Consider the following 288,358-nt stretch of genomic DNA (forward strand, 5'->3'; position numbering starts at 1 on the left):
ATGCTCCTATCCAGGTTAATGTAGTCTGGAATTGTGTTTGGATTGTTGTAATTAGTGAATTATGGAAGCATAAGAATAAACATTTATTCCAAGGAGGGTTGATCGATGTTCACTTTGGCACAATTAAAGGCTTGGTCCTGGGTAACTTCTAAAACTGTTTTTGCTATGAGTGGTGCATTGATCCTAGAGTTTGTATGACTTCAATAAAGTAAGTTTTTATAAGAGTTACTCCTTCAGTTGGGTTGTTTGTTGGTTGTTCTAAGCTTCTGTTGTTCTTTTTGCCCCTTGTTGTGGGAGATTGTATTGGGTTTGGTTTTGAGTCTGTTTGGGTTTGTACGGGTTATTTCTGTTTGTGTATGGGTTAGTTTTTGAAATTGTACGGGATGTACGGGTTTTTTAGTGGAAAATCTGTTTGTCTCTCTATTTGTTGGTTTGGGAGACCAGATAAATTGTGTCATTAATTTCTCTCATTTTTTTAGGTATGTATAAGGTTGAACCACCCCTTGAGTGATTCCTGTTATTCAATCTTTATTGCTGATAAAAAAAATATTTGGTTTTATTAGATTATTATGAGCATTGCGACATTTCTTATTTTTTTTTTAAAATTTTTAAATTTTATTTTTTGAAAATTTTTAAAGTTTTAAAATTTTTTATTTTTAAATTTTCAAAATTTTAAATTATAAATTTTCAAAATTTTAAATTTTCTGAAATTTTTAAGTTTTAAATTTTTCAAACCCTAAAACCTTTTCGAAACATATTAATTATTTCAAAAATTTTAAACTTTTCAAACCCTAAAACCATTTCGAAACACTTCAAATTTCGAAATTTAAATTTTCAAAATTTTTAAATTTTCAAACTTTTAAAAATTCAAAATTTCGAAATATATAAAGGGGATTCCCCCTCTTTAACTTTCCTCAATTTTTTTTCCTATTCTATCCTGATATCAATACTTAATTTAATTTCATTATTGTGGACTTTTCGACATTTCCTATTTTCTCAACTTTTTTACATTTTAAAAAATTTTAAATTTTAAATTTTCAAACCCTAAAGCTTTTTCCGAAACACTTACCAATTTTAATTTTTTAATTTAAAAAAAAAATAATTTTCAAAATTTTAAATATTTTTAAATTTAAAACTAAACTGAAGCACTGTTTTTCAATGCCTTATGCATAGTTGGTGTTCGCAAATTCGTAAGTATGTATATAATTAAAGATTGGGGTTTCTAAGGCTATTTCGATAATTAAAGATTTAACTTGTCTAGTGAGAAATTCGTCTAAAGCTTCAATGAAGAATGATATGTTGGACTTCAACGTGATTAAGTTTTTCGGTATTAAGACTCGTAGCGGTAAAGTTCTTCGTCCTCTTTCTATTAGATGGGAATTTCCTTCACCAGGCTGGGTCAAAATTAATACTGATGGGGCTGCTAGGGGGTATCCTGGTCTTGCTACTTGTGGAGGTATTTTTCGTGGGAGTATGGGAGAATTTATTGGTGCTTTTTCAGCGTTTCTTGAAGTTCAAACTGCTTTGGTTGCTGAGTTTTATGGAGTTATACATGCTATGGAGGAAGCTCAAAAAATGGGACTTACTAATGTCAGGCTTGAATGTGATTCTTCCTTGGTTTGTGCTGCGTTTACTGCTAGGACTAATGTTCCGTGGATGCTTTGTAATCGATGGAATGCTTGTCTTAATTTCTGTGGGACAATCAGGTTTAGGGTTACTCATATTTTTCGTGAAGGGAATGCGTGTGCTGATAAGTTGGCTAAACCCCCATGAAAATTTTTCCAGAGTACTAGAGTTTTGGAAGGCGGAATAGATGAAGACCAGATGAATTTACCCCAACCGCCTGGAACTCCTGGTTCCAAGAAAAAAGTCCTAGCTGATTTAAGAGTGAAACGACCAGACTCATCTAGAATCCAATTAGGAATATCCTATTCCTCTCTAACCATGATATGATTAAAAAAATGAGACATTTGCTGTAAAGATAAGGGGATATTCCAATCACAACCTGTCCAAAATTGAGAGATTGTATCTGGAATGCTAACACCATCAACTAACCCTGCAATATTTGCTAAAGAAGTAGTAGAACGCCATTTATCATTCTAGAAATTAATAAAAGAATCTATACCAACAATCCAAGAAGTATAGTCAAGTATGGTAGAATAAAATTGCTTAATTTCAAGCCAGAGAGAGGAAGATCTATAAATCGTTCTAAACTCATATTTTGATTTAAGAACCCTGGCTTTCAAGAGTAAAGACCAAGGTCTGTTGCTATAAGCAAAGTTCCAAGCAAGCTTAAGAAGATATGCATTATTTTCATGATAAAGATTAATAATATTCAAGCCTCCATCCTCAAGAGGTGAGCAAATTTTCCCCCAATTAACGGTAGCAATACCTTTTTTCAGAATATCACCAGTCCAAATAAAATTCCAACACCACTGCTCAACTTGCTTAATAAGTGAAACCGACCATTTATACATATTAAAACTATAAGCTAGAAATTCAGTAATCACCGTATTGACCAGTTGAATTTGACCCATCATGCTAAGAGATTTACCTTTTCAAGATGTTAACTTCAATTTAACTTTATCAACCAAAGGTTGAAAAAACCGACATTTTGGAGCACCAACAAAGATAGGCACTCCTAAATAATTGAAAGGCAAACAACCATGACTACATGAAAGAATATTTTGAATTTTGGTGACAAATCTTGGAGAATTATCCATGGTGAAGAAACTACTTTTAGAGTTATTAATATATTGACCAGAAAAATCACCATATGTTTTATGAAAAGTACTCAAATTTCTAAGAGACTTAATATCCCCTACAAAAAATAAATATGTCATCAGCATACAAAATATGAGAGGGAGTGAGATAACCTTGCAGACTGACCATATTTAAAATCTTCTTATCATTCACAAGCTTAGAGATACCTCTACTAAGAACTTCTTATTTAATTATTTTGTAACTACTTGAACGCAATTTTTAAACTTTTCAAATTTTCAAACCCTAAAGCTTTTTCAAAATATGTGTCCAGAAAATAAAATAAGACTCTAACATTATACTTTTTAAAAATGTTTTTACCCAATAACATCACTGAGAAAATTTTCCAACGCAATAAGAGATGTACTTTATTTGTCATGTTTTTAGTTTTTACATTCTCCATATATTTATAAAATAAATTTATAGAAGTCTATTTATTTTTTATTGAAAAAGCTGGTCTCATAAGCATTAATCACTTAAAAATATATATTACTTAGAAGGATGATTAATTACTCGCATTGATTAAGCCAATTGACACCAAGGTATAATGATTTTACATAATGATGATGATAATGACTTTTTATTTATTTATAATGCATTATAAATTTTTATATTGTTAATATAAGTGTGCGAATAATGACATTTTTTATTCGAATTTTAATATTAAACATAAATATATATAAATTAAAAAAATTAAAAAATGTAGATACACATACGTGAGAGCGCCTGTGTTGCCGCTAGTATAATATAATGTGGAAATGACTTTTGTCCTATTTTGTGTTTTGTAAATAATGTTAGATTTTCATTTGTAGTTCTTCATAGCAGTATTCGTCTTTTATTGATTCTTCATGGTTTTTTAACTCATTTTGTATTTGAGTTTGAACTTAATGTATCTACTTGATATACTTTTGTATAAATTTTAATTTAGTTATATATATATGTATAACATGTTAATTGATGAATGCTATATCTATTTATTTGTTTTATTTATTGAAAAAGTACTTTAAAAAAACATAGATAAATAAATATAGTATATGTAAATAATTATGGTTAAAAAAACACATGAATTCTTAAATAGAAAGTTATGATAACACCTTCCCTTATGATTTATGATGATTTAGCGGCAAAACTAGTAATCTGCATAAATGTTTCTTGTAGTGAAGGAAGAAAAGATAAAGGTAACTAATCAAATCAAAATCTTAAATTAAAAAAAAAATACAAGATAAAGATATGCAAAAGTATTTTATAAGATATTTGAAATTCACTTCCTAAGCTAAAATGTTTTTCTTTACATTGTTATTCGAGTTTTACAATTATAAGAATACTTTACTTTAATTAATAATTAAAGATAAGATTAAATTATATTATGCAAGTAGTTTTAAATCTTATTTTATAAATTGGTTTAATGATGAGGTTGGGTTAGTTTTAAATTTAGTATTTTTAAAATTTTATTTTACTAACAATTAGAAGGAAAGTTTAGATTATAGTATATTGGTGAAGTAAAAGATGACTAAAGAATCTGTGTCATAATATAAAAGTATAGAAATTACAAAAAGTAGTTGAGATACTTTAATTAAAGATGATATAAAAAATGTTTAAGTAAGAAAGTTAAGACAAAGTAAAAAAAAAATACAATGTTTAATCTATATCTTCTTCATTTTAACAGTTTTTTTTACGCATTTATTTTCCCATTTTATCTTTATACTAATATTTTATTTTATTATTTTTAAAATATATAATAAAAGGTTTTTTTTTCATTTTATTGTTATCTTGGATATTTCTGTCATTTTGTTTTTTGGTATACTCTTATTTTATTTTATAATATGAAAATCAAACGTAACTTTCTTAACAACTTCTCATTTCCCTCTCTATCAAAAACTTCTCATTTCCCTCTTTATCAAAAGGTTCTCACTTTCCTCTCTATCAACAACTCACCTCTCCCCCTCTTAAATCAATTACAATATTAATGTATCTAAAGCTTTCTCCTTCTCTCATATCCTTTTCTCTCTTTGAGATACAGGCTTCCATTCTCACACTTTTTTCCTTTTCTCTGTCCATTCCCTCTTATGTATGTATATATATATATATATATATATATATATATATATATATATATATATATATATACTCTAATCCTCATTTTTATTTTTTATTTTTTTTGGTTTTGTTTCAATTGTTCCATCCTCTTTACGCACATTGCATTTTTGTATTGGTTTACAATTGTCGTCATCAAGGGCATGAAGTTTGATCCATTGGTTGAATTAAGACAAGTGGCTATTTGTCTAACGTGCTCTCTTCTCACTCACTTTGGTTCCTCACTCTCAAAGGAGTACGTTTCTCTCAAATTCTTTTTCATAAGCACTACAACGTAAACCTAACCACGTTTTGTTTTTTGCGTTTTATATATCCACATGACGTTGTTGCTTATTTCTTCACTATTTTCCCCTAAATCCTTTTACTTTTATTTTCTTTTTATTAAAGACTCAAATGATTTTTTTATACACATTCACCATTTCTTTTGTGTCATCAAAGATATTTTTTTTAAGCCTTTAAAACTAAAAAGAGATAAATGTTTTATTAAGCTTATTTAATTGTTTCTCCTTTTGTTTTCAAACTTATTCGATACGAAGGTGTAGAAGTCATTAATTCAGAGAAGTAAAGAAGACCATAGGAGGAAGTACAAAGAGAAAGATGGAAACAACCGTATTTTATTTTCTTATTGACTCTTTTATGTAAAAAAAAGAAGAGATGGTTACTTGAAGATGATGTATTTGTATTCGTTCTGAATAACATTAATGGTGACATTAAATTTATTAAAATATTTTTTCTCATTTGTATATTTAATTGATGGATTTAGTTTTAATAAATCTTATTCAATTTTATTAAATTTTTAATATTAAACATAATTATCTATAAATAATAAAATAAAAAAATTCCCTAGTATATGTAATTTTCTTATAATATTCATCTTTCATATACTAAAATTAAAAAATATGTTTTATATAACATATGAGTTGGATTGGATTTATGAGTTTAATATCGAAACTTTAAGTCTTAATGTGATTCGTATTGGCCTTGTCAAATTGATTTTAACTCTGTGTACGGGTTTTTATATTTGCGTTCTTCTGATTCGACGTATCTGTAATCTGGTAGCAAAGGTCGAATGGTCGAATGATTATGAGTGAAGGGTTGTATTCACGTGCATGATGATTACAACTGACATGGTTGATGTGAAGAGTCTTTTGTTGTGTGTCGTTGGATGGGTTTAAATCCTACGATTAATAAATAATGTCGTTTTGTGTGTTGGAGACGTTTAGCTTCCTATAAATATATAAATAGTCAATATTTTCATGAATGACCCACACGTGTTCCTTCTTTTGTCTAATAGTCGAAAAGTTTTTATTTAAAAGGTATTATATCTTCTTCTAGCTATGTTTTTCGTGTTTGGAAGGGATTCGACTTCATTTGGGGGTGCTTCAAAGCAGAGAATGAAGCTAATCAAAGCTAATCAAGGGGTTGTGAGTTCTAGTAGTTTATCATCGATTGAATATACTATTTGGTAACAAACAATATATGTATTATTGAAGTATTCTCCCTGACTCAACTGAAGATCTTTTTAAAAGTCTTTTTAGTTTGTTTTTCTTTTTTAAATTAGTGTTTTAATCTTTTGATTGGTATGTATTTAATTAAAAATAAATAATTTTCTATAGATTGGTCAGGTGTATGTTTTGCGGCTTGTGATTGGTCAGGTGTATGTTTTGCGGCTTGTGAGGGGGTTTGTCTCAGTTAGATAGATTGACAGACAGATGTTAAAAGATGTATAACCAAGTGAGTTATATTTATTTATATTTTCAAATATACAATGATCATATAAAATATAATCTGATCATATAAAATATAATCTGATCATAAACAAAATAAATTTTTTATTACCTAATCATCAACTAAATTTTTTCTGCTATTTATTGATCTTTATTAAAGTCAGTCCTATCAAAATGTTTTTTTTTTCATTCCATTTTTCCTATTTGTTTCCTTTGAAACTGATGTGTTAGATAGAGTTTATTGACAAAAAATTCTAATAATGAAAAAAAAGGAAACAAAATACTTATACATAATCAACAATAAACAAAGAATTTTTATAAATGAAAACTGTGACCTTATAATAAATTACACTAACAATAGTTTTTCTTTGAGTTTGACTATTGTATTGAAATAAGGTTTTTTTTTCCTTATTCAAATGTCATAAAAAAAGGCTTAATTAATATTAAATTATTTAAAATTGAAAAAAGGCTTAGACTTACTTCATTAGTCATACATTTTCACACTTTAACCGTCTTTTTATTAATCCATTTTTTAAATTAATAAACGACGGTAATATTTAAAATGTATCAGTTTTTTGAATTTCACCTACACTAGTAAATAAATCAAAAGAACAAAATTAGAAACATACTTTAGAGAAGTAGGATTTACAAGAAGAGTTAGAAAGGTAGTGGATGAATATTTGAGTATCTTAAGTTTTTTTCAAGTGACAACCCAACATTAAGGTTTTTAAATTAGCATAATATTTAGTGACATTAATAGGAATTTTGATTGGGTTTTACTTAAGATTAATGTTTGAGATTCGACAGTGAAATTATACTACATGAGTAGTACATGTAAACCTTATTTTATAAGTTAATTTTGTGATGTTAAACTAAACATTAATAAACTTATTAATATGATATAAGACTTTACCTAAACGAGATATCTAGACCTGCGTTTAAGATGTTCAATCTTTGACACAAAGGAATATATTAAAGATTTCACATTTACTAGAAATAAGAACAAATTAATATATATGAATAAGTACAAATCTCACCTTAAAAAATATTACACTTACCATTTGGATTTCCAAAAAATCTCAATAAATTAGATACATATCATGAACCTCCTTTCTTCTTTAGTTTAATTGAATTGCGATAAAAATATTTTATAAGAGTTTATTATTTGGTTATTACTATAGTTGTCATTATCTGAAGGATTATGGATGACTACAGTATAGTGACATTTATATTACTAAGAAAAATAAGGTTTTAGCATATCAAATAGTAAAACCAAACATTGTAGAACCCTTTTTTAAAATAAAATATTATATTATAATAAAATAATAATTTATTTAAGTGTGAAATGATGGTTTAAAATATCATTTACACAATGTGATCTCATTTCAATAACCAATAATAATGAATGTATGCATAAAATATAATAACGACATTTGAAGGAGCAGTAAAAAATATTTTGGATAAAAGTAATTATTATCTTGATTTTATTTCTAGCTTACATATCACTTTATCATAATTTTCGTGGCTTACAACACACCCAGAAAAAAAAAAAACAAATTACACAATCTCACGTTGGTAACAGAGAATTTATGGAACATAAACAACAATGGGGCTCCTTGTCGAGTGTCATCATCCCAAATCAAAGAATAAGAAACCATGTTTGTATTAATGGTTCTCAAACCCTAAGTGTGAAGGACAACCTCTAACCCACATATGTGAAGGTGAAAACATTTGAAACTACTTGGATGTTTAAAGAAGATAGATATCCAGATACTATTGCCCTATGTAAGATAGATATCCAAATAAAAGTAAATTTTTAAACTTAATTTTAAATATGTTAAGCATGTAACAAAATCTATCTAGTGTTTGCCTATGTAAATATGTTTTGTATTTTGTTTTCTATATATATATATCCTTAGGTGGTATATTTTAAATACAAAGTTTTTCTTATAAAATTGTATATATTTGTTTCTCTCTCTGCATTTGTGCTTGATTTATTGAAAACAGAAAAAGTTTGGTATAGTGTTAAACAATGATTTACTAAGTTATCAAAAAGTTAAATATGTTCACTCTTTTCTAATACTTGAGATTCATTCTAACAAAGTTAGACGATAGTATAAATTTATGACAATATTATTTTAAATCCTTCTATATTTTATCAAACCAAATTTATATAATAAATATATTATATTTTTAACAGGTAAAAAATCCTAGTATAATGACATTTATATTACTAAGAAGGACAAATTCTTCCTCATTTCAATAACCAATGATAATGAATGTATGCATACAATATAATAATGATATCTAAATTAACCAGAAGGAGCAGTAGAAAATACTTTGGATAAAGTAATTATTATCTTGATTTTATTCATGGCTTACATAGCACTTTATTACAAGTTCTGTGGCTTACAACACACCCAGAATATTTATTCACTAAACTTCAACAGGAAGAAACAAGAAGAAACAAACAACAAATTACACAATCATTTCCATTCACGTTGGTAATAGAGAATTTATGGAACATAAACAACAACGGGGCTCCTTGCCTGACGAGTGCCATCATCCCAAGTCAAAGGAAAAGAAACAAAGTTTGTATTAATGGTTCCTTGAATCCTGAGGGTGAAGGACAACCTCTGACCCACAGATGTGAAGGTCAAAACATTTGGCACTACTTGTATGTTTAAAGAAGATGGATATCCAGATACTCTTGCCCTATAGGTGGATCTAGCTGATCCAACATTAGTGACAGTTCTACCAAAAGTGATATCGTTGTAACTTGAGCGAGCGGTTGCTAGAGCAAAAGATGGGAGGTTAAAGTTGAAAACAGTATTTGCTGATGTACAAGTGCTTCTATCTCCTGTAATTTGTTGCAACATTACTGTACTATAACCTTGTCCACAAAGAAAATTAATATAATCATTCGAATCAGCATCATAAACTAGTCCAGGATTTACTGCTTTCAAAGGATTGATTTGTCCCGCACCGTAAGCAAATTCAGCATCCGAATTAAGTGCAGGATTTAGAGGGGTAGCTGTAAATGATAAACCAACAAATTTGGTCGTAAACATATACATACTTAGCCATTAAGATATACCACAAAATAATTGAACTTAATCTAGTTTTTCCCAACACAAATGTACATTAGAGTGAGAATGCATAAGGTTGTAGGTTATCATATTTAAGGAAATGAGTTACTCATGATCTCTCAAAAAAAATAAAAGTTCCATATCTATATATGTGTAAATGAAATCATATGTGTGTATTCAAATTAAAAACCCCAACAATAAACCAGGTGAGGAAAGAAAAGAAAGAACTAGTCTTTTTAAATTAACCATGAAGGGCATAAAATAAGTTTAGCATGCATGGATGGCAAGGAGACCATTACCAGTTGTCATCAATGCGGATTTAAGTACAGCAGGAGACCAGCTGGGATGAAATGATTTGACGTAAGCAGCTGTTGCAGTAACATGAGGGCATGCCATTGAAGTTCCAGATATTATATTGAAATACGATATTTTACTATCTCCATTAATTCCAGAAATAGGAGCAATTGGAGACCATGCAGCCAGAATGTCAACTCCTGGAGCTGCTATATCAGGCTACACCATAAGAGATAACTTATATATAAGAAAATGACCTTGAATTGGTTGGATTGATTGTATATTGTACCATGAAGTTTACCTGAAGAATGTTTGGAGTGATCGTATTTGGACCTCTTGATGAGAAAGGAGCAATGAAAGGGGCTGCTGAGTCTATTCCTTCGTAACTCTTGGATATGATAGCAGCTGGATTACTACAAATTGGTTACATAACATATAAATTAGTTAATTCAAGACAAATTGAGCAAAATTTTATAGCACTTATGTATGATCTTTATGTGTTGATGAAAAGTTTTGTACCTTGTTGACTTTAAATAATTATATACGGAATTCCCATCTTTTTCACTGATGTGAATTGCTGGCAATGCAAGTACATCTGCGACAACTAAAGGCAATGTACTTCTGAATATGACACCAGCAGCTCCAGAAGCAAATCCCACAGAAGGATTGTAGCGATCACACAAAACAATTTTCCCCCTCACCAAAGCTCCATTTAAAGAATTATATTTGCACAAACTAAGCAATGCTAATGTTAGAATGAAATTTTGAATTGTACAATAGAAAGATTTGAAACAAATTACCAAATAATAAGGCTAAATTACTTTGCTAATTCCTTTAATTATTTATAAAATTTAATTTCCTTCTCAATATATTAAAAGAAAATAATTAAATAAAAATTAGTTTTAGAGATAAAAATTAATTAATCATTACATTAACAAAATTAAATATTATTTAAAATTAAAAAATTATTAATATATAAAGTAGTTTATATCATTAATAAATAATTTTTAAATTAATATCTATTTAACTAGTAACTAATTAGATTCTAATATACTAATAATATATAAGAAGAATTAGTAAAGGTTTATAATTTTATTATATTTAAAAATCAAACTTGAATTTTTTAAAACTAGTTACAATTTATCATAGTGACGTTTTTCTATAATGTGTAATTTTTATTTTTTTAAATAAATTATAATATTATTATAGTGATAAATGTTTAAAAAAATCTTCACTATTTTGTAAAATTAAAATTTTTAATGGTTACAAAGTGTTAACCATTAATTCAATATTGCTTCTTTAAGTGCGTCAACTTGATTAGATGGAAAAGAAGCATTGGATATTTAAAGAAAAATAATGTTGGTACCGTGATGTGGAACTATTAAATCCAGGAGCTGGTACATCTCCACCATAAATTAAAGGGTAACCATTCTGTGGTGGACTAACTGTATTCACTGAAATTCCCTGCATATGTTGAGATAAATCTTTTGTTACTTTTTTAATATTTTAAAAAATAAGTAAAAGAAATTAAAGGGATAATTACCCGGATGATCTGACCATTGCCTAGTTTGAGATCACCGAAAAACTTTCTGTCTATATTGGTGGCAGCCACAGAAATGAACCAGGGTGCAACATTCGGTATTGAAGCAGGTCGTGGACCCGCATTGCCTGCAGCTTTAGAAGTTAATATGCCCCTCCTCATTGCATGGAAAGCTCCTATTGCAAATACATCTTCAAAATAGTTCAGTTGTCTGAATGTTGTTGCTGCCAGTGAAACAGAAAGAATATCAATACCATCCACAATGGCTGCATCATATGCTGCAAGAATGTCAGCACTTTGACAACCCCCTATCCAACAAACTTTATACACAGCAATGCGTGCTAATGGAACTCCTCCTCTTGCTGTTCCTGAGCCAATCCCAAACAGATTTGCATTGGGAACAAGGTTTCCAGCAGCAATGGATGCACAGTGAGATCCGTGACCATTGTTATCAATTGGAGATATGATGTCCTGTCGCTTGAACTGACCTCCAATGCGAAAATATCTTGCTCCAATTACTTTGCTACAAACAAATCATGCAGCAAGCATTCATAGATAAGTAATTTAATGGTTACTTATATCTTTAATAATTATTACTTTGACGTGTTATAAGAAACATTACTTACTTATTGCAAGTGAAGTTATGGCATGTTCCCTTCCATTTCGGTGGTGGTGGACCAAAGCCTCTATCACTAAAGCTATTGGCATTAGAAATCCAAATTCCAGTATCCAATACTCCAACAATTGTGTTACTTTCTTCAATTGTTCTTGGGACATTTTCAGGGAAGTTAAGGAAGTTCCAGGACCTTGATGTTTGGACATTGTGGACTCTATCTGGAATAACAGACACCACACCATCCATTCCTGTCCAAAAATTCCATTTTTTCACATTAGAGTTACACATATTAATGTAGGAATATGACAAGAACCAAAATAAAAAATATATTTATGAATATAGCAAAAAGCTGATGAAAATGTGGTATGAGCTAATAGACACATATGTACAATTGGAATATTTCAAGTACTCTATTTATTAATATATTTTAGTTCTTTTTTTAGGAAAAAAAAAGAATTACCTTTCATTCTTTTTGATTCTTCCTTAGTTAGCCTCGCCACAAATCCATTGAAGCTCTTGTAGCGATGCAACAAAGTATCTGATGCAAATTTGCTGGATGGATATATATGTCATGTCATATGGAATTTTAATTAAGTTAGTTAAAAAATTCCATAGTCTTGATTGATAATAGGTTTAAAATAAAAGAATTGTCCTCTTTTTAGAGCAATTTATTTCATTATTTTTCTTTTCAGTCCTCCAAAATAGAATTTAAGTCAAACAAGATTCTTTGTATTTGGAAATGTTAGACAAACAATGTTAAACTAAGCCTCAATTGTGAGTGAAAATCTGTTGAGTATAAACAATTAAGGCTTATGAACCTGCCGAGGACACTTTGAACCATACTGGTGTGAAATGATTCTGTGATTTCCATGCCCTTTGGATATTCTCCCATGTAGACTATGTAAGTCTGTAGTATGAACAAGATAAATTAAAAAAATAAAAAAGAAATTTAAACTAAGTGAATTTTACGTGGATGCTTAAACATTGAAAATATTATGTTCAACCTTGCATAAAATCATTTTTAGGTTAATTTGTTCATTTTGAATATAATCCAAACTCTTCTTAACTTAAAAGTAATCCAAGATTTTACTTAAAAAAATATGCATTATTAGATTTATTTTAAAAAATCATAAAAGGATAAAAACCTAAGAGTAATTTATGGAAAGATATAACTTCTCACAGATAGAAGGAATGTGAAAATTAGTTGAGAAAATAAAATAAAATACAAAGTGAAGTATTATACAAAAGAGATAACGGAAGTATATGTTTGTAAAAGTATATTTCTGTAAGACAAATATTTTCAATTGCTAGCTTCACTGCAAGAAATTTGTTATTTACATACCGATTATTATATACGAATTTTACATACGGATTTAAATTCACATGTAAAGTGACATTATAAATGAATTTTTACATACGGATCTTGATCCGTATGTAAAGTGAGCATTACATACGAATTTTTACATATGGATCCTGATCGATTTGTAAAGTGAGCATTACATACGGATTTGTGTTGTATGTAATACCAATTTTTCTTATAGTGGTAAAATAACATTGAATATATATTATTTACCTTTCTATCATCTTTAGAAAATGAGGGAGTCAACAGCAGAATGCATGTAAGAATTTGAAGAAGATGCGACAATCCTAAAGATTTCATCTTTCGGTGATAGTAATCTTGATTAAATGATGAATGTGTTCTCAAGCTCTTTCAACCTGTAAGTAAATTTAATTTATTATGTTAAGTATATATAACTCATAGCACAATGCTCCTACACTAAAATTTGATATTGAAAATGGTAAAAGAAGTATATATACATAATAAATTGATAATGAAAACAGTAACAAAGTAGATTAGAAAGAAGAACATCATTTTAATCTGCACAACAAAGTGGATTTGGTAGCTTTACAATATACTTAAAAGTTGGTTTTGTGATTTTTAATTAATTTGTAGATTGCTGTTATTTTATCATTCTGGTGGTTGAAGTTGAATTGGATAGATTGATGTATGTGTGCAATCTATTATTTTAAACTACTGTGTAAATATTGTCCATAATTTCATATATGTTAAATTTCAAATGACATTAACATTTCACAATGGTTTTAAATTATTACTAAATGGGGTCTTCAATGCACCATGTATGCTGGTCACATATACATACAGTCAACTGTGTCACCAAATCTACTTCCTATATATTGTGTATTGTTTAATTCTGTTCAATTTTGTTGATGCAGGCAAATAAACATTAATGGTGTCAACTATAGTAATTAAATCTACTTTGTTATACATTGTGTTTTGTATTAATTTTATTCAATTATGTTCATCACATAAGTAGACAAATAAACAATAATAATATCAACTATATTCACTAAGTCTTCTTCATATTATATATTGTATATTTTATTAATTTTGTTCATCACATATAGACATAAATAAAAAATAATAGTGTCAAGTATGATCATTAAATCTATTTTTTAATATATATATATATATATATATATATATATATATTCATCACATAAGCAGGCAAATAAACAATAATAATGTTAACTATGGTCACTAAGTCTACTTCATTCTATATATTATGTATTGTATTAATTTTGTTCATCACATATAAACATAAATAGAAATAAATCAATAGAATAAAAGTAATTAGGGATCATGTTGATGCTTAATATTTACTCAAATTAAGAGAAAGCTATTATATATAATTACAAATTCATAATTAAATTAATTAAAAGTAAACCAATAAAAATAACTAGGGATGATGTTGATGCTTAATATTTACTCGAAGAGAAATCTATTATATATAGTTACAAATTCATAACAAGATAATTATGCTGAAAAGTTAAATAACTTTGTATTAATTAATTTAAATACTGAATAAATAATAAATATATTCTACTGTTTTAGGTCACTTTTTGAAGCCAAAGCACTGACTGAACCTAATTGCATGGTTAAAAAAAAAATACAATTTGATAAAGTTTGGTTTATGATGGATTTATAATTCAGTGGGTTTTTAATTTTTAAATTGAGGTATAAACGAAACAATAGAAATAGAGAGCAATGTTATAAATATAGAACCAGAAAACAGAAGCAATAGAAAAATATTAGGAGAAAGAGCTATAAATGAATAATGGAAATAGGAATAGAGGAGAGATATACTCAACTTAGTCTAACATATCTCGAGTAAAGGATGTCAATACACACACTCTATCTTACCTTTTATAGCCACTACATTCGATGGCTTCATGGTCCACGTTTTGCACATTTAATTTTTAAATTTGATTTTCAATGAGAAAAATTAATTTGACATTTAATTTTCGAATGTAATTTTCAATGAGAAAAATTAATTTGATAAATTTTTTAAAAGAAAAACTATACACTCCAATAGAAATTGGAGTTTCCTCATAGTAATATAACTATACTTCTTTATATTAAGCCTTTTCTGTTAAAATATTCATCTAGAAGATAATATTTTCACTGTTTAGTGTATTGAATATTTTTTCTAAAATATGTTTAATTAATTAATATGTTTTAAAATAAATAAATAAGTACTGAATTTGGAATTATATTTTCTATTAGAGTTGGAGTAATTTATGTCAACATGTAATTTTTTTTAACACATGAAACAAGAATTATTCTGTACAAGTCAAATTTTAATTAGAAATAGCACTTAATTAAAACATTGAGTTTAAGACTTTTTAAGAATTTACGTATTAAATATTGTATTAATAAAATTTGGTTTAATATTTTAATATTTAGTTATTTTAAATTTTAAGAAGTTCATTTTATTTAAATATTTTATAAATTTGTTTCAAATAAGGTTTTTCATCCTCACACATCTTCTTCATAGACACACATTTTCTTTATCCACACATTTTTTTTTTCATTTATATTTATCTACTTCATTCATGTTCATTTCTTTCCTCCACCACAAAAAATATTTTTTTATTTTATACTTTATTTTGTTGAAGATGAAGGTGTTTAATTATAAAAAAAAAATTAAAATTTTGTCACATGTTGGTCAAATCCACTTAATTTAAATTAATATTAACATTAAAATAAAAAAACATCAGTATTGACTTGATCGCCATTAAATTGTTTTAACTAAAAATTCAATTTATAATTTAATACTAAATTAACATCAATTTAAATTTAGTCAAACCTAGAATTGGTCTTAAAAAGCCAATACTAATAATGGTTTTAAAATCATACACACATTTAACCCAAATTTAATGATTTTGATTAATTAATATCAGTATTTATTTGTTAGTAATGATTAACCTAACACTAAATATTAATTTTGTTATAGTACCGTTAAATTTCTATTTTCTTGTTGTAGTGCATGAATTTAAATGAAATAGTAAATATATTCGCAACTTACTACTTAATGTAACATTTAAAAGGGAAATGGACTAAAATCATACTGTAAAGATGAAATTTGCAAATTACATACTTTTTAAAAGATTAGAACACCTCAATTATTCCAATTTTGTTATAAATATATACTGCTGATAAAAAATATAACTCAATCATACTACTTTATAAATTATTAATTGGTTTATCTAATCTTTTTAGAGTTTGGAGTTATTTTACAAACTTTTACCAAGGAAAATTATACTATTTTAAACATGTCAATTAAAGTAATTTGCACACAAATTAAACTAATAGAAAGTTTGTTATAACAATTACTAAAAAATTATTTAAATGTATCCTTTATTAAAGAATATTACGCCTAATAACTTGTATAAACATAATGATTTATTTTTTAAAAATACAAAACAATCAAGAACCTCAAACTGATAGGTCCCTCAAAACAAGGATAAGATGAGAGAATGTCTGGGTAGAGTACGAGGAGGAGTAAACACTTATCCAAACGAACTTTATCATGGTTTTTTCTTTTGGCCTTTTATTTAGAATTTTCTAGTAGAAAAAAACTTTTTTATTGGGAAAATATTATGTTAATTTTGTACGTAAATTTCGTATGTAAAATGCCAATTGTTTTACGTACAGACAAATTTATTTATACCTATAGATCAATTCCTTCAAAATTATTCATGTGTCATGGTGTTCAATTTTCTACTGATTTGTTCTACGGATATTGGGTGGAAAATTAATTTGTATTTGCTTATGAATAAATCAGTAGATAGTTCAAATTTATACACATATTTAAATCGGTACATAAATATCCCCAGGTAAACAACATATTTTATCTATAGATCCTAATCTATGTGTAAAAAAACTTAGGTAATTGTACTAGTGATTAGGTTAACTAGATTCTTCATAAAAATCATAGATAATATACAATTTCTTATAGTGATTAGGTCAACTAGATTCTTGATGTACAAGTGGACAATTATTTATTAAGCATTTTATTTTCCTTATCTTCTTTATTAGATTATATATATGATCTCATATTGTAGATTTTTAGTTGTAACTACCTTTTTCAGTTATAATTTTATATCTGCTCTATAATTTTAGAGACCAAAATAATTAGTTACTATTTGATTAAATTAGATAACATTTTATAAACTAAAAAAAACGTAGTTTTTATTTTTAATAAAAATTTATAAAATATTTTTAAATTGGTATCTAAATATGTGCTATATAAATATATTTCTCAATAATGTAAGTGTGTAACAATTCTTGATTGATAAAATATATCATTTTCTTTTCTCTTCTTTCTCTAAATGTTATTTTTTATGAAAATCATTTTTCTTTTATATGGACAACATAGATACCAATTTTGACACACATGATATGTTTAAGCATTTGCTTCTTTCTATTTCTGATAATAATATTGTTGTGCCTACAACTATTAGTGATATTGTTTCTTCGGTTTCTGAAACTGTATTACCATCTAGTTTTCCTGCTACCTACTATTGATTCTTCTACACCATTGCATTTAATTGATACTAATGTCATGCAACACCAACATTCTGATCCACAACCTTCATTTGTTCGAGTTTTTACTCGTCTCAAACAACACCCTTGAAGGACTATCACACTACTTTTTTCTCTTCAAAAGATGTTACTGATCATTCTTCAAGTACTAAATATCCTGTTTAAAACTATCTCTCTTATCATAATTGTTCTCCTACATATTTTTCTTTGTCATAATATTTCTTCTATCCAAGAACCTAAATCATTTAAAGAGGCGATACAACATGATTGTTGGAAAGAAGTTATGCAACATGAACTTGATGCTCTTGAGTCTAATGAAACACGGTTTTTGATGGATTTGCCTCCTAGAAAGAGTCGGTGTAAATGGGTTTTCAAAGCCAAGCATAAACTAGACGACACCATTGATAGGTACAAGGCTCATTTGGTTGCCAAAGGATATACTCAAACCAAAGGTATTTAGTATTTTGAGACTTTCTCTCCGGTAGTTAAAATTACTACCATTCGATTTATTTTGTCTTTACCAAGTGCTAAGGGATGGATTCATCATCAACTAGATGTGAATAATGTTTTTCTTCATGGTGATCTTGTTGTGGGCCTTACTCATTCTCATCCAACGCAAGTTTGTAAACTTAGAAAATCTTTATATTGACTACTCAAAACTAACTTAGACTGTAATACAACTTGATTATGTTCAAAGTACAATTGATCATTCTTTATTTATTCACACAGACAATCATTCTTTCACAACTCTGTTGATATATGTTGACGACATTATGTTGGTTGGCAATAATCTTAAGGAAAACACATCTTTATAACTCATTTAGTATCAAAGACCTTGGTACTCTTCGTTATTTCTTGGGATTTGAGATAAGTTGTTCACCTTCTGGTATTGTTTTCAATCAACGAAAATATTGTTTAGATCTTCTTTCATATAGTGGTTTATTGGCTTGCAAACCTGCCTCTTCTCCCATGGAACCATCTTATCCTCTCTCAGAAAGTGAAGGTTCATTACTTTTGAATCCAGGTGAATATAGAAGATTGATTGGGCGTTTGTTATACCTTACTCGCACTAGGCCTGATGTCAATTTTGCAGTTCATAAACTCAGTCAGTTTATTTGAAATCAACGAGAACCTCATGAGAGCAACTCTTCGTGTATTACGATATAAAGCACTAACTTTACTTGTTTGGGAACTTTAGTGGTTACAATATTTGTGTCATGATTTGCATACTAGTATTACTGAATCTTTTGTTTATTGTGACAATAAATCTGCTATATGCATAACAAAGAATCCAACGTTTTATGAGAGGACAAAACATATTGAATTTGATTGTCATTTCGTTCAGACTAAACTTTAAGAAGGTCTCATTCATTTAATCTCATATTCTTCCTCTAACCAAGTGATTGATATCTTGACCAAACCTCTGCATCCTCGGTTATTTCGTGACAACTTATCCAAGTTGAACATGAAAGATATACATGCTTCAGCTTGTGGGACGCTATTAGATGATAAATATGATCTCATAATATTTTAGATTTTCAATTGTAACTACTTTTTCAATTATAACTGCTCTATCGGGTTTTAACAAGGTATGTCAGGTTGACAACTCTAGAAGTAGTTTTGGAACCTTGTGTGGTTGTATACAACTGAGTCTTGGCAATAGGAACAATTAGGAAAAGGAGGTGCAGATAGTGCAAGGTGCCTTGGTGATCCTATGAAGAATGCTGCATAATTTTGCAATAGTTTTTCTCTTTCTTCCTGTGCTAGATGTTACCTGTACTTTTTGTACGGGTGCGGGTTTTTTTGTATAAGGGTTGGGATACTGCTAAAATATCCCGGTTTATTTAATTTTATTCTTTACTGATAAAAAAACCTGCTCTATTGTAATTGTTCAATCAGTTTATGTTATTTCTTATCTTTTATATTTTTATGTGTTATATAAATATAGTACTTAATAATGTAAATGGGTAACAATTATTGATTAATAAAATATATCATTTTTTTCCTTTTCTCTTTTTTTTGCTTTCTAAATGAGATATATAAAACTAATAGTCCTTTTAAATAATTATTTAAGGGATACTATTGTTGCGTCATTTGAAAGACCAGGGCGGTAGAAAGATTGTGTAGAAGAAAGATTTTTGTAATAAGCAAATTATCACCATAAAGGGAGTTAATTTATAACATCTACTCAATTTGGGATATGAATAAATGTGTTGGATTGTTGGATTTCTGAAATAGAATGTAGGGTATGAAAAATATAAAATTAATGTGTATATTCCAATCATTTCAAGAGTTAAGAATTTATTTACCAGTCCAAGTTATGTTAAAACCCTTAGATGATACACATATGAGAAGAAATGTGATAGAGTACTTCTTCATCTAGTTGATTCTTCATAATGGAAGAATATTGATGATGAGTTTTCCTCATTCGAAAAAGAGTAAAAAAAATCATAGGTTTGGTCTAGCTACAAATGGATTAAATTTATTTGGTAATTTAAATACTAATCATAGTTCATCCTCTATTTTACCAGTTATATACAACTTACCTCTTGGTTTGTACATGAAGCAAAAAATACATGGTGTTGTCTATAATAATCTCTAGTATATGAGAATCAGGAAATGACATAAATTTTTATCTCACTTTATTGATTGAAGATTTAAATTTGTTATGGGACAAAAAATAATTGAATTAGCGGTCAAAGATTAGTGTGGGCCAAACTGCAAGCACTATTAGAGACAACACCACCCACACTACAACGATCCAACAATAACTCTAAGATATTATAATGGACCAAAAACACTCTGAGCCCACACTAGCAGTTTTAAAAATAATAAATTACTAGGCTTTGAGTGTATTTTGGAGAGTTTAGCAAACCGTCTGTTAGTTATTTTCATTTTTTCACGAAAGAATAAATCCTTCACCTCTTACTTCAGAGCACCCACAAGTTCAATCTTTTCCATTTTTCATCTTTTTTTCTCAAACCAAACTCGCAATGTTAAATCTTCCCTTTTTTTCACTCTTTCTTCTAAGCAAACCCTAGATCATCTTCTTCATTTTTGGCCTTCCTATGCGAGCTAAAATCTTCTCCTCTTTTTCGTTTTAGGCGCGAGTTAGAATCTTCTCCCTTTTTCTCCTTTTTCTTCAGAGCAAACTTGATGACTTTTTACGACAAGTGCACCGTGTTTGTCAAAAGTAATAATTGTCCCTAAGGACGGATATCGATCCCACAAGGAACAGTGAATTATCGAGTACAATAATCGCTAAATATAAAAACAGAACAATTAAAAGAGTTTTGAATTAATTGTGTTGGCACTGATCAATAAGAAAACAAACAAAGAATTAGTTGCTTCAATTGGAAAAATAAGGATTAGTTTCATCTCTCTCACTCTCAAGTATTTTGATTAGCATGTCAATATTAAGTTCTTTGATTGAAATTGATGCCCATATAAAAATCATTTATATTGATTCCTCGCATATAAAATCCTTAAGAATGTCCCCTAACTATGGATCCCTCGCATAATTATAAGAACAACTTAGAACGAAGCTCAGACGTTTAATAGCAATTAACATTTCAAGTCTATTCCTAGCACTCAAATATGTTAAGTATTGTTGTTTAGGTCCAAACCCTAAAAATACCTCCCGGTCATATTTAAGATTCTCAATTTGTCACGGAAAATTAAAAGTAAAACAACAATACCAATAATCAATCAAGAACTGAATATTAATATATAAAATATCACCTCAATACATAAGAGTTTGAGCAGATTACTCTCAATCCCAAAGGGTAGAATTAGCCACGCATACTTCTATCACCTTCCATTCTCCCAATTGGGTTACAACTCACTCTATGGTGTTTTCCTCTCAATCTGGCACACTAAAGTTGAGCCTCTAGCCCTCTATTTATCCTAGTTTTCTAGGGTTAGGTTGTTTATTGTGTCGCGCTAATGGGCTAAATGATAAAACATAAAAAAGGCCCAATCTTCCTTTGCATCTTTTTCCATTCTGGGACCTTCTATCTTTATCTTTTTAGCTCAAATCATTCATCTTTAATCCAAATCTCCAATCTTCCTTAGAAATCCGCAATTAACACCAAATTTGGGAATAAAATACTCTTATTCAAATAAAGATCATAAAAAATGTAAGAAGGTATAAATTCATAAATTAGGGATTATTTTATATGTAAATTAGCAATAAATCCTCATAAGTGCCTATATTTTAATATGAAATATTACTGAAATTAGACACTTATCAAAACTCTACACCTTTTCTTCGTTTTTGGCCAAACTATTTGTTCCTACCACGATTATCTAATCAAGCAGTTGTTAAAACCTCAATTTCTTCTTGTCCCCATCGTTGTTGCACGAATTTATTTGTTTTGGTAGTGAGTGAGCTAGTGAGGCTACATAATCGATTCCAGTCTTCAAAATTGGGAGGATGATGTTGAATTTTTGTATTGGCTTCGATTCTTTGCAGCTTAACCTCTAAGGTTAAAAGGTTAGTTGATTTTGGTTTCAGTGAGTTCATTGTTGATTCAGCGTTTTATTTTTAATTTTTGCGTTTTTCTGTGTTTGGTTGAGGCGGTGCAGGGGTTGTATGAGGATTGTTGTTTGGAATTGGAAGTTGTGTTGGAAGTGTTATAAAGGTTAGTTTTTAGCAAGTTAGTTTTAGGAATCAAAAGTAGTTTGTAATATTTTAAAAAATTTGCATGTCGAAGAATGAATTAGATGGAGTAACTGAAATTGTTGTGATGCATTGCAATTTAACATTATAGCAATATGCACAGTCTTGGTTCTTTTTTCTTGTTACTTTCATCATTTTTCTCCAATTTTGTTGAATCCTTCATGCAATTCCTCGTGTACTTTCAAATGAAAATATGTTTATAATATTATTTTTATAATATTGAATATTAAATATGCTTATTGTAGAAAAATTGAAACATTGAAAGAAAATAATATATCTTTTACATTGTATAAATGTAAAAGTTAGACATTGTATAAATGTAATGCATGTAGAGAAAGACATGTGTGATAAATTAATTGGTGCACTTCTTAACACTAAAGGGAAGTCAAATGATGGTGTGAATGCTTGTTTCAATTTGATTGAAATGAAGATGCAAGAGGATTTGGTACCAAGAAAGGTAGGTAAGCACAAATATTTGTCTCCATCATCTTACACTTTGTCTAAAAAAAGGGAGAAAATAAGTTTGTGCCAATTCTAAAAGAAGTGAAGGTACCACAAAAATACTCTTCAAATTTTAAGAGTATTGCATTTGTACAAAATATAAAGCTAGTTGACTTAAAGTTTCATGATTGTCACATTTTAATGCAATAATTATTGATTGTGGTTATTAGTGGAATCTTACCCAAAAAGATTAGACATATGATTACTTTTTAACAAGTATACCAATGTGTTCATTGCAAGTAGTAAATGGGATAGAAGTCCAAGTATCAAATATACAAAGATTTGTTATATAATTATTTAATCATAAAGAAAATTAACTATAGGACGTTTTGAATTTGAGAGAAAAATAAAGGTAACATTTATATTTTATAAAGGTAAGAAAAAATTAAGATTTTTGGATTTTGGAAAGAAAAAGACTAATACCCTTTCCCATGTCATTCATTTTTCCCAACTTCAACTATACAAAATTATAATATACAAAATTATAATTTGATTATTTGGTGAGAAAATACCAAGATTACTTCTAGAAGATCAAATTGGTCCTTCGGTGAAGTTTACCAAGAAACCAACATTAAGGTCAATGACTTACAACTAGCTTAGTAAAAACATTAGTACAAAATCATGATTTCATTAGTTAGACCAAACAAACATTAAGAAAATAGTAAATTTTTTTACTAAATAATGCTAGAAAAAAGAAGATAAATTACATGATTTGGACAACTACATCAACATTTATCAATAGAGTGCTTAACCGCTCATGGCTTAACACTTAGTCTAACATTAAAAGAAAATACTACAAAATTAAGAGCATAATGTGGTGCTTAGGTTTTGGGCTACTACCTTCGGGGTACAAGGTTGTATACAAAAGATTGGGTTTTGCTTGTTGCCTTAGTCCTTAATTTATAACATTTAAAGTTAAGTTTTTTTCTTCACAACATGCTCACAATGTGTCTCTTAAGGTCAAGTGGTAGTAGATGTGACGATAACAAAGTGTTCACGTAATTCTAATAATTATTGAATTAAGTGTGCATGACACGTGCCTATCAATTAAGTGTCATCAATTAAGTTGATGATGGATCTTCTTCTTCCTGTCTGTCAAAGCCTCAACACCTGATTGATTCCTCCTCTTGATTTCACGGTGATAAAATGTTTGACTATTTGGTTTCCAACATCTCTCAGGGAAGAAGATTGATAGGACTTCAGTAAGTTATAGTTTGCAAGGTAGCTCTGTTTCTAAGTTCTTCAAAGCCTTCAATGCCCTTGGGACCATTGCCTTTTCATTTGGTGATGCAATGCTACCAGAAATACAGGTATCCATTACTTTCAAGTCTCTTACATGGTTACACGTGTTCTTTTGCCTTTCAATTGTAAACAATGTTTTAGTTTGCGGTTGTGTTCTCATCATGATCCTTGATGTTGTAGTAGTTGAAACAGCAAGCACAAACAGTTCTTTAAAACCTTGATTGTAAATAGTCACTAAGCCTTTTGTGTATTCCTTTTCCAGAATACGGTGAGAGAACCTGCTAAGAGTCATTGTGTTGACTTACTGGCAATTGGCCTTCTCTGGATACTGGGCTTTTAGATCAGAAGTCCAACCTTATATTTTAGCTTCACTGATAGGGGTAGATAAGCATGCATCATTTCTAATAACTCTAAACTTGGCCTTTACATGGGACCATTCAATATTTTAGTAGCTACCTAGTTTTCAATAGTGGCTATCTTGAGTTGCATTGGTGAAGTCAGATTCATAGTGGAAGAAGATATTAAGAACGACAACTTCTTCCATGATATGTGAGAATTTTGGGCTGCCCCAAACATTGTTTTCACCTTTTTTTATCTTTGGGTAAGTTGTACTTTTATCATACATTTTTTTTCCAAATCAGCAACTATAAAGTTATACACGCCATACCTCAGCAGTTTTAGAGTATACATGTATACTTCATGATCTTTATCCCGCTTGAAAGATTAAGAAACATTATGGTTGGTCATAATTTCATTAAAGTGCTGATGAAGAGATTGGTCATGCACCGTGTTTTCTGGAGCTTTCTTGTCATACATAATTCATTTTTCTCCTATTTCTTTACCCACCATCAATTACATTACATTTATCAGGAATACATTTATTAGGAAGAATAAAGTTTCTTTCACACTGCAACTAATAAAAATAAATATTCTATAAAATATTCTATTATAAGAAAATAATAATTTATTTAACTGTTATGAATGTAACAGAGGTACCATTGTTCTTTGTTGAATGGGAGAAGGACATCTCTTTCTAGCCCAAACCTTATTTCATTTCCATACAATCACATTTATATAAACACTCCATATTTTAATACCTAAATAGATAATAAGAGATGTAATATCTTCAATTTCAATTTATATTAAAATTTCTAAATTTTAATGGCAGTAACATTATAGATTTATGCATTCTATTGATTTATTGTTCACAGCATTTTTAGTTGTATTTATCTGAATTTATTGTAGCAAAGAAGAGGTTGAAAAATAATTTACTTTTTAGATTTATATTTTTAATTATGGTACATGTTTATATTGTAGGTTTCTCATAAAAGGAAGTGTGCCAACTAATAGAATACATTTTGGACATGAGAAACATATGTGATCGTTAAAGAATATAATGTGGGTGAAAATGACTTTTATCCTATTTTGTGTTTTGTAAATAATGTTAGGTTTTCATTTGTAGTACTTAACAACACTATTCGTCTTTCAAATGTGTCTACTTGATATATTTTTTTGTATAAATTTTAATTTAGTTATATATATGTATAACATGTTAATTGATGACTGTTATATCTATTTATTTGTTTTATTTATTGAAAAAGTACTTTAACAAACATAAATAAATAATATAATGTGACGTTTTTAACTGTCAGTATTACAATAAAATTGAAAAAAAAATAATACTTCATTTCATTTGACATAATTTTAATTTTTTCAAAATCAGTAAAATCTTCACTTTAAGTTGTGATTACACTCACAATTTGGAGCTCTAAAGATATTAAGTAAATCAAACTCATTTCATCAATCTCCTTTCTTCTTTAGTTTTAATTGAATTAAAAAAAAATATTTTTTAAAAATTTATTATTTGGTAATTACTACATTTTCCGTTATCTCAAGACTTATGGATGTCTCCAATATATAGTGACATTTATATTAGTAAGAAGGATAGACTCTTATCTCGTCTCAATAGCTAATGATAATGAATGTACGCATACAATATAATAACGACATATAAATTACTCAGAAGGAAGGAGTAGTAGAAAATACTTTGGATAAAGTAATTATTATCTTGATTTTATTTTTGACTTACATAGCACTTTATCACAAGTTATGTGGCTTACAACACACCCAAAATATTTATTCACTAAACTTCAATAGGAAGAAAAAAAAGAGAAACAAACAACAAACTACACCATCATTGCCATTCACGTTGGTGATAGAGAATTTATGGAACATAAACGACAATGGGGCTCCTTACCTGATGAGTGCCATCATCCCAAGTCAAAGGAAAAGAAACCAAGTTTGCATTAATGGTTCCTTGAATCCTAAGGGTGAAGGACAACCTCTGACCCACAGATGTGAAGGTCAAAACATTTGGTACTGCTTGAATGCTTAAAGAAGATGGATTTCCAGATACTGTTGCCCTATATGTGGATCTAGCTGATCCAACATTAGTAACAGTTCTACCAAAAGTGACATTGTTTTTCTTTGAGAGAGCGGTTGATAGAGCAAAAGATGGGAGGTTAAGGTTGAAAACAGATCCTCTATTTGCTGATGTACAAGTGTTGTTATCTCCTGTAATTGTTTGCAGCGTTGATGTATTATAACCTTGTCCACACAAAAAATTAACATAATCATTCGGACCAGCATCATAAACTAGTCCAGGATTTACTGCCTTCAAAGGATTAATTTGCCCCGCACCGTAAGCAAATTCAGCATCCGGATTAAGTGCAGGATTCAGAGGGGTAGCTGTAAATGATAAACCAACAAATTTGGTCGTAAAAATATATATACTTGGCCATTAAGATATACCATAAAATAATTGAACTTAATCTAGTTTTTCCCAACACAAATGTACATTAGGGTGGTAATGCATAAGGTTTTAGGTTATCATATTTAAGGAAATGAGTTACTCATGATCTCACAACAAAAATAAAAGTTCTATATCTATATACGTGTAAATGAAATCATATGTGTGTATTCAAATTAAAAACCCAAACAATAACCCAGGTGAGGAAAGAAAAGAAAGAATTAGTTTTTTAAATTAACCATGATGGGTTCTTGAATTGAGAGATAAGAAAAGGGCATAAAATGAGTTTAGCATGCTTGGATTGGAATGAGACTATTACCAGTTGTCATTAATGCGGATTTAAGTACAGCAGGAGACCAGCTGGGATGAAAAGATTTGACGTAAACAGTTGTTGCAGTAACATGAGGGCATGCCATTGAAGTTCCAGATAATATATTGAAATACGAAACTCTACTATCTCCATTAACTCTAGAAATAGGAGAAAGTGTAGACCATGCAGCCAGAATGTCAACTCCTGGAGCTGCTATGTCAGGCTGTACCATCAAGAGATAACTTATATATAAGCAAATGAGCTTGAATTGGTTGGATTGATTGTATATTGTACCATGAAGTTTACCTTAAGAATGTTTGGAGTGATCGTATTTGGACCTCTTGATGAGAAAGGAGCAATGTAAGGGGCTGCTGAGTCTATTCCTTCGTAACTCTTGGATATGATAGCTGTTGGATTACTACAGATCGATGACATGACATATAAATCATTTTATTCAAGACTAATTGAGCAAAATTTTATAGCACTTATGTATGATATTTATGTGTTGATGAAAAGTTTGTACCTTGTTGACTTTAAATAATTATATACGGATTGCCCATCACTTGAGCTAATGTGAACTTCTGGCAATGCAAATACACCTGCAACAACTAAAGGCAATGTACTGCGGAATATGACACCAGCAGCTCCAGAAGCAAATCCCACACGTACAGAAGAAGCATAGCCATCACACAAAACAATTTTCCCTCTCACCAAAGCTCCATTCAAGGAATTGTTAGTGCACAACCTAAGCAATGCTAAGGTTAGTATGGAGTTTTGAATTGTAATAGAAAGATTAGAAACAAATTACCAAATAATATGTCTAAATTGCTAATTTCTTTAATTATTTATAAAATTCAATTATTTAATCACCAAAGCTCCATTTAAAAAACTATCAATGCACGTACTAAAGCAATGCTAATGTTAGAATGGAGTTTTGAATTGTAATAGAAAGATTAGAAACAAATTACCAAATAATAAGGCTAAATTACTTTGCTAATTCCTTTAATTATTTATAAAATTTAATTTCCTTCTCAATATATTACAAAAAAAATAATTAAATAAAAATTAATTTTAAAAATAAAATTAATTAATCATTATATTAACTAAATTAAATATTATTTTAAAATTTAAAAAAAAATTAATATATAAAATAATTTTTATTATTTATAAATAATTTTTAAATTGATATCTACTTAACTATCAACTAATTAGATTCTAATATAGTAATAATATATCAGAAGAATTAGTAAAGGTTTATAATTTTATTATATTTAAAAATCAAACTTGAATTTTTTAAAATACAATTTATTATAGTGACCTTTTTCTATAATTTTTAATTTATATATATATTTTAAATAAATTATAATATTATTATAGTGATAAATGTTTAAAAAATCTACACTATTTTGTAAAATTAAATTTTTAACCATTAATTCAATATTGCTTCTTTAACTGCGTCAACTTCATTAGATGGAAAAGAAACATTGGAATTTATAGAAAAATAATGTTGGTACCGTGATGTGGAACTATTAAATCCAGGAGCTGGTACATCTCCATCATAAATTATAGGGTAACCATTCTGTGGTGGACTAAATGTGTTCCCTGAAATTCCCTGGATATGTTGAGAGAAATCTTTTGTTACTTTTTTAATATTTTAAAAAATAAGTAAAAGAATTTAAAGGGATAATTACCCGGATGATCTGGCCATTGCCCAGTTTGAGATCAGTTAAAAACTTTCTGTCTATAGTGGTGGCAGCCACAGAAATGTACCAGGGTGCAACATCCGCCATTGTGGAAGGATTTGGACCCGAATTGCCTGCAGATTTAGAAGTTAATATGCCCCTCCTCATTGCATGGAAAGCTCCTATTGCATGTACATCTTCAAAATAGTTCAAGTGTTTGACGGTTGATCCCACTGAAACAGAAAGAATATCAACACCATCCGAGATGGCTGCATCATATGCTGCAAGAATGTCAACACTTTGACAACCCCCTGTCCAACAAACTTTATACACAGCAATGCGTGCTGATGGAACTCCTCCTCTTGCTGTTCCTAAGCCAAGCCCAAACAGATTTGCATTGGGAACAAGGTTTCCAGCAGCAATGGATGCACAGTGAGATCCGTGACCATTGTTATCAGTTGGAGATATGATGTCCCCTGGGAGGAACCCACCTCCAATGCGAAAATGTTTTGCTCCAATTACTTTGCTACAAACAAATCATGAAGCAAGCATTCAGAGATAAGTAATTTAATGGTTACTTTTACCTTTTAATAATTATTACTTTGAAAATTTTATTACTTAAGTTTAGGTGTATATGTTTGGATCCAAGTTGATTTACTACTGAGGTGGATGTTGTTGACATTTGACATGAAAAAATTTTAAATGTGAGTTTAAAAATTGAAACCAGACATGTTGTTTATGTATATAAGAAACATTACTTATTGCAAGTGAAGTTATAGCATGTTCCCTTCCATTTCTGTGGTGGTGGACCAAAGCCTCCACCAGTAAAGCTATTGGCATTAGAAATCCAAATTCCACTATCGATTACTCCAACAATTGTGTTACTTTCTTCATTTGTTCTTGGGACATTTTCAGGGAAGTTAAGGAAGTTCCAGGACCTTGATGTTTCCACATTGTGGACTCTATCTGGAATAACAGATACCACACCATCCATTCCTGTCAAAATATTCCAAATTTTCACAAATCATAATCAATCATATTAATGTAGGAATATGACAGGAATCAAAACCAAAAATATATTTATGAATAAAGCAAAAAGCTGATGAAAATGTGGTCTGAGCTAATAGACACATATGTATAATTGGAATTTTTTAAGTGCTCTTTTTATTAATATATTTTAGTTCTTTTTTTTGGAAAAAAAAAAGAATTACCTTTCATTCTTTCTGATTCTTCTTTGGTTAGTCTCGCCACAAATCCATTGAAACTCTTGTAGCGGTGCAACAAAGTATCTGATGCAAATTTGCTGGATGGATGTACATTTCATATGGAATTTTAATAGTTAGTTAAAAAATTCCATATTCTTGATTGATAATAGGTTTAAAATAAAAGAATTGTTCTCTTTTTAGAGCAATTTATTTCATTGTTTTTCTTTTCACTCCTCCAAAATAGCATTTAAGTCAAACACGATTCTTTGTATTTGAAAATGTTAGACATACAATGTTAAGTGAGTTGAGTAGAAACAATTAAGGCTTATATATGAACCTGCCGAGGACACTTTGAACCATCCTGGTGTGAAATGATTCTGTTATTTCCATGCCCTTTGGATATTCTCCCATGTAGACTATGTAAGTCTGTAGTATGAACAAGATAAATTAAAAAGAAATTTAAACTAAGTGAATTTCACATTGATGCTTAAACATTGAAAATATTATATTCAACCTTGGGGTTAATTTGTTCATTTTGAATATAATCCAAATTCTTATTAACTTAAATGTAATCCAATATTTTCCTTAAAAAAATATGCATTATTAGATTTATTTAAAAACATCATAAAAGGATAAAAACCTAAGAGTAATTTATGAAAAGATATAACCTCTCACAGATAGAAGGAATGTGAAAATTAGTTGAGGAAAAAAATAAATTACAAAGTGAAATATTATACAAAAGAGATACCTCAAGTATACGTTTGCAAAAAGTATATTTTTGTAATACAAACAATTTCAATTGCTACGTCAAACAATATTGAATATATATTATTTACCTTTCGATCATCTTTAGAAAATGAGGAAGTCAACAGCAGGATGCATGTAAGGATTTGAAGAAGATGCGACAAACCTAAAGACTTCATCTTTCGGAACAGTAATCTTGATGAATGTGTTTTAAAGCTCTTTCAACCTGTAAGTAAATTTAATTTATTATGTTAAGTATATATTTAAAACTTATTATGTTAAATATATATTTGAAACTCACAACACAACACTAAAATTTGATATTGGAAATGGTAAATAGAAGTATATATACATAATAAATTGAGAATGAAAACAGTAACAAAGTAGATTAGCAATAAGAACATCATTTTAATCTGCACAACAAAGTGGATTGGGTAGCTTTACAATGTACTTAAAAGGTTGGTTTTGTGTTTTATTTATTTATTTGCAGATTACTGTTATTTTATCAATTCTGGTGGTTGAAGTTGAATTGGATAGATTAATGAATGTGTGCAATCTATTATTTTCTTTGAAAAATTGTTCTTTAAAGAATTTTAGTTATCAAATTTTAAACTATTGTAAATTTTGTCTGTCCATAATTTCATGTATGTTAAATTTCAAATGACATTACCATTTCACAATGGTTTTAAATTATTACTAAATGAGGTCTTCAATGCACCGTGTATGCTGGTCACATAGGCATACAGTCAACTATGCCATCAAATTTACTTCCTAGTATATATTGTGTGTTGTTTAATTCTGTTCAATTTTGTTAATCACATGCAGACAAATAAACATTAATAGTGTCAACTAATAATAATGATGTAGTTGATTGAGAAATATGATATTAGTAGTCTTTGTAAAATGGTTGAAATATTTAATACTATAAATTTATTCGATTTGTTTATTATCGATAAAAAATATATTATTAAATGTATATGTTTAAAATTAAATTTAATACATTGACAATTTTTAACGGAAAGATATTAAGTTTTATTTTTTTCTTGCTTTTGTAATTATCTTCAACTTACTCCCCAACACCAAAGTGACAACCATTTACCTTTTGAAATTCATCTATTTCCAAATCATTGCATTGTGAAAGTTATATAGTGAAAGTTATAGGATGAATTCAAGTTAATTATTATTTTCAAAGAAAAGTGTGCATTGGCAATGTTAAGGTGATAACTATACAAAAGAGTCCTTTGTTGTTTTTATGTGACTGAGAGAAGAAGTTGTGTAGGAAGCCAAAATAAGAGAGTTCCTCATTGCTTCATTTTCTGTATAAGATTAATGTTTTATAAAAAAAAAAATCAATAAATGAATAGGAATACACAAATAATGGAGTATCAGTTTATATTAAGAGGGAACCACTCGCAATAAAGTAATAAAATAATTAAAAATAAACCAATAAAAGTAATTAGGGATGATATTGATGCTTAATATTTACTCAAATTAAGAGAAAGTTATTATATATAATTACAAATTTATAACAAGATAATTATGCCGAAAAGTTAAATAACTTTGTATTAATTAATTTAAATACTGAATAAATAATAAATATATTCTACTGTTTTAGGTCACTTTTTCAAGTCAAAACACTGACTGAACCTAATTGCATGGTCTGAAAAAAAAAAAATACAATTTGATAAAGTTTGGTTGACTGGTTTATAATTCAGTGGGTTTTAAATTTTGAAATTGAGGTATAAATGAAACAATAGAAATAGAGCATTGTTATATATATAAGCAGAGAACAGAAGCAGTAGAAAAATATTAGGAGAAAGAGTTATAAATGAATAATGGAAACAGGAAGAGATGAGAGACATACTCAACTTAGTAGAACATATCTTGAGTAAAGGATGTCAATACACACACTCTATCTTACCTTTATAGCCACTTGATTGGACGGTTTCATGTTCCACGTTTTGCACATTTAATTTTCAAGGACAAAAATTAATTTGATTGAATTTTTAAAAGAAAAACTATACACTCCAATAGAAATTGGAGTTTCATAATATAACTATACTTCTTTATATTAAGGATTTTTTTTTTTAAATATTCATTTAGAAGATAATATTTTTAACTGTGTAATGTATTGAATATTTTTTTCTAAAATATGTTTAAAAAAAATAAAGAAATACTGGATCTGGAATTATACTTTCTATTGAAGTTGGAATAATTTATGTCAACATTTGATGTAATGTTTTTAACACATGAAACAAGAATTACTATGTACAACTCAATTCTTAATCTGAAATAGCACTTAATTAAAACATTGAGAACCCAATTTAAGGTTTTTTAAGAATTTACTTATGAAATATTTTAGTAATAAAATTTGGTTGAATATTTTAATATTTTAAATACCTCCTTTAATATTTGCAATACATGAAAGGTAATTTTGTTTTTTTATAAAGATTGACTATCGAACTCCCTTTTATTTATATTTTTTTATTATTAATAAAAAAAATATAAAAGTAGTTTTCACACACTTGTAAGAGGACATTAGGGATAAGTGTTTGAAGTCCGCAAAGTATTGGTTGAGAAGAAATTAAATAAAGATAAATAATTTAAATTAATTTCTATAGTTAGAAAAGATAAAAGTGAAAATAATTTTTAAATTTTTTGAAATGATGTACAGTTCTTTCTTATTTTTAATTTTCTTCTTTAGCAAAGAAGTATAAAAAAATTATGTTATTCTCGTCATTATAAAAACAACATCAAATTAACTTATGAATAAACATCAAATTTAATTAATCAAATTTGTTTATAAATATTAGTTGAATTACTATTAAATTCTAATGTGATACAAAAGATTAATTTTTTTAAAAAAAAACTTTAAAATAACAATATTGAATAAATATTTACATCAGTGTAAGATCAGCATCCGTTTAACAATCCCACATCATGGAGTCATAAGCCTTCTCATAATTTACCTTAAAAAAGACACAATTTTTCTTCTTCTTTTTCATCTCATCTAGAACTTCGTTGGACACAAGAATGCTATCCATTAGCACCCTTCCTTCAAGGAAAGTAGGTTGGCTAAAATCGATGACTTTACTAATCACTTTTTTCAGTCTCAGAGACAAAATCTTTGATACAATTTTGTTCACACACCCTACCAATGAAATGAGTTTGAAATCACTAAGTTGTTGCGAATTATCTGACTTAATAATCAAACATATAAATGAAGTGTTTTACCCCTTAGGCCATTTACATCTGACTGCAAAATCATTCATAGCCGATAGAATATCCTCCTTTAGACAGTCGCAACAAAAGTTAATGAAACTGAAGTTAAAAGCATCTGAACCAAGGCTCTTCAAACTATCACAATCCAAACTGTAGTCTTAACTTCCTCTTTAGAGAAAGCTCTTACCAACAACGCATTGTCATCACTAGAGATAGAATTAAAACAGGCATTGTCCAACCTAACCTGAGGCCTAGAAACCCCATAGAACTTGGCTTTGAAAAAATCTCTGACCTTTGCCTTAACCACCTCTTTATCTTCGCACCACTGATTGTTCTCAAGAATGTCATTGATCCCGTTCCTCGCTCTCCTCCACTTCACGATCGAATGAAAGAATTTTGTGTTTAAATCGCCTTGTTTCAGCCATTTAAGACAACCTCTTTATTGCAAAACAACTTCTTGTTTGAAAAATTTTCCACTTTGTTTTGCTAACAAGAGTCTCCTTACCTCCCTCCCAGGCTCATCTAGATCACTTTCATAATCTCTTGCATTCAGCTCTTGAATTTTCTTTTGCAGATCTTTCCCTACTTGGTTAACATTCTCGAAAATATCTCTATTCCAGATTTTCAAATCTGATTTCAAATTTTTCAACTTTTCTTTTAAAACGAACAACCCTTCACCTTGCACCTCACAGCTATGTCATTTGAAAATAATTTCTTCTCCACATCGTAATAATCCCTCCTATATTAGTAACAACACCATTTTTAATAAAAGTTAATAGTTACATTACATCTATAATCTAGTATCGAGTTTACATTAAACATATAAGAATCTATCCATACATTAAAAAAGTCTATTAAAATAATATAAATAACTTAATTTTTCTTAGATAAATATTATCCTTTTATTATACATTTATTCATTTAACTTTTAAGTATGAAAGTGTCTTATGTACTACACGCTTGGAAATAAATTTTGAATGAATAAAGAATATAAAAATTTGCAGATAAATTGCAAACCAATATTCTTTATTTCATTATAAATTATATCGTTTTAAACTTTATCCTTTTAAAATATTATTTTTTAATAAAAAATACAATCAAAATTTATTAAAAGTCCTTAAAATCTTTAGATTAAACTTAGTTATTTATAAATTATTTTTAATAAAAATTCAAAGGTAAAAATCTCACAATAACATTTATAAACATTTTTAAATTTTTAGGTCAATTCATACACAATAATTTATAAGTAATATGTATGTAATTACCTACGAATCTCGTCTATATGTAATTACATGTGAATTATATGTAATTACATGTGAATGTGGTTGATAGTTTATTATGTATGGATGAAATTTATAGATAAATTATGTACAAATGAGATTTATATATAAATATGTGGATGAGATTTGTAGGTAATTATTGACCTGACTTCTTACCTTCTAACCTCATCCATCTAAATAAACAAAAACTCTCGTCTTCACACCAAATCTAATATTCCAACTTATAAGGAAGAACTAAGTGATAGAACTTTATAGAACTAAGTGGTAGAACTTTTGCTTCAAATATATCCCCAACATACTATTGCACTCTATCATACCACATTATTTGGATAAATGTATTATAGAAAAACCTTCTTACATATTGGAAATCCCACATCGACTAGAGATAAGGACATTTCATAATATATAAATGGGTGCAAACCTCACCCCTATGAGCCGGTTTTATGGGGTTGAGTTAGGCTTAAAGTCCAATTCTTAACATGGTATCAGAGCCATTTCGAGCCTATCCTAGCGAGTATTTGTTGGGTTTATCAGTCGACCCGCTATCGGGCCGTTACTGGACCACCCATAACATATATCTCCACGCACGAGTTGGTAGCCTCGACGTGAGGGGGTATGAGCCGGTTTTATGGGGTTGAGTTAGGCTTAAAGTCCAATTCTTAACATTACATACTCTAATTCATTACATTTAAGATACCTATTAACCATGCTAGTCCTACATAACACATTCTTATTTTCTATTATATAAAAAAAAAACCTCCCTAATAACTTCAAATATGATTTCCAATAATGTACCTTTATACAAACAATTTATATAGATCACCACATTCAAGAAAAGAAAATAAAAATAAATAAAGAAAAAGAGAAAACACAGGGAAACCTCTAAAAAGATACCATATCAACCAAGTATAACTCATTAAATAGAAACCAATTTTAATGATAAAAATTATTAATTTTTATATTGACTAAATTATATACTATTTTTAAAAATAAAAAATATGTTGGATTGTTGGATTTATGAAATAATGTAGGGTATGAAAAATATAAAATTAATGTGTATAATGGTTGGAAAATATAAAAGATGTGATATTCAAAATTGGTAGTTGAGGTGATTTTAAATATAACATGTGTTAAATTCGATAAAGCTGGATACTCCATCGTTTATGAAGAAGGCCAGAGTATAGGACACACCACTCATGTTGAAACCGACGTATACATGCATAATGTTTATGAAAAAAACAAATCCATCTTTTACAGAATACAGCATGAATTTCTATAAAATGAATTGATGTAAATATTAAAAATAGATTTTACACAATATATCTAAATAAAATTTTGTTTTGATAATAATAAATTATAGCAATGATCAATTATGTAATTAATTAAGATAATTTTCAAAATTCTTTGTAAGAAAAAAGACAGTAAAATAAATTACTAAATAAAAACAAATTTTATATACCAAACTAATTAATTACTATTTAATTAAATTAAAGATTATTTTATAAATTAAGAAAATTATTAATATTTAAAATAATTTCTATTATTAATAAAAAATTATGAAATAATTTTTAAATTAATATTTAATGATTAACTACCAAAATTTTAACTACTTACTATTTTATATTCTAAATTAATCTCTATTAATCTTTTAGACACTAATTTAAAATTAGTAGTTAAGATCTAAATATCTAATTTAGATATTAATTTATAAATTATTTTCAAATTTTTATTAATAATAGAAATTATTTTAGATATCAATAATTTTTTTAATATCTAAATTAGTATATATTTTAACCAATATAGTTAATATAATGATTAATTATTTTTTATCTCTAAATTTAATTATGATTTAATAATTTTTTTTCACGAAATTCAGGAAAAGCAAGTGAAACTCTGTTTTATAATATATAATATACCCATTTTGAAAATAAAGAAAAAGTAAAAGCACGTTGTCATAAATTAAAAATACAATACATTTCTAATTTTTTGTTGGCATATTTTTATGGTGATAAATACAATTTTCTTTTACACGATCAAATTTTTTTTTTGTTTCAATCTCCACCCCATCTGTTCCTTCTGATAAGAGGATAAGATACTTGGATTGTGATATCATATTTAAGCACCAGCATCACATGTTTTTTTGTCTTCCCCGCCCCCACTGTTTTGTGTGGTTTGATTTGTCAGTGCTTCACATGTTTGTTGTTCTGTTATTCACATATTTTAACTTTTACTTCATCTCTTTAATTTATCTTTGGACTGGAAGAAGTATTTAAGAGAATAGATACATGAAGAACAATGTAGAAAAACAAATAAGGATAAAAAATATTTATTCAAGCGATTAAATGGTTTCTTTAATTTTTCTTTACCAATAAGAAGATTGGTAAACAGTATAACCCCACGTATATACTCGCTTGTGTCTATGAGCAAACCAGTGAATCTAAATCGAGAATATTTATGTGTTTTCATCTTTGTAAATAGTAAATAGTTTGAACCAAACTTAACATTAGTTAAAAGGGTTTTTTTATGCTTTAAAATTTCTGGTTTATTATTATTTTTTAAACTTAAACCATGGTTCATACTTGTGAGGATTGAAGGAAGAGATATAGTGGAAGATATGATTAAGAATGGAGGAAGTGGAATAGATGATAAATGTTGGCAATGGTGAGTGTCTGAAGAGGAAGTTGGTGAGACCTGTTGGAAAAAACGGGTAATTTTCCCACTAAAACAGAACTCTAATAGAGCTACCCGATAAATAATATTGAATAAATAAAGCGGAATAATAAAATAGATAAAGAGGAAAAACACACTAGAAAATTGTTAACGGAGTTCGGCCAATTTAGCCTAATCTCCGAGCACAGCTTAAACAACCCACTTTTATTATTATGGGAGAAGATATTACAAATTGGTATATCTAACAGTGAAGGAGAAGAGTTTAATTTATAACCCTCAAACCTCCTTCCCAAACAATGAACCCACCGATGTGGGACTTGGGATTAAGCCAAAATCAACAAATCTCCACCTTGGCTTAATTTCAAGTCCCACCTAAAACAAATCTTCTCAAAACATAACAAAAACAAAGCTTCAAATTTGCGCCTCCGGGCGCCAACTTCAAATGTGCAAGATATTAACCAAGTCTAAACAGTATTCAAACTTGGTCCTTGTAACCACCTTGGTGAGCATATATGCAGGATTCTCCGAGTGTGAATCTTCTGGAAAACAATCTCCTCTTCTTCGAAAATCTCACGCACAAAGTGATAACGAACATCAATGTGCTTCGTCCGTGCATGAAAGATTTGATTCTTTGCTAAATGAATAGCACTCTGACGGTTAGAATATAACTCAAGTTGTTTCTGACCAACTCCCAAGTCTTTAAGCAACCCATGAAGCCAAATTGCTTCCTTCACAGCCTCTGTAATCGCCATATACTCTACCTCTGTCGTAGACAAAGCCACCGTAGACTGCAAGGTAGACTTCCAACTAATTGGCGCTTTTGCTAAAGTGAACAAATAGCCAGTTGTAGACCGTCGCTTATCCAAATCACCTGCATAATCAGAATCACAATATCCAACTATGCATTGACCAAGTGATTCATCTTGCTCAAATGTCAATCCAACATCTAAGGTATTTTGGAGGTACCGTAGAATCCATCTCACAGCTTGCCAATGTCCCTTGCCCGGATTATGCATGTACCTGCTAACAACACTCACAGCCTGTGAAATATCTGGTCTTGTACACACCATTGCATACATCAAGCTTCCAACTGCATTTGCATATGGGACTTTCGCCATGTATTCTCGTTCTTCATCAGTCGTCAGAGATAAACGGCTACTCAATTTCAAATGAGGAGTAAGTGGGGTACTTACAGGTTTTGTATCTTCGTGTATACCAAAACGTTGTAGTACCTTCTGCAAATACTACTTTTGTGACAGCCAAAGTTTTCCCCTCTCCCTTATCTCCATGCCGAGAATCTTTTTGGCTTCCCCCAAATCCTTCATCTCGAACTCTTTACTCAACTGAGCCTTTAACTTCTCAATCTCAACTTGGCTCTTTGTTGCAATCAACATATCATTAACATATAAGAGTAAGTAAATGTAGGAACCATCTTCAAGTCTGCGCAAATACACACAGTGATCATATTTGCTTCTCTTGTACTTCTGATCCTTCATGAACTTATCAAATCGTTTGTACCACTGTCTTGGAGATTGTTTCAGTCCGTACAACGATTTGCTAAGTTTACAAACCCAATCTTCTTTACCATCAACCTTGTATCCTTCTGGTTGAGTCATATAGATTTCCTCCTTCAAATCACCGTGTAGGAACGCGGTCTTTACATCAAGTTGACCAAGCTCCAAATTCAACTGTGTTACCAAGGCCAACAAAATTCGAATGGATGAATGTTTAACAACTGGAGAAAATACCTCATTATAATCAATTCCCTCCCTCTAAGCAAAGCCTTTAGCAACCAACCTTGCCTTGTAGCGAACATCTTCTTTATTAGGAAATCCTTCTTTCTTTGCAAATACCCATTTGCACCCAATTGCCTTCTTACCTTTTGGTAATTGTGCCAACTTCCACGTCTTGTTCTTCTTCAAAGACTGCATCTCCTCTCCCATCGCACCTGCCCAATTACCACTCTCTGAACTCAGAATGGCTTCTGGGTAAGTGGATGGAATGTCATCAACAACTGGAAGTGCATAGGCAACCATATCCATGAAACGAGTAGGCTTCTGAATATCTCGTCTCTGTCTTCTAACTGCAATTGGCGCTGATTGCTGTTGAGATTCTTGGGTAGGAACCTCTTCCTCATCTGACTCTTCTTCTGCCATAGGAGAGTCACTTGTGGTATTTCGTGTTGGGATCACCACTGTCGGCTCAAACTCCACCTGCTTCTGGGCACACTCCACCTGTTGTGGAGTACTATCAGCTCCTTCTGGATTTACCTTCTTTAACATGGCAGATTCATCAAAGGTAACATCCCTGCTGATAATCGTCTTCTTTGCCTCTAGACACCATAAACGGTATCCTTTCACTCCAGGACTAAAGCCCATGAAAAGAGCCTTCTTTGCCCGTGGATCCAACTTTGATTCAATCACATGATAATATGCAATAGAACCAAAAACATGCAAAGAATCATAATCAGTTGCAGGTTTTCCAGACCATACCTCTAACGGGGTTTTGCCATCTATAGCAGATGATGGCAAACGATTGACGAGATGTTAAGCGTATGTCACAGCCTCAGCCCAAAACTCTCTGCCTAACTCAGCATTAGACAACATACAACAAACTTTCTCCACAAGTGTCTTGTTCATACGCTCCAAAACCCCATTCTGCTGTGGTGTTTTTCTAACAGTGAAGTGCCGAACTATGCCACAATCTTGGCATACCTTCAGGAACAGATCACTCTTGTATTCTCCTTCATTGTCTGTTCGGAGAACCTTAATCTTCCTTCCTGTCTGGTTTTCAACTTGAGCTTTCCACTTAAGGAAAATTTCAAGCACATCATTTTTGTTCTTCATAGTAAACACCCAAACTCTCCTGGAAAAATCATCAACAAAAGTGACAAAATAATGCCTACCTCCAATTGACGGAGTCTTGGCAGGTCCCCACACATCTGAATGCACATAATCCAAAATACCCTTGGTATTGTGAATTGCAGTGCCAAACTTCACTCTTCGTTGTTTTCCCAGAACACAATGCTCACAAAATTCAAGTTTGCAAGCCTTCGTACCTTTCAACAGTCCTTGCTTGGTAAGAATTTGCAAGGATTTCTCTCCAGCATGTCCCAACCTCATATGCCACAACTTTGTTGCCTCGACATCCTTCTTAGTGCTAGAAGTTGCTGTCGCTACTGTCCACATCACTTTTGCATTCTGCAACATTTGCATCTTGCGGAGCCTTCCCTTTCTTCTGCAGTTTTGGACAGTCTTTCTTCCAGTGTCCTTTCTCATGACAGAAAACACACTCATCTTTGGCAACGGCTCGACCTTTAGACTTAGACCAGACCTCCCTCTTCTCCCCTTTGTTTGGCTTTGTTGACGACCTCTTGCCACCAATGCTTCTTCTTCTTGATTTTCCATTACAAACTCAAAATATAATATTCAATATTACAAATAATTTCAAACAACCCAAGGGCGAACCTTCGGCTCTTGATACCACTGTTGGGAAATACGGGTAATTTCCCCACTAAAACAGAACCCTAACAGAGCTACCCGACAAATAATATTGAATAAATAAAGCGGAATAATAAAAGAGATAAAGAGGAAAAACACACCAGAAAATTGTTAACGAAGTTCGGCCAATTTAGCCTAATCTCCGAGTACAGCTCAAACAACCCACTTTTATTATTATGGGAGAAGATATTACAAATTGAGATATCTAACAGTGAAGGAGGAGAGTTTAATTTATAACCCTCAAACCTCCTTCCCAAACAATGAACCCACCGATGTGGGACTTGGGATTAAGCCAAAATCAACAAGACCAACCTTTCAAGTGTCTACTAGCCTTCTAGGCTTGTAAACAAGAAGAGACTTGAGAGAGAATGAATTTTGTGTTCAGAATTTTCATTCACAATTATATCAAATATGATTACACAATGTATTTATAATCAAACAAGATAGCTTGTGTCGCAAGCTACATACAACTACACATACATCTACAAATACTTGTTCTATTACAAATGTCTTCTACTTTATTTATTGTATATGGTGGCTTCCCCCCTCCTTAAAAAGGATTTGTCCTCAGATCCTACTGAGCAAGGTCACCAGAACGGAAACAACTTGTGCTATAGTCCTCCATGCTCATGAATCCTCCTGAAAAGAAAACCACAAAGAATAAGACTACAACACCAAAAAAATAAAATGTACATATAAAAGATACAAATGGGAAAACGAAGAAAGGAAAAATATCAACAAAAGATAAGAAGAAAAAAAAGTACCTGAAGAGGTAGATGAACGAAGTACACATAAAGGTTTACATGGTAAAGAAGAAGCAGAAGACGGAGATGTTACCTGCTGAGACATATATTCTTGTTGAATTTTCTCTTTAAGGGTACTGGCATTTGCACGTATCTCAGAAGGAGAAAGAGGAAACAATATATATTTGTGATTTGGGAAAAAGTGATCTTATTTGAAAATCCATCATGAAGAGTATTGTTATCAAATTGCCAAGGTCGGCCAAAAATAATGTGACCAATGTCCATAGGAATAACATCACATAAAATTTGATCGATATAGTTACCAATTTGAATAGGAACCAACACCCTAGTGTTGACAATGATTCCATTATGAGGATTAATCCAATCCAGACGGTATGGAAAAGGATGAGGTTGAGTAGATAAAGATAGCGTATGAACTAACCGTGTACTAAAACAATTACAACAAGAACCACTGCTAACAATTACAGTAAAAACATTTCCAAGAACTAAGCAACGCATATGAAACAAATTCTCACGTTGATAATTACTAAGATCAACAGGGTGAGTATGAAGAAGACGTTGTATAATGCAAATCTGGAATCATAAGAATAAGGTTGTTTTTTAGAACAAGCGGGTAGATGTAGTGGAGGTTTTCACTGTGGTACAAAGAAAGACTTGGTCTTGGATCACGGTAAAAGAAAAGTTGGCTACTTTCTCTTACTCAGATTGGTGCTTGGAACCCCATTGTTGTATGAGGTATTTGAAAGATTGATTTGCTGCTCCTATCTAATGTTTATACCCAGGTTTGGAAGTTGTGGTATGTTTTGTGCAGGTTTCCTTGGCATGGATGGATTGATGTGAGTGCCTTAGGTTGCGATTGGAAGTTGCTTGTGTTTTGTGCAGGATTTTCTGGTTATGCTCTCTTTTGCAGGTTCGATTGTTGTATTTGGCATTGAGTTTGATGTAGGTCAGAATGCTAGTAAAGATCTTCTTTAGCTGTTGGATTTTGTGCCTGTTTTGAGGGCGTGTTTCAATATAGGGTTGAGGGTTGGGGGATCTCTGTATCTGGTATTTTATACGTGTTTTTGGGTATTGTCATGTAAGGTCTGGTGGATACTTGCTGGTGCAAGGAAACTTGTTTTTGGTTTTTTTATAAGGGTTGGGGTACCCTTGAAGTACCTCATTTTATTTTATTTATTCTTTGCTGATAAAAAAAACAATGCAAAGCTCACCCGTATAAGGATGAAATTGTTCATCTGAAGTGGGATTATCCTCAGAATCAGAAGAAATTGGAGAATGTGTCTGTGGTTTATTATCTAGTTGATGAACAAGCAGAGTTCTTTTTTGTGGGCAGTCAGAAGAATAATGTCCCTTCTCAAGACAAGTAAAACACTGAATATTTTTAGACTTACCATATGATAAGTGTCTAATTTCAGTAATATTTCATATTAAAATATAGGCACTTATGAGGATTTATTGCTAATTTACATATAAAATAATCTATAATTTATGAATTTATACTTTTTTACATTTTGTATGATCTTTATTTGAATAAGAGCATTTTATTCTCAAATTTGGTGTTAATTGCAAATTTCTAGGGAGGATTGAAGATTTGGAGTAAAGGAGAATAATTTGAGCTAAAAAGAGAAAGCTAGAAGGTCCCAGAATGGAAAAATATGCATAGAAAGATTGGGCATTTTTTATGTTTTATCACTTAGCCCATTAGCGCGACACATGAAGCAACCTAACCCTAGAAAATTAGGATAAATAGGGGGCTAGAGGTTCAACCGACCCTAGTGTGCCAGATTGTGAGGAAAACACCATAGAGTGAATTGTAACCCAACTGGGAGAATGGAAGCTGCTAGAAGTATGCGTGACTAATTCTACCCTTTGGGATCGAGAGTAATATGCTCAAACTCTTATGTATTGAGGTGATATCTTATATATTAATATTCAGTTATTAATTGATTATTGGTATTGTTGTTTTACTTTTAATTTTCCGTGACAAATTGAGAATGTTAAATCTAATCGGGAAGTATTTTTAAGGTTCAGACCTAAATAAACTTAACATATTTGAGTGCTAGGAATAGACTTAAAATGTTAATTGCTATTAAACGTCTAAACTTTTCTTATAATTATGCGAGGGATCGATACTTAGGGGACATTCTTAAGGATTTTATATGCGAGGAATCGATATAAATGATTTTTATACGGGCATCAATTTTAATCAAAGAACTTAATATTGACATGCTAATCATCAAAATACACGAAAGTGAGATAGATGAAACCTAATCCCTATTTTTCCAACTTGAAACAACCAATTCTATGTCTGTTTTCTTATTGATCATAGCCAACACAACCACTTTCAACACAATTTTAATTGTTTTGTTCTATATTTAGTGATTATTGTACTTGATAATTCACTCTTACTTGTGGGATCGATATCCGTCCTTAAGGACAATTATTACTTCTTACAAACGCGATACACTTACCGTATAGAGTCATCACCATCCTTAGAAGGGATCGATATCCGTCCTTAAGAACAATTATTACTTCTTACAAACGCGATGTACTTATCGTATAGAGTCATCACCATCCTTAGAAGAAGACAGTAAAACAGATTTATCAAGATGCTTAAGGACATCACCTTCTTTTGAAAAACGCCTAGATGAACCAACAACATCTTTAGACAAAGATTTAGAAAGCGAAGAGGAATTCTTTTGGAAAGAACTTTTGCACTGAAGTTGATCTTCCTCCCGAATGCAAATTTGCACAAGATCATTAAGATCATGATATGTTAGTAGTTCAACACGACCTCTGATAGCAAAACTTAAACCATTCAGAAAACGAGCAATTGTTAAACGTGGTTCTTCCCGAATACCTGCACGTAAGAGAAGCAATTCCATCTTCTGGCGATACTGATCAACAGATAACTCCTTCTGATTCAACCTATGTAACTGATTAATAATTTCACGGTCATAGAAATAAGGAAGATACCGTTTTCTCAAAGCAGAACGAAGTTCATTCCAAAAATTGATGGGAGGATAACGATGAATAAGAAGATCACGTGAATAAGCTGTCCACCAATGCATAACACCATCGTGAAAGCTAAAAGTAGCTGATACTACTCGACGTTCATGATCCACATGGTGGCAGTAAAAAATTTGTTCAATTTTCATCTCCCAATTGAGGTAATCATATGTGCTGGTCATGCCATAAAAAGAAGGCAGAGAAATTTTAGGCTCCTGAACTGTAGAATGGTGATGAGCAGTCAGTTTAGGAGGTGGTTAGTAAAAATCTTGATTGTGATGATTTTTGTATGCATCAGTTTAGGGTTATGTTGATGAACACTAGCCTTATGAAGAGAGGAACCCCTGTGGTGGCTGTGAGATCGATGTGATTTCTGATCTCGTGCAAGAACAAGTTGATGAAGCAGAGTTTTAATTTCTTGGAGTTGCAAATCATGATTCTGAAGAGTTGCTGTGATGTCAATAGGAGAAGATGATTTTCCATGGCCATGCACACTAGAAGGATGAGATGGATCACTCATGATGAAACAGAAAACAAACAAAACTGAAAAGAAACGTTAGATGAACAGAAAAAGAAAATGGAGAAGCAATCAACTAAAGAAAATTTACCAAATGAGGGCACAAGAATAAAAAAAGTAACCTTAGAATTAAAACCAGCGTAAGTAAAATAGACCGCTTGATGAAGAGACAATAGTTATTAAGAGACCAAACTATAAATCAAAAAGGAAGGAACAAAAATCATGTATGCAAATGGTCCTAACACCCAAAGAAAGGGTGAAGCTAAATGCACAAGTACCACACCTACTGTACCACAGAGACCTACCAATATAAGAAAATAAAATAAGAATGAAAGAAGGCAAAGAACCAAAAATGCTTGAGTATGTTGCCTAACATTGAACAAGAGAATTGTCAAGAATGCAGACAAGAATTGTATCTGATGTATAAAAGACAATTAAACCAGGTACAAACGCAAACTAAACAAAATTGCTTAAGACAGCAAAGAAAACATCAACTACTCAAAGTTCTGTGATACAGAAATGGACAAAATGAGAAACAACAAATAAGGTATATATGATTTGAAACTTGCGAAATGAAATAAATTGAATTATCTTGTTACCTCGTTATCTCCGCTTGAGAACAAGTCGAAAGAGCCCTGTAAAACCACTGGAGAATGGCAGCACTTCACTTCTTATGGAACCCTTCAAACACCACAAAAAACAAACACGAGAAAGGAAACCAAGAAATAAAGTAAGAAAAGCTTAAAGGCAACAAAATAGCTAAACCAAAGGGAATCACAGAGGCAAAACAGAAAAGAGTCCAACAAAGACAATCAACAAATTAAAACACTCAAGAAAAAGAAGCACAAGCAGAAAGGAACCTAAGAAGAGGTCTATAACAGATTTCAAAAACCAAAATCTAGATGAACAAACAATGTTTGGTCCAGAATTTATACCAAATGATTTGCAACACAGTTAATTCTGAAATTTGGATGAGAAAAACTACACTCAAAGATGAAAAAATTGGAACAAATTTGATGCCAAAAGACACATTAAGCACAGAGAAATAAAATATACAAAATACGCACAACGTCAACAACAATGAGTGAAAACGGAAAACTATGTGGAACAGTGATCACCAAACATGTAAGAATTATGGTAATGTTGAAACAACAAATTTTAAGCTGAAAATTTTATTGTCTATGATGAACTCAATGTACAATATGCCACAAATTTGAAGGCAAACGGAGTGGCACTCACTGAGAAATAAATCAACTAAGCACAACCAGTGTGGAACACAATATAAACTTGATTTAGAACAGGCAAGTAGATTTGTACTATTTATGGTAATTTTTTTTATAACGAACTTCAAGTTGGAAATTTAGCCAGTTCAAGAAAACAAATCAAACCACATATGAGAATATTTTAAAGTCAAAACACTAAGGGAGTTCGGTGCAACAAATTCAACATCGAGAGTAAAACTAGTAACTAAACAAATTGCTCACACAACAAAACGTCTTGACTTTTTCAATTTATAACTTTTTTTTAGGTGAAACTAGGACGTGCCTTTTTTTTTTTACTAAGATATGGAAACATAACAATGGTGTTACACACGAAATTTCAGAAAATATGGATTGAAATTGTGATCAAGATAAATTGCGCAAATCCAAGAGCTAGTATGAAATTCTGGACAAAAACTCACACATAGAAGATACAACAAAAACATAGAGTGAAAGATGACATGAAGAAGCAAGAATGTAACGTGACAAGAGACATGCAAGGTGTGGAAAACCTAAAACAACACCTAAGAGAAGACAAAACAAGAGTGCACACGCCAAACACCAAGAACACACATGCAGAAAGACAAAAACAACAAGAATTGACCATAACCGTGAAAAACAGTGATAGTGGACAAGAGAACGTGTTTGATGAAAGATTTAAAACAAATGAACCCTTTAACACTATAAGAAAATCATAAAATAAAAACCAATTTTTAGAGACCAAAATAATTAGTTGCAATAGTAACTAAATTAGTGACCATTTTATAAACTAAAAAAATTTAGTTTCTAAATTAGTTTCTATTATTGTTAAATAGTTTCTAAATTGGTATCTAATTAACAACCAAGGTTTTTGCTACCTGTTCCTGCTAGGGAAATGGGACCTAGAGAATTGTTGAAGTCTTCTTCTCCTTCCTTCGGTCGGGCAGGTGGCTGGGTGATGAACTAGGATCCTTCTCTTCCTTCTGCTTATCCTTCGGCACTCGGGACTCGGTTGTCGGGTGAACACCGGATGGTGGGGGTACCTGCGAAGGCACTCCGACGCTCAAGTCAGTAAAGCGGGTGGTTAGTTCTCAGGTAGGTGAACAGTAATAATGACATACCTTACTCCTTGAAATGCGTGCTATTTATATTATTCTAGTGGGCCTACCTTGTTGGGCCCGTTTATCGAGGTGGATACCGCTTAGGGTTGCATTACCTAATTCTTGGTGATGGATTAGCTTCACTGATCTTGGTTTGAGCGTTAATTGTAATGGGGTTCGGCCATCGGCCAAATTCTCAGGGTGAGGATCGGCCATCGGCCAAATACCCGTGGCCTTCGGCCGTCTCAGTTGAGTCTTCAACGGTCTCGGTCTCTCGGCCAAGTCTACAAAAGGTCTCGGACTCTCGGTCTTTCGGCCAAGTCTCCAAGGGGTCTCAGCCTTCGGTCATTCGGGCAGATTGACTGGGCATCGGGCAGCCAGGTGGGTCCCAGTCTCGCCCGGTACCGGTACACTTGCCCCCCAGGCTCAAGGGCAGATGTGTCAGATATGTCCGATGAGTCTTTGATGATGGGAGTCGGTCGGTCTCCCTTGGTCGCGCGGGCGTTTCATTTCTCGAGGTACGACATGACTAGGCGGCGTGACGTGACTTCAGACGGCGCGACATGACGTGCATTGATGAGGGGTTTTTTGGGCGGGGGAGTTCGTGGGCCGTTAGATCTACAAGATCTAACGGTGGAGATTGGTTTGACGTTTCGCATTCCGAGGCCCATGGGCCCTATAAATAGGGGTCTACCAGCGTCGAGGTCCCTCATTTGCATTCGTGAGTTTTTTCTTGGCAGCCGAGTGATCCTTCGCCCACTGCTGAGATCCGAGCGACTTCTCGCCCATTCTTACTAGGTTCGGTCTCGTCCATTTATTTACAAGGTTAGTGATGTCGACCGTGTCTCGGCCAACGTCTTCTTCGTCCAGCCATTCTTCTCCTTCTCTCGGTCGCCCTCCCCGTTTTGAAAAGTCGTCGTCATCTTCCTCTTCCTCTTTTTCCTCTTCTTCCACCTCCTCTGCCGAGCCTACCTCGGTTGGGGTGGCCGAGGTGTCGCCCCGGGTAGAGGTTGTAAGGGGGGATGTCTCGGCCAACGCTATTGATCGATCAGATTCTCTTCTGATGGATATCCCGGCTGATGTTGTTGGTCAGTCGGGCTCTCCCCTGGCGGCTATTCCTTTGGAGGATCTTAGCTGGGTGGATCCTCGAGTGGTTGAGATCTCGTCCCTCTATGGGACCGAGTTGCCTGTGGCCAAGTTCTTGGCCCGTCATCCGATCTTAAAGGCGGAAGAGTACTCGAGTTACTTCGACGTCTTGCCTTGTGGGGTGGCCGAAAGCGTGTGTATGGGGCGGCCAGGTGTTGGTCCCCCATTTTTTTATATGTATGCCTGTTTTTTCAAAGACCTTTATGTTTCTCTCCCTTTTGATGAGTTTACGATGGGCGTCCTTCGGACGCTTAACGTGGCTCCTACCCAGGTTCACCCGAATACCTGGGCGTCCCTTCAGGCCTTTCGCCTGTTGTGTGATGTTATGCGCCTTCATCCCTCCCCCTCTTGTTTCCTTTCGTATTATAAGTCTCACCCCGCCCAAAAGGCTGCTTGGCATTCTTTGGCCGGGCGGCCTGGTTTGGTGTTGTTTGACTCCTTCGCCCTCTCGTATAAACGTTTCAAAGAGAGGTTTGTGAAGGTCGTCATTCGTCCCGAGGCGACCCCCTTCTTTTTTTACTCGGCCGACCGAGGGTGAGGACGAGTTGGGGGTTCTTGCCCTTTTTGACGCCTTACCGAGGAAGCTTCCATGCCGGGGGCTGATCGGCGCGTATACCAAGTCTGCGCGATGGGCGGCCGTGAGGGGTATGTGTTTAGGCTTGTTTAGGGCGGTCGGTCTCTTTTGACTTGCGTGTGATCTAACTTGTTTATTGTTTTGCAGAAATCATGGTTAACGAACGACCGACGGTCGTTAGTGTACTCGACAAGCACCGCCAAAAAGCGGCCGAACGCAAGGGCCGTCGGAATTTAGAAGTGATCCCTCCGCCGAGCGATACAGGGGCGGCTGGTTCTTCTCATAAGTCCAAGGGGCCGGCCGGCCCCACCCACAGGTCCAAGAAACGTCCGAGGGACGTTAGCAACATTGCCACCACCACCCGCTCTCCCGGGTCTATGCCGACGCCCCCTCCTTCTCGACGAGTGACAGCCGAGACAGTGACAAGCTCGCCCGGTCCTTTCGTGTGCGGGGCAGCCGGGCCATCGGAAGTTGACGCTCGGGCGGCGCCCACCCCTTTCGACCTCTTGGGGGGTGGGTATCGATTTTCTCGAAGAGTTCGCGTCACTCTTCCAGATGAGGCCCGAGACTCCCTTCAAGACGTCTCCCCCTCGGACCTCCTAAAGAGTGGCTTTGAATTGATGTGCCGCTTGGTCGTCCTCTTTCAGAGTGGGCTTGTTGGCCGAGAGCGTCAGGCCGAGGAGGTGTCGGCCTTGGAGCACAAGCTGTCCGAGGCCAATCATGACTTGGAGCAATCTTTGGCTGCCAACACCAATCTATCGGCCCTGATTGCCACGGAGGCGGCCGAGAAGGAGTTGGCGCAAAAGGAGGCGGCCGAGGCGAGGCGGCAGCTGGAGGTCGAGAGGTTGAGGGCGGCTGCTGAAATTGCTAAATTGAAGGAGCTGGTCGAGGAGAGGGATAAGCAGCTCTCTGCCTCGGCCACTGAGATGGCCGCCCTTCAACTTGCCAAGGAGCAAGCTGAGGCCGAGCTTGATGAAAACTATGAAGAGGCCGAGGAATTGTTGAAATAGTGCTTCGAAAGGGCTGTGCGTCAAGCGCATGTGCTTTATGGCGGACCGCCGGCCACTGGTGAGTTTGACCTTGATTGTGAGGTCTACCAGGGTCGATTGATGCCAAGTGCTGAAGTGGCCGCCTTAAATGCTCAAGAAACTGAACCGGTCGGGACCGAGGAGGGGGAGGCCGAGGTTCGGGGTAAGGAGGTCGAGGCTGAGGAGGGTGGATGCATTAATATCCAGGATTAGGTTTGCCTTTGGCCGGGTTGTGGCCTTTTCCTTTTTTAGCATCTTCCGAGGCCGGGGCGTGGCCTTCTTATTTTGTGTTTTTGATGTATCGCCCGGTGCTTTTTTCATTTTTATCAATATATCGTCCATCTTTTCTTTTATCAGAGTTTGGCATGAAATTTGAGAAGTTTAAACAGTCGGCCAACCATTCGTTCGGGCGACGGCCATAAATTTTTGTTAATTCTAGCAAGTAAAATGTGGGCGATCGGCCATAAAATTGGGAATGTTAAATTCGAGCAACCAAAATATGGGCGATCGGCCATAAAATTGCGAATGTTAAATTCGAGCAAGTAAAATGTGGGCGATCGGCCATAAAATTGCGAATGTCAAATTCGAGCAAGTAAAATGTGGGCGATCGGCCATAAAATTGCGAACGTTAAATTCGAGCAATCAAAATATCGGCGATCGGCCATAAAATTGCGAATGTTAAATTCGAGCAAGTAAAATATGGGCGATCAGCCACTATTTGTGAATGTTGGATTCGAGCGCGTGAAATGTGGGCGACCGGCCACTATTAGCGAATGTTGGATTCGAGCGCGTGAAATGTGGGCGATCGGCCACTATTAGCGCATGTTGGATTCGAGCGCGTAAAATGTGGGCGATCGGCCACTATTAGCGAATGTTGGATTCGAGCGCGTAAAATGTGGGCGATCGGCAGGCCGACACTTGCGATGTTATTCGAGCAAGTGGGCCTTCGGTGGGCCGGCACTTGCGATGTTAACCGAGCAAGTGGGCGTTCGATGGGCCGGCACTTACGATGTTAACCGAGCAAGTGGGCGTTCGGTGGGCCGGCACTTGCGATGTTAATCGAGCAAGTGGGCGTTCGGTAGAATATTTCTAACACTTTGATGAAAACGCCTCGTTAAAACCTCCCTGGTTAGGTGAGGAAAGAGTGAGTATTTTTATTGATTTTAGCTGTAATAGAACTTGAGGTGCGTGGCATTCCACGTCCTCGGTACAATTTTTCCTGAAAGCCATTCTAGATGATAGGCTCCTCCTTGTGCGACTTCTTGGATTCGGAAAGGCCCCTCCCAGTTGGATGAGAATTTCCCTTCATTTTTTCTGGCGTCGCTACGCATTCTCTAGACGAGATCACCCTTCTGGAAACATCTCGGCCGGACTTTGGTGTTGTACCGTCTGGACGCCCGGGCTTTGCAGGCAGCCTCCCGAATCTTGCTTTTGTCACGCATCTCACTTACCAGGTCGAGGTTGACCGCTAGGCTTTCCTCGTTTAGGGTGAGATCGAACATCTGCCGTCGTATGGTGGGCTCGGCCACCTCAACTGGGATCATTGCCTCGGTTCCGTACGTCAGGCTGTAGGGTGTCTCCTGTGTGGTAGTTTGGGGGGTGCACCTGTACGCCCAAAGTACCTCGATCAGCTCCTCGGTCCATCGGCCCTTTGCTTTACCCAAACGCTTTTTCAGTTTGTTGAGTATGACCTTGTTGGCGGCCTCGGCCTGCCCATTGGTTTGTGGGTGCTCCACCGAGGCCGTGATGGACTTGATGCCGAGGTCGTCATAGAAGGACTGTAGGCCTCGGTCGATGAACTGTCGGCCATTGTCAGTTATTATTGTGTGCGGGACGCCGAATCGGCAGACTATGCTCCTCCATACAAAGTTTTGTACATTCTTCGCCGAGATGGAGGCGAGGGGCTCGGCCTCGATCCATTTGGTGAAGTAGTCCACTCCCACCAGGAGGAATTTGGTCTGCCCCTTCCCTGGGGAGAATGGACCAATAATGTCCATCCCCCACATGGCGAACGGCCACGGGGAGATGATACTGTGTAGTTCTTCCGGCCTGGTGTGGAGGAGGGGGCCGAATTCTTGGCACTTGGCACATTTCTTTACGTATTCAGCACAGTCGCCCTGTACGGTCGGCCAGTAGTAGCCGGCTCTCAAGATCTTGGCGGCCATAGTCCTCGCCCCGGCGTGATTTCCGCAGACTCCTTCGTGGATTTCGGCCAGGATGTACTCGACCCTTTTGCTGGTTATGCATTTTAGCAGGGGGTTGAGTAGCCTCTCCGATACAAATCTTTGTTGATCATGGTGTACCGGGCGCATTGTTGCTTCATCACCTTCTCTTGGTTGGCCGTGCACGTGCCGTCCGTCAGGTATCGGATGACGGGTGTCATCCAATTGTCGGCCTCAGCCTCTTCTTCTTCTACAGCTAGACACTCGGCCTCGGCCTCCGTCACACTCGGGTGTCTCAGCCATATTTGTATGACCGATCTCTGATGGCTCTTCTTCTTGGTGACCGAGAGCTTGGACAGGATGTCGGCCCTCTTGTTGTCCTCCCTCGGTATGTGTTGCAAGGGTGCTTTGTTGAAGCGGACGATACTGTTTTTGGCCGCGTGGTAGTATTGCTGCAGCAAAGGTTCTTTAACCTCGAAACCTCCATTGATTTGGCCGACCATCACCTGGGAGTCGCTTTTGCATGTGACCTCGCGCGCTCTCATGTCATAGGCTAGGTTCAGCCCGGCCAGCAGGGCTTCGTATTCGGCTTGATTGTTGGTCGCCCGAAATCCGAACTGGAGGGCTTGTTCCAAGAGGAGGTCGCCCGGCCCCTCCAGGACGACTCCCGCTCCACAGGCTGTTTTATTTGAGGAGCCGTCCACGTAGAGAGTCCAATCGCCTGAGAGGGTGGGCAGTGGTGTCAGCTCGGCCGAGAAGTCGGCCAAGCATTGAGACTTGATGGCACCCCTCGGCTCATAACGTATGTCGAACTCGGAGAGTTCGACCGACATCCTATCATCCTCCCTACAAGGTTCGGTTTAGATAAAATTTTAAAAATAGGGTAGTCGGTTCTTACAGTTATGGAGTGATTTTGGAAGTAGGGACGCATCCGTCTTGCCGTGAGGAGGAGTGCGAGAGCCACCTTCTCAATCATTTGATATCGGGTCTCGACCGAGTGGAGGGTTCGGCTGACAAAGTATATGGGTCGCTCCTCGCCCTCGGCTTCCTGCATTAGGGCAGCGCTGACTGCTTCTTCCGAGACTGCTAGATATACCAGGATTGGGACGTCGGGTCTCGGCTTCTGGATGACGGCGGGGGATGTGAGGAACTCCTTGAATTTTTTGAAGATTTCCTCGCATTGGTCGTCCCAGATGAATTTTTTGCCTTTTCGGTGCAGCTGAACGATCGGCCTCGTCCTCTCGGCCAGGCGGGGGACAAATCGAGAGAGGGCGGTCAGCCGCCCAAGGAGTTGTTGTACCTCTTTCACGGTGTTCGGGCTTCTCATGTTGAGTATGGCCTGACATTTGTCGGGGTTGGCCTCTATCCCTCGGTGGGTGAGCATGAAGCCTAGGAACTTTCCTCCCTCCACCCCGAAAGTACATATTTCGGGGTTGAGTTTCATGTTGACTCCCCTTAGAGCCTTGAAGACCTCGTCCAGATCCTTCAGATGTTGCTCGAACGAGTCAGATTTCACGACTATGTCGTCCACATAGACTTCTACCGCCCGGCCTATCAGACCCTTGAAAACTTTGTCCATGAGACGCTGGTAGGTCGCCCCGGCGTTCTTGAGGCCGAACGGCATGACCTCATAGTAGTAGTTGGCATCGGCCGTCATGAAGGCCGTCTTCTCCTTGTCCCGCGGGTGCATGCTTATCTGGTTATAGCCAGAGTAAGCGTCCAGGAAGCTCATAATTTTGTGGTCGGCCGCCCCATCCACCAGGCGGTCAATGTTCGGGAGGGGGTAGGTGTCCTTCGGGCATGCACTGTTGATGTTTCTGTAGTCGACGCACATCCTCCAGTTACCGTTAGGCTTGGTAACCATGACGACGTTGGCCAGCCATGTCGTGTATCGGGCCTCCCTTATGAATCCGGCCGACAGGAGCTTGCCGGCCTCCTCCTTCGCCGCGAGTCGTTTTTCGTCGCCCAAGTCCCTCTTCTTTTGGGAGATCGGACGGGCCTCCTTGAATATGGACAACCGATGGGTGATGACGTCCGGGCTTACTTCCGGCATGTCGGCCGGCGTCCATGCGAACATGTCGACATTCTTTTTTAGCGCGGTGTGCATGATAAGTTCCTCGATAACGGCGGAGATGCCCAGCCTGGATAAGTTCCTCGATCTTGTCCTTAAGGGCCTGACACTCGTCGGTCGAGTGTCCGGTGTTTTGGTGGTACCGACACTGCTTCCTCCGGTCGGCATTATTTGGGCTGGCCACCTTCCTTGGGGGAGGGATCAACTCGGCGCTGAGGGCCTCGTCCAAGATCCTCCCTCTCTCAGCCGTCAATGGCGTGTATCTCGAGAATCGAATCGGTCGGTCTCGATTCTCCCGTCGCCGATCAGTTCTCTGTGTCGGCCGCGCCTGGCGGTCCTTTTCTTCCTTCCTCTCTCCGCCGGCCTCGGCACGGGCCTGGTTGCGGAACTCTCTTAGTTCCTCCAGCTGCATGTACTTAGCGGCTCTCTTTCTCAGCTCGTCCAGGCTGTTGGCCGGCTGCATGCATAGGTTGTCGGCAAAGGGCCCCGGGCGCAGGGCTGTCAGCATGTGGTGCATGGCGACGTCCGGACTCAGATTTCGGATGCTCATCGCTACTTTACTGAACCTATCCACGAAGGCTCTCAGCGACTCTCCCTTCTCCTGGCGGATGCCTACCAGGGCGATTGAGGTCAGATGGTGCGGCCGGCTGGTTGCGAACTGTGTTTCGAACTTTGCGACGAGCGTGACAAAGCTGTCTATGGAGTTGGGTGAGAGCTTGGTGAACCAACTAAGGGCCGCACCCTTCAAGGATGTGGGGAACACTCGGCACAAGACGGCGTCGTCCGAGGTGTAGAGGCTCATATGGGTGGTGTAGGCGTCCATATACTCGTCCGGGTCGGTCGACCCGTCGTATCGGTCTCGGTTGAAACCCTTCCACTTCTCAGGAAGTGGGACTTCGATGATGTTGTTTGTAAAGGGGTGACGGCGGTTCGGGTCGGCCGTCAGGGTCGTCCGAGTGGATCTGATTAGGCACGACTCGTCGCCCATTTCAGTCTCGCGGGGAGGGGGTCGGCCTCTCGTCCCCTCGGCCACATCTGGGTTGGGGGGAGAGGTGTAGGACTTGCCGACCACGTTCGTCGGTATGACAGAGGGTCCTCCCTCCCCCAGCTTCTTTCTCATATCCTCGTTCTCCCTGCGGAGAACTTGCAGCTCTTGCTCATTTCTCTGAGCGGCCTCCTCGGCCTTTCTTCGCATCTCGACCATCTCCCGCTGGAGAGACAGCAGCAGCATTGTTTGGTCGGCTTCAGTCATTCTTTCCATGCTTCTTGTCAAAACCATCTACTTTTTTGCTTCAGCTAGTTTCCCTCGGCCCCACGGTGGGCGCCAATTGTTCCTGCTAGGGAGATGGGACCTAGAGAACTGTTGAAGTCTTCTTCTCCTTCCTTCGGTCGGGCAGGTGGCTGGGTGATGAACTGGGATCCTTCTCTTCCTTCTGCTTATCCTTCGGCACTCGGGACTTGGTTGTCGGGTGAACACCGAATGGTGGGGGTACCTGCGAAGGCACTCCGACGCTCAAGTCAGTAAAGCGGGTGGTTAGTTCTCAGGTAGGTGAACAGTAATAATGACATACCTTACTCCTTGAAATGCGTGCTATTTATATTATTCTAGTGGGCCTACCTTGTTGGGCCCGTTTATCGAGGTGGATACCGCTTAGGGTTGCATTACCTAATTCTTGGTGATGGATTAGCTTCACTGATCTTGGTTTGAGCGTTAATTGTAATGGGGTTCGGCCATCGGCCAAATTCTCAGGGTGAGGATCGGCCATCGGCCAAATACCCGTGGCCTTCGGCCGTCTCAGTTGAGTCTTCAACGGTCTCGGTCTCTCGGCCAAGTCTACAAAAGGTCTCGGACTCTCGGTCTTTCGGCCAAGTCTCCAAGGGGTCTCAGCCTTCGGTCATTCGGGCAGATTGACTGGGCATCGGGCAGCCAGGTGGGTCCCAGTCTCGCCCGGTACCGGTACACTACCAAATTTAAAAACTAAATAATTGGTAGTTAAAAATTTGGTTGTTAATTAGATACCAATTTAGAAACTATTTAATAATAATAAAAACTAATTTAGAAACCAATTATTTTTTTAGTTTCTAAAATAGTCTCTAAAAATTGGTTTCTATTTCATGATTTTCTTGTAGTGTAAATTGTTTAGAAGTGAGATTAAACGGAGGAACAACCAAAGAAACACAAAATGCACTGATTAAAAAGAAGAAAACAACAAGAACAAAACAAAACTGAAAAGAAACAAGAAGTTGAGCAGCAAAATTGAAAACAAAGTGTTTGATGAATGTGTGAACGAAAACAAAAGGCTGAAAACTGAATTTAATCGGTGAAAAACAAATACAAACTGTCGAAAACAAGATTCAATCGGAGGAAACAAGAAATAAACTATGGAAACACAAGAAAAATTGATAAAACAGCCAAGAACAAGTATGAACAGTGAAGAACAACACTTGACAGAGAAAAAATAAATTGGAAGAATGTACTTAGCTTGGCTTGAGGATCTTAGGTGCTCTGATCCACCTGATGTGAACCATGGTTCATACTTGTGAGGATAGAAGAAAGAGATGCAGCGGATAATGTGATTAAGAATGGAGGAAGCCGAATAAATGATAAATGTTGGCAATGGTGAGTGTGTGAAGAGGAAGTTGGTGAGCCAACCTTCCAAGTGTCTATTGGCCTTCTAGGCTTGTAAACAAGAGTCTTGAGAGAGAATGAATTTTGTATTCAGAATCTTCATTCACAATTATATCAAATCTAATTACACAATGTATATGCAATATATATAAGCAAACAAGATAGCATGTGCCGCAACCCTGTTTTATCACTTTTTCTTGTACTTGTTCTTGGCTATTTTATCACTTTTTCTTGTGTTTCCACCGTAACACTGTTTTCAGTTCTGCTTCTCAACCTCTTGTTTCTTTTCTGTTTTGTTTTATTGTTGTTTTATTCTTTTTAATCGGTGCATTATGTGTTCCTCTGTTTAATCTCACTTGTAAACAATTTAAACGGTTCATTTGCTTTGAATCTTTCATCAAACACATTCTCTTGTCCATGGTCACTGTTTTTCATGGTTGCAGTCAATCCTTGTTGTTTTTGTCTTTCTGCTTGTGTGTTCTTGTTGTTTGGCGTGTTCACTCTTATTTTGTCTTCTCTTAGGTGCTGTTTTAGGTTTTCCATACCTTGCATATGTCTCTTGTCACGTTACATTCTTGCTTCTTCATGTTATCTTTCACTCTATGTTGTTGATGTATCTTCTATGTGTGAGTTTTTGTCCAGAATTTCATACTAGCTCTTGGATTTGTGCAATTTATCTTGATCACAGTTTGCATCCATATTTTCTGAAATTTCTTGTGTAACACCATTGTTATGTTACCATATCTTAGTCAAAAAGGCACGTCCTAGTTCACCTAAAAAAAAGTTATAAATTGAGAAAACCAGGACGTTTGCTGTGTGAGAATTTTGTTCAGTACCAGTTTGATCGGTGTTGAATTTGTTGCACCTAACTCCCTTGGTGTTTTGACATGAAAATATTCTCATATGTGTTTGACATGTTTTCTTGAACTGGTTAAATTTTTAGCTTCAAGTTCGTTATAAAAAAAATTACCATAAATAGTACAAATCAACTTGCCTGTTCTAAATCAGGTTTATATTGTGTTTCCACACTGATTGTGCTTAGTTGATTTATTTCTCAGTGTGTGCCTCTCCGTTTGCCTTCAAATTTGTCGCATATTGTACATCACTTAGTTCATCATAGATCATCAAAATTTCAGCTTAAAAATTGTTGTTTCAACATTACCATAATTGTTACATGTTTGGTGATCAGTATTCCACATAGTTTCCGTTTTCACTCATTGTTGTTGACGCTGTGCGCATTTTGTATCTTTTATTTCTCTGTGCTTACTGCGTCTTTTGGCATCAAATTTGTGCCATTTTCTTCATCTTTGTGTATAGTTTTTCTCATCCAAATTTCAGAGAATTAATTGTGTTGCAAATCATTTTGTATAAATTTTGGACCAAACACTGCTTGTTCGTCTAGTTTTCTTTGCTGTCTTAAGCAATTTTGTTTAGTTTGCGTTTGTACCTGCTTTAATTTTCTTTTAAACATCAGATACAGTTCTTGTCTGCATTCATGACAATTCTCTTGTTCAATGTTAGGCAGCATGCTCATGCATTTTTGGTTCTTTGCCTTCTTTCATTCTTCTTTTATTTTCTTATATTGGTAGGTCTCTATGGTACAGTAGGTGTGGTAATTGTGCATTTAGCTTCACCCTTTCTTTGGGTTTCTAGAAGCATTTGCATACTTAAATTTGATTTTGTTGTTTTATGTTCTACTATGCTCTTTTGACACAGTTTATACTTCCTTCAGGTGGTAAGTTGTTCTCTATACAGGTTATTTCCATTTTTTTTCTTTACTTTACTTTTTTTCTGCTTCGTGTTTTTTTTTCTAATGGATTCTCTTTTTCAGGCATTGGATAAATGGACAAGGGATCTTGATGATATTAAATCCTTATGTCATAAACTTCTTTCTCATTCTTCTCCACCATGTTTATCCGAATCTTCTGTTATGACTTCGAAACATGTATCTTTTGCTTATTTGTTAATTAGTTCCTCCACACCCTCTTCGCATGACATATTAATCACTTCTACTCCGTTGCTTATGAATACCTTAGTTTCTTCATCCATTCCTCTGTCTCCATCTCAACGTACTAATCTTTTCCATGCTCGTTGTAAAGTCTTACTTTTCCTATGGATGTCGCACGTATTCTTTTTGGACGTCCTTGTCAATTTGATAATAATGTGTTTCATCACGACACTACTAATACTCTACATTTTCGCCACAATGGCAGAAAACTTACATTTTTTCCGCTTACACCTACCCAGGTAGCTTGTGATCAGTCTACTCTCAAATCAGTTTTTGTTCCTTCTACCCGTCCTTCTCCATCCTCTTTGTCTTCCACTCTGGTACCTGTTATCAACCATTCTCCAGTCCTTCTTCTTCATTGTAAGGATGTTTCTTCAGCTCCTGCATTGTCGTCTCTTCATCAGGATGGTCAACTACTTTTGGATGAATTTTCAAATATTTTTCCTTCTGATCTTACTCAGGGCCTTCTGCCTTTACGTGGAATTGAGCACCAGATTGATTTAATTCCTGGAGCTACTTTTCCTAATCGTCCTGCTTATAGAGCTAATCCTATTGAGACCAAAGAAATTGAACATTAAGTATCTGATCTTTAATGGTTGGATTCAACAAAGCCTTAGCCCGTGTGTTGTTCTTGTTCTTTTGGTTCCTAAGAAAGATGGTTCTTGGTGTATGTGCACAGACTGTCGTGCTATTAATAACATTACTGTTAAATATTGTCATCATATTCCACGGTTGGATGATATGTTGGATGAATTACATGAAGTTGTATGCTTTTCCAAAATTGATATGCACAGTGATTATCATCAAATCCGTATTAAAGTTGATGATGAGTGGAAAACTGCCTTTAAAACTAACTAAGTTTGGTTTGTATGAATGCCTTTTGGACTTACGAATGCTCCTAGTACTTCTATGCGCCTTATGAATCATGTGTTGCGTGATTGTATTGGTCATTTTGTGGTTGTTTATTTTGCTGATATACTTGTTTATAGTTCTACTCTGACTGAACATATTGCCTATCTTCGACATGTTTTCTCTTTCCTTAGGCAACATTCACTTTTTGCTAACCTTAAAAAATGTACATTTTGTTAGGATACACTTATCTTTCTTGGTTTTCTTGTTGGGAAACATGGGGTACAGGTTGATCCTGCTAAGGTCCAAGCTATCAAGGATTGGCCGATTCCAAAAAATATGTTAATGAGGTTCGCAACTTTCATGGTTTTATACTGGGTTTTATCGTCGCTTTGTGCCTAATTTTTCATCCATTGCTGCTCCTCTTAATGATATTGTCAAGAAGGATCATTGGGGTCCTAAACAGGATTCTTCTTTTCATACACTTCAAAATTGTTTAACTCAAGCATCGGTGTTAGCTCTTCCTGATTTAACGTCTACATTTGAAATTGAGTGTGATGCATCTAACACGGGTATTGGAGTTGTTCTTACTCAACATGGTCATCATCTTATTGCTTATTTCAGTAAAAAATTAAAAGGGCTACTCTGAATTATCCTACATATTATCCTACATAAAGAACTTTATGTTCTCATTCGTGCTCTTCATACATGGCAACATTATTTAGTTCCAAGGAGTTCATTATTCACACTGATCATGAATCTTTAAAGTATCTTCGCAGCCAGCATACTCTCAATAAACGTCATGCCAAATGGGTTGAATTTTTGGAGCAATTTCTATATATGTCATTAAACATAAAAAGGGCTCCCAAAATATTGTTGTTGATGGTCTATCCTGTTGTCTTCGCTCCCATTTTTTCCAAATGTCTTCAGAAACCGTTTGATGGATTTTATTTGTCTGGTGGTTATCTTTTCTTTAAAGGACTTCTCTGTATTCCCAGTGGTTCTATTCGTTCCTTACTTATCACTGAAAGTCATCAAGGTGGATTGATGGACCATCATGGAATTCATAAGACTTTTGACATCTTAAAACAAAAATTTTGTTGGCCTCATATGCGAGGAGATGTGCAGAAACATTGTGCTAAGTGCATTTCTTTCCTTCAGGCTAAATCTAAACTTCAGCCTCATGGTCTTTATATGCCTTTACCTGTTGCTCATACACCCTGGACAGACATTAGTATGGATTTCATTCTTGGTTTACCTCTCACACCTCGTGGATTTGATTCTATTTTTGTGGTGGTTGATTGTTTCAGCAAAATGATACATTTTATTCTTTTTCATAAGGTGGATGATGTTACTTATATTGCTAAACATTTTTTTCGTGAGATTATACACTTACATGGTTTACCTGCCACTTTAGTTTCTGATTGTGATGTTAAGTTTCTTAGTCATTTTTGGAAAATTTTGTGGTCCAAATTGGGAACCAAATTAGCTTTTTCTACCACATGCCATCCACATTGTTACGTTGCCTTCTTCATGATCACAAAACCACTTGGGATGAACTGCTTTCTCATATCGAGTTTACCTATAATAGGGTTCTGAATAGTACTACTAATTTGTCTCCTTTTCAGGTGGTTTATGGTTTTAGTCCACGGACTCCTCTGAGTTTATTAAATCTTTTCATTCTCATGTTAAACAACAAATTGATGTTAAACAGCAGAATCTGAAATATGCGGCCAACCGTAATAAAGGTCGACGACACATTGTGTTTAATGTTGGTGATTGGGTTTGGTTACATTTAGCTCTGTTTTCCGTGTTTGAAGGGGATTCAGGATTTTCATAGCAAGAGTGATTGAGAGCCTGCCAGGAGAGTGGTTGAAGCTGTCAATAACAATGTTCATTCGAGTTCATCTGTGAGTGCTTTTTTTGCAGAGAATGAAGCTAATCAAAGGGTTGTGAGTTCTAGTAGTTTATCGTCGAATGAACAAACTTCTAATTTGAAGCTGAGGAGGCAACAAAAGGGAGGAAGAAAATTGGAGTTTGTGTCAATATTACTATTAAATAATACGAATACTAGAGTTATTGAAGAATTGAATAATCCTTTAATAACTCTCTTTTATAATTATCAGTTGTTTCTTTATACAGTTTGGGTATATTTTTAATAATTGAATATCTTTTTAATTATTAGTTGTTTTTTTATAGAGGTAAATAACATTTTTATTTTGTCTTTGTGTGTTATGATTCTAATATTATTTAATTATTGATTATTTCTCTTCTTAGTTAAACTTGTACTCCTTGTATATATTCGGATCATTTGTTTTGATTTCAATAACAAAAAGGAAGAGATTCATTTTCATATCATTTGTCCTCTTTTTACTTTTTTGTTCATCGTTCTCTTTTATTCATTTCTGTTCTCGAGATTTTGATGGTTTTCGGCTCTTCAGGATTTTATGCTATCGCAAGTGTTTATTCTCTGAAAAAGCTACTGAAGAAGTAATTTCATTTAGACTTTGTTGGGCCATCGTCAATGTGTGCCATAGTCATGAGGTTGATTCTTATGAAAGTTTTATTAACCATGCTACCATCCTTCGTGAAAACTCTGGCTTGCGTAGAAATTTTAAAATTGAACAATTGGTTCTGACTATAACTTGATGATTTTGAAAATATGATCGAATTCACCTTGCAGTGTATATTAGAGCGAGATTAATGGATACCTTGTTTCTGCACAGTGTTCGGTTACGAAGTATATCGGCTTCTGTTATGAAAACTCTTGGATTAAGGTTGCTCCAATTACTTTGGATGAAGTTTTCGAGTAAACTATGATTAGCTTACATAAAACTGGTTTTGCGAGAATGGGTGGCGCCGCCAACACTTTCTGTAACATTGAAAAAAATTGTTCACGATATTCATTCCATTTAAAGGCCTTCGCTTTTCTCAACAACTTGATAATTGGTTTGGTTCTTTCAGAAAAAATGTTACTAAATTTTTTAATAACCTGTTTTAATAAAAATGTCACCTTTCTTTAAAATTGTTATTAAAAGTGTTTAGTAATATTTGTTTTCAATAAAGATAACATTATAAAAATATTATTAAAAAAAATGTAATATTTTGTAATATTTTAACAAATTTTATTAAATTGTTTAATAAAAAAATGTACAAATGTTACTATTTTCTAATCACTGTTCTATAATATTGTAACCTACTTATTATTGTTGTTAACAAAAAATTGCCACAACTCTTTCAACAAAAGATACCAAAACAACATAATTATCAGTTTTGCGGTCCTCAATTTATTTTTTACCCAAATTCTTCTTTCTAAGTGAAAATCAAATGTTTTCATCACAATCTAATACTTATAATCTAATACTTATGCATATATTTTTTATTTTTTTATTAACAATGAATAAATTAAATTAAGAGATACTTCAGAAATATTTTGGATACTTCAGTTATGCATGTGTTAGATTACCAAATTCTTCTTTACTTTCAACTTACCTTATTTATCACGAAATTAGGCATTTCAGTGTTGAATAATCAGTTGTGACTTCTCATATGACTGGAACATATGCACCAAAAATAATTTCATGTCTATGTTATTGTAATCAAAATGAAGCCTATAATTGGTTTGCGATAGAAAGAGCGGCCACAAGCCTATAAATGATTTACTTGTCCCTCTCATAAAACAACAACTTTATTCTTAAATATAAGATAAAAATTCTATTACTTTCATAAGACATTTGAAGATACTAACAACCAATATATCTACTATGGAGGTTTGCTGGTAACAAGCAATTTATCACTATTGATATCTTGTCCTTAGCTCAACTGAACGTTTGATTTTGGATAACTTTTAAAGTCTCTTCAGCTTGCTTCTCATTTTCATATTGGTGTCTCGACTCCTTGATTTGTATGCAATCAATTAAAAATAAATGATTTTTTATAAGTTGGTCAGGTGTATGCTTTGCGGTTTGTGAGGGGAGTTTGTCTCTGTTAGATGGGTTGAATGACAAATGTTAAAAATGTATAAGAGTCTGACCACTCCTGAAGTGGTCTATATTTATTTTTTTTCTTGATAAAAAAACAAACAATATATCAAATATTCTCCTTCCCATTAAGCTCCCAAAGCAAAACAAGTGTAGAGCAATATGCAAGAAGAATGATATTGTTGTCATCAAATATACAATGAACATACAAAATATAGTGTGATAAAAAGTATAAAAAATTTGATTACCTAATTATCAATTGAAATTTGTCTGCTATTTATTGATCTATATTCAAGTTAGTCCTATCAAAATGAATTTTTGTTTTACATTCCATTCTTCCTATTTGTTTCCTTTGTACATCACTAATTTCTCTACTTGTATTACATAGAGGTTATTGACAAACAATTCAAACAATGAAACAAAACAAAGGAAACAAAATACTATTATAGAATCAACAATAAACAAAGAATTCTTATAAATGAAAACTATGATCTTATAATAAATTACACCAACAGTTTTTTATTTACTGATGTATTGAAATAAGGTTTTTTTTTTCTTATTCAAATGTCAATCAATATTAAATTACTTAAAATTGAAAAAAAAAAGACTTAGACTTACTTCATTAGTTCATAGACTTCCACACCCTAACAACCTTTTTATTAATTCATTTTTTAAAATAAAGGTTAATTAATAAATCACTTTAATACTTAAAATTTATCAATTTCTTGAATTTCACCTACTCATTCAAAATTCTTTGAATGAACTTCTTTTCTTTATAATTATTTTCAAATATATCCTTGTAATAATGATCATTATTAGTAATAAATCAAAAGAATAAAATTAGAAACATAGTTTAGAGAAGTAAGATTTACAAGAAGAGTTCAAAGGTAGTGGATGGATATTTGAGTGTCTTAAGTTCTTTTCAAGTGTGACAACTCCAACATTAAGGTCTTTAAGTTAGCATATTATTTAGTGATTGTAATAGGAAATTTGATTGAGTTTTACTCAAGATTAATGGTTAGAGATTCAAACGCCAAATTATATTACATGAGTAGTGAATGTAAACTTCATTTTATAAGTCAATTTTGTGATGTTGAACTAGACATTAATAAACTTTTTAAGATGACATCAGACTTTATTCTAAAGAAACTTTATTCTAATGAGATATGTAGAACTGCGTTTGAAATGCTCAATCTTTTATGCGACGGAATATATTAAAGATTTCACAATAATTAGAAATAAGAACAAATTAATATATATATATATATATATATGAATAAGTACAAATTTCACCTTACAACAACAAACAACAGTAAAATCTTCTTTAAGTTGTCATTATAGTAACCATTTGAAGTTCGAAGATACTCAAGAAATCATATACATCTCATCAACCTCCTTTCTTCTTTAATTTAATTAAATTACAATATAAATATTTTTTTAAAGTTTATTATTTGGTTATTACTAGTTTTCGTTATGTGAAGAAGGATCATGGATGTCTACAATATAGTGACATTTATATTACTAAGAAAATTATAGAACCGCTTTTTAAAATAAAATATTATATTATAATAAAATACTAATTTACTTAAGTGTGAAATGATGGTTTAAAATATCATTTTCACAATGTCGTCTCATTTCAGTAACCAATGATAATGAATGTATTCATATAATATAACAACATCTAAAGGAGCAGTAAAAAATACTTTGGATAAAAGTAATTATTATCTTGATTTTATTCCTGACTTACATAGCACTTTATCATAAATTCTGTGGTTTACAACACACCCAGAATACTTATTCACTAAACTTCAACAGGAAGAAAAAAAAAGAGAAACAAGCAACAAATTACACAATCATTGTCATTCACGTTGGTAACAGAAAATTTATGGAACATAAACGACAATGGGGCTCCTTACCTGATGAGTGCCATCATCCCAAGTCAAAGAAAAAGAATCCAAGTTTGCATTAATGGTTCCTTGAATCCTAACGGTGAAGGACAGGCTCTGACCCACAGATGTGAAGGTCAAAACATTTGGCACTACTTGGATGTTTAAAGAAGATGGATATCCAGATATTATTGCCCTATATGTGGATCTAGCTGATCCAACATTAGTGACAGTTCTACCGTAAGTGACATCGTTGTAACTTGAGCGAGCGGTTGCTAGAGCAAATGATGGGAGGTTAAGGTTGAAAACAGATCCTCTATTTGCTGATGTACAAGTATTCTTATCTCCCGTAATTCTTCGCAACAATACTGTACTATAACCTTGTCCACACAGAAAATTAATATAATCATTCGGACCAAGATCATAAACTAGTCCAGGATTTACTGCCTTCAAAGGATTGATTTGCCCCGCACCGTAAGCAAATTCAGCATCCGAATTAAGTGCAGGATTCAGAGGGGTAGCTGTAAATGATAATCCAACAAATTTGGTCGTAAACATATATATACTTGGCCATTAAGATATACCATAAAATAATTGAACTTAATCTAGTTTTTTCCAACATAAATGTACTTTAGGGTGATAATGCATAAGGTTTTAGGTTATCATATTTAAGGATATGAGTTACTCATGATCTCACAACAAAAATAAAAGTTCCATATCTATATATGTGTAAATGAAATCATACGTGTGTATTCAAATTAAAAACCCCAACAATAACCCAGGTGAGGAAAGAAAAGAAAGAACTAGCCTTTTTAAATTAACCATGAAGGGTTCTTGAATTGTGAGATAAGAAAAGGGAATAAAATGAGTTTAGCATGCACGGATGACAAGGAGGCCATTACCAGTTGTCATCAATGCGGATTTAAGTACAGCAGGAGACCAGCTGGGATGAAATGATTTGACATAAACAGCTGTTGCAGTAACATGAGGGCATGCCATTGAAGTTCCAGATATTATATTCGTATACGATGTTCTCCTATCTCCTTTAACTGAAGAAATAGGAGAAATTGGAGACCATGCAGCCAGAATGTCAACTCCTGGAGCTGCTATATCAGGCTACACCATCAAGAAATAACTTATATATAAGCAAATGAGCTTGAATTGGTTGGATTGATTGTATATTGTACCATGAAGTTACCTTAAGAATGTTTGGAGTGATCCTATTGGGACCTCTTGATGAGAAAGGAGCAATGTAAGGGGCTGCTGAGTCTATTCCTTCGTAACTCTTGGATATGATAGCTGCTGGATTACTACAAATTGGTGACATGACATATAAATTAGTTAATTCAAGACTAATTGAGCAAAATTTTATAGCACTTATGTATGATCTTTATGTGTTGATAAAAATTTTCGTACCTTGTTGACTTTAAATAATTATATACGGATTGTCCATCATTTGCGCTAATGTGCATTGCTGGCAATGCAAATACATATGCGGCAACTAAAGGCAATGTACTGCTGAATATGACACCAGCAGCCCCAGAAGCAAATCCCACACGTTCGGAAGGATAATAGCCATCACATAAAACAATTTTCCCTCTCACCAAAGCTCCATTTAAAGAATTATCAATGCACATACTAAGCAATGGTAATGTTAGAATGGAGTTTTGAATTGTAATAGAAAGATTTGAAACAAATTACCAAATAATAAGGCTAAATTACTTTGCTAATTCCTTTAATTATTTAAAATATTCAATTCCCTTCAGATACTAAAACAAAATAATTAAGTAAAAACTAATTTTTTTAAAAAAATAATTAGTCACTATATTAATTAAATTAATTATTATTTAAAAATTAAACAAATTATTAATATATAAAATAAATTTTATTATTAATAAATAATTTTTAAATTTATACTAATATCATATTTAAAGAATTATTAAAGGTTTACAATTTTATTATATTTAAAAATCAAAACTTGAATTTTTTAAAACTAATTACAATTTATTATAGTGACCTTTTCTACAATGTGTAATTTTTATTTTTTTAAATAAATTATAATATTATTATAGTGATAAATGTTTAAAAAAAATCTTCACTATTTTGTAAAATTAAAATTTTTAATCGTTAGAAAGTGTTAATCATTAATTCAATATTGCTTCTTTAACTGTGTCAACTTGATTAGATGGAAAAGACACATTGAATATTTAAAGATAATTAAGACATGAAGTTGAACCCTTTAAAATAGAGAAACTATATAAAAATTTATAAATAAATAAAGAAAGTAATAAAAGCAATTAAAAAGAGATATTGGTAAATGTTGGTACCTGGATTCGGAACTATTAAATCCAGGAGCTGGTACATCTCCTCCAAAAATTAAAGGGTAACCATTACTCTGTGTAGGAATAAATGTATTCACTGAAACTCCCTGCATATATTGAGAGAAATCTTTTGTTACTTTTTTAATATTTTAAAAAATAAGTAAAAGAATTTAAAGAGATAATTACCTGGATGATCTGGCCATTACCCAGTTTGAGATCAGTGAAAAACTTTCTGTCTATAGTGCTGGCAGCCACAGAAAGGAACCAGGGTGCAAGATTCACCATTGTGTAACGATTTGGACCCAAATTGTCTGCTGTTTTAGAAGTTAATATGCCACTCTTCATTGCATGGTAAGCTCCTATTGCAGATTCATCATCAAAATATTCCAGGTGTTGGACCTTTGTTGGTCCCACTGAAATAGAAATAATATCAACACCATCCGCAATGGCTGCATCATATCCTGCAAGAATGTCAGTATTCATACAACCCGATGTCCAACAAACTTTATACACAGCAATGCGTGCTGATGGAACTCCTCCTCTTGCTATTCCTGACCCAAGCCCAAACAGATTTGCATTGGGAACACGGTTTCCAGCTGCAGTGGATGCACAGTGAGACCCGTGACCAGAAGTATCAGTTGGATTTATGATGTCCTCTGGCTCGAACTGACCCCCAATACGAAAATATCTTGCCCCAATTACTTTGCTACAAACAATTCATAAAGCAAGCATTCATATATAAGTAATTTAATGGTTACTTATATCTTTTAATAATTATTACTTTGAAAATTTTATTACTTAAGTTTAGGTCTATGTGTTTGGATCCAAGTTGATTTACTATTGGCATGAAAATATTTAAAATGTGAGTTTAAAATTTGAAACCGAACATGTTGTTTATGTATGTGTGTTATAGCATGTTATAAGAAACATTACTTACTAATTGCAAGTGAAGTTATCGCATTTTCCCTTCCATTTCTGTGGTGGTGGACCAAAGCCTCCATCAGTAAAGCTACCGGAATTAGCCCAAATTCCACTATCGATTACTCCAACAATTGTGTTACTTTCTACATTTGTTCTTGGGACATTTTCAGGGAAGTTAAGGAAGTCCCAGGACCTTGATGTTTGGACACTGTAGACTCTTTCTGGAATAACAGACACCACACCATCCATTCCTGTCCAACAATTCCAAATTTTCACAAATCATAATTAGAGTTGCACAGAGAATGACAATCATATTAATGTAGGAATATGACAGGAACCAAAACCAAAAATATATTTATGAATAAAGCAAAAAGCTGATGAAAATGTGGTCTGAGCTAATAGACACATATCTGTAATTGGAATATTTGAAGTACTCTGTTTATTAATATATTTTAGTTCTTTTTTTGAAAAAAAAAACTTACCTTTCATTCTTTCTGATTCTTCTTTGGTTAGACTCGCCACAAATCCATTGAAAGTCTTGTAGCGGTGCAGCAAAGTATCTGATGCAAATTTGCTGGATGGATATATATATCATATGGAATTTTAATTAGTTAAAAAAGTTCATATTCTTGATTGATAATAGGTTTAAAATAAAAGAATTGTTCTCTTTTTAGACAATGTTAAACTAAGCCTCAATTGTGAGTGAAAATCTGTTAAAGTGAGTTCTGTAGAAACAATTAAGGGTTATCAACCTGCCCAGAACACTTTGAACCATACTGGTGTGAAATGAATCTGTGATTTCCATGTCCTTTGGATATTCTCCCATGTAGACTATGTAAAGCTGTAGTATGAACAAGATAAATTAAAAAAATAAAACAATTAAAATAATAGTCCCGCTAGGTGAATTTCACGTCGATGCTTAAACATTGAAAATATTATGATGCATAAAATCATTTTTAGGTTAATTTGTTCATTTTGAATATAATCCAAACTCTTTTTTACTTGAAAGTAATCCAATATTTTCTTTAAAAAAATATGCATTATTAGAATTATTTTAAAAAATCATAAAAAATAAAAGCTAAGAGTAATATATGAAAAGATATAACTTCTCACAAATAAAAAGAATGTGAAAATTATTTGAGGAAAAAAAATATAAGTACAAAGTATTGTACAAAAGAGATACTTAGAAATATATGTTTGCAAAAGTATATTTATTTGTTCAGGTTAAACAATATTGAATATGTATTATTTACTTTCCGATCATCTTTAGAAAATGAGGGAGTCAATAGCAGAATGCATGTAAGAATTTGAAGAAGATGCGACAATATTAAAGCCTTCATTTTTCGCTGACAGTAATCTTGATTAAATGATGAATGTGTGTTTTCAAGATCTTTCAACCTGTAAGTAAATTAATTTATTATGTTAAGTATATATTTGAAACACATATCGCATTGCTCATACCCTAAAATTTGATATTGGAAATTGTAAATAGAAGTATAAATTGAGAATGAAAACAGTAACAAAGTAGATTAAGCACAACAAATTTATTTTAATATATATTAGTAAGGTATAACAAAGTGGATTGAGAAGTTATACAATGTACTAAAAAGTTGGTTTTGTGATTTTTTATTTATTTTTAGATAACTGTTATTTTATCAATTCTAGTGGTTGAAGTTGAGTTGAATTGGATAGGTTGGTGAATGTGTTTAATATATTATTTTCTTGAAAATTTATTTTTTCATATATTTTATACATTTTTTTATATAAATGATAAATAAATATAAATCACCTAAGGAATGACTCAACTTTTATACAGAAAATAAGAAGAATATAGGATCTCACTCTCGAGTCTATCCCAAACTTCCAAGAAAAACTACCTACAAATTCTTACCCAAAAATAACTAATGAGATCCGTCATTGGCAACAACCAGGATATATCATTACATCAAATTATAAAATACAAACAAATATAATCAGTTCACTAAACATTAATTAATCTCTAAAAGTAAAGAACCTTTATTTTTATCCTCTTTACAAAAAACACAACATCTTAACATGTCACGAGCACAACAAATAAAAAAAAATATTATTCTAATATAAAAGGCATTTTACACATAAAATTTTAAACTACTGTAAATTTTGTCATTTAATTTAAATTTTAAATGAGATTAACTTTTCACTATGGTTTTAAATTATTACTAAATGGGGTCTTCAAGGCAGCATGTATGCTGAAAAGTTAAATAACTTTGTATTAATTAATTTAAATACGGAATAAATAATAAATATAAAAAAGTATGATACATTCTACTGTTTTAAGTGGTTTTTCAAGTCAAAGCACTGACTGAAATTAATTAGATGGTTTGAAAAAAAAAATCAAATACAATTTGATAAAGTTTGGTTTATGATGATTTATAATTCATTGTATTATGAGGTGAACTTTAAGTCTAACTTAACTTCATAAAATTAGTTCATGAAGTGAGCTTTTACACCCACTTATTTTCTCATCTCTAATCAATATGGGATCTACAACAAAGTGAGTTTTTAGTTTTTAAATTGAGATATAAATGAAATAATAGAATTAGAGCATTGTTATAAATATAGAACCAGAGAACAGAAGCAATAGAAAATTATTAGGAAAAAGAGCTATAAATGAATTATGTAATAAAGATAGGAATAGATGAGAGACATACACAACTTAAGTCGACCGCACATGTTCATCTATCTTGAAGAAAGGATGTGAATACACACTCTGTCTCACCTTTTATAGCCACTACATTCGATGGCTTCATGGTCCACGTTTTGCACAATCAATTTTCAAGGAGAAAAATTAATTTGATTGAATTTTTAAAAGAAAAAACTATACACTCCAATAGAAATTGGAGTTTCATAATATAACTATACTTCTTTATATTAATCCTTTTTTTAAATATTCATTCAGAAGATAATATTTTTAACTGTGTAATGTATTGAATATTTTTTTTCTAAAATATGTTTTAAAAAGATAAAGAAATTTTTTTAACTGTGTAATGTAATTCTTTTAACACATGAAACAAGAATTATTTTTTTAAATAAAATTTTTTATATTAGACATCACTAAGATTTTAGTTAGACTCACAACTTAAATAAAAATAATTATTAAATATTATTAAAAAAAATATGAAGAATTAAACCGAAATACTCACAACTTAAATAAAAATAATCATTAAATATTATTAAAAAAATACAGAAAATTAGACCAAAATCCATATAACTCAATTCTTAATCTAAAATAGCACTTAATTGAAACATTGAGAAACTCAATTTAAGGTTTTTTAAGAATTTACCTATGAAATATTTTAATAATAAAATTTGGTAGAATATTTTAATATTTAGTTATTTTAAATACCTCCTTTAATATTTGCAATACATGAAAGGTAATTTTGTTTTTTTTATAAAGATTGACTACTCGTACTTCTTTTATTTATATTTTCTATTATTGATAAAAAAAATATAAAAGTAGTTTTCACACACTTGGAAGAGGACATTAGGGATAAGTGTTTGAAGTCCGCAAAGCATTGGTTGAGAAGAAATTAAATAAAGATAAAAAGTTTAAATTAATTTCTATAGTTAGAAAAGATAAAAGTGAAAATAATTTTAAAGTTTTTTGAAATGCTGTACAGTTCTTTCTTATTTTTAATTTACTTCAATCAAATTTCTTTAAATTTTATTTTATTTTTTCACTCTTATTTGTACACTTTTCTTTATTTTTATTCATTTTATTTATCTCTTCTTTAACAAAGAGGTATACAAAAATTATGTTATTCTCGTCATTATAAAAAAACCATCAAATTAACTTATGAATAAACATCAAATTTAATTAATCAAATTTGTTTATAAATATTAGTTGAATACTATTAAATTCTAATGTGATAAAAAAAATTAAAAAAACTTTAAAATAATAATATTGAATAAATATTTACATTAGTGGAAGATTAGCATCACTTTAACAATGCTAACTCTTTCTAACTTCTTTTAATAAGTTAATTTATTTATGATGTCAAACTATCATCAGAATTAACTAAAATAGATAAGATTAACATTAGTATAGTTGACACTAAATTTATTTAATTGAATATTTATATTTATTTAAGTTAGTATCAACTTAGTCGGTATGTTATGAATTTGTGTACATTTAAGACAACAAATAAAAATTGTAGATTATTTTTAATCTAAAGGTCCAGATTTAAAGATAATAAATCTCATCACTCCAAAATTTTCTCTCTCACATTCTATATAAACATCCTTATAATCATTTCCTTTATTCACATTCATAAATCTCCTCAGACTCATTTCCTTCATCAACATTCATCTCTTTTATCCACTAATCTCCTTCACTCACACTCATTTTCTTCATCCTCACACATCTAATTCATCCACACTCTTCCCCTTCTTTCTTTCATTCACATTCACGTACTTCATCCACGTTCATCTTATTCCTCCACTGCAATTTTTTTTTATACTTTATTTTGTTGAAAATGGGGGCTCCTCCCAAAAATAAGTCCTTTTCTCTAATTTAGATTCCACACCTAAACATTATTAACCCATTCCCTAGAGTTAGAGAAATTTCCTACTTATTAGCGAACAAAGAAAAGAGCCTCGTGAATCTACATTTCAAGGCCCCAAACTCACCCAGTTGTCATCCCATAAAAGGATTTCTCTCCCATTTCCAACCTCCCAGTTAAAGCAGTCTTCGAACTTCCCTCCCCAATCCTCTGACTTCTAAATCTCCTTCAAAACTTTCCACCAAGAGAAACTTTGTAGTTATTGTCCCTATGCTCTTTCAAGCTTTTCCAACCTCCATACTTAGACTCGATGATCTCCAACCACAGCCCACCCTTGTCTGAACTCAGACGCCAAATCCACTTTCCCAATAAGGTCACATTGAAAAGCCTAATATTGGTAATGCTAAACTCGCCCGCTTCCCGAAACTCGCAGACTTATTCCCAAGCAGCTTAGGCTATCTTCCTCCCTTCAAACCCCACCTCTAAAGAAAATTCCTCTACAGACTCAAGATCTTCTTCATCATAGTAGAAGGCATCTTGAACAAAGAAAGATAAAATAATGGGATAGACGACAAAATAGACTTTATTAAGCAAATCCTCCCTGCCATTGAGACGAATCTACCCTCCCATCTATCAGTCTATTCTTCATCCTCTCAACCACTTCATCCCAAAACACGTCACTCTTATGACACCCTCTACTGGCATCCTCAGGTATTTGAAAGGAGTTTTCATCACGTCACAATTGAGAATTGTCGCAAAACAGAGGATCACAGTCTAATCGACCCCCACCCCGCAAATTATGCTCTTCAAGAAGTTCACCTTTAGACCATAAGCCAACTCGAAACAATTCTGAATAACCTTTATGTTAAACAAACTTTTATAACTTGCTTTATAGAAAAATAAAGTATCATTTGCGTATTGAAGCATGTTCACTTTAATCTTCTTACTCCCGATCTCCAAGCTCTCAACCAAATCTTTCTAAACCGCTTTCCTAGAAACCCTAACAAGGCCTTCAGTTGCTATAAGGAACAAGAACAGGGTCACCTTGCCTCAATCACTTCTTCAAAATAAATTCCTTAACCGGGTTTCCATTTACTATAATTAACAACGACGTTGATTCTAGACAAGATTTAATCCAAGAAATCCACTTTTCACAGAATCTGAGCCTTCCTAACTTATAATAAATAATTTCCCACCTCATGGATTCGTAAGCCTTCTCATAATTCACCTTGAAAAAGACACAACTTTTCTTCTTCCTTTTCATCTCATCTAGAACTTCGTTGGACACAAGAATGTTATCCATTAGCCCCCTTCCTTCAAGGAAAGTAAATTGGCTAAAATCGATGACTTTACTAATCACCTTTTTCAGCCTGAGAGACAAAATCTTTGATACGATTTTGTTCACGCACCCTACCAACGAAATGGGTTTGAAATCACTAAGTTATTGCGAATTATCTGACTTAGTAATCAAACATATAAATGAAGCGTTTTACCCCCTAGGCCATTTACATCTGACACAAAATCATTCATAGCCGATAGAATATCCTCCTTTAGACAGTCGCAACAGAAGTTAAAAGCGTCTGGACCAAGGCTCTTCAAACAAGCACAACTCCAAACTGTAGTTTTAACTTCCTCTTCAGAGAAAGCTCCTACCAACAACGCATTGTCATCACTAGAGATAGAATTAAAACAGTCATTGTCCAACCTGACCTGAGGCCTAGAAACCCCATCGAACTTGGCTTTGAAAAAATCTCTAACATTTGCCTTAACCACCTCTTTATCTTCGCACCACTGATCATTCTCAAGAATGTCATTGATCTCGTTCCTCACTCTCCTCCACTCCACGATCAAATGAAAGAATTTTGTGTTTAGATCGCCTTGTTTCAGCCATTTAAGACGACCTCTTTATTGCAAAACAACTTCTTGTTTGAAAAATTTCCCACTTTGTTTTGCTAACAAGAGTCTCCTCACCTCCCTCTCAGGCTTATCTAGATCACTTTCATAATCTCTTGCATCCAGGTCTTGAATTTTCTTTTGCAGATCTTTCCCTACTTGGTTAACATTTCCGAAAATATCTCTATTCCAGATTTTCAAATCTGATTTCAACTTTTTCATTTTTTTCTTTTAAAACAAGCAACCCTCCACCTTGCACCTCATAGCTATGCCATTTACTGGGAACGGATTTTCTAAACCTACCATCAGTTTGTCAAACATCCAAACTTCTGCTTGTCATTTGAAAACAATTTCTTCTCCACATCGTAATAATCTCTCCTACATTATTAACAACACCATTTTTATTAAAAGTCAATAGTTACATCTATAATCTAGTATCTTAGGGTTTAGGGTTTAGAGTTTACATTAAACATATAAGAATTTATACATACATGAAAAAGTCTATTAAAATAATATAAATAACTTAATTTTTCTTAGATAAATATTGTCCTTTTATTATACATTTATTCATTTAACTTTTAAGTATGAAAGTGTCTTATGTACTACACGCTTGGAAATAAATTTTGAATGAATAAAAGTTTGCAGATAAATTGCAAATCATAATTCTTTATTCCATTATAAATTATATCGTTTTAAACTTTATCCTTTTGAAATATTATTTAGGATAAAAATAATAAAAAATACAATCAAAATTTATTAAAAGTCCTTAAAATCTTTAGATTAAACTTAGTTATTTATAAATTATTTTTAATAAAAATTCAAAGGTAAAAATCTCACAATAAAATTTATAAACATTTTTAAATTTTTAGGTCAATTCATACACAATAATTTATAAATAATTTATAGATAATATGTATGTAATTACCTACTAATCTCGTCTATATTTAATTACATGTGAATGTGGTTGATATGTATGGATGAAATTTATAGATAAATTATGTACAGATGAGATTTATATATAAATATGTGGATGAGATTTGTAGGTAATTATTGACCTCACTTCTTACCTTCTAACCTCATCCATCTAAATAAACAAAAACCCTCGTCTTCACACAAAATCTAATATTCCAACTTATAAGGAAGAACTAAGTGATAGAACTTTAGAACTAAGTGGTAGAACTTTTGCTTCAAATATATCCCCAACATACTATTGCACTCTATCATACCACATTATTTGGATAAATGTATTATAGAAAAACCTTCTTACATACTCTAATTGATCTTGAATACAATTATCTGCGCTATGTGTGAGTTAAAGGAGGAAACATGTCAACATACTTTCATTGAATGTGATGCTGCTCAGAGGGTGTGGGTGTTATGTCTTAGATGGATCGGCATTGTATCGGTCCAGCAGAATACCATCTTATCTCATTTTGAAAGTTTTTACCTACCCCAACTTAGTAGTAGACAAAACCTCTTTTGGAAAGGAGTGTGGGCAACTACAGTGGCATGTATTTGGGAGCAAAGGAATTTCGTTGTCTTTAGACAAGGGAAAGTAGATGTGGAGGAGATTGTTCAGAAAGTCCAGCTTAAATCCTGGCAATGGCTAAAGCACAGGGGCTCCTCTTTTAACTATTCTTTTACAGATTGGGTGCTGAATCCCCTTATCTGCATTAGAAGTTACAAATAAATGGGGAAGGATGTCATGATCGCCGGTCGATGAATTGGCGCTCTCCATATGTGTGTAGTCGGTGGTCGCCAAAGATATGCAAGGTCAACATGATCGCCGGTTGATGAAAAGGCGATCTCCATGCGTGCGTAGTCGGTGGTCGTCGAAGGTATGCAAATGTCAACATGATCGCCGGTCGATGAAGCGGCGTTCTGGTCAACATGATTGCCGGTCGATGAAACGGCGATCTCCTAGCGTGCGTAGTCGGTGGTCGTATGCAAAGGTCAACATGATCGTCGGTCGATGAAACAACGATCTCCATGCGTGCATAGTCGGTGGTCGTTGAAGGTATGCAAAGGTCAACATGATAGCCGGTCGATGAAGGGGCGTTCTCCATAGGTCAACATGATCGCCGATCGAAGAAGCGACGTTCTCCATATGTGTGTAGTCGGTGGTCGCCGAAGTTATGCAAGGTCAACATGATCGCCGGTCAATGAAACGACGATCTCCATGTGAGCGTAGTCGGTGGTCGTCGAAGTTATGCAAAGGTCAACATGATCGTCGGTCGATGAAACGACGATCTCCATGTGTGCGTAGTCGGTGGTCGTTGAAGTTATGCAAAGGTCAACATGATCGCCGGTCGAGGAAGCGGTGTCCTCCGTATGTGTGTAATCGGTGGTCGCCAAAGTTATGCAACGTGCATGGGTAACTCGTCGTATGGCGAGGTGAATGTAGGTGGTCTCGGTTCTGGGTGTTTCGGTAAAGTTGAATATTGCTTTAAGGTAACCTGTTGGTTATATTTTTGGGTTTGGTTTTCTCACTTTAAAGTTGTTCTGCTCCAACCATAAAGGAGAGTTTCTTTTGTGGATGATATAGGAGGTCCACTTCAAGTTACTGTATATGGGTTGGGATACCCCTGAAGTATCCCCTTTAATTTTATTTATTCATTGCTGATAAAAAAAAAACATTTAAGATACCTATTAACCATGCTAGTCCTACATAACACATTCTTATTTTCTATTATATAAAAAAAACCTCCCTAATAACCCCAAATATGACTTCCAATGTACCTTTATACAAACAATTTATATACATCACTACATTCCAGAAAAGAAAATAAAAATAAAGGAAAAAAGAAAACTCAGCGAAACCTTTAAAAATATCGCATATCAACCAAGTATAACATTATTAGAAATTCATTAAATAGAAATTAATTTTATTGATAAAAAATTATTAATTTTTATATTAACTAAATTATATATTATTTTAGAGACTAAAATATATGTTGAATTGTTGGATTCTGAAATAGAATGTAGGGTATGAAAAATATAAAATTAATGTGTATAATGGTTGGAAAATATAAAATATGTGATATTCAAAATTGGTAGTTGGGGTGATTTTAAATATAACATGTGTTAAATTCGATATTATATTCTGTTTTAATTTTTGTGAATTTTGTTCTTTACGATGGCATTGCTCAAGCAATGGATATGCACACAAGAAGATTTAAAAACAAACAAATTTGAAAAAGAAGGTTTGGAAACAAAGATAAAGTTGAATACAAAGCCCATCGTTTATGAAGAAGGCCAGAGTATAGGACACACCAGTCACGTTGAAACCGACGTATACATGCATAATGTTTATGAAAAAAACAAATCCATCTTTTACCGAATACAGCATGAATTTCTATAACATGAATTCCAGTAAATATTAAAAATAGATTTTACAGAATATATCTAAATAAAATTTTGTTTTGATAATAATAAAATATAGCAATGATCAATTATGTAATTAATTAAATTAACTTTCAAAATTGTTTTTGTAAGAAAACAAACACTAAAAAAATTATTAAATAAAAAATAATTTTAGATATCAAAATAATTAGTTATTATGTAATTAAATTAGAGAACATTTTACAAAATAAAAAAATTATTGGTATTCGGAGTAGTTTCTATTATTAATAAAAAATTATAAAATAATTTATAAATTTGTATTTTTTTTATCAGCAATAAAAAATCAATAAATGGGAACCACTTTAGGGGTGGTCCAACCTTTTTACAAACACACATACAATTTAACTCCTAACTCACCCAAAACCGCCGGTCAAAAGACCAACCAAACCAAGCGCTAACTAGTTTTACCGAATCAGCCGTATACAGGCCAAAGGATCCAAAACCCAACAGGGATAGGAAAAATAAACTTCGCGGGACTTTGCAGTAATCCAAGACCACACCTTTACTTGTGCTAAGGCAAAAACTTCTAACACATCTGCCACTCCTCCATTAAAGACGACCGAGTTCCTATGCTTCCAAATTTCACTCACAATTCCAACCAAAATTGCCCCCCAAACATCATTAACCGAAACAGATGCCTGACTCAACCTGAATTGAATAAAATTTTGCATTGGATCCAAATGGATTACGAACACACTCCAAGCCACTCAAAGCAAAGGCACCAGACCCTCCAAGCAAAGTCACAAACGGCGAACAAGTGACTCGACGACTCGTCGACCTTCCCACACAAGCAACATACAGGGTTTTCAACCACCATCCCACGCCTTACCAAATTAACCCTAGTTGCAATCCTATTTTCCAATACTCTCCAGGCCAAGAATACAGCAGAAGGCAAGGCTTTACACCTCCACAACCTACTGTAGATCGGAGAGGACTCCCCATCACTAACCCTCCTTACCTTGCTATAAGCTGAGTTAACAGTAAAACTTTGAGACCCCTCAGCCTTCCAGACCCATATAAATTGGTATTTAATCATTAGCTACCAAAGTTTTAACTATTTATTATTGTATATTCTAAATTAGTCTTTATTAATCTTTTAAAGACTAATTTAGAATCTAAAATATTAGTAGTTAAGATCTAGGTATCTAATTTAAATATTAATTTATAAATTATTTTATAATTTTTTATTAATAATAAAATTTATTTTAAATATCAATAATTTTTTAATATCTAAATTACTATATATTTTAACCTTAATATAATGATTAGTTATTTTTTATCTCTAAATATAATTTTTATTTAATAAAAAAAATTTGCACAAAATTCAGGAAAAGCAAGTGAAACTCTTTTTTTTTAATATATAATATACCCATTTTGAAAATAAAGAAAAAGTAAAAGCATATAAATTAAAAATACAATACATTTCTAATTTTTTGTTGGCATATTTTATGGTGATAAAATATGATATTCTTAAATGAACCAATCCTCATTATTGGTGAGAAAATTATATACTTTTATTCTAAATTTTATATTTTATTTTATATTAATACCTCATATTAATTAAATATATATGTTAATTTTTTTTATTCTTACAAGAATTGTAATTTTCGTGAGATGTCATTAAAAGAAAATCAGATTTACCAACACATTATTACTAATGAATCTGAATCTGTAGATAAATTTAGTATTTCTTACTGATATTATCAACATATTTAAATTCACATGTAAATTCAGCATTATTTACAAAATATTATTCACAAAACTAAATTTGTAAACAAATTCAACATTACCTACAAATTATTATCCACAAATTTTTTTTTATCAGTAATAAATAAATTTAATTAAAAAATAGATACTTCAGGGTATCTTAACCCTGATACAAAACAACATATCTCTATTTGTAGGTAAACTTTACATTATCCACGAATTTATAATCATATATAAATTCAATATTATTATTAATATAAATATTTTTATCAACATGATTAATAATACTAATATTTATATTTATATTATTATAATATTAATAATATCAACAATATAAATAATATCAAGAATATAAATAATTTTAATAATATAAATAATATTAATCATATAACTAGTATTCATAAATAATAATAAAAAGATAAAAAGAATAATACAAAATAAAAGAAATATATATGCAAGATTATTTTTGAATCTATTCACGAACTGGACTGGATAAGTATTACCCGTAGACTCAAGTTAGATGATATTATTTACTAACTCAAATTGATTACTGAAGTTTGTGGTATTCTCTATGAATTAGAGTTAGTGAGTATTACTTAAAAACTGAGTAAGTAAATAATATTATAATAAGTATAATAATAATTATAATATGATAAAAGAATTTATTGGAATGTAGTGGTTAAAGTTTTTTTTTTTGTTAGTCAAAGTACTTAATTTTTAATTTTGAGTCCTTAGTATATGTTTTAATGTGAATTATATTTGAACTATTAAATGTATTTAGAAGAAAAAAATATATTACTGATTTATAAAATAATATATTGATATTCACTTCTAATTTAATTAATCTAAGTGATTAATATAAAATAAATAATTTATATTAAAAATAATTCTTTCTAGTTAATGGATTTTTTCTGTAAATTAATCTATGCTATTATTTATCAAAATAATTTGTTCATTATTTATATTGAGAATTTAGTTTGCAGTAAAAACAATGTGAAATAACGTCACTAGTGTTAGAAAACTTGTCAAAATTCGATTTTGAAATATTCAAATTTTATTTAATTTTTTTTATCCTTTTCATTACTTTTTGAAAAAAAATGGAAAATCTTATTAAGTCTAATCCTAAGTGGATTTCCGGATTAATTCAAAGTTAATCAAGCATAATAAATACGTATACAGTGATAAATGATGTGGTCACAGGTATATGAGATTTTTTTAGAAATGAAATGAGTTTATTGAATAAGAGAAAAATTGGCATACCGATATTTATTTATACACAGTTATGAAATATGTTTGAATCTCCACCCCATCTGTTCCTTCTGATAAGAGGATAAGATATTTGGATTGTGATATCATATTTAAGCACCACTATCACATGTTTTTTGTCTTCCCCTCCCCCACTGTTTTATGTCGTTGTTTGATTTGTCAGTGCTTCACATGTTTGTTGTTCTGTTATTCACATATTTTAACTTTTACTTCATCTCTTTAACTTATCTTTGAACTGGAAGAAGGATTTAAGAGAATAGATACATGCAGATTTAAAAGAAAAAATATGGACAAAATAATGTATTTTGATTAGATTATATTAGACTAGAAGTATAAAAAAAATATTGAAATTTGTAAATGATATTATTATTTTTTAAAAAAATTAAAATATAAAATATAAGTTTATAAATTTATTTTTATAATTAAAAAATTATAAAGAATAAAATATAAATAATTTTTTATATTAAAATTAATTAAATTTTGTAAATTATTTTTTATACCATATTTTTGAAAAAAATACAGATTATATAACATTATCGAAACATGTAAAATTGTTATAAAAATAATATAGAAAATTATATTCATATAAATGTAATTTTTAAAAATTAATTTATTTATAAATTTTAGTTATTTGTAATTAGAATATTATATTTAGAACTAACTTTCAAATAAAATACAGATTATTGAAATTTAGGAGAAAATAAAATTTATCAGAAAATAATTCTTTGGATTAATATTTTCATTTTTTAAAATATTATTTTATTTTTATTAAATTATATTATATTATATTTAATTATATAATAAATTATATTATATATAATCGTTTATATTATGTTAATTTTTTAAAATTAATTTTTTATAACTTTAATTATATTATTCATATTTAGATTGTAATTTTTTTTATCTATAATTATTTTATTAATATTTTTATAATTTTAGTTATATTTTTTTATATTTATTGTATGCGCAGTAGAACAATGTAGAAAAACATGTAAGGATAAAAAATATTTATTCAAGCGATTCAATGGTTTATTTAATTTTTCTTTACCAATAAGAAGATTGGTAAACAGTATAACCCCACGTATATATTCGCTTCTGTTTATGAGCAAACCAGTAAATCTAAATCGAGAATATTTCTGTGTTTTCATCTTTGTAAATAGTAAATAGTTTGAACCAAACTTAACATTAGTTAAAAGGGTTTTTTATGTTTTAAAATTTCTGGTTTATTATTATTTTTAAAACTTAAACCATGGTTCATACTTGTGAGGATTGAAGGAAGAGATATAGGAGAAGATGCGATTAAGAATGGAGGAAGTCGAATAGATGATAAATGTTTACAATGGTGAGTGTCTAAAGAGAAAGTTAGTGAGACCAACATTTCAAGTGTTTAGTAGGCTTGTAAATAAGAAGAGACTTAAGAGAGAATGAATTTTGTATTTAGAATTTTCAATCACAATTATATCAAATCCGATTACAGAATGTATATGCAAGATATTTATAAGCAAACGAGATAGTATCTGTCGCAAGCTCCTTACAACTACACATACATCTACAAATACTTGTTCTATTACAAATGTCTTATACTTTATTTATTGTATATATATGGTGACTTTGGATGGTACTCCATCAAGAACTTTACAATAGCTTGCGGCACAAGCTATCCTTTTTGCCTATAAATACTTGCATATACATTTTTGTAATTAGATTTGATATAATTGTGAATGAAGATTCTGAATACAGAATGCATTCTCTCTCAAGTCTCTTCTTGTTTTCAAGTCTAGAAGGCCAGTAGATACTTGGAAGGTTGGCCTCACCAACTTCCGCTTCACACACCATTGCCAACATTTATCATCTATTCGGCTTCCTCCATTCTTAATCACATCTTCCGCTGCATCTCTTCCTTCAATCCTCACAAGTATGAACCACGGTTCACATAGGTGGATCATCGCACCTAAGATCCTCAGGCCAAGCTAAGTACATTCTTCCAAAAAAAAAAAATTGTCAATGTTGTTCTTCACAGTTCATACTTGTTCTTGGCTATTTTATCACTTTTTCTTGTGTTTCCACCGTTTATTCCTTGTTTCCACCGATTGAATTTTGTTTTTCACCGATTATCACTTTAATATTTAAAATTTATCAATTTTTTGAATTTCACCTACTCATTCAAAATTCTCTAAATGAACATTTTTTTCTTTATAATTATTTTCAAATATCTCCTTGTAATAATGATCATTATTAGTTAATAAATCAAAAGAATAAAATTTGAAACATACTTTAGAGAAGTATGATTTACAACAAGAGTTCAAAGGTAGTGGAAGGATATTTGAGTCTCTTTAGTTCTTTTCAAGTGTGACAACTCCAAAATTAAGATCTTTAAATTAACATATTATTTAGTGATTGTAATAGGAAATTTGATTGGGTTTTACTCAAGATTAATGGTTGGAGATTCGAACGCCAAATTATACATGAGTAGTGAATGTAAACTTCATTTTATAAGTCAATTTTGTGATGTTGAGCTAGACATTAATAAACTTATTAAGATGATATTAGACTTTATTCTAACGAGATATGTAGAACTGCGTTCGAGAAGCTCAATCTTTTATGCGATGGAGTATATTAAAGATTTCACATTAATTAGAAATAAGAACAAATTAATATATATGAATGAGTACAAATTTCACCTTACAACAACAGTAAAATCTTCTCTTTAAGTTGTTATTATAGTAACCATTTCGAGTTCGAAAGATAGTTAATAAATCATATGCATCTCATGAAAGTCCTTTCTTCTTTAGTTTTAATTGAATTGCAATAAAAATATTTTTTAAAATTTTATTATTTGGTTATCGCTATAGTTGTCGTTATGTGAAGGATTATGGATGTCTACAATATAGTGACATTTATATTACTAAGAAAATTATAGAACAGTTTTTAAAATAAAATATTATATTATAATAAAATACTAATATTTAAGTGTGAAATGATGGTTTAAAATATCATTTACACAATGTCATCTCATTTCAATAACCAATGATAATGAATCATATAATATAACAACGACATCTGAATAAGCAGTAAAAAATACTTTGGATAAAAGTAATTATTACCTTGATTTTATTCCTGACTTACACAACACTTTATCATAAGTTCTCTGGCTTACAACACACCCAGAATACTTATTCACTAAACTTCAACAAGAAGAAAAAAAAGAGAAACAAACAACCAATTACACAATCATTGCCATTCACGTTGGTAACAGAGAATTTATGGAACATAAACAACAATGGGGCTCCTTACCTGATGAGTGCCATCATCCCAAGTCAAAGAAAAAGAATCCAAGTCTGCATTAATGGTTCCTTGAATCCTAAGGGTGAAGGACAACCTTTGACCCAGAGATGTGAAGGTTAAAACATTTGGTACTACTTGGATGTTTAAAGAAGATGGATATCCAGATACTATTGCCCTATATGTGGATCTAGCTGATCCAACATTAGTGACAGTTCTACCATAAGAGACACTGTTGTAACTTGAGCGAGCGGTTGCTAGAGCAAAAGATGGGAGGTTAAGGTTGAAAACAGATCCTCTATTTGCTGATGTACAAGTGTTGTTATCTCCTGTAATTCTTCGCAGTGTTGTTGTACTATAACCTTGTCCACACAGAAAATTAATATAATCATTCGGACCAACATCATAAACTAGTCCAGGATTTACTGCCTTCAAAGGATTGATTTGCCCCGCACCGTAAGCAAATTCAGCATCCGGATTAAGTGCAGAATTCAGAGGGGTAGCTGTAAATGATAAACCAACAAATTTGGTCATAAACATATATATATATATATATATATATATATATATATACTTGGCGATTAAGATATACCACAAAATAATTGAACTTAATCTAGTTTTTCCCAACATAAATGTACTTTAGGGTGGTAATGCATAAGGTTTTAGGTTATCATATTTAAGGATATGAGTTACTCATGATCTCACAACAAAAATAAAAGTTCCATATCTATATATGTGTAACTGAAATCATATGTGTGTATTCAAATTAAAAACCCCAACAATAACCTAGGTGAGGAAAGAAAAGAAAGAACTAGTCTTTTTAAATTAACCATGAAGGGTTCTTGAATTTATATATAAGAAAAGGGCATAAAATGAGTTTAGCATGCATGGAAAGGAGACAATTACCAGTTGTCATCAATGCGGATTTAAGTACAGCAGGAGACCAGCTGGGATGAAATGATTTGACGTAAACAGCTGTTGCAGTAACATGAGGGCATGCCATTGAAGTTCCAGATATTATATTGAAATACGATGTTCTATTATCTCCTTTAACTGAAGAAATAGGAGAAATTGGAGACCATGCAGCCAGAATATCAACTCCTGGAGCTGCTATATCAGGCTACACCATCAAGAGATAACTTATATATAAGCAAATGACCTTGAATCGGTTGGATTGATTGTATATTATACTATGAAGTTACCTTAAGAATGTTTGGAGTGATCCTATTTGGACCTCTTGATGAGAAAGGAGCAATGTAAGGGGCTCTTGAGTCTTTTCTTTCGTAACTCTTGGATATGATGGCTGTTGGATTACTACAAATCGGTGACATGACATATAAATTAGTTAAAGACTAGTTGAGCAAAATTTTATACCACTTATGTATGTATAATCTTTCATGTGTTAGATTTTTTTTTATCAGCAACAAGTAAGATGAAGTAAAATGATATTTCAATTCTATTCCAATTCGTATAAAAAATAAAAAGACTTAGAACACAACATAACAATCTACATCTATACTAATAAACTAAACGAAATACAACCTGTGCTACAACACCAAAGACCAGCAGAGGGCTAGCTTTTATTATCTTTTGATGAAAAGTTCTGTACCTTGTTGACTTTAAATAATTATATACGGATTGCCCATCATTTAGGTTAATGTGAAGTGTTGGCAATGCAAATACATCTGCGACAACTAAAGGTGATGTACTTGTGAATATAACACCAGCAGCCCCAGAAGCAAATCCCAGACGGAAAGAAGAAGTATAGCCTTCACACAAAACAATTCTCCCACTCACCAAAGCTCCATTCAAAGAATTGTCACGACAAAGCCTAAGCAATGTTAATGTTAGAATGAAGTTTTGAATTGTAATAGAAAGATTAGAAACAAATTACCAAATAATAAGGCTAAATTACTTTGGCAATTCCTTTAATTATTTATAAAATTCAATTTCTCTCTCAATATACTACAAGAAAATAGTTAAATAAAGATTAATTATAAAAATAAAAACTAATTAGTTATTATATTAACTAAATTAAATATTATTTTAAAAATTAAAAAAATTATTAATATATAAAGTAGTTCTATTATTAATTAATATTTTATAAATTAATATCTAATTAGTTACCAACTAAATAGATTTAAAAGAATTATTAAAGGTTTATAATTTTATTATATTTAAAAATCAAAACTTGAATTTTTACAGTTTATTATAGTGACATTTTTCTATGATGTGTAATTTTTATTTTTTTAAATAAATTTTAATATTATTATAGTGATGAATGTTTAAAAAAATCTTCACTATTTTGTAAAATTAAAAATTTCAATCGTTACAAAGTGTTAACCATTAATTCAATATTGCTTCTTTAACTCTGTCAACTTGAATAGATTAAAAAAGAGCATTGAATATTTAAAGAAAATCAAGACATCCTTTAAAATAGAGAATGTATATAAAAATTTATAAATAAAGAAAGAAAGTAAGAAAAGCAATTAAAAAGAGATATTGGTAAATGTTGGTACCTGGATTCGGAACTATTAAATCCAGGAGCTGGTACATCTCCACCATAAACTAGAGGGTAACCATTCTGTGGTGGACTAAATGTATTCACTGAAATTCCCTGCATATGTTGAGACAAATCTTTTATGATACTTTTTTAATATTTTCAAAAATAAGTAAAAGAATTTAAAGGGATAATTACCTGGATGACCTGGCCATTGCCCAGTTTGAGATCAGTGAAAAACTTTCTGTCTATAGTGCTGGCAGCCACAGAAAGGAACCAGGGTGCAAGATTCACCATTGTATAACGATTTGGACCCAAATTGTCTGCAGTTTTAGAAGTTAATATGCCACTCTTCATTGCATGGTAAGCTCCTATTGCAATGTCATCTTGAAAATATTCCAGGTGTTGGACCTTTGTTGGTCCCACTGAAATAGAAATAATATCAACACCATCCGCAATGGCTGCATCAAATCCTGCAAGAATGTCAATAGTCTCACAACCCTTTGTCCAACAAACTTTATACACAGCAATGCGTGCTGAAGGAACTCCTCCTCTTGCTATTCCTGACCCAAGCCCTAACAGATTTGCATTGGGAACACGGTTTCCAGCAGCAGTCGATGCACAGTGAGACCCGTGACCACTAGTATCAGTTGGAGATATGATGTCCTCTGGCGTGAACACACCCCCCATGCGAAAATATCTTGCTCCAATTACTTTGCTGCAAACAAATCATGAAGCAAGCATTCATAGATAAGTAATTTAATGGTTACTTTTATCTTTTAATAATTATTACTTTGAAAACTTTATTACTTAAGTTTAGGTCTATGTGTTCGGATCCACGTTGATTTACTATTTGAGTTCGTTCAAATTTGACATGAAAAAATTTAAAATGTGAGTTTAAAAATTGAAACCAGACATGGTGTTTTTGCATGTGTGGTGTTGCATGTTATAAGAAACATTACTTACTTATTGCAAGTGAAGTTATTGCATGTTCCCTTCCATTTCGGTGGTGGTGGACCAAAGCCTCCATCAGTAAAGCTATTGGAATTAGAAATCCAAATTCCACTATCGATTACCCCAACAATTGTGTTACCTTCTACATTTGTTCTTGGGACATTTTCAGGGAAGTTAAGGAAGTCCCAGGACCTTGATGTTTGGACATTGTAGACTCTATTTGGAATAACAGAGACCACACCATCCATTCCTGTCCAAAAATTTCAAATTTTCAGAAATCATAATTAGAGTTACACATAAACTGACAATCATATTAATGTAGGAATATGACAAGAACCAAAACCAAAAATAAATTTATGAATAAAGGAAAAAGCTGATGAAAATGTGATTTGAGCTAATAGACACATGTATAATTGGAATATTTCAAGTACTCAGTTTATTAATATATTTTAGTTCTTTTTTTGGAAAAAAAAAGAATTACCTTTCATTATTTCTGATTCTTCTTTGGTTAGCCTCGCCACAAATCCATTGAAAGTCTTGTAGCGGTGCAGCAAAGTATCAGATACAAATTTGCTGGATGGATTTATATGTCATATGGAATTTTAATCAAGTTAGTTAAAAAAATTCATATTCTTGATCGACAATAAGTTTAAAATAGAAGAATTGCTCTCTTTTTAGAGCAATTTATTTCTTTGTTTTTCTATTCAGTCTTCCAAAATAGCATTTAAGTAAAACAAGATTCTTTGTATTTGGAAATGTTAGACAGACAATAATGTTAAACTAAGCCTCAATTGTGAGTGAAAATCTATTAAGTGAATTGAGTAGAAACAATTAAGGCTTATGAACCTGCCGATGACACTTTGAACCATACTGGTGTGAAATGAGTCTGTGATTTCCGTGTCCTTTGGATATACTCCCATGTATACTATGTAAATCTGTAGTATGAACAAGATAAATAAAAAAATATAAAATATAAATTTAAAATAATAGTCCCACTAAGTGAATTTCACGTTGATGCTCAAACATTGAAAAAATGTTTAACCTTGCATAAAATAATTTTTAGGTTAATTTGTTCATTTTTAATATAATCCAAACTCTTCTAGAAAGTAATTCAATATTTTCTTTAAAAAAATGCATTATTAGAATTATTTTAAAAAATCATAAAAAGATAAAAACTTAAGAGTAATTTATGGAAAAATATGACTTCTCACACAGATAGAAGGAATGTGAAATTAGTTGAGGAAAGAAATAAAGTAAAAAGTAAGATTGTACAAAAGATATTACTATATTTATGTAATATTTATGTAAGGAGAAACATTTTGAATTGTTAAGTCAAAAAATATTGGATATATATTATTTACCTCTCGGTCATCTTTAGCGAATGAAGGAGTCAGTAGCATAATGCATGTAAGAATTTGAAGAAGAATTTGAAGAAGATGCGACAATCCTAAAGACTGCATCTTTCGCTGATAGTAATCTTGATTAATTGATGAATGTGTTTTCGAGATCTTTCAACCTGTAAGTAAATTAATTTATTAAGTTAAGTGTATATTTGAAACACATAGCACAATGCTCATATACTAAAATTTGATATTGGAAATTGTAAATAAATATATATATATATATAATAAATTGAAAATGAAAACAGTAACAAAGTAGATTAGCAAGAATTGCACAACAAATTAATTTTAATATATATTAGTAATGCATAACAAAGTGATTGGATAGCTATACAATGTACTAAAAAGTTGGTTTTGTGATTTTTTTATTTAATTTTAGATCACTGTTTATTTTATCAATTATGGTGGTTGAAGTTGAGTTAAATTGGATAAGTTGGTGAATATGTCCAATCTATTATTTTATTGAAAATTTGTTCTTTGACACATTTTACACATTTCTTTATAAGAAAAAATAATGAAAAAATATGCATTAGTGAAAGGGGGACTCAATCCTAATATAGAAAATAAGAAGAAGAATATAGAATTCCACTCTCTAGTTTATCCTAAACTTCCAAGAAAAACTACTTACATATCCTTATTTCAAAAATTAGTAATGAGGTTCGTCTTTAACAACAGTCAAGATATATCATCACATCAAATTACAAAATGCAAACAAACATAATCAATTTACCAAACATTAACCTTCAAAAGTAAATAACCTTTTTTTATCTTCTTTAAAAAAAACACAACACCTTAACATACCACGAACACAACCAATACAAAATAAGTATATAATTTTTGTATGACACAATTACTCTCGAAAGAGTGATGTTATTATAATGTTAGAGGCATTTTACATAAAATTTTAAACTACTTTAAATTTTTTCCTTTAATTACATGTATGTTAAATTTCAAATATTAACTTTTCCCTATGATTTTAAATTATTTGAAAAAATGGGGTCTTCAATGCAGCATGTATGTTGGTCACATATGCATACTCTCAATATGGTCACTAAATCTACTTCTTACTATATATATTGTGTTGTTTAATTCTGTTCAGTTTTGTTTATCACATGCATGCTGGTAAATACATTAAGAGTGTCAACTATGGTAGTTAAATATACTTTACTATACATTATACATTGTGTGTTGAATTAGTTTTGTTCAATTATGTTCATCACATAGGTAGCCAAATAAACAGTAATAATGAATAGGAATACACAAGTGGAGTATCCGTTTATATTAAGAGTAACCATTCACAACAAATTAATAATTAAATTAATTAAAAGTAAACCAATAAAAATAATTAGGGATGATGTTGATGCTTAATATTTACTCAAATTAAGAGAAACTATTATATATAATTACAAATTCATAACAAGATAATTATGCTGAAAAGTTAAATAACTTTGTATTAATTAATTTAAATACTGAATAAATAATAAATATAAAAAAGTATGATACATTCTACTGTTTTAGGTTACTTTTTCAAGCCAAAGCACTGACTGAACCTAATTGCATGGTTTGAAAAAAAAATCAAATACAATTTGATAAAGTTTGGTTTATGATAGTTTATAATTCAGTGGGTTTTCAATTTTTAAATTGAGGTATTAATGAAACAATAGAAATAGAGCATTGTTATATATATAAGCAGAGAACAGAAGCAATATTAGAAAAATAATAGGAGAAAGAGTTATAAATGAATAATGGAAATAGAAATAGAGGAGAGACATACTCAACTTAGTCTAACATATCTTGAGTGAGTAAAGGATGTCAATACACACACTCTATCTTAGCTTTTATAGCCACTAGATTCTTAGCTTTTATAGCCACTAGATTTGATGGCTTAAGGATCCACGTTTTGAACATTTAATTTTCAAGGAGAAAAATTAATATAATTGAACTTTTAAAAGAAAATGTATACACTCCAATAGAAATTGGAGTTTCATCATTCTTTTTCTTTATCAGCAATAAAATAAATAATTAAATAGGAACCACTTCAGGGGTGATCCAACCCATATACATAAATACCTGACAATAAACTCCAATTAGAACGCTTACCTACCAGTTTAGTAAAGGGGCTACTAAACTAATACTACCCAACATTACAGAATCAACCTTATACAATCCATAGGATTTAAAACCCAACTAGAATATGGGAAATAAGCAAAACGAGACTTTGCATGAATTCAAGACCATATCTTAACTTGCACCGAAGTGAACACTTCAGACACATCTGCCACTCCACTATTAAAGATGACTGAGTTCCTACAATTCCAAATTTCGCTCACAATGTCAACCCAGATTGTACCCCAAACATCGTTAACTGAAACAGAAGTCTGACTCATCCTGAATTGTGCAAAATTTGACTTAGGGTCCTTGTGAAATACAAACAACACTCCAAACCACTCAAAGCACAGACACCAAATACGCCAAGTAAACATGCAAACAAAGAACAAGTGATACGACGACTCCTTCTCCTCCCCACACAAACAACACAAGGAATTTAGTAATATAACTATACTTCTTTATATTAAAACTTTTTTTGTTAAAATATTCATTAGAAGATAATATTGTTTTAACTGTTTAGTGTATTGAACAATTTTTTTCTAAAATATGATTAATTAATTAATATGTTTTAAAAAAATAAAGAAATCCTGGATTTTGAATTATATTTTCTATTAGAGTTGGAGTAATTTATGTCAATATTTGATGTAATTTTTTTAACACATGAAACAAAAATTATCATGTACAACTCAATTTTTAATCTGAAATAACACTTAATTGAAACATTCAGAATCCGAATTTAAGGCTTTCAAAGAATTTATTTATTAAATTTTTAATACATTACATATGAATTATATCCATATGTAATATTTTTTATTATTTTTTAAAAATTTGTTTTTAATTAAATTTTTAAATATTATATTATAATAATTTTTTTTTTAAATTAAATTTTAAATATCTTATATATGAATTGGAATTCGTATATAAATATTTGTAAAGTAATAATTTTTATCTGTATATAATAATTGGTGTAATTTCAAATTTTTTTATAGTAAATTTAATGTGTAAAATGCCAATTCTTTTACGTACGGATAAATTAATCTATAGGTATAGATCAATTCCTTCAAAATTATTCATGTGTCATGGTGCTAAATTTTCTACTGATTTGTTATACGGATATTGGGTGGGAAATTAATTTATATTTGCTTGTGAATAAATAAGTAGATAGTTCAAATTTATACACGTATCTAAATTCATACATAAATATCCTCAGATAAACAACATATTTTTATCTGTAGATCCTAATATCTGTAAAATAATATTAGGTAATTGTACAATTTCTTATAGTGATTAGATAAACTAGATTCTTGATAAAAAAAACCGTAGGTAATTGTATAATTTCTTATAGTGATTAGGTCAACTAGATTCTTGATATGGGTAAGTGGACAATTCTTTACGAAACATTTCATTTTCCTTTTCTTCTTTTTAATTGTTATTTAAGGGATACTATTGTTGTGCAATTTGAAAGAACAAAAGAAGATGGAAAGACTTTTGTTTATCAGTAATAAAAAATAAATAAATGAGAACCACTTTAGGAATGGTTCAACCTTTATGCAAAATACATAAAAATTCAACTTCTAACAAATACCACCAAACTAATTAACAAAAGCCCACAACCCATACTAAAAAACCTAAAAAAAATTCAAGAAATCATCCTCATACACACCAAAGGTTCCAAACACCAATTAGAATAGGAAAACGAAGCAGAACAAAATTTTACAGAAATCCAAGACTTTGCACCAATGCCACACCCCTTTTGGAAATGATAAAATTTCTGTGATTCCAGAGTTCACTCACCACCCCAACCCAAATTGTACTCCACATAACATTAACCGAATCTGCAGACTCATCCTTAATTGAGCAAAGTTTGACATAGGATCAATGTGAGAAACAAACGATACTCCAAGCCACTTAAAGCAAAAACACCAAACACGCCAAACAAAACTGCAATAAAAAACAAATGGCGGAAAAATTCTTCCTCCTTCCTACACAAACAACACAAAGAATTTTCAACCAACACCCCTCGTCTTTCCAAATTGACCCTAGTAACAAGCTTATTCTCCAGCACCCTCCAAGCAGTAAGTACAGCAGAAGGTACAACTTTGCACCTCCATAACTTACTAAATATCGGAGAAAAAACCACCTCACAATCCTTCCTAACATGAATATAGGCAGAGTTAACTGAAAACGTTTGAAGACCCCAAACCTTCCAAACCCAACTATCCGCCTCTTCTGGAACCAACCTAGCATGAAGCAAAACCTGACGCAACTGATTCACCAAAAGCTTCTCCCAGTCGAAAAAAGATCTTCGCCAGACTAGCTGCCAAACCCAAACACCGTTAGTCCAAGATCCAAACTCGGTCACATTTGCATATTTAGCTGAACAGATGGGAAACAGTCTCAGAAAGATTCTTAAAAACAAAGATTTTTCTAATAAGCACATTATCACGATAAAGGAAGTTAATTTATAATATCTACTCAGTTTGGGATATGATTAAATGTGTGGATTGTTGGATTGCTGAAATATAATGTAGGGTACAGAAAATATAAAATTAATGTGTATAATGGTTGGAAAATATAAAATATATGATATTCAAAATTGGTAGTTGGGACGATTTTAAATATAACATGTGGTAAATTTGATATTATATTATCTTTTAATTTTTGTGAAATTTGTTAGGCCGACATTGCTCAAGCAATGGATTACCACTGAAGAAGATTTAGAAACAAACAAATTTGAAAAGGAAGGTTTGGAAACAAAGGCAAAGCTGGATACTGAGTGACAAACCCCATCGTTTATGAAGGCCAGGGTATAGGACACCCGAATCATGTTGAAACCGACGTATGCATGCATAATGTTTATAAAAAAAACAAATCCATTTTTTACAGATCATTCTACGTGTCAAACTTTTCAATATTTTGGACCATTAAGGTTAAGGTGACAATTCAAGATTGAGTGGAACATAACAGAGAGGATATAATTTCCTGAATAATGAAGAGGATGTAATTAAAAATATTACAGAGAGGATGTAATTAAAAATATTACACAGCATTCTATATGTATTAATTACACTAATCCATTATTGGTTTGAAAAGTATTACAGCATGAATTTCTATCAAATGAATTGATGTAAATATTAAAAATAGAACATGTTCGCATAATTTTACAAAATTTAAATAAAATTTTGTTTTGATAATAATAAATTATAGCAATGATCAATTATGTAATCAATTAAAATAATTTTCAAAAAAAATTGTAAGAAAAGAGAGCAACACACTAAAAAATGTCTGTAAAAAAGGAGGAAACTTAGGAAAAGCAAGTGAGACTCTATTCTTATAATATATAATATACCCATTTTGAAAATAAAGAGAGAGTAAAAGCAAGTTGTCCTAAATTAAAAATACAATACATTTCTAATTTTTAGAGTTGGCATATTTTTATGGTTATAACTACAATTTTCTTTTACACGATCAAATGAAAAACAAACTTTTATATTAAATAACTTCAAAATTATTTATTGTTTCATCCATTTCTTTTTTATCACTTTTTTTCATCCAAACAAAATATAAATAGAAAATAAGATATTCTTAAAAAAACCAATCCTCGTTATTGGTGATATATATATATATATATTAAGTGAAGTAAATTATTTTTAATCTAAATTTTCTATTTTATTTTATACTAATAGCTCATATTAATTAAATATATATGCTATTTTTTTCTTAGAAAATAGTATGATGATTTATGAATCTAAATCTATAGGTAAATTCAATATTATCCATGGATATTACTTACATATTTAAATTCATAGGTAAATTTATTATTATTTATAAAATATTATTCACTAATATGTAGATAAATTTAACATTATTTATAGATTATTACTTATAGATCTCTATTTGTAGGTAAATTTTACATTATCCACAAATTTTACCCCAAATCTAAATCCACATGTAAATTCAATAATATTATTAATATAAATATTTTTATTAACATTATTAATAATATTAATATTTATATTTATATTATTATTATATTAACACTATTAATAATATTAATAATATCGATAATATAAATAATATCAAGAATATAAATAATCTTAATAGTTTTGATAATATAAATAATATTAATCATATAACTAATATTCATAAATAATAACCATAAATAATAAAAAAATAAAAAGAATAATGAAAAAATATATATATATATGCCAGATTACTTTTGAATTTATCCATGGACTGAAGTTGGTAGATATTATTCACGGACTCAAACTGGTGGATATTATTTACGAACTCAAATTTGTTGATATTACATACGGACCGGAGTTCCTATATTATATGTTGGAAAGATTGGGTTTTTGTGCTCAATGGATTCGTTGGATAAAGTGTTGTTTAGAATCTGCTTCAGTCTCTGTATTAGTGAATGGCAGTCCAACTGGGGAATTTACTCCTCGGAGGGGACTTCGTCAAGGTGACCCGCTTGCTCCGTTCCTCTTCCTTATAGTTGCAGAAGGGTTGGCTGGGGTGTCTAGGATGGCTGAAGAGAAGAATTTGATTGATAGTCTGGAGGTTGGAAGAGATAAGGTGAAGGTTAGTATGTTACAATATGCTGACGATACATTATTCTTTTGCGAAGCGAATACCAAAAGTGTTTTTAATATTAAGGCTATCTAGCTTTGCTTTGAGCTCGCTTCTGGGCTTAAGGTGAACTTTTTAAAAAACAGTATTGGCGGGATGGGGTTGGATCAATGTTCGCTTCAGTGTTTTGCAGCTACTCTTAACTGTAAGGTGATGGTAACTCCTTTTGTCTATTTAGGGTTACCGGTAGGAGGTTGCCATAAGCGCAGTGTTTTTTGGAACGGGGTGTTAGAGAGAGTTCAGGGCAAGCTGTCGAGGTGGAAAGGCAGGTGTTTGTCGATGGCTGGGAGGATCTGTTTGATTAAGTCAGTCCTCTCCTCAGTTCCATTATTCTTTATGTCCCTATTCAAACTACCATCTGGGGTGGCTGACAAGTTAGTCCGGATCCAAAGAAATTTCCTTTAGGGGTGGGGTTCTGACAGAAGGAAGATTGTTTGGGCCTCTTGGAATAAGGTTTGCGAGCCTCGGGACTACGGGGGTCTTGGAATCATTTACTTAAAGACTTTTAACCTGGCCCTGCTAGGCAAGTGGATTTGGAGGTGGGGGTCGGCCAAGGGAGGTTTGTGGAAAGAGATTCTTGACTCTAAATATGGTGGATGGAGGAATTTGAGAGCAGAAGGTAAACCCTGCAGGGGTTCTCTTTGGTGGAGAGACTTGAAGGAGGTTTGGGCCTCAGTGGGCTGGGGCAGAAGTTTTGAAGATGGGGTTGAGTGGAAAGTTGGTGTTGGAGGAAATATTTCATTCTGGGAGGACAGCTGGTTGAATTGTGGTGCTCTGAAGGGAATGTTTCCGAGATTATATTCGCTTAGCACGTCTAAAGCTGCTAAGGTGGCCGAGTTCGGGAACTGGTTTAATGGTGTTTGGATTTGGCATTTGTGCTGGCGTAGATCCCTCTTTGACTGGGAGAAGTTGTTGGAGGAGCAGTTGAGTCAGTTGCTGCAAGGGGTGAAGATGGATGTGGGAGGGGTGGATAGCTGGGTCTGGAAGGCTGAGGGGTCTCAAAGTTTTACTGTTAACTCAGCTTATAGCAAGGTAAGGAGGGTTAGTGATGGGGAGTCCTCTCCGACCTACTGTAGGTTGTGGAGGTGTAAAGCCTTGCCTTCTGCTGTATTCTTGGCCTGGAGAGTTTTGGAAAATAGGATTGCAACTAGGGTTAATTTGGTAAGGCGCGGGATGGTGGTTGAAAACCCTGTATGTTGCTTGTGTGGGAAGGTCGATGAGTCATCGAGTCACTTGTTCGCCGTTTGTGACTTTGCTTGGAGGGTCTGGTGCCTTTGTTTTGAGTGGCTTGGAGTGTCGTTCGTAATCCATTTGGATCCAATGCAAAATTTTATTCAATTCAGGTTGAGTCAGGCATCTGTTTCGGTTAATGATGTGATGTGATTCCACTAGCCATATAGAGAATGATTCTTGACATTCTTAGGAATCACCTTGAGCTGGACATTATTGAGGCACTTTTCTTAGAGTTGGATCATTGTTCTAAGACAAGAACTCACCAAAAACTAGTACCAAATCCCAAACTCATTTGGATGTTCCACATATTGTCAAATTGAACCAACAAAAAGAGGTAAAACTAAAAAGCACCGAATGGAATTGAATAAGAACACATTTGAACCGAACAAAGTGAAATTAAAAGGCAAAGAATAGAAAATAGGTGCTGGAAAACTAGAATAGCCGAACCAAACAACAAGACAACAAGCTAGAACAAAGAATTAACAAAGAAGAAAGGAAGGAGAGAAGAATTGCTCATGAAGATGGAAGGATGATGGATGATCTCGCCACTAGAAGTGTGGAATGCTCCTAGATGAGAGTGCTGCCGCCACTTGAGGACTCCATGGATCCTTCAAGATAAGACTAGAGAAGAAGGCTCAAAAGCTCTCCAATGATCACTCAAAATTTTAGTAGAGTTTTCTTAGATTAATTCCAATCTGAATTTTACAAAGAGAGCACCTCTATTTATAGCCTAAGGTGTTGAAAATGCAAGCTAAAACAATTCAAATTTTCCTCCTAAAGCAAGCTAAAACCGGCGCCTATTTCAAGCCATGAGGAAGGTGTGACTCCTTCCTTCACTTTGGCACCTCCTATTCTACTTCTACACCTATCTACTAACACCCCCCCCCCCCTAAAGCTCCTAACTAAAGCCTAAAAGATGCTATAACAATAGAGGTTTCTAAAGTTTCCCTCTAAGCACCTTCAACTAAAGAAATTACAAAAAGAGAAAATAAATGTCCTCTAGTTCCTAAAGCTTTAAACATGCTTCTTGTAAGCCTTTGAGGTGGACTTTGACCTCCATGGGCGTCTTCTATTTGTGCCTCCACCTCCTCTTGATCTTGTTGATTGGCCTCTATGTTCTCTTGATCTTGATCTCCATCATACTCCCCGAGTTGGAGAGAATTCGACCACGAATTCTGGAGACCTACAGAAAAAGGAGTTAGATCGCTGACATTAAAAGTATGACTACCTAAGAATGTATCAGGCATATCTAACTCATAAGCATTGTCATTAATCCTCTTGAGGATTTGGAAAGGTCCATCCCCTCGAGGCATTAGTTTGGACTTCCTTTGAGTAGGAAAACGATCCTTCCTCAAGTGAAGCCAAACCCAATCGCCCTCATCAAACAACAATGCTTTTCTCCTTTTATTGGCAAGTTCAGCATACTTGTCAACCTTCTTCTCAATTCTCTTCTTGATGTCTTTATGCAAAATTTTCACAAAAGAAGCCTTTTCATCACCATCTTTGCACAAGACATCTCCAAGAAGGGGAATAGGAAGAAGATCAAGAGGTGTTAGGGGATTAAACCCATAGACCACCTCAAAAGGAGAATGTGAGGTGGTAGAATTTACTACTCGATTATATGCAAACTCAACATGGGGTAGTAAATTCTCCCACACTCTAGGATTCCCCGAAATAAAACATCTCAATAGTTGTCCCAAAGTTCTATTCACCACCTCGGTTTGACCATCAGTTTGTGTGTGGCAAGTGGTAGAAAATAAAAGCTTAGTTCCAAGCTTGCCCCACAAGGTCTTCCAAAAGTGACTCAAGAACTTAGGATCTCTATCGGACACTATAGACCTAGGAATCCCATGCAAGCGAACCACTTCTTGGAAGAAGAGGTTTGCAATGTGGCATGCATCATCCACTTTGTGGCAAGGAATAAAGTGAGCCATTTTTGAAAAACGATCCACTACCACAAAAATGGAGTCCTTTCCCTTTGATGTCTTGGGTAAGCCTAAGATGAAATCCATAGATATATCTACCCAAGGCATTGAAGGGATAGGAAGAGGAGTATATAGACCATGGGGATGCATCTTAGACTTAGCTTTGTGGCAAGCTATGCATTTATCACTCAAACTATGAACATGTTTATGCATATGAGGTCAAAGAAATGTTCATGCAACACATCCAAAGTTTTAGCAATCCCAAAATGTCCCATTAAACCCCCCTCATGAGCTTCTCTAACAAGAGATAATCTAATAGAGCATTGAGGAACACAAAGACGTTTGGGGGCAATTTTGGTTGGAATTGTGAGTGAAATTTGGAAGCATAGGAACTCGATCGTCTTTAATGGAGGAGTGGCGGATGTGTTAGAAGTTTTTGCCTCAGCACAAGTAAAGGTGTGGTCTTGGATTGCTGCAAAGTCCCGCAAAGTTTATTTTTCCTATCCCTGTTGGGTTCTGGATCCTTTGGCCTGTATACGGCTGATTCGGTAAAGCTAGTTAGCGCTTGGTTTGGTTGGTCTTTTGACCGGCGGTTTTGGGTGTCGAGTTAGGAGTTAAATTGTATGTGTGTTTGTAAAAGGGTTGGACCACCCTGAAGTGGTTCTCATTTATTGATTTTTTATTGCTGATAAAAAAAAACATACGGACCCAGTTGGTAGGAAATAGCTATACACTGAAATTTGTGGTATTACCTACAAACTAGAGTTACTGGGTATTACCTACAAAGTGAAGTTGATGAATATTATCTACGAACTAAAAATATTAATATTAATAATATTATAAAATTAATAATATTAATATTAATAATAATAATAATACTTATAATATTAATAATGTTATTAATTTGATTAATATTAATATTAATAATTATAATAATAAATATAATAATAATCATAATATGACAAAAAGACTTGTTTGATATAGTGGTGAAAGTTTCTTTTCTCACTCAAAAAATTTATATTTAAAGAATTAATTTTGAGTCTATTTCATATATATATATATATATATATATATATATATATATATATTAATGTAAGTATTGTATTTGAACTATTAAATGCAATAAGAGGAAAAAAAATATTAATGTTTTTATAAAAGAATATATTCATATTCACTTCTAATTTAATTAATCTAAGTGATTAATATAAAATAAATAATTTATATTAAAAATAATTCTTTCTAGTTAATGGATTTTTTCTGTATAAACTTATTTCAAAAAATGTTTCTGTAAATTAATCTATGCTATTATTTATCAAAATAATTTGTTCATTATTGAGAATTCAGTTTGCAGTAAAGCAACGTGAAATAACGTCGTTCGTGTTAGAAAACTGGTCAAAAATCGATTTTGAAAGAGTCAAATTTTATTTAATTTTTTAAATACTTTTATCCTTTTCATTAATTTTTGAAAAAAATGAAAAATCTTATCAACCTAATTCTAAGTAGATTTAAAGTTAATCAAGCGTAAACACGTATACAGTGGTAAACGATGTTGTTGTCACATGTATATGAGATTTTTTTAGAAATGAAATAAGTTTATTGAAAGAGAGAAAAAATGGCATACATGTTGATTTTGGCTTAATCCCAAGTCCCACATTGGTGGGTTCATTGTTTGGGAAGGAGGTTTGAGGGTTATAAATTAAATTCTCCTCCTTCAGATATCCCAATTTGTAATATCTTCTCTCTCATAATAATAATAAAAGTGAGTTGTTTTTGCTGTGCTCGGAGATTAGGCTAAACAGGTCGAACTCCGTTAACAATTTTCGGGTATGTTTTTTCCTCTTTATCTCTTTTATTATTCCGCTTTATTTATTCAATATTATTTGTCGGGTAGCTCTGTTAGGGTTTTGTTTTAGTGGAAAAATTACCTATTTTTCCGAACAATACCGATATTTATTTATACTATACTTTTCTTTTTGTTTCAATCTCTACCCCATCTGTTCCTTCTGATAAGAGGATAAGATACTTGGATTGTGATATCATATTTAAGCACCAGCATCACATGTTTTTTTGTCTTCCCCTCCCCCACTGTTTTATGTGGTTTGAGTTGTCAGTGCGTCACATGTTTGTTGTTCTGTTATATACATGTCTTAAATTTTAGTTCATCTCTTCCAGTCTATTTGCTTCCACCATTTGTCTGTACTTCAGGACAAAGTATTTGGTTCCACCATTTTTCTTTTCTGTCGTTAAGGACAAAGGAAGAACATGGTTCATGTTTGTTTGCATCTGTATATGAGAGAGTGTGTAAAGATAGAAAAGCAAAAGTGAGGAACCATTTTCTATGTTCAAATTAATAACTTTTTTATTTTATTGCCCTTAATTAGTTAACATTCACCTTTTTACGCATACCTTCCATGTGAGAATTTAAAAAAAAAAAAAAAAAACATTCGAACTCGGACCAGGGTTAATCGATTATCATAAGTAATACATAGAATCAATAATCAATTATATTTTTTTAAGAAGATAATCAAGATGGGTGGAAAAATATGAAAGATAATTAATTATATTTTTTTAAAATGAATAATCGAGTATGAATGGATAATAAATGGGAGATATAAAATGGTTATGGGTTTAACCAATGGAAGCATAAAATTAAATGAAGAAATAGAACAACAGCAGGTGAGAATGCGAAAAGTTTTGCTGGTTGAGAATGTGATTAGGAAATGATATCTTTCACTGGAAAAGAGGGATCAATAATAAAAAGTAGAGAAAGGAAACAAGATGAGGAGATGATGGGATAAGGAATGGTCAGGGTACTACTTCATTACTACAATTACCATTAAAGTTATTATTAATTGTAAAGTTTATGTAATATAATATGTAATCATATTTTTATTTAATATGTTAATGTAGTTTTTATGAATACATTAAATTGTATTTTTTTTAATATAATAGATAATTAAATTTCATAATATTATTAATCATCATATAAGTTAAACATGATAAATATAATATATACTATTGTAAAAATTATTATACAATTAGTAATTTTATTCACATTCAATACAAAATTATTTTTTCTAATTTGTTTAAATTTTTGCATATATTAATCATTTTCATTTAAAAATTTGTATAATTATGGATATCAAAATTTTATTTTTAATGCAAACACAATTATTTTATGATAATTTTTTATTTTTGACAAATTTACATAATTAGTATTTACAAATTTATGATTTACTTTTAAAATATATTAACTTTTTTATAATAATAAATAATACCATGTTAAATATTTTATATGCGAGGAATTGATATAAATGAATTTTAGACTGCATCAATTTCAATCCAAGAACTTGATATTAACATGCTAATCAAAATAAAACTTAATTCCTATTTTTACAACCTTGAAGCAATTAATTATTTGTCTCTTTTCTTATTATTATTAATCATTGTCAACACAATCACTTCAACACTCCTTTTAATTGTTTTGTTTCATATTCCGCGAGTGCTGTACAAAGTCATAAGGGGACAACAAATCAATATCCTCTAGCACTCTAGCAAACAAACCCCTATTATTTCTCATGTTATGATCATCCAAAGACAAAGGAGTACCAAGACCTCTGGTGATGAAAAATATCACCCTTAGTCTCCAATACTCCAAACGCAAATGGTAGATTCTAACCCAGACTTGAGTTTTAGTACTCTTCATAGTATATGGAACAAAGTCTTTTTTCTAGGCAAACAATCTCAAAAGACTAAGAGATAACTGCAATGAACCCATTCCGATGGCCCATCTCATAGTGAACTCAAACTCATGGAAACCCTTTCCAAGAGGAATTGTTTTCCATGCTCCAAGAGCCTTCCACACCGGCTGCAACTTCTTAGTTAAATCAAGGTGTGTGAGAGGTTTATCCCTTTTATATAGAATAATCCGACCATGTAGATGAGTCTTACAATTCTCAAGATCAACCAAGTAATCTGCCTCATCAACCCAGACAACAACCATGTCTCCCTTAATACAAGGGATAGGTAGTTGGAACAAAAGAATGTCACATGTATTTCCAAAGCCTAAGCAAACATCTTCCTTTGGTCTGACATATCATACGCTTTCTTAATAGGGAACACTTCTTGATTCATCAAACAAGCCTATGGATGAGGAAACCATAGAGTCTTCCGCCATTTCCAAAGGCTAACAAGCTGCCACCAAGAACCACTTGCTGCCCGCCACAGACCAGCCAGCGAACCACCACGGCACGCACTGCACCACTGCCGGGCACCAGCCGCACTAGACCGCCACGCTCGCGCTCACCGGCGCACTAGCCAGGTCGTCGCACGTTACCAGCAACCAGCTTGCGCACACCGTCGCACTGCCAGGCCGTCGTGCGTCACCAGAAATAGCAGTTGCAGACGCCGCGTACTGCACCATACCCAGACGCGCACACCCAAAGCACTCCGCGCCGTCGCACAACCCTAGCACCGCACCGCACCGCGTCGCACCACCAGTGAACCACCACGCCACCCACCGGTGCACCTCCAGAGGCACTGCCACCCACTACAACCGCAAGCCAAATCGCCCTGCAAACCCCTTGCCGTCACCACACAACAAACCCTAGCCAAGAGAGAAAACAAAATTCAAAAGGGTATTTTTGGTATCCTTTATCTAATATTAATTATCTCTATGTTTACATTTATATTAGAAATAAATGTTTACATTTAGTGAAAATAATTACTATAAAGATAGTTATAAAAAAATACATAAATTGTTATAATTATGGATGACAAATAAATTTGTTCTATTCTTCGAACTCGTCGTGATTTTGATAAAGAAAATTAGTAAATATGGAATGGATATTAATATGAATAATATCAGATTTTTTAAATTGGGTATGGATGAGTATTATATGTATATACTATTTTCACTTGATCTTTTTGGAAGAGATCTCGTAAGGTTGAAGAATGTTGTGAAAGGTTACAGAACGTTACAGAAGTCTTGGCCACTGGCTATGAGCTTTCTCTGCAAGTCTTGGATGATTGGCTCCTCTTTTCTTGTAGGTTCTCCTCCTTCTCCGGCGGCCAGACCCATGGAATGGTGCCACTTTTCTAAGTTTTCAAGTTGCGATAGTTTTGGTTTCTCTCCTCACTATAAATATGTGTTTCCCCTTCTGTTCACGTTCTCTCTTCTCTATCCATTCTTCTAGATTAAAATCTCTTATGACTGACAATACAAACAACAACAACTCTATACTGGAGACATCAAACATTGTTTCCACAACTCAAACCATTTTTGTGAAATCGATTTTGGACGTCTCGAAAGTTGAAGTTTTCACCGGTCGGAATTTCTGACGCTAGCAAGAACACGTGTCCACCCAGTTTGACATGTATGAAGTCGCTTTTCCACTTACAACTTCTAAACCCGACTCAAGCACGCCTGCGAAACAAATTGATGTTTGAACTCATGCAAATAAGGTATGCCGTCACACCTTACTGAGTGAGTTTTCTAGTGATTTGTTCGATGTTTATTGCTCTTACAAGGAAACAAAAAATATTTGAGATTCTGTTATCCTTAAATACATTGTTGAAGACGTCGTTAGACAAAGGTTCATGATCGGAAACTACTATTATTGGGAGATGATTGAAGGCAAAGACATAAAAATTCAGATAAACGAATAACAAAATCTGCTTGAATGATATCAAAGCAGAGAGCATAGTCTTGCCTGATGAATTCGTGTCTAAATGATAGAAAAGCTTCCGCAATCTTGAAATGACTACATGCAACAATTGAAGCACAAACACAAACAAATGTCTATGCCAGATCTGATCACCCACATCGTCATTGAAAACACAAACAGAAATGAGTGTGCTATTGTAAGGGCCAAAGTTTTGTCTCAAAGCAAACATGGTAGAAGATAAACAAGCTCCAAAAAGGTACGAAAAAAAACCTGATCACAAAAAGAAATATAATAATAAATTCTCTTGTCCCAATGGAACTAACCCCACCTTCAAGAAAAAAAAGGTATAATTGTTTTGTCTGTGGAAAACCAGGTCATCTTGCACCTCAGTGCAAACCTAGGGCAAAAAATGACTATCCTCCTAAGACAAATCTAGCCGAAGGGGAAGATACCATTGTTGTAATTGTTTCACAAGTAAATCTTGAGACCAATGTGAGTAAATGAGTGCTAGACTCTAGGACTACTACACATATTTGTGCAAATAAAAACGTGTTTACCTCCTACATAAGTGTGGGGGATGGAGAAGAATAAGTTTATCTTGGTAATTCCAAGACAACTCATGTTCTAGGAAAATGAAAGGTTCTTTTAAAGCTCACATATGATAAAACTCTGGCTTTGAGTGAAGTGCTACATGTGCCATCAATTAGAGTTAATTTGATCTCTGTAGCATTGCTAGGCAAAGTTAGGGTTAAAGTGTGATTTGAATCTGACAAGATTGTTATGAAAAAAATAATGTTTTTATGGGGAAGGGATATTGTAATCAAGGTCTTTTTGTATTGAACATTTCTGAAGTTATTAATGAATCTGAGTCTTTTACTTATATTGTTGATTTGTATGATGTGTGGCATGCTAGATTAGAACATGTGAATTATTCGTATGTTATGAAATTGCAACTCAACATTTTTTTGTCTCTACTATAGTCTTATGTTCAATTATATCACTATTAAGAATTAGAAACCCATAGGCAACACTATGTTCTGCATATCCTAAGAACATGCAATTAGAAGTTTTAGAACCTATTTTCCTTTTCTTAGGATTGGGTAACATTACTCTCACACTCTTAGGTATTTCAGTTTGACGTTCTACATAATGACATGTTTTCTTCATTATTTTAGATTCTACACATATATCACATTTACTATTTTGTTTTTCATGCATGTTGATTAATCCTAGTCGTTGCAATTTCATAACATATGAATAATTCACATGTCCTAATCTAGCATGCCACACATCATACGAATCAACAATATAAGTAGAAGACCCAAATTCATTAATAACTTCAGAAATGTTCAATACAAAAAGACCTTGATCACAATATCCCTTCCCCACAAAAACATTATTTTTTTTTCATAACAACCTTGTCAGATTCAAATGACACTTTAACCCTAACTTTGCCTAACAATGCTACAGAGATCAAATTAACTCTAATTGATGGCACATGTAACACATCACTCAAAGCCAGAGTTTTACCAGATGTGAGCTTTAGAAGAACCTTTCCTTTTCCTAGGAATGGAGTTGTCCTGGAATCACCGAGATAAACTTATTCTTCTCCATCCCCCACACTTGTATAGGAGGCAAACACATTTCTGTTTGCATAGATGTGTCTGGTAGCCCCAGAGTCTACCACCCATTTGCTCACATTAGTCACAAGATTTACTTGTGAAACGACTACAACAATGATATCTTCCCCTCCAGCCAGATTTTCCTTAGGAGGATAGTCGTTTTTGGCCCTATGTCTGCACTGAGGTGCATGATGACCTGGCCTTCCACAGACAAAAAAATTATACTCTTTTTCTTGAAGGTGGGGTTAGTTCCATTGGGACGAGAGAATTCATTATTATATTTCTTTTTGTGATCTGATTTTTTCTCGTACATTTTTTAAGCTGGTTTGTCTTTTACCATGTTTGGTTTGGCAGTCAAAGTTTTGGCCCTTGCAACAACACACTCCTTCCTATTTGTGTCTTAAATGATGATGTGAGTGATCAGATCTGATAGTGACATTTGCTTGTGCTTCAGTTGTTGTTTGTAATTAATCCAAGATTGTGGAAGCTTTTCGATCAACAATTTGGACACGAATTCATTAGGCAAGACTATAGACTCAGTCTTGATATCTCCAAGCAACGTGTGGTATTCGTTTATCTTAATTTTTATGTCTTTGTCTTCGATCATCTCCCAACGATAGTAGTTTTCTATCACGAAATTTTGTCTAACGACGTCTTTGGCAGTGTATTTGAGGATTAGGGAATCCCAAATATCTTTTGCTTCCTTGTAAAAGCAATAGACATCGAACAGATCGTTAGATAACGCACTGACTAAGGTGTGACGACATACCTTATTTGCATGGGTCCAAGCATAAATTTGTTTTGCATCCGTGCTTGAGTCAGGTTTAGAAGTTGTAAGTGAAAAAGCGACTCCGTACATGTCTAATAAGGCGAACACGCATTCTTGCCAATGTCGAAAATTCTAACCAGTGAAGACTTCAATTTTCGAGACGTCTGGAAAAGGTTTTGCAAGAATGGTTTGCATTGCGGAAATAACGCTTGACGTTTCCATAGCAGAGTTGTTGTTGTTGTCCGTATTGTTAGTCATAAGTTCTTACGATTGTAGTAAGTTGGACTTTAAAACACGAAGAAAATTGATTTCCTGAGGCGTGAGTGATCATTGTCCATAAGGAATTATCCGCGGTGTATTGCACAAGTCCCCCAGGATACAAAAGAAACTTCTTAGAAATGCTCGAGACCTCGGCCCAGGAAAGGTAATTAAGATAAAAGATAAAGAGATATTTTATCTATTGTGATATTATTATGAAGATGAAATATATAATTGTTATTGTTTAAATCTGTTATCATATTATTCTGAAGATAAAGAGATATTTTATCTCTTGTGATAATATGCAAGTTAGTTATATATATTTTATCTGTTGTGATATTATTCTAAAGATAATAGATATAATTGTTATTGTTTAAATCTGTTATCATATTATTCTGAAGATAAAGAGATATTTTATCTTTTGTGATAATATGCAAGTTAGTTATATATTAATTAATACATGTTAGTTACATATTAATAGTTGTTGAGAATAAAAGAGGAGCACCCGAGACATGTTAAACAGAATGTTTTCATGCTATTAGCACCTGAAGATAAGTGGTGTCCGTGAGTAGGTGGTTTTCTGTTATATTCTCGTGAGTGAAAGTTGTTAAACGAGTAAGCTATAAAAGGGGCTTGAGACCCAGGTAAAGGTACTCTGTTTTTGAATTCTAGACCGAAACCATATACTTATCTTATTTTAGTAAGCTCTCACTGACTTTATGGTCGGAGTGTGATCAATAGGTAGAGCCCCTTTGTTCCAACAGAATCACGTTCCAATGCAACGAGAAAACGCACAACAGAATCCAAAAGAAACAGATCCAAAAGAAACAGATCAGAAGCAGAGTTTTGCACTCAAGTCAATCGATGACAATTTTAATTTCTCCTCAGTATAAATATACACATCGCCTTTGCTCCCACATACACATTTCCCGTTCTCTCTTCTCTCTACTTCTTTATATATTAAAATTTTATTTTATTCTTTTTCTTTACTTGTTAGTTCTGATATCTTAGGATTATCCAAAAAATTCCGGTTATATACTGAGAAACTTACATAATACATCGCGAACAAGTATTTACTGTTTAGTGATCATTCACACTTCAAAAAATAATTTTTTTATATGTTTGGGGATTTCAAAGCAATTATAGAGAAAGGATTCAACAATTTTTTCAAACCATCGTCCCAACTCCGCCCATTCCTCCTAATCCATTACCATCACAACCCCTCCCAACCAACAACCACTTCAACACACCCACACCACCGCAACAATGTGATAAAAGAAAGTTTTAAATAAGTTCTTGATAATTATTTATTAATATAAAAATATTGTTTTGTTTGGACGAGAGAGATTGAAAATAGAAGAAAAAGGAAGGGAAAATGCTGAAAGATGAAATTGTTTGGATTAAAAAAATAAATAAATAAATAAATTTGAGTGTAAAATTTATGTTAAATCTTATTAATGTAACTGAAAAAAATATTTTTTAAAAATATATTAAAATATGAATATAAATTAAAATAAAAGATAGCATAAAATATTCGTAGAATAAAATTATATTTTAAAATAAAATATTAAACTTAAATTAATTATTTTTTATTATTATTATTTTAATTAACTATTTCATTATATTTAAAATATTATTATTATTAATATATTATATTTAAATTATAAATTATAAATAATTTATAATATATATATATATATAAATGATTATATACACTTTCCCAGTAAATTCCTTTTAAATCTTAAAGAAAGTTTAAATATTCTAAAGGTTTTTGTTTTTTTTGTACTTTTGACATTTTATTCTCGAGTTTTTCGAATTTTTTTTTTATAAACAGTAAATAAATTTATTTTTTTCCTCTGAAAACAAACTATGTGATATTTAAAAGTTGAAAATAGTATAATCCATATTACTAATAATTTCTATAATATACTTGAGGTGTTTTAGAAGATCTTTATATTCAAAAAGATAAAATTTGATTATACAAAAATATAATACTTTTAGTATCAATTACCTGCCATTAATCATTATAATTAGTATAAATTTTGTATTTATTTTATAGATAGTATACATCTTTTAGTAGAAAATCTATATTAATATATACATTTGTTTGTACAATATAGTAGTTCTCACATCCGCATCTTGACCAAATTCACTTACACATTGTTTGCTTGCATCTGAGTGATTACTGTTTACTTGAATTGAAAAGCAATATATTTTCTATTTGGATTAGAGGGTTAAGTATGGATTGGGTGGCGTGGAAAGGCAAGGAAAGTTGGTTTTGGCATCCTGAATGCTTTTACCGTTTGAATGTGGTGGGTGATGAGTTAATGGAATGATAAATACGGGATGTGAGTGAGGGGAGGTGAGTTTTGTGCTTTGAGTTAAAGGAGGAGTTGAGTGTAAATGTTGTGAGGAGTTTGTTCTTGTTGATGAGGTCGTCGGAGGTGTGCAGTGTGGCTCGACGTGGTGCACATGATCCTTGGTGGTGTTGTGTGTGGCTTGTCGTGGTAGTTGGTGATGCTCCGTTGATGGTGCTTGGTAGGTGTAGCTCGACATGGTGTGCGTGTGCGGTTGTAGTCCGTGTGCGATCGTAACGTCGATAGTTATTGAAGAGTTCACGTGTTCACACACAAGTACATACCAGAAAATCGATTCTCACACAAATTTTTTGAGCAATCAATGTTGCACTATACAACAATTTGGTTTTTGATATTTGATGTGAGGGATAGCCGATTAGTTGCATGCAAAATCCATTATCCCTTGTTTTTGAATAATTATTTTTTATTTTTCATTTTGATGTATAATGTTGTGATTATTTGATTTATGTATATGGGTAAATGTTTTTTTTGTTTGGTTAAGTAAATAATTATTTATTATTTTTTTTATATATGTACATATAAAATATATAATGATAATTAGGTGATTTGTTTTTGTTGAATAAGGCTTATTATTTTTCACAAAAACTTGAATGGTGATTGACAATAGTAATTAAGTTTAAAAACATGAAATTTTTGAAATATTAAATAAATCTAATTATTAAATTAAAATTTATTTGTATATAACTTGTAAAACTGATTTTGATAGATATAACATAAATAAGAATATAATTGAAAAAAATAATTATAAATATTATTTTGAATTTATAAAATAATTATAAGTACACTTTTTTTTTAAATATTTTAAAATACTACTTTACAGATACTTTACATATAATGTTTTTAAAAATATCAAGTAAAAAAACTTTATAAATATTATTTTAAATTTATAAAATAATTATAAATATAAAGAATATTTAAATATTTAAAAAATACTACTTTACATATACTTTACATATAATATTTATTTTTATTTTAAAAATGAAATAAAAAAACTATATAAATATTATTTTGAATTTATAAAATAATTTTAAGTATAAAGAATACTATTTTGAATTTATGAAATAATTATAGGTATAAAATTTCTACTTATATATACCTTACAGATAATATTTTGAAAAGACTGTTTTACATATCATATTTAAACTTTTTAAAATTGAAGTAAAAAAATATTTAAATAAAAAGTTAGAAGTGAAGTAAACATAATTTAAACTCCACAATATAGTTTTATGTTAAGATGTTAAAATTAATTATATAATTTAATTTTGTATTTTACGTGTTATTATTTTTTCTAAAATGTGATTTTTAGACTTAGTTAAAATTTTCAAGAATTTGTGACCAAGTTTAACAATAATTATTGGTTAATGTATTTTGACAATGTCGAGATATCTAGTAGAAATGATATAAATTTTGATGTTGTTGGTGTCAATTTCACATTAATTTTACAAATACAAGAACAAATCAATTTGTAGATGCAAGTAACAATAATAACAATCTTTTGCATGATTGGATATGGATTGAATGTGTTGCATGCTAATGGAGATAAATAATGTTATATATTGAAGTTTGTTTCACAAAAAGACCGTCATCGACAAGAATTAATATCGTATTTGGTCCATACTGAAAGATGGCATGACATTATTTCCATTGATCCGAAAATATTTATTAAGTTATGTCAATGAATAAGAGGAACGGGGATGGTTAAAAATGCATTTCAATCTATAGCTAAAAAATAAGTGGCTAAAGTTTTACACATCAGTCATAATATTAAGAATCAAAGTGTTTTTTTTTTCTTTTATCGTATTACAAAGTGGACTTTAAGCCTAACTCAACCCCATAAAACCGGCTCATGAGGGGGGTGTGTTGGAGATCCCACATCGACTAGAGATTAGAGCCTTTCATTGTATATAAGTGGGTGCAAACCTCATCTCATGAGCCGGTTTTATGGGGTTGAGTTAGGCTTAAAGTCCACTTTGTAATATGGTATCAAAGCCATTTCGAGCCTATCCTAGTGAGTATTTGTTGGGCCTATCGTGCCACCGCTATCGGACCACCCAAAATATATAGTCCCACGCACGAGCTTTTATCTATCACTCTCGGCGTGAGGGGGTGTGTTGGAGATCCCACATCGACTATGAACCGGTTTTATGGGGTTGAGTTAGGCTTAAAGTCCACTTCGTAATATATCGATCTGGAAAATGGTGACTTTCGTAATGTTTTGAAGACAATATTGATGTTGCAATGAGAGTTTTTAATTTAATCATCGGACCGCGGTGGAACCTGGTATATATTAAACAATGGTCGATTAAATTATAACAATAATTGAGTGTATTCTTAAATTATATATATTAAAAGATAAAAATTATTATATATATGTAACAATTATTTTAAAAATTAATTATTTAATTATTTAAAAATTAATTATTCAATATATATAACATTAAATAAATAAATTGTTTTTTTATCAAAAGATGATTTTTCTTTTCACAAAAATTACTATTATTATAATAACTATTAAAATAAAAATATACTATTAAATTATAAAATGATTTTTATTAAAAGTAATTATAAAAATAAATAATTTTTTAAAACTTTTTTATGTGTTTTTTTTATTGTTTATGTGGCTTTTTATTAGCAATAATTATTTAAAATAAAAAATAGTTATTTAAAGGGTAAAATTGTAAGAAATTGATTTATTTTAAATTTCTCTAAATTTTTTTAAATTTCAATTTCAATTTAAAATAAAATAATCATTAAATTTATTGTATTTTAATTTTAATACTATAAAGATAAAATTGGAAAACAACATGTGTATACCAAAAAAATCTTCACTATACATTGTTATAAAGAAAATAAAAAAGAATTATTTATTTCTATAGTTAATTTAATAAAAAATTATAATTTAATAATATTTTTTATTTCAATATAATAATTATATATTTTTTGTCAAAAGCGTAAATGTATGTGTTTGGTATATAACATATAGATGGGATATATGGGATATTGTATATACCATATGCCATATATAGAGTGTAGTATTCACAAATCAGTTTTCAAAACATTTTTTAAAATTTTCTCGTATATATCAACTTAGTTTTCGTAAGAACTGATTTTAATTTAGAAGAATTTTTTTTATATTGATTATATAAAATAGAAAATTTAATTATTTAGTTATCTATTTTAAATTTTTACTACTCTAAACTATTTTCTAAACTTTTTTGTTACTTCTGAATATTTCGAATATTAGAGTAGACATAATTTTATTTCTCCAAAAATTTAAATATTTATTTTAGTTCTTAATATTCATTTTAAAGTGTCGGAAGCACTATACTAAAGTATTAGTAGGAATCACTTGACATTATATAATATTAGAGATCAAAGGTTTAAAAATTTAGGAGGAAATTCTTTTTGCATAAAGAACTTACCCATTTTATATAAACTAAAAACGTAATTAACTAAAAAATTATAAAAATTTAAAATTATTCATGTTTTATTATTTTTTACAAATTTCCATTTGATTGAGTATTTGAAAATTTCCATGAATTCATATAATTGTTAGATATAATTTACCAAAAATTTTGTATTGGATTAATTGTAATAAGCTGAAAACCTTTCCACCTTTCACCACTTGTTTTCTCTTATTTAAATCACAATTATAAATCTTCTTAAAACAGTTAAGCTTTCACAAGACTTAATTGCAGAAGAAATATACTTCCATAATAATCATTTACAGTACCAGAAAACACTCTGATATTTGTTCATTTACATTGCCAACTTGTATATTTTTGGGTATTATATTATATTATATTATATATGTAACAAAAAACAAACCTTTTATCTAATAAATAAGATTCTGATTCGATGATGATTTGAAAATGAATAGTTAATAGTAATTAAATAATTAATTAAAGAAAAACATTCCAATTTTGCGGGAGTTGAGAAAAGTCCGTTGAAAGTGGGTTTGTTTTGTCGTCCGCTAATGTTGTTTGGGCTAACGTTGTTGACCTTGCAATGTGCCCCTTTCTTCTCTCTCTTTCTCTCTCCTTGTTCCTCACTCCTCCCAAAGTTTGAATCTTGAACCCTTCTAACGAACAATTTATTTCCCCCACTTTGATTTTGCGTTCCATTCTTTTGCATGGCGTACAAAGTGGATAATGAATACGACTACCTCTTCAAGGTCGTTTTGATCGGGGACTCGGGGGTTGGCAAGTCTAACATCCTTTCCAGGTTTACGCGAAACGAGTTCTGCTTGGAATCTAAGTCTACCATTGGGGTTGAATTCGCAACCAGAACATTGCAGGTTCCTTCATTTACACATACCATATGTATATTTTCTTCTTCAGTTTTTATTTTTGGATGATGTTATATCACACTTCTTGTTGCTTTCTTCACATTCTTTGATTGATTGAGAAAAGCAGCTTTAATGAAAGAATGGTTCTTGAACATTATAGAAAATTATGTAATCTTTGAAGTATATTATGTGATGAATTTTCTGTTTTCAACATGTCGCACTAATCGGTAAAATCATAACGCAGTCATCTATAATAAACTGGTCTTTCACAATGTCATGGGAACTTTCTCTCTATTTTACTTGAAGAAAATGCTAACAATCCATTCTAATAGGGTGAATTCATACAAAAGTTTATTTCATTTAGAACATGAATTATGGTACTTGTAATGTGGCACGATTCATTTTGACCTTGATGTGAAATTTAATTTGTACTTAAGAATCCACGCCTTGGAAAGGGAGGCTCGGTTATGAAATTTAAGCAAGTAGGTCAAGAGCATCATTTCTTAACAAGAATTATACTTTTCCTTGAATTGAATAGGAATTTGAAGAACTGCATACTATATTGTCTTTTCTCCATTGAACAACAGTTAATAATATTTGCAAGTTGAAACTCATCCAATATACTAGTATCAATGAAAAAAGACTTGAGGTACTGCCATTCTGTTATAATCCCATCTAAGAACACACAAGATTTTACACTGAAAGGAAATAATGTAGTATTATACAAGAGTTCTCACCGAATAATAATAAAATAAAATTACCTCTGTATGATAAGAGTGATATGCACGAGGTTTGAGGGGTGATAAGATCAGCAGAAATGTCAACTGTGAATAGATGAACCTAACAAGTTTCTTTTTTATGATTCCTCTTGCATGTTTGATGATTTTCCCATGTGAAGAAAATGAAGGAATTGAATGTCCAAAATGCTATATATATTTTTATTGTCAGCTGCATGAAGAGTTGTTAATCCCTTCCTTGGAAACACATGTTTATGCAGGTGGAGGGGAAGACTGTAAAGGCACAAATATGGGACACTGCAGGGCAAGAGAGGTACAGAGCTATCACTAGTGCCTACTATAGAGGAGCAGTTGGTGCCTTGTTGGTGTATGACATAACCAAGAGGCAAACATTTGACAATGTGCAGAGGTGGCTCCGTGAACTAAGGGACCATGCAGACTCCAACATCGTTATCATGATGGCTGGAAACAAATCTGACCTGAATCATCTGAGAGCAATTCCTACTGATGATGCTCAAAGTTTGGCTGAGAGGGAAGGTTTGTCCTTTCTAGAGACTTCAGCATTGGAGGCATACAATGTGGAGAAGGCATTCCAAACCATTTTGTTTGATATATATCACATTATAAGCAAAAAGGCACTGGCAGCACAAGAGGCCACTTCTTCTACGGGCCTTCCCCAAGGAACTACCATAAATGTCTCCAATATGCAAGGTAATACAGAAAGCAGAAGTTGTTGCTCTAACTAGCAAGGTTAGTATGTAGAAAAAGAGAGGGAGAAGTAAGGTTTTAAAAAAATGTTATTCGAAAACACATGAGGAATAGTTGCTAGTTAAATGCTACCTTTTGCCAGGTTTCTTTTAATTTTTTGTGTAAGATGTGGGAGGATGGCGATCTCTATAGTCTTCAACAATCTCAATTGAAAATGAATATGACGTGTTAACAATTCATGTTCTTTGCTTTGGCGTTAACTGGTTCTTGAAATGCATATATACCATTAGGAGTTAGGATCTTAGGTTTGGTGTTTAATATTGTAATTTGTAACTCTGTGTGTCAGTAATGTTGCTCCTATTCTTTCCGGTGTATGTTTCATTCATAATAAAATCTTACCGTTCAACACACTTTTGTTAATATTGATCTCAAAAAGTATGCTTACTATTGTTCATTTTGATTCATTTTAATTGAATTTGTATAACTGCATTTAGTTCTCTTCAAAAATATAATACTAAAATCACACCTAAACTCTCCCCTTACCTTATCTAGTTCAAAGTGAAACTTAACTATTCTGTCATAAATAATTGGCAGAGGAAAATATGAACTATTATTCATTAATTAAAGCCAAATATTAGTAGAACTTTTTCCGGAATTCACTATTTGCTAAGTAAGCTAAGGCTTAATATAACTTCACCAATCACTACTGCCATATTGAATTTACAAGCAATGGAATTGCTTCCTTATATGCAAGTGAGCCTTGTGTACTTTAATTTCAGTCCAAATTGTGTCCATTTCAATTTCATTTTTCCATCTGGTAAGAGCTTCTTTCAACACTATTTTGGGTTGCAAAAAAGAAAAATATTGTATGAAAATAGCAGTGCCATGCTTGAGGACATCTCAATCATTAGAAGTGGACCATAAAGTGAGACAGGCCTCAATTGGACCATGTGAAAATCCTGCCCCAACCAACAAGAACAAAATATCCCAAATAAGGACCTCGAGATCAAAGATGCAAACTCATAGGTATTGTACTTTTTCTTCAACCAGTTATCACTACACTTGGAAGCATGGGAACAATAGCACGTGGAAGTAATGGATAATAACTATTGCAACTAAATTCAATCACCACCAAACTTCATGAATTATCAACAGATGGTGTGACATACTAATAATGTATTGAAACGTGGTGTATTATGCAGCTATTTATGTCAACGTTTTATGTAACAGTGTCTGGGGACCCTTTCATAATTGTTCTGTTTGGTGACCCATACAAGATCACAGATGCCATTTTTCAAACTACCCAAAACTTGCATATATAAACCTCACAATCATTTCATAAATGCATTCTATCTGTAATTTCTTGCATCTGTGTCAACAACATAATGCAGGTAAGTTAAAAAAGTGAATCCAAAACAAGTACTAAAATCTGTCACACAGTAAGATATTTTACTGAAGATTTGAGAAAAGTTTGATTACTTTTAGTGCTTTTATATCCGCATTGAACTACTACACAATGAGTTTTATTTTACGAAATAATAACTACAAAAAATGAAAAAAAAGTGCAAGAAAATCTTTTACACTAATGTTTGTCTAACTTTTAATTGTGTATATGTTTTTAGTTGTTTATTTTTATTCAAATGAATCATAACATATTCATTTAAAACAATATAAAATTGATTTAATTAATTAAAATGTAAAAAATGCAGGTAGACTAAATTACAATTTTCTAAAATAAGAAAATCAAATCTTTATATTTTAAAATGAATGACCGAAACTGCTCATTAAATAACAAAAAAAAAATTTAAAACCTACAACAAGTTGTACTAAAATAATCATTTTTTTTTATAAAAGTTAACATTTAAAATAGTAAATTGTCTCTTCAGTATATCGGATATCTTTATCTGACAGTATAAATCATAAAAAATTTATTAAAGGAATAATTACCATATTATTATTCATATGAATTGAACTGAGAATTTATAACCTTTCTAGTATTATTGTCATGTTTACTGAGTCAAAAATTTGTCCCAGAAAATCAAGCATGTGTTTTTTCAACTTTCATGAGTTGAACATTATAAGTGTGGTGGACACGTTTGACTAGTTTAAATTGGAAAAAGAAAATACATAAATAAATGTTCATACAATTTAAATAGTAGTTCAATTGAGCCATAGAACTGGCTTTTGTTCTCATTTTTGTTACTAGTGAAATTTTCAAAAAACAAAAAAAAAAAGAATGTTTTTACTCAACACGTGTCACTGTTTGATAGGAGGCTTGGTTTAACCGACGTAGCCCTAACCTTGATATCTGACAGCTGTCCAATGTGGCTTCTCAACTTAAATTTCAGGCAACCGCATATTCCACAGAAAAGTGCTTATTATTCTCCTGCGGAAATTTTCCCCTGTACCTGCTTCTACACTAAACTCCTTTCAACTCAAAAAACACTCACACATCACCGATTTTTTCAAACAAACGACGGGAAACACGGAATTACCCTGCAGCACACCGCACCGCGTAAGACCAACACTGCTTTATCTTTTCCGTGAACGCTCTCCCGCTTATACGTCACCGTTTTGGTTAGTCGGGATCGCAAAAAACGACGTCGCCGACCTGAGAAGAGCAAGAAGAAGAAGAAGAACGCGTAGTTGTTTGATTTTGCGCAGAGCGAAAACAGAGTGAAGAAAGTGAAGAGAAGTAATGCTCGATGCATAGTTGCAATTGCGAATCCTTCGTATTCTTTTGGTAGTGAAAATAGGTTGAGGTTTGGTTAGAAAAAGTGGTGAAAGAGAATAGAAAAGCGAAAAATCGGAACCAGGAGATGCAAATGGAAGCTAGGGTTGGCGTGGCGGTGGACGGTGGTGTGCGGAAATTGGTGCAGCCGCCGCCGAAGCAGATTGGAACTGTTTCGCAACTTCTCGCCGGAGGAGTCGCTGGCGCGCTAAGCAAGACCTGTACGGCGCCGCTTGCGAGACTTACCATCCTCTTTCAGGTTCCAAATTTTTTAATTTGATATCAATTTAACAGAAAGAATAAAATAAAATATGCTTTTTTTGATTTTTAAGTAAGTTATTAGAATATTCACATTGTAATTTAAAGCAACAAACAGAGAGAGAAGGGTTGGGGGGGTTAAAGTTTAGGTTAGGTTATGATTATTCTGTTAAATCTTACTTTTTGTAGAATTATTTGTGAAAATGTTTTCAGGTTCAGGGAATGCATTCTAACGTTACGACTTTGAGAAAGGCCAGTATATGGAATGAGGCTTCACGGATTATCCATGAAGAGGGTTTCAGGGCTTTCTGGAAAGGGAATCTGGTGACCATTGCTCACCGGTTACCTTATTCTTCGGTTAATTTTTATTCGTACGAGCACTACAAGAAGGTCAGGTTATCGGTGCTGTGATGTGGATATTTACTTTCATTTGATTATGTTGTTGAGAAGTGGCAAATTTGAATTGATGATGAGTACTTGTTTGTTCTCGGATTGATTTGTGTTTAATGGTATTTTGTATGATCAGTTGCTAAAGAAGGTTCCGAGACTGCAAAATCATAGGGATAATGTTAGTGCAGACCTTTGTGTGCATTTTTTTGGCGGTGGCATGGCAGGAATTACTGCTGCTACATCTACTTATCCCTTGGATCTTGTGAGAACGCGGCTGGCTGCGCAGGTAGGAACATATGTGTTTATTTTCGTTGGGTGCAGGGGTAGCCCTTTTCCGTTGTGCATTTGGCCCCCATCTTTTTTCTAGTTTTGATGAGTCCTATTGTTCTAGATATGTGACCAAAATTTCATTCTGTTCAATTTAATTTTGACCCACCCCTATTGTAATTAGTTGCATTACTCTTCTTTGAGCTTAGTAGCACTGTGCAACCCGTATAACCGACTTCACCTAGTGGACAAGACTTTTGTCATGTCAGTTTTTGTTTTTGTATTATTTTTCTATGTGATCTTTAGCCTATATGCTTAGAACCTTGCATGCTGATGACCCTTACCATGAAATTGTCTTATTTTGAAATAGATTATCCGCTAGAGATGTCTACTTAAATTTGATTAACTGTTCATGCATAGTGGGTGGTTAAAGATCCTTGCATTTATATTTTAGGTTTAATTCTGAACAATTAGCATTTTTGCAGACAAACTTTACCTATTACAGAGGTATCGGGCATGCTTTACACACAATTTGCAAGGAAGAGGGGATACTTGGCCTTTATAAGGGACTTGGAACTACACTATTGGTACGGTGTTATGATCAATTTAACATTACTTGAAGACTATATTATTTTGCGACTAATTAGCTACATCTCTCTGGTGCTAATGCAGACTGTAGGGCCAAATATAGCTATCAGCTTCTCTGTGTATGAATCCCTGAGATCTTTTTGGCAATCAAATAGGTAATCATCCACAGCAGTTTGATGTAACCCATATTCCCTTTATTTCATGTATAATCACCTTTTGTTTTATATTAATATTACTTTATTTATGCATATCAGATCCAATGATTCACCAGTTGTTGTTAGTCTGGCATGCGGCAGTCTTTCAGGCATTGCATCATCAACAGGTGAGCAGTCAAAAGGCGGAATTGTTGATTACATACTTGGCATTCATTCTCATAAGCTTTTTTTATAACTTGAACTTTTGGTGTTCCTTGTCAGACAAGTAGTATTGATAATTTGCTTTTTGATGTTCCTTCCAAATGGGGTTATGCACATTCTTTTGGTATATTACCTTTTTCCTACATCTCTGTGTGGCATTAGGCACTTAACTTAGTTTTGTTGTATCAAATGTTCAATTACAGTTACGAATCCTTTAGTCAAACTATTGAATTTGCTCCACCCAAGAACATCAAAGAAGTTAATGTCTGTAGTGGTTTATTATGCTTTTGATGCAGAGAAAGAGTTTGGTGCAGGAACTGCACCAAGTATCTAACCAGATTGACCCCTAGAACCAGAGACCAGGTTGGAGTTGTTATTTTATCTGTGGCATATAAGGAAGACATTAAAAGACTTGTCTTTTGTAACTTTATTATTATCTAAAGATCTTGCTCAAGTAATCATCTTCCCAAGGTTTGTTCTATGGCATGTCTCCCCAAGCTATGCAGTGGATTTCATCATGGGGTGGCATTACTTGGATCAACCTATATGATTCCCTCAGTTACTAAATGTGAGAGGTGTCCTCTTTGAGGTATGCTTCTCACTTAAGGCTACCTTCACCTGATGTTTGGATGGGTACCGGAATCCTCTTCAGCCCTTGTTGATGTGTTTCTGAAGAATCTATTTTTACAGCTTTAATAGTATTGCTTTCAGCATGATCTAAAGTTCTGAATGGTGGAAATTATGGTACCAAATTAATAAAATTAATTGTTTATTGTAAAGTATTTTGGTAAATAGAGTTTTCGACAAAGAACTACTGTTAAGCATGGGACAAGAACCAAAATCTCACTGATTGGGGGGATGGAAAATTGTGTGTCAAATATTATACAGATAGAGACTAACCACATGCATCCAAAATATTCGTGCATACAAAAGTTTAGTAGTGTCCTTTGATCAACTGTGTCAATAAAGGCTGCTGCCCTTCTGCTGCAGCTATTGTATGTTCAGGTAAGGCTGTATTTACTTAGACTCTTACTTCTTGATGCCAATTTTACAGGTAATGCTTTTGCATGTTTGGATTTGTTAAATACTGCAGCTACCACCATGTTATGATGGATGTGTGCATCCATAATTTCTTGATGCCAATTGATCACAAATTCTATATTCACCGTAGTTATTCTTTAGAATAGCCTATAAAGTTGAAGTGCAGGTTTGCAACTTTGTCAGAGACACTGGCTCACTACAATAAGAAACTTCCAGTTTGTCTACAATTCATTGGTTATTGATTTCAGATGTGGTTGAATTTGATTTGATTTCTTTCTTTGGAGTTGGTTTGCAATTTAGTTGATTAATCATCTAACACTTTTGATAATGCACTGTCTTTTCACAAACATTAACGATCTGATTAAATTGAATTGCTGTTGACTAGAATGGGTATGTTCAATTCATCTGTTATTCTATATGCAGCAACGTTTCCCTTGGATCTTGTGAGGCGGAGAAAGCAACTTGAGGGGGCTGGTGGGCGAGCCCGTGTGTATACAACAGGCCTCTATGGCGTGTTTAGGCATATAATCCAGACAGAAGGCTTGCGTGGTCTTTACAGAGGAATTTTGCCTGAGTACTACAAGGTTGTGCCAGGTGTAGGTATTTGTTTTATGACTTATGAAACGTTGAAGATGCTTTTATCAGATATGGCTACCGGATAAACCCTAAACACTGGGGTCGAATATGCAAGAAGTCACTGGATAAAGTTACCCATGCAAAAGGGTTGGAGTTACATTTACGATTTAACAATTGTAGTTCATTTTATTTCACGGGTCCTCAACATGGGCAATTTTGTAATGATCCCGTGGGGATTGCATTTTTGCATGTACAGAAAACTTGCATAACATTTAATGTTAAGCTGTTATCGTCCTGTATTCTCGCGTGGTCTACTTTGTCTTTAGCCCTAAAGAAAAGGGGAAGTGAAATCAGCAATATCTATAAATCTGCAAGACTGTGCATCTGGTTGCTAAAGACCCGACGTATTTTTATCTTAAAACTCGAGTTAAAAATAATACTTTCAGAATTTAAGTTTGATAACAACTGGGAGGAGCACACTGCAAAAGCTAGTCAATTGTAGCTGGAGAGCCCGTGCCTTTGTTTATTTTTCTCAGTAGAATTTTAGACTTCTAATATGGGACTCAAATCGTATAAGAAAAATGGATTCTGACAAACTTAAATATTGAGTATGCTTAGTTAAAAATTTACTTCTAAATTTAGGGGAGAAATTAAGAGAGACGTAGAAGCTCTACTCATCAACTTTGTATAGAATTGATTTTGTTTAATGAAAAACGGTCATATATTTAGAAAAACCATATAATTAAAGGAGCGTTTTTTTTTATTCAACAATTCAATTCTATACAAGTTGATGAAAAGTGCTTCTACCTCACTTAATTTCTCGACTAAATTTAAAAGTAATTTTTTTCCTTTATTTTTGTCGATTAATAAGATGCATTGGGGCCATTGTATTAACTTGTGCGCTGGGAGAATCATATATTCAATGCCTTTTGAGTGGTTATATGGTCATTCTTATATTTTTTAAGTTGTAATTTTTCTGCAAATATTGTTTTCAAAATGACATGTCAATATGGAGGTCACTTCTATTGGATAATTGAAGAAATTCATTTGCTATCAAGCGAGAATTTTAATAGGGAAGGAGGGAGGGGTATTTCTCTTGGAATATTTGCAAAAGCAACATTGTCAGCATTGCCAACTTTATTTACTAAATAATTGCTAAATGCATAAAAAAATAACAGTTCCTTAGTTTTTGGTCAAGGAAAATAAACAGTTGTTGAATACGAACTTGTAATGCGTTTATATTTTTTGTCAAATTAGAAGACTTGGACATCCTCATAGGATCCAAATAGCAGAAGTTGTCCAATCTTACTTTGAGTGGGTCCTGGTCCTCCACTTGCGGAGTGGAACCAAAGAAAATGAAAAACAAGCACTTATATCCATACATTGAGAACTTGCGTTCTTGTTACACTGGAAAAAATCCAGTCAAATGAATATGGTCAAGTGTTCTACGCAAACCATATTTATTAACAGCTTCATTAGCAGCTCTAAAGCCACCACCGTAAGCTGGGGAAGAATCATTGGCAATCTGATTCTTGAAAAATTCACCCAATTTATTTTCAACATGAGACTTTGCACCCTTCTTTGAGGAGGAGGAGGAGGAGGAGGAAGAAGCAGAAGCTGTGGATGTTGATGGCATGCTTTGAAAGCTAGGCATTACTTCTGACTCAAGCCACATATAGGAAAGAACTTGACAAATGCCTTCCTCTACTTCAGGGTTAAGGTTGCGGTAACCTGCTTAGTTGTTCAAGATGAATGAATTAGATGAAAAAGGTTGTGAATGCTGAGATGGTTTAATAGCATAAGGATTAAAATATAACACCTTTAAGGCGTAGCCAGCCATGCATCAACTCATGGGCAAGTATAGCACCTGTGAGTAACCTGCATCCCATAAAAATATGAGAACTCCTATAATGAAGTTTGAACATCATCAATAAGAAGTGACATTATAGTCTGTCATTGGTACTTTGTCTTGTGAGTATTGGAAAAATATCTGAACTCACAATTATATTCAAAAGGGAATCAATCAGCTCTAATTCGAAGGGGACAAAATGCAAAGTTTCCATTGTCCACTAGTTTACCTAGGAAGACCATATAGGACAAGAATTGCTGTAACTTCGCATTTTCTAGTCAGTTTTTGAGGTTGAGTTCTCATCCCTATCAGTCGATGGCCTCCAATTCTTGGCCTTCTATGTATCTGAAACAACATATAATCATAAAGTAGCGAATTTATCTGACAAATAATAGTAATCTCATTCACTATGGATTCCACATTCTACCAAAACAAGAAGTAAATAGTTTTAATATCTTACACTGGTCACAGTCTGCTCCTCTGAAAGGCATAAACCCCTTGTTTCTGGTAAGTGTAGAAAACCCTGGCAGAAACCACAGAGTGAGACGAGTTGGACTAATTATTTCACTAAAACAAAGAAGGGATTTTCCTTACATTTTTCTCCCCTACAATAGCTTCATTAAGTGCTTCTCTCTCAACCAGAAGCATGGGAATTTGTTGATCTATTCTCATCTGCATTCCTTCATAATAATCTCTGATAGAATGGTAAAGAGGCTGGCAATCACCAGTGTCCATTATAGCAGATTCCATGCACTCTAAACACAAACTGCGTCCATCTTCTAGTCTATAGTATTTTATGTTCAGAGGCTTCAAGGGAAATATAACAGTAGCAAGAAATAACTTCAGAAAATACTTGTTCTAAATATCCGAATCATAAATAGCTAGGAGTGCTTAAATTAGTACCTCCAATCTTTCACAACTACAGCAGCGAGCTGTATTATCATATTCATGAGATGGACAATATTTCTGGGACCAAAAGGGGTGGCACCTGTACTCTATCAAGCCTGCTGCATTTATAGGAATCTGGAATTAAAAAAAAAAATCTCTGGAGTTAATATAGCTCTTAAAATTTGATTCAAATGTCATCATATCGCTAGAATAATGTTTGATTCTTCAGTCATAAAAATCTAATGCCCTGATCCTATTTAAGGTACATGAAACAAACTGAAATTTAATAACCTTAAACAGAAAAATATTAATAAAACATAACAGCTTGAATAAGGAAAGGCAAACCAATCTTACAAATTGGAAGCAAACTTCACATTTTGGATGAGTCAATTCTTTAAAGCAGGATTTATGATACGGATGCTTCCCTGACAAGGAAAACTAGGATCAACAGAAAAAAGAAAACAGTAAGAGATGAATCAAAAAGAAAAGTTGTGATGATCTCAACATCTCCTAAGAATATCAAAGAGGATCAAAATCAAACTACCTCACGCTCAGTAATGGGGTACCCACAGGAATGGCAGCGAAAGCAATTTGGGTGAAAATACGTATCCATGCACCCCAAACAATTTCCATACATTATTTCTTGGTTGCAGCCACCACATATTCTTCTGTTCAATGACAAACTAGACATTATCAGTTGTAAAAAGGGTACCAAAATATCCTGCTTTCCTTTTGCTTAGACATTTACATAGAACTCTATCCCCCAAAAACTACATCTCTGCACATGCTGCAAGTTTCTTTTTCACTTTTCAAATTTGTTTAGAAGGAACAGATTCTGCAGAGATAGATTCATGCACACATAGTGTCAAAATATCTTGGCTTCTTAGCATGAGGAATAAGAGAAAGAAGTTATTTCTACTAGCTTTGGCCCGCATAACAAACCTCAACCACCTTTCTATGGACCAAATTGGAAACACTTGATGTTTGACACTCATATATTAGGAGAGATTTTACCTATATTCGTGGGGATAAAATGGTGTAGGGGCAAATGGAGGGTGTGCAGATGAGCTAAGGGTATCCAAAGGTGCCTTTGAGTAATCGTCTCCAGTGTCTTGTCCCCAACTATATCCTTGATGGGCTATTGGAAACACAAGTTTAAATCTTTGATCAGCAAGATCTAGATAACAAACACCTTTTTGAAAATCAAATACCAACCGTTTGGTCTCTTCAAATCTTCGGCTGAAGAAAGTGCCATTGCATGCCCTAGATCTTCTTTCTCCTTCTGAGCTCTAGCACGATCATCCTGATTATTACATCAGGAGTATTATTCAAACATCTTATCCTCAATTATATTTGTGACAGTAAGTAAATCCAAAATAATGATACAGTAAGTAGATCCGCATTGTAGTTCCCTGCCATCTTAGTTTGGAAGGAACCATTAAAGTGGACACTCTGCAATATCTGAAGTAACGAGATTCTATAAAACATTGGATATATGATGCAGAACAATGCATATGGCATAATTTGATGTTGCACAAACAAGATAGACAGATATAACTATATATGCAATGAAGCAAGATCGTACTAAAAATTTTCCTGTCCAATATTTATTAAATTGACTTCCCTTCTCTGTATATATTTCAAACCATTATTTAAATGTAAGAGTCCATGTAAAGGTTCTGTTCTTAAATGTGCACCATCATTGCAATAAGAATCAGATTCACAGAACTACATAATAATTTATGTACTTGCAGGAAGAGAAAAAGTAGCCACAAAGTAACAAGGGAATGCAACATCTAAAATTAAGTCACCAACTTAACATTTTGGGACCAAATCTTTGGTAAAAAATGTACAATGCAAAATTAAAACAAGTGCTCTGAGATTCGATGTAGTTCAAATACAAAGTTCACTGCACTTGACGAGATCAAGAGATAGTCTAATAAACCAAACAAGAAAAAAATAGCAAAGCTTCTAATGCTTTTGACTAAGTTATGGTTGGTGACATATAAGATCACCACGTATACTACATGGATTGGCTAATTGCATTTTTAATTTAGGCAAAGCAATAATAGTAGAGTTTAATTTTCATGCACTGTTACTGTAAAGATTTTATGCTGACACCCAATAAATAGAAATATTTTACTCATAATTACCAAAATAACTATTACAAAAGTTATTCTAAGTGAAGGACACTTAAAAGATCCTTTATACTCTCGGTGCATCGTAATAATATGTATAACAAAGCCAATAACAGTATATATAATTGAAGAAAACTAAAAGGCAGTGCTTCATTTTACCAACGCTCTTGATGGAGCTCCCCAAACCATGCTTTCCTCTGCTGGCTCATGCAGATGACGACCACCCCTTCCTCTATTGGACCCACCTCTGAAAAGTTTACTGAGCCATTTCATGAAACCAGACTTTCTCTCCGAGCGAGGAGACATATAATCCCCTGCATCCCACCAAAATTTCACGATGTGTCAAGTTAAAAAAGAACCAGTAGAAGTGCAAATTCAAGTTCTAAATCAGAAAAAAAAACACCATGGTCTAGATAACTTTTTGGAACCACGTGCAAAGTAAATTCAGAAACTTTGAGAATACCCATTTAGTAAAATCAATAGAAAAAAGAAAACTTCTAGTTCAAACAATAGCTTCATGGGGTGGTTCATGATTCTGAAAAATCTGTTTTTTCTTGTAAAAATCTGCAAAGCAAGCGCTTTGAATAGTGGTGCACCCGAAGCTCAAATTTTGACGAATAGTATTGAAAGAGAAAGAGAGAGAAAGAAGTGATGATACCGTATATGCATGGATGAGAAAGATGGTTGACATCTGAAGAGGGAGCCATAAGGAGGAAAAGGCAATGTTGTGAGAGAGAAGATGAGGGAAGGGAAAAGGGAGGAAGAGGAATGAAAATGACAAAGAGATGGAGAAGAAGGGGCATTTGAGAAGAGTTAATAGTGGTTGAAAAAGAGAGAAAGGAAGAGAGGAATCAAAGAGATTCTTGGCTTGGAAAGCAATGAAGAGAAAGGCAGAAAGATGGGTTGTGGGGTGGGCGAGGAGGGAATCTGCTGATGAGGAGAATATTAAGTAAGGGGTGGATTGAAGAGAGAATCAAAGAGGATTTAGAGAGAGAGAGAAAAGAAAAGAAAAGAAGTGCTGTATTTGCACGCATGGAGTTGAGTTAGAGGAGTGAGTGTATGCAAAAAATCTCTGTCTGTTGGCTTTGTGGTTTGAATGCAGAAGGTATTATGTGCCGGGTAAAAGGACAGACAGAAAGACAGTTTCAAAGTTTTCATGCTAGTTAGTAACTGTCAACTTTAGGAACAAATATTGTTTCCTTGTTACCATCCCATGTTTTCAAATTTTGATTCAACAACATGTCAGTTTAACTAGTGTGACTGTGATCCAATTGTCTGTTTAGACCAAGTGTTGAAAAAACTGATTTTGGTTAAAGGTTATTTTAAAGTGTGGTTCAGTCAATATAAACCCCAAGATTTACTTGTGCTTAAAAAAAGTATAAGAAGATAAAAAAAAGCAATACACTTCAGTTTCTTATATTTGAGGAAAGTTCAGTTTCTTATGAAAATTTATTAGGAGTATTTTCCTTAAATAAATAAGATAACGCATTTGCAAATAATCTGGTTATCTGGTTATGGTTCTCTGAGAGTTCACTTAAATAGTAACTTGAGTCACTTTTATCTTCTTTTTCTCAAGTTCCATTCATACGCTGCGAATATAAATCGCTATCCTTTTATTCCTTCTACCAAAGCAAACACTTTTGTTCTGTTTGTCTTCTATTTGACATGACATTCAATAAGCCAAAAAATAATAGAGTTTCCTTCATTATACACTCTTCACACCCACAGGAATCATCCTCATCCCTGTTCAAACTTACAAATCTTACATATCTGGGTTCTTTGGGATCAAGGATTACAACTTTTTAAGGAATTATTTGAAATTGTTTTGATTTCAAAGATTAACCAAAATGATGTTTTAATTTGAGGTAAAAATGAGTTTAAGCATGAGTATAACTATTTCTGGACTAAACTTTATCTGAGGGAATTAATAGAGCAGTGCCAAAGGAAAATGCCCGTTGGCCAACCAAAAACAATTCATTTTATTCCAAAGTTTGGACGGCCAAGAAATGCATAAATGAGCGAAGGTATTTTCCGAGTTGTATCTGACTTTTTAGCTTTACATCCAAGCAAACAATGGTAAAAGGATAGGGAACAAAATCTACTCAGAAATAGTTTTGTTTCGAATTAATTTTCAATTTTTCAGCAAAGAATATTTGCATGATATCTGTAAAAAATTGCCTGAAAAGCAAGTCGATCTGCTAACTTAATCTGTTATAGTAACCATAACGCATAAAAAGAAGATAAAAGTAGAAAAGAAAAGGCCTTCTCTGTCTTTAGAAGTGTGATCATCATCGTTATTTGTGGAATGCACACTGAAAATTAGGAACCTCGGAACCTAAGGACTAAAGAAAAAGCATTTTACAATCATGTCCGTTTCCTTTTCTGATTGTTTCAAATTACACATCTTCAAGTAACAAAATACCATTTTCCATGTCATAACCTCTATCATGTGAAAGTTGTAATTTAGAGCAATACAAAAAGTGGTTGTCAAATAATATTTTTCCTTTCTGATTATGTATATCATAGGAACCTATCTTTTGATCACCAACCAAATAATTGGATACTAGTAGCTAACAATATTGTGAAATCTCTCTTGATTTTAAGTTAGAACACAGATAATTTGACAACTCTTGTTCCAAATTACACATCTTCAAGTGACAAAAATATCATTTTTCATGTCATAACCTCTATTATGTGAAAGTTGTAATTTGGAGCAATGCACAAAGTGATTGTCAAATAATATTTTTCCTTTAAGTTAACTTAACTTAAGATTTGTATTTATCTATATATTAATTTGATCATATATTTAGATGACATGATATATCCAATATACTTTGATCCTATTTTTATACGGACGAAACTCTCCTTACTTCATTGTCTTGTTCTAAGTCTTTGGTTTTCCATTGTGTTATTCTTTCGGTTTTTTGGCAGAGGTACATGATGACACTCTGACACTTAAGTCAGTTTTAAGAGTTAGAATGCTAGATGTTCTGGATACGAGTTTCATTATCTTCCTTATACGAGTGGATTGTCTATTTACAGCTATAGTTTTGGGTCTCAAGATGTGATAAGATCATACGAATTCAATGAATCCCAAGTATACGTTAATTGTAGTTTTCGTATGATTACCATGTAATAATTACCTAATGATTATGTTGATATCTAGGATATGAGATGGTCGAGAGGCCAACTAGTCGAATGTTTATGTGTATATAGGTATTCGGTCTCCGAGTAATACATGTTCAAAACAAAACACATAATTATTTTTCAAAAAAAAATTATTAATTTGTAGAATATTCTAACATCTTAGTTATATTTCTTTATATCATATATCACATGATTCTTAGGAGTGTAGACATATTTTCGTTAATAAAGAAACAAAAGTAGTTAATGTTTTACTCTCTTTTTCTTTTTTGTTCACATAGTAGGTGCAAGCATGGTAAGGCAACAAGGAGAAACAAGTTCTCATAGAAGATCAAAATATGTGCCAAATAAGTAAAATGACATGCATCGTAAAGTTTGAATTTACACGTGACCCAGTCTTAAAAATTACTTCACAAAGTACTCGAGTTTTTATTTTAATTATATTATCACTAGTTGCTGAGAAATTTCTAACCATGCAAGTAAGTGTTGGAACAAGTTAAAAATGCACCCCATCACCAAAGATTAAAAAACATAGAAGTTACTTGATGTTGTTTTTAGTGGACGTGATTTTTGACGTTTGCAACGAAATTCGAAACACGCGAATATTGATCAGCTTCAAGAACGTTGGCAAATTTCTCTTTTGAAGGACCTGTTTCATCAGAATAAAGTGGATGTTTGTGTTTAATCTCAAAAAAGGGATTGTCTGTCATCTTCAAACAGTTTTGGGACCTATAAATTAGGTATATGGCCTAAAGTTTTGAAGCATATATAAGCTGAAACATCTTATTTGGCACCCTTAAAGCTTTCTTACGTAGCAACTAGTGAGACAGAAAAGGTGCAGACTGATATTAAATTGGAAGCAAAAGGGTTAAGAAAAGCTATTTCACCCTCAAATCTCGTCTTTAGATTTTGTGTCCTACAAACACATAATATCTGACTCACACCACATGTTCGGGAGCACTTGAAGATGCATTTTTCCACCATTTTCTACTTCATTTTTATTTGGAATGTCACATTCCAATGTCCATCAAAAATACAAAATCTCAAAATGTTGTTTTCTTAACATGCTTTTACTCTGCAAACTACCTCTTTCCAATTTTCCAAGAATTGTCTTTTGTTCTACCATATTTTTTTATCTTTCCAATGAAATTAGCAAACTTTTAAACATGTTTGATTGTGCTAGTTTCATATGTAAACGTTAACTGCCATCGGGAGCATTTTGGGAATTTGAATAATCTGGAATCAATTTATAAGTGTGGTACTATGAAAAAATTATTAAATAACAACTAAATTTAAAAATAAAAAATAATTAATTATTATTTTAACTAAATTATATATTAGTTTAAAGATTAAAAAAATATTAGTGTATAAAATAATTTTAATTATTAATAAAAATTAGAAAATATTTTTTAAATTAGTATTTAAAGTAGTTTTCAAAGTTTTAACTATTAATATTTTAAATTAATTTTTAAAAAATTAATAGAGATTAATTTAAAATATAAATTAATTAATAGCTAAAATTTGATAATTAGTAGTTAAATATCAATTTAAAAATTATTTTATAAATTTTTATTAATAATAAAAATTATTTTAGATATCAATAATTTATAAAATAATATATAATTAAATTAATTTATAATAATTAATTTATATTTTAAAATTATACATCATACACAATATAATATAAATAGAACTACATGGTTGTGTGTAACAGGAAGAATGTAATCAAAAGGTTTTCAAAATTATTGTTTAAAAGTATATATTGTGTTTATTTTTTATTTTGTTTGTTAGAAGAGTATTGATCTATACGAGATCTGTATTGCATGTGACTAGAACTTTGAATTTAATCATAGGTTTTAAAATAGTATGAACATTGGTGTGAGTAGAGGAGTATAAGTTTTTTTTGGTAAAATATAAGTTGATTCTTTGTGTATATCTCTTTTTTGTTTTCAATATTATATATATTCCTCCCACGACATCTTTGTTTCAAGCATCCCAATGAAGATTTTGACTTATTTTTGTGTTTTGAAATTGTGAATTGAAGACCAACAATGATCATAAAGGAATGTTGTATTCCTAAGGAATTTTCCATACAATTTTTTTAGCTTAATCACGATACACTGCGAATCAAATACAAATCGCCTTTTCAGCTTATTGGCATAAAGAAAATAAACAAGATATGATACTTTATGACGTGCCATATTGAAGTTTTCTTTTCCTTTTTCTTAAGTATAACATAGGACCGACACAACAAAAAAACTGAAAAATTTGAAGGCAATGTCATGCTGATGTTAAAGAATTTTGCTTTTGTAAATCGAGCACACAAATGAAAAATAAGCAGATAATAAATTCATGAAAACATTGGGAAGGGAAACCTAAGCTGGTTTGGTTTGAAGAATCATAAAGCTTTGCAAATTCAAATTTGTTAAAGCAAGTCCATTTTTGCAGAATCTCCTTTATAAGTTCTTGCACATTAATTATTTGACTAAATCTCTGTAATGTAAGTGGTGATGAAGATTTATAATATCTTACTACTTCATGTTGCTCGCATGCTTTTGCGTTCAAAATCCCAAGGTTAGTGTCATCAGTTTCTCGAATCATAAATTCCATCGTTACTTATTTTTCGCGAAAGAAATATTTCGGCTGATAATTTGACTAATTTATAATTTATTCATAGAAAATTATTTCATTGATATAATAGACTTTCATCTAGTCTATTTTTAGAATTATTTATTAATAAATATAGTCTACTTATGTATCATTTTTGTTAATATATAAATTTTGGTCTAATTTCTCATATTTTTGTATTTTTATTTTTATTTTTTTAATATTTTTTTCATGTGATCACAAATGATTGTTGTTACTTTAAGGTGTCAAACTGTATAGCTCAAATATCAAAAGTAACATACTGATACCTAACATAAAAAAATTTAATAAAAAAGAAAAAACTCCATCCCCACTCCCCTTAATTAAAGTTACCATATCTAAATTTTTTTTAAAAAAAAACACCTTTTGAGATATTAATGAATGCCCTCAATTAATTAGACTAAGATAAGACACTGGCCTTGACTTTTAATTGGTGATGTGCATGATGTCTTAGTGTTTGATGGCTGCTGATCAGAACCTGAAATTCCATGTCTTGATTTCAGTTTTTTTAATAAAGATTATTTCACACCACATAATAATATAATAGTATTTCAAATTGAAAAATAAATAAAAATAAAAATATTAATTTATTAAAATTGTGAAGTGTATTTTTTTTACTTGATGCATTGTCAACTTATCATCATATTATTTTAGTGCTATATATTGACCTTCTATCAAGTTATAATTAGAATGTGAACTAATTTTTTATTAAAATAGAGTAATTTAAAAAAAAATATATGATATATTGACAATCACATATTAAATTATAATGAAAAAGAGAAATAATTTTTAAACTATATTGATCAAATCAGATATATTTTAATTTGCAGTTTTTAAAATAAAATTATTTATTTTAAAATTACAATTATTTATTAACATGTTTAATATTTGATCTTCTCCACTAATAGTATTATAATATTCATTATTTCAAAATCTAACATTTGAAAGTAATATTTCCAAATGAAACCAGTTAATATTAAACTTCTGTTTTGGAATGTTCTCTTAATTTTTTTGTACTGAAAAGGATTTTGAATAATGATTCTTCATGAGTGGCCTTTGATATATATTATAAAAAAAATATTTAGACATGTTTTCGAGGTTCCGAAACACTGTTATTCTGATTAAAATATATAGAAATAGTTTTTTTAGCTTGATTCTCGATTAATTAATCAATCATTATATTATTTTATTTTTATTAGCTAATTTTATGTCAAAATCGTTTGCTGGATTATAAAACTTTATTGATTACATCTAAAATTTCATACTAGTATAAGTTTATTCAACACTATTGATATACATTAAAATTAACAGAATATATATATTGTTCAGAATATATTTTTAATTATGTAACTATTTTATTTTTAAAATTTTAGCACAATATATATAGTCATAAATATCAGCTGAATCCATAAACTCATTAAAACCACATTTTATATTTTGGTTTGATGTGTTTACATTTTTTTCTTTAAAATCTTTTTATTAAATCGATTTGGCTCTTTTATCTTTTAAGTAACAACAACATTAATTTTATCTGATGTGACATTTTATTGTATTTGGATAAAAAAATTATAAAATTTAGAAATAATTCGATTATTTAATATTATATAATTTTAAATTTATTTGAAATAGTACGACTTTAAAAACATTCATACTTCTTTTTCTTTAAATTTATATATTTTATCTTCACCGTTTATAAGAATACTATTTTTTTGACTTTGATTAAAATATTATTTAGCTTATCAAAGTTAAGATGTTGTTGGCATGATAATGATTTTTTTGTTAACGTTACTGATGCTACTTTTTTAAGTTCAAAGTTGACTCCAATTGTTTTTTAGTTTTAATTCTCAAAGATAATTTTTTTTGTCGGTGGTATAGTCTTATTTCCTTTTTAATATTAATGATGTTTCCAATTTACATAAATATAAAATTTTATATTGAATTCAACTAGGATTAGTTTCAATCAATATTTTTTTATCAATGTCAAAGTTTTCTTAATTAATATTAATGGTAATCTTCGTCATAATTTTTTTTTATCGATGTTGAAATTGTGTATGAGGACATTATTAATGTTATTTGATGGTAAACTTTGTAGTTAATGATAATTAAAATATTTTACTGTTATTTAAATAAAATATTAAAAAAATCACTTAAAATAAAAATAATTCAAATATAATTTGTTTAATTTATTTAAATTTTAAAATTATCTATCAAAATAACTAATATTATATAGTTTAAAAATTCTAATTCACCTTTATCCAATAAGACATCTTAAAACTATGTTTGTATTTGTTATTGATAATGGATTGGAAAAATATAAAGTGAAGAGAGAAAAAGATTGGTTTATTCATCAAAATTCTTTCTCTGTGTGTGATATCAAAATATTGATTGTGACATTATATTCTTATATTTTTGCTACCCCAAATTGCTGCCCCTCATAAATTTTGCTTATAAGAATTATATTGTAAATGTAATTAATTAATTTTAATTTATTTAACCTCATTTCATTTTCTATTTTCAATCCAAACATATGTGATTATATACATTAACTAACCCCAAAAAATGAGGGTGGAAATTTGATTTATTGAATTTGTTTTCTCATAAATAAATAAGAGAGAAATTGATTTATTTATACTGGATGGTGCAAGAAAGGGAACAATGGAGTGCAAACAAACACTGACAGACAAAGAGTAACAAAGAAAGAGAGAACCAAACCAAGTAAAGTTCTTGGTTGGTTCACCCCTTGCGCTTGTTTGTTATTGTTGCTGGAAAGTTGCCTGAAAGAAGAAGAAGAAGAAGAAGAGGAAAATTGTGATCGTATGCGATGAGCTCACAGGGGCAAGGGATTGATGAGGCGGTTCTGGATGACATAATCCGGCGCTTAACGGAGGTCCGATTGGCCCGACCCGGCAAGCAGGTTCAGCTCTCCGAGTCAGAGATCAAACAACTCTGCGTCGCTTCTCGAGACATCTTCATTAACCAGCCCAATTTGCTTGAACTGGAAGCCCCCATCAAGATTTGCGGTACCCTTTTCCTTTCTCTCCCCCATTTGTTCCCCTTTTCTGTTTAGGGTTTAGAGATACTTTTGGGTGTCCCTGTTTGTTGCAAGTTCGAACCTTTGGTTTTTGGGTGTCATGGCTTGATTCAAAGGAAATGTAGGTTAAGCATTTGGTGTTTAGGGCATGTGAATTGTTTTTAGCTTTTCTGTGGTGAGACATCCGTGCTCGATATAGTTACGTTGGCTGCCTAGGGTTTAATGTCTTCCTCTTCCTTTTCCCGGAGTTGAGACTGGCTATGCAAACATAAAGGGAATTTGGTCTTTAACCAAACACAATGATACTGAGTGATGGATATCCTCACTTAGTGGGATGGTATTCAAAAAATTCAGAATTGATTAGAGAAAGACTTTCATACCGTTTAGTTTAAGTCAAACTCATTCATGGTGGAAGCCACGAGTGAGGTGAGTGTTAGAGTCTAGGTTCAAGTCTAACTCATTCATGGTGGAGTGTTGCTCCCCACTTATATATATAGTCATATCATTAGTCACATTGGGTTGTTTGTTATTGACAAGTTTTACATTGGCAGCTGAGGACCCAATTTAGCTAACGTTGTCTTTATGAAACCATGATTGAATGCTAGGCTTTAACCAAATAAAATGGGGTTAAAGATCCATGTGGCTTATCTCATTACTTAGCTGGATAAGATTTTTGTTATTGTTGTTGAAATATTTGTTAACTTATCTATTTACATTCACTATAGTGTTATTTTATGGCATTGTTGAGCTCTTTCTTCGCATTTTCAGGTGACATTCATGGGCAGTACAGTGATTTGTTAAGGCTATTTGAGTATGGGGGTTTGCCTCCTACTGCAAATTATCTCTTTTTGGGGGACTATGTGGACCGTGGGAAGCAGAGCTTAGAAACCATATGTCTTTTGCTTGCATATAAAATCAAATATCCAGAAAACTTTTTCCTGTTGAGGGGGAATCATGAGTGTGCTTCCATTAATAGGATTTATGGGTTTTATGATGAATGTAAGAGAAGGTTTAATGTGAGGCTTTGGAAAGCCTTTACAGACTGTTTTAACTGCCTTCCTGTGGCTGCCCTTATAGATGATAAAATATTGTGCATGCATGGTGGTCTTTCCCCTGAACTTACAAACTTGGATGAAATCAGGATTCTACCCCGTCCTACTGCAATTCCCGACACTGGCTTGCTTTGTGATTTGCTTTGGTCTGATCCTGGTAGGGATGTGAAGGGTTGGGGAATGAATGACAGAGGAGTGTCCTACACCTTTGGCCCTGATAAGGTGGCTGAATTTTTGACAAAGCATGACTTGGATCTCATTTGTCGTGCTCATCAGGTTACTATGTTTTTTTGACAATGCTTATTCAGCTTTCTCTAATATAAGGGTAAACTTATGATGCTTTGCTGGAAATTGACATTATAAATTTTATGTAGGTTGTAGAGGATGGGTATGAATTCTTCGCTGACAGGCAACTTGTTACGATATTTTCAGCTCCAAACTATTGTGGTGAATTTGACAATGCTGGTGCAATGATGAGTGTGGATGATAACTTGATGTGCTCTTTTCAGATTCTCAAGCCTGCAGAGAAAAAATCAAAGCTTGTGATAAACAAGATGTGATGGTTTGCATATTACTGACACACTGTTACGTAATTAACTAAGGTTATGTGACCATTGCTTTTTCATTTATTTCTTATGGTATAGGTTCACTGATTGAGCATAATTTTCAAACTGCACTATATTGTTTATGTGAGATTTGTGGTTTTTGTACTGTTATTTGTGGTTCTTATAATTTATAAGATTTAATCAATTACTTTTCAAAACAGAATAAGAGGATATTTTGATAATTGTTTTATAATGGGGTTGTTGTGATTTACTTACAATGATTGCCCCTGTTAAAAACCATATCTTTTTAATGTAAGTATTGAACAAGCATCAAACTATAAGAAAGCTCAAACCTCAGCTTTACAATGTCTTACTGTATTTTTGAATTTAATTTATCAAATAACAAATATGATTTTAAAAGGAAAGGAAATCATGTCACTGTTATTACTGCATTGTCAGGGTCAAAGCTTTTTATTTTATGATTTTGGGATCAAGTTTCTATTAAGAAAATCCAGTTAATTGACTCAAATATTTTCTTCTATGCTCATTGGCACCAGGCATTTTTTGAGGCATGTATAAATTTATTAATTTATGAAGGTATTTTGAAACTTCTGATAGTGACTGAAAATTTGAAATAAAAGCTCTCTTGGGAAGCTGGCAAAAAAACGATCCCTCTCCCAAATAAGTTAAACCAGATTGCCGTTTCTTTAAGCTTAAAAGAAAAAGTAATTAATAGGGTATGGCTTGTCTTTTAAGACCTTTATTGTCAAAAGCTTTTTTTAATATAAATTTCCGATAAAAAGTGCATGTTTGATTGAGCTTATTTGGGAATGTTTACTTTCCAACTTCATCAGAGCTATGGAGAATAAATGATTATTTCTGCAATAACTATCTATACCAAGCATACACTACTTTGAAACAAAGGAACCATGCTCGTGTGTTAGAAACCAAAAAATAAGTCTAAGAACCAAGCTTAGGTACAGATTTTAAGTGCTTTTGGTGTTATTCTTCAATCAGAACTACATCACTTCAATGATCTTCACAGTAAAGTTTGGTGTTGGCTACCAGTTTTAGCTTTTAACTTGGTGGGAGAATAACATCAAAAGCATCCAAGAAACTGCATCTAAGTTTTGTTCATAGTATGAAAAGAAAACGAGGTTGTGTAAGATCTTTGAATGTATTCATATTTGGAAAAAAAACTGTACAACAATGAAAGCTTTATCTCAGGTGAGGTTGGTCATATGGATCACATGATGTGATTTGACTCAGTTAAAGATAAAACCTTTCGAGGTATTTGTTCAAAGAAAATATTAGTCAATCTTTTGCTCTGTTGTTAAACTGCCAATGGTGGTTACTAATCAATGCTTGCTTTAAAACATAATAGTGTTATTCTAAGCATTGCATGAAAATATAGCAGCCTCTTGGGCTTGACAGTATGGAAGGCATGCTGGATCTTTTACTATAAACCCAATAATCGTTAGAAGCTGCTTTATTTTGCATTCTGTTAAATGTTTCCTGTGAACTCAGATGCTGTGTGTTAACTATTAACTTTTCTTTTTTTTTTATCTACTCACAGGTATAGATGTATTCACGGGGTTACATTTATGTTCTATCTATTCTGAGGTGATGGTGATGGACCAGCAAATTTACTGCTAGAACATCCATACTATAAGAGATATTAGGTACTGCTGGCTGGCCACAAAAGCAAAGGCTTTTATCTTAATTTTTTTTTGTGTTTCATAATTATTCTACGACACAGTATGTACATATATGTGGTGTGGATGCTGTGGAAATGACCTTCTTTGCTCTGAAAGGTTTTCTTAGACTTTAAATTTAACTGATAGAGCAGTTTGTGTTGATGATTCTGGCCAATTTTATTCAGTTAGTAAAGGTGCAATTGCTTGGATTACATGGTTTCTTATTGGTCTATGCTTGCTCATGATCTGATGCTACCAGGTAGAATTCAGTATCTACTTATTTTGGAACATCTATGTTTGCTTGCTTCTCTTGGATTCATCCAACCAAGAGCACTTGGATTGTGGTGGGAGTGTTTCTGGTTGCACTCTATCAAAATTTATTTAGAACATTATTTTTTTCTGTACTATTTCTCGTTTAATAAGTCTCTCTGCTAATTTATATTAGAAGTTAAAATTATAAAAATGGCCAGTTTCGATAAATTTCAACTACCAAGAGAACATATAAAAAGATTGTTAGAAAGACTACAGGTAACATTCCTTTTATACTATTATTTTTAATAATAACACGATACATAATTTTATATTTCAATAAAAAATTACGTGAAATTTTTGTTGATTTTTAAGTGATTATTCTTATTTCATTAAATTTTTTATTAGTAGTTCCCACGATCAATTATAATTTCAATATAATCGATTATAATGCTAAAAATACGTCTGCAGGAAGCCACATGCATTATCGATGTGAAGTAATTAGAAATAAATAATACATGTTAAAAGCATAAGAAGTTATTTTTATTGATATATTTTTTTCAAATTAAATATCTTTCCACTTTATTTTTACTTTATTTTTCATGAATCAAATTATCAATATTATTGTTATTATTTTTTTTTTCTATTGTTCATATTCACATTTTATTTTTCTTTCTCAATTTAATATAAATCTCATCGTTCTCATATAAAAATACATATCAGTTTAATTTTTTTTACAAATCAATTGGATATACAAATTAATATTCACTTTATATATATAAAAACTGAAACATAATCTAATTCATCTAAGAGATAAGAAATAAGATTTTTAACTTCAGCGAAAATATTTTAACTTAAACAAGAATGAAGTTACTTAAGTTAAAATATTTTATCTTCAATGAAAATTTGTTCAAAAGGGTTGATTTCTCATTATTGTTTTTATTGTTTTTGCTTGAGGAAAAATTTATTTCTTTGAGTGAGAACAAGATTAAGTAAAAGTGACTGAGAATTGTCTTGAAAAAAAATATCCTTTCAACTATATTTTTAAAAACATTTCAATAATATAATTTCTAACTAGTCCAAAATATCAATCCAAACTATGATTTGTTCAAACATCATTCCTCAATTACTTCATTACAATCTAAATCATTCAAACTCATATGTTCATCAAAGCATAACCAAAACTTAGTTTAATTAACATATTTTAACATACATAATTTAGTTACTATATTAACTTCTTATCTAAATAGGCTATTCTAACATTTTATCAAAAACACAAATAATTTCTCTTGTAATTTCTTATTTTAAGTGAGAGATTATCAAAAACACAAATAATTTCTCTTGTAATTTCTTATTTTAAGTGAGAGATGACGACAAATCAATTACAAAATAACATACCCTTTCAAACATTTTAATATTATATTATGCAAAGAAATTTGAAGTTTTTTTTTTTTTATTTCCCTTCACTGTTACATGGTTACAAGAAATAAATAAATATAATTCTATCTACATTGATTCGTCTTCCTCTCTCGTGATGAGTGTCAATTTTTGAGGTGTATTACCAAATTTTAGTATAAACTTAATTAAATTGATATAAACACTTTAATGACAAATTTATAAAAAAAAAGAGACAATTATTTTTTTAAAAGTAAACATAAACTTACTCTCTAAAAATGTTGTGATAAATAATCTTCCACTTATTAGATTTTGAAATAGATAAAATATAAAGAAGAAAAAATTAGAGAAAAGGAAGAGTAAAAAAAAAGAGAATAAATATATATAATGCATAAAAAACGTAATTTCAAACGTATATTCAATCTAATAAAAATAAAATTTTAAAATCATGTATTGAAGCATTATTTTTTATTGTAAAATTGTGTGACTTATCCATCCATGTTAATATTTGTTTAAAAATATACTCATTTACATTTTTTTATGCATTATGATTTTTTTTTCTTTGCATTAATTTTTTTGAATTATCATCTTTTTCCATGATAGGTTTTTTATTAAAAACATATTAAAATTCCTATAAATGTTTTTTATAATTTCCACGTAAGAAATAAAAATATTTGCAATCTCAGTGATCTTTGATGATGGAAAAATGATGAGAAAAAACAAGGAGGAAAATGATGAAATAATAAACAAAAAGTAATTATTGGATTGAGTAAAAACATGTTCACATTTTTATTTTATTTTCTTAAGGAGAGGCGTGAATGTTCAACTATAATAATATTTGACAACAATCGTAATATATTACAAGTTTTTTTTTTTTATAAATTAAACCCATTTATTTCAAATTATGATAGATTTTATAACCAAACTTTTAACTTATAACTCTTAAAAATATTTTTTCTTATTTTTTCAATTCTGACTTTCTGAAATCAAATACATTCATTTCCTTTTTTTTATCAATTTCTACTAACTGTTTTGCTGTAATTTTATTTCCATTCGTCTTATTGTTATTCACCTACTTTTGCCCTACTCAACACTCCTAATTTTTTAGATTTGTGCTAAAGTTTCATAAATAAATAAATTTTAACTTTAAAAAATTGATTCAAAATATTTATGGAAACGTTTGTTCTAATTTATCTTTTCTTAACAGAACTCTGTGTCATTCTTAATGAACTTTGCAATCCATGCAGTGTAAAAAACAAGTAAAAGGAAAAGAAAGTGATGTTAATATTAATAAATTAATAAAATAAAATAAAATAAAGTATGAGGTAATTACTAGGACGAGCGTTAGAGACATATGTAGAGCAGGGTGGGAACGATGATGAAGAGCATATAAAGGTGCCCACTCTTAACCTTTTTTTCTTCGTTCAAAATTTTCTCTCTCTTCTCTCTCTCTCCTTTTCTCTTTCTGGTAGAGTGGTTGTTTTGTAGGGTTAATACTTCATTCATATTTGAAATCAAATTGTGAATGTTAAACTTCTCCTCAAACTAACGTTTCAAATTCAAATTCAAATTCGGTACGTGTAGCGATCCGTCAATGGCGTTATTGGCGGCGAGTGGCGGCGACACCGTCAAACTCTTCGACGCCTCCGCCGTTAAGCCCGGCGTGTATACGCCCTCCGGCGATCCCTGTGCCCTCAGCTTCACCCCTTCTCCCGGTTCCCAAGTCAATTCAGTCAAGTGGAACCACACCAGTGAGTCCATCTCTAGCATTTTCGCTTTCTAGGGTTTGCATTTCCCCTAATCGTCGTCAATTGCGCTGAATTTGAGTTTTCCGCAGATTTAGTTGTGGCCAGTGCGGGAGACGATAAGAAGATCTCGCTGTGGCGGAAGAATGGGCACACGATGGGGACCATTCCGGTTGCCGGCAGTGATAGTGGAGACAACATTGAGGTCATTTCTGGCAAATGCTTGCTTATTTGATGTTTTGTTTACAGAACATTTGATAGAGAATTAGAAATTAGTTGACACAAAATGCAAACTATGTGGCAATGCTCTTGCTCTCCATGAGACAATGCTCAAAAGTTTATAACATACCACGGACTCAAGTGACAACAGCTTATGCCTAATTACATAACCTATAATACATTACTGTCATCAAGGGAGTTTCTGATTCTATAATATAGAACTGATCAGGTAATGCACGATGAGTTGTTTTCTATCACGATGTCTAAAAATACATTACTACTCCTAACTCTATCGTAACTACCAACGGGACTGTGTTAAGAATATTGGGAGAATAGTACTACCGAAGTTAGCTGTATTAAGTGTGCTTTTATAAACCTCACCCTAGAATCCCGTACCTCCAATGTGGGACCAAAGTCCCATGCCTTTCAATTGGATACTAAAATCTAATCACACTCCACAGCCCAGGCAACAATGCGAGCTGGCCGTGCACCTGCTCTTTTAGCTAGTTTCTGGTGAACACTACAATGCCAATATCATCACTACTTGCAGTTCTCATTTTCAGCTGAGATATTTGATGGAAGGCTAGTTGTTGTTAGAAATGCATCTAATAGATAATATTAGCTCTTCTAAAGTGAAACGTACACTATGAAAGAGTGAGGAGTTGTTCACGGTTGATTTAAATTAAGGCATATAATCGCTTTACATTAGTGGTGGAAAGGGCCTTGCTTTAAAGGAGCCAAATCCAATGATACCCAACTGCACATGACAGTTATTATCAGTTCCCTGTGAACATTGTGCACAAGATTTAAAGACCTGTGTTGGTTCTTTGCCTGAACATTGTTGTCTTTGCACTTGTTAGAAGTGGCCGAAAATTGCTGCCTTTGCGCTGGTTTTTGCCTGAAGGTGCAGTGTCAGTATCACCACAAACTTGTGTGTGAAATTCGTGGTATAAAATTTATGATATTCTTAAGGACAAAAATTACATCTAAGAATCTCCTTCAACATTTGATCCAATTAACAGAGTATTGAACTTTGATTGTGCATGAGGGGAAGATTATCCTGTCAAAGTTGGCTATTTTTGGATTTTTCAGAAGAAGTGACAAAGGCAGGGAGACCCCTTTGTGTAATGCTTCTAGTTCATATCTGATAGTCTTTTGGCAGAAGCAGTCAGACAATCTGTTACTTTTTTGTTCTTTGTTTTACCTCATTCATGGCTTCATGCTGTTTTTCTTTTCCTTGCAGGAATCTATATTGGCTATCAGCTTCAGCAACAAGGCATCCAGATATGTATGTTCTGGAGGAACTGGTCAAGTTGTAAGGATATGGGATTTGCAAAGGAAACGCTGTATTAAATGGCTGAAGGGTCATACTAATACTGTCACAGGGGTAATATACAATTGTAAGGATGAACATTTGGCATCTATCAGCCTTAGTGGAGATTTAATGCTTCATAACCTTGCTTCTGGGCAAAAGACTGCTGAGCTCAAAGATCCCAATCAACAGGTTTTTCTGCTTTGTTGTACTTGATCCTTCTGCATCTTTGTGCTTTGTTTTGTATGTGTGTATGGACTAACCCTCCATCTTTGAAATTGTAAGACCAGATGTTGAGAGTTCTTGATTATTCTAGAGTTAGTCGACACCTTCTTGTGACTGCTGGTGATGATGGGACAATACATTTGTGGGATACAACTGGTCGCAACCCTAAGGTATGGAATGTGCTCTCTTTATATGTATAAATAGCATATGCTACAAAATTCTACCAAAAATGAACTTGGTTGATAGTTGAAACTCCAAATTGGTCTTCTCCATTCAAAATAATAATAAAGAATACCTTATATTTGTAACATCGTCCTCTTATTTCTCTTGTACAACCTTCATAATCTTGTGTCAGTAATGAATTTGGTATTATTGTAGTCTAACGAATTAGCTCTTTCTGTAGTAAGTTTCTCCTTTCTCACCTTTTAAATTTTCTTATTATTTCAAATAGATAATTTTTTATTTGACAATATATATTTTCTTGTTATTTCTTCTTTCATTGTGTTTGAAAAAAAGGTTTCATGGACAAAGCAGCATTCTGCTCCAACTGCTGGTATTAGCTTCTCTCCATCCAACGACAAGGTTTCATTTTTTATTGCTAGTTTGAATTTTATTGTATACAGTAAGGCTGTTTCATCCCGCTGTAAACTGCTTTTGACCCGTTCTTTGGGTTTCAATAATTTTGTTTTCTGTTTTCTTTCTTCAATTAACAGATCATTGCTAGTGTTGGCCTTGATAAAAAAATGTACATTTATGATTCTGGATCTAGAAGACCATCATCTTACATTTCTTATGAAGCACCTTTCTCTTCATTGGCCTTTAGAGATGATGGTTGGATGCTGGCTGCTGGAACTAGCAATGGCCGTGTGGCATTCTATGATGTTCGTGGAAAACCGCAACCTGTTGCTGTTCTTCACGCTTATGGTAGTTCTGAGGTAATTCTTAGCTTCATAGACAATGTTTTTTTTTTTGTCTGGACCTGTGTAGTTTAATGCATTTAAGCCTCTTAGTTGATTACTGTTCAATATTTGTCTAATTTGGTGTTAGGATCATGGTAGTTGAATCGAGATATGTTATGTATAGAAGAACTTGTATTTTGAATCATGAATTGTTTAGTATCGTGAATTGCAAGATTCATAAACATTACAAAATGTACCATATACTTAAATATATAAGACTTATAAACATAACATGCAAATATTCAATTAATAACAAAACAACCACATAGTCAAAAAGAGTGGATGTATCTATGTGTATTTACTGCACAATTTCAGCTACACAACCTCCAAAAGATCAGTGTTGTTGCTGTATAAGATTCCTATAACCATGGCTATATGCTACCAAACAAATTTTGCATTATAGCCATCCAAAAAACAAGTGTTGTTGCTGCTGCTACTGCATACTTAGTGCATAATCACTCAAGTCATCTTCATCTTCTATTAAAAGTTCTTCCTCTTCTTCAGTGTCTTCAATTTCTTCCTCATCTCCTACTTCAACATCACTGCACAAACATGTGTTGAAGAGTTGAATGGCCTACTTGCTCAGCTCACAATCACTGTTCCACTGTTCACAATCTTCCAGATGTTCTGCTGTTCCGTTGTTCTACTGTTCTGTTGTCCTGCTCTTCCGTTGAGGGAGAGAAGAATCATATAGTGTATCGCACAATACTTACTACCATGGTTAGGATAGATTCATGGAAGTTCGAAGTTGCTTGATGTATGTTACATCTGACACTAGCATAAACTCACACAGACCACTTTAAGCTTCCACAATTACTTAAAGTTAGTTTTTTCTCAATCCCAAAAGGGGGAAGTAAATCTATCCAAGAATTAAGCCTTCGTCGCAATTCCCTTGATGATCTACAATGGGTCAGCAAGCTACCTTATTTATGTCTTTTAATATACATGATCTGGAAAACTTATGAAGATCCTTGTTTCATATTTTGTTGAGCATAAGATTTACATATTTGTGGTGCACGAATTTATTAAGAAAGTTCTTTAGGTCTGTTATGATCTACAACTAATATCTGCTTCCTACTTTTTCTTGTTCACATGACTTGATCTTTTCATTTGATCTATGTTCCTAGATTATGTGACCAGTTTTATTTCTTCATTTTTTCACCTGATATTTATTTAACTATGTATAGTAGAACAGAGACAAAAAGTTGTTCTGCTATCTAATTTCATTTTCAAAATAGCTTGAAGGAGATGATGCTTGATGGCATGTGAGTATATTTATTGAGTACTGTGATTAGTGATATTTTGGATCAGAGTGAGGTTTCTAAAAGTACTGTAGCATGTATAATTGAATAGCAGGAGAGTTTTTTTTGTTGTCTTTAATTAAATATAGATCTGAGCATGGGTTGTTTTCTCTCTTGTGGATGATCATGTAAATGCAGAATCTAAACTCAAGAGTTTTTCTAAGCAGTGAAAATATTATCGGAAGTCATTTGATAATAAATAATTCTACCCTTAATGCAATATAAACTGATGGCACTTTTAAATGAATCATTAAAATCTCCCAATGTTAATAACTGATTTATGTTTGTAAATTAATGTCTTCTTTTTATCTAATTATTATTATGCAACAGGCTGTTACGAGCTTATGCTGGCAAAGGTCTAAACCAGTTGTTGTTGATGAAAGAAATTGCACTGCAGAGACTGCTCTTGTGGGAGATACAGTTGAAGATTCTATACTTATGCCTGATCCTTTACCGTCTGCAACTTCATCGAACATTTCTCTATCGACATCCATGCTGAATTCTAGGAACTCTGGTCGGGTGGGTGTCTCCATTGATGCTGCTTCATTTGTGGCATCTGGCAGTGGTTTTCCATCCAGCATAATAAATGCATCAATAGCAGAAGAAACTCCTCAACGAAACCATTTATGGCCAGGTGGAAACCTGTCAAGGTTGCATGCTCCCCGTGGTAGTTACAACTTAAATGATGATATGGAGGTGTTCTCCCCTCTTGTGGATGTTCAACCATTAACACCCTCTCTATGGGATGAAAATGGGATGAAGAAGGATAGTTTATTTTCTGATAGGAAACCTATGTTGTTTCCGTCATCTAGTAGAAGATTTTCAAATTCTGAGGAAGGAATCAGTGATCATCCAATATCTGATTGGAAATCTGGCTCATCTGCCAAGCAGGTTATTGTCTCACATGACCCTGATTTTGAATTTAACTGCTCTGAAATACTGATCAATAAACCTATTGTTAATGTGTAACACTTTAATTCCCTGATATTCAATGGGAGGAGTACTGGATTTGTTTGTTTATAAGAGCTCACTAGAATTACTTGATTAGGAAGGCCATTTCTCTTTTTTACATCTGTTTCTTGTTAGATACTTTGTCAACCAAGAGTACCTTGATGCCCACAAACTGTTCCCACATGTTTTATGGTTTTCATTAAGTTCAACTATCCCAGATCTTAGTTGCACTGCTAATATTCCCTCCCTCCCCCCCTCCTTTCCTATATTCTCTTCATGGTTAAAGTTGCCTCCCCTCCTACACCAAAATCTCAGCTAAAAGATGAATTTCTTTAAGTAGAATTTTTTAGGAGGATTTAATTCAGTCATTGATTGAGCTGTGATCTGTAAGGAAGGCATGCTACTTAAGATCATCTGTTTTCTAAATTGTTTATTATCAAATCATTTCCTAGATTATCATTTATTGTATGATTGGATCGAATTCTGTACTGTACCTGCTTGGGGAAGTTCCATTTGTTAGAATCAAAATTGGAAATAATTTACTTTTATTACATTTGAATTGATTGAAAAATCAAATATTACGCTTGGGACTAATTGGACGAATGGGATATGATTTGATTTTGGAAATATGTTATGTTTGGAACTAGTTAAAAATGAAATTGATTTGATTTTTACATATTTTTACATTTTTACTTTTCTGCCATGTAAAATGAAGTTAGTAACGGTAAAATTGTTTATTTATTTAGTTAGAATCCTATCTAATGCAAATCCAATCATATTTGACAGAATTTATAATTTTAAAGCAACGTAAGATTTTAAGAAACAAATAATTCCTATTTTATATTTCAAACTTAATATTTGAATACTAAGTTAAATCCCCTTTGCTTCCATACACATTTATGTTTTACCCGACAAATTTTTGACTGATTATACTGCAATCTAATTGTAGGATATTACTCAGTCTTCCTTTCCACTTGCGGGATCAACTCCTCCTCCTCCTCCTTCTTCAAAGAGTGAAGATACTTCTATCACTCCTCCTGAAGCCTGGGGTGGTGAGCGGTTGAGTGAAAAGTATGCTTATCAACGTCAGCCTGCCACTGTACCATCTCGTTTTGGGATGTTGGCTTCTGGTGGTCAGACAGCAGGATCAATGTTATCTGGATTACAGGATACATCCTCATCCGTGGGTATTAGTTCCTATGCCAGTTCAAGCCTAAGTTTAGCTAATTTACGTGCCAAGGATGTCTCTACAAGCCAGGAGACTTCCTTGGGGTTTACTGATCACACGTTCTCAACTTCTTTGCCTTTGTCCGTGAATGCAAAATCCAGCCTTGGACAAGCAAACATCGATTCCCCAAAAGTCCTTGATTCCCCGAGAATGTCATCTTTTAATAGAAGATTTTCTACTTATGCAGAAAGAATAAGCACGACATCTACCTTCAGCGATGGAGTATCCCTTTCAGTTGGCACTCCTAAGATTAAGAAATCAGGAGCCGAAACCAGAGAAGAACTTCTAAATAGCTTGCTGTTGAAGTCTGATATATCTGTTCCAACAGAATCTGGCCCATTACCACTGACAAGTGTATGTTAATATTTACAAATTAAGTAGACCCGATTATTGCTTGCATATATATTGATGCATGTGTTTGGAAGAGAGTAGATAATTTTTCTCTGATTCTTCATCCAAGAATCTTCCATTTGTGTGCTTCAGAATAGTACAAGGGTGTGGGTTTCATTGATATAGATTGTGTGATTTTTTATGTTATAAGGAATGCTATTTATGCAACGTTTAATTTATTTGCTCTAATGTTCTTATTCATTTTTCTAATATACGATAGGGAGTAATCCCACAACAGAAAGCATCTCAGCCAGATGCACAAGGCTCTTCATTTACACTTCAGCTTTTTCAACGCACCTTGGAAGAAACTCTGGATTCCTTCCAGAAATCCATACACGAGGATATGAGAAACCTTCATATTGAAATTTTAAGACAGTTTCATATGCAAGAGGTGTGTATCTGGAATTAGTGATGGTGATTTTCATTTTTTATTTCCTGTCTAATCAATTGTCTCATGCAACAGACGGAAATGTCAGCTGTAATGAACTCCATTATGGAAAACCAAGCTGAGTTGATGAAAGAAGTGAAGTCCCTTCGTAAGGAAAACCAACAACTCAGACAAATGCTTTGATGGGTGTGAATACATTTTTGTTTGGGGGGTGCCTTTGCCCTTTCTTGTGGGGTCTTTTGATTTTTAAAAACTAACAATTAATGTATGCCTGCTCTCCCCATCTTGATTGCGTCTCTTAGTTTTTAGTCGGTGGTGGTTCAAGAAAAATATCACGAGAGAATTGCTTTGTACTAGAATAGGGTTTTGAAAATGTACAGGATCATGATTTTTCCAATTACAGAAGCTTTGTTGAATGCTCTATTTCATGCTTAGAAGCCTCTTAAATTCTCGAGAATAATTACTTTTTTTTCTCAATTCTTTTTAAAAAGTTGGGCAAATAATGAATTTTTGGTTTTCAAATTACACTAAATTTAACTTGTTCAATATCTGAGTTGTTACTTGGAATGGCATTGGACACCCTTCTGCATTGAAGTGACTTTTTCCATGTTTGTTATCGTTTTGCTGTCCTGAAAAGTAGACACTGGTTGATGTTCAGTTTCGCCACAAGCGACATCATGTCCTTTTCTAGGAACTATTCTATTTAAGAAATAGTGATATTGGGCAGTTTTGTCAAGTACATAAATTTGAATTTTAGATTTCAATAGAAAATAAAAATTGTGAATTTTCAATAAAATCTTAAAATGTGATTTAAATCAAGAAATGTACACTCTGTTAATGTGATAGTACATTAAAGTTATACATGTTTTGTTAATGAAGTTTGTGTTCTGTTGCATAACATTTCTTTATTTCATTTTGCATACATTTTTTTTCTTCTATAAATTTCAACCTTTAACTGCATTCTCATTAATTAGGATTTTGGAAGGGAGATTCCACTAAATTCACTGATACATTAATGAGTATGACACTATTATTCATTTTATCTTGATTTGCCTGAGTCATACTTCCACCTAAAATTACATAATCATGATGTCGAAGACAATAATTGGATTTTAGTTACTGTAATTTTAGTGTCATTGAAAAGAATGTCATTACATTTTAATTTTGATATTAAATATTCTATAACCTATATATATATATATATATATATATATATATATTACAAAGGAAAATTGAATTGTGTAATGCTATTGAAGGAGAATTAAACTTTACATAACTCGCGAAACTTAATTAAACTTCTCAGGCTTAATTTAATGAAATTATCATTTAATATATTTAAAACAATCACTAAATTGTTTCTAACTTTACTTTCCATTTTTTTATACACTCTCTCTGTAACTTTGGAACTACATGTCCCAAAATCATAAAAATTAAATAACTACAACTATAGCCAATCCTTCAATTTTTATTATAGTTAATTTATAATATATTGATACATTACTAATTTTAAAAATTTCTAGAACAATAGTTAATCCATATATGTCAATGTCTAACAAATATAAAAGCAGTTTTATAATACGAAAATAATGGTAATGTATATATATATATATATATATATATATATATATATGTTAATACCTTAATAACATTTAATAGTTCTTTACTGTTTATTAATATAATACTAAAAAATAAAGTTGATTGAAAATAAAGATTCAATCTAGTGATTCTTATTGAAAGAGAACAATTTTTATTCTATTTTTTACACTATTAATTATGTAAAAATAAGTACGAATATAACTTATAAAGTAGTTATTATAAAATTCAATGGTATTAATATGTAAAAAAATTACAATTAGATAATTATATATAAAATATAATGTATTTAGATTAAGTTCATAATTTTTAAGAAGTAATTTTATATTAAAAATTCATAGAATTAAGTTGACGTAATCTTTATTTGTTTCAGAGTTAAAAAACAAAATTGTGTTGTAAGAAAACCAAAATCTTTAATCTCAATGCAACTTCGACAGCAACTGTGACGATATACTCTGCCACAGGGTACTAGCGACAGTGTACGTAGCTGATGATGAAACTATTTTTCTTCTGTAGCGTAGCACATGCACTTCTCTTTTCAATTGGCCAAAACAAAATAAATAAATGGAATTGATATTAAGACATTTACCACAAACGACAAATTCTTCAATCTTTTTTCAATCCTTCAAATCTCAACCTCACCTTCCACTTTTCACCGTACTGCTATCTCCATTCAGACAAACGCTTTCTGTTTCATCCACAATTCAAACCTCAATCGCCATGCCTGACCAAGGTATTCCCCATTCATCTCCATCTATAGTGACATGTTCATTCCTTTTTTTTGCTTCTGGGGTGATTCAACCAATGTTAAAGTTTTGATTTTGATGATGATTGTTTATTTTCTGTTGTGGGGTCCTCTCTTGTTTTCCAGAAGTTGGCAAAGGGTCTCCAAAATCTTCTTCTTTGAGTCCCTATGAAGAAGCAATGGAGGCCTTGTCGTCTTTGATCACTAGACGCACACGGGCTGATGCTAGCAACGTGGGGGATCAGTTTGACCTGTTATTTGATTACCTGAAGGTAAAAAGTTTGTGAATTGGGTCATTTTTTATGAGATATTCACAATGGTGTTAATTGTCTTATTCTATAGATGCTAGATTTGGAGGAGCCAATTGCGAATATGAAGGTTATCCATGTGGCTGGGACCAAAGGGAAGGTACTCTCACTTCACTTCCACTTCGGTGGTTGCTTGGAAATGAGGCCATCATAGGAAGTTCAATTTGTTTCTTGCAATAGTGATTGCTATGTGGCTGGTCACTGGTGTTTTGTGGCTTCTAACAGTTAGAGATAACTGATAACTCTGGCTTTGGGCTTCTCATTCTATGGTTTTTTCATGATTAGTAACTTTGTTTATTGTGATGATGGAAATTGTTTTTTTTTAACTGGGGTTTTATAGGGATCCACATGCACCTTCACAGAATCTATATTACGTAACTGTGGTTTTCGCACTGGACTCTTCACATCTCCTCACCTCATTGATATCCGAGAAAGATTCCGTTTAGATGGGTGAGTGATTCATATTCATATGTTTATCTTTTTGTGTTTTCCTTTGTCATCTACTTGTGTCATTTTTCATTTTGGGTTAATTTGGTATTTTGATTGGGAATTTGAATTCTTTGATCTTCATTATGTGTCTGTCATCTGTTTTGTATAGGGTGAATCCTAATTGAGCGAATGAATTCTGATAATTTTCTCAATTGATTGTTTTGCTACGAAATTATTCTTTAGTATTTGTACTTTTGTTATTTCCACTGAACTCTGCAGACCTCGGAGAATATATTGTTTTATCCCTTTACTTGCAACATAATTAAAGTTCTTAAACTCTGCAGAAAGGAAATCTGTGAAGAGAAATTTTTAGCATACTTCTGGTGGTGTTATGACAGACTAAAGGTATGCTTCTGCGCATAAATATTTCGTTGGGATTTATACTATCAGATGTTTTTGATGGGGTGGAAAAGCATGTCATCCTTTTCTCAATTTTATTTTAAACCCGAGCCAAATTGCCTGCCTAGTATATTTTTCTTATTTTACACTATTGCTAGTTGTTTATTCCAATTTTAGCTCTAAATTTCTTTAAAAAAGTCCACCAATTACTCTTAGAGCAACCAAAAGAATATTTTCTGCTAACTTAGTCAGAAGTTCTGAAGCTATTCCATAATGCCATTGTTCTCTTTGGAGTTATTGCATTGTTTCACAAGAAAATAGTAAAAGGAAGAGCAACTAACTGGTCCTGTTTGGTAGCCTTGACAAGTTTGTGTGAACTGGTACACCATACTGCAGAAAGGGGTCTTAAGTGTAGTGTAGCTTGAGAAAACGGAAGAAAAGGTTGTATGTGTTAAACTCATGGGTTGGTGTTAAGGCTCTATCAATTCGAAAATCACATGGAACAAAATAAAAATGGGAAAAATTAGACGAAAAACAAAGTTTTACTTAATAATATCGTGAGTCTATTAGCATCACCTTCTGTTCTGCAAGCCAATGCATTTTTATACCATGGCAATAACAATTGTGGTGTAGTATAGCAATAATACCATTAGTTAAGCTAATATCTTCAAAGTGTTCATGTTACGTTCACTTTTACAATTTAATTTGATGTTATTGCTCATAGTATTAATGTAATTGGTACTTCTTTTGGTGGTTTGCAGGACAAGACTGATGACAATATTCCAATGCCTACTTATTTCCGTTTCCTAGCCTTGCTTGGCTTCAAGATATTTGCAGCAGAGCAGGTTTGTTTCCATGCTTTAAATGTCTAAGAAAAAATTGTTCAGTATGTATTCTATTTTTTGTTTATGTTATCATGAATGAATAAGAGCTTCTTTCTGTCTGAATTTTTATGTAGGTAGATGTTGCTATAATGGAGGTTGGATTAGGTGGCAAATATGATGCAACAAATGTGGTATGTTTAACATTTCATTGGAAATATGTTTCTCTAACATCACAAGACTGCAAGAGTAATGAGCATTGCAACCTTGTATATGTATTAATGTTTTCTCTGAAGTTAATATCTAGGAACAAGCTCATGCAGATGTGTTGATATTTCAGGTGCAGGCCCCTATTGTGTGTGGAATAACTTCTCTAGGGTATGACCACATGGAGATTCTTGGTTAGTTTTCTATTTTTGAATTCTAGGTAATGCATGGCTATTGTGTATGAAAATATATGTTTAGAAATTTATATATTATACAATGTTTCACAATAAGTTGAACATAATGTTGCAATGCCACTGCTTTGTTCAGTGAGTTTAGTTTAATCATTCTGAATTTTATTATTAGGGAATACTCTCGGAGAAATTGCCGGTGAGAAGGCTGGTATCTTCAAGGTATCTTTTATAATAGAATGTTATCTTCTTTTGAAGAATAAAAATTATTTTTGGTGCTTATTTGCAATGTGCACTTTCTTCTTTATTTGTTCATCTGGTTTCAGAATCGGATTCCAGCTTTTACAGTGCCTCAACCTGACGAAGCAATGCATGTACTTGAAGAGAAGGCTTCTCAACTAAATGTATGTTTTTCCATGAATTTAACAGTGTATTTAGGATTAAAAGTTCAAATTTACTATACATGTGATGACTTGACTAGAAACTTAACATACTTTGTTTGGATCTTATTTGGTCAAAGGGGTTATATAACTAAAACTTAATTATGAGAATTTTTTCTTATCTTGGAAAGAAAAAAAATGCCTTCAATGTGATTCAGCACGTCTTGTCATTTCCCATACTGCATTTCATCAACTTGTGTCTTCATGCGTTGTGTGCTTTTTTTCATTTTTCAATGATCTTCTGAAAGTCACGGTATACATAACATTAAATCCAAGTAGCTTTTGTAGCTGCATTCATTGAAAATGTTTGACTCTTTGGTCCTTGCTTTCAATCGGCTAAGTAAATCTTGCCAATGCCAGGTACCTCTTCAAGTGGTAACTCCATTAGATGCCAAATTGCTAAATGGTTCAAGACTTGGTCTTGAAGGTGAGCACCAATATGTAAATGCTGCTCTTGCCATTGCATTGTGCTTTACATGGCTGAAAAAGACTGGGCATGTTGGAGATATTTATTTGGAGCAAACTGTAAGTTTTAAAAAGTAGATTTTTTTTTATATCTTTCTCTGTATGCCGTGTAGCTGAAGTGATTCTCCACCTGCATGAAGGATAAGTTGCCAGAGCAGTTCATAAAAGGTTTAACAAGTGCAAGTTTGCAAGGAAGGGCACAGATTGTTCCTGATCAACACTTCAAGAGTGAAATATCAAATAGACTTGTTTTCTTTTTAGATGGGGCTCACAGTCCTGAAAGCATGGAAGTGTGTGCAAGGTGGTTTTCTCTGGCCATTAAAGAATACAACCCAGACCCAACCTTGTTTCATCAGCAACTGGATAATTCTAAATTCTCACATGAAGTAGTGAAGACACACAATGAAGAAAGAGTATCCCAGGGAAAATCCACTCCGGTAAAGTATAGATTTAAAAAGTAGATTTATTATAATTCAAGCACATACAAGCCGAAGTTGGAAATGTCACTGTAAAATGAAGTAATATCTAATGCCCTTAGTTAGAAAATCACCATGTAGAGAGCTTGTCACGTGTTTAACCTTACTTTCAAAAAAGGCATGTGGATTACTCTTAATAGAAACCATAGAAATACAGATTATCAACTTCTTCAAACTTCCTAGACCTTATGTTTTTTAAATCTATAACTTGAGATAGGCAATGATATTCTTATTAAGCTTACCCCATTCTACTATTTAGATATCAGTTTAGAGCATTAAATTCACCCATGGAATGTTTGTATCTTAAATATTTACTCCTGCAAAAGAGTTCTAGTTTTACCTTTGTTATCCGTGTTTGTTGAGAATTTAGTTTGCACACTGTTCTTGGCTGATATTTGACTAACACATTTGGGAGGTGAGAGATGTTGCCATTAAGCTAGGTTGCATTATCAGAAGAAATTAGATGCAAATAATGTGTGTCAACAACTGTCAAGATTTGAAATGAAACACCCGGTTTTTATGTTTTTGTTTAAAATATACTGATTCCTGTGTCCTTTTTGTCAAATGAACCTTGTGTATTTCATATCAGGATGATCATTTGCAATCAGCTGTCTTTTAGTTTTTTTTTTTTTTCATTTTAATTAGAATCTCATGATACAAGAGTGAAAAATGCAACTATTTCTTTTTCAATCAAAATGATGCTTCATTTTTTTGTTAGACTTTTGGAATTGAAGTAATTGAATTATTGCAGATATTGCTGTTCAATTGTTTGACAGTTAGGGATCCGCAGTTGCTTCTTCCTCACCTGATGAAAACGTGTGCTGATCACGGTAAATAGTCTTTTCTTGATTATGCAAGAACATACTTACCAAATAATGAAAATAATTAAAAATATTTAAGTAAAGCTTAATATTTGAGATTTGAGCAGGTTTCTTCTCTATTAGTTCTGTAATTATTTATGTTTATTATGAGGAAAAAGTACTGTAAACATTTTTCCAATGTGATTTATTTATCCCTGAAGAAAGTTATTTGGTCCATGGAAATTAAGAAACAACTAAATTGAAATTGTAGGTGTCTACTTCAAGAAAGCGCTTTTTGTACCAAGTTTATCTGTGTTTAATAAAGTTGGACCCCAGGCTTTTACCCCGACTGATCCCAAAGTTGATCTGTCATGGCAGTTCAATCTTCAAAGAGTGTGGGAAAATCTCATGCAAAACAGCAAAGGTAGTGATTATTCAGGATTGCTTTGTGGCTTATGGAATATAGCAAATCTCTATTTTTCCACGTCTTTTCTCTTTTTTTCCATCACGAGTTGTGCCTATTAAGTTTGAGGCCTTAGAATACTTTATGGCTTAGCAGGTAAAAATATCGACATTGTTTCTGAAGAACTAAAAGATGATATGGAAACGAGTGCCAGTAACTGTGAACACAGCGCAGTGTTTCCGTCACTGCCATTGGCAATCAAATGGCTTAGGGACAGAGTGCAACAAAATCAGTCACTTCGTTTTCAGGTGAGACATAAATTACACTTTAGTATCACAGTTAAGAAATTTAATCAATGTCGAATGAAATTTATTGGAAATAGTCAATTTGGTGGATCCCAATTCTAATTTGAGACCCATCAAAATTAGAGATTTTCAATCAATTTCAGTTGATAACATTATACATCTTTTTTCATCCGTGTAGAGTAGAATTTCTGACTGCAAATTTATGTGGGTGATGCATCAGGTTCTTGTAACTGGCTCTTTACATCTTGTCGGGGATGTGTTGAACTTGGTGAAGAAGTGATTTTGATTCGGAAAATTTGAAGATTCCTTCAAGATGGTGTTTCCATTCTAAAGCAGAAATCGTCCCTTATTTGTGAGACATTAGGGTGGATGAGTTTTCTCACAATTCATTGTTGAGCTGGTTCTGCGTGCATAACCCCATGGCATTGGACATTCATTTGATACATATTGTCCATTGGTTCATTCTTAGGGACAGTGACTGTTCTAAAGAAATGTACATTAATTTGATACATCCACTGCGTTGGTTAATTTTCTCATATTTTATCTTTGCTTCCAAACAAATCTACACTCTTACTGTATGACCACCGAATTGATTCTGGATTACTGAACAAAGTCACAATTTAATTTTTATATAATTGCTTCAGTTTTAAATTAAAAAATACAAAATCATAATTAACGTAACAATATATAATATTGGCACAATTCCACGACAAATATTTTAGTGTAGAATGTTCGATTATTTCTTATGTATCATCGCATATCGGACGGTGTGGCGTCTGAGCCACAGCTGATACATGATAGTATTCAACGCATCGAACGGCAAAGGAGGCTGGTTCCACCGGAAGTGCGTACTCGCGCTCACACTCAATTTTCTCATCCGCTCGTGTCATTCCCTCCACGTGTCACCCAACACACGCGTCACTTCTCACAATCACTGTCATCATCCTCATTTTATCTTATCAAATTTACTTAATTCATAAATAAAAAATATTAGTTATGTATCAATGTGTCTGGGTGGTGTAGTTGGTTATCACGTTAGTCTCACACACTAGAGGTCCCCGGTTCGAACCCGGGCTCAGACATTTTTTGAAAATTACTTTTTGTAAATTTAGTTTTATGGTAAATACATGGGCCTCACAAATTTGTCCTCCCAAGCCCAATTTTCGAAAAAATAATCTAAACAAGAGAGAACAAAAAGGTGAAATAAAAAAAAACAACAGATTTACTGATTGACCCCACAATGCAAAGTCGTTATTTTTTTTTTTTAAATAATGTCTTTATAATTGAATATATATCAACCCACATGCCGGCACGTGCGCTTCTATTGAAAAGCTGAACCAAAACTAGCGGAGCCCATAGGTTGGGCCCATTTTTGAAGCCCAATTAGGCGAGCCTCGTTGGAAAGAGAAGCCAGAAAAAAGTAAAAATAACAATTATTATTATTAATTATTAAATTTAAAAAAGGTACCAGGTACGTGCTTGCCTGACCCGGCGAATTGAATTTGAGGGTGGGGTCCAATCCTGTGTATGAAAGAGCACGCTATTTTGTTTGCAGTCCTCCTCCTGCAACACGTTCCTTCCAAACGACGAAAGGAAAAACAACTTTGGTTCTGCTATCTAGGTCTATTCCGATTCCTACTCCGAACCGCTTCAATGCTTCTCTGAGCTAATTAGGTTCTCTTCACTCGCGCTTCTACTCTGCATTGTATCCAATTCCATGGAGGACTCTTCTTACACCGGTCTTCCCACTAGCCACTTGCTCGGTTCAGTTCCTGTGAGCGAGAGCATCTTTCATTTTTCATTTCTAATTTGTTCTGTTTGCTTTCCATATCGCTTCTCTTCACTCTCTGCATGCTCGATCGTCTTCAATTGTTCTCTTAATTTTTTAGGAATTTAGTTAATCGTGTTGAAATTTTGCGGAAAGAGTGGGATGAAGTGAAATTATGGAATGGCAAGTGAAATTGGTTGATTCTACGATGATAAAATAGCTAGAGCTGTAGTGTAAGGTCATTTCTAAATTAAGTAAGACAACTGCGGCCTCTGTTAAATATGTTTGTGATTTTAAGATATTGACATTTATTGACTTTATGATTAGATATCTTCAAAACCTTTTGATTTTGAATTTTATTGTTCCTGTTGATACGATGTAAAAGTTACTTTGTTCAGGAGCATGTGTGATCTTAATTACTTTATTATGATTCTGTTATTCCTATGATTCTTTGTGATAGTGAAATACAAGTTCTGTTAAGTGCGTTCTAACTTTTTTAATATTTTTGGTTTACCTGTTTGGTGCTCAGGCTGTGATTACTGAAGAAAATAATACCACGAAACATGTGGGTATGGATTTACAGCTTCGAGCTTTTGTTCATTTCCTGCTTTTAAAATTTAAGTGCTTCTAGTTGCTTATGAACACATATATATTTATATGTGTGTGATGCATGTAGCCACTGATGCGAGTGTGCATGTATTCCCTCCCAACAATGGGGACAGAGGAACTGGATATCAAACTGTTGGCAGGCCTACTGGTATGTTCTCTAATTTTTGTGACTTGGAGAGTTCAGAGAGTTGTTTCTTTGTCTGGTTTTTCTCTCTTCCTGCTCTCTCTCTCTGTTTAAATGATTTAACAATATATTTGTAGTCCATGGCTGTTTCCTGGTGACATTAGACAGTGAGACACTAATTGGTATACTGTATTGTCAATTCATGACTGATGGAGGGGATCAGGATTTTTTTTTTCTTTTGCTTGTAGCCATCTTACAACTGAACAAATTAACTAGAGCTTTCAAGCAGTCCCCCCCTGTCGCCTAGTCTCATGATATTGTCTACTGATTTGTATTATATCTTCTAAATTAGTTGTCATTAGTTAGTCAATATCACCCATTTCTAACTATTCTGAAATTCTAGAGTTAGAAAACACCAATTATATTCCTATATCTTTAATCAGCTACCGTTTGGGGGAGAGTTAGCATATTCTTCGATTTCTTTAATGTGTTACTGTTGTCATTTTATGATGCTTAAAAGTTGTTTTCAATACTCTCGTGTATGGTTGCTAAATCTTTGTTTTTTTTACCTTTGTTCTTTCGGGGCTTTGAAGCCAATTTGAACTGCTTGAATATGTCTAAGAATTATAAGTTCAAACTAATAGTTTTTTTTATTTTATTTCCATTATCAACCGAATATTCTACTTAGCTTAGCTATGATTTGACCCCTTTTGCCTTATGATACTTAATGAGAAAACTATTATGCTGTCACTTAGATAAATAAAATTTATTTTCCTCTTTATTCCTGCATAACCGGGGTCAAAAGGTAATAAAACCACTCCCTCAACTTACAAAGATTAGAAGTTACGGAATTTCATTAAATTGCCACCCAATTATGATCATTAAAGACAATCAACACTAATAATTGCATATCTTAAGTGTCATAGTTCTGGACATTATGCCAACTGTTTTCTGAATATTAAATTATCTATAGATTTTAGCTTAACCATTGACCAAGATTCACACTCATATTGATTCTATAATCAGATTTGTGAATAGTGCTCGTTTGTATTTCATTTTTCATGGTCACTTGGTGATAAAATAATGCTGTTTATTATTCTCTTGTTTGTTTATCTATACAGAATCTTTTGAACAACAGCCAGCAAACAACTGGAGGGGAGTCTTTAGCATCTCATCTTATTCACAGTATTTTGATGTAGATACGGATGTTGTCCTAATCAGACTGATAAGTTCTTTGAATCCAGTTGCGGGAGACTTTTTCAGCAAGATAGATGCTAATCCTGATTTGTGCGTTATGTTCTTTACCCTTTTTCCAATTATCAAAATAGAGATACTCACTTTGATTACATATTGAAATGGGAATTGGGGGGGATTTTAATTTAATTAAACTGCTACCATAACATTTTTGGGGAAATACCTGCCATTTTGCTTCACACCCTCCTTTTTTTTTCTGTATATATTTTAGTTAAAGGAGACATTTGCTAATTATGACCAGATTTTCAGCACCCTTCCCTAAAAACCATAAATGGTACATTTAATGGATATCGGATTCTAATGATGCGATCCTTTTGTCATAGATATGGGCTTATATGGATCTCAACAACATTGGTGTTTGTGCTTGCTGCGCTTGGAAATCTGGCCACGTTCCTTATGCAAAAACATGCTGATAACAGTACCTCGTGGAGCTTTGATGTCAGCTACATGAACGTGGCTGCATGCTCAATCTATGGTTATGCAATTGTTGTCCCATTGGCATACTACTTCTTCCTTCAGTATATGGGTTCAAATGCCAGCCTTATAAGATTTTGGTGCATGTGGGGTTATTCTCTCACCATTTTCATCATGTCTTCGGTAAGTTTCAGCTTTCTCTAATTGGTAAATTTTATTCTGAAAGTATTTATACTACAAATAATATTGCACAATAATTTATACCACTCATGTTCAGCGTGGGGGAATGTGGCCCTGAAGGCAAAACTTGAAATGGACAGTGCCTCAACAAAGTGAGGCACTCTTCTTTTAAAGTTCGAAGGACCTTTGGGCTCAGGCCCTAATCCCTCCTCCTCACCATGCAAATAGCACGCTGACCAAAAATAAAACCATGCAAAAAATACCATAATCTCAGTTGGTAATAGTATCGCTGTGAATGGACTGCGGCTTAGAATGAAATTTTTTTCGATCCTGTTCGGCGTACTTATAATATGTCACAATATCTAGATTGGATGCGTGACTTCTTTTCGCGTGTTTGTATTTAAGTTGTGACTGAATTTTATAATTTGTGATAGGAAATTACATCATTAGTTCACTAATCATACTTTAACTTTGTGGAGTCTTTTGCATTTCTATCTAATTCATATTTCTTGGGATACTTTCAGTTCCTGTTGATAATTCCTGTTGAGTTTCTTCGGTGGGTTATAATACTCCTTACGGGTGTTGCCTCAGCAAGCTTTGTTGCTTTAAACCTGAGGTCTTACATAGAAGGCAATGAGCTTTCGGTGGCGATTATTGCAGCATTTTTCTTGCAAATAGCTTTGGCAATCTTCATCAAGGTTTGGTTCTTTCCGTAGCTAAAATGCTCTGCAGCAGTGACCAAAATGCCCCAAATACTGTCATTATGAACTCACTGCATTGGCTAACTTTGTTCAAGACGAGAGTGGAATTGTCTCAAGCAGAATTGGTTTGTGTATTTTGGATTTACTAGAATGGAATGGCAAAGAACTGCAGAGGAATTAGTGCGAATTTCAGTATCAGCCCGGTCAGAATTTCTGTACCATTGTTGGCTTAAAGTCTTTGTGGAAGACTCAATACCCGGGAAGGGGATGATGAACGATCATGATTTGTAGTATCTGTGTATGTTTGAGCTTTTTGCATATTTCTGTAAATATACCGAGTCAAGTAAATCTCTTTTAATTGATTTTTTCAAGTAGCTGTTTTGCGTGGAGACTATCAATTTCTTGTATGGTGAATCAAAATTTTGTCATGCCATCCTTTTCAAAGTTACACTGTAATATCACTCCTCTGGGATCACCCTTGCTTGTTATTTTTAGTTCAATTACAACTTGGTAGGGTGTAATAGGGCATCCTATCGTTTGGACTTAGTCATGATATGCATGCTGAGTTGTATCATCTAATTATAATTAAAGTGTCATTAGAAGAGTTTAGCAGCTAATTGTAATTTTGTTGTCAAAAAATAGTTTTAATCAATTAAATTAAAAGTTTTAAGAACCAACAAGTCGATGGAATTTAGTTGGAATGATCAGTTCAATTTTATAGGAAACATAGAACATATTTTATCTTAACACAAAATTTGACAAATTTTGGTTTTGTAGGATAAAAAACGTTCAAAATTCTTTCGAGATGGTAAAAGTGAATTACAAATATTTTAGAGAGATCAAAACCATATTTTACCCAGATTTTAATTTGTTATAACAATTTTTAAACATAGCTTTGTTCTATTTATAAACAACTTTAAATGCTTAAAGTTGAGTCATTTATTTAGATAGAGAACTCAAGTGCAAATAAAAAGTTACAAAAGCTTAGATTTTATAAGATTTCAACATTTGAACAAAACTTATAAAGAAGATTTTAAAGATAACATGACATGGTATAGATTTGTTCAAAGTAAAATAAGAATTCATGAAAATATCTTATAAAAGTTTGCCTTGGAAAAACTCTAACACGGTCAAGTTGGACCTAAGTTTGAAGGGAAAATTTGGTCAAAAAATAACATGACCTTCAAAAATATTTTTAGGCTTTTTCTTTATTATAAAATTGTTGATTTGACAATTGGATAGGATTTGAGGATGACAATGTGGGGTGGACCATGCGGGTTAGCCCACAGTCTACTAGCAAAAAGTTTGGAATTGACTCATTAATTCAACCTGTCGACTCGCTTAAGTCTGTCCCGCATAATCCGTAGTCCACACGGGTCATCAGCAGGGCGAGACAGGTTGGTCCGCTGACTCGCATTCATTACGTGGAGTGGACCAATCCAACTTGCATTTTGGGATCAAACGCTGAACAGACCTATGTGGGATGGACCAACCTGTATTACCATTTCTAGATTTGAAACATATTATTTAAGCTAGTTAAACATAATATTTAAGTGTAAAATCTTTATATATTGAATGTTAATTTAAAGTTTATTAGAGAAAAATACATTTCAACTATTAGAGCAAATTAATTGTAGCTTAAACACTTTATCTTTTACAGAATAGTAACACAGTTTTCCTATTAGACACTATTTTTAGCATAATACTTGTCCACTAGATGTACATGGTTGACTCTATTCAAATGTGTTACAATTAACTATTTTTTTTATCCATCTCTTAACATATTTTAGACATCTTTTCCATATATGGGAAAAGAATGTATTATTTTTGGCTAACCATTTTCTAGATAATAGTATAATTAAAAAAAGAAAACTTATATTATAAATTAAGTATGACTATTTTTTAGTTTGTGTCCATAAAACTTATTTAACAATTCATATATATGTATATATATTTTTTAAAATTCTATTGTTAAGGATGCTATTACAAAAAAGTTGAAATAAATTTTTTCTCTAAATGTGAACCATATGAATTTTAATTTTCAATTGATATTCGTATCACATTAATTTATATATTATTCTTATAAAATTATGTATTTTTTATTAGCTAACTATTGTATTTGGAAGTTTTTGGTTCATAAATATATCAATAACAATTATTATTTATAAATATATTAAAACTGACTTTAAGAGTACTTCAAAAGAACATAGTACACAAGAAAGAACGTGTATTCTGTCTTTGTAAAAACAAAACATGAAATATTAAAATTATTTTTTGAAAAAATATTAAAAAATGTGGAAAGTAAAAGAAAAAATATATATATGGATAGTAAAAGAAAAATGGGCGTTTGACAAAGTTCAACCACCTTGCCTTATAAGGTTTAGTAAATGGTCAACGGAAGGGAAATTCTAGCTACAATTTTTTTTTTTCACATAGTAAATGAAAACGATCCTAATTTAAAAAGAATATTTATAATAACCATTTTTTTAATGAAGGATTTACTATGTTGGTGAATGAGAGAAACGTTCTGATTGAGCGCTGATTTTCATTGCATTTTCATTTCGAAGGTCTTCTCCGCTCTTGCTCGTAGCAGTGCTCAGTCATGGAGGGAGCGGTGGATCCTTCTCGAAGCTTCATGAAGGACGTGAAGCGTGTGATCATCAAGGTTGGCACGGCGGTGGTCACTCGCGAAGAAGGAAGGTTAGCGGTTGGAAGATTAGGAGCTTTGTGCGAGCAGATTAAGCAACTCAACTCTCTCGAATACGACATTATACTCGTCTCGTCTGGTGCCGTTGGTATTGGCCGCCAAAGACTCCGTTTCCGTAAATTAATCCACAGCAGCTTTGCCGACCTTCAGAAACCCCAACTCGAACTCGACGGCAAGGCCTGCGCCGCCGTTGGACAGAACAGTCTCATGGCTCTCTACGATACGCTGTTCACTCAGGTAAGTAAATATTTGTAATTACGTTCATCAACGAAGTTTAGATTCAGTTTTGTGGATATTGATTTCAATTTAGAATTACAGTTTTACATTGGCAATATTTTGCATCTTGCAAAACCTTGTGTGTGAGAACCTGAAATTTTGTGCTACATTCATTTTCCTGAACTGGTATGTGAGGTGATTTTAATTTTCATTTCGCGGTTTCAGCTCGATGTGACATCGGCTCAGCTTCTTGTGACGGATAACGATTTTCGAGATAAGGATTTCAGGAAGCAGCTTACTGAGACTGTGGAATCGCTGTTGGCGCTGAAGGTTATTCCGGTGTTCAATGAGAACGATGCTGTCAGTACTAGGAAGGCTCCGTATGAGGTTTGTTGACGGCAATACCTAATTTGTTTGTGGAACCGATGAAAGAGTTTAATTTGTTATTCCTTGGTGGCATGATATGATCGAGGTTGAACCTGGTCCGATTTGGAAAATTTTCTGCTACTTACAGGAAAAGAAAATAAGAAGCTGACTTCGTAAGTTAAAATTGACCTAAACACACTTCAGTTGACTCTTATTTTGAATTCTTCAAAATTTGATTTTAACTTATACATAAACAAATTTTAACATATGAGAGACGATTAATTCATTCTATCCTTTTGGTTTCTTCTCCTATGAGTATTTCTATTGAGTTGTTTATTCAAACAAGACCTTAATGTTGTGTTAGACTTGAATGTTGATTCTGTATCCAAGGTTTATTTCCTGAACATTTAGTTGGAATTATGTTCACTGACTTCTCCCTCTCATTTTATTTGTCACTTTAAAATATAAAAAAGCTTTAATTATTTTTTTTATAATATCATAAAGTAATAATACACTAGTAAATGTAGCTACAATGTGCAGTGTAGTTAATCATGTATGGAATGAGAGTTTTTAGTTAGATAAGATCATTTTATCATGGGAATACGTGTTCTGCATTAATTTTTTAGATTTGTGTATTACATGAGAAGGTGGGAATAACAACTTTTATATAGGAAGTTAAAACTCTTTTTTTCCTTCGACACAACTTTACTTGTTTGTTTGGAGGTCAGAAATTTTACATGTTTCATTTCTGCTTGAAAGTTTAGTTTGGTCTGCTACCTCGAATGATTGCTTTATTCTTTTTATTTCTATCTATCTAGTTAAGTACATTAAGTGTTGTTAGCCCATTTTTTGTGCAGGATTCTTCTGGTATATTTTGGGATAATGATAGTTTATCTGCTTTATTAGCCTTGGAGTTAAAAGCCGATCTCCTTGTTTTGTTGAGTGATGTAGAAGGCCTTTATAGTGGCCCTCCAAGTGACCCACATTCAAAGCTTATTTATACATATAACAAGGAAAAACATCAGAATGAAATTACTTTTGGTGACAAGTCTAGAGTGGGAAGAGGAGGAATGACTGCCAAAGTAAAAGCTGCGGTTCATGCAGCTGAAGCTGGCATTCCTGTTGTTATTACCAGGTGCACTATTACACCATATTGCTAAGAAATATTATTATACTAAATTGCTGAGAAAGATTATTACTTCAAAGATTTTTTTTATCAGTGCCGTTTTCAATTAGAAATAGGTTAGTTATGTCTTTTTGTCAGTGCTGTTTCATTAAACCACAATCAATTTGGAAATGGAAAATTGGTTAAATGTCTTGCACTTGTTTGTTTCGTTACTCCTTATATTTTCAATTTCTTTTCGTTATGTCTTTTTTGTCCACCACATGTTTTGAGTTTGTAAATCTAAATGAAAATGTCTGTACATGCCCACATAGAGAATGAAAAAAACACTTGTCAGATCCCTCCTTTACTTTTTCATTTGTTGTTCTGCCCCAAGAAAACTACGAGATCAAGTGTTATAAGTAAACTTACAAGTTGGTTTGTCCCTGTTTGTTTCTATCAATTTTTTTTCTCCTTACAGTGGTTTTGCAGCTGAGAATATCATTAATGTTCTCCAAGGAAAACGTATAGGAACTCTCTTCCATAAAGATGCACATGAGTGGGCCCAGGTAAAAGAGGTTGATGCACGTGAGATGGCAGTTGCAGCCAGGGAATGTTCCAGAAGGCTCCAGGTATCTTTTGTATCTACACTTTTGTAAAATGTGACAGATCATGGATATTACTGAGATGAGATGTTAGTGAAACAATTCTAATGTTTTAATTTCACTTTGTAGGCCTTATCTTCAGAGGAAAGGAAACAAATTTTACTTAAAATAGCTGATGCCCTGGAAGCAAATGAAAAAATAATTAGGATTGAAAATGAAGCTGATGTTACTACTGCACAAGAAGCAGGATATGAAAAATCCTTGGTGGCTAGGCTAGCTTTAAAACCTGGGAAGGTAAGAAAGTCTTTTCTAGAAGAAATTATCCATATTTTAACAAACTGAAGAATTTATGATGATAAACTATGATAACTGACAGATTGCAAGTCTTGCAAACAACATGCGAGTTATTGCCAATATGGACGATCCAATTGGGCGAGTATTAAAACGAACTGAGGTAATGGGAAGTTGATCTAGAAATGTATATTTTAGATCATGGTATTAATGGCATATTCCAATTTCACACTTTAATATTAGATAAGATAGAATTTTAGTGTGATTGATGCTAGTATGAACAAATTTCTGTTGGACACTTAATTGCACCAAATTTATGATATATTGATATGTAAGGCTTCTGACAGCTACTCTTTTATTCAGATTTCAGATGGGCTAATTTTAGAAAAGACATCATCTCCTTTGGGAGTGCTCCTTATTGTTTTTGAGTCACGCCCTGATGCTCTTGTACAGGTGAAATTAAACATTTTTCATCTTTTATCTTTCTATTTTCACGTTTGGTTTAAACTTCATTAAGTACTTCAGCTTTCCGAAAGGAAAAACAGGCTCTCTCCTTTTAACTTTGTATTCTCTGTTCAGCATTTACATTCATTTGTTATCCTTGTTTACTTCTGCTTAAAGTTATCATCCTCTAAGGTCTTAGGGAAGATCTATTTAGTGGGTACCAACTGAGTGAGTTTTCAAATGAGCTTTATGGTATCATGACTCTGAAAAATTAACTGAGATTCATATGCTCCTTAGCAGTAAAAGTAAGAGTTGAAAGTACCTGCACTCTTCCAGTTGGGGCATGCAATAAAAAAAGTAGAATATTTTAATGCATAGACATGAGATAAGACATACAAACCTTTTGTATTTTTTTTCCACTTTCTTCTATCAGTCATAATATACTTTGTTGGCATGCAATTTTCTATAATCTTGAAAATTGTTGTCCCAATGACTACTGCTTTTTTATTAATCTGTTGAATATATTTTTTGACAGACATATTTTGAATTACTGATGTTGTTTCTCTATGCCAATGTATTGCAACATGGTGGTATGCTGGTGTCTTGTATTTATCATTTCATGTTGTTCCCATAATCATCATATTTTTTACTTCTATTATGTTTTATTTTCTTTTCCTTTTTTTATATTTATGCATAGGTTACTAATTTATTATATATATATATATACATATATTCTTTTTACTTAGTGATTATTGATCTGTTATTGGATTAATGTTATGGTATGAATGAGCTTTTGGAGCTTAAAGCAGTTATGTTATCTTTGTATTATATATGCTGTTTATTTACATTAGTGGTAGTTTCTTATCATCTGTACAGATAGCTTCACTGGCAATCCGAAGTGGGAATGGGCTTCTCTTGAAAGGTGGCAAAGAAGCTAAGCGATCAAATGCAATTTTGCACAAAGTCTGGTTCCAAATAAATTAATCTCTGAACTGTTTCCTGTTTAAATTTGATTTGTTCACAGTCGCCATTAATAAAATATTTATAGGGTGATACTGTATGCCTGAGATGCAGGTAATTATTGAAGCCATACCAGATAATGTTGGTGGAAAACTTATAGGACTTGTGACCTCAAGGGAAGAAATACCTGAGCTACTTAAGGTGAATTAATTAGTGAAGCTTGATTTCATTTTATAAACTTATTCCCCTTAAGCATTGGCACCTTCCTATTTAATTTTCAGCTGGATGACGTAATTGATCTGGTAATTCCAAGAGGCAGCAACAAACTTGTTTCTCAGATCAAGAGTTCAACTAAAATTCCTGTTTTAGGTCATGCTGGTAAGACCATTATGCTAATGTTTAAACATAGCCTTAGTTGAACTTTATTCTCTTCAATTTGGACAGTATGTGATTTTTTGGTCCCTCAAGTTTTTTCAAGTCAATTAAGTCCTTTATTTTTCAAATTAAACTAATTTAGTCCCGCTGCTAATTTCTTTTCTACCTAAGACTATCAAATTCGTCTTTTCTACTTAATCTTCTCTAATTAAATTGTTTTAAAACATCTTCTACTCAAAACTCAATATTCAAAGCAAAACAAATTTCACATAGTCCTTTAAATTATCTTACTTTTTTAGAGGCTTAATTGCACTTTTAGTCCCCCAGTTACAATACCAGGACTTGGAGGAGCAACACTACAATAAAGCCTTTCTTTTTTATAAATTTATGACTTTAAAAAACATTATTCCCTACCTAAAATCCATCATAAATTTCCAAATGTTGGGAAATAAAATAATAATTTGAGTTTTAGATGAAAATATTTGACATAAGGAAATTTTGCTTAATTTAAAAATAGAATGTAATTGGTTTGAACAAAATCTGAGAGATTAAAACCGTACACATCCCAAACTTAATAATGGGCCAAAAGTGTAGTTAAGCTATGAATATAATGTATAAGCGGTGCTTGTGATGGTATGGTCCGTATGATTATGTTTCATTGTTTGGACTAACAAGCTGTGCTGTTACTAAACCAGACGGAATTTGCCATGTCTATGTTGATAAGTCTGCTAATGTGGAGATGGCAAGGCGGATTGTACTGGATGCAAAAGTTGATTATCCGGCAGCCTGCAATGCCATGGTAAACTAAATGTACTAATGAGTCTACAAGATTGGTAAAGCTAGCATTATCGGCTTGACATAACTTCTCGTTTTCAATTTCAACTTCAGGAAACACTTCTTATCCACAAGGATTTGATAGAGAAAGGTTGGCTCAATGATATCATTCTTGCCCTTCGAACTGAAGGTATGATTTCTAGCCACCATTCCTCTTATTCTGACGTTTTTCAATTACATATAGTGTATAATACTTAGCAAAAGTGAATTTTGTAAAATGGATAATTAGGAACTCTGTAGTATGTTTTCTTGAAATGCTATCAATAATCCTCTAACACTAGTTGAAATTTATTAGGACTACTTCTTGTTTCAAGAGTTTTACTTAATAATTTCATGATTTTTAATAAATGTCAACCAAGTGTATTTGAAAGAATGTGATAGAGTATATTGCTGGCACTTCTGTTTCTTGAATTCTCTTTAGCATGTTCTGGTGAGAAGATACACATCACTGCAACTTGATCTTCATGGTGCTAATGCACTTCCAGTAATGCTAGGTTGGTTTACATTATGGGACAGTTCCTGGATCCAAGTTATTGTGCACAAGTTCTAGGATGAAAATTATAAAGAGAAAACATTTAAACATCTACTGTTTTTAATGGTTTTGAGTTTGTCTACATATTTTCTAACCTGTGAATATTTCTAAAATGAGCATTCCAGTTTAACGCAGGTTTTCATGTTTCAAAAATATCTATTTCTAAAATGGCATTCCTGTTTAACAAGCTTTGTTGTTTCAAAAAGATCTTGGTGACATTGAATTGTAAATGTTGATTAAGAATTAATATATAAACTGTTTTTTTCAGCAAAAATAATATAGAAACTGTGTTAACTAATTTTTGCTTTTTTCAATTAAAAAATATTCTAGCAATTAAAATCATCTTTTAGGCAATTTAGAAATGAAAGGCAGCTCCGAGGTTTAGTCAGTTGTCCTTTTATGGACTCCAGTTTTACATCCTTACTAGACTGTTGAGTTATTTATTGCCATCGTTTTTAACATTTAAAAAGTTATGTAATTGGGAGTCGATTTAGGTACAAACTATACCGATTTTAAGGTGTTATCTCTATGGATTTTGGAATGACTAAATTATGTAGATTTGTGCAGGCGTTGTATTATATGGAGGACCTGTGGCAAGTTCTCTGTTAAATATTCCACAAGCACATTCATTCCATCATGAGTACAGTTCCCTGGCTTGCACCGTTGAAATTGTGGATGACGTATATGCAGCTATTGATCATATAAATCTACATGGAAGGCACGTCATTGGTTTCTGCTTGATAGACAACATGTTGAAATATATTTTTGCTTTCATTTGTATTCGCTGTTCTCCATTTCAGTTGACATCTATAATAGTGTAGCGAGCTTAGGTGGCAGAGTATCTTATCTTCACTTTCTTTTATGGCAGTGCACATACTGATTCCATCGTTGCTGAAGATAACGAAGTAGCTAATGTGTTTCTACGCCAAGTAGACAGGTAACTTTTGAAATATCTTGCTTTTTTTATTTAATGGTAATAAATTCAAGGAAATAAAATAAAAGATGTCTCAATTCTTTATTTTGCGGCTTCTTATTATCGTATATGATTTGACAAAGTTGCTCATTTGTAAATATTAAACAAACATTTTCTTTAAACAATTCACTTCTTTCCAAGATATCAACACATAGGTGCAGTGGCATTTATGTAAATATTGTTCGTCTTGTGTTGGCAGTGCTGCTGTTTTTCACAATGCAAGCACCAGATACAGTGATGGGGCACGATTTGGACTAGGCGCAGAGGTAAAATTTATTGTTTTGCATTTTATAATCAATCTTTTCATTATGGTTGTTGATTTAATATGTAATTCCCTTTTTGTTGAATAGGTTGGAATTAGTACGAGCAGGATTCATGCTCGAGGTCCAGTAGGAGTTGAGGGATTGTTAACAACAAGATGGTACGAGCTGATGGTCAATTTATGCTGATAAAATTACTACGGTTAAATTTTTCAGTAATTCATTACTTGTCACCGATAGTGTACTCTGCATCTTAAATATGAATATCTTGCTACAACACAATCACGGAAAGTAGCCAAATTATGATGGCACCTGCATGTTTTAAATGGAATATATTTACAATACGTTCTAAGCCATGCATGATTTATATCTTGAATTTCATAACAATCATTTTATAATAAACCCCCAAATTGTATGTGGTGTTTCCCGTATTTTACTTACTGTCTTTTGCCTTCTGCATATGCAGGATACTAAAAGGAACGGGACATGTTGTAGATGGTGATAGAGGGGTTGTCTACACCCACAAAGACCTTGCAACTTAATTTTAATGGTGCTTTGATTCCTTTTGTAGCCTTTTAATTTATTTATTTTCACAGTAGAGAACGGTATTGGTACCATTAAATAAAACTGGGTAATTTATAGCGTTTGCTTCTTCTTCGTCAAGAATTTTTACTGTCAACAATTATGGCTCGTTTTGGCAGATAAAAAAGAACCACCTTCACATGCGCTAGGATGCAAGTCCTGCAATGCAATCCATTTATTGCTCCGTTTAACGATAATTGAATGATTGCAATTTCAATTTAAGTTAATTTTTAGATGTACGATGCTGTAATTTGTTTAAAGTCTGGTTCATATGCAAACCGTCAGTCCATAATGATCTTAAAAGTAATAATTTATTACGCACTTTACCGATTTGGACTTAACTATCAGAAAACCCTTGTGTATACGGATGAAAGCCTCTTGCTAACTCGTTAATAAAAGCAAAAGGATTCAGGAATATTTATAACTGCAATTATTTTTAAAACAAATGTATCAGTTTTTTAACAAGTTGAGAAGACAGCGCGATTTACTCAATCGAAAATAAGAAAGGTTGAAAAACACTCAAGGCAAAAATTTCCTCCATCAAAATTATTGCATCTAATAATTAACAAAACACTGCTAGAATTTAAGTTATTGTGTCTAAATCAAATTAGCCAACACTTCCATTACCTTCAATAGCCAATAGGAGCAGCACTACAGCTAAACCACAAAGATAAAATCTCTGGGTATTGTTTCCTTCAAATGTATAATAAGCAAATTATAACACAAAATTTCAGCCACGACCATACTTTCATCAAATTAAACAACTGCACTAAGCACATAAAGAGATGTGAAGGCTCATGCTTGAACGAAGCTCTTGAGCTTATTCAGCCACACCAAGTACTCTTTACTGTCCTTGTTGATCATATACTCATGCAAGAAATTGGTTGTGCTGGGTTTGATTCCTCTGATTTCTAAATACCTGTGGAAAGACTTCTGCAGATTCTCATCCAAGTCCCTGCGGAAGACAATAAAACACAACAAGTTCAATCATACAAGACCTTACCACAATAAAAAACAGAAAGTAATTTTTTCAAAGAGTTGCAGAGAGAAGGACGTACTGGAAGTCTGGTCCCTCGTAGGCAATTTGATCCTCTGTAAGATCAGGATTCTTAACAGACAAGCTGTCAATAATAATCTCATCAGGGTAACCCACACAGTTAAACTCTAGATAGGGTCCACCCTTCTTGTAAACACTGATCGAAAGTGGAATGCTAGACTGAGAAGCTCTTTCACTCTCATTATCGTCATCCTCGTTATTTCCTTCCCCAGTGACCAAATCAGGCATGTGAACCTCTACCTTAATTTCCTCCTCTTGGTACGTTCTCTCAAGCGTTATGGTCTGTTGTCCAGGACTGTCAACTATCTTAAAAGGAAAATTACTGGGAACCCCTTCCACCTATCAACCAATTCAACTTTCAGTACATAAACATTCTCAAGGATAAAACAACCATACTTTTAATCATTGTATGAATAGGAAAAAATGAAGAGACTCACTTCGTTGTGATCATCAGTTTCCTGGGCACATTCGATTTCGGATTCGATGACTCGGAGAAGGTTCTCATCGGAGGTTGGCTTCTTCTGGGCAGCTACAGAAGAGAAGTGAAACTTGGGAACAAACGAATCCTTCTGATGGTTGATGGCAGTGAAAATTAAGGTGCGGTGACCCAGATGGTTATTCTTCGTCAATTGACCTGCGACAGCAAGAGCCCTCACAAAAGAACCCGACTTCCGAAGAATTGAGTTGAACGCCATTTCCAAACACGCAAGGGTTTTGCTAGGGTTTTAGAACGACTGAGGATTGTAAAAATTTTCCAAACATTTTAAAGTTATATAGCATGAGCAATTTCGTTACCCAACTGTGAATCTGGGCCCATTTTTGCTGGTTAAGCCCAATAAAAGAACCCGGAATTCGTCCCATTTAGATTTAGTGTGTATTAGTTTTCATGTTTGAACTAGTTAAACTTGAATCTCAACCAAGATAAGTAGCTTCATAGATATTTTTAATATTGTTTTTTTAATTAAAATTAGCTTAATTTTAGTAATTTATCTTACCTTTTATTCGAACTTTTACGGTAATTATTTAAATGAAACGTCAATCGTAGTTGAAAGACAACATAAAAAAACATAATCTTGGAGATGTTTTTAGGTTGACTCCAAACATGTGGGAGAAAATGCGAGTTCAACTTGAAACTCTTGGGAGTTATGTAGCACAGATATTGACATGACACAGAGACAAACATAAAGATACGTATAATTTATAAAATGTAGAACTCAGACATGGAGATACTTAGTACTTCTAAAATGTAGAACTGTGCTAGAATTGTCAGACACATTATTTAAGAGAAATATCAAAGTCTCCCAAATCTATTTTTTCTTGAAAATGTTATTTTTGTGCTTTCCTTTCAAACTAAACCAAGCTCTATAGCAATCCTTTCTCATCTTCAAATTAAGGATTGTTTATGAAGATTGTCACTTTAAATAAAGATGTCACTATTATTCTTCAAGTGCCTTTCCCAATAAGGGATACCAAGAATTTGCCCAAATGTGTATTTGGGCCTACAGTTACGAGTTCGGCCCAGTAAGGGGTGCCGGGAATTTGCGCTATTTAAAAGCCCTCGATTATCGGTGTAATTTGATTTCCCGCTCTGAAAACCCTAACTACCTCTGAGACTGAGAGTTGAACTGGGAAGAGAAGCAGGAGCAAATGGGGCAGAAACAGCAAGCGAGTTCTGACGTCGAGAATGAAGTGAAGAAACGACGACGTGTTGGTTTCTCAGGCATAGGTGAGTTTCACTTATTTTGTACTTCTTTTTGTGTTGAATTCTTCAATTCTTGGTGCTGCGACGTATATGAATATTTTGGTCGCGTTTTGTAGATGATGGAGTTGAGGCCAAAGATTGCATCACAATCTACCTAGGTATGCTTAAAATATGCGATAATTTTGTCATCTTGCCCTGTGGTTCTTGATTTAGATGGTTACAGTGTAACTTGAGTATGGGATGGTCGGAGGTGGTTTCTCTGAAAATGGGTTGCTGACCTTATAATTTTGCTAATTTTGACTTTATTTACTCTTTTTTTTATTTATTTTTCCCTTTCTTTTGTGGTCTTCTGTATCCCTTATATGGGGTTTATGAGATCAGAGTGGTGTAGTTGGTCAGTATTGTAGGTAACCAGATTAGCTTGAATGTTCTGTTTGATTATAATTTATATTTATATATGTGAAAATATTATTTCTTGTTTGTGTCCTGTGAAACTAAAAGTTATTTGATTTATTGGATTCTGTTCTGTAGACACTTCTTAAAAGTAGTTCGTAGTTTGGATCGTGCCGATGAGCAGGATTTGTTTTGCTGTAGAAGCCAGTATGAGATGACTCTTCTCCTGGCAATAAGCTCTTTTGAGCTTAGTCTGCTAAGGACTTGAACTTGCTAATCAATTTCTGCCCAAGTTCATTTAGGGGGTCTTTAGTACTATTTAGTTTGCTCATTTCTCCGAGTTGCTTGTCAGTATGATGTAATTTTGCAGTTGCTGTGTATATATACTTTAATTTTAATATTTATTTAATGTTTGCTACTATTGTATAGTTTCAAGCAAGGAAGAATTTGATGCTCCAGAGAGTTTTGTCATTCATCCTGTTGATTTGAATAGCTTTTTCAACGATGATGGAAAAATTTATGGCTACGTGGGTTTGAAGGTTGGATTCATTTTTAACAACAGGAAAATCTTTTATTAGAAATAGTTGTATTTGAATGTTTTATGGAGTACGATGTCTTATTTTTTCAGCTGTTTTGAATTTGTTTTACAGATTACCATCTGGATTAGCAGCATATCTTTTTATGCTTATGCTGATATTGCATTCCAAAGTTCATCTGATGTAAGTTCTGAATTTTTTTACAATTTTGACTAAAGGAAAAAATTATATGTATGTTCAGATTTTTCTTTTGTCATTCATCAAGCATTATGACTGACCTTTTTTAATTTGTTCAATTTTTCAAGCAAGGCAAAGGTATCACTGATCTAAAATCTGCTCTTCAGGTATGCATCAATATCACCTGGGTGGCCATTAACACCTTGTACTCTGTCATAACATTGCCACTTGGTTTATTATATTGTGTAGACAATTTTTGCTGAGACTCTTGTTGATAGCAAGGATGAATTCCTTCAAAAATTTATGGTGGACAACGATTTTGTTAGGTATGGAATCTTTATTATACTGCACTTGTTAGGTATTGAATCTTTATTATACTGCACATTCAGAACAAAAGCAGCACACTTCCATGCGCAGTTTTTTTTGTCCTTAGTAATGTTACTTGAAAACTGATTTGTAAAATTGTAGGATTGTGTTGTGGGTGACTTTTTAATTGATTTGCAGAGCAAACATCTCAGAGGGAGAAGCTTTGAAGCACAAGGCTTTCAAGGGGAACATTTGTGATTCTAATCAGCATACAGATTCATCTACTTCAAATGTCGAGGTTTTAATTTACATTTAGGCTCAATCATTGCTCCTTCGTCAAGAGTTGGTTGTATGATTATCTGAAAACATGTTTTACCAAATTTCTAACAGTCTTATGAAGTCTCAAGTAAATTCTGTTTCACTGCATTTAAGGAGTGGAATATGTAATGACTTGCTCTCTTCTGTATTTATGTTAATGTGTTATGATGCTGAATTGCTGATGGTTGTTTATAACGCTATTCTTCTGGAAAACCTGCATGTCTGATCAATTAAATTTTCTCACTTTTTCCTGGCATAAATAGATTAGGATAAAAAGATTCTCGAAAAGTGAACTATACATGCCCACCTCTTTGTGATTTTTATTGGTAATTTTTACTAAATCTTCAGCTGTAAATTTAGTTGGTTCTTTTGTGAATGTTCATCAGAGAAGTCACGTGTCGCACTTGTCTGTGGCGTTTACATTTTCTGGTCAGCCAGTGGCCTAATGCGTTTTGTATGTGACACTTGATATGCATATTTTAGGGGCATTTTGTGAATATGAATGTCATTTTTATGTGTAACTTGGTCAGGTTGTCCGTTTGGTGGCAGGCAAGATGGCTACTGGACAACTTTACAGTCATCTAATACCCCTCACACTACTACTTGTTGATGGTAATTTTCACGTATTATACTACTTTATATTCCCTAATTACAAAATCTTTAGATTACCCGTTGCTGTAGCTGATATTTTTTTACCTTGTGTGCCATATAGGTAGCAGTCCTATCGATGTTACTGATTCACAGTGGGAGCTGTATCTTGTATGTCAGAAGAAAACTGATCAGCAGGGAGAGATCCAATGTAGGGTGATTGGTTTTACTGCTCTTTATCGATTTTATCACTATCCTGATGATTCCAGATTGCGACTAAGTCAGGTTTGCAATAATACACTCAAAATCAGTTATAACTAGCATGCTCTGAAAATTCTCTCAAATGCTTCTTTTTGCTACCTTTTGACGGGAACTGCTGCTGATGGCAGATACTGGTACTACCTCCTTACCAGCACAAGGGTTATGGTCGATTCCTTCTAGAGGTGCTTTATGATGTTGCGATATCTGAAAATGTTTTTGATTTCACCGTAGAAGAGCCACTAGATCACTTCCAACATGTCCGCACTTGTGTTGATATCCTTCGCCTTCGTCGTTTTGACCCAATTCAGAATATAGTTACTAGAGCTGTTTCACTTCTAAAGCAAGGAAAGTTATCAAAGAAAACAAATTGTCCTCGACTTTTGCCTCCACCCAGTGCTGTGGAGGATGTAAGGAAAAATCTGAAAATTAACAAGCAGCAGTTTCTCCAGTGTTGGGAGGTTTTGATCTACATTGCCATTAATCCTGCTGACAAGAACGCGGAGAACTTTATTAGTATTATTTCCAACCGTATCAAGTATGATATCTTAGGGAAAGATTCTGGGACCTCTGGGAAGCAACTTTTTGATGTACCAAGTGATGTTGATCAGGACATGTCATTTGTCATGTTCAGGTCAGAGGCCAATGAAGCTAGTAATACTGTGCAAATGGATGACAATCAGGCTAATCAGGAGGAGCAACTCCAGAAGTTAGTTCAGGAAAGGTTGAAACAAATTCAGTTGGTTGCTGCAAAGGTGACCCATCATCTTGGGAACACAGGTGTGGCTGTTGATTAAATTTGTGCTTCTCAAGATACCATGGGATGACAAGGTCATGCGATGTCTCTATAAGAATGTGTGATTGGTTTTACTGTGGACCAACTATAGTTTGTATTTCTGGACAATCACTCGGTAAGTATTTGGGTTCCTTCTTGTAGGCTTTATTTTAAGATTCTCTTATTATATAGGTTGTGAAGGACCAGTGATCTATTGACCTGTAATTACTGAGTTACTTAGATTAACCACAGCAAAGTCGATTGATTGACATTCAGTGGAGATTGCCCACTTGTACGCATGTCTTGCTCCTACTTTTGCCATTGCAAATTATCTTCATCGCTGAAAATCGTGAGCCTAATTTTATGAGACAAGAGTAGAGGTCGCTAAAGTAGGTCCTGATTTTATAGTCTTTCCTCGGTTTAATTCTTAATTCATCATGTCGGCCGTTCTGAGATTCCTAAAAATATTATTTGGTTTCAGTATGATGTTTGGCTCCAATTTTTATTATTAAAAAAGCAGTAGAAAATTCAAATGTTTTAAAAATAAAAAGAAGTCAACCAGCGGTCAACTCTTTTAAAATAAAAAATAACTGTTTGTCTCCATTCAGTCTCTTATAAATAAATAAGGTAAGTATTTTTAAGTTTTTACTTAGTCTATTAATAGTGTTTTGAATGAATGTCTCAACTTTTTCCCCTTTAAGAGGATTTAAAAGCTAGGCTTAACCGTAAACAAGTTTGGTTTGATGATTTATATGATTAAGAAACATTCTAATTGAAAATTTGTTTGAGAAAATAAATTCGTATAAATTATACATAAAGTATTATACGTGAGTGTATACACAGTATAAAAGAAGTATGGGGCCAAAAGTAATTTTATTATAGAAAGGATCTAATAATACATGATTAAGTGCTGACTCTGATGGGTGTCAAGAAAATTGTTTGGTTTGTCCAGATTATCCATGTAATTGCGGATCTGGATTTGTTAATGTCTTTAAGCTACCCATTAATTAAACACTATTATTGACTTGAAAGATTTATGAATAGAAATAAATTCACTACCAACCAAAGCGTCACACTCAATTATTTTATCTTCTGCTCTTTCTGTCACTTTCGTTTTTTTCTAAAGCAACGCCTCATAATATTTTTAAAAAGTTTTTGTGGAAAGAGAAAATTTTCATTTGTCGTGCATACGAAAAATCGATACAATAATGAAATCGTGCTCCACTTCTATCCACCATGTTGAAAATGTTGTAATATAGACAAACGTAAAAGCGACGCCTTACAGCCAAACGTTTCATGTTATGTGACATAACATGAGAGGCATTTATCCATAAATTTAGTGTTTCATTAGAGGCATTTATCCATAAATTTAGTGTGCGCAAACGTACCACTACCACATGGAAAAAATAATTGTGTATAACTCTTTTAGTAGGAAAAAAAAGGTTTAAATAAGTTTATTTTCGAATATTGACTCGAATTCAAATCTCAAATAATGTAGTAAATTTCTTTATAAAAAGAATCAAGTTTTATATTCCTTCACTCCTGAAATTTTTTTTTATCCAAATTAAAATGATCTGAAAGGAGACACGACTTATTTTTTTTTTTTATGCATGAATAATTGTCCCTCACCAGGTTACCCAAGTATATTTAATGCATTGTACGTACTTGGGTAGTGAAAACGAGAATATGTATATTGAAATATATATTTAAAAGTAACAGTATTGAGAAATTAAATTTGAAAATAAAATAGTACTGTCACATTTCTCCTATTTGCAAAGATATTTGGCAGTGATTTTGTTGTATTATGGTCCCTCCATCACATGGTTGTGCCAGTAGTAGATATAGGCCTCACTCAGTGGTTGGACCCATAATATATAAATTATTTTTATATCAACTCATTATGAAGTCTAGCTGTTCATGATAATATGACCTATCAACTAACCTAGTTGCCTTGTCAATAGATATGTAGATCACAATAAGTCCTTGGTTTCGTGTTAGTGAGAGTTGCAATGGGTGAAGAAACAACTAACTCCATAATTTATTTCTATACACAATCAAAATACACAACTTTTGCACAGTCCAAACATACGCCCTTTACAAAGATTCTCACATTTTTAACCAATGAAAGGGCGTCAATCGTTCTAATCCAAAAACTGATTTGTAGGAAAAAGAAGAAAAGGATGAAGTACAAAGGAAAACAAATTAAACAAGCAAACATATTTCAGACTGAACAATTTGCTACCTCATATTATCACATACTACCAATTTGAACATCATTGACCTCACTCACTCACTCACATGACAATCTCTGGCTTCAGAATATTTGATTTGATCTCCTTGTGGGGTAAAACCACACCACCATTGCTGTAAATTTCATCACATACATGGACATCTTCTCCCAGGATGGTCATATTATCCACTCGAGACCATTGACCAACAGTGGAATGCCACCCAATAATACTGCTGGATACACAAGCATGCTTCTTAACCCTCACTCCTCGCATTATTGTGCAGCTTTTGAGTCTAACACCTTGCTCAATAATGCAGCCAGGACCAATAGCAACATCAGGTCCAATGAGACATCCCTCACCAATTTTGGCTGTCTCATCCACAATGACATTCCCCACAATTTGAGACCCACTGGCCAACTTAGAAGATGACTTCTTCCTCAATGAGTCCAGGTAAAGCCTCAGGCCAGAAATATAGTCCCTCGGCTGTCCAATGTCCATCCAGAATCCTGGCAGTACCATTGCAAATAGCTTTTTCTCAGCAGCAATCTTTGGAAACACCTCTTTCTCGATAGAAGTGGGCCTCAGTTCAATTCGATTCAAAACAGAGGGGTTCAGCAGGTAAATTCCAGCATTGATTTTGTTGCCAACAAACAATTTCGGTTTCTCAACAAATTTGTCAACCTGTCCTGTGCTATCTTCCATCACAACCACACCATATTTTGATGGCTCGTCCACCTGCACAAGTAGATGAAAAAATGACGTTGGATTCTCCAATTTGAAATGTACAGTTTCACATGTCAAAAATGAGATTTATTTTTTGTCAAATTACTTACCTTTGTTACCATTATGGAAGCCTCTCCTCCGTGGCCTTTATGGAATTCAATCATTTCTTTAAGTGGATACTCACTGATAACATCACTGTTGAGAACAAAAAAGGGCTCCCCAGAGTCATCTATCAGCTTATCCCTAGCAAGAGCCAGGGGACCTGCTGTTCCTAGTGGTTCAGTTTCTTGAGAACACGTGATCTTGATGCCAAGCTTTGTTTCAAAATCCTTCAAAAAATTCAACATAACCTGCAGTAGGAAGTATTACACCAAAGTAAAATGAATAAACTTTAGCCACATTTTAAGCATTGACAAAAACAATGTTGAAAGGGGAGGCATTTTTTTACCTCTGGTTGGTAATTGATGGCTAGCACCACCTCAGTAACTCCAATGGCCTTAAGGGCCTCTATCTGAAAAACAAGCCAAATTAAAAAAATCAGTGGAATACTCAATTTTATTATCATATCAAGGAAATCGACATAAAGGATACATGCAATACATACTAATGCTGTATCTATACACGCACAAAAACTTGGCTCTTTTTATAATATATCTAGGATAAATCAGATTTTTTTCTTATAAATTTATAGATCTCTATTACATAGAAGGGAGGGTATCAAATGTTGCAGGAAAAAGGGATATTACAAAAAAGTAAATCCCTAATTCATTCCTATTAACAAAAGATGCAAACCTTCTAAAACAGGCTTAAAACAGCTTTACCTGATGCAGAATCATAGGCTTGTTAGCAAAATCAACAAGAGGCTTAGGGAAACTGAGTGTTAGTGGCCTCAACCTTGTTCCAAATCCCCCAACCAGAATCAATGCCTTCATTTTGATGTGCCCTTTACTTTCCTGTAAATTTATAAATTAAAAACAGATCAAAATAAGCAAAAAGAAAATGCGATCTAAAATATGAGCAGATAAATTCAACTGTTTCCTGTAAGTATCAATGCCAGGAAGGAAAGAAGAGCCAGCAAAGAACACCTAAATGTACAACTGGAAAATAAGTAAAAAAGTAAGCCGGAGCTGACAAGCAATCTATTGAGTGTGACATGTATTCATTTATGTGTCACTACGCGAAGCATAAGCAAGAACTTGGAAGTAAAAAACACACAATGTTTTAGCCATACATGAAAAACAACCACAAAAGACAGCTCAAGTTTTCAATTAGAATGATAAAATAGTCGAAGTCCGATACTAGCTTCTCCACAAATGGCATCAAATACAACTAGAATCACAGTGTATGGTAAAATATTTGGTAATCTATGTGCAGTTAAACTATGCGGCTGTTTCCTTCTTTCAAAGGGAGAAATTTCCATTCATAATTTTTATTAAAAAAGACAAATCCACTAGAGAATCCTTGAAGTGAAAACATTGCATTAATTCAGCACACGAGAACCAAATAAACCCCAGATAAGGAAAGTAGGTTGGCTAGCTACAACCCACATGGGCTACTCTGTCAATAACATTTAACACCAAATATAAATGAAACAAAAGAAAGAAGTTAAAACTGGTGACACGAATGAAACAAGCGATGCAATGAGGTTACATGATTTGGACAGAAAACAAGTAGCATCACATGACATACAGTTGCTACTGAGTAGTTTATCCAAGGTCTTTGCAGAGGAAAACCCCTGGCTCGTCCAAACCAGTGTGAATTTCATATTACATATAATTCAATACCTCTGTATCAGCTTCAGTCAGAAATTTCACAAATCCACGAAAATTCAAGTAAAATTGCCGAATAGACAAATCAATTAAACACAAAGCAAAAGAAAAAAGAAAAAACTACAGAGAGAACAGGGACTTCCGCAACACACAGCAGCACCAGATCTGAGTAGCACACTGAAACATCTAACGGAAATCAAAAGCAGAGCAAAAGAAACATGAACGTGGCCATTAAACAATCGCAATTCGGAAACAACATGCATTGAAGGATTAGAACAGAAGAAACGGCAATGGTATGGCTGAATGAGAAATACCTTTAGATCGGCGAGAATGAAAAAGCGAGCTGAGTTTACTCCAACCCGGACTGAGTCAACGAGGCGAGTCGGAATCCACAACTAGAATGAATGAATCCAAGAAGAACAATCCCCAAATCCTTCTCCTCCATCTCCCTCCTTATATAACACCCTCACGCGCCAACCGTAAATTATAACTACTCTATCTTATTTCTCACTTTTTTTATTTTATTTATCGCAAACCAATCATTATCATAAAATAATTACCATAAAAACCAACAAATTTATCATTCCCACCCCTGTTACAAGATTAAAAAAGATAATTAAATATAATTTTTATTACTCAAAGCTGTTAAAAATTAAAAAAAAAAGATTAAACATAGGATCAAATTTCCACGTAATTATAACAGACTTTAATTAATAAAATAAAATAAAAGTTATCCTATGGGCGTTTTCATGGGTGTCGGTGGCTTGCTACGTTGTTTCGGAATTTGTCCACTTTTTTCTGAATCTTCTTCTGTTGTTGCAATTGCAAGCTGTTACTTCTTTATTATTTTGTCTCTGTAGTTTACATGCTACCAAAGTTTGTGCCTTCTTCACCCTTTTGTTCTTTTCTAAATGTACCATCTCATGAAATTTCCTTTCTTTTTTCACTGTTTTTTTTTTTCATCTAAAAAACAAATTAAATGTAAAAAATTTAGTTAGAATATTATCTTATCATAAGATTAATTTTATGACGTCATAATTCACAAATATCCCCTTAAATATTATTTGTTCTATTTGAAACACTGTCTTTAACATTAATTAACCACCGTGTAATTAATCAGTATTATTGATTATTATACTTTTGATACAAGAGTAATGGTCGTTGGTAACTGTCATTATAGTATTGATTAACCGATTAATTAACCATAATGAAATAATTGCTCAACGCAACAAAATAAATTCACTATTGGCATATTCCTGATAGATACTCTGTATCTCTTTTTGTTTGTTTTTTCTCTTGAAAAAATACATCGATATATACAAAATCAGTTTTTTTTTTCTTTCTTTGTAAAACATGTTTAAATTACCACAATTAATAAATAATATTATTTAAAAACAATTATTCTCACTCTTTTTTAGTTAAATGTCGTATTTTAGTACACAAGATAAAAAAAATAAGAGTGGGAGCAAGTCTTCAAATGTTCTTGTTTGATAAATTTTTTTTTTTGTTACTCTTTCCCATCTCAATAAATAAATAGTTTTATTTATTTAATTATTCTTTTCTTGTACTTTATATTCTTCTACTCAATATATATTTTTGTTTTCAGAAAATGTTAATTATAAATTAAATTTGTACATGTACCAACCCTTTCAAATAAAATATTTTGACATGGATATGTGAATTAATTATAGTGATGTAAGAACTATAACGTTGGGGACTGTGTGACAATGTGAAAAAACATAATTTATTTAAATTGCTTTGTGTTATTTTAATTTTTCTTAAACTTTGAGTCAAATTCTCGAAAGGGATAATTAATTTACACGCAAATGGCCTAACTGAACGTGTTGAATTTTGAATTTCCTTTGACATTACAACAAGTCTTAGATCTGGTCAGGCAATTTCAGAGCATTGATTATTAATACTCCATTTGCAAATTTAACATAAATTTTTAAAAATAATTGAACCTGACATTATGAAAGAGAAAATTAATATAAAATGGTTTATAGAAAAACGAAGAATAAATTGTAATTTGTAATATTTAAAAAATTTGAAAATTGTTAAACAAAGAAATATCTAGATTTGTGGCAGATAAGCTAACATGGAATATGTTCTTGTTAAAAGTTTAAATGATCTAAAATTATATTAAGATTTTTTTTAAAGATAAATTTTATAGGTTCTAGTTTTTATTAATCTTCTTAATCTTAGCTAATATTATTTAATTTTTAAATTTATTATTTTTTTAACTGATTTTAATTTATTTTTATCAAGATTTTAGGTGGTTTTATTGAAAATAATAAATCATATAACTAAACTTAAATAAGTTAAATTTTTTATTGTTGTTATATCTTATTAACAAGAAATATAATTTATCTAAAGAGCTTATTAATTATTAATATAGGGATCCAATTAAATTATCTAAAATCTTAGAAAAAAATGTCTTTTTGTGCTATTTGAAGTTAGTTGAAAAAAAATTAAAAATTAAATGATATTAATTAAATTTTAGAAAATAATTAATAACTAATTAGAATTTATAAATACATCAACCATGAACAAATGACTCGTGAACAAAAGGAAAAAAAAAGGAAAACAAAAATACTCTGATATGAGGTTTGAGCCAGAACATTTATTAAGAGAAGATTAGACTAATTAACAATACAGAGTATTATTAAAAATGTTTTATATTCTAGTTAAGTAACTTGGTCCATATGCCAGTAATGAATTCATGCCAGGGCATTCACATCCGAAATTGGACACTCCATTTGCTTGATATTATGTAGCTCCAAAGTCATAAATAAATAAATAAATGCTAACTAAAGAATCAATAAATTAAATATTTCCACTAAAAATTATGGTAGATGTATATATTAATGATATTAATCATTATGTGTTTCTGATATAAACTTTTCAATAAATGTTTTTATATAGATCACATGCATTTTCTTTGAATGGTTGCATTTTAGTCTAGTAAAACAACAAATATCTAATACAATTACTTTCTTAAGAGCATAATAGAATTATTTGTTTACAGAAACTTAACTAGATGTTTTAAATTTGAGTTTTGTATATACAATTGTATTAAATGTGCCAATATTCAAAGTGAGAGTTTTCCTACAAATAGTGATTCTGCCAAATATTATTGTTTCCAAAAAGTAGACGATTTATATATAAAAAGAACGATCACAATGTTCATAAATGCTTTTAAGAACATTTATTAACAAGCTTTTCTGTACATTAAAGGAAAGGTTTTGATTCTTTGACAGACTCTGTTCAACAAAAGTGAGTTTGATACTAGCTACCTCACCTACTTGATTTTGATTAAGAGGCAATTACTAAAACCAGTGTGAAGCATCATCAAGATCCAGTGTGATGTCAACCACAAGATTAGCATAAATACTAGGTTGAATTCATGATGGAGAATATGCCATAACTACCAAGGTAAGGTGGAGGATCATACTCAGTATTCAGGGCAATTATGGTCTCTGCAAAATGGTAGTTCCACTTTTTAAATATTGTTATTGTTATTTCGTTGTTGATTAGTGATCAGTGACCAATTGCAATTTGGAACGCAATTTTGTTTCATAAGCCACACCATATCATATCACATATCATTCTCAAAGAATGAATATGATAGTGAAAACACATTGAATGGTCTAAGACAGCCTTATTAAAGCCATTGACTGTGAAGTTGGAGAAGTACCAGAAATATGGATCTGAGAGCATCTTCTATGAGAACTGATTTGACTATTAGGCCCAGGTTCGCTTTCATGGAATAATTCCTAATTGCTATGTTTTTCTTTCGATCAAAAAGAATAGTAAAAAAACACTTTATATGAAATTGGAAATATACATAACCTTACTTTCGTCAAAGAAAAGAAACAGAAAATCCCTCATGTTGCATCTTGTTTTTGCTACTGACATAAAAGAAAAGGCCTGTTTTATTTTGGTTCAGAAAAAAACTATTGGATGGGAGAGTTGGTCCTTACATAGGATAGTCTTTCACTCTTTCTGTGGTCTTTATCAATCTTGGAAGAAGTTGAAAGAATAATCTATAAAAAAATAAGGAAGTTGAGTTGGGTGAAATATGGTTTATATATGTGTTGATTTAAAGGATTGCATTTACACCTATCCAACAATTACATGGCAGCATATTAACATCCAGTGCATATAACTATACTGAATATTCTGTACAATAAAACATAATATACACAATGGTTAAGAATGTTACATAGGTGGAAAGGACTCAATACTTCTTTCCAAGCAAGATTATCGCTTTTCGATGGTGTTAAATACTAGAGCTAGTCATGGTTATTCACAAATAGCACACCATGAAACAATACACACATGCATGCAGAGTATACCACTACTTTGTACATTAAGCATTGCCTTTCAAAAGAACCGCAAGCTAACTAACAAAATTTGATCAAGAGACTCCGATAAACCATGACATCAGGTGGGGGACTCGGCCAGAAGAAGTGTATGCCACCAACCACAAGCAACATTTTTAGGAACACAGCCTTCAATGGTGACTTCAGTAGGAACGTTACGGTCAATCACGTCCCCAAGGCCCAGCTGTCACACCCAGAAATCACAACTTAGAACAGAATGATGACACAACATGAATGTTACTAATACCAGCACAAGTCTACACTTAAAATAAAAGTGGTCAAATAGGAATTCCAAAAACGTTCCTTGTTAAAACATGAAATAAAAAGATGTACATATGAAAAAGGTAGTGTGATATCAGTACCTGTCCATATTTGTTCCAACCCCAGCAGAAAACTCTTCCACCCTCTTGAAGAACATAAACGAAAGAAAGAAAATTAATTAAATGTGTGAAGATTAGACATGCCAGTTTACATGTGTGTTTTTTGAATTAAAAATTAAACATTAGTTGTGCATAAGGCCTGATGACTAATGCAAAAGTAAAAACAAAAATCTTATTTAACCCATGTGGGATTTGGCTAAAACAGAGACTATATAACCCATTCATAACAGACCCTGTCCGAGATTGTTCCGTTTGACTAGCACCATTGTCTTTATGGACATCACATAATTAAAGAATCTTTTTACCTTTACATCCCTTTACAGTGGAACCGACATTTCCACATTTTTAACAAAACATATAGGTTACAGCCTATTTTTTCCACAATTTTCTTCACAGTTGTGTAGGTAACAGGACATTCAACCAAACTTTGGGAACATGACGAATGATTAACAAGTGGGGAAGTTTTAAGTGCTCACTGCTCATCTACTTCAGAGATATCAAACAGATATTCAGATTTATATAGTGTTCAGAGATGTGTTAAATGACTTCAATAATGGAAGCCTGACTCTGATAAGACAGCTATTAAAATGACATAAGCAGGTCCCTATAAGATGGTATACCTGTTATTAAAGCAGTGTGACGAGCACCACACGATATATTCTGTGCACGCATATTTTCCAAACTCGGAGAATCCACTAATCTTGGTAGAGTCTGCTAAAATTGAAGTTAATACTTAAAAAACTGAATCACAGGTTCCCTCAACTAATAGAACTGTCAAATAATACCACGTGCTTAGCAGGTCATTCAGTGACATCAATATTTATGACGAATGTACAATCACAGACAGCACACTGGTGATTGATATAATCAGGTAATTATGTTATGTTTTAGCGACAAACTGAGTGGGGAATCTATGGGATGACACTAATTATAGCATACCTCAGCTTGATCAGCACCAGTTCCTAGCTGCCCAAACTGATTACCACCAAATGAATACACATCACCATCAGCAGATATACAGACTGTATGCCACAGTCCTGCAGCAACTCCCTCTATGTGGATACCCAATAAGGAAGATACACAAGTTGGGCTTAGTTCATCATCGGTAGTTCCTTGCCCACACTTGACCAAAACAAGATGACATGAATATAGTACAATGAGCTAAAGCATGCATTGAGTAAGAGGTGACAAGAAAGATAAAATATTGTAAAGGAATAGAATAAATAATCCCTTGTTAGAGTGAACCACATCTTCAACATCTACTTGCTTTTGTCCACCATATTCTACTTTACCTACAGATTCATCCTTAAGAATGGTTAAGGGGTGATGGTATTCAAACAGTGCCACAGATGAATATCACATAATTCAGTTGGATTCATGTTTATGATAATACTCCCACAGTCTAAGGGAAGTCAAAGCACAAACTTAATTAAGTACACGTTGCACTTCACATTTTTCCCAGTACCAAGGAAGTATTAGATAGCAAAATAAACAATAGGATGTTGGTGATATGACATGGAAAGTGAGGTAATTTAGTGCATGGGATGCTCCTTATTATCAAGGGGGTACACTTTTATCTGATAAGATCATGAAAATAAATTAAAGGCAAAAGCAGAACTGGACGAGAGAGAGAGTTTGAGTTCCTGACAAGAATACTGCATCAGAATGGGATTTTCGAATATTAGGATTTAGGAACCATTGCTAGCAAACTACAGGCTTGCACACATCAGAAATTTTATTTGCAATAAACACTGACAAAATTTAAGGAAGAACTCTGCAAGTTTGATCTGCTATAACATACCCACTAAACCAGTAACCTTAATTACGAAGCCATGAAAATTAATTGGGAATATGCTGGTGACAGTATATATTTACAAATTCATCAAGTTACATTGCCAAATAAAATATAAACTTGCAGTAGTTAAAATAATATCCCAGTTCACTTTATATTTTACCTGTCCATGGAGTCCCCAACCAAAAGTAAGCAATGCTCCAGCATCTGTCAACTCAAAACATAGATATTCCAATATTAGTTCAAACAAATTTACCAAAGATAACATGAAAGTTTTTGGAAACAAAACAAGCTTACTAAACAAGTTTTTATAAGTAAAATTAACTCCTATTCTAGTATCCAGAAAGACAACACTATTTATAGATCAACATTTTCACAAGGTTTTGGATCTAATGTTAAGATACTATTTCTCCTTGTCAAATCATACAATTCCAATCAGTCCATTCGATTCATTAAGATACTAGTTTTCTCCTTCTAAGCACAAAATTTTGACGCAAGGTAGGAAAATTGCAACATTATTAACAAAGCATATAGATATTTTCATTTAGGTTCTTCAAAGAAATAAAGCGCAGGTGGCCCAGCTGAGTTGCTGAATAGACTGACACATATGTACCTGTAATTACTGCACTGTGTCGACCTCCACAGGCAATTCTCTTTATGTAACTTCCAGGAACTCTAAAACTTTGTCCCTCTGAACCCATGCTTCCTCGAACCAGTGTAGCAGATCTATCTTTACCATAATAAGAAGAATCAATACATGAAACAAGATGAGGAGAGGATACCATACGTATTCTTGAACCCAAACCAAGATTTCCTTCACCTCCATAGCCCCAAGCCCACACCAGTCCTGTATCTGAAACTCTCATAAAACCAACATCAATGATACCTCTTAGACATCAAAGATGCTTCAATCAAACCACGTTACACAATGGGAAGAAAATAACATACAAATCTTAGACTTAGGTTTAAAACTAGTCCATTACAAGGTCCTGTACCTGACAATGCAAGTGTATGGCGTCCACCGGCAGCAACACTAGCTATCTTTATTCCTGGATTTAGTGTGACAAGACACGGAACCGCTGTCAGACTATCGTCGGTGGATGATGAGCTTTCAGGTGTTTGCTTTGCTGCAGATACTCTCCTTCGCTTTGTACTTTCTTCTCCACTGTTATTGGAGGCAGTACCTCCAGTAGATCTTGAGCCTTGAGAACGAGGGCTCACTATTGCAAAACAACTCTACATCAGTCACCAATAACAAGGGATCATGGCCCCCCCAGGGAGGGATAACGGGAGGCAGTACATCCAGGTAGGGAATGAGGGTTCATCATAGAGGGGTAAACCATAAAACGTTTTTTTCTTCTTTCTTTTTGGGTTGCAAGATTCTATCATATCCCCCACTCCTTCTTTGGAGCACCTTGGCTTGCTTAGACCACTCCTTGGGAGGGACAGGTAGCTGTACATAAGCTATTGTTGTAAAGAGGTCAAACATACCTTGCTCTATCGATGATTGACTATGCCTTCCTGACACATCTTTTTCAAGACTTATCCCTGTCGATGGTTCACCAAATACCCTCCCAGAGGGAATACATTCTTTCCATCCCCATGTATAAACTTCTCCATGTTCTGTGGCAAAACATATTTGTAGAAAACTTTGATTAATGTACAAGACAAAAAAACTCTTTTCCAATTGGATGTGTTACTTGTTAAAATAACAGATACATGAAAAGCCTTTTAGAAAACCAAAACTATAGGTTCTATTTTAGTTTAGTCTTCTCCTTTCACTCTCATCATCTCATTACTTCTTCTTTTTCTATCAGACCAGAAAGGTAAGAAAATCCACCTTACCTGTTACAGCAACACAATGAGCCCACCCTGCTGCAGCTTGTACAATAGAGGCTTCAGTTGGAAGAGGGAAAGGCTCTGGAGTTTCCTTTACAAATAAACCAGAAATGTTAGTTTGTTGACAAAGCAAAACGATATAATAAGAGAGAGACGTCAAGGTTAAACTATTCCATAAAATTTGTATGCATTACCCCGTGCTTGCCAGAAGTCAGATAGCTTTGGCCTAAATCATCTGTCGAGCCCCACGTGATGAGCTTCCCTGATTCTGATTAAGGAAGAACACGTGAGTAATGATGAATCCTTCATACAAAAAAATGGTAAAAGAAACCGAAAGAGAGATAGGCCATAATCCAAAAACTATCACTTAAATAATTTACAACACAGGGAAGAACAACAACACATTCCATGGGATGAGGGGCGAGAGATTGGTAGCAAAAATAAATTGTCTCAAGTAAAACAGTTAATGAAAGCCTCACAAAATTCCCAACAACCTCCTAAATTCATCTCCTTATATTTAAGTGTTTGACCATATTTGACCAACCTAACAAAATAAGACCCCATCAAAGTTCAAAAGCGCAATACTTTATTTAATAAAACTATAAACAAAAATACAAAAAAACACTGTTCACTCCGACCCCGTCCAGAGAGAGAGAAAAAAAAAACTCCAATGAGAATAAAATCAGACAAGGAAGCTCAAGCCGCTAAACTAAGTTGAGTTTCTGCTCCAATCTTCCATCAACAGAGTTCCACAATTTTCCCCAAAGCTGCTTAATTTTCGAATCCAAACCAATATTGGAAGAAACAAAAGGTAATTAAAGGAATGAAAAGATAAGGCACCAGAGATAGCAATAGCGAATCCACAACCACCGCCGCAAACATCCTTCCAAGAGTAACAACACGGCGGAAACCTAACGGCGACGGGAGTCAAGAGCGGCGTCCTCTGCGGCAGAGCTCCGGGAAGGTAACCCCACATATAAAGCACCCTCTGCAACGCCCCTCCTTCACTTCCCTCGCCATTATTCATGCCCATTCCCACAATCTCAAATTCCCAGTACCAACACAGTCAACAACACACACACTCACTCTTTCTTTTCCCTTTTATTTTCTGGCGCTTTCTTCTCGTTGGAGAGAGAAAGAGAAACAGCGTCTGTTTGTGTCTTCGTTTGTTTCTTCGGAGTGGCCAACGTATAAAATGAACGAATCATTTTCAGTGGAATGAGGCTGCCACGTCGGATGCCCACGTGGTTGCGTAGCCACCTGGCCACCTGCTGGCCGCTAGATTCTTCCGCCATTTCCAGCCACTAGTTTCGCCGAAGTTTCTGGAAGGTCACGCGCCTGGTGTGTTACCGTGTTCACTCCATTCGTCGCCACGTGTTAGTTATAGGTGAAAACTCCAATGATTGTGTTTCCACGTGGCATTTTCTACACCCGTAACAGGAAAACACTTAATCATTAACCTGAGTCAAACTCTTAATATTCAATTATATATATGCATATATTTTACTCTTTTACTATAAATATTTATATAATTTATTTTTTATTCACCTTTAATATTTATAAAATCAATTAACATTTTTTTTTCTTGAACCTAACCTATCATAAAACTTATTTGATAAAAGTGTATGTTCAAAATTATGGACTTATTTGTACTTCATATTTAAATAAAAAAGTGTTGAATGCATTTTTTTTTGTAAATTAATCAATGAAATATTTAATTTAATGAAAAAGTAAAATTAAAAGCTTGAGGTAGTAACTTTTTAGCAATAAATGGATGATTGCTTCGTGTGACGTTTTAATTGGACCATTACAAATTTTGAAAGAACTATAGGTTTGTTTGACCTTTTTCAAATTGAAAAATAAAAAATATTTTTAAAATTATAATAACCGTAAGAGTTTATGAAAAGTTAAAAATAAGTTATTTCTAACATTTTTATAAGGGAAAATCATGAATTTTAAATTTCACGTTTAAATTAGCCTGAAATAATTTATCACTTTAAATATTACAATAATAACTTTTTTAGTTTCATTTCTCCTTTGTATATAGTTATTAGATAAGATAAAATAAAATAAAGAAAAAGGTTATTTTATAATTTTGGTATTTTTTATACAAAAAACTATATTGTAAAAAATATGGCAAGAAATTTAAATTATTTTTTTTGTAAAATATAAAAATATAAATACATATTTCAATATAATTTTACATTTATCAATCAATTATAGCTATCACCAATTTCCCTAAACATTTTATAATGTAATAGGTGAGTTTAACCGGTCCAAAAAGAATAAGAATAAGCTTTTATTTAAGTTATCAACTATTTTGCTAGATATAGCTAAACTAATATTTAAAAAGTCATTAGTAAAAAAGTTGTTTTACAAAATAAATTCACAGCACTAAACTCATTTAATTTAAAATTTCAAAACAAAACAAATCAAACAACTTAGAATTAACTTATTTAATTTATCAAAATAAGGAGTTTTGTCTTTAATGAAATATTTTTCTTAAAAGGTTTTTGTATTTAGCTATTTTAAAGGGTTTAAAGATGAAAATTGTAACAATAAGTGAAAGTGGAATCAAGCATACACCGAAAGTGAGATTGGGTTATGCCGTCTAAGGGCAACATCCGTCAAATATTGAAAAAAAATATAAAACACACACACACACATATATATATATATATATATTATTCAACTTTAAGCCTTTGGTTCCATTATTGGAAGATTGAAAAAAAAGCAAAAATAAAGAAAAAGTGACATTAAAGAATAGTATAAATACAAGTTCAAAGTTTTTAAATGATGATGATTGATTAAAAAGAATAAAAGTTATTGATAATTTCTTAATTTAAATAATGATCAATGTAATCACTTAATAATTGAAAAATAAATAAATATGAAAAATTAAGAAATTGTGTCCTTTTAAATATAGATATTTTGATGAATTTTTTCCTACTTAATTAATTATGTTACAAATATAGTAATCTATGCAGGTCTATTATCCTATTATACAATTAGTTAATGATGATAGATTATGTATGATATTAAAAGGAACATGTAGTATGGTAAGTAAAAATATTTTGTTTTGTACTTTGAATTATGATACAAGATAAATAATCATTTAGTATGCATTAAAACAAATGAAATACACTCTTAGTTTTTTTTTTTATCAGCAATTATAAATAGTAACACTTAACTAAATACAAATGTTCTCATTATCCATAAATCCAATTGTAAAACTTAATTAAAGCTAATGTTGTAAAAAAAGTTACCAAAATTGTGTGTTGAAGTTAAGTCTTCAATTTCCTAAATAAATCATCACATTTTTTAAATGTTGACAGAAATTAAGTATTAAACTACTCAAACCTAATTAAAATATTTATATATCATTCCATATTTAACTAAACACACTTCCATCTAAGTCAAATTATTATTATGGTCTTTTAATCCCAACAAGTTTTCTTGCTTATTGTTGGAGATCCCACATCGACTAGAGATAAGGACATTTCATAATATATAAATGGGTGCAAACCTCACTCCATTGAGCCGGTTTTATGGGGTTGAGTTAGGCTTAAAGTCCACCTTCGTAATATGGTATCAGAGCCATTTCGAGTCTATCCTAACGAGTGTTTGTGTTGGGCCTATCTATCGGGCCGCTATCGGATCACTCATAATATATAGTCCCACGCACGAGTTGGCAGCCTCGGCGTGAGGGGGTGTGTTGGAGATCCCACATCGACTAGAGATTAGAGCCTTTCATTGTATATAAGTGGGTGCAAACCTCAACCCTATGAGCCGGTTTTATGGGGTTGAGTTAGGCTTAAAGTCCACTTCGTAATACTTATATCATGTTCATTTTATTTCCTTATATTGTTGTTCATATTTGTTTTACTTTCTACAATTTGTAACAAAAATAAATAAAAAATTGCCAATCTTTTTATTAGTTAATAATTACCTGCATACCAAAGTTTTCTGGTTTGATTCTCATGTATTCATGCAAAAAAAAAATGATTCCCATGCTTTTTTCAGATTGGAATATATAGTAAACATGTGATACAGATTATTCCACATGATTCCTTACAAAATAAATAAATAAAAAAAAAAAAGATAACATGCACTTTCTCTGGAACCAGATTTGGTTTTCTTCTTGTCTTTTTCATTGTTTCTTTTTGCATGTTAGAGTTACTGTGGCTTCATGAACTTTCCTTTTTTCCCTCAAATTTTCCTTTTTTTTTCACTGTGCCCTTTACATTCATATATGTGTATACAGTTTCAATGGTGACCATAATTCAGAATGTTGTTTGTTTCTTTTTTTGGACATTTCAGAGATCCAATTTCATGTTAAGAATAACTCATTATTGATGAAGCTGCCATATATGTATAGCACACACTACCACAATCATATGTGTGATCATTTTAAAACGAGTAGGTTTTTTTGTTTTAATTAATAAAGAATACATTTGTTATTTAATTATAATATTATATTCGATAATCATGTTTTTTTTTTTTAATTTTAAGTCATCTCCATAATTTCATACATGCATTTAATATATTTATTATTATATAACATAAATTTAATAGTTTTTTTTTCTATTTCATTCATATGTTACTTATGCCGAGAAGAGTTAGTTAATTTGATTGATTAGTTGTTCGTGTGTGATTATTTGATAAAAAAAAATATTAAATCGTTTAAAAAAAGTGAAAAATTAAAACATTTTGAGTAACGGAATTAAATTGAAAAAAAATTATAATAACAAAAAAAACTATTAAATCTATGATATATACACAAAATTAAATACTCAAATCTCAGACAAGTAAATATAAGATACGAAAACGTTTTTTTTAATATATAAAATACTCAACTATTCAAATATTATAAACTAATATATATATATATATATATAATCAACTTATAAAAAATAAATAAAATAAAATATATATTAAATATTTTATTTAGATTTTTTGCATCATATATATGAAACTTCATTTATACTCACTTACAAACACAAAATCATGTAGCAAATAGCACCTTCATTACTTCACTTAAAGTCTCTAATAATTAAGTTGATACAATGAGACATGTGATTATTAAACGAATCTTATATAACAAGTACTAAACACATTTATAAAATACTAACATTTCACTCAACACCATAATTTACTTGTTCATTTAATTAATTAAAGTAAGTCCTAACACTTAGTATATAAGATAATAATGCAATAATTATCACAAGTACTTTATGTCCTTTTATCTACCTTATTTAGATCATAGTTATATCTAATGTTATTACCACATATATAACTAAGGTAATCATCATTTTCATTGATCATTTTAGAAAAGAAACAAAAAATTTTTACAACAAATAAATCAAGTTGTTCCATTAAATCTAACTATAATATTACAATACATTTATATAAGAAGTAATGTTCAATAAAACTATAGAAGAGACATTATAAAGTCTCCAATAATTAAGTGAATACAATAAGTCTCATTATTAAACCACTTTTAGATGACAAATATTTAACATATTCATGATATACACTAACATTTAACTCAATATCATAATCCACTTATTCACAAAAAAATTAAGATAGCTCCTAACACTTATTATATTATATAAGAGTGGATAAGTTTTTCACCCTATTATCTACAATGATTTGGATGTTAGTTAATGAAACTTAAACATCTTATGTCATTAATACATAGCACATGTACCATCTCTATATACACCATTTTCATTGCTCCAAAAAATGTCCAAACAACACTCTTCACTTTATTACACACACTTTCTAAATTTAGTTACACAATCATTTGACAGTTTGTGTCACTGTCAAAGGCTTTAATCATCAACCACTACCACAAATAAATTTTTCTCAACCAAAAAGTTTACAACCCTCACGTGAAATAATAACATTATTAATTTTCCTTTTGTAGTTTATATCAGGAAAATGACACATGATAAGAATTGGGTGGAAACTCAGCTAAATTTTGCCAACTTTAATTCAGATCTACTAGAGAATCTAAATTAATGAGGTAAAAAGTATTTTATCACTTGTTCTTCACTTGCTCTTGCAGTGTTGTCACTTTCCAAAATTTGTTTTGCCATTAATATGTATCTTTCATTACTTTCAATCATTTATTTCGCAAATGACTTTCAATATCTTCCCATAAATAATTTATAACTTTTGTACAATTCTTTGGCATGCTTCTGATACAAAGTCGGTTTGTTCAACCAAATCACTAACTACCTGATTGTGCATGATATGGATATGTGTCCCACTAAAGCATAACAACAACAGAAACATCCTCAAACTCCCATGTATCATTCAAAACCTAAATTTAATGCAAGCTTTCAAGTACTTGAATTCATATGTAGAACTTCATGAATAATAGAGTGGGTCTAACAAGACCAACAGCCTACAGGCCCAGTTCAATAAAATCTGAGGCCCAATCCAAGTACATACGAACAACACTAGACAGCTTCTTCCTGCACCTCCATGATTTCTTCGGGCACCTCCATAAAGTTTAAAAATACCAAAATTATCCTTCAATAAAAAGATAAAAATGAAAATATTGTTTGTCTGCTAGTGAAAAAAAGGAAGTTACTTCGTGTGGTGGGGTGCAGCGCTGAAGCTTGAGTGGTGGTGGTCCTTGAAGTGGTGTTGGAGGTGGTGTTGAAGGTGGTGCTTGAGAAGGTGGTTGAGGTGGTGCACGGTGGTAGGTAGCAGCGGTGGTAGGTGGTGTTGGCATTGGCACCGTTGGTGAGGTACATTCTCATTCTCATTCTTCTGCCTTAAATAAATATTTCCGCATTAGTTAATCCAGTGGATCCACGAATCACATAATCTGGTGCTTAAGTAAAGCGTTTCAGATTAGATAACTTTTGTGCATACCGGATCCGGAACCTGCCAAAGTCATATTTTCAGATTGTGTAATCCAGTACCAAATGAACTATGGATTACGCAATTCGGACATGATTTTAGAACTTTCAATATGCCTTACGTATTACGTAGTCCGATACTCATTTTGCTATATGAATTTCAATTACGCATTACACAATTCGGAAGACATTTGGAACATCAAACATGACTTACGAATTACATAATCCGGTAGTCATTTTGCTGTGAAAATTTTGACTTATGGATTACACAATCCGGAAGTCACCTGAAATGACTTATGGATTACGTAATCTAGAATTCATTATGCTGTTAAAATTTGACTTATGGATTATACAATCCGGAAGTCATGTTTAAGTTGTCAATTACAAAATCTTATGCTATTTTTGTTTTGCATATGTGAATTTATGGAAATTATAATAAAATGAAAATTTATGTTTTATGAATGAAGGTGTAAGTATGGAAGAATTAATGAATTATGTGCATCAACATGGATTGTCTGAAGGGGACTATGGTATCCATTTTACAACAAATGAGGTAAATAAAATTTCATTTCATTTATGTTTATTGCATTATAATTGAAGAAGTGATTTTGTAATATTGTTAGAATAACTTTGTGTAGGTGTTTCCTTCGCGAGAAGACTTACTTGAATGGTCCGTAGGGTTGGTTATGGACTTGGTTTTTTTATTGTCATTATTAGGTCTGACATAGCAAATGGTAAGTAAGGGAGAAAGACATATGTCTTGTTAGGCTGTGAAAGGGGGGGTTAGTTATAGAAAGTATAAGGATGGTTTGGAGGTTAGCGTAACTGGTACTCGAAAATGTGAATGTCCCTTTAAATTGCGAGGTAAACCTGTTGGAAAGGGTCAAGGTTGGGTACTTAAGGTAATATGTGGTACTCATAATCATGATTTGTATGATACCTTAGTTGGTCATCCATATGCAGGCAGATTAAAAACGAATGAACATTCAATGCTTGTTGATATGACTAAAAACATGGTTAAGCCAGGTAACATTCTACGTACTTTGAAGGAGAATAATGAGGATAATATGACAACAATAAAGCAAATATACATTGCAAGATACTCGTACAAGAGATCAGTTAGAGGACCAAGAACTGAATCACAACAGTTAATGATGTTGTTAGACCGTGACAACTATCTTCACTGGAGTACGTGTCATAAGTCTTCAAATATTGTTAGTGATATTTTTTGGACTCATCCTGATGCTGTGAAACTCTTGAATGCATTTAACATTGTATTCTTAATGGATACAACTTACAAAACAAACAAATATCGACTGCCTTTGCTTGAGATTGTTGGTGTAACTTGTACAGGTTTGTCCTTTTCTGCTGGTTTTGCATTCTTATCTAGCGAGAAAGAAAAGAACTTCATATGAGCATTACAAAAATTTAGAGGGTCACTTTTGACATCGCATGTGGGGCCTGAAGTCATTGTTTGTGATAGAGATTTTGTTTTGATGAATGCCATCAATATTGTGTTTCCTAAAACAAGAAATTTTCTTTGTCGGTTTCACATCAATAAGAATGTTAAAGCAAAGTGTAAAATGTTGGTAGATTCTGTCGAGGCTTGGGAAGTTGTGATGGATTCATGGAAGACTATCATTGACTATACAAAGATTGGTAAATTTGATGAGTTTGTGAAAATTTTTGAAACTATTTGTTCACCGTGGCCATTACTTTTTGAATATGTGAAGAACACTTGGATTATTCCGCACAAAGAAAAGTTTGTCAAGTGTTGGACAAATTTGTTAATGCATTTGGGAAATACAACATCAAACAGGTATATGAATGCCTTTACTTTATTTAGAACGTTTTATAACGTGTAATTATTTTATTATGTTTTATACTTATACAGGGTTGAATCAGCTCATTGGTCTTTGAAACGAATATTACAAAATAGCATGGGAGACCTGTGCTCGTGTTGGGATGCTATCAAGCATGTTATTATACTTCAACATAACGAGATTAAGGCATCATTTCAAATGAGTCTACATGTGATAGGACACACATTCAATGTGCAATTGTATAAAATGTTGGTTGGCTCTATATCTAAACATGCTTTAATTCTCATTGCTGAAGAGTTTGATCGGGTCAATGATGTGGGGTTTGATAGTGAATGATGTGGATGTGTACTCAGACAGACTCACGGATTACCATGTGCTTGTCAGTTAGCCAGGTATGTTATGGGTGTCATTCCTCTTAATGAAGTTCATGTTATGTGGACGAGACTGAGTTTTTCAGGTTTATCTGAATGTGATTCATCATCTCGGTTGTCAATTCAACAAGAATGGGATGTGATTCTATCCCGGTTCGACGAGGTTGATATTTGTGGCAAAGTGACAATTAAAAACAAGTTGCGTGAAATTGCCTATCCGGACATGACAACATTATGTGCACCACTTAATGTAGTTAAGACAAAAGGATCTCAAAAGAGTCAAGGAAATAAATTTCAAAGGTCTACAAAACGCACCCCTTCATATTTTGAGCATGTAGATCGCATCCATTTTGTAAATGATAGTTCATCATCTTTGAAGACTTGTGAGGGAAAGGTTAAGGTATGACCAACACCAATACAATTCCCATGCTTGATCAATTTCATCCAAAATGTCACCCTTATATTTTGGATGTAATAAATGTTAAAGCTGATGGACATTGTGGGTTTCGTGCTATTGCCTCATTGTTGGGGATGGGTGAAGAGTCATGGCCACTCATCAAAATGGATTTATTCAAAGAAATATCTCAGTGGTGTGAAGAATACACAACATTGTTAGGTGGTACAACACTGGGTCAATCTCCAAGTTCACCTCTGCAAATGTATGAGTGTGATACCGTCCTAAACCAAGACATGTACTCAGGAACACATGCAGACGGACTAGAAGCAACTCTCAAACCTGTCACCATGTGGTGATCAAACTACAACCACCTTTGATCAATGACATGTGCACCAGGAGCCTCAGCCGCCATCGATGATGATGGAATGCTCTGCTCGTACCCAAATTGGCGTAAAACACGCTCGGGCATATGTCTATGTGATAAGCTGCCCAATCGCAAGTGACCCGAGAATAAATAAATGGTCTCAAATGGTTTGCTCAATCTATGGTCCTCATACAGAGTCCAGATGATGTCATCGTGTGTGACCCCATCCAACTGCACCCGCACATCACCAACTGTGGAAATCTGATGGGCAACAATATACCGTGCTGCCCGCGGGTGTACCTCGTCATATGAGGGATTAATATCCCTTCTTCCCATGCCCGAGAAGTGCTCATAAATCCATAACTACGTAATTCAATCATATTAATTATAAAATATTTAATACAAAACATTATGGAATGTAACATGTGATTGCTAATTATTTGTATGGTTTCATACCTGAACCAGTGTCGCATAACTGGCCAACTGCTTCGTGTTAAAATAAGATGCATCCTCCAACTGCTCATATAGATATGTAAGTGTTGCTGCTCCCCATGCATATCCATGACACATATGTAGATTGCTGAATAACAATAAGTACGATACAGATACAGAAGTGGCACTTTATTTGCAAAAATAGTGCATCCAAGCAGATGCAACAAGTAAGCCCTGGCAGCACACTCCCAAGCCTCCTGAGCGCAACATTCCTCATATATATCTCGAAGCCAACTCAATCGTATGTGGACGCCTCGACACTGCCTCATCTCAGCCTTCCCCCGAGTCTCATCCACCCCTAGTAACTCAGCTAAAATTGTTGCAGCTCCGTTGTACTCTAAGGGCACATATGTTGGGAATTGATCCAAAATGGGGAGGTGTAAAAGAGATGACACATCATCAAGTGTGAAGGTCATCTCACCTACGGGAAGGTGGAAGGAGTTTGTCTCCCGATGCCACCTTTCGACAAAGGCTGAAATCAATCCCTTGTCACCCACTTCATAACTTATATTGCACAAACTAAACTATCCAGAATTTTGTACAAGCAGCTCAATATTAGCATGAGGCATCCTAAATTTACGTAATTTCCTACCGTGAGATACCAATTTAAGTTCTCCCCGATCCTAATATAAATTTTGTATATATTAAATATAATTAAATAAATTTAAACAATAATTAATAAAGATAATTTAATTGAAGGTTTTTTCGTTCTTACCTCACCCTCCCAAAGCTTAACAGCAACATGGTTAGCAAAATTTACCAGTAAAGACATATCAGAAGGTCCTCCAAGAAACCCTTCTCCCTGGTCTACTTGGTAATCATTCTGTAATCCTTGTTCATTGTCATTATCAATATGAACATCATCATCAATCCTTTCCTCGACACCACCTCGGTCTCTTCTACGGACGGATGTCGTCGGTCTTCTACGATCATGATCCTGAGATCCACCACCTCTAATTTTAGTCATATCTATCCACAACACAATTTCAATTTCAATTATTTAAAAATAATAAATAATATAATCATGAATTTGTGTACATAATATAAAATTTAAAAAAAGTTTTTAACAAGTGGGTTGGAAACTAAATACATAACAAAAATGCAAACTTTGTAAGAACACTACCGGATTACATAATCCGAAACACACACAATGTAAACCTAAACCGGATTATGTAATCCGAAATTACTAAAATACCTAAACCGGATTACCTAATTCAGAATTACTTAAATAACCTAAATCGGATTAAGTAATTCGGTATTACTTTACATTCTCAACTATACCAGATTACATAATCCGGTGCCTATTACGAAAAAATGCAGAGTACCGGATTACACAACAAACAAATTACAATACCAGATTACACAACAATAGGTTTCAAAAGCAATGCAAAATATGGAAAATTCAACTTACTAACCTGTGAAGAGGGCACTTTGGATGTGTGAGTGATAGAGAATGTGGGGTTTAGAGAGATTTGAGAGATGAAGAGAAAAAAACCTTCGAATGGGGGTGTGGAGCGGCACTGCTGGAAGGAACAGAAAGAAGAGGCACGAAAGTGAAAGTGAAGATTAGGTAGATTAAAGGTTAAAAGTATATTAAAATATTATTTTAATTTTTTAATATTTTTACTTAAAGGTATATTAGTAAATGTACTTTTAGTATGGGGTGGGAGAAGAAGTCATGGAGGTGCAAGAAGAAGCTGTCACAACACTATTATCTATCTATAATATATACAACTAAAGGAACACAAGTAAATGACAATTTCTACCAAGTGTCGCAATCAAAATTTTTGTTAAAAAATTATACAAAAAACATATTTACTAATAATAGAAAATGTAACATGTGGCAATTAGCACAAATGTGTGGCAGCAAGTGTGCAAAATTTCTCTTTATGAAAATGACACATGGAAGGCAAGTGTGTATATCAATTTGAAATTTGGAGTTAATTTAAAGTTAATTTGGAGGCAACACATGTTGAAGATCCTTGCATGTATGAACCATTAATAACATTTTCATTAATGTTAATTTTTGTATAATATTATGACATTCATGGTTGTAGGGTATTTGTCGTAGAATTACAGAGACATTGCAATCATTACTTAATCATGGTGATGTGGTTGAGGGCAACCCTGTGTGGGAAGGAATACAAACAACTCTAATGTTAGCACGATGAGCAATGGATGACAAAGTTGTGTATGTCAGAAGACGATGTTGTTGTTTGAACTTGAACTTTAAGTATAACTTGATTTTGTTTTGACCTTATGAACACATTTTAATGTTGAATTTACTTATATTCTTTAAATTGGTTTGATTTAGTGAGTTTTAATCCATTAAAAGTAACAAAATCATCACATTGCCACAAAAAAATGTTCAGGATGATTGACTTTCATATATGTATGGTGTCTTCCAGATAAAGATGTTCGTAGTCAAATAGTGCTAGTTTCGGATGTCAATATTCATCTATAGACAAGTCTGAGACTTCCGGATGTCAATATTCACAAGTAAATATGTGATTTCAGGTGACATCCATAAATAAATATGTGACAAAAAGAAAATCGGATTTAAAATTTTAAGTCCGATGCATATAAAAAATATATGGTGCAAGAGAAATTAACATCCAAAAATCATCCTAAGGTGGTATGAATTTAGAAAGTTTTACAATTTCAAAGGGCACCACCATATACTAGAGACTCCTACTTTCACACTACCCTGTTTTCAAGGGAGATTCCCAAAATCTTAATGTAGGATTTGCTTTCTCCCTTTGCGAGTTATATTCGCAAAGAGAAATTCAAATTTACTGACCTTTCTAATCATCTGCAAAATCCTCAAACTATAAGGGAAAAAAATCCATAAAAATCGAAAGTGAATGAAAGAATTTTTGTTATTTTAACATATTAAAAACATTAGAATCATTGTCCTTATGTAAAAAAGTTTATATTTTACAATTTCTTTTCTTATTATCCAATTTTGGGTCTCTGTTTTAACTATGGTGAAACTAGAAGAATTTGAACTTCCTTAATTTTTTTATTTTTTTTATATTTATGGTTATTTTATATTTATATTTGCTTTATCTTTATTGATTTATATGTATTACATTTTTCTTCTATGTTATTACTACTAGTTAACTAACATAACAGAGAATGCTTGCAGGTGAGGATGCTTGCGGCGTTTGAAAATGTTGGAGTTGGCGGCAACGGTGGAAAGTGTTACCAGACGGCGGAATCTCTGGTGTTGCTGGCGAAGCAATGTTGGTCGACGAAGACGCTCCAACAGGTTCATACCCAAATGGTGGTGAACTCCATTTACAACCACCACAACCACCTTCTCTCCAAAGCCATACAAGTAAAAAACTTCACCTACGCTTCTCTTATCTTCTCCCACATGGTTCCCCATCCCAACGATTACGCTTTCAACATCATGATCCGCGCCCTCACCACAACCTGGCACAACTACCCTCTCGCCCTCACCCTCTTCTACCGCATGAAGTCCCTCTCCCTCACCCCCAACAACTTCACCTTCCCCTTCTTTTTCCTCTCTTGCGCCAACCTCGCTGAAATTTCCCACGCCCGTGTTGCCCATTCCCTCCTCTTCAAGCTTGGTCTTCACTCAGACCTCCACACCGCTCACTCCCTCATAACCGCCTACGCGCGGTGTGGCCGCCCCGCCTGTGCGCGCAAGGTGTTTGATGAAATTCCCCACCGGGACTTGGTGTCCTGGAACTCCATGATTGCTGGGTATGCGAAGGCGGGCTGTGCCAAGGAGGCTGTGGAGGTGTTTGGGGAGATGGGGAGGCGGGACGGGTTTGAGCCAGATGAGATGAGTCTGGTGAGTGTGCTTGGGGCTTGTGGGGAGTTGGGGGATTTGGAGTTGGGGAGGTGGGTGGAGGGGTTTGTTGTGGAACGTGGCATGGCTCTTAACTCGTTTGTAGGTTCTGCTTTGATTAGTATGTATGCTAAGTGTGGGGATTTGGGGTCTGCTAGAAGGATCTTTGATAGCATGGCTACAAGAGATGTTATCACGTGGAATGCTGTTATATCAGGGTGAGTGAGTTTGTTGTTCAGACTCTTTCTCCAGATTAAGAGTCTGTGTGGATATGTGTACCTACAAGAGAAGAAAATAAGAAGGAAAATGAAATAAATTTCTTTACAAGGTAAAATTAATTTAGGTATAAGTGAAAAATATTTTTTTTGGAGAAGTTAATATGAGAATTTTTTTACAAATTAGCTTTTATTTAAGCTAATTTTTACTTCTGGAGAAACTATTTAATTTTTGTTTTTTATTTTTTCTTGTTATAAATTTTATAGATAAATTATTCAAATAGGCCCCAAGTGTTTTGGTTCTATTCTATCTTTTGGGTTGTATGGGCATCAGTATGTGTATGGATGCATACTAAAGTTCGGTTAGTAGTAGGTTTTGTCCAGCATGCTTTATTCATGTGAAAGAAGCACAGAGACCCTTCAAAATAGTACCTCTGTCATCTCAAATACTTTGTGGACACATGGACAATTGGAACGCTCCTGGTTTCATTTTACACGGTTTTTTATTTCTATTTTTAATGTTTAATGGAAAAATTGGTATGAATAATAATTAGATAAATTCTATCCATACTTTTGCGGTCACTTTTGCAGTTATGGATCTGTCTTGAATTTCCTAAAAACTTGTTTTAACTTATGTTGTGATTTTCACATACATGACAGATACGCTCAGAATGGAATGGCGGATGAAGCGATCTCTTTATTCCATGCCATGAAGGACGACAATGTTAAAGAAAATAAAATTACCCTGACTGCAGTGCTTTCTGCATGTGCTACCATTGGTGCTCTTGATTTGGGGAAACAGATTAATGAATATGCATCACAAAGAGGATTTCAACATGATATTTTTGTTGCTACTGCGTTGATTGATATGTATGCTAAGTGTGGGAGTTTGGAAAGTGGGCAGAGAGTTTTCAAAGAAATGCCCCAAAAAAATGAAGCTTCTTGGAATGCAATGATCTCTGCACTTGCTTCTCACGGAAAAGCCAAGGAGGCACTATCACTATTTCAGCGTATGTCAGATGAGGGTGGAGGTGCCCGCCCTAATGACATAACATTTGTAGGGTTGCTTTCTGCTTGTGTGCATGCAGGCCTGGTAGCTGAGGGCTATAGATTGTTTGATATGATGAGCACATTGTTCAGATTGGTACCAAAAATTGAGCACTACTCTTGTATGGTTGATCTTTTGGCACGTGCGGGTCATTTATACGAGGCATGGGATCTAATTGAGAAAATGCCTGAAAAACCAGACAAGGTTACATTAGGTGCTTTGCTTGGTGCCTGTCGAAGGAATAAAAATGTAGATATAGCGGAACGGGTTATGCGGATGATTCTGGAGGTGGATCCTTCAAATTCTGGGAACTATATCATCTCATCAAAAATATATGCAAATCTGAACATGTGGGAAGATTCTGCAAGGATGAGATTGTTGATGAGAGAGAAGGGTATTACTAAAACTCCTGGTTGTAGCTGGATTGAAATTGAGAATCACTTGCATGAATTTCATGCTGGTGATGGCTTATGCCTTGACTCTATAGATATAAGTAACATAATTTATTTGCTCTGTGAGGAACTCAAAAGGGAAGGGTATGTCCCAAAAGTTGTTGAATAGCTTTTTGAGTTGTGCAGAGCCAAGTTTTGTTTTGTTGGAAGTTGCCAAAGTTGCAAAAATTGGGTCAAGTAGCACTCAGCTCAATATTCAATACATGTTTATTGGATTGGGCTCATCAGATAAGTGATGATCAGACAAGGCAGTTCAGTTAATGTACAGTGAACCTTATTTGTTCTTCTGCTGAGTTGTATTCTTTTGTAGACGAAACTCGATATAGATCCATTATTGACTCTTATTTAAATTCTTCAAAATTTGATTTTAATTTATACATAAACAAATTTTAACATATGAGAGACGATTAATTCATTCTATCCTTTTGGTTTCTTCTCCTATGAGTAGTTATATTGAGTTGTTTATTCAAACAAGACCTTAATGTTGTGTTAGACTTGAATGTTGATTCGATTCTGTATCCAAGGTTTATTTCCTTAACATTTAGTTGGAGTTCTGTTCACTGACTCCTCACTCTCATTTTATGTCACTTTAAAATATAAAAAGCTTTAATTATTTTTTATAACATCATCAAGTAATAAATACACTAGTAAATGTAGCTACAATGTGCAGTGTAGTTAATCATCTATGAAATGAGTTTTTAGTTAGATAAGATCATTTTATCATGGGAATAGGTGTTCTGCATTATCTTTTTAGATTTGTGTATTACATGTGAGTGAGGGAATAACAACTTTTATATAGGAAATTAAACTGATTTTTTTCCTTCGACACTATTTTACTTGTTTGTTTGGAGGTCAGAAATTTTACATGTTTCATTTCTGCTTGAAAGTTTAGTTTGGAGTCTGCTACCTCGAATGATTGCTTTATTCTTTTTATTTCTATCTTGTTAAGTACATTAAGCGTTGTTAGCCCATTTCTTGTGCAGGCTGGTATATTTTGGGATAATGATAGTTTATCTGGTTTATTAGCCTTGGAGTTAAAACCCGAACTCCTTGTTTTGTTGAATGATGTAGAAGGTCTTTATAGTGGCCCTTCAAGTGAGCCACATTCAAAGTTTATTTATACATGTAACAAGGAAAAACATCAGAATGAAATTACTTATGGTGTTCATGGAGTGGGAAGAGGTGGAATGACTGCCAAAGTAAAAGCTGCTGTTCATGCAGCTGAAGCTGGCATTCCTGTTGTTATTACCAGGTGCACTATTACACCATATTGCTGAGAAATATTATTACACTAAATTGCTGAAAAAGATTATTACTTCAAAGAATTTTTTATCATTGCCGTTTTCAATTAGAAATAGGTTAGTTACGTCTGGACATCTAAACAGACTGTTTCATTAAACCACAAGCAATTTGGATATGGAAAATTGATTAAATGTCTTGCACTTGTCTGTTTCGTTACTCCTTATACTTTCAATTTCTTTTCTTTAGGTCTTTTTGTCCACCACATGTTTTGAGTTTGTAAATCTAAATGAAAATGTCCGTGCATGCCCACATAGAGAATGAAAAAATCACTTGTGAGATCCCTCCTTTACTTTTTCATCTGTTGTTCTGCCCCAAGAAAACTACGAGATCAAGTGTGTTATTAGTAAACTCACTATATTGATGATCTTCTGTGCAAGTTGGTTTGTCCCTGTTTGTTTCTATCAACTTTTTTTCTCCATAGAGTGGTTTTTCAGCTGAGAATATCATTAATATTCTCCAAGGAAAATGTATAGGAGCTCTCTTCCATAAAGATGCACATGAGTGGGCCCAAGTAAAAGAGGTTGATGCACTTGAGATGGCAATTGCAGCCAGGGAATGTTCCAGAAGGCTCCAGGTATCTTTTGTATCTACACTTTTGTAAAATGTGACAGATCATGGATATTACTGAGATGTTAGTGAAACAATTCTAATGCTTTAATCACTTTGTAGGCCTTATCTTCAGAGGAAGGAAACAGATTTTACTTAAAATAGTTGATGCCCTGGAAGCAAATGAAAAAATAATCAGGATTGAAAATGAAGCTGATGTTACTACTGCACAAGAAGCAGGATATGAAAAATCCTTGGTGGCTAGGCTAGCTTTAAAACCTGGGAAGGTAAGAAAGTATTTTCTAGAAGAATATATATTTTAACAAACTGAAGAATTTATGATGATAAACTATGATAACTGACAGATTGCAAGTCTTGCAAACAACATGCGAATTATTGTCAATATGGAAGATCCAATTGGGCGAGTATTAAAACAAACTGAGGTAATTGGAAGTTGATCTGGAAATGTATATTTTAGATCATGGTATTAATGGCATATTCCAATTTCACACCTTAATATTAGATAAGATAGAATTTTAGTGTGATTGATGCTTTGTTCTAAACTAAGTTTTTTGTTGGCACTTCTGTTTCTTGAATTCTCTTTAGCAAGTTATGGTGAGAAGATAAACATCACTGCAACTTGATCTTCAAGGTGCCAGTGCTAACTTCCAAAAATGCTAGGTTGATTTACATTACGGGACAATTCCTGGATCCAAGTTATTGTGCACAAGTTCTAGGGTGAAAATTATAAAGAGAAAACATTTAAACATCTACTGTTTTTAATGTTTTGAGTTTTTCCATTAAAAAATATTCTAGTAATTGAAATGATCTTTTAGGCAATTTAGAAATGAAATTATTCAAAATTCATGAGATTTGTGTCCCAATGGTATAATTTTCAGTGGGCTTTCATGTAATATACTTTAATAATTTTTTTTACATGAATTGAAGTAATCTAAAAAAAATACTGGAGTTTGCCTTGACATGCATGGTGGCAAAATTGATGATTTGTGAGTATGAAAATAAATTGCAGCGACCTTGTTCTTATTTCTGTTAATTACAGTAACTGTGTTAATTAAGTGTAATTAACACAGAATGAGTAAGTTCATTAAATTGATTGATATTATAATTTTTGTTTCGATTATTCTAATAATTATTCAAAATAACTGTAGTTTTTAATTACGATTGTGTGCATTTTAATTGGGTTAATTAAGCTTAATTTTGCATTAATTGGTTTATTTCATACTTCATTATAATTTTTAATGTTTAACTAAATTTTTTATCAGTTATTTAATATTCACTTAAATTAATTTCAATGTATATTTTTAATCATCACTATGATTTTTTTTTGTTACAAATTAAAGAACAGACGAACCCCACTTCTCAACGTGAGTAAAGGAGTATAGAAAAATGAGAAGAACATATTAAGATAGACGGCAGCCAAAAATAAAAGAATAGTAGAAAGGGAAACAAAAACATCCACCAAATAATTTAATAAATTAATATTTTAATTATATTTACTTTATTTTTTAATTAAAAATATTATTATAAGTTGTTAACTAACTATTTTTTTTACTATTTGCCGTGTCAAGCAATCTTTATACTTAGTTATTAGACTTATTTAAATAAAAAAGTCCACAAACTTAAGTTACATCAAATTGCAATTTGTAATAAAAGTTTTCGTACTTCTTAATTATTCAAAATTACGAATTATTTATGTTATAAAATATATTGTATGTGATCATGATAATTTTTTAGTATTTTTAATACCTTGTAAATAATTCTGAATTTTCATTTTGAGATATTGGGATGATTTTGATTTATGAAATCCGGACACTCCTCTTAAATTTCGTGACGTATCACACACGGACACTTGTAGGACACGTATAAGTGAAGTATCTAATTCAAAAAAATATGTTAGATTTTTTACAATTCTAACATGGTTCTAACACAATTTTAAAAAAGATAAATATATTAATTTTTTAAAAACTTAAATTTATTGTATAAATTTTTATTATGATTATAAAAATAAGGAACAAATCTTTTTGAACTAGTCATAGTCCTAAAAAATATCTTTCTACTTCAAAAAAAAATCTAAAACATATTTGTGAACAAAAAATTTTATTGTCACTTTATATAATTCATAATTATATAATATATAGATTTGTGTCTCAGTATCTTACATTTTAAAAATTATACGTATTTTTGTGTGAGTATCGAATAAATGTTTGTGTGATTGATAGGTGTTTTGATGAAGTAAGTGAATGAAGAAAAATGTTGTGTAAGATATAGAAAGGAGGTGATTTTTTCCCTCCACTTAATATTTGAGAGAGTTCCATAGAAACATGAGAGTGAAGGCATTAAGTTGATGATGAGAGAAGGTGCACCCACCCATTCATGTGACACCCCTCATGCCAAAACAACCTCAAATCATCTCATTAACTCTCCAAATATATATTATGTCCCTACAAGTTAAGAGAAAGTAACAAGTTGAAAGCATAGTTTTGAGAAAAGAAAGAGTTATGGAGAGTGTTGGATTCTTTCAGATGCCTCTGCACTATCCAAGATACACTCAGAAAGATTACCAGGACATGCCCGAATGGAAGCTTGATGGCCTCCTCAAGGAATATGGCTTGCCCACAAATGGTGATTTGGCTTACAAAAGACAGTTTGCCATCGGTGCTTTTCTTTGGCCCAACTCTTCATTCACTCTTTCTGCATAACCATCTACTTTTTATCATCTTAGCTTGCTTCTGAGTTCTCTAAGTCAACATCACAGTACTCTGAAGATGGATATCACAGAAGAATTTCATAATACAACCATTTCATTCCATCAATATGTTTAAGTTGCAACTTGCAAGTAGTAAAGAAACTAAAAAGCATATAAAATGGTGAAGAGCCTCATAATTTTATGAACAATATGCATTTCTGTCTTCAAAACTTGTTAGTGAATATAATCTTAAAATGAATTTAGAAAAGTACAAAAATTTCATCATCTTATGTTTTATTTTTAGTGACACTTATTGATTTTCATCACCGACTTATATTATCTAATAACTGACTCACCATACTACTTCTGGATGAATATTGAGTTTTTGTATTTTTAAAGGTTTAAGAATGTAGATGTGGGAGGATTGTTTTGTATCACATAATACTTTTATCAAACTTGAATAATTTTTTTAAAACTTCAATTTGTATTTTATTTTACATGGTTATTAGATTAAAAAACTGTCACATAATAAAAAACTCTAAAATAAAAAATAGATACGATAATTATTGGATGAACTGAAACAAATATCTAATCAAGAGTTAATATAACCATGGTTTGTTTTTGAAACTTCATATTGTTCATCAAATTATTGTACATTTTAGAGTTGATAACTTTATTACAATTAATAAAATTTTGATTAAAGAAAGAAATTGTATATAAAGTGTTATTAAAAATACCAATAAACTTTTCGGTCCAGATATAATGGAAATGAATTCTTCCTAATTAAGGATTAAAGAATCTAAATAATAATAATAATAATGAAATACTTTTTAAGAGTGATTATCATATACAAACTCATCCTTATTTAGAATAATAAATTATGGAAATCATATATTTAGGAATAATTAAAATATATTTGATTCGCTATAAATATTTATGAGAATAGTGATATAAGTTTGTTGTAAATTAAATAATAACATTATATTTGATTATAAAAATTAGTTATTTACTTATTGCATAATTTAATAAAAATATCATAAGTTCCAAGAATGATATTTAATGAAAAAACTATTTAATTTGTTATAAGAATTTCTGAAAATATTTATATAAATTTCCTTGAATTCAATGCAACGTGATATTCTCGTAAGATATTTTAATCATTTACTGTATCAAATGATTTAATGAAATAATAAAATAACTTCCAAGAATTAGATTCACCATCTTATAAACTCGATTTCAATTTAAAAGAAGAATTTAACTAAGAACATTCTAAAAGTTACATCTGATTTTTCTTCTTCTGAAAATTACACAAACCATGAGAACCTATTCATTGCCTTCAATACCTAACAAATTAACAATCTTCACACGAAAGCAAAGGTTGCAGAATCTATAAGCTTTCAATGCAAACCATTATGGTGTTCGTATTTATTATTCATATATCTCTCACTGTTACCAAAACACCCACACTTTCAATATAAGCTTTCAATGCAAACCATTATGGTGTAACATATTGAATAGATGAATGAGATAACAAAATATATTTTTTTTTATAAAAATAACATATTACTATTTTATCTGAATATTTCTAGCGATATTTTTATCAAACAAACAAAATTTAACCATTCCTAGAAATTATAACTTATATTATTTGATATTATGAACAATTTTCTCCAAATTTCCCCATATAATATTATTTTTTATTAATAAAATATTAGTGGCGTGGCGAAACACAGAAATCGACGTGCTATTTACTTGTGCGTCGGTGCTTTGCTTGAGTTGCTCCGTTGCAGTGGCGCACTTATTAGCGGCATCACACACTTCATTCAATTAAGCCTTATCGAAACGATTCATTTCAATTCGCGAATCCAACCATCATGAAACCCTACACCGCCACCGTTGCCGATTTCCCCAGAACCACACTCAAGATCATCATCTTCTTCATCTTCGTCGCCGTCACATTCTTCTTCGTCGGCAAGCACTTCTCCGACGGCTCCTCCCCCCAACTCATCTTCTTCTCCGCCACCACCGCCGCCTCCGCCGGGGTCACCGTATCCCCGAACTTCAAACGATTCTTCAACGTCTCCGCCATAATCGACGCCCACACGCCTCCAAAGCATTCCGTGCCTCCCCCCGCTCCTGTGCCTCCCCCCGCCCCTGAGCCTCAGGAAGCGTTCAAGCGCTTCGGGATCCTCAACGACAATGGCACCATGTCCGACGAGTTCGAGGTTGGGGACTTCGAGGACGGCGTGCCGGAGGAGGCTGGAAACGTGAGCCTCGTCGCCGAGGATTCCGACTCGGCTCCCAGAGTGGCTGTGAGCAAGTTTGGAATGTGCCCGCGCAGCATGACCGAGCATATACCGTGTTTGGACAACGAGGATGCGATTCGGAAACTCGAGTCCACGGAGAGAGGAGAAAGGTTCGAGAGGCACTGTCCCGAAGAGGGCAAACGATTCAATTGCTTGATTCCGCCGCCTAAAGGATACCGTCCCTCGATTCCTTGGCCTAGAAGCCGCGACGAGGTGACTGCTTCCTTCCTTTCTGTGTTTGGATTATCATTAGCAAAATTGTTTTTTATTAAAATTGATTTTGAAGTGACTTTTAAAACTCAATTGTATTGAATTCTTTATGTAATGTAAAGACTATCTAAAGTTGCTTGAACCTAGAATCAATTCTGCATCCAAAATGAATCCTTCAACATGAAACTAAATATGTGAAAGTGTACTAAAAACATTGGTTTTGTACCAAACATGCATTTCGTTATTTGTGAACTAATTTAGTAAGTCGTTTTTAAGATCACTTTATATTTACTACTGCTAATAGTTGTGGTTTACTTTTTTCAGTTTAGTTTACTTGTTTAAGTATTATGCACTGGCATCCTAAACCTTTGTAAACTGTCAATCAATTATAAATTATCATTGTTAAAGCGATTCTAATATGTAGTAAAAAAATTGCGTTATGGATGCATTTTAATTTCCATGCATTCTGTCACTTTATCAACATAATAATTATTATAAAAATGAACAGAGTGTTTTCTAAGTGGATGGCAATGTAAAAGCTTTCTACACGTCAGTGCCTGTAATTAATTTCATAATTTATACATGAAGTTATACTTACATTTAATAACAGTTGGCTACTTTATGATGCCATCTATTTCATTAATATGATGTGTAAATTTTGGATGTTTGTACAGAGATGTTTCTTATTGAGTCTATATAATGTGCTCTTGTTTTTACACTTTTTAGAAAAAAAAAAGGATTATTATTTTCTAGAAGAAAAGTTGCTAGTACAAAACATTTTTGTGTCTAAATATTGTTTACTTGTCCTTCTTTTTGGCTGGGGTGCTTTTACAATGGTTTCTTAATGTAATGTTATGTGTTTTTTTCTTGTAGGTTTGGTACAGTAATGTTCCTCACACTCGTCTTGTTGAAGATAAAGGAGGCCAAAACTGGATTTCCAAAGGCAAGGATAAATTTAGGTTTCCTGGGGGTGGTACACAATTTATACATGGAGCGGATCAATACTTGGATCATATTTCTGAGGTTATTAAATAAATATTGTTTGCCTTGGTTTTGTTTTATGGACAGTGTAGGTGTGTCTTCTTTTATGATTCTGATGTTTATATGTCATGGTTTTGTAGACGGTTCCTGATATTAAGTTTGGGCAGAATATAAGAGTTGCTCTTGATGTTGGCTGCGGTGTTGCTAGTTTTGGTGCATACTTATTGTCACGAAATGTCATAACCATGTCTGTTGCTCCCAAGGATGTTCATGAGAATCAGATCCAGTTTGCTCTTGAGCGTGGTGTGCCAGCAATGGTGGCTGCGTTTGCAACTAAACGATTGTTATATCCAAGTCAAGCTTTTGACATGATACATTGTTCACGCTGTAGAATTAACTGGACTCGGGATGGTATGATCTCTAACAGCTAGTTGATTAGTGGGAGTGCATGTTGTATTTAGCTAGTGGTTCTTAAAGCTTCCCACTCCCTTTCATTTTCTCAATTGGTTTTTGAGTTTCTATCTTTTATGATATGAATGACTGTATTTATATGTTGTGTTGTGACTAGTAAATCTATATTTGTCTTCCTTAAAATAACAATCACATCAAAGATCCTTTAGTCTATTATTACCATCTCTTTTGTTGGGTCTTGATTTCTTCCCTATTATATTTTTCTTAATAAGAAAACTAATAACCAGTTACCATGTGTGCGGATTTTATATCAATTTTAACCTGATATAGTGGTTGCCTTGTTAGTTGAAAGGGGATTGAATTAGGAGGGGGGAGAGCAGGACTCTTTTCTGAATGCCTTAGATCTTATAAAAAATACTGTTGTGAATATAAAATGAGAGCTTTTGCAAGGTGCTACTCCAATCTCTATGTCGGTTGCTCTCTTTCTTCTCTAACATCTATATTTTTACTTGTGGTGAAGATGGTATTTTACTGCTTGAAGTTAATAGGATGCTAAGGGCAGGAGGGTACTTTGTCTGGGCTGCCCAACCGGTTTATAAACACGAGGACGTGTTAGAAGAACAATGGGAAGGTACCATTCAACTTGATTTCTATTTATAAGTTGAATTTCTTGAAACTATTCAGCCAGTTTTTGTCTTTATAGAATGCTTAGTTTTGTACTTCTTGTATTAATATTATCATTTTCTGACATAATTTACCCACCAAATTGTTTGCTATCTCAGAGATGCTTAATCTTACTACTCGTCTATGCTGGAAGTTTTTGAAAAAAGATGGGTATGTTGCAATATGGCAGAAACCTTCTGACAATAGCTGCTATCTGAATCGTGAGGCAGGGACTCAACCTGCCCTGTGTGACCAAAGTGACGACCCTGACAATGTTTGGTATTGTGCTCTTGCCTTCCTGATCTACATATTATTGTATGAAATTTTTTTGTCTTCTCCAAGTGATCAATGCCAAATTTACTATCATCTTCCGTGATAGAACTTCCCAATTAAGAACTACTATTATTTTGGGTTATATGGAAATAAAATAAAAAATTTAGTTAGGCACTAGCTTTCATGATCATCAATTCACTGAAGCCTTTTTATATACATATTTTAAAATTTACGCAATTACCTAAGCATGCACCAAAATTATGGAAAACTTAATAGTGCACATAATCTTTGTGGATAAAACAGAAAATAGAATGAAAAAAAGAAGGAATAATAAACTATTATGGGTATTCAACGATGCGGAATATGTTATCTAAACTTACTATACTTGTTTGTTTGTGGTATTTGCAATCTCTTGTAGTCTATATAAACACCCTTAACCCAGTTCCAACCGTCAGGAAGAAACCTAATGACAAGTTGTACAGTTCTTAAAATGAACAATTTGGGTCTGCTTTGTGATAACTTATCAATCATCAGAGTGTTTTATCAAAAGCCCAATATTGATGATTTCATTATTTGCTTGATTAATTTAGGTATGCTAATCTAAAAGCTTGCATCTCTCAACTGCCTGAGAATGGATATGGAGCAAATGTTTCCAGATGGCCTGCACGATTGCATACTCCACCTGATAGGCTTCAAAGCATAAAATTTGATGCTTTCATATCCAGAAATGAGCTTTTTAAGGCTGAATCAAAATACTGGGGTGAGATTATAGCAAGCTATGTACGTGTCTTACATTGGAAGAAGATGAAATTAAGAAATGTTATGGACATGAAAGCTGGTTTTGGAGGGTATTGTCTTTATCCTATTTCCTTTCTTGTTATAATATGAATTTAGGATTTTCTGACTAGTATGTTCAATATACTTGTGTACTTTGCAGATTTGCAGCAGCATTGATTGATCAGAATCTTGATAGCTGGGTTATGAATGTTGTTCCTGTTAGTGGTTCAAACACCTTACCTGTTATATATGATCGTGGGCTGATCGGAGTTATGCATGACTGGTATTTTATTAAAATTATTAGTCATTTTCTTAAACGCATACTATTATGAATCAAATTCAATAGAAACAAAAAACAAAAAAAATCAAATCCAATATCCTTGTACGTACTAAAAATCTTGTACCGATATTTTGTGAACCTGGCACAAAGTTGTAATATTTCTTTATTTATGTTTTTGTAATATAGGTGTGAACCGTTTGACACCTATCCAAGAACTTATGATTTACTGCATGCTGCGAACCTGCTTTCTGTTGAGAAGAAAAGGTACCTTTTGTCTACTTCTCAACTGTTCTATCCTTTTCTGGGTTACTTTTTTGCGATTGTGTTGATAAAATGAAAAAAAAGTTTGTGTATTGGAAGTATGTCAGGTTGACTCAGGGTGGCTTCACCATTTTTACCTCTTTTTCTGTTCTTTCGTTTGTTTTAATCTGATGTTCGTAGGAGTAGTAACTACACTTCGCTACTCAAGATACTATTTCTCTCGAGCAAAGTAAAGTAGTTTGAATATTGGATGTGTTACTTATTCTTCACTGCCATAGTAATCTACTCTGCTTATTCCTTAGTAATTTGCATCTGAACATTTGTCCATCTAGAAATAAGTTATGTTTGTATTTTTATTCTTCATGTAGAGCTATTATGACTTCATCAATGCATATTGCATAAAAGAAACTTGTACAAGTTTACGTTGTTATCTCTGAGTGCTTTTGACGGGATTCTTTACTATTGTTGCATTTGTCTTTTATCAGATGCAATGTGTCATCAATTATGCTTGAGATGGATCGGATACTAAGACCTGGTGGACGGGCATACATCCGTGATACTCTTGCCATAATGGATGAGCTTATTGAGATTGGTAATGCCATTGGCTGGCATGTGACATTGCGAGACACGTCTGAGGGTCCTCATGCAAGTTATAGGGTCTTGGTTTGTGATAAGCGCCTTCGCGGTTAATGCAAATCCCACTCTTTTATATCTCTTTCTGCAACTGCAATGGGGAAATCAACAGAATAGGGCCACACTGATTTTAGACAAATAGGATGATGAGGCAAGTGTAAATATCACTTGTTTTTGTCTGTTGATTCTTGACATCCAATCGTCAGAGCAGCTGAATACGTATAGTGTGCACATCATGTAACATGTTTATAAAATTCAATATATTTGTATATCAGTTTTTAGGACGAACATCACTCAAATTTTAACTTAAATGGTCTTTCTCTGTCACTCACCATTCCACTCCTAGATCCGTTGATTGTATTTTAACTTTAAGAAACTTTCTATGAAAATAAGCATGGATAATCATAATCCATGAGTTGTTATTCAGTTTGCTGTAACCAATTGTAATTTGTTTCATAGTACATGTTTGAACCATAGCCTATACATTTAGTATCTCTCTTTTATTTCTTTCTCGGATGAGTAAGCTAGACTTAAGTTCTATTCAAGGACATAATATAAGTGGTGTTGAAAGTTATACAATTTTTTTCACTAAAATTACATGTAACTTTCTAAACAATTTTCATTTTAATTTTCAAAACTTTTCAAATCGAAATGACTATAATTTGTTAACTAATCAATTTTACTTTACGTAGTTATTTTTCTTTAAAATATAGAAATAATTATTTAGTTTTAATATTTCAATTAACAGTATATTTAAACTTTACATGTCAAAGTTGTTATAAATATATACAAGATAATAAGTTGATACAAATATTATATAATCTACTATTTATATATGTATATATATTGTATTTAGTATATAGTTCATTATTTGCCATTTTTAGCTTGAAATAACGTGTTTTTAAATAAAAGTAATTTTTAATTTGTGTTTGTGAATAGCTTTTGAATTCGGATTATTTACGCAATTAATGACTGAATAAAGATTATTTAATTATATGTATATCAATATTAAAAATAAAAAATAATAAACAGATTATTTTTCAAATAAGAATATATTTTTATTGATAAAATCTCTTCTTTACTTGTCCGCGCACGCAGCTACAGCTTTTCAAAATATCTATCTATTCACAGTTCCTAGCAGCAACGCTCGCCGCTTTCTTCTTCTTCTTCTTCTTCTTCTTCTTCTCGCAGGCAACAAAGAGAAAAACCATCTTATATATTATGGTACACTCCCTTTTCTAATACTTCATTTCTTCTATACCCTCTATTTTCATTTTCTTTTTACATTTTTTTTTAGTTTTATCCATATGTCTGCGTATAGCAGTTGAAGTGAATGGGTGAGGGATGCGACCCTGTTGTTTTTTGTGATTGCATTACTTCCTTTCTTTTATATTTGTTGGTTAATTTTGCAAAAAAATTATACTTTTGTGGCTTCCGTAATGATTATCGTTTTTGAACTTTGAAACAGTGAATTATTGTTGATGTTGTTGGATGATTCTAGTTTGAAACACTAATTTGTTTTGATATTGTTTTAGTTGGTGGTGGTGGTGGGTGGCTTTTGAGATGGATCTCAGGCATTTTAGAAGTGAATTCTTGCCCACAACACTCAACCCATCTTCAACTTACCTTCAATTTTCTCCTCTTAGGCCTTTCCACAAAACCCCAAACCTAAAATTCCAATCACACAAACGCTTTTCTGTTGTCTCATTTTCTCAAATCCCTAAACCAAATAGTGAATCCTCAATTTTGGGGCGGAATTCACCTGGCACGAGAAGGGACCTGAGGTCTTATGCTGGTCGTAGCAAGAAGTATGGTGCTGATGGCACCTCTGGTGGTCGAATTGAAGGCGCTGCAGAGTTACGGAGTCGGTGGAGGCGTAGTAATAAGGCAAGAACCAAGAAGTATGCTGAGTCGCTATTTTACCGGATAAAAAACCCTCATGGTGGTGGGAATTATCCTGATAACTTCACTGAGGATGAGCTCCAACAGATTGGCCTCGGGTATGATCGAATGGTCCGGTTCATGGATAAGGATGACCCAAATTTGCGTCATCCTTATGATTGGTATAAGTATGGTCATTATGGACCCTACTCTTGGCGTGGAGTTGTTGTGGGCGATCCAGTTCGGGGACGGTTCACGGATGAGTGTGTGACACTAATCAGTGAAGTGAAGGACCATGAGGAGTGGGAGAAGATTGAACAAGCTGAAATGGCTGAAGATTATGGGGAAAAAGTGAAGCAGCTGGATCAAAGTAAATTAAGGTATTTTTGGGTATTTGTAAGGCACCCAAGGTGGAGACTTTCAGAGCTTCCGTGGCAGCAATGGACGCTAGTTTGTGAAGTAGTACTTGAAGCGGGTAAACAGAGATTAGATAAGTGGAATTTGATGGGTAGACTTGGGAACAAGGCTAGGTCAGCGATAGGGCAATGTGCTGCATGGATGAGACCTGATATTGTATACGTGAAGAAGCCAGTGTTCCAGTGTAGGTTTGAGCCTCAGGATAGCTTTTTCAAGCCAATAATTCCACAACTTAACCCTCAAACAGAACAGGATTTTCTTTTTGAGTTGGAGAACGATGATGGTAGTGTTGAGTTGTGTACTTACTATGGCGGATTGTGTAAGATTGTGAAGGTGAATCAAAAGGCATTTGTCGATGATGTGGTGAATGCATTTGAGAAATTGAGTGATGAGAAAAAGTCAAAATGTTTGGAGTTTCTGTTGAAAAACCATCCAGTGGAATTGTTACATCCATATACAAAAGAGTGGAAGGCTAAGTTGGAAGAGATGGAGCTGGGTTGTGATGCTCCTGATGAAGATGATGCTGTTGTTGATGATCCTGATGATACTGAGATTCTAGATTGGATTGAGGATGAAGGTAGCGATGACGATGCTAATGCTGTTGATGACGAGGAGGAGGAGGAAGAGGAGCTGAATGATGATGATGATGTTGATCCCTATGAAAACCAAGATCTAGTGATGGACATGGAAGAAGGTGAAGACGGGAATTTTGAGGCCGTGGAAGAGGATGCACTTGCAGAAGAGGATGAGACTGACTTTAATTGGAACGAGGAGTTTGAAAAAGCATTAAGTAGTGGAGAAGCAATGGAAAATCTGGCAAAGAAGGCTCTTGAAGCCAATAGGAAGCTAGATAAGAAGCAATCGGTGATGCACAAAGTAGAAGAAGAAACAGCACCCTCAGAAGATGGAGATGAAACTGCCTTGAGAGGCAAGCGAGCAAAGGTGAGTCCAGAAGAGTGGAAGTATATTGGGATTGGAAAATGGAGAAAAAGGATTAAGAGAAGCAGAATTCCTCCAGAGCTATTTTTGCGAGCGGTTGTTAGACCTTTCACTTACAGAAATCTTGTAAAAGAGATCGTTTTAACTAGGCACGCAATCTTGGATGGTGAAATTGGTGCACAAGGTTAAGACATTTTCCTTTTACGTGAAGGCCATATTGTTGTGTAGGAGTGATGTTGACAAGTCTTTAGATGGTTCAGCATTATTCAATTTCCATCATGTTGTTGAAGTTGAGGAAATAGAATAGACAGAATTTTTTAGTGAGTTTTCTTTATGCTTATCTAGTTGCTGAAAAGAATGAAGTATACATCTTACAGTATACAATATCAGTTTTGGACTACTTGAGAAACTACTATTTATTTATACAGCTGTTCCTGTGTACCGTTCCCCTTTACTGCCACTGCTTAATTTCTTTTTTTTGTTGTTTACTGCCATCCCATTGAATTTTGTAACAATGTCCTATCTATTTTACTTTATTTACTTTTCTCCACCTGTAACGATCTTTATTTATTTGTTATTATTATTATTGTTATTGTTATTTTGATCCTGATCTTGTTCCTTAATCTAAGGAAGGAGGAAGGGTTGCTTCAGCTTTGTTTGTGAATTAATTAGGTAAGGGACTTCTTCTCTAAAAATGGAGAAAGATTTTCTGGGTCTGAGCTTAAATGGAATCACTTCCTATGGTGAAGGAGGAGATGGTCGATGATAACTTGATAAGTAATGTGTAAACCTTTTTCCTCTTAAATTCTGATGTAGCCAAGTGATTAAATTGCTTAGCTGTTAAATGGGTCCATGAATGGTAATTGGCTGCCGGCTGTTTCTTCCTGCACCTCCATATCTTCTTCTCCCACCTCCATACACAACATGAAAATACATTTTTATCCTTCTTGTGTCACTCCCATAAAGTAGTTTCCAGATTATGTAATCCAAAAACTTATTTGGAAAAAGACTTTTGGATTACATAATTCGGAAGCTAAATAAGACTTCCGGATTATGTAATCCGAAAAGTAATCATGTATTTGAAAAAAAACTTTCGGATTATGTAATCCGGAAGCTAATTACAAATTTGAAAAATGACTTCTGGATAGGGGCATTTTTGGAATTTTGAAAATATATGGAGGTGAGAGAAGAAGATATGGAGGCGCAGGAAGAAACAGTCTTGGCTGCCATATAATTGGCCTGTCTGGATAGTCTATCAAAGTTCTTTCTACACCCAATCATTTTTCACCTGCACCCAACATAATTTTTTATTTCTGAAAATGCCCTTCATTCAAAATTCAAAATCTCATTCTGGATATAAAAAAATCCCCATAAAATTCGTTTCAGAAAAAAAAAATCCGGAAATGTTCAAGAAAACAAGATCCGTAATGTATAACCCTATTTATTTAAGGATATTTTCGTCTTTTCATACTTAAATTTGGTGCGGTGATTTAGTGCAGGAAGTAATTGTCCTATCAAAATTGACATTTTTTCTTTGGACAGATCTGGGCTTGAAATGTACTAGTTAAGGCTAATTCTTCCTACACCTGATCATTTTGAACTGACACCCATTGTAAACATGAAAAGACTAAACTGCTCTTAGTGAACTTGACATTAGGAGCACCACCGTCGTAGGCAAAGCAGGACCTCTGAGGCAGCGAATCTATTTATTCGGAGAAGACAAGGTAAGTGTTGCGAATCTATTTATTCAGAATTCATGTATGCCTACAGATATATTCATCTGGAACTCATCTGTGTCTACCGAATATATTTATCTGGAATTCAACTTTGGATACCGGATATATTTATCCAGAATTGATGGTTTGAGCTATAAATATTTTCATTCGTAACACATTTCATGCATTTTGAATATTTTCATCCGTAGCACATTCCATACCTTCCGGATATTTTTATCCATAGCACATTCCATGTCTTCCAGATATTTTCATCAGTAACACATTCACCATTCAATATTTTCAAAGGTTTTCAAAGGTGAAGAGACAAGAACATAATAGGATTTAAAAAAACGTCGGTGCCAGTCACAATTGATCGGTGTAGGAAGCAATTGCCACTAGTTAAATGTTCTGGCCCATAACCTTCCATTCTACTTGAAGAGATGATTTATGAGTTAAACATAGGCCATGCGTTGGCTGCAGTATGGTAGCAGATTCCAACTGTGTAAGTTGTAATTGGAGAAGAAAAAGGAAAACTTACCAATGATTAATCAACAACAAGCAGAGGTTGAGATGGAGTCTCCACTTTGTGTTTGACAAACTTCCAGAATCTGATGCTCCCAAGTAAAAAAAAGTCCAACCAAAGTTCATCAAATGTTTTCTTGTTTATTTATGTCCAATGTTGGACGAATGGTTTTTCAACTATTATTATTATTCTCCCACTTCCTCATTCCTTACAACATTATTATTCCTTATGGATAGAATATTTAGGAAATCACCAAAAGTGGAACATTCATGGTCAATCTCATCAACAAAAGCCACACAAGTTTTAAACGCCTGGTAACTTGCTATTGGAATATAATCATATCTAATACTTTTCCCCTCTTTAGAATTTCCTTTTAAATTTACAAGAATTTCAAAACGAAAATATATACATTCTCATGTTTGGTAGAAGATTATTACAAAAATTGTCAAAAAAAGTAAATTTTCTCTTTCAAGAATCGGGTATACAAAAGTATTTGATTTAGATCTTCACTATATAGTTTAATCCATACTTAATCCGTTTCAATACTTGTTTATATTAAATGCATTGAATTTAAATTATGAAGAAGAAGTTGAAATGCACAAGGGGTTTATTGCAATATATATTATTGTATACATAATTAATTTTTAGACTTTGACACACAAGTATATACATAGTGCACACACACACCACAGTTTCACCGTCAATAAACTGTGCATCACAACTTCGCATAAAATATCTGAAAAATTAGTAACGATAGGGTCCTCTATGACTATGATATATTAGTTTAGTTTACTTATGAGTTTTAACCTAGGAAATGCAAATGTTGAAAACCATCCAACCTAATTCAATCACTCAACTAAACCCATAAACATGTAACTAAGTTAAATGGATAATTAGTAAATTGAATGCAACTCTTTTATAATACCTTATGTCAAGGGACAGTTTCCTTGTCATTTTATCAAACAAATTCCTTCCTCAACCATGGAGTCATTGCATTTTAACCATGGAGTCTCTTTTGATAGAATTGGTCCACCCCTTTTTGCGATTTCAAATAATTATATTATCCTTGATTTTTAGAAACAGGCTGGACCCTATCTTGGATATTTTATGATTTATGATTGAACCATATCATGCAAATAACTTTTGATGAACACTCTTGTCTTCTTTCTAATAAAGAAAAAACAAAAAACTAAACTAACATGTTCGACATGGAGAACACAGTTGAGAGTTCATTCCAGCAATTTCTTCTAAAATTAGTTGTAATTTTTTCCAACATATTCACTTAACATCCGAATCCGAATCTGATGCTTCCAAGTGAAAAGTAAAAACAAAGTTTTGGTGGAATGCATTGTTGTTTATAATATTTTTGTTCTGTAATGCTGCTTAATTAATTTGGATGAAGGGTTTTTCAACTATTATTCCCCCACTAGTGCATTATTTCTTACAACATTATTCCTTATGAATAGTATATTTAAGCAATCATAGAAAGTAGAACATTCAAGGTCAATCTCAACATAAGAGCCGTGGAAACTTTTAGATATGTTGCCACATACTTGTCGAATAAAAACACATTTGAATAATCTTTTTTTACAATGTTTTTGTTAAAATAAAATAAATGAATTAATCTCTTTTATAAACTAAAATTGAGTGGTACACGTTCATTTTTTTTTCTTCTAACTTTTAAGCTAATAAAGCTTAATATTTTGTCCTGAAAAAACTTTAACAATAGAGTTTTATGATTAAAATTTCCCATACAAGTTAAAAACTAATCTAAACTGAGTCCTAATGGTTTCTCTTTTCTTTTTTTTATTCCAGTGATTCTTCAGGTCAATGTTAGAGAAACGTGTGCACTTTCCATTGAATTAGAACATAAGGGTGCTATCTCTTTTCTGTTTTTTCTTTTCCTCTTCTGAAAGGGTGCCTAACTCTTGTAAATTTCTTTCATAAAATTAAATATTGCCACCCCTTTTTTCTCCATTTTGGCCACTTGGTTGGGACACTCTTGGTATTTGATTCTGTGTGCAAGGGTTTGGTTTGGATAGGATAATATTATTACATCTGATATCTTATCCAATTCTGCATATGCCAAAGGAGGAATGGGAATGTGGTTTATTCATACCCTTAGCTTACCTTCTGCTTCATGTTTCAACCTTATCCTCACACCAAACGTTATTATGAAGCTAGAATTACACTGTTGAACAGGCAAAAACCAAGAGATAAATGTGAATTATTGAATAAGTTCTAAGTCAAGAAAGGACAAAATAACTGTATATGTTTGCATATTTAGGAAGATGGTGTCTAGAAAGTGGAGTGAAGGAATGAGATAAATTAAAAATTGCAGGTCCAAAAACTGGAGTGGTGGCATATTGTTGAACCATGAAAGTGGGGATTGACTAATGAAATCATGGCTTTAAAATAGGCATGATGAGAATTGAGAACATTTTGGGTGGCAATCTACTTATCAAATCATGTCTGATTTTATTTTGTGCTCACCTTTCATGGTGCTTTAACGTTCAATTTCACTGGTAGTGGTTGAGTTTGAAGGTCACAGCCACCATTTCAGGATGTCATGTGTGATTATTCTCTTGTCCTTTACTGTAAACAAATCCTCATCATTTCCAGACTAGGTAAGCTAAGAGGGCTTACAAAACACATTAGTTCTTGTATATTTATTTATTTAAGCTCAAATTCAACTTTCTGCAGGAATTAATATTCTTCGATTTTATTTTCTAGATCTGTTAAATTCTTGCATGTTTTGCGTATTTAAATAATTTATTGTTTTATCGCTTCTTGGATCTTGATTTTGGATTGGGTTAATTTGTTTCTCTTGTAAAAGCAAAAGAAGAATGTGAAGAACAGTGAACAATGTCTTGTACATGAATACTCTTAAGCCTAGAATTTGTTAAAAATGGATTCTTGTGAGTTAAAATTTGCATTGAAGATGGTATAAGAAAACAATTTTAAACATTCCCTTTATTAATCTTTATTAATGTGATAGTTAATTTCTTAAGCAATTTTGATTGATTCTGTTTCACGCCAACATGAAATGAAACTCCCCTATACAAACAACTGGTAAAATGAAATATAGTAAAGAGAAACAACAAATAGATGCAATCTAGTAATTTCAATTTCAATTTCAATTTCAAAACTATAGCAGCCACTTTAAAATTTCCCATAATTTGGTGATGGATTTATCCAAAATTACAATTTTGACCCTCCCCTTGATTTAAAATACTTAGTACTATGTAATTACAATCACATGGAGTCACGGAATGTGCGCCACGTAACACCTTCATCTTCTTCCCTTTTTGTCGTCTACAACAAAAATCCAAAAGGAATGAAGGTTTGCATTTTAGGTTTGGGGCGGTTGATTACAACAACATTCAATTAATTATTATTAATTCCTTTTATTATTGTTCACGATCATCTCTCCTCAAATCAACCACCACCACGCTCACATTGTCGGAACTGTGCCTCACCAACGCCAACTTAGTCAGCAGAATGGAGGCGTCGGAGCACGCCTTGTCGGAACACTCAACCGCCAACTCTCTCCCCGGAGACGCCGCCTTCTGCCCGTTCAGACACATCCGCGCCACCTTACACGCGGTGTCGTTTTGCACCGTGTCCCAAAGCCCGTCACTCCCTAGTATCAAACACTCATCCTCCTCACTCCGCTCCGTTACCGTTACCTCCGGTTCTGAAATTACATACGGCTTCAGATAGTTGTCCCCTGCACAACACAACACAATACAAGGTTCGTTAATAATTCAGAACCAACCCTCTCCACTGTGCTATAATGCGCAGCGCGTGTATTTTCAAATACAATAGTAACCGCAGAGAAAGAAAAGTTTTTTAATTTGTACCTATGGCTCTTGACATGGCCAAGACCCCAAGCACTCTAGGCCCGTCCCAATATATCACGCGCCCACCAGCATCTTCGATCCGAAGCAACTCGTCGGGTCGATCCGGCTGTTCAAAACGAATACCAAACCCGAAAAGGTTTGATTGTTAGTTCAAGTGCTCAACACAAAACCAAACTTTTCCCTTTCCCCTCCACTAACCTAAAGGATTCACGCGTGTCAAGAACGCGCCACCCATATCAATTCAGATCCCAAACCCATAAACTCTAAATTAATATTATTATTATTATTACCTTGTGATCGTCCGAGAGTGGGACGGGTGCGCGGTTACGGCAGAGCACGGCGCGCGAGTCGCCGCAGTTGGCCACGATTATCTTTTCCGGCGTGACTATGGCGACGACCGCGGTGGAGCCAACGGCGTCGCAGCGCGGGGTCTGAAGCTCGCACCTGCACGTGCGTGTCTCGTTGGTTCTGCTCCAACTTTGGACCTCTTGGTCCATTCGAGCAAAACTCTTCTTCATCATCGATTCCCATTCCAAATTCTCTTTCGCTTTTTGAATCTCCTCCTTCACTATCTCGTGTAACCTCTCCTTGCACATACTCGCCACCTGTACAGAACAACACAGTAACTTGTTAACAAACCAGATCCGAGACAGATAACGTTTTATAGTTTAATTTGTACAAGTTTAGTTTATTTACGTGTGAGCATCCGTGGCCGTCAAAAACAGCGAAGAAATGAAAGCCTTTCTGATCTTCATCGCGATTTTCAAGACAGAACGAAGGATGCACTGAAACAGCGTCTTCCATGTCCCTCCTCCGGCCACAAACCGAGGTTACCCCATACCTCGGACTCTCCTCCTCGACCACAACAATTGTCGAGTCCAACGTAGGAACCTTCGAACTATTCGGAAGCGAGACAGCCTCGACTCGCTTCGATTCAGAACTCTGAACCGCGTTTTGACACTCCCGCGGCGGAGAAGCACGCTGATCTAACTTCTGGCGCTTCCGAGGGTTCTCCGGCGCCGGGATTGCCACGCCGGCGATGTATTTCAAAGGCAGTTGGTCCAAACTTCGGCGAGAGAAAGGGCGCGAGGTGGGTTTGGTCGGAGAAGCAGTCTCTCCGGCCTCTCCAACAACGCCGCAACAAATTCCTGCCATCCAAAAGCTCTAATCGAAACCGTGTAATTGCTTTCACCAGCGAATTCTTCTTAGACTCTTGAGAGGAAAAGAGGGAAAATTAGAAGCAAGTGCAGAACGCTATTATTGCAGTGCTAAGATATGATAAACGAAACGCACGTTCAATCGAGATTGGTTTGGGGTGAGAAGTTTTTGTAGAGGGGGAAGAGCAACCGGGCAGGCACGTGGGGCCACACAGCTGCCCGTCACCGTCACGGGCATCACCCGACACGTACAGTTGGAATGACGTCGAACCATTTAATACCCACATGCAATCCAAACCCTTCATCGGATCGTCCCTTCCCTCTGATTCCTACACGTGGTCCTGTACTTTGTGCTTCTACACGTGGACCAATCACAACACTCCACGCTAGGACCAAACATGTTCCTTTTCTGACACGCATATGGTCCTTTACCCCTCTCTCTCTCTCTCTCACCCGCTCAAATCTTCTCTCCTTCGAGTTTTTTTTCTCTCTTTTAGGTGTCACCCCTGATGCTGCTACCACGTGGCCACATCCTACAGTATGAGATTCTTCTCTGATTCTCATCTCCCATCGTTCACGCCTCTCACCAAACCCTCCATTCTTTTATTCATGCTTTTTCTTTTCTCTTTTAATTCAATTTCCTTTTCATTATGATACAAATACAAAATATCTCTCTACATTTTCAGTCATAACTTTTGTTTTAAAAGTACCAGTCTCATCTCATAAGCATTAATGCCCCTCTAAAACTATTGATATTTTTTTACAGAACATTGGTAAATAAGTTATGAATTGAAAATTAAAATATAAAATGTATTTATTCCTCTTTTCAACACATCAAAATATCTTTATTTTTTTTATAAATCTATTATTTGTAACTAGCAGACACCTTATCACCTTAAGCTCTTAATTTGATATATTTTTAATAATTTTATTATTATGCATTGAACATATATTAATTTTTAAAAAGGAGATATAAAAGAAAAAATATAAAGTTTGTAACCATTACATGATTTTCTAGAAAAATTACATTACAGCTACATATACTAATATATATAAGTAAAATTATAAGATGTTACGATTATTTTATTTTTAACAAGACTTTTGTAGTTTTAAAAACATCTTAAAAAATGTACAAAAAAAATCTACCGAATTTTTATTATTAAGTTTTTGAAAATCAGTTTTTTTGCGTAATGTTCTTATCAATGAGACATTTATGTTCCTTATTTTTATTTTTTATTTTTTGGTTTTTGTTTTTGTTTGTTGAAGAGAAAAACATATTGGAAGAGAATAAAACAAAATAAAACGTGGGAAAAAAATAAAAATTATCTTTCTTTTCATTATATAAAAAAGTGAATGATTAATGGATTTTGATTGAGAGAATTAAGCATGATATTAAAATGATGAAAATGATAAAATTTTGTTGAAATTGGTGTAAAAAGTTGAGGAGTTAAAGGTGGTGAATGTGTGATACGTGGGTTGGTGTTGCTTCCAATTGTTGGATGAAAAGGTTGTAAGAATGAATGAAAATGATAACACGTGTAGGATTGCATGTGAAACATGATTGCCGCTTGCACCAATACCTTAACTTCCTCAAATTATTAAGAGGACGCGTGTCCAATGCTTAGCTGCATTCCTTCTACCTCTCCTCTCACACCTTCACAGGTAACTAAAAACTATGAAAATATTAATTAATATTTAATATATTTCCAAATCAGCATAAAATAAATATCACCATTTGTTTTTTACATTAAAGACTACAGATAATAGTACATGTTATTAAATAACTTAAGATATTTTAATTAAAAAACAATTTATGAGTGTGGACAACTCGAAAAGAAACTTATACAAACCGACCAACAAATTAATAAAAAAAGCATTCCATATAAGTACGGTAGTAGTGTACAATACATTTACAAATACACATTTCTATATGTATTTCTTAGCAATATTATAAAGAAAAATATTTTTAAGATTATATTTAACCCTCTAATTCAACTTTTTTTTTGTTTTTCTACACAAAACAATGTTTGATTTTATTAGTAGTGTTCAGTACATAACTTTTTTAAACTTTTGATATTTCTTGTAACTTTTTTTTATTTATGTTTTAAAATATTTATTAATCTTTTACTATTTTATAAGGTAAATTTCTATTATATTTCTTCTTTCATTCACTATATAGGGTTTTTTATTTATAATTTTTTCACAAAAGATACATTTTTCTTATTTTTACCTCTTTATCACATGAAATATAATAAGTTCATTATATTTCTATCACTTTATACATATATTATGCATATTTTTAGTATTAACATCTCCTTGGGTGCTTTTAGAATTTGCAAATTAATGTCAGTTTGTGCCGTCTATTTGAAAAATTACGCAAAATAAAAAAAAATGTTTATTGAACATGATCGTTAGATGTATGACACGTGTCACAGATGTCAGCTTGTCCTCCAATCAAGGTGGAGAATATGTATACAGTTGTGATCCATAGATTCATTTGATAAACTCTGCACTCTCTTCAATAAACAATAAATATATGATATGATATTATAAAGAATGTGAATATATAATGTTTTAAAATAATGTGTTTGAACTCATTCATTTTTATAAGTGGAACCGTCAAAGGCCACATATTTTATTATTCCTGGTTGTTAGCGAACATAGTTTTATCGCATGATGAGTCATATAAGTGTGGCAAAGTGGTATAGCCTTTACTCAATATATTTATATATATATATGAAATGTTCTTTTATGTAAGATGATATTTTTTCCTACCAAGTATTAAAGTACCATATTTAGGTAGGTGGTTTCTTTTTTCACTTGCTATGTTTTTAGTTTGTATGAATATGGTTAAAATAGTTTTAGTCGTTAAAAAATAAATCAGTTTTCATAATTTTCAAAAGTTTGGGAAATTATTATTGTGGTGATGTGGGTTGTGAGTTATTGATAAGCTTGTTAGAGAAGTAAATGATAATAAATCTTTTGGAAGTTTTAAAATTTATGAAACTAAAATCAATAAAAAAAATTAAACACAAAAATCAATTTAAAGAATTTAATCTACTAAGCAAATTAAAATATCAATTTTAACAAGATAGTAAAGTAATGTGGAAAGTATTTAAATGAAAGGGGGACATTTTAAAAGAATATTTTTGAATTTTATGTTGGATTATCTATGGTATGATGTAAAACTATTTATATATTCATGACGTGAATAAATCTCTAATTTTTCAATTATTCTGTCGTGCAACAATACTCTTGTATCTTTTATTTTATTTTATTTTCACTCCAATAGTAGTTGCAGTGAGATTGTAGAGGCTTCAATATTGGTTGACTCACTTGCCTTCTTGGTTTCTATGTGATTGGTTTTGGAGATTGGATTGAGTTTTCATTTTTCATTTATTTTTTAAATTGATATTGTGTTTGTTAATGAGGACCTGAGTCATGTCAATGCATGAATGTCTTCCTTGAATTGAATTGTTATTGTTAGTTACTTCATATTGAATTGAATTGTTGGGTTATGTATCGTATGATAATTTTATGTTGGATTATGTATGGTATGGTGTAAATTTTTTTTTATATTCATGAGGTGAACCTCTCTAATTTTTCACTTATTCTCTCGTGAAACAATACTCTTGTATCTTCTATCTTTTATTTTATTTTCACTCCGATAGCAGTTGCAGTGAGATTGTAGAGGCTTTAATATTGGTTGACTCACTTGCCTTCTTGGCTCCTATGTGATTAGTTTTGGACACCCGATTGGATTGAATTTTCATTTTTCATTGATTTTAATGGTCTAAACTTTTCATTTATTTTTTAAATTGATATTGTGTTTGTTAATGAGGATCTTAATCACGTCAATGCATGAATGTCTTCCTTGAATTGAATTGTTGTTGGTTACTTCATATTGAAATCGTGTTATGTTATTTGGATATATAAATTTATAATTTTAAATATTGAAATTAATTATTAAATTTTATTTATTAGTATATATAAATTTTTATTAAATTTTTAAAATTGAAATTAAAAACTTATGAATAGAAAAAATTATAGGAACTAATTAATTATTTTAGTCCCTCTAAGTGACTTAATTATAACGTCACTAGTTTCTCTATAATTTTACAGATCAAATTAGAGGTAATTTATATTATATATTTTAGGAAAATTATATGGAAAGTTTAAATTGATCATAGAAGTAAGTTGTATTGTAATATGTTTAGGTGATGTTGTATGTTTCAATTATACTAACTTTATTTACATTAAGTATTATTGATGCACACATTGAGCGAACCTTAGTTTCCTATTGAGATTAAGTGCAAATGGTTAAACATTAATCATTTGTATTAAATATTGAATTGTTCAATTAGGTAGTTTGAGAAAAATATTTTTTATAATTTGTTAATACATACACATTGTAAGTATATGCTTAAGTTTGATAAAATTTCGGTTCAAACCATTTTGTGTTTTACTCCAAGTGCATACTTAATTGTGGTGATTTGTCACCACTTTCATTTCGTATTTCGTGTATTTCAAAGATTAATACGGAATGCAACAAAATTATTTATCAAATTTATATTATAGATTATGTTTGTACGTGTTAAAATTAGGATGAAGAAAAAAAATCCAAATGTAGGACCTCACCTTTAATTAGAAAAACTGATAATTTCATATTGCACGGTTGATGATGATGTATTTTGTAACATACGTAGTAATAAAGCAAAGTTGGATGAATGCACATCATGTTAATGAAAAGTATGAAAATGGAGTTGATGATTTCTAGCAGTTTCCTCACCAAAATGGACAACTTATCAATGAGACATATTATTATCCTTGCGTTTGCGTTTGTTGTCTAAATCAAAGTACATTAGGATTTGGTGAAAATATGTGACCATGTGTTCTTCTGTATAGTGAAAGTTGTACAATATGGACTTGATATAAAGAACTATTACACAATCATATTATGTTAGGAACAACAGAAAATTATGAATAAGGGATGAACAATAATTTAGAAGACATGATAACATGATGTTAGTGAAGAAAATTTTGTAAGAGCTCATGTGTATGATTCTTTAAAGTCTGATTTAGAACAACAAGTGTGCCTAACATGCACTAACTTTACACATGTCAACAACTTTAAAATTGTTTAGTTTAAAAGTAAGAAATGGATGAACTAATATAAATTTCACCGAAATGCTAGACTTGTTGAAGGAGATACTTCTAGAATAAAACATGTTATCAATAGTAACTATGAGATGAAGAAGATATTATGTCCAATTTAGAGTACAAAAAGTTACATACATGGCCAAATGATTGTGTATTGTACAAAGATGAGTTTGTTGCATTGAAGTGAATTATCACTATTTAAAAAGAAAGTTGATAGAAGTAGTGGTGAGTAAGAAATAGAGGGTCTCCCTACTAAGGTATTTTGGTACTTATCAATAATATCTATGTTTAAATTATTGTTTGTTATTAAAGACGATGCAAAGACCGTGACATGACATGCAAATGGAAGAAAATATGACAATGTTCTTTGATATCCAACTGATTCTTCACAATGGAAAAATATTGATGAAGCATTTTCAAAATTTGGTGCAGAGCCAAGAAACTAGAGACTTGAACTTGCTACAAATGTTGTATATACTAATTATTTTATTTTCAATATGTATAAAATTAACTTTGTCACTTTTTTTCTCATTTTAGCCTCCTAGACAAAGATAACATATCTAAACATACAATAACTTTTTACCTTTATCATGACAACATAATCATATGAGTGAAATATTTCATATACTTAATGATCAAATTCGTTCTCCCACAATAAAATCTAAAAGCGAGAAAACATTGAACTACTTCTATTCTCCAACATAGACAATATAGTTTTATTTTATTATTTATAAAAAATTTAGATTAAAAAACATAATTTTGTATAAATTTTTTTAATTGAAATGTTTAATTATTTATTTATTTCATATTTTTATTTGAATACAAAACTTTAATAACAGAAAATATAAAACTTATGTTGGATGATGCACTTTCCGACATAAATTTTATACTTTCTAAATTTATTTTTTATTATAACTTTACGTTAAATTGTGTTATGATATGATGTAAAATAGAAATATTTACATAAAAGACTCAGTCTAATGTAAAATTAGGTTGTCACCGTGTCCATAATGCACTATGAAAATTAAAATCCTTTAATGTATAAATAAAAAATATATTGATAAAGTATTAAAATTATACTATTCATAAAATAGATAATATTCATAGAAATAATATGTATACAGATATTAAAAATAAAATTCTTATATAAATTTGACTTGAGAAACAAGAATCAATATATATGATAAAAAGGATTTCAATATCAATTTAATAAAAGTTTTGTAGATTACTCGAAAAGTAAAGTTTGCAAAGACTCGAAAGGTAAATACCAAAGAAAATATAAATAGTAAATTGCACTGATTTTTTTTGAAAATTTCTGAAGTTAATAAAAATATATATAAAAATCTCCAATTTATTTTTAAAAATTAAATTTTTTTATATTACAATATATTTTTTTAAGTTTAAAAAAACATTACACTTAAGAGAGTTCATCATAATGGTAAAAAAAATAGAAGTATAAATATAATTTGATAATTCACCAAATATTATCCTAATATTGAAATGTGCTCTCCGCTCTTTTTAACTCTTTTTCCAAAAAGTTTTTTTAATTAATAAATATAATAATTTTTTATTATTATAAAGAAATAGTTTACAATAGTCTATTTGTGAATATAAATCTCATATCATAAATCAGTTTTATAAGGTTAAATTACATTAATGTTCGCTGACACTAAGAGTTTGTTGAGCTTATCATGTTATTTATTGTTGGATCACCTATAAATATATAGTCTCACGCAGTTGAATATCTTAATTTGAAGAGTGTATTGGAGATCATACCTAGAGATAAAAACATTTTATAATATATAAGTGTGTGTAACCTTACCTTATAAACTGATTCTATAATATTGAGTTTTTAATATTTTATTTCTTTCTCAACCCTCCCTATAAATATATTTAAATGATTTAAATATTAAAGAACACCTAAGATTATAATTAAAAAATAATTAATATTGTATAAATTTTGTAAATAAAAAAAACAAAAGGAGTAAAAGAAGTGCATGCCAATAATTGATAAGTTAAATCCATCCATACTCATCTACTTAAAATTTTATGCTTTAAAACTCTCGACATAAAAAGATTTTGTTGGATTCTTAAATTACTTATTTAAATTTTTTGTTTTTGTTTTATCTACAATGAATCATAGTAAAAATATTCAAAACATGATAAAAAATATCTTAAATAAGATTATGAGTTGTAAAAATAAAAATAAAAAAATTGACAAAGACTATATTTATATTAAAATATGATTAAAAATATATATTTTAAAAATAATATGCAAAACAAAACCCAAACGTGCTTTTATTGCATAGACAGTGGTTTTTGAATTCCAGAATGGTATAAAGTTTGGTTTGGTGTGATGTATGTATGGGCAACACTTCACTGCAATTTCCGAGATATACCCTTCTTTCGTTATTTATTTTTCTTTTATTGAAGTGCTTATTGTGTCATTTTATTATTTATGGCCCACATTATTAATAGGAACACCATCTAAGCCCATTAATGCAATGTTCAATCACTTGGCCCAGAAAAAAAACAACTTCAAGACATTCAAAGCCAAATGCACCTACTACGTTCATGCAACACCAAAAACCAATCACAAAAAATATTTCAATTCAGGTTATTTTATAATCTATAAAAAAATAAAAGGAGTTTTACTCTTTTTTTCTTTTCTTGTATAATTTTGAAATGAGTTACACCTTAGAAAATTTAAACTTAATTTTACTTAAACCAACAATAACATAACATGAGATTGTAACTTTAGTAAAAAAATTCTTTAATACTTCCTTTAATATTTTTTTCATTTAGTTTATTCAAATAAACTTAACTAAGAACATAACTCAAAAAAAGTTGCATCTCTACTAGTGTAACTTATTTCACTGGGTAAAATAACAAGATTATATTAATAACAACCAGAATTGTGTTTTAAATTATCAAACTACTTAACAAATCAGAATGACAAAAAAAACTACATATTTGAAAATTTAAAAGCTAGATATGAAAGTAAGAACACAAACAAAAATATAAAAAGTTGCAAAGTTCTATTTGAAATTAAAACCATTTTTCTCAATTAAAAATATTCTCACTAAAGAGTGAGTTAATGATTGTTTTGATTAATTTTGCTTATAATGAACTTGTAGATGCTTATGTGCGAATAATGACACTTTAAATAATCTTGTTCAAAGAGAATTTATGTTTGTTTTCACTTAAAATAATGTCATTAAATGAGTTTGTTTGAAGTAAACTTAGAAGCTTAAAGCTACAATTGTGTCACACATTAAGTAACAACACAAAACTATTTATAACTCTTTGTGACTTCTCTACCTTAAACCACATATATGTTATTACTTAAACCATATTTATATTCTGTGACACTCCGTGTGCAACAAATATTTTATTCATTACAAAAAAAAATATTATCTTTTGTTTATTTTGTGACGAATTTTTTATTCCATTACTAGTTAATTAAAAACCATAATGTAACTATTTTTACACCAATATTTTTAGAAACAATATATTTATTTGTTGGAAATCATAATAAGAAAAAAAAGTTTGACACAAATTATATACTCATTATAAAATTCATCACAAACAAATATATTTTTAATATTAATTATTGGATCAATAATAGGTGGATAAAATATTTTTAAGACAAGTTAACATAAAATGACTTTTTTACGTTATTTTGTTATATAACTAAGAACTATATAAAAATAATATTTAATATTTTAAAATGTTCTTACTATATTGAATGTTAATCTATTAATCTATTTTATTTTAATGGATTAAAACATGCTGTAATTTATTAAAATTGCCAATTTTAAATATATACTATACTTTTAAAACTTAATAAAATCAATCAATTTGTTTTTATCAAGATTAACGTTCATGTATGTGTGTCCACATTTTTTATTTTTATCATTACCATTTCCAAAGTCATAATATTACTATAACAATAAAAACGATTCAATATTGTATATTTATTAATAATTCTCAATTTAATGGAACGAATAAATAAAAGAAATGAAAGAATGATCAATTTGATAAAGAGATATAAAAAGCAAACTTGTCAGGAAGAAAGTTTGAGCAAACAACGGGTTATCATTGCATTCAAGTTACAAAGACTCAATCTTCTGTAATGCAGTGAACCTCTCCCCTGCCTCGTGTGCGAGAAAGATTGCATTAGAAATCATAGACTCAAAATTCTATTGGCTAATTTGGAGAAGCTTCGACGTGACATTTGTGATGAGAAGAATATGTGATCCGTGAAGAAGGATGTATTTGGAATGAATAAGAATAAGTTGTTTTGTTCCTCGTACACATTCGAAAATGGTCGTCCGCCAAATACGGTTGAAGGAGGTCACAGTCACAAATTGAGTCATCGGTGAAGAAACCGCGACTGTCATTCATTCAGTTTTTGCAAATAAAGAATAAGAAACCAAATTATAAGAATGAATAACAACTATGATTTTTAAGAGAGCTGAAGATATGAAAAAAAAAGTTTCACGTCATACAAAACGTTTAATAAACTGCTCAACATTCAAAATAAATTTAAAATTGGTAACTGTTTTTTACAAAATAATAGAATATTAGTTTTAAAAATAAAAAATAAAAACAGTTTCCAATTAATTATAAGAATAATTAGTTATTTATTAAATGTTTAAACAAATAATGAAATGACTGAAATGTCGTGTTATTGTCATTATGCATCTGGTTTTTATTTTTATCAATTATATATAGTTATGTTTAATAATAAAAATTAAATAAAAGATGTCAATTAAACAAAAATAACGTTTTTGTATTCGTACTTTTTTTTTTATCATTTATATATAATTATGTTTAATATTAAAAATTAAATAAAAGATGTGAACTAAACCAAATAATAAGAAGAGATAAAAAAAACTATAATTCTTAAGAGAGATGGATACATGAAAAAAAAAATTGTTCCATGTCGTAAGAACGTGAAACACGCCTAATAAACTGTTCCATATTTTTATTTATTCCACGTTTGATAAACTACTCCACCTTTAAAATTTAAAATTGATAATTACTTTTTACGATGACATGACAGTATATATATTTTTTTTTAAAAAAGCAGTTTTCAATTAATTATAAGAATAATTAGTTATTTAGTAAATATTTAAAAAATATGAAATGACTGAAATATCCAAAAAATCTCATTCATCTCTCTTTCAATTCAAAACCGCCTATCCATGTATACAAATGTTTTAGAAAAAATAAAAATAATGCAATGCCCATAATGATGAAATAAAATCAAATATTTAAATAAAAATAAAATAAAAAAATAATTGAGAGCAGGAGAATCTTCTTATATATAGATATAGAAGTATAAATAAAAAATATTATTCTAATACAGAGAATTGTTTGGTTAACGTAAAAACACTTTTAAAAGTTTTTTACTAAATCAATAGATTAAAATTAAAACTCTTAGACTCAGATAAAGATAATTATTGTTATTTAGATTTTACAAGTACATTTAGAAATTATTATTATTTTTCTTTCATAATTTTTGATTTATTTTTTATGTGCTTTTATTTCTTTTTCTATAAATTTTGAGTTATTCATTTTTTTTATCAAATTTCTACATTAATTGTGTTTTTTATATATACAATATATAACCGAAGCAAAAATGGAAAACATAAAATAAAAATCATATCAAAAATTTATTTGTATATCATCTATTAATCTATTTTAATAGATTAAAATATATTTTATTTTGTTAAAATTGTCAATTTGATGAACGTACTATAATTTTAAACTTAATAAAATCAATCCATATATTTTATAAAAATACAAAAATATTATTATGATATTCTAATATGGAGAATTGTTTGGTAACTTGAAAACCACTTAGAATTTTTTTACTAAATTAATAGATTCAAACTTTTAGATTCAAAAAAAAAATATCCACAATTGTTATTGTTTATTTTTTACAATCTTGTGTACATTCAAAATTATTATTATTTCTCTTTTATATTTTCAGATTTATATTTTATGTGATGTAATTTCTTTTTCTATAAATTTTGTGTTATTACTTTTTTATCAATTTTTCTACATTAATTACTTTTTATATATGATAATCGATGTAACAATGGAAAACGTAAAATAAATGCTTTGAAATTCAGAATGAAATTACTATATTTAAATTACAATTTACAAATCACCCGCGTAAAATTAAAAAGAACCTATAAGTAAACAGAAAAATACACAACATAAAAAAATAAAGACAAAAGTACAAAATTGATCAAACACCATATTCAAGTTTGCAAATCAATTAAAAACCGTTTCATCTTCTTAATAAATTTATAGACAAAAAGGAAGAGCACATACATCCAAGATTTTGGATTGATAAAAAAGAACTGAAAATATTATTTCTTTAGTAACAATGAGTGTTACACCATCATGATCAAATAATTAGAAAACTACCCTAATGAATAAGATAAATCATAGCAAAAATAATAACTTAATGATCCTAAATATATTTATTGATTGTCTACACTTGTATTTTGATGTGGTTGTGGTTGTGGGGAAGATTCATTCTTTTTGGAGCGAAATAAACAAAAGTAGACCAACAATAAGATGATAATGACAACAAATACAAATGTAATGTAATTAAGAAGTGTAAAACTTTTGAAAATATTAGATATATGAGAATGATGATCTTCCTCAGGAACATCACCATAATCTTGAAGAAGTCTACGATGATGCTCATTAACCAGGTCGGTAGCTGCAAAGATTGTTGTTGAGAACAAAAAAAGAATGCAAATACTCTTGATGAGTGACTTTGTCCACATCATTTTGTTGGAAGAGTTAATTTTGAAAAAAATGTAGAAAAATGTTTATGAAAGAGTTTGATGTGATGAAAAAAGGTTGCATATTCACTTTATTTATATATTAATTTCACAAAAAAGAAGTGAAGAGAAAATCAGTGTAATACATGCATATAATTCAATAATCATTATGAGAGGAAAGATTATTATTGTTCCATACTTGATTTTGTTCCCAATTACATTATAATATTTTAAATGAGAAATAAAATCATCACAACATATGTTACATTATTACATTATAGTAACAAAATTGTTATATAAACAAATTATCAATCAATTTTTTTTAAATTTTTTTTAAATGTGACTGAACTTGTTTATTTCTTTTCATAAAAACAAATAATTACCAAAATTATCTGGATTAATTAAATCATTATCTTATATTAATTTTTACTTTAAATTATAAAGCAATTATTTTGTTAAATTTTTTGAAATATATTTTATAATTACCATAATCAATTACCACGTGAATAAAATAATGTATTTATATATGATATATTTTTAGTTATTTTGAACAATCTAATTGATAGCATAATTACATACTTTTTATTTGGAAAGTTATAATTATGATATATTTTATTCAAATTTATAGTACATTTAAATTAAAATTTTCTAAAAATTTATTCTCATTATATATACTATTGCGCCATGTGCATCTGCTTTTTTATTTTTATTATTTATATATAGTTATGTCTAATATTAAAAATTAAATAAAAAATATCAATTAAATTAAATAATAAGATGAGATAAAAAGTATAATTTTTAAAAGAAATGAAGATATGAAAAGAAAATTATTTCACTTAGTAAGAATGTTTCTACGTCTAATAAACAGTTTCATGTTTAATCAACTGTTTCATTTTTGACAAATTACTCTACATTTACAAACAGTATATTAGTTTTTTTTTAAAAAGAAATAATTGAAATATCCCCTCTACCTCTCTTTTCAATTCAGAATCGCGCACGTATACAAAATATTTTAGAAAAAATAAAAAATAACACAATATTTATAATAATAAAATAAAATTAAATATTAATATAAAAAATAAAAGAAATTGAGAATGGAAAATCACCTGATAATAGAATATTTTTTTATTATGTTAATGAAGTTAAATTTATTTTATTACTTTAATTTATAAATATGCATTATTATATTTTGCTTGCGTACTTATTACTGTGTATATTTTGATATGAATTGGTTTAAATGAATTAATAGGATTAATATATATTATACATTTTCATACTATTTTATATCATATTAAAATTAATAATATTTTAAATAAAATAATTACCTATATTTTAAACAACAAATAAGTCGTTGTAAATATTTATTATTATTATTATTATTATTATTATTATTATCTATTGAAAACATTAGTATTTTTTTTAACTTATGTCATTTTATTTTAGATTTTTTTTTCCGAATTACTTACTTCATCTTTTCATTTTATATATATATATATATATATTGTCATTGATTTATTTTTATAGTCATATTTTAAACATAATACATATATGATTAAAACAGAATTTTCCTATAATTGAAAAAATACTATGTTATAAAAATATGGTTTCTTTTTTTAGAATTTAAAATTTATTTATGTTGTTTCTCTTACTATTTTTCATATATATATATATATATACACACGTTAAGAATTAAAGAAAATAAGTAAAATATATATACATATAAAATTATACAAATATACTAATAAATAAGTATAATGAATAAAATATTATTACCTTAACACTCATATAATTATTCTCTCACCATCCCTTTCTCTCTAAATATTTAGGTAAAACTAACAATTATAAAAGGCCTTTTTCCTTCTTACTAATATATTTCCAACCCGAATAGTTTTTTTCTTAATCTTTCGAGTTATTTATCTACTGTTGTTTTCTACCAGTTTTGTTTACACTTTGAGAGAAACTAAATTTATGTTCACAAGTTAAAATTAGTATATATATAATTTTATAAATATCATTTTATATAAATTCTATTATTATTTTTTAGTTTTCACTACTACGTAATTTAAAAATTTATATTTTTAGATTTTTTAATTTTTTTTATCCAAATAGATAAATAGCCCTTCTTGTACCTTTTCCTAACAAAATATTTCAGGCCACTTTTGTCTAATACAATCCATTTATTTATATATATATAATTATTTTAGAGAGAAAAAAAGCATTGAGAGTCCTGGTTATAGATTAGGAATAACAGCAGGTGGATGTAGGGAAAGTTCAATAGGCGTGGTGTTCGTTTCCACTTTGACTGATAAAAGTATGAATAAAAATGGTTTAATAAAAATAATACTGACAACCCTAAAATAAAAAAAATCAACTATCTTACAACAAACTTCACATATTTTTTTTATACATGTGAAAATATCATCATTCATGATTTAAATATAATTTTATACAATAAAATGAATATGTCTTGTTTTTTAAATTTCATTTTGTATTTCATCTTTTAAAAGTTAAAAAGTTGTTAGTTTTTTTAGTCTTTAAAAATTACCAGATATAATTTTAATATTTATAACTTACTTTAAATATATATTTCAAAATCTAAAATCATTATTTTTTATTCTTATTTATTTTTAATGTACAAAAATAATAGTTTCTTTTGCATGTTGGCTTTCAACACAAACATGTTTTTGGATTCTGTTGGTGTGGTCACAAGTTTAATGTTGTCAGCACTTTTGGACTTTTAATTGTTGCACTTTTGCAACTATGTATTTGTTGTGGTGCATATCTCGAACAGAGAGCAGATTGAAGTGTAATGCTTCCTAGACTTTGTTAAACTATTAAGAAAACTAAGTACTCTAAACAACTTGTGGTTTTGGTCTTTTTTATTAGTTGGTTTTGGTCTTTTTTATTAGTTGTTGTATCATTATGTGATGTTTTGGACTTTTAGTTAGGTTTTTATGTTTAAGTCATTTCATTTTCAGATTACAAAACATGTATATAAGGTTTTGAGATGATATGTTGTTAGGTTGTAATGAGTTCTGACTTGAAGACATCTAACCTCTTTTTTTTATATGAGTTGAAACATTCTTTAATTGTCACATTTTATTTAATATAATTAGTTTATTATAGATGAAAAAAAACAATGGAATTTTATATATATATATATATATAATTAGGTAGTTTGAATTTAACATTTACATTTTATCATAAACCTTCATTAAAATATGCTATGTAATATGTTGACTATAAGATCCTAAATTTTAAAAATAAAAATATATGTTTAAATATAATTGAACTAGTGTTGTAAGTTAAAAATATTAGATTACAAATAAAATTACAAAAAATGTAAGTTTCATAAAATCTTACAACTAAAACAAAACTTGAAGAAAAATCTTAAAAATAATATGAAAGAGTGAAATTAAAAAATAAGATGTGATATAAAGAAAGTGTTATAATTATAATAGCTTTAGGTGTCATTTGTGGAAGTTTGTTCAAGAACCAATGCTATTGGTTATATATTCATATGTCTGTTTAGTTGTTTTCACTGTCAAAAGAGTCCTAATATATAGACACACGTGCTACGTCTCTGCATTTGTCAGTTCTTCTCTACACTCTGAACCTGCTCTGCAACCACATTAATACTACTATTACACTCTCCTTAAGCCAAAAACATCAAAAATCTATAAACAACTTGTTAAAACAGTACCATCTCCATTCCAACAGTAAACCTAACACAGACTGCATGATTTAAAATCAGGTTTATAAAACATTTACTACAGTAAATATAGATTAAATTTAAAAATCAATTTAAATTATTCAAAATTATTTCACATATATTACAGATAAGATTATATGATATATAATTGAGAACAAACTACACTTTCTAATAAATGAATCTGTGAGTATAAATTATATTTAAAGTTATTTTTTAATAGAATTCTTTAAGTAGTTTGATACCATTACACAAATTTTTCATATTTTGTCATATTGTTATATAAATATTTTTTAAAATTCAAACCAGAATATGTTAGTCCAACAAGTCAGAATGTGTAACGACAGAGTAATAGTATAGAAGGAGAAGATGCTAGATGTGTTCTATTCATAACGCAAAAGGTCATTTCCTTTAACTGTTGAATGTTTTACAAATTTGAGGGGAGACTGCAAACAAGTGAGAGAGAAATAAGGATTTTCTGTAGCTAAAATGCATGGTATATTACACCTTGTTCTCGTTCAGGTATTAGGGTGCCGAGAACGATTGTTTAATGTGCCCGTCGGTCGGTTACTTCAACCTTCAATCTTCATCTTTTACTACTTTTTTTCTTTATTTGTCTCGTCTCGCACTTGCTCGTAAATTCGGTAGATAACAACGTACTTGATTCTTAGAATCTGTATTATTTATATTATTTTAATGAGTCTTTGTTGGTTGACCGGATTAGGAAATTAGTTTGTGTTTAGGATTGTGCTAAGTAATTTTTAATTATAAGTTAACCGTACTGACTTGGTCAACCCATGACTCGTCGCTATGGATCGGTCGATCACGCGCTACCTAAAAGCCTTTGTGATACACAAGTGAGCGATCAAATGATCTGTAATACTGACAGAGTCTAGGTGAACGTTCGACCGATCAACTTCAGTACACACCTCTTAATCCACCATTAACGAAGATATCTCACTCTTTTATCATATATTATATAACAAAATCTCTAGGTCTAATGATTGTAATGATCATATATAACAAAAATGCTCTAACCCTCTCCTTTGGTGTGTTTTGATCATTAGTGCATGAACCAATCTGCAATGAGAATGCATGTGAAGCTAGGTAGAAGAAGGTGAATTCCCCTGGTAACGTATACATCGATGCCTCTCTCTCTTTCTCTGACGTTGTTGTTTCTGTTCGCAGATCTAAGAATTAAATAAAACAGCATAGCCTGCACAAAGTCAAAGTATGGATGAAGTTTCCATTGAGAGAAGAAGTTGAAATGAAAAGCAGAGACTGTGACGTCGCCGTGTCTGTGTCATAATAAGGTGGCTACCACTGTTTTTGAGTTACTATAATTACAACACTCTCCATCTTCTAAAACCTATGCCAAATACGCACATTTTTAGCCTCCCAGGTCTACCTGCTTAATTCCTGTGAAAAATTATAATTAACACGATAATGGTAATAGAATATGTAAAAGTTCAAAAATATGATTATAAATCATGGTGAAAAAACATAAATATAACTCTCTTTTTTCATTATCTTTCTGTTTATTATTTCCTCTGTACCCTGTTTTCCCTCTACCATGCAAAAAGTTTAACAGCTGAGGCCAACATGTGGATAATACTTCCATGAGAAAAAACAAAGACATGTTAACAAGGCCTATGATGTGATCTTTGTCACTTGTGATTTTTACAACATTAATTATCTTGTACAACAATATATTCAATTTGAATCCGTGTGGTTAGTTGAGTTTTTGGACGCGTTAGGAAGAAAAAGTGGACTGAAGAGTCATGGAAACTATATGGGTTGTGATGAGGTGAATTAAGATTCTAATTCATTATTATTTATTAATTAACAATGCCAATGTTCAGGTGTTTTGATTGAAAGTGAATAGATACGAATAAAGTAGAAAAATAAATAGTTACATGTGTTCACGCCTCTGCATCACAGACTCACACGGTTATTGTCGTACACGGACACGAAGATACGTATAATCTCTAAAATATAGGTTACGGAGACACGAATCTGTATATTATATAATTATGAATTATATAAATTGACAATAAAGATTTATATGCACAAGTATGTCCCTGATTATTTTTTGGAGCAGAAAGATATTTTTCATGACTAGTTCAAAATGATTTGTTTCTTATTTTTATAATCATAATAAACATTTATACAATAAATTTGCGTTTTTAGAAAATTAATATATTTTTCCTTTTTAAAATTGTGTCAGAAGCGTACTAGAATTATCAGACATCCAACAAATACTTTTGAATTGGACACTTCACGGATACGTGTTCGACAAGTGTTATATGAGTTTCGGTTTCCGTTACGAGTATCCGACACCAGCACACCATTTAAGAGGAGTGTCCAAGTTTCATAGCTTCACACACACGATAAATAAACATAATGTATGTTACTAATTTTTTATTTTATTTATTTTAACGTTTTTATTGAAAATCCAAAAATTTATAAGTACACAATCTAATATTCTTTCTACTCTTATACTGTTTTTTTATTGACTTAGAAAGTCTCTTACAAATTTCTATATCAAACAACTCAACTTGTAGATTTAATAAATTTGAGAAGAATTACCTCAAATATTTCAGTATCGATGTTTCCATCTCATAGATAGACATGAGTTATCAATTATTGATTATTTTGTAGAGATTTTATGAGGGTTACCACTACTGTTAGTTATGTGGAATTTATGTACATGAAATGACTTCTAATTGTCAGTTATTGTCAGTTTCTTTCACCACTTCAATACCTTACACTTAATTTCTCCTTTCCCATTTCTGTTCAAACTTGCAGCTTTCTTTTTGCATACAATTTGTACGCCTAAACTGTAAACTATTGTGTGCACCAGAGACAACAAAATAAGATAATAATAAATAACATTAATAATTCCAATTTTTGTTTTTTTTTAATTCCTTTTGATTTGTGGGAAATTATAGTTGCGCAACAAACTTGTCCAATTTTAAAACAATACAAGTATAAAAGGAAATCAATTTATAAAAATATAAGATAAGTGATAAAAGCAACTATAATTTATCAAAAAGTTCTGTAATATTGTTCATCTTGTTTTTCTTCTCCCTTCACATAAACCACATTGACGTATAATTTGGAGTTCAAGTTCATATGTTCTTGAAATTTAGTATCTTCCTCATTTATCAGTTTACCTTCATTGAACAGCACACTGATCTCAGACTAACAAATAAAAAAACACTGTACATTGATGAAGGAAAAAAGAAAAAGAAAGATAAGTAACATGCAATAACAAGAGGTCATAGAATTAAACATTTGAAGGAAGTAAACGTTATCATTGAAGCAAAGAGAAGGTCCTCTTGCCTCTTTGTTCTTCTAGCAACAAAAAATGGAGGATCGAAAGAAGTGGCTAGGGGAAGGGTTACAAAGCAACACCGAGACTTGAAATATAATTAACTTCAAAACTTGTGTTTTTGTTCTATAAATTAACAAGTAACTACTTAACTTTGTGCTGTTTCCCTAGCCTGAGTTCAAGATCCAAGTCTTCGATTCCATGATGAAGTCCAAGTGAGATTTCCAGAGGTTGAAAAGCCAGGCCTTCGTCCTTTGAACATGGTCTGAGGAAAAGAGGAAGAGAAGAAATGGTATTTTTTAGTCTCTTGCAACTGATTTTGGGTGTGTCCCAACAAGGAACGATTGGTGATGAATTTTGGCCAAACATAGAAGTCAGACCCACAGACAAACTTGTTTCAACAAAATCACTGCATCCCAAGGCTTTAAAACTGTACTCCTTTGCTTTGACCACCCTTTCTTGTTCTGATTTAGGAGACCCCATTTGTCCCAAGATAACACAGTTTTGTTGTGTGGATATACATGAGAGTGATCTGGTTGTTGAAATTGTAGTTGCTTGGCTAGAGTAGTTATGAGGATGAGTAAGACCACAATTTAACTGGGTGGAGATCAGTGGTGCAGAAAAATGATGATTATTACCTAATGAGGATTTGATGGTGACATCATTTTGGTGATGGTAATGATGAGAAAAGGGTTCATAATTGTGATGAGCTCTGAGGTTTTGTTTGAGCCTAGCCCTGTCCCTTCTGTGGATATTCATGTGACCCCCAAGTGCTTGAGCAGACCTGAACTCTCTCTTACAAAAGGTGCAAGAGTAAGATCTTGGAGGCCACATGCTCCAACCAAGACTCCTCCTAGTTGCGTCTTCAGCAAAAGCCCTTTCTTCCCAATTGTTCTTCCTGACATCTCCAATAATTGGTGCTTTATGTGGCTGTGAATTCATGATTTGTTCTCTCCTCACATGCATCCAGTACTGATAGTGAGACCCCATGATATCACATGCAAAGAACAAGTGCTGAATTGAAGCTGAGAAAAATATGATAATGGCTAGGTTCTAAAGGGAAGAATTAAGCCATGAAAATAGCAAAGGAGTGAAGTGAACTACACAGATGTTAAAGTGTGCATGTCCCTCCAAAGATAATTGAAAGCAACTAAGGACTCTATGACCCAAAAGAAAAGGACTAGCTGTAGAGGTTCTGAATCTCTTTAGCTTTTCTAGCACTGCTCTTTTTTTTTCAATGATTTTATTTATGACTATTTTTAAAAAAAAATTGACTAATCATTTTCGTAAGCTTTTTCATTTATAAAATTCAAATTCAACATTTTAATGTAAATGCTATTGTTACGAGACATTTTTTAGTTTCTATCCAGTTTTTTCTAAGTTAATGACAGTTAAATAGTATATATTACTAAGTAATTTATAAGATAAAGTTTGAAATATGAGTAATTTGAAGAATATGGTTATAAAGATAAAATATAATTTACAGATAAACTGTAAAGACAAAATAGAATATCAAAATATACCCAAAATGGGTCTCTTTGTGTTTCACAGGGATGAAGGAGACACCGGTGATGATACTGAAGTGGATCCTAGAAGCTTCCATCAACCTACATGATGTGGTAATAGTGTTGAAATAAGAAACTCGAACACTCCTCTTAAATGACATGACGTGTCTGTTTCAGACACATATAACGATACTTGTAGGATATTTATCGGTTAAGTGCCCAATTCAAAAAATATTTGTTGTATTACTAACAATTCTAATACGGGTCTAACAAATTTTTTGAAAAGACAAATACATTAATTTTCTAAAAACTCAAATTTATTGTATAAATTTTTATTATGATTATAAAAATAAGAAACGAATTCTTTTGAACCAATCATGAAAAACATTTTTATGCACATAAATATTTATTGTCAATCTATATAATTTATAATTATATAATATATAAATCCGTATCTCCGTATCTTACATTTTAGAGATTATACATATCTTCATATCGTATCAGTGTCCGTTATACATATCTTCATATCGTATCAGTGTCCGTGTTAGAGGGTTTGTGGTAGATAGATAGGTGTTAACTAATGCCAATGTTATGCATACATGAGCAAGAAATAAAAAAAGTAGATATAATATGATATACAGAATTATAATTTTTATAATATAATAATCAAATAATGGATTGAAACTGACAGTAAGAATAGGTCATTTATAAGACTGAACCAGCACCCTAACCTATAGGATAGGCCCCTGTAACATTTTACCACTCCGAGCAAATTGATGTCTTAAAATGTTAAAAAGAATTACCTACCAGAATTTATATATTTTTCTCTTCTAATTAAAGGATTAAATTTAAATTTCTATTACCTGGCAGAGTTTTTTCCTTAGAAAAGAGGCTTTTTTTATATTTATTTTCTAGAATACTGGGGAAAAAACAAGAAAACTACCAAATTAAATTAGTTCATATAGCTGACAAATAAAAAAAAACTGCATTTCAAAGTGTTGATTTTCAAAGGTTAAAGTGTTTTCTTTGTATTATAAAATTTTATAGCTTAACTAAGAGTCAAAGATTTGATAATCTAAGACACAAATCTTTTGCATGTGTCCCTAGCTAGCTCATAATCTTATAGGTTTTCCCTCCCTTGTCACGTTAAGCTAGACTTCAAAGTTAGGAGTATTTAAAAATTATATTTTTTACTTTCTCCTTTTTTTTTTCACTCCTTTCAAACACACCTTTCATCTAGGGATGATTTTAAAAGTGTTTGAATAAAAATTAATGAAAACATGCTAAAATTATTAAGAAAAATTGCAGGATACCAATTTATATTTTTAGTAGAGAAGAAATGAAATTATTTTATGTAAAATTTGGTGTATTGGTTGGTAAGTTTAATGAATAAAAGGTTCAAAACTAAGAACTAAATCAAACGGTCTATTATATCTAAATAAAATGTAATCGGTGGGATAACATATGATAGATGGTCCAATAACAGTCTGATAGCGGATGGTCTGATAAGTCCAACAAATACTTGCTATGATAGACTCAAAAATCATATTACGAAGCGACTTTAAACCTTTTTTTTATTAACAAAGAATAAATAAATAAAAAAATGAAACACTTCAGGGCTGTCTCAACCCTTATACAAAACCCCAACACCAAGTTTCCTAGTATCCTGCCAACTGGGAAACCGACAGATAATGCACTATAGGTCAAAGATAAGATTCCAGACCGGAAACAAAGACCTACAAATACAGCGGACTTTAAACCTAACTCAACCTCATAAAATCGGCTCATGAGATTGAGGTTTGCACCCACTTATATACAATGAAATGTTTTCATCTCTAGTTGATGTCAGATCTCCAACAAAAAACATCACAATAAATTTATATAGTAAATTTTAACTACAAAATTGTAGAATAGATTTATAAATATTAACAAGAAAACTAAGTATAGTGTGTCTTTTTATGTGATACCTTTTTATTATAATTTTATTGCACAAATTTATTATTTTTAAAATTATTTAACAAGTTATAGTAAAAAAAATCATAAAAACCAATAACCCTAATTAAGATTAATATGAGAAAACCCTAGTTAGAAAACTTAGTTCTACATATGAAATAGAAATACTTTCTTACTTTCTATCGTTATACACATGAGTTCTTCCAATGGATTTCAGAATTTGAATGCTTAATATTCAGTGAGGGTTCTGAAAGACACTCTTTGAAGTATTACATTGAATTGGTCTTATCAATTAAATATATTACTCCCTAATTCTTGTATTTTTATGAGCAAGAATAAGCTTCTGATAAAGGAAGGATATGGCTGCGCACCATTTGTGATGACATAAAGGAATTAATGGAACTACTCGTGCATTTGTGTTAATGTTCCTGCACATTTGGAACTGAAAACCATTAAGATATCAACAATTAATTGAGATTCAAAAACCATCATAATTAAGGTCGTATAGTTTATGTGTAAATATTCTAAGTTATAATTGTTGTCTTCATTTTATGTGCACTTATTTTATTAATTTAATATCTTCAAATTAATGGAATTAGTGATTTTAAGAATTGAGTTTAAACTTAGTTTAAACTTAAGAATTGGTTATGATAGACTCTAATATTATATTAAAAAGTTTATTTAATTTATTCTTTTAAATTTGACTTGAAAGATGAAGTTTGTTTTCACTTATAATATTATAAACTTGACCAGATACGGATATATTCGCATGTAAACCTGAACACAGTTACATACAAATCTCAAATCCGTATGTAACAGTTACCTGTGACAGTTTTACATACAAATTTTTGTCTGTATATAACTATGTTTTACATACAAATTTATTGTCTTACATACGAATTTGAGCGGTATGTAATACCAAATTTTCTTGTAGTAATATTGTAAATTAGTTTTATCTCTAATCGATGTAAAATTGACAACATTAAAAATTAAAATTTTTAATGTTAACACTTTTGAAACCATTTTAAACATAATTTTAAAAATATTATATAATCAATAGTTTTTCAAATAACAATCTATCCTTGAATGACAATGTAAATAAAAAAAGGTTTAAATGTGTTTAAAATTTGTAATAATAAAATTGGGTTTAATTTTAGTTTTCGAAAATTCTTCTCTTTTCCTTCACATTTTTATAGTGTTTGTTTTTAATCACTATTATTAATAATTCTAATTAGTTTACCGCTGGCATGACTAATAAAATGAAGAATATTGATAGAATAATTAAATTAATAAAAGAAATACTTAAATGTGTTTTTTAAGTCTTTATAAATTATTATAATTGTTTTAGTCTTCGGGAAAATACTATCATTAATTATATTGTTTTAGTACATCATTTTATTATTATTGAAAATGAATTTTATCATTATGTGATTCTCAACCATTACTTTATGAGGAGTTAGTTTTGTTTGTTTTTTTCTAAATGAAAATTTGAACATAAAAAAACCATCAAAACCTTTTTGGTGACAATCACATTTTTCAATTTTGTTAAATTTGTATTAGTTTCCATAACATGCAGGGACAAATGAGATATCATGTGATAAGTTATGGCTTGCTCTGCAAAATCTAATTTTAACTTTCTATGAAGTTAATGTTTGGGCCCTTACCTCAGTAGAATATTATATGAGACAATGACTCATGTATATGATATTAAACAGGTTTGTCAGATAGTACATTTTTCCTTAAACAAAAGGCAAAAGCCTCAATTGTCTTTTACATCTTCTGTACTTTCTGTATCAGCTGCACAACGTGATACTTTTTTATGCTTCTTGATAGGGAGAAAAGAAACAAAGCAAAAGAAGATAAAAGAGAAAAAAAATGAGTGAAAAAAAAGTAGAAGAGTGAAATTCAGATATCATATATATTATAAAATATTTCCATTTTTAGTCAATATAAAATCTCTAACACAGAGATTATGCATTTTTGTTTTCCTCCAACATCTCTTGACATAGAACCTTCCCTTCTTTTCTTTATCCGTTCCAAACTGCCCCAGAAGCAATCTTGAATTGTAGTGGTGCATGTTTGGTTCTGCTTCAACTCATAAATGATCTGCATGAAACCAGAGGCTATTAGAAGTAGCTTCTGCATTATTACTTCATCTGACATGGTTTTATTGTTTTACCATTGTTATATAGAAGTTGCGTTTCTTCTTCAGAGGCTCCACCACATAAATTTATTTTGAGTCTTCACTCGCCATAAAGTGATAATCAATTAGCATGCTGCCACCTTTTACAATTATTTCAATTTTCAATAGCAATTCCATAGCATGTGATGTTACTGTGTGATTTGTAATTATATTCCAAGAGACATTATTGTGCAGCATACACTGTTTACCATTCAGGCACACCCAATTCATAACAATCGGTTTTTCTCAGGAAATATGTTGGTATCAAAATGTAAATACCTTAACTGTGTTCTTGATTATCACCTTCCAATCTCTTAGACTTAATTCCACTTTATGTGATAAGCATGAGATTTATAACTCAAGAAGCTTTGTGCATCTTCAAACTATGAAAACTACCTTCTTAGTCTCCTCTATTACTTTGCATCATCTATTAATTGGAAATACTTTATCAGGCATCAAACTTCTTCTATCATCTTCTTTTTGAACTAGTTTTAGAATAATTTATTTCTATTTTTAGTCTTTTCTTGTGTTAAAACTAAAACTCTGTTCTATTCAAAAGAAACTTACTGTCACAAAATCATATATTAAAATTTTAAAAAAATCAAATTATTTTTTTGCTTTTATTTTTTTGAATTGGTTATTTTTTTCTTCACAAACAAATTTTTATTTTTCCCACTTAAAAACTGCACAAGTTTTCAGTTATCTTTCTTTAAACAATAATATCACGAGAAGATTTTATCAAAAAATATATTTATTTTTAGAGAATATTCTATAGAGTAAAATATAAATTCTTTTACACTCATTATTTTAGTAATAATATTAAAAAAGTTGTTAAAAATACATTTTTTTAAAAACATCTAAAATGGGAATGGGAATGGTTTGACTACGTTATAAAAGTTACATGTCAAAAGATTTTTTTATACATAATACCACTTGAAGTTGTTTATATAAATAATTATTCTTATTAATTGTTAATATTTGTATTACTCGTAGAGAAAAAATGAAATTATGCAGTGAGAGGTGATATTGGTGCAACTTGTTAATAAACATTCTCATTACTGACTTGGATTTAATATTTTGTCATATAACATGTATCTGTCTATATTAAATTAAGATAAATGTTAGACATTATCTTGTTAAAAAATAAAATATCGGTAAGAGAATAAAAGTTAAAAATTTATTAAAAAGTGTTACTTATGCAATCCATCGTTTTTTAACATACTTCAACGTAATTTATTTTAATAAAATTGTATATCTGTTTATAAATCTTCAAAACAGTGATAAATCATCTCCATAAAACACGTTAAATGACAACATTTTTTTCATCTTTTACATTGACACCTCTCCTCTCCTTTTTTCATATTTCGAATTTTAGAGTTATGACGATATTTTATGGGATTAAAAATACATTCTGAATTCTAAAATACAGAATATAAAATTATATTCCAATTTCTATAATTGGAAAAATATTTTTTAATCCAAAAAATATCTTTCAAATTTAAAATATAAAATATATTTTGAATTATTCTGAATTTTAGAGTTTGAAAGATTTATACAATTTGAAAAATGAAAAAAACAAAATTCCTACATCTTTTGCCTAAGGATAATTTTGCCAGAAACCTAAGATACTCTCCATGGCAACCAAATCTTAAGAGTCTGTCTGATCCTGTGAGTCAAACTCCACTAAAGTTTTGGTGGATTGGTGAAAAGACCGTTTTCTGTTTGTTGCCCGTATCTTAGTTAGTATTTTTGTAATTCATTTGATTTATCATAAATACAAATTTACAAAATTACTAGTAATTAAGATATTCTGTTTTCCAAAAAGAAAATTACGTTAAGGTTAACAGTAAAATGCTTCACCATAAGTAACTTATATAAAAGTGATAAGTATGACTGGTATACCAAAATATCAAATGAAAAGAAATAGTCAAATTGAAGCGAAGCAGAAATCGTTGGCTTTTGAAATTGAATTTGTATCAGTAAAATTATCAAAATTCTATTTGGACTCTGAAACAATAGCATAAGTTGATAAATCAATGAAGGCATATTCTTGGACGTCCAAATATATATATTATATATATCTATGACAATTTCAAAACTTGTGTAGCTTGCATCATACCGAGTAAATTACATCTCGCAGCTAGGTAAAGAGAATATCGAGTTCTGTACAATTTAGTAAGGAAGACTCAATAAATCTGCAGTTAAACCAGCACAGGCCTGGTCTCATGGAGAGAGGAAGTGGTCTCTTGAAGAACCACACTACAAGGGCTCATTCTAATGTCTCAAGCCATAACATACCTTCAACCAAAAACCGTACACTAGCATCAAGCGTCCCAGTGAAAATGCGAATGCGATCTGAGATGTTCTGCATAATCACTTGAAGAGAACCCGGACAACCTCGGAACAAAAGAAAACCAATCAAGGACTGAGATCATGGGTTCAAAGGGACACAAACAAAACCAATTCAGGTAGCCAGGGGGCTGCAACTATGATTAACTAATACCAGGACCATCTTGACCTTCTGTTTCATTTGAAGACAAAGATTTGTTTTCATCAGATACCAAACCTTCAACCTTTTCAGTCTGTTTTTTCTGCAAAAGCTCGGAATCTTGCTCCGGGAACACCTCAGATTGCATTGACGGAGCAATATTATTTATATGCAGCCATGTCAGTTCCCATAAACTACTTCCATCTTCACTACTGCTCCGCACTAGTACTTGGCCTGTTTTCATAACAAGCAAAGTGTTCTTAAGAAGCTCAGGCACAAGTTCGTGAAGCTTCTCACTTCTCCTTCCCCTAAATTTCACCTTCATATAAGTTTCTAACCGACTTAGTACAGCCAACCATAATATGCTGAAGTCTGGCAATTCTGATAGATATTGGATTAACTGGAGGAAAACTTTACACAAGAGCTTCAAAGCAAGAACAAGTGTTCCTTCTATGTTCCGGTAGTCCTTTTGAGATTGTGTTTGAGAAATTTCAATCAGGTCATCAAGCACAGAGAAGATTACTTGATCAAAACATTGTAACCACAAGCTATGTGGGAGATTTATCGCAACTGATCCTGTCAAGCAATTTTGTAAAGATAACAACGAATGGTTTCTAACCTCCTCTCTCTGGTCTAGACATAGTTTTTTTAGTCCCTGAACTAGACGCAACCACATGTCCCCAATATCCTGCAACACCTTTGCCACTTCCTCTTCTTTCGTTGCTTGCTTAGCATCATTAGTCCACTTCTCTAAACAACTGACAGACCCTGACATAAGATCAAGGGCCATTACAGACCGTTCAACCTGTCCAACACGCGATTCAGCAAACTGCCTCGCTGCATCTATGCAGAGAACATAATTAGCTGGAAGCAAGTGGGCTCCATCTGACATTATGAACATCAATGCGTCAAAACCAGCCTCAGCTGCTTCCAGGTGTCTAGCAGTGATGGAAAGCAGTGATGTAATTGTCCGCCATCCAAAATGAGATCTAATATGAGAGGCATTTGCCTTCATGAGGTGACTAACTTCCTGTGTTATCTGCTCATAGTATGCATCAGCAACACGTGCATCAAGCTTCAGGACAAGCTGTAGAGACCTCAGAAGTTCATCAGTAATGTTCTCTTTATAGGGAAGTAAGCGATGACAAATTCGTAAAAGGCCAAAAACAGCCTTCTCTACCAATGCACAAGGCATCACAGTTGACTGAACAATGTTGGCAATATGCTCATAAACACCCTGCCAAAGAAGCTCAATTCTATCCCGGTTATTCAGAGTGATTGCTACCAGTAACTCCAGGCAGAAAACTGAAGTATCTTCATCCTCAGATGTGCTGTTCCCTTTCTTAGGTCTCCCTCCTGCACTAGTGATTGCTTTTGCAAGCTGCAATAGAGATTCAGCTTGCAAAAATTTACTCTCAGAGAATATGCAGTCAATGTGACACTTCTCAATTGTTTGAAGGGTGCACTGCTGAGCAACAAGCTGTTCTTCAGTAGGAACTGATTTTGGCTCTTCAGCCCCAAGATATAAGAGTTGACTAAACCTGCTCATCAATCCTGAGGATCTCTTTGGAGTATTTACAGATGGAAGACGCGATAAAGATAAAGTATTAGTATTACGCTTCCCCCCATCCTCAGTTTGTGAAGAAACCTCCGACTCTTCAGCTGCATCACTGGCCATACGAGCAGGAAGAAGCCCTAACCTGTGAAATTTTAAGATGCAATCAAGAATATTTCTCCACCCTGTGCGGATGAAATCACCATACCTATTTGCAATAGTGAAAACTGTCTCAGTTGCCATTCTTGCTTTCATGTCATCTCCAAAGGCTAGGATTGACTCCTCAACAGCTAATGGATCAAAAACAGTAACAAACTTACAAAGTGACACAACCAAATCATCCAGTATATTTTCAAGATGATAGTAAGCTGATATCTTTGCGACAGCTATGAATCCATCCATACATGTTTGGTATACCTCTGCATTCTCGGCATTATCAAATACAACAGAAATGGCAGCAATGGTTGGACCAGACAATATAGAAAACATATCATAATCAAGGTATGCTTTGGAATCAGAAACGATGAATGGAGCAGATTTTTTTGACTTGTGCTTGAGATAAATCCACCGACTTGGGGTCATTTCAGGGAAACCAGAACCTTGCTCAGGAGTTGTTCGAATCTCATTCTTACAAATTGAATGGTAAAGTTCAGACAGGAACTCTCGAGGTAGATCATTGCCACCATTTATTCGCCTATTATTACGGATAAAATCCTCTTCTGTCATCTTCTTTTTTACCTGTGAATTGTGCTGATCTGTGTTGAGCATTATAATTGAGTATGATAACAACAGAGCAGCATCCTTATTGGCTAGGATCTGTGCAGACTGCTCATAATATCGTTCCGAGAAAGCTTCAAGCACCCTCTGTATCTTCTGTGATTCTCCAGGCAGTCTGAAAGTCTCCAAAAATAGGCGTAGGGCAGTATCTAACATCATGTCTTCGAAATCAAATGTTCTAGCAAATTCATGAAGAACCTCAATGCAGAATTCATCATGATTTCCTAGAAAATCACCAATGAGATTCTTATCCAACCCAGCAGTGTATCTGAGAAAGCAGGCAACACTTTGGGCATCAAGTTTGTCAGGTAAAAGATGTGATCCTTGGAGAAACTCAAGACCTTTCTTAATATCACGATTAAAATGATCAGCGCCAATCATCAATCTTTTCTTGAAGTACTTTTTCCGGCATACAAAAGGAACCCAATTTTTTGGATCACAAAATTTTTCACACTTTTCCTGCCAGAAGGGAGTATACTCTTCAAGATTCACAGGAGATTGTTCTGAACTTAAAGATCCATTGCCTATCCTTTCAGCCATTCCATGCATAACAGCAATAAGACCATCCAAAGCAATAATATGCATGGAAGTCAATGGACTGTTCACAGGAAAAGCACTTTTGGATAACAAATTAGCAATGTCTTCAAAGACATTACTACAAGTTAGGTCACAGTCAAAGTTAGCATACATCTCCACCATGAATGTTTTTTGCCTGCAAAAGTCAACAAGGGCCTCCATGACAACTTCCTGTTGCTGATATGAAGCACCATATTTGCTTTGTGCAAGCCTCAAAATTACACAAGAAAAAAATGCTTCTAGCTGTAATTTGAGTTCTGTACGAAGATGGTGATACAAATTTAGAACAATGCTACATACCATTGAAAGTACAAGAGGACTCATTGACAAACCAAATTGCATAAGATTGCGGAATAATTCGTCCTGAATTAAGCTCAGCAATCTAGGGTGTCGGTGAAAGGAAGGCCCTCCCAACTCTATGGCTGAATTAATCAAAGTTAAGGCAAAAAGAGGCACATCTTCATCAAATGCTATAGTGTTTGATCGAGGACTCATTCCCATATGTTCAGCAACGTTCAACAAAGAACACAAAAAGTGAAATATTTCCACCATGCAGGGAATCCCATATGGTTCATTTATAAGCTGCAATTCATTCAGATCAGCCTCTTTGCCACTGCTAGAAATAGAGCTGTCTTCATCCACTACAGTGGCTGCCACATCACTCACAGTACTAGAAGCAATGCCTGTGGATAAGGATTGACCATTACTAGAAGAAGTCAAGCTCCCATTCTCCAATTGTCTATTTGCAGAATTATGCTCATTATTTAGCCCACCAATCTGTTGAAAAAGTGACAAAAAACTATATGAAATTTACAAGTTTGTGAGCGTCCTCACTCACATTTTGCAGCATTAATTGCAAATTTATTTGTCGTGATGTTACATGAAAACAATCTCTCTAACCCTAACTAGTGACAATGCATAAATAGCCTCTAATAATAATTTTCTTCTTTCTATCTTTTACCCTTTTATGAGAGGTGCCACACAATGATGCATGACAAGGGGCCAGTTATTACCATACACACATAATTTTCATGTGGTTTTCCTAGAGAATATACTTAGGGATGGAAGATTTTAGGTAGTCTTAGGGTAATTCTGAGAAAGTCAAAGTCCAGCTAAGGTACTAGATACAGGGGAAGCACTACCTTAGAGGTCAAAAGGCCCTCTCCACCTTAATATATAAACTATTTTTTATCTGCAAAAATATGTATGTGGACATTCACTTATATTTTAAATAGCATATGGATGGGCAATTTTTTAGATGGTAATATTTTAAATATAAGAAAGCTCAATAAATCAATTACTAGTCCCCTTCTTAAATTTGAAGGGAAAGCAAGAAGATAGGTCTCACGCCAATTTAGAATGAACTATAGACTTTAAAGCCAGGTTTAATCAGATGATCAACACCGTAAGATATCTAAGAGTATGTCTGGGAGTGAGGTTCTAGAGGGAAACGGAAGAAAGGGTAAACTTCGTAAGAGATACACATGTTTATAAAAAAAAATAAACAGATAAAACATTAAGTTTATGTTAATCTACCTTTTTTTCTTAAAAAAAGGCTTAAATATTTTTTAGTCTCTATAAAATGAGCGACTTTATGTTTCTCACTGTAAAAAGGTTTTCATCCCTCTAAAATTTTAAATCTTTGCTTTTGGTTCCTGTAAAATAAGTTAAATTTTGTTTTTGTCCACAAAAACCTTTTCTTTAATTTTCACCCTCCAAAATCTGAAATCCCTCTAAAATTTTAAATTCTTGTTTTTGGTTCCTGTAAAATGAGTTCATTTTTATTTTGGTCCACATAAAGATCCTTTTCTTTAATTTTCACCCCTCCAAAATCTGAAATCCCTACTTTTGTTCCTTAATATTCATTTCATGGAAGATAAATAATATTCGTTTCAGGGATCTAAAAAAAATTTAAAGTGACACACGCTAAAATGAGACTACAAACACTAGTGAGTGTCATCTAAAATGATCACTTAACCTTTCGTTAAACATAAATTGTCATGTAACAAGGGGCAAATGAAACCAGGACTAAAAATAAATGATTTCATATCTCTAAGGGGTCAAAACCAAAAAAGAGTTTCAATGCCCAAAACTAAAACTCGCTCAAAATATATTTAAGCCTAAAATGTTACCAGATTAAAGAATATTTATGAACGATGAAAAAAAATTTCACCTAAAACCTCACTCTCAATTATATCTTAAAACTCCATGAGTCCATTATAGTTGGCATGCAATTTGTAGGGAATAATAAATTCATGGAAATTATAAAGTTGAAACAAGTAATAAACAGTAAAGTAAGCAGATGGTAAATAAACTAACGAAAATTCATTTTGAATGTTCAGATTTTGTCAGATGAGAAAAAATGAATAACAAATAATAGCCAAACAAAAATTCATGCATAAATTTGAATCGTACTCCTTAGCCCAAGGTCCTAATTTTTCCTTACAACCATTTACCTTCCCTAGCAATTGACAAATAATCACAGGAAAAAAATGAAATTGCAGTTTAAGGTAACATAAATGCTATACCTCTTTCTTTAAAGCAGTGCTGCCATTTACCAATGTAAGTTCTGTGTTGTCAATATCTTGAAGGTGAGAAAAAATACACCGAACAAGTTCATGCATTGTGTAACGTGCTATCCGCTGCAACAATTCACTTTTGCTTCCAGCTTGGTGAACTATACGGAAACAAGTATTTACTATGGTGCAAATATGTTGGTTACTCAGCATCATAGAAGCTTTGCTTTTCACACATGCTAGAAGAACTTGTAATATCTTCATTAATACCACTTCTTCCGATCCAGGATCAGTCACCTCAAACCTGCAACTTGTAACAGCATCAACTACCAAGTGCATGGCATCCCCAACACTAACAGTATTTTGATCAATTACATCCAATGTTAAGATCTTGTAAACAGATGATAAAGCGACACCAGTAATTGGTGCACCAGTTTCATCTGATTGAATCACATCCAGAAAAGGCTGTAGATACAAGGTAGGGCTTATGACATGCCACTGATTCTGCCAAGAAAAAATTTGCTTCCTTAGTGACTTCAGAGACTGAACAAGGGAATGCTCCAAGTGATCATCATCCGACATATAATGAACTCCCCATCTAACATTTCTTCTCATGACAGCCAAAACAGCACCAATTTCTGCATTGATCATGCATGCCACAGTAATTTTGTCGGGATACCCAGCATTGCACTGCCCAGATCCCTCTTCTATAGCATTGATACCAGTTTGCGTTTGCAACTTTACATGTCCCATTTTGTCAAGCAGATCTGCCTGACATTTACCAATAGAACTTGCCAAGATGAAGCACAGCCCTACAAAAGGCAATAGTGATATTTGAAACAAGCAACCATCGCAATGTGATTTGGGGTATCCACATGCCAAATTGAAACACTAGTAACACACATTGTATCTTCAACATAGTTCACTTATGAAACATAGTCTACAAGAACCCCAAAAATCCATCAAGGAAGTATATGAACAGTTAATAATACATGAGCAGACCACATAAACAACAAGCATACAAACGGGCCCATGTACATAGAAAAATAAGGACGTTCAAAAAATTATACGAACGGATAAATCTAACTTTGTCATTGATCCAGTTCAAAATTATCTCATAAATCCAAGATTAACTCCACATAGACGTGCCAATCAAACAACACTGCATCTACTTGCTCAGTGGCTAAAGTGTCATGCCACCTACCCAATATTCAACCCACCAGGAACAAGCTACTCTTCTTACCATCTTACCATCGTCAACTATAACACTCAGAGATTCCTCCGCCAAATTCAATCTCGGGCAGAAAATTCCGAATTCAGTTCAAATCTTAGATCTAGAATCAAACATGAGTCTTTCGATTGAATCGATTGTAGCACACTAACAAGTGACAATGATCTAATCCACTGAGACATGACCCATTTTGAACTGAATCCAAAATTAAACATAAAAGGGACTCCAAATAGTGTCTGATGCCTTCGATTTCGACAATGAGATAAAGAAGACGAAAATTGACATCAAAATTGAAAAGAAAAAAAAACAATAAAAAAGTGGGATTGAAAATGGAAACACCTAAAGATTCGAGGAAGAAGAAGAGGAAGAACTTACCAAGAGCGAGATCGGGAGTGTTAGGGCACAAATGGAGCTGGTGTGTTACATTGAAATCATGGCTTCAAATTGAAATTTTCCTCTCAAGTTCCTCTCTTATGTCCCTTTCTCTCTCTTAGGACAAATTATTTCAAGAATCACTAATTTCATTCAATTTTGCCACATCGCTTCTGTATTATCACTGCAACAACGTATTTTTGCCTAATTTATTCATCAATGCTATGTACAACATTAACAACAAGGTTTTATAAGATTTAACATTAATTATAGATGATACAATAGTCAACGTATTTTGTTAAAAGAAAATTATCTTAGGTAGGTGAAATTTTTTTAACTTTAAAAAATTATGTAATTATAATTTTATAAGATTAAAAATAGTATATTAACAAGATTACACACATTTAAGTCTAATTTGTTTATTTATTTAAAAAATATTTGCTTACATAGTTTGTTTGGAGCTTTATCATTTAATTAAAAATGATCCTGATTATTTGGTTTAGCTGATTTAAAGTAATTATGAGAAAAACTTTGTAAATTCATGGTAGAGTATTTTGCACTTTTTGGTTGTGAAAAATAATAAGAAAGTTACATTGCTTATTAAATGAGTAGAAAAATATAATATAATAAATTATATTAGACATGTAGATCATGTTGTTAAAATAATAGGTGTCTTGAACATATCTATATATAATAAAAAATACTTTCCATATACACTTCTAAATATTAAATATATAATCAAATTCACAATAATATTTTATATATACTTCTAAATAATACTTTTATATATTTTTTAAAGTTTATATTACTCTTCTAGTGTCTTGTTTAGGTTTCGTAATCATTAAAGATATTTGGATAGTGGACGAGTGGATTGTTAATAGTTTATATATTATTATTTTTTGTCTCACTTATGAACATTTTTTAAAAGGTTTGTTCTTTTTTTTTTCATTTTTAGTTGTTTTATATAAAAAAGATGCTTATAAAATAATTTGAATGTGCAGGAGTTACATTTAAACATAGTAAGAAGATTTTCTTTTAAAGTAAATATTTTATGTTTTGTAAATTATTTTGTAACGTAGATCAAATGACCAATTCATAATTGAATTGTGAAGTTTAGGTTATTATACCTTTAAATAAAAAAAAAGTTGTATTTTACCCTTAAATATTAAATAGCTGTATTTTGACTACAAATGTTTGATTTAATACTTGTTATAAAAAATTATTCTTATTACTACTTTGAGTGAATCTATGTGGATACGAATTTTTTTGAGAAGTTTAAATCATGTTGTAGAAGATTGCACTATCCTCATATATGATAACCGTTCAACAATTTAACTTTAAAAAAATTAAGTAATGCATGAAAGAAACACATATCATAGTGTGTTTTCATTTTTTTAGGTGTTGTAAATGATGAAGAAGTGAAATTGGTGGATTGTGAAATGTGAGTATCATTTGATGATTAATGCCTTAAAACTTGAGGTCTTTTAGAAAGATAATGGGAATGTCTAATCTCAATAAAGTAAATTTTATTATTACAATATAAAATAGATTATTGGTATCGATGCTACAATGAAGAGGTTCTTTATGTTATAATAGAAGAGAATAAATTATTATTGATACTATTATAAATTAAGAGATGAAGTATATAACAACTATTTTCAATAAAATATTAATTATTTGTAAGTTGTGTATATTTTTATTATTCATTAAAAGTTGGCACAAAAGTAGTAGGGGTGACAAAGTGGAACGGGTCGTGCGGGCCCGGCTTATGGTTGACGTTTTCAATCTGCTGATCCACATTAGTCTGTCTTGCATAACTCGTGGTCCGCGCGGGCCAGTAACAAGGCGGGACAGGTTGGCCCGCTAGCCTGCAAGAAAAAAAATAATAATTGACTTGACACCAATGGTCCAGTGTAGGAGTGACAACTTTGAGTGAAAGAAAATTAGGTTTTCACTCAAAACACAACACAGTTACGTTGTTCCAAAAAACGCACACAACACACGAAGCACTCTCCTTTGCAACATCGTTCGCTTTGCGTGCGACTCCACGTGGCTTCGCCTGCAACTGTCACACGCTATTGTCGCTCCGCTGTTGCACACCGCTACTATCTTCACTCATCCTCTACGTTAAAAAAAAAACAGGTCAGCTCATAAGCTCGCGGACCAACCCACATGCGAGGCAGATCATGAAAATCAGCCCGCATTTTGTATGCGCGGTGGGCCAACCTGACCCGCATTTTGTGGGCCTAAATGGGGCGGACCGGCCTGCTTTGCCACCTCTACACAAAGCACAAAAGCTCCATTGAGTATAATACATATAACTAAGTCGCAACTTAGCTAAGAGAAAAAAATTGCAACACAAAGATGAGTGACAAAAAGATTTTAACCAAAATTTCTCACTTTGATGGCCTACATTATGATCATTGGAGTGAGTTGATGGAAAATCTTCTTCATGCCTATTAAGGCTGGGCAAAAAATCCACTTTTATCAAATTGCTCCATTTTTGCACTGTATTAATCCATTAAAAATTCATTTATTTAAATCCATTTTTTAGTTTGATCCATATTTTATTATATTTTCAGAGCAGGTATCCATTTTGTTTATAAGGATCTACAAAATTATAAAATCCAAATTTTCAATCCAAATTCTCTATTTTATCCAAACCATCTTTCTATACTTTCTCTCTCTCACCTCTTATTCACTTTTTAAAATTTTAGTTGCTCTCTTTCTTGGTTTCACCTCTCTTTCTTTCAATGTGCCACCTCTTTTTTAATTTTAGTTAGTGTCTCACACACACATTACATTATTATGCAATCAAGTTTTATACATTTTCTTTATAATTTTATTTGTTCCAATATTTTGTACATAATAAATGGATATAATATTTTCAAAGTTTAATTAAAATATTATATTGGTAGGTATATTTTAATGTTAAAAATATATATATTATGTTATCTTTAATTTTTTTTAGTTGTATTAAATTATAACTTTATTATATTTTTTTGATATTTATATAATATTCTAACTTTTGATATATATTATTATATTAATATTATGTTAATTTTTTAAGAAAACATGATTTTTTATTTAAAATACAATTTTTTATAAAGATATGGATTTTTACTTAAAATCCAATCCAAATATGTGGATTTAGATATCCAAATTGTTTTTATTAAAAATATGGATTTTAATTATAAATTTGATCCAAATATTTGGATTTGGATTGAATTTAGATTGGATTACCCAAAATTCAATTCATGAACACCCTTAAAGCCTATGGTTTTTGGAACTTGGTAGGAACTAGTTTTCAACTCTTTGATAAGAGAGTTTGAGGTACTTGAAATGGAAGATTCTAAAACAATTCTTACATATTTTTCTAGAGTAATGGTAATGATAAACAAATAAGGATTAATAGAAATGATATCTCTGACTCAAAGATAGTAGATATGATTTGAACAATGACAAAGAGATTTATCTATATTATACTTTCAAAATGGAGGACTCAAAGAACATTAAAGACAAAGAAATTATTAATACTTTTGTTAAAAGAATAGAACTTTGAGTAAAAAATTATTTATGGTTAACCGAACATGAGTTGATATATTTATTCAACAGTTTATGGGCCTAAAGTATAGCGTTGTGCTATTGGAAAGATGGGCCTGTCCAAATACATTAAATCAATCAAATGTCTAATTCCCCCTTATTTATTTAAAAGTAATTAATTTGGACTCATATTAATTAATAAAAAATTAATTTTAAAGAAAAATATTAATTATTATATTTATTAAATTAAATACTATATAAAAAAACTAAAATATTATTAATATCAAAATTAATTTTTATTAATTAATTATATATTGTAACTACCAATTCTAAAATCTAAATAATTAATTATTACGAAATTTATCAATCATTATTCTTCAAAATACAACAACACATTGTAAATATTATAAGTGTTGGAAACTTTAAAGAACTATAATTATAAAATTCTATCTATCATACAGTTTTAATCCCTACAAAATTTCTAATATTTCTTTGTCACAATCACACATATCCTGAAGTCTCATAACTTACGAAATAAAAAATCCAAATACATAATAAAAAGCTTATCTTTATAATTTTTCCTACTAATAGTTAGCTTTACTTGCTTCCTTACGGGTGATATTTATTTTATGATAAAGAGAGTTACAAAACATAACTTTCATAATTTAAATTCCTTTTCAAAATAATTTTTTCTATGAAAATATGCTAACAAATTCACTTAATTAAATACGCTTTTTTCTCTATTAATCGTAGTGACAATTTATTAATAAAAATAAGTATATCAGTATAACAATATATTTTTATCTTAAAAAAATTATTTATTATGAAACTTATGTACTGATTTTTATCAACCAAAATGATGAATACAACATATACAAAATGGGTTCCATCAACAAAACAAAGACGACCCATTTTGGCATCGATTGCTTTCATGCCAGTCTGCAAGGAAAGGGATGCATCTTTTAAATAACATTATATATATATATATATATTAGGACTCAAAGAATATATAAATTATATAATATCTATGATTATATAATTATCACTTTAGTTGGACACCTTACACCTTCACCATCATGTGTATCAAAATACGTTCTCATATTACCTAGGATCATAATAGTTATATACAAGCAAAATATGCATAACACTAAGTTAATGTAAATAAAAATTATTATAAAATAAACATCATCATGCATGTATAGTTATTATACATATCAATGATAATGTATTTGGATCTAGTCACACTTTAAATTAAATTATGATTAAATGCAAGACATTTTTAGGAAGATTCTAAAAACAAAAAATTAATACATGTGATAAATATAACTAATCATATCTTAGTTTTTCTATATTTCTAATGTTAAAGTGATGCAAAACATTTGCTACTAGATCAAATGTACACATACTACTAAGTAAGTCAAATGTAAATCTCATTTAGTTTCATGTTACTTGAAATTTGATGTTCATAACTATATCATCACCGAAGCAATGATTTTTCTAGTAAAATGTTTATGGATAATGATACATTAACATCATCAATAATAAAAACAACAACTTAACATCCTAATAAATTAATGTTTTAATTATATTTACTTTAATTTTTAATTTAAAATATTATTATAAAGAGTTGTGATTGGTGATTTTTACTATTTTGGAGTGTCAAATGAACTTTATCACATGTTTATTATCCTCAACCAATGCATGATATCACTGAATATCCCTACAACACCTATTAAGAGTAATGCAAACCCTTTTCACAAATTCTATTTTTCCAATAGTAATAGATAATCCTTATTAATATATAAAAAAAACTCTATAAAAAGGTTCAACAAAATATGTTATTATCTATGTTTTGTCTTATTTTCTCTATATTTATTCTTCTTGATGGAATACAAATCTTTTACTTTAAACTTTTCTAAAATTAATAAATTCTTCAAGTTGTAATGATTTTTTCCTTCAAATGCCATCATAACTTTAAGCTCATCTCATAAGAAAATAAGTGTTCTTTCAAAATGTATTATTGTAGTGTATTTCTAAACAAATTGTTGTTTGGAAAATTTCAGTCCAACATTGATTTTTTTTTCAGGTTTATTCTTGTATGAAACTGGGAAGGATCTTCAAGTTTTTAGATGGTCTTTTGGTCTGGCCATCCTTAAATCTTACACTTCCAATAAGATTATAGTAAAAGAGGGGAAGTGTATCCACAAAAGATCCTACAATATTCAAGTAAGTTTTCAATATTTAGATAAAAAAATTGATTGGATGGATGAAACATACATTTGATCAAACAAATATTTATTATTTGTAAAATCCGTTGAGAGCATTATTCATGTTCGATCCACATCATCTCATCTTTTTAAGTTAATTATTGACAATGTAGATTGATTAATTTTTCTAATTAATATTTTCTTGTTAATTAAAGTTGATTATGATTTCAACTTCATATGTTCAGAAAGTAATAAAATAGGGTATTGATTACACCCTTTCGTGAATGAATATTGAATAAGGTTGTTGCAAAAAGTATTTGGAAAAAATTCAAGAAAATTGAAATAATAGTTATATTGTAATTAATAGCTTTTTAAAAAAATATTTGTTTAAGGATACTTTTTCTATAAAAGCTTACAAGAGAAAAAAATAAGAAAAAATAAATTTTTTTTTCACAAATTAAAAATAGTTTATACATGTAAAAGTTTCTTCAATTTTCTATTATTCAACCTATATATAAACTAATTTTAATGTATAAAGAACTTATTTTATTTTATTTCATCACTTTCTTTTGTTTTATCCGTTTTTTCCTTGACAACTTATTAATATACAAGTTGGTGATCCGTTATTTCGTAAATTTATAAGTAGCATAGTCCTATTTACATTTTTTTCTGCACCTTTATTTTTTTAATGTTTAGTCCACCAAGTTATTTAAAGAAGTGATACGAAATAAGTTTTTAAATAAGATATCTAAAGTTTCATGTTATTCTTAAAAAAAAAATACAATATATTGTATTTGAATTGAGAGATTATGAAATAAGTTATGTTAAGTTGAGGAAAGATTTGACTTCATTTGATTAATTAATCATGAAAATAATTTTTAAAATATAAAAAAAGCGGAGGTAAATAGAGTATATGATTTATCATTTTTTTAAATGAATTCACACTCGTCAGATTTTATTTTACGTTTAAAATGCATAGATCCTAAATGAGAATTAATGTTATTTCCATAAGAAACATATGTCATTTATTTGTATTTTTTATTCATTAAAAAATAATAAATTAAATAGTGTTTAAAAGTCAGTTGACTTTACTATTCCTGTAATTATTATTTTTTCATCGCATTCTATTATTCTAATAAAAATCAAACATTCACACTGCTTCATGCCGCACTTTAACTAAACTGATTCGACATGGAATATAACTTTTTTGTTTAAACATGTTGAAAATATGATTCCTAGATAAATATTTTTTAACATTAATTTCCACTTTTTTTTCAAAATCAATATTCAACTAAAATTTATTCCATACTTTAAATATCAGTCGGATGAAATTTTATCAATCAGGTCGCTGGACTCAATCATTGGTGGAAAAATATAATAATTTTAAATAAGTTTTTAGGGCATTCAATATATATTTTTAATAACTTTTGTTTTTTTTTCTTAAGTTGTATGTTAAAAATAAACTACAAAAGTGCACGATGCTAGAAAAAAAGGATAGAGAAATAGAGAAATATAGCGTGGTTTTATTGAGAAGTAATAAAAAAAAATCAATAATTGTGAGGAATAATCCAGAATGGTGCAGGCCACGAGTTGCGCAAGGCAGTGTCTCATTGCGTGTGTGTTTTGGATTTGTCCTCGTGCCTCAGCAAAATTGTACATATCTTTTAAATATAAAGTCAAAACTACTTTTAAGAATTATTTATTCAAAATATATAACTTTTTTAATAATAAAAATCTTTAAAAGCACTTCCATCGATATCCAAACACTCCTAAAATCATTTTATTTTATGCATTTTACTATATTGTTTTAAACACACGCGTTTCTGACTTTTATTAATATGATGTAATTTTGTCTTTTGATTATTAAAATAGATCATTTTTAAAAATTATCAAAATAGATCAATTGTATCAATTTAATATAGTTTTAATTAAATACGATTTAGTTTATTCATTTCGATAACATTTTAAAATTTTATTATTTTAGTAATTAAAAGTGTGTTTACTTTAAGGTGTGCACGGTAAAATTAGAAATAAGAATGTGTGAGAAAATTATTTAGATTAGAATGTTGGGTTTTTCACCAGGTTTTTTTTTATTATTATTAAAATGACTTCCGTTTAAAAAATATTACAAATTTAGGTAAGTCGTGTTAATTTGACACGACTTCATATGCACAAATCGTCTTAATTTGACACGACTCTGTTATGTCATACTGAAGTCGTGCCCACTTGACACGACTTCTGCCACATCATAATTTTTTTATTTTTTTTTAAAATTTTATTATTTATATATTAGGTAGTAAGTTATGTAATCTTAAAAATTAATTTGATACATAATTTTCTAAGAGTGTTAGTTTTAAGGAAAAAAAATTAGATAATCGTGTATCACAATTATTAATTTTTTTCTGAAGTAATACATTTTTTTTATCACAATTCAAATAATACATTTTTTAAACCTGTTTATTTTTTTAATATCATTTATTAAAATATAAAAAGGTATAAGTACTGTAATTATTTTGAAATAATTAAATAATTTAAAAATAATTATATAAATTTTAAAGAAGTTAAATAATATAAATAATTTGTAATCATTTTGAAAAAAATTAAATAATTATATATTCAATCTTTTGTTCCTTAAAACTAACACTATTAGAAAATTATGTATCAAATTAATTTTTAACATTAATTTATTACCCAATATATAAACAATAAAATTTAAAAAAAAAATTATGACGTGACAGAAGTTGTGTCAAGTTGGCACGACTTCAGTATGACAGGGCAGAAGTCATGTCAAGTTGGCTTTACTATGACATGGGAGAGTTGGGTCAAATTGGAACGATTTGTGCATATGAAGTCGTACCAAATTAGCACAACTTGCCTAAATTTGTAATTTTTTTAAACGGATTCTATTTTAGTAAAAACCAACAAAAATAACCCATGGTGAAAAACCCTAGAATGTTCTAGAGAGAGTGAGGATGGGAAAGATGCTGACATTCTTGAATGGTTTTCTCTCTTCTAGGTGAAAAAAAGAGTTGAAAATCACATAAATAAGAGGATGGATTTTCCTTTATTGACACTGTTTTTTCACTATCATTTGTTATATGTTTTGTATGAGTGAGTATGTATTAGTTTAATATTATAAATTTGTTTTTATTAACATAAAATTTATTTACAAATGATAATAGTAAAATAATTTTTAAAATTTCTGATTATAAGTTAATATGTATATGTATAATATTAATTTTTTTAGTAAAATTATACTACTAAGTTTATCATGTTTATGATAGATTAATCTAATGAATACTTATATTAATATTTATAACATCAGTTCATTACGCTATTAATATATATATATATATATATATAATCAATTATCCATATAGTTAATTGTTTAATTTTTTTACACTATATTAATAGTTTATTTTTTGACAATATAATAATAAATATATTTTAAAATGAAAGAGAGTAAAATATAAGTAATTATTACGATATAAAATTTATTTTGTAAGTTTATAAAAATATATAATTAACTAAAATTTATTTAAAATTGTCTCTTATTTTATTTTTTAATTATTTTTATAAAAAATGATAAATTTGTAAACTTATAATTTTTAATATTTTAAAAAAATTAAAAAATTTCTCACACCCATAACATTATTTACTGTTTCAACCTCAAGTCCGAGAACTAGTATCGTTAGGGTGAATCACCCCATTCTAGGTGTTGTCTGTTTTAAAGATAGATGTTTTGTCACGGTTTTGTCTTTAAAAGACGCCTTGGCGGATTAAGGGAGTATATAAACTACACTTGACATCGACTCTTGAGCAATATGGGACTATATTGGCAGTATTGGAACAAACTCCCTAGTCGAGGTCTAAGGAGAGTAGATTCCACTTGGCTGAAGGGTTTGGGACACATTTTCGTTCCCACAGACAACGTCACTATTACGACCTCAAGTCCGAAAGATAGCATCGCTATGGTCAAACACTGCATCCGAGGTATTATCGGCTTTGGAGGTTGATGCTGCGTCATGATTTTGTCCTTAAAAGACACCTTGGCAGGTTAAGGGAGCATATAAACTGCCCTTAGTTTCGACTTCTGAATGATATGAGACTATATTGATAGTACCAAAACACTTACAAATTTTAATAAACTTCTTTCACAAATTCAATTTAACATATTTCAATCCAAACAACCTTATTTTCTTCGTATTTTCCTCCTCTCAAATCCCCAAATATTTCTTTCTCAAATCTTCACATATTTTCTTCCTTGTATCTTCACAAACATACCCTAAAAGGTAAAATTTCACTTATAAAAAATCCCACGAGTATATGTTACATTTTTTTTGGTGTCACTCATTATCCTATGACTCTTAGGGACCCATCATTGCTTACTGCACTCGTAAATCCGACATTGAGTGAAATGTAAAGGACCATAATTGTTGTTCCACCAAATTTCATGTTGCTTTTTGGCTAAGAAAAAGTGGAAGAGACCAAACAAAAATAACAAATATATTGATGACGATGTTTATCTTTAGTTTGAGAGAGAAAGTATAAAGACAGTGAAGAAAAAAAATGTTTCATTTTTGAGAAATCAAACTTTAGTTTTTTTATGCTATTTTTGCAATTTATAATACAGTTAATTCATTTAACTTCTAAATTGAAATAATTGGTATAGCCCACAATATTAATTCTATTAATTTATTTTGTCTAATAATTTCTTAAACAAACAAGAGTAAGACATTTACATGTAGTAGATATATAGTATGGTGCATTCTACCAAATCAATTTATCTTGTATTTATTTGGGATTTGACTTCTATAAAGTGTGTAAAAACCACTTCCAAGGTTTGATTACAAAAATCAACAACTTAAAATTATAATAAAACTAAATACATATTAAATTAAATTTAAAATTAGTTATAATTATAGCAATATACTTTTTTAACATCGACTAATATTATACTTTATTTTTTAAAATGCATTACTTTTATTTCAAAATATTAAGATTCGTTTATTTGAGTAGATTTTATCTTTTTTTTTTAAAAAAAACTCTCATGTTAGGGATTGTAAAACTTGACATCTCAGTTAGACTGATAATGCGATAGTTACTTTCAAACAATCAAACAAGACAAATGTGATGCTGATGTTGGATGAAGGCAAAGTAATCTATAACAGAGAAATATGAAGCCAAAAAAGAAACAAAATCGAGAAAGGCACAAATTGGAGAAGAAAAGCAAAGTAAAAAAATTGTATTATGTTGTATTTGATTACAAGATAAAAGAGGTTTAAAAAGAAACTCTTGCTAAGAGAGTTGGGTCTTGAAAGGGGTACAATAATAACAACCCAATGGGCCCATAACAAAAAATGTTATTATTAAATAACAGAAACAAATAATGTGTATAACAAAAATTTTTATTATTAAATAACAAAAACTAATATTGTTATCACCCCCTCAAGTTGGGAATAGATGTTTTTCATTCTCAGCTTGCATACAAGACCTTTAAAGGCATAATGATTAAGATGTTTGGTGAGGATGTCAAAGGAAATCAAAAGTAATTTGAGAAGTCCTGCATTGAGCTTTTCTATGGCATTTTGGCAGTCAATTTCAATATGCTTGGTGCGTTCATGAAAAATTTGGCTGGATGCAATCTGTATGGCAAATTGTCTATCACAATACATGGTTGCATGGGTGATGAAAGGGACATGCAGATCTTGAAGAAGAAAAGTCAGTCACTGGAGTTCATAGGTAGTGGCAACAAGGGCTCTATATTATGCTTCAGATGAACTTTTGGATATGGTTTGTTGCTTTTTGGATTTCCATCATATGAAGGTTCACCCAAAAAAATAGAAAAGCCAGTTACAAATTTTCTTGAATCAGGACATGTAGCCCAATCTGAATCACTATAAGATTTTAAATGCATTGAGTTATTGCTATATAAAAATACCAGATCCAAGATTACCTTTAAGGTATTTTAGAATACGAAAAAAAGCTTGATGATGGTTGTTGGTGGGTGTAGAGACAAATCGGCTGAGATTGTGAACACTGAAAGCAATGTCAGGTCTTGTGTTGGTTAGATAAATCAAACGCCCAATAAGTTTGCAATAGGTAGAGGCTTCTTCATCATTGAGTGGAGTTCCTTTCGTGGTGGAAATCCGAGATGTATGTGCCATGGGAGTAGGCATATGGGCACAATCCTGGATGTCCATTTCATGTAGGAGGTCAATGGTGTATTTTCTTTGACTGAGGTGTATCTTAGAGCTATTGCGAGCTACCTCAAAACCCAAGAAGTAGGTGAGATCACCTAGATTCTTGATCTTAAAATGTTGGTCCAACAGGTTGGTGATATGAAGAATCTCAGCTTTGTCATTGCCAGTCAACACATTATGATCCACATAGAAAAGTAATACAGTTGTATTAGAACGAGAATGTTTTAAAAATAAGGAGTGGTTTGTAGTAGAAAGAATGTATTTATTTGAAATTAAGAAGGCTCATAGTTTTGCATATCATTGTCTTCCAGACCTTTGAAGTCTGCCAACACTGTTGGAGTGGGGAATAACAAGACCAAGAGGTGGGTTCATATAAACTTTTTGAATTAAGTCACCGTGTAGGAAAATATTGTTGATGTCAAGTTGAGTGAGGGTCCAATTATTGGCGACAACAAGAGCTAGGAGCAGCTGAAGAGTGGTTAATTTGGCAACAAGGGCAAATGTATTTAGGAAATCGAGGCCTTCTAATTAGGTATAACCTTTTGCTACTAAACGAGCTTTATATCTATCTATGGTCCCATCAAACCTACGTTTGATCTTATAAATCCAGTGACAACCAATGAAAGTTTTGCCAAGGGGTAGAGAGGTCATGATCCATATGTTGTTGGTGGTTAGAGCATCTAGTTCATCTTTCATGGCTTGTTGCCAGCAATTGTTCTTGGAGGCCTCAATGTAATTACGTGGTTCCATGTGAGCTGAAATAGAAGAAATAATGTTTTTAAAGTTGGTTGATAAAGAGTGATATGAAATGAAATTACAAAGAGGATATTTAGTACTTACATTGCTTGTGAGGGGTAACTCAGTGTGAATGTCTTCTAGATGTGCAGGAGGTTGTCATGTGCGTGTGGAGTGTCTCAGGCGTGCATTCAAAACAACTTCAGGAGGATGACGAGCTAGAGTCTCAAGAGGAGAAATATCAAAAGAGAAATCACAACTTGAGTCATAGTTAGGGAGAAGGGGTAGATATAAATCGTTGAGATTTTTTTGGTGATCAATGTTCAGTTTATATGAAAAATGATTTTCATGAAAAACAATGTGTCTTGATACTTCAATAATATGGTTATTGAGATTTAGAAAAAGATAACACTTAGCGTTGGGTTTAAAACCAAGAAAAATACCATGAATAGAACGTGCATAAGTTTCTTTCTATGGGCAATAAGAGTATTGGAGTAACACAAGCATACAAAAACACGTAAACGAGAGAGATTAAAAAAAGCTTTCCATTAAGTTTTTCATAGGATGAAGTGTTGTGTAAAAAGGGAGTGGAAATGCAATAAATGAGGAGGGCAACATGTTGTACAACAAAATCCCAAAATAGAGGGGGTAAGTTAGCTTGAATAGGCAAGGCACGAGTTACATTCAAGATGTGTTGGTGTTTTCTTTCAACTATATCGTTTTGTTCATGAGTTTCAACACAAGTAGTTTGATGAATAATGCCTTTAGATGAGAAAAAATCTTTCATAGAAAAATCAACACCATTATCAATTCTAACAATTTGAACAGTAGTTCGAAATTGGTTTTCAGTATAGGCAATGAATTTAAGAATGTGATTACGAACTTCAAATTTAGTATGCAAGAGAATAACCCAAGTATAGCGAGCGAAGTCATCAACAATAGTCAGAAAATATCTAAAACTGCGCATAGAAATGGTAGAACATGGTCCCCAAATGTCTATGTGAAGTAATTCAAAACTTTTAACAGTGACAGATTTACTTAAAGCAAAAGAAAGCTTCTTCTGTTTTGCACGGTGACAAGTATCACATACATCCAGTTTTTCAGCAAAAATGTAAGGGTGTTTAGTTTTCAAAATATTCAACCTTTCTTCAGAAAGGTGGCCCATTCTATAATGCCACAAGTTCGTGTTTTTAATAGCATAATTGAAAGAAGGAACAACACGAGAAGCAATATTATTTCTAAAACTAGAGGATTCAAAAAATGTATAGACCATATTTAGCATCAACTAAACCGATCCTTTTTGTTTTGATTGTCCTGTATCAAACAATGGGTACCAGAAAAGATTAAACTGCAGTTGAGAGTGAGACTAAGTTTTAAAGCAGATATGAGGTTAAAGGAAAATTGAGGAACATATAAAACATCGGTAAGGTGCAGTTTGTTATTGAAAAAAATGGTTCTAGAAAATCTTAAAAAAACATCATGGCCATTTGTCAGGCTGATTTGAATAGGTTTAATGCTCTTATAAGAAGAATATTCAGATAGAGAGATGCATACATGATCAGTGGCCCATGAGCCTATAAGGCAATATTTCTTAGCACTTAGTAAATTATTTAAAGCGTAAATATTACCATTTGGAGACTATTCAACAACTTAGTGTGGGAAATTCATAGTGAAGGTTCCTACTTGATTCAGTAGTGTTTGGCTGGCAGTGGCTCTATTAGCGTTTTTCCTGAGAATGTAAGTTAGGGTATGATATTGCTGCATAGTGAGGTGACAATCACAATTTTCCTGTTCTTTCTTGGCATGCTAAAAAAAACATCATTAGATATTACAACATTAGTAGCACTGGTTTTATGAAACTTGTATCCAGGGGGCAACCATGCTTCTCGTAACAAGTATCAACAATATGACTTGTCCTATTACAGTGGGTACACAGTTTCTTATTATTGTTACTGCCATATTTATAAACTTTGTTTTCTTGATTAGGAAAACCAATTTTGCGGAAGCAACCATTTTCGGTATGACCATTTTTACCACAAAAAGAGAAAATAGCAAGGATACTTCGATTGGAATTGACATTATTTACACTGGTGGTACAAAAATTGCAAGCTAATTTTGGTGCTCTTGTTGAGCCACAAGAGAAAAAAATATTGGTTGTGGGAGGTATGGGTTCCATAAGGAGAACATGGAATCTTATATTATGATATTGATCATTCAGTCCACGCAAGAACTGCATAGCCTGATCTTCACATTTTCTTTGATTAATAATAGAAAAAATGGAACACGAACATTTGGTTGCACATACACATATAGGATTGGGCCTAAAATTTTCCAATTCATTCCAAACAATTATGAGTTTAGTGAAAGATTCATTAACAGATAAATCCCCTTTTTTTAAAAAAGAAACTTCCAGTTGAAGGTTAGAAATTCTAGACAAATCCCCTTGTGAAAACCTAATTTTCAAATCATTCCATATATCCAAAGCGACGTCCATCTAAATAATACCCTATCTAATAGGAGTGGATACAAAATGAACTAACCACGATGCCACCATATTATTGCATCTCTTTCAAGCAGAGTATGTTGGGTGATTCTCATATGGACAGGGATGCAGAGCTAGGATGAATTCCACCTTGTTCTTCACACTCAGGGTTGTCATCACCGACCTACTCCAAAAGTGATAGTTGGTGGAGTCTAGCACCGACGAAACCAATGGCGCGACTGGGTTTCATTAGGGTGTAGGTAGAGGTAGGTAACTTGTTGATTTGGTTGACCAGATGGAACCTATTGCATTGTGCATTCTTCGGCAAAAGGAAGAAACGCAAAATTAATTTAAAAAACACAAGAGATTTAAAAGAAAAAGGATCAAGATTCAGAGTGTGTAGTAGAGCTCTTCAAAAGAAGAGCTCTGATATCATAATACGATAGCCACTTTCAAGAAATTAAACAAGACTAATGCGGTGTTAATGCTGGATGAAGGCAAAGTAATTTATATCAGAGAAGTATGAAGTGACAGAGAAACATAATCGAGAAAGACACAAATTGAAGAAGAAAAATAAAGTCAAAAAATTGTATTACGTTGTATTTGATTACAAGATAAAAGAGGTTTAAAAAGAAACTTTTGCTAAGAGAGTTGGGCCTGAGAAGAGGTACAATAATAAGAACTCAATAGACCCATAAAAAATGTTATTATTAAATAACAGAAACTAATACGGTGTATAACAAAAATTATTATTATTAAATAACATAAACTAATATTTTTATCAGCTGACTTCTCAAGTAACAACAATCATCTGTCATCACATGAAAAAAGTATTATTAAAAAAAATAAAAATAAAAATACAAGAAAATATGGAGGAGTATTAACAAAAACGATATATTGGTAATCTATATCTATTAGAAAGGAACTATAAGAAAAAAAACTAGATGTAAACTTATTATACCAATGGAATTACTCTCTATGAATAAAATTAAGTTAACATGTTTGTCAATACATGTATTTTCTTCCTAAAAAATGTGAAAAACCCTAAACTTAATTTTTCAAGAGTAGTTAAGACAAGTGTTCCACTTGTTATAAAACATAAAAAGAAAATCATTCCAAAATTAAATGCAGTACAAACTAATGTTTTTTATTTAAATTTTGTGAAAAAAGTGAGTGATTTGAAACAATAATTCTTACTAAAAGTAATCCGTCAAGATTTGTAACATAAAGTAGTTGTTAAACACAAAATCAGTTGTCACTTTACATTTTAATAATATGATAATTTGATAGATCATTGAAATGAAATTTAGAGAGATCATGATGTTTTTTTCCATCTGTTAACGTCTATAGTTAATGTGATAATTAGAGACATATATTCAACAATTTAATCCAATACAAAATCGATTTTAGACAGAATGATTGTTTTTCAACTCCATCATGTCTGGTTTGTTATAGGAAAAGTTATGCATTTCATTTCAAAATTATAATTTTTAAATCACGTTATTATCAAATTATTTAAATATTTTATTATTTTAAACTATCGGTACTATATTATATAGATCAAACATTATTCAATAATTATTTAATTGATATAAGAAAATAAATTTAAAACAAAAGCAATTTCATTTCTTGTATACAAAGAGATAACCCTGTCTATGCATGTAATTATAACTAAAAAAAATTACAGAAAATTTCTCAAAACATTACTAGTTTTAGTGTGATTACAATCGTTAAAGTAAAAATAAAAATATCTATCACTTTATACTTATTTGTTTATTTTATATATATAATTATATGTATTTAATAAGAGGTATTCCTATATATATATATATATTTTAATTTTATTCAAGTAAAATAATCTTAACTTCATTTTATTTAATTATTTTATATCTATCCTTACTTAGTTACGAGGCAATAATAATAATAATAAATATTTGAGTTAGAGATTCAAATGAATAAATATTAAATATAATAAAATAATTTTCTAATATGATAAGATTTATTTATCCTAATAATTACTACAAATTAGTTCAAAATATTTTTAATATTAAAATATAAAAATAATATATATATATAATTATGAACAGTATATATTTATTTTTCTGTCTCTTACTTATAATATATAATTAAATACAACTTGAAAAGACTTTCATAAGCTAAGCACCTACCTACAATTAATATTGCAAAGAAAGCGCATCAACCAGGATTCAAACCCAAGTCCTTCCAATAAGGAGGGAAGGGTTAACCACTAGACCAGAAAAGTTCTTTGGTCATATTATCATTTTTATTTTACTTATTATTATTAACATAATTTATACATATTAATATTATATTAACATTATTATTAATATTATTATTATAATTAATATTATATTAACATTATTATTAATATTATTATTATAATTAATATTATATTAACATTATTATTAATATTATTATTATAATTAATATTATATTAACATTATTATTAATATTATTATTATAATTAATATTATATTAACATTATTATTAATATTATTATTATAATTAATATTATATTAACATTATTATTAATATTATTATTATAATTAATATTATATTAACATTATTATTAATATTATTATTATAATTAATATTATATTAACATTATTATTAATATTATTATTATAATTAATATTATATTAACATTATTATTAATATTATTATTATAATTAATATTATATTCATATTATTAATATTATTCATATTATTAATATTATTCATATTATTAATATTATTCATATTATTCATATTATTAATATTATTCATATTATTAATATTTATTAATATTATTCATATTATTAATATTTATTAATATTATTCATATTATTAATATTATTACTATTATTATTATTAACATTATTATTAATATTATTATAAATATTATTATTAATATTATTAATATTATTATTAATATTAGTATAAATATTATTATTAATATTAGTATAAATATTATTATTAATATTAGTATAAATATTATTATTAATATTATTATTATTATTGTTATTAATATTATTATTAATATTATTATAAATATTATTATTAATATTATTATAAATATTATTATTAATATTATTATAAATATTATTACTAATATTATTATAAATATTATTACTAATATTATTATAAATATTATTACTAATATTATTATAAATATTATTACTAATATTATTATAAATATTATTACTAATATTATTATAAATATTATTATAATGAATAGTTTCCGGTGTCTGATTCTTCAAAATTTGATACTGCAAATGTAACCAAAAAATAAATTATGATGATGTATATATGTGATAAGTTAATGTCACTTCACACACAACTTATTTTTACTTATTGAAATTCATAAAAACAATCTTTAAGAATTGAATAATAATTTCAATTAATGAAGTGCCTTCTAACTTCAATTAAGGAATCAACCTCTAAGACCTAAGTTCAAAGCATATTTAAATATGTATACCAGTTTAGGCTAAACTCACTAAAAAATTTAATTATATCTATTTATTAAGAATTGAGAAAATATAAAATATTTTATTGATGTTTTACAATAAACTTTTGACACTTAAAAAAAATTAAAAAACTCTATTATTTTTATGAGATTTTAGAATAAATATTTAGAATTTAACGAAGGTTTTAAAATAAACCTTTGGAAATTAACGAAGGTTAAAAAAATCTTTGTTATTTTATAGAGGTTTTAAAATAATCCTTTGTAAATTAACAAAGGTTAAAAAAACTTTCGTTATTTTGTGGAGGTTTTAAAATAAACCTTTGGAAATTAACGAAGGTTAAAAAAACCTTCGTTACTTTGCGGAGGTTTTAAAATAAGCCTTTGGAAATTAATAAAGGTTAAAAAAAACCTCTGTTATTTTACGGAGGTTTTAGAATAAACCTTTAGAATTTAGCTAAGGTTAAAAAACCTCCGTTGTTTTGTTGAGATTTTAGAAAAAACCTCCATTAATTAAATCAATTCCTAAAATTATATTAACCTCCACTAAATAACCTCTATTAAAACTTTTTTTCTTGCCATGAATGTAATTAATAAGTGAAGTCACATAAATGATATGTTGTGATCTAACACTAGTTAGATATGACATTATTAACTTGTGTGAGATGCAAGAAGATGCATTCCTGAAATGAAACTATATATGGAACACATTCCAAGTAATAAATAAGGTTTGAGTTTTTTGAGGTATACATATTATATCGGAGGTGTAGTTTGAAAACTTTTTTTTTTCTTCACATTAAACTTTTTATTAAATTTACCCAAATAAGCCCTTCAAAAATGTGATTTATCCAATTATATTTATTCAGTGTTCATATTCAATTGTTATAGCGCTGAACTTTTAATAGTAAACAATATTATCAGATTATTCTTTCCCTTTTCATTTGAAAAAAATAAAAAAATAAAGTCAAAATTTAGCTCATCGGAAAAAATATCTGATTAACATGGGGTGGAGAGACTATTTTACGTTAAGAATCCGACTTTTCAAAAATTGAAGTGGAATTAAATTTATTTTGATAATTTTTTCTAAAATAAGTTTATTTTGAAAAAAATCGTTGTTTGAACAAATTGCTAAAAGAATTTCATCTATATTTTTTTTTTCATGATTATCTAGATTTCGTACCCATGATAACCTTTATATTTATTTTTTAAAAAGTTTATCTAGATGAATCAATTTAATTTTTTATAATTTTAATTAGAACAGAGTATATTATTTTTTATTGTATATACATTTTTTTTTACAAAATATACAGTTAAAAACTAAAAAATAAAAACAACAATTACTTCGTTAAAATTTTAATAGTATAGAAAATTTAATATGTCTATATATAAATACTAATAAAGAAGAAAGAAGAAAAAAAAGGAGTTCATAAAGAAAGAAATAAATATAGAAAGAAGAGGGAGATAATCCAGTAAAGAATGCTTGTAATTACTATTTTAGTTTTTAATATTTATTTTTTAAGATAATTAAATAAAACTTATTTTAATAGTATTACATATTTTTGGAGATGTAATGTTCTAACCATGTATTAGGTAAATTGATTAATGTGATGTAATATAAGAGATTATGAAGTTTAATGATTTTTAATTTTAGATAAATTAAAATGATGTTATTTATAACGTATTTTTGTTATGAATAAAAAAAAGTTGTAGTGAGAAAGATGACTGATGTTTGGTAAGTACCAGAAATTAATGTCAGAAAAGTCTCATATAATGTGGATGGACCCAGATTTCTGACAAGTTCCTCTTCAACCCAACAAGTATTCCTGTTCAAACAAGCACGTGAATTCACAAAATCCATTATAAATCACTGCTCATACACCTTTTTATTACAAGTAACATGTCATCGATGAATGTTTATTACAAAAGATAAATTTAATATTTTTTTAATCTTAAATTGACTATATATTTGTATTGGTATGGCGAGACCGATATTCGGTCACCCTGATCGAGATTAGAAAAACCTGATTGAGATCATGGAAACTTGGTCGAGACGAGGGAAACCACCATGAACGGTCCGGTCGACCGACACATACATTTATTAATGCTCAAACCAAGGTTAATGAAGTTAATATGTCATTAAAGATTAGGTAATACATCCATAAGTGTGATCAATTTCATTAATCAGACCCAATAATATAAGCCTATTAAAATAATATAAATAACATACATTCCAAGAAAAGAGGTACGTAATTTATTACTGTGCACCTACCTGAGTGTCGCCTTCTACAGGTACTCTCATTCGGTATTTACTTGAGACCGAGAGCCAAAAAGGAAACACGAAGGCGAGAAGGTCATCCAAGCACCTAACAACCTACCCGACTAAAGGAGGAAGACGAAGACTTCAATAGTTTTCTAGGTACCATCTTCCTAGTAGAAACAATATAAATATAAATATATAAGCATATTTCACAATAATTAAGTATATTTTATAATAATTGATCGATTATGTATATTAAAATTTTATAATTTCATAACATATATATAAATAAATACAAATCTTATTTTATAAATAATATTATAAGATTGAGTGAAATTTTATTTTCGTATAAATTTTTTAGATCACACTTATTTAGTAATTATTTTATTATTATTATATTATTTTTAATAATAATAATAATAATAATAATAATAATAATAATAATAATAATAATAATAATAATAATAATAATAATGATGATGAAGAAATTAAAACACACACATAAGATTTTCTTCCCTCTTTATAAGGTATTAAAATCTCATCAAGCAAATAGTATCTTTAATGGCAAAGCCTTTTTACTAATTGAACATATATCTATACTTATCAACGTTAAAGGTTATTTAGTTTAAATTTTCAGCTTGAATTTCTTTTATTGTGGCTTTAAAATACATTATTTTAATATATTAAAAGAAATATAATATATTGGAGTTAATATATTTTAAACATATAACAAAAGGATAATACTAAAAATTCAATTAAAAAATTCAAATCCTACTTTTAAATAACATGTTTATTTTAAGATTCGTAGTTACTTTGTATTTAAACTATATAAAAAGAGATATAGAAGTTATTGTTATAGTCTAACGAAAAGATTTTATAAAAAAATAAAAATAAATTATTGCGATAGTATGAGTAATCTTAAATTTAATTTTTTTCATAATTAAAATAAATATTTAATTAATTACGAAGTATTTAATAATCATTAATCTTAACAGTAAACGAATTACGAAGCAAAATAGAAACAAGTTTAGACCAAACATTAATAATTCAAAAAAGTTGTTATTACGTTAGATCACAATATGAAATTATGGAATATATGAAAATAAATTTTAAATAAAATAATCTAAATATCAAATGAAGGTGCAGGTGAATAAGACCAATTAATATTCAAATTAATAAAAAAAAATAATATTAATATGGACTTTTACCCTCAAATAACAAAGTAAAGACGAATAAAACAATAAAAATCTATTAGAAAATAATTAAATATGTTATTCTCTTATTTATAATAACTAACTCACAATTTTTTTTTATATAATTTTATTAATATTTAATTAATCGATATCTATCTCGATATTGAGTATATATACATACATAAGTTCTAAACTATTTGAAGTGGTTGTTTTAAATAATTTTGATGTTTTCTCTAACAGTGTTTTATATAACTTTTTTTTTATCTGCAAGAAATATAACCTAAGGTCAAACACGTTTTATTTTCGTTTACACCCACAATATTCAAAGGTTATTTAACGTGTTGACCTATTTAAAGAACAAATATTCCACATGATTTATTTTAAGATAGATAACTAGTATTTATTTTATAAATATTATTTTTTAAAGGTATAAAATATTCAACACATTAATAATTAATTGTCCCACGTCACGTAATATTTGACATCCAAAAGTAAGACATAAGATAAAATAAAGTTTCAGTGAGACCAAAATTAAATTTCACTTATTCTATACATACTAAAAATATATTTAAATCACCAAAAAATGTCGTGAATTAGAATGATGGTATCATAACTTTTAGTAGACTGAGATGGTTTTTAATAAAAGTCTGAATATATATTTACTAAAGGTAAGTAAAAACATATAAAAGAAATAAATTTTGAATATTCATTTATTTAAAAAATATTTACTAAGTGAAAATAATTTAATTAAATTGTACTATTTTTGGAAGACGACACGCAATCCCTCCACAGTTCACACTTACTCTAACTCTTTTCAGTCAACCCCCACACGCCCACGAGTTACTCGAGTCTTTCCATTTTCTTCTCATCATCTATTTAAAGTACCAAATATAAAAAATAAAAGATAATTTTCTTTTAGTTTTTTTTTCTTTTCTTTTCTTTTCCTACTCTATTACGCTGTGCTTATTAATCTAACCGTTATAATTGCTAAAACTTAATTAGAGATATTGATTTGTTGTTTAGCAAACTAAATTGAATGGATGAGAATCCGTTATATATAGCATTTTCAAAGAGTTTTGTTAAGGGTTGATACTAGCAAATATATTATTTTAGTTTTGAAGTAGTTAAATATGTTTTTTTTTTAATTTTAAAACTGTAAAATTTATATCGAAATATTTTTTTATTGATAAAATATCTCGTTAAAAACACTACTATTGTAGATGCTACTGTTATCTCACCTTTTCTCAACAGTTTCTTCAATTTTTTTTCCCTTTTCTATTTCTACTGCTGTTTAACTTTTCCTGAACTAAACCCTGCAACTCCGCCACCGTGTAACGGGCTTCCATAATCAATTTGCGGGGTTTAACGGAAATAAAATAGAAAAATAGTTTA

The 288,358-nt window shown here is 31.9% G+C and overlaps 25 protein-coding genes, 1 long non-coding RNA gene, 1 other non-coding gene and 1 pseudogene across 60 annotated transcripts; 15 read left to right on the forward strand and 13 right to left on the reverse strand.

Annotated features, from left to right (window-relative positions):
• Nucleotides 1–8,961: 8,961 nt before the first annotated feature.
• LOC137824019 (cucumisin) lies at nt 8,962–13,832 on the reverse strand. The gene is made up of 10 exons (XM_068629440.2): nt 13,694–13,832; nt 12,939–13,027; nt 12,581–12,672; nt 12,131–12,368; nt 11,508–12,027; nt 11,331–11,428; nt 10,484–10,699; nt 10,266–10,377; nt 9,970–10,183; nt 8,962–9,615 (listed from the first exon to the last, which is right to left on the reverse strand). The coding sequence occupies exons 1-10, from the start codon at nt 13,778–13,780 to the stop codon at nt 9,098–9,100; spliced, it is 2,184 nt and encodes a 727-aa protein (XP_068485541.1). The 5' UTR covers nt 13,781–13,832; the 3' UTR covers nt 8,962–9,097.
• A 12,675-nt stretch (nt 13,833–26,507) lies between these two features.
• Nucleotides 26,508–33,086, reverse strand: LOC137824017 (cucumisin). Its single transcript, XM_068629436.2, has 11 exons — nt 33,067–33,086; nt 31,295–31,428; nt 30,796–30,884; nt 30,465–30,556; nt 30,012–30,249; nt 29,263–29,779; nt 29,086–29,183; nt 28,095–28,316; nt 27,878–27,989; nt 27,581–27,794; nt 26,508–27,200 (listed from the first exon to the last, which is right to left on the reverse strand). The coding sequence occupies exons 2-11, from the start codon at nt 31,379–31,381 to the stop codon at nt 26,677–26,679; spliced, it is 2,193 nt and encodes a 730-aa protein (XP_068485537.1). The 5' UTR covers nt 31,382–31,428; nt 33,067–33,086; the 3' UTR covers nt 26,508–26,676.
• Nucleotides 33,087–45,215: 12,129 nt separating this feature from the next.
• Nucleotides 45,216–48,021, reverse strand: LOC137827187 (uncharacterized). Its single transcript, XR_016514564.1, has 2 exons — nt 46,764–48,021; nt 45,216–46,190 (listed from the first exon to the last, which is right to left on the reverse strand). It is a non-coding gene; the product is annotated as an uncharacterized LOC137827187 (long non-coding RNA).
• An 18,637-nt stretch (nt 48,022–66,658) lies between these two features.
• On the reverse strand, nt 66,659–72,867 carry LOC137824014 (cucumisin). Of its 3 annotated transcripts, XM_068629429.2 has the most exons (11): nt 72,768–72,867; nt 71,331–71,475; nt 70,830–70,918; nt 70,560–70,651; nt 70,094–70,328; nt 69,343–69,862; nt 69,163–69,263; nt 68,252–68,473; nt 68,034–68,145; nt 67,738–67,951; nt 66,659–67,356 (listed from the first exon to the last, which is right to left on the reverse strand). In XM_068629429.2, the coding sequence occupies exons 2-11, from the start codon at nt 71,415–71,417 to the stop codon at nt 66,833–66,835; spliced, it is 2,196 nt and encodes a 731-aa protein (XP_068485530.1). In that variant the 5' UTR covers nt 71,418–71,475; nt 72,768–72,867; the 3' UTR covers nt 66,659–66,832. The 3 variants fall into 3 exon arrangements, with proteins under 3 accessions (XP_068485530.1, XP_068485531.1, XP_068485532.1); XM_068629430.2 differs by lacking the exon at nt 71,331–71,475 and having other exon boundaries at nt 72,768–72,824; XM_068629431.2 differs by lacking the exons at nt 70,830–70,918; nt 71,331–71,475 and having other exon boundaries at nt 72,768–72,818.
• A 13,107-nt stretch (nt 72,868–85,974) lies between these two features.
• Nucleotides 85,975–92,897, reverse strand: LOC137825943 (cucumisin). 3 transcript variants are annotated; one of them, XM_068631760.2, is made up of 11 exons: nt 92,797–92,897; nt 90,984–91,138; nt 90,469–90,557; nt 90,104–90,195; nt 89,635–89,872; nt 88,867–89,386; nt 88,688–88,785; nt 87,778–87,999; nt 87,371–87,482; nt 87,075–87,288; nt 85,975–86,671 (listed from the first exon to the last, which is right to left on the reverse strand). In XM_068631760.2, the coding sequence occupies exons 2-11, from the start codon at nt 91,080–91,082 to the stop codon at nt 86,148–86,150; spliced, it is 2,208 nt and encodes a 735-aa protein (XP_068487861.1). In that variant the 5' UTR covers nt 91,083–91,138; nt 92,797–92,897; the 3' UTR covers nt 85,975–86,147. The 3 variants fall into 3 exon arrangements, with proteins under 3 accessions (XP_068487861.1, XP_090150700.1, XP_068487862.1); XM_090294574.1 differs by having other exon boundaries at nt 92,802–92,821; XM_068631761.2 differs by lacking the exon at nt 87,778–87,999.
• Nucleotides 92,898–94,980: 2,083 nt separating this feature from the next.
• Nucleotides 94,981–95,571, reverse strand: LOC137825403 (uncharacterized). Its single transcript, XM_068631075.1, has one exon. The coding sequence runs from the start codon at nt 95,569–95,571 to the stop codon at nt 94,981–94,983; it is 591 nt and encodes a 196-aa protein (XP_068487176.1).
• Nucleotides 95,572–115,582: 20,011 nt separating this feature from the next.
• LOC137826585 (ras-related protein Rab2BV) lies at nt 115,583–117,596 on the forward strand. Its single transcript, XM_068632598.2, has 2 exons — nt 115,583–115,914; nt 116,903–117,596. The coding sequence occupies exons 1-2, from the start codon at nt 115,750–115,752 to the stop codon at nt 117,386–117,388; spliced, it is 651 nt and encodes a 216-aa protein (XP_068488699.1). The 5' UTR covers nt 115,583–115,749; the 3' UTR covers nt 117,389–117,596.
• Nucleotides 117,597–119,684: 2,088 nt separating this feature from the next.
• On the forward strand, nt 119,685–123,856 carry LOC137827287 (uncharacterized). Of its 12 annotated transcripts, none has more exons than XR_011083701.1 (8): nt 119,716–120,340; nt 120,553–120,729; nt 120,866–121,015; nt 121,482–121,583; nt 121,669–121,739; nt 121,839–121,906; nt 122,213–122,529; nt 123,405–123,856. XR_011083701.1 is itself a non-coding variant. In XM_068633572.2 (8 exons), the coding sequence occupies exons 1-7, from the start codon at nt 120,170–120,172 to the stop codon at nt 122,272–122,274; spliced, it is 801 nt and encodes a 266-aa protein (XP_068489673.1). In that variant the 5' UTR covers nt 119,716–120,169; the 3' UTR covers nt 122,275–122,303; nt 123,405–123,856. The 12 variants fall into 12 exon arrangements, 9 of the variants coding, with proteins under 9 accessions (XP_090149780.1, XP_068489673.1, XP_090149781.1 ...); XR_016514660.1 differs by having other exon boundaries at nt 122,237–122,529; XM_068633572.2 differs by having other exon boundaries at nt 122,213–122,303.
• A 911-nt stretch (nt 123,857–124,767) lies between these two features.
• On the reverse strand, nt 124,768–129,390 carry LOC137827288 (protein DA1-related 2). Of its 2 annotated transcripts, none has more exons than XR_016514659.1 (12): nt 129,091–129,297; nt 128,592–128,746; nt 127,510–127,597; nt 127,309–127,432; nt 126,839–126,962; nt 126,649–126,732; nt 126,310–126,429; nt 126,001–126,213; nt 125,867–125,929; nt 125,558–125,751; nt 125,377–125,435; nt 124,768–125,288 (listed from the first exon to the last, which is right to left on the reverse strand). XR_016514659.1 is itself a non-coding variant. In XM_068633575.1 (12 exons), the coding sequence occupies exons 1-12, from the start codon at nt 129,233–129,235 to the stop codon at nt 124,960–124,962; spliced, it is 1,620 nt and encodes a 539-aa protein (XP_068489676.1). In that variant the 5' UTR covers nt 129,236–129,390; the 3' UTR covers nt 124,768–124,959. The 2 variants fall into 2 exon arrangements, 1 of the variants encoding a protein (XP_068489676.1); XM_068633575.1 differs by having other exon boundaries at nt 125,636–125,751; nt 129,091–129,390.
• Nucleotides 129,391–136,849: 7,459 nt separating this feature from the next.
• Nucleotides 136,850–140,759, forward strand: TOPP4 (type one serine/threonine protein phosphatase 4). The gene is made up of 4 exons (XM_068629865.1): nt 136,850–137,242; nt 138,022–138,581; nt 138,680–138,907; nt 140,427–140,759. The coding sequence occupies exons 1-3, from the start codon at nt 137,044–137,046 to the stop codon at nt 138,863–138,865; spliced, it is 945 nt and encodes a 314-aa protein (XP_068485966.1). The 5' UTR covers nt 136,850–137,043; the 3' UTR covers nt 138,866–138,907; nt 140,427–140,759.
• A 2,764-nt stretch (nt 140,760–143,523) lies between these two features.
• On the forward strand, nt 143,524–151,332 carry NEDD1 (Transducin/WD40 repeat-like superfamily protein). Of its 5 annotated transcripts, XM_068629966.2 has the most exons (11): nt 143,524–143,586; nt 143,776–143,942; nt 144,029–144,141; nt 145,399–145,659; nt 145,758–145,862; nt 146,209–146,274; nt 146,406–146,627; nt 148,283–148,843; nt 149,853–150,485; nt 150,742–150,912; nt 150,985–151,332. In XM_068629966.2, the coding sequence occupies exons 2-11, from the start codon at nt 143,786–143,788 to the stop codon at nt 151,090–151,092; spliced, it is 2,397 nt and encodes a 798-aa protein (XP_068486067.1). In that variant the 5' UTR covers nt 143,524–143,586; nt 143,776–143,785; the 3' UTR covers nt 151,093–151,332. The 5 variants fall into 5 exon arrangements, with proteins under 5 accessions (XP_068486067.1, XP_090149625.1, XP_068486066.1 ...); XM_090293499.1 differs by lacking the exon at nt 143,524–143,586 and having other exon boundaries at nt 143,611–143,942; nt 145,753–145,862; XM_068629965.1 differs by lacking the exon at nt 143,524–143,586 and having other exon boundaries at nt 143,611–143,942.
• A 1,612-nt stretch (nt 151,333–152,944) lies between these two features.
• On the forward strand, nt 152,945–159,123 carry DFB (DHFS-FPGS homolog B). The gene is made up of 16 exons (XM_068629581.2): nt 152,945–153,235; nt 153,374–153,519; nt 153,590–153,655; nt 153,896–154,005; nt 154,329–154,389; nt 155,145–155,228; nt 155,342–155,398; nt 155,545–155,605; nt 155,775–155,821; nt 155,926–156,003; nt 156,400–156,564; nt 156,645–156,941; nt 157,732–157,810; nt 158,052–158,204; nt 158,340–158,491; nt 158,709–159,123. Exons 1-16 carry the CDS (start codon nt 153,067–153,069, stop codon nt 158,766–158,768), a joined length of 1,785 nt encoding a protein of 594 aa, XP_068485682.1. The 5' UTR covers nt 152,945–153,066; the 3' UTR covers nt 158,769–159,123.
• A 373-nt stretch (nt 159,124–159,496) lies between these two features.
• TRNAV-CAC (transfer RNA valine (anticodon CAC)) lies at nt 159,497–159,570 on the forward strand. Its single transcript has one exon. It is a non-coding gene; the product is annotated as a tRNA-Val (tRNA).
• A 403-nt stretch (nt 159,571–159,973) lies between these two features.
• Nucleotides 159,974–164,026, forward strand: LOC137825770 (uncharacterized). Its single transcript, XM_068631545.1, has 6 exons — nt 159,974–160,262; nt 160,786–160,825; nt 160,933–161,013; nt 162,111–162,276; nt 162,567–162,840; nt 163,362–164,026. The coding sequence occupies exons 1-6, from the start codon at nt 160,206–160,208 to the stop codon at nt 163,551–163,553; spliced, it is 810 nt and encodes a 269-aa protein (XP_068487646.1). The 5' UTR covers nt 159,974–160,205; the 3' UTR covers nt 163,554–164,026.
• A 1,853-nt stretch (nt 164,027–165,879) lies between these two features.
• LOC137823493 (delta-1-pyrroline-5-carboxylate synthase) lies at nt 165,880–173,849 on the forward strand. Its single transcript, XM_068628661.1, has 17 exons — nt 165,880–166,482; nt 166,687–166,848; nt 167,685–167,962; nt 168,411–168,561; nt 168,664–168,828; nt 168,911–168,988; nt 169,189–169,278; nt 170,146–170,232; nt 170,344–170,430; nt 170,511–170,607; nt 171,300–171,403; nt 171,493–171,568; nt 172,538–172,688; nt 172,839–172,907; nt 173,143–173,209; nt 173,294–173,364; nt 173,670–173,849. Exons 1-17 carry the CDS (start codon nt 166,141–166,143, stop codon nt 173,743–173,745), a joined length of 2,151 nt encoding a protein of 716 aa, XP_068484762.1. The 5' UTR covers nt 165,880–166,140; the 3' UTR covers nt 173,746–173,849.
• A 524-nt stretch (nt 173,850–174,373) lies between these two features.
• Nucleotides 174,374–175,600, reverse strand: LOC137823494 (uncharacterized protein At2g39795, mitochondrial). The gene is made up of 3 exons (XM_068628662.2): nt 175,280–175,600; nt 174,844–175,181; nt 174,374–174,740 (listed from the first exon to the last, which is right to left on the reverse strand). The coding sequence occupies exons 1-3, from the start codon at nt 175,535–175,537 to the stop codon at nt 174,581–174,583; spliced, it is 756 nt and encodes a 251-aa protein (XP_068484763.1). The 5' UTR covers nt 175,538–175,600; the 3' UTR covers nt 174,374–174,580.
• An 818-nt stretch (nt 175,601–176,418) lies between these two features.
• HAG2 (histone acetyltransferase of the GNAT family 2) lies at nt 176,419–180,190 on the forward strand. Its single transcript, XM_068630179.2, has 10 exons — nt 176,419–176,568; nt 176,661–176,702; nt 177,367–177,476; nt 177,588–177,656; nt 177,779–177,817; nt 177,900–177,976; nt 178,155–178,254; nt 178,805–178,886; nt 178,987–179,147; nt 179,252–180,190. Exons 1-10 carry the CDS (start codon nt 176,490–176,492, stop codon nt 179,915–179,917), a joined length of 1,425 nt encoding a protein of 474 aa, XP_068486280.1. The 5' UTR covers nt 176,419–176,489; the 3' UTR covers nt 179,918–180,190.
• A 1,719-nt stretch (nt 180,191–181,909) lies between these two features.
• LOC137823916 (mannose-1-phosphate guanylyltransferase 1) lies at nt 181,910–185,470 on the reverse strand. Its single transcript, XM_068629257.1, has 5 exons — nt 184,933–185,470; nt 183,671–183,802; nt 183,298–183,360; nt 182,960–183,199; nt 181,910–182,861 (listed from the first exon to the last, which is right to left on the reverse strand). The coding sequence occupies exons 2-5, from the start codon at nt 183,779–183,781 to the stop codon at nt 182,190–182,192; spliced, it is 1,086 nt and encodes a 361-aa protein (XP_068485358.1). The 5' UTR covers nt 183,782–183,802; nt 184,933–185,470; the 3' UTR covers nt 181,910–182,189.
• A 3,218-nt stretch (nt 185,471–188,688) lies between these two features.
• Nucleotides 188,689–194,238, reverse strand: LOC137823917 (ultraviolet-B receptor UVR8). Of its 11 annotated transcripts, none has more exons than XR_016514666.1 (12): nt 193,855–194,202; nt 193,209–193,282; nt 193,021–193,105; nt 192,667–192,798; nt 192,171–192,395; nt 191,996–192,028; nt 191,789–191,901; nt 191,339–191,382; nt 190,323–190,675; nt 190,004–190,094; nt 189,366–189,409; nt 188,689–189,187 (listed from the first exon to the last, which is right to left on the reverse strand). XR_016514666.1 is itself a non-coding variant. In XM_068629262.2 (12 exons), exons 1-12 carry the CDS (start codon nt 194,045–194,047, stop codon nt 189,065–189,067), a joined length of 1,344 nt encoding a protein of 447 aa, XP_068485363.1. In that variant the 5' UTR covers nt 194,048–194,195; the 3' UTR covers nt 188,689–189,064. The 11 variants fall into 11 exon arrangements, 4 of the variants coding, with proteins under 4 accessions (XP_068485363.1, XP_068485361.1, XP_068485360.1 ...); XR_016514664.1 differs by having other exon boundaries at nt 191,789–191,905; XR_016514665.1 differs by having other exon boundaries at nt 190,004–190,097; nt 191,789–191,905; nt 193,855–194,195.
• A 6,126-nt stretch (nt 194,239–200,364) lies between these two features.
• On the forward strand, nt 200,365–202,048 carry LOC137825404 (uncharacterized). The gene is made up of 4 exons (XM_068631076.1): nt 200,365–200,442; nt 200,657–201,242; nt 201,483–201,708; nt 201,784–202,048. Exons 1-4 carry the CDS (start codon nt 200,365–200,367, stop codon nt 202,046–202,048), a joined length of 1,155 nt encoding a protein of 384 aa, XP_068487177.1.
• Nucleotides 202,049–206,420: 4,372 nt separating this feature from the next.
• On the forward strand, nt 206,421–209,267 carry LOC137826539 (Pentatricopeptide repeat (PPR-like) superfamily protein). Of its 2 annotated transcripts, none has more exons than XM_068632537.2 (2): nt 206,421–207,374; nt 208,032–209,267. In XM_068632537.2, exons 1-2 carry the CDS (start codon nt 206,491–206,493, stop codon nt 208,978–208,980), a joined length of 1,833 nt encoding a protein of 610 aa, XP_068488638.1. In that variant the 5' UTR covers nt 206,421–206,490; the 3' UTR covers nt 208,981–209,267. The 2 variants fall into 2 exon arrangements, with proteins under 2 accessions (XP_068488638.1, XP_090150771.1); XM_090294645.1 differs by having other exon boundaries at nt 206,448–207,484.
• Nucleotides 209,268–209,533: 266 nt separating this feature from the next.
• LOC137825407 (delta-1-pyrroline-5-carboxylate synthase-like) lies at nt 209,534–211,292 on the forward strand (annotated as a pseudogene). Its single transcript, XR_016514942.1, has 5 exons — nt 209,534–209,542; nt 209,855–210,109; nt 210,595–210,747; nt 210,843–211,006; nt 211,085–211,292. The product of XR_016514942.1 is annotated as a delta-1-pyrroline-5-carboxylate synthase-like (transcript).
• Nucleotides 211,293–213,218: 1,926 nt separating this feature from the next.
• Nucleotides 213,219–213,562, forward strand: LOC150025679 (uncharacterized). Its single transcript, XM_090294646.1, has one exon. The coding sequence runs from the start codon at nt 213,239–213,241 to the stop codon at nt 213,437–213,439; it is 201 nt and encodes a 66-aa protein (XP_090150772.1). The 5' UTR covers nt 213,219–213,238; the 3' UTR covers nt 213,440–213,562.
• A 1,574-nt stretch (nt 213,563–215,136) lies between these two features.
• LOC137823867 (putative methyltransferase PMT11) lies at nt 215,137–220,647 on the forward strand. The gene is made up of 9 exons (XM_068629176.2): nt 215,137–215,945; nt 216,816–216,965; nt 217,064–217,334; nt 217,855–217,965; nt 218,117–218,276; nt 218,861–219,118; nt 219,208–219,330; nt 219,514–219,591; nt 220,074–220,647. The coding sequence occupies exons 1-9, from the start codon at nt 215,301–215,303 to the stop codon at nt 220,276–220,278; spliced, it is 2,001 nt and encodes a 666-aa protein (XP_068485277.1). The 5' UTR covers nt 215,137–215,300; the 3' UTR covers nt 220,279–220,647.
• Nucleotides 220,648–221,301: 654 nt separating this feature from the next.
• On the forward strand, nt 221,302–224,008 carry LOC137824145 (uncharacterized). Its single transcript, XM_068629612.1, has 2 exons — nt 221,302–221,445; nt 221,757–224,008. Exon 2 carries the CDS (start codon nt 221,785–221,787, stop codon nt 223,645–223,647), a length of 1,863 nt encoding a protein of 620 aa, XP_068485713.1. The 5' UTR covers nt 221,302–221,445; nt 221,757–221,784; the 3' UTR covers nt 223,648–224,008.
• A 4,793-nt stretch (nt 224,009–228,801) lies between these two features.
• LOC137826196 (protein phosphatase 2C 37) lies at nt 228,802–231,171 on the reverse strand. The gene is made up of 4 exons (XM_068632083.2): nt 230,256–231,171; nt 229,850–230,164; nt 229,560–229,665; nt 228,802–229,426 (listed from the first exon to the last, which is right to left on the reverse strand). Exons 1-4 carry the CDS (start codon nt 230,712–230,714, stop codon nt 229,107–229,109), a joined length of 1,200 nt encoding a protein of 399 aa, XP_068488184.1. The 5' UTR covers nt 230,715–231,171; the 3' UTR covers nt 228,802–229,106.
• Nucleotides 231,172–249,797: 18,626 nt separating this feature from the next.
• Nucleotides 249,798–250,880, reverse strand: LOC137825343 (uncharacterized). The gene has a single exon (XM_068631015.2). The coding sequence runs from the start codon at nt 250,716–250,718 to the stop codon at nt 249,873–249,875; it is 846 nt and encodes a 281-aa protein (XP_068487116.1). The 5' UTR covers nt 250,719–250,880; the 3' UTR covers nt 249,798–249,872.
• A 6,538-nt stretch (nt 250,881–257,418) lies between these two features.
• On the reverse strand, nt 257,419–265,125 carry LOC137823631 (ARF guanine-nucleotide exchange factor GNOM). Of its 2 annotated transcripts, none has more exons than XM_068628841.2 (3): nt 264,887–265,125; nt 263,293–264,092; nt 257,419–261,541 (listed from the first exon to the last, which is right to left on the reverse strand). In XM_068628841.2, the coding sequence occupies exons 2-3, from the start codon at nt 264,031–264,033 to the stop codon at nt 257,861–257,863; spliced, it is 4,422 nt and encodes a 1,473-aa protein (XP_068484942.2). In that variant the 5' UTR covers nt 264,034–264,092; nt 264,887–265,125; the 3' UTR covers nt 257,419–257,860. The 2 variants fall into 2 exon arrangements, with proteins under 2 accessions (XP_068484942.2, XP_068484943.2); XM_068628842.2 differs by having other exon boundaries at nt 263,293–264,220; nt 264,887–265,104.
• Between the last annotated feature and the right edge of the window lie 23,233 nt (nt 265,126–288,358).

This window comes from Phaseolus vulgaris, chromosome 8 (assembly GCF_051622355.1).
Source record: "Phaseolus vulgaris cultivar YP4 chromosome 8, ASM5162235v1, whole genome shotgun sequence".
In the NCBI taxonomy this organism is placed as follows: domain Eukaryota; kingdom Viridiplantae; phylum Streptophyta; class Magnoliopsida; order Fabales; family Fabaceae; genus Phaseolus; species Phaseolus vulgaris.

What these genes read in the sequence shown, in the direction of transcription:
- LOC137824019 (XM_068629440.2), bottom strand. Translation starts at nt 13,780, where the DNA reads ATGAAATCTTTAGGATTGTCGCATCTTCTTCAAATTCTTACATGCATT. An exon ending in TTTCTAAAGATGATAGAAAG is followed by an intron (nt 13,028 to 13,693) that starts GTAAATAATATA and finishes TTCATACTACAG; the next exon opens with ACTTACATAGTCTACATGGG. An exon ending in ATCCGCATTGATGACAACTG is followed by an intron (nt 9,616 to 9,969) that starts GTAATGGTCTCC and finishes TATCATTTACAG; the next exon opens with CTACCCCTCTAAATCCTGCA.
- LOC137824017 (XM_068629436.2), bottom strand. Translation starts at nt 31,381, where the DNA reads ATGAAGTCTTTAGGTTTGTCGCATCTTCTTCAAATCCTTACATGCATC. An exon ending in GTTCAAAGTGTCCTCGGCAG is followed by an intron (nt 30,557 to 30,795) that starts GTTCATATATAA and finishes ACATCCATCCAG; the next exon opens with CAAATTTGCATCAGATACTT. An exon ending in TTTAATAGTTCCACATCACG is followed by an intron (nt 28,317 to 29,085) that starts GTACCAACATTA and finishes AGCATTGCTTAG; the next exon opens with GTTGTGCACTAACAATTCCT.
- LOC137824014 (XM_068629429.2), bottom strand. Translation starts at nt 71,417, where the DNA reads ATGAAGGCTTTAATATTGTCGCATCTTCTTCAAATTCTTACATGCATT. An exon ending in AATTATTTAAAGTCAACAAG is followed by an intron (nt 68,146 to 68,251) that starts GTACGAAAATTT and finishes ACCAATTTGTAG; the next exon opens with TAATCCAGCAGCTATCATAT. An exon ending in ATCCGCATTGATGACAACTG is followed by an intron (nt 67,357 to 67,737) that starts GTAATGGCCTCC and finishes TATCATTTACAG; the next exon opens with CTACCCCTCTGAATCCTGCA.
- LOC137825943 (XM_068631760.2), bottom strand. Translation starts at nt 91,082, where the DNA reads ATGCAGTCTTTAGGATTGTCGCATCTTCTTCAAATTCTTCTTCAAATT. An exon ending in TTTAATAGTTCCGAATCCAG is followed by an intron (nt 88,000 to 88,687) that starts GTACCAACATTT and finishes AACATTGCTTAG; the next exon opens with GCTTTGTCGTGACAATTCTT. An exon ending in AATTATTTAAAGTCAACAAG is followed by an intron (nt 87,483 to 87,777) that starts GTACAGAACTTT and finishes ACCGATTTGTAG; the next exon opens with TAATCCAACAGCCATCATAT.
- LOC137825403 (XM_068631075.1), bottom strand. Translation starts at nt 95,571, where the DNA reads ATGTGCTTATTAGAAAAATCTTTGTTTTTAAGAATCTTTCTGAGACTG.
- LOC137826585 (XM_068632598.2), top strand. Translation starts at nt 115,750, where the DNA reads ATGGCGTACAAAGTGGATAATGAATACGACTACCTCTTCAAGGTCGTT. An exon ending in TCGCAACCAGAACATTGCAG is followed by an intron (nt 115,915 to 116,902) that starts GTTCCTTCATTT and finishes ATGTTTATGCAG; the next exon opens with GTGGAGGGGAAGACTGTAAA.
- LOC137827287 (XM_068633570.1), top strand. Translation starts at nt 120,170, where the DNA reads ATGCAAATGGAAGCTAGGGTTGGCGTGGCGGTGGACGGTGGTGTGCGG. An exon ending in GACTTACCATCCTCTTTCAG is followed by an intron (nt 120,341 to 120,552) that starts GTTCCAAATTTT and finishes AAATGTTTTCAG; the next exon opens with GTTCAGGGAATGCATTCTAA. An exon ending in GACTTGGAACTACACTATTG is followed by an intron (nt 121,584 to 121,668) that starts GTACGGTGTTAT and finishes GTGCTAATGCAG; the next exon opens with ACTGTAGGGCCAAATATAGC.
- LOC137827288 (XM_068633575.1), bottom strand. Translation starts at nt 129,235, where the DNA reads ATGCCCCTTCTTCTCCATCTCTTTGTCATTTTCATTCCTCTTCCTCCC. An exon ending in CTATTGTAGGGGAGAAAAAT is followed by an intron (nt 125,930 to 126,000) that starts GTAAGGAAAATC and finishes GGTTTCTGCCAG; the next exon opens with GGTTTTCTACACTTACCAGA. An exon ending in TGGCTGGCTACGCCTTAAAG is followed by an intron (nt 125,289 to 125,376) that starts GTGTTATATTTT and finishes ACAACTAAGCAG; the next exon opens with GTTACCGCAACCTTAACCCT.
- TOPP4 (XM_068629865.1), top strand. Translation starts at nt 137,044, where the DNA reads ATGAGCTCACAGGGGCAAGGGATTGATGAGGCGGTTCTGGATGACATA. An exon ending in AGCCCCCATCAAGATTTGCG is followed by an intron (nt 137,243 to 138,021) that starts GTACCCTTTTCC and finishes TCGCATTTTCAG; the next exon opens with GTGACATTCATGGGCAGTAC. An exon ending in TCATTTGTCGTGCTCATCAG is followed by an intron (nt 138,582 to 138,679) that starts GTTACTATGTTT and finishes AATTTTATGTAG; the next exon opens with GTTGTAGAGGATGGGTATGA.
- NEDD1 (XM_068629966.2), top strand. Translation starts at nt 143,786, where the DNA reads ATGGCGTTATTGGCGGCGAGTGGCGGCGACACCGTCAAACTCTTCGAC. An exon ending in CTGGCTCATCTGCCAAGCAG is followed by an intron (nt 148,844 to 149,852) that starts GTTATTGTCTCA and finishes ATCTAATTGTAG; the next exon opens with GATATTACTCAGTCTTCCTT. An exon ending in GCCCATTACCACTGACAAGT is followed by an intron (nt 150,486 to 150,741) that starts GTATGTTAATAT and finishes AATATACGATAG; the next exon opens with GGAGTAATCCCACAACAGAA.
- DFB (XM_068629581.2), top strand. Translation starts at nt 153,067, where the DNA reads ATGGAATTGATATTAAGACATTTACCACAAACGACAAATTCTTCAATC. An exon ending in TGACCACATGGAGATTCTTG is followed by an intron (nt 155,606 to 155,774) that starts GTTAGTTTTCTA and finishes TTTTATTATTAG; the next exon opens with GGAATACTCTCGGAGAAATT. An exon ending in GAAAACGTGTGCTGATCACG is followed by an intron (nt 157,811 to 158,051) that starts GTAAATAGTCTT and finishes TTGAAATTGTAG; the next exon opens with GTGTCTACTTCAAGAAAGCG.
- LOC137825770 (XM_068631545.1), top strand. Translation starts at nt 160,206, where the DNA reads ATGGAGGACTCTTCTTACACCGGTCTTCCCACTAGCCACTTGCTCGGT. An exon ending in ACTTGCTCGGTTCAGTTCCT is followed by an intron (nt 160,263 to 160,785) that starts GTGAGCGAGAGC and finishes TTTGGTGCTCAG; the next exon opens with GCTGTGATTACTGAAGAAAA. An exon ending in ATAGATGCTAATCCTGATTT is followed by an intron (nt 162,277 to 162,566) that starts GTGCGTTATGTT and finishes CTTTTGTCATAG; the next exon opens with ATATGGGCTTATATGGATCT.
- LOC137823493 (XM_068628661.1), top strand. Translation starts at nt 166,141, where the DNA reads ATGGAGGGAGCGGTGGATCCTTCTCGAAGCTTCATGAAGGACGTGAAG. An exon ending in TCTTGCCCTTCGAACTGAAG is followed by an intron (nt 171,569 to 172,537) that starts GTATGATTTCTA and finishes AGATTTGTGCAG; the next exon opens with GCGTTGTATTATATGGAGGA. An exon ending in TTTCTACGCCAAGTAGACAG is followed by an intron (nt 172,908 to 173,142) that starts GTAACTTTTGAA and finishes TTGTGTTGGCAG; the next exon opens with TGCTGCTGTTTTTCACAATG.
- LOC137823494 (XM_068628662.2), bottom strand. Translation starts at nt 175,537, where the DNA reads ATGGCGTTCAACTCAATTCTTCGGAAGTCGGGTTCTTTTGTGAGGGCT. An exon ending in AAACTGATGATCACAACGAA is followed by an intron (nt 175,182 to 175,279) that starts GTGAGTCTCTTC and finishes ATTGGTTGATAG; the next exon opens with GTGGAAGGGGTTCCCAGTAA. An exon ending in TACGAGGGACCAGACTTCCA is followed by an intron (nt 174,741 to 174,843) that starts GTACGTCCTTCT and finishes TGTCTTCCGCAG; the next exon opens with GGACTTGGATGAGAATCTGC.
- HAG2 (XM_068630179.2), top strand. Translation starts at nt 176,490, where the DNA reads ATGGGGCAGAAACAGCAAGCGAGTTCTGACGTCGAGAATGAAGTGAAG. An exon ending in ATGGCTACGTGGGTTTGAAG is followed by an intron (nt 177,477 to 177,587) that starts GTTGGATTCATT and finishes TTTGTTTTACAG; the next exon opens with ATTACCATCTGGATTAGCAG. An exon ending in ATCTAAAATCTGCTCTTCAG is followed by an intron (nt 177,818 to 177,899) that starts GTATGCATCAAT and finishes TATATTGTGTAG; the next exon opens with ACAATTTTTGCTGAGACTCT.
- LOC137823916 (XM_068629257.1), bottom strand. Translation starts at nt 183,781, where the DNA reads ATGAAGGCATTGATTCTGGTTGGGGGATTTGGAACAAGGTTGAGGCCA. An exon ending in AGCCTATGATTCTGCATCAG is followed by an intron (nt 183,361 to 183,670) that starts GTAAAGCTGTTT and finishes CTTGTTTTTCAG; the next exon opens with ATAGAGGCCCTTAAGGCCAT. An exon ending in CCATCAATTACCAACCAGAG is followed by an intron (nt 183,200 to 183,297) that starts GTAAAAAAATGC and finishes TTCCTACTGCAG; the next exon opens with GTTATGTTGAATTTTTTGAA.
- LOC137823917 (XM_068629258.2), bottom strand. Translation starts at nt 194,047, where the DNA reads ATGGGCATGAATAATGGCGAGGGAAGTGAAGGAGGGGCGTTGCAGAGG. An exon ending in ACACAGTGCAGTAATTACAG is followed by an intron (nt 191,383 to 191,788) that starts GTACATATGTGT and finishes TTGAGTTGACAG; the next exon opens with ATGCTGGAGCATTGCTTACT. An exon ending in CTGGTGCTGATCAAGCTGAG is followed by an intron (nt 190,098 to 190,322) that starts GTATGCTATAAT and finishes CTTCAATTTTAG; the next exon opens with CAGACTCTACCAAGATTAGT.
- LOC137825404 (XM_068631076.1), top strand. Translation starts at nt 200,365, where the DNA reads ATGGAAGAATTAATGAATTATGTGCATCAACATGGATTGTCTGAAGGG. An exon ending in TCCATTTTACAACAAATGAG is followed by an intron (nt 200,443 to 200,656) that starts GTAAATAAAATT and finishes ATGTCTTGTTAG; the next exon opens with GCTGTGAAAGGGGGGGTTAG. An exon ending in GGAAATACAACATCAAACAG is followed by an intron (nt 201,709 to 201,783) that starts GTATATGAATGC and finishes ATACTTATACAG; the next exon opens with GGTTGAATCAGCTCATTGGT.
- LOC137826539 (XM_068632537.2), top strand. Translation starts at nt 206,491, where the DNA reads ATGCTTGCGGCGTTTGAAAATGTTGGAGTTGGCGGCAACGGTGGAAAG. An exon ending in TGGAATGCTGTTATATCAGG is followed by an intron (nt 207,375 to 208,031) that starts GTGAGTGAGTTT and finishes CATACATGACAG; the next exon opens with ATACGCTCAGAATGGAATGG.
- LOC150025679 (XM_090294646.1), top strand. Translation starts at nt 213,239, where the DNA reads ATGGAGAGTGTTGGATTCTTTCAGATGCCTCTGCACTATCCAAGATAC.
- LOC137823867 (XM_068629176.2), top strand. Translation starts at nt 215,301, where the DNA reads ATGAAACCCTACACCGCCACCGTTGCCGATTTCCCCAGAACCACACTC. An exon ending in AATTAACTGGACTCGGGATG is followed by an intron (nt 217,335 to 217,854) that starts GTATGATCTCTA and finishes CTTGTGGTGAAG; the next exon opens with ATGGTATTTTACTGCTTGAA. An exon ending in ATGAAAGCTGGTTTTGGAGG is followed by an intron (nt 219,119 to 219,207) that starts GTATTGTCTTTA and finishes TGTACTTTGCAG; the next exon opens with ATTTGCAGCAGCATTGATTG.
- LOC137824145 (XM_068629612.1), top strand. Translation starts at nt 221,785, where the DNA reads ATGGATCTCAGGCATTTTAGAAGTGAATTCTTGCCCACAACACTCAAC.
- LOC137826196 (XM_068632083.2), bottom strand. Translation starts at nt 230,714, where the DNA reads ATGGCAGGAATTTGTTGCGGCGTTGTTGGAGAGGCCGGAGAGACTGCT. An exon ending in ACGGCCACGGATGCTCACAC is followed by an intron (nt 230,165 to 230,255) that starts GTAAATAAACTA and finishes TGTTCTGTACAG; the next exon opens with GTGGCGAGTATGTGCAAGGA. An exon ending in CACTCTCGGACGATCACAAG is followed by an intron (nt 229,666 to 229,849) that starts GTAATAATAATA and finishes CGTTTTGAACAG; the next exon opens with CCGGATCGACCCGACGAGTT.
- LOC137825343 (XM_068631015.2), bottom strand. Translation starts at nt 250,718, where the DNA reads ATGGGGTCTCACTATCAGTACTGGATGCATGTGAGGAGAGAACAAATC.
- LOC137823631 (XM_068628841.2), bottom strand. Translation starts at nt 264,033, where the DNA reads ATGGGACATGTAAAGTTGCAAACGCAAACTGGTATCAATGCTATAGAA. An exon ending in GCACTGCTTTAAAGAAAGAG is followed by an intron (nt 261,542 to 263,292) that starts GTATAGCATTTA and finishes CTTTTTCAACAG; the next exon opens with ATTGGTGGGCTAAATAATGA.